Genomic DNA, 288,358 nt, shown 5'->3' on the forward strand with positions numbered 1-288,358 from the left:
CTGACCTGCGAGGGGTGTGCACAGCACGCGTCGCAGGATGGCCAGTGGGGGCGGGCGAGGCGGCGGCACGATGCTGCTCAAGAGCGTGTCGCTGTTTCTGGCGCGCGGGCGCCGGGCGTCGCAGTCGGCGGCGGCGGCGGCGTCGGCCGCGGCGGCGGCGGCGGGGCTGTCGGGTGGGGGCGGCGCCGCGGCAGGGGGAGGGGCGGCCCGTGGGGGCGGCAAGCGGCGGCGCAAGGGCGGCGCGAGGCAGTCGCGGCCGGCAGCCCCAGCCGCGGGCCGCAGGGCCGCCATGGGGGACGACGCCGCCGCCGCCGCCGCCTCCTCGGCCAAGGGCGCGCATCTGCTCGTCGAACACCTGCGCCGCCGCACGCACTTCTCCAGGTGCGTGCTAGCCCTTCCTCTGCTTACCACCATTTCTACTGCTTTTTGCACACTCATTACTGAAGCGCTGTGTCGAAATACAGCAAACACTTCGTTACATAGTTATAAGCAATTTAGTTGGTAGTTAGCTACATGTTCCATTGATCGTTTTAACGTACAGTACGAGCGAGATCCCTCGCCTTTTCGTTATGCTGATCCGTACAGCTTTAAAGCCTGTTACACAGCCTAACAGGCAAGGCGATCAAGTGCTACCAACGTACTATGCACAGGCGTGAAATTGAAAAATTATCCGAAATTTGTCAGACTGTTTTCAATCATGTGTAAGACTATATTAATGCTGATTAGTGTGTTAACCACAACACCTTAATACAGGGTGTTACAAAAAGGTACGGCCAAACTTTCAGGAAACATTCCTCACACACAAATAAAGAAAAGATGTTATGTGGACATGTGTCCGGAAACGCTTAATTTCCATGTTAGAGCTCATTTTAGTTTCGTCAGTATGTACTGTACTTCCTCGATTCACCGCCAGTTGGCCCAATTGAAGGAAGGTAATGTTGACTTTGGTGCTTGCGTTGACATGCGACTCATTGGGCAGGCATTGTTGGTGATGTCTTGATTGGGCCCGATGTTCTTCCACCTACGCTCAGTGGAGCACGTTATCATGATTTCATACGGGATACTCTACCTGTGCTGCTAGAACATGTGCCTTTACAAGTACGACACAACATGTGGTTCATACACGATGGAGCTCCTGCACATTTCAGTCGAAGTGTTCGTACGCTTCTCAACAACAGATTCGGTGACCGATGGATTGGTAGAGGCGGACCAATTCCATGGCCTCCACGCTCTCCTGACCTGAACCCTCTTGACTTTCATTTTTGGGGGCATTTGAAAGCTCTTGTGTACGCAACCCCGGTACCAAATGTAGAGACTCTTCGTGCTCGTATTGTGGACGGCTGTGATACAATACGCCATTCTCCAGGGCTGCATCAGCGCATCAGGGATTCCATGCGACGGAGGGTGGATGCATGTATCCTCGCTAACGGAGGACATTTTGAACATTTCCTGTAACAAAGTGTTTGAAGTCACGCTGGTACGTTCTGTTGCTGTGTGTTTCCATTCCATGATTAATGTGATTTGAAGTGAAGTAATAAAATGAGCTCTAACATGGAAAGTAAGCGTTTCCGGACACATGCCCACATAACATATTTTCTTTCTTTGCGTGTGAGGAATGTTTCCTGAAAGTTTGGCCGTACCTTTTTGTAACACACTGTATAAGATATAAATGAAAGGAGAAACGCTAATTAGTATGAACTGTACTAATAAATATGAATTTCAGCTTATCGAGATAACATAACTGTTTTAGTAAGACAAAGTACCCCAGATCGTTACGAATTAGCAAAATATTATGCGCATGCGGCCGCGACATGATCTGTGTCAACGTTCATACCAGTCATACTGGATTACCGTTGCTGACCTGCCATGAAAGTGTGTAAATTTAGCAATGCGTGAAGATTCATAACGAAATTCAGTTAAAAATCATTCAGTGCCACACTTAAGTCAGTTCAATTATTGACATAAGCGGAAAAAGTTACAAATGTTTCATATCGACATCCACAAGGCGCCGGTACAGAATAAAGGTAGCAATAAAACGTATTGTTGGCGCGAGAATTTCTTAAAATTCCTTCACTGATAGTCTGTCAGCCTCCATCGAGATTAGAACCGAAAACAAACCAGACCTCCTTTGCAGTAGCAAACACCTTTCACTACGCTAGCAGACAACCCAGGCAAACAGCCCTCTATTATTATCCCAGACATGAATAAGCCGGCAATTTCGCAATGAAAATGGCAAAATGATCTGCAGTTTCTGTTGCATAGAGCTTTCTGGGCTCAAAAACATGAATTGTCTACCTTTATGTCACCGCTTATGCGACAATCATTCGGGATGTTTATCGAAATAACAAAAAACTGTTATTAGCGAGTAAATTTAGTAGGATTATTCTACACCCCCCCCCCCCCCCCCCCTCCCGAGGAAATAAACGGCGACGTAGCTGCCAAACGTATTCTACAGTGTTTCGAATTCTTTACATCCAAGTCATAGTCACAGATATGTGAATACAACACATTGGCTTATACTTGAGGTATTTTGTTTCCCACAAAGTGGTGGTAGACGATGCTGTGGCGTCTTGGAAGAACGAGTTTCTCCAGTGCTAACTATCTCAGCACGGCCGGCCGGAGTGGCCGTGCGATTCTAGGCGCTACAGTCTGGAGCCGAGCGACCGCTACGGTCGCAGGTTCGAATCCTGCCTCGGGCATGAAAGTGTGTGATGTCCTTAGGTTAGTTAGGTTTAATTAGTTCTAAGTTCTAGGCGACTGATGACCTCAGAAGTTAAGTCGCATAGTGCTCAGAGCCATTTATCTCAGCACATCAGCTGAGCGAACTTGCATAGTATGTTGGTAGCACTTCGTCGCCTTGCCTGTTATGCTGTGTATCAGACTTTAAAGCTGTGCGGATCAGCATAACGAAAAGGCGAGGGGTCTCACTCGTTTTGTCCACGACTGTAACTTTTATTGAAACGATGTGGAATGAATCAGTTTACAGGACATATGTACGCTGAGGTGAAAAAAATCATTGGATTGGACCTTCTTTTTCATGGCGGAGTTCGGCAGCTTGAGGTGACGTGGACTCAACTAGTCGTAGGAAGTCACCTGCCGAAATATTGAGCCATGCTGCCTAAATAGCCGTCCGTAATTGCGAAATCCCGATGTTATTCAATCTCTATATTGAGCAAGCAGTGAAGGAAACAAAAGAAAAATTCGGAGTAGGTATTAAAATCCATGGAGAGGTAATAAAAACTTTGAGGTTCGCCGATGACATTGTAATTCTGTCAGAGACAGCAAAGGACTTGGAAGAGCAGTTGAACGGAATGGATAGTGTCTTGAAAGGAGGGTATAAGATGAACATCAACAAAAGCAAAATAAGGATAATGGAATGTAGTCGAATTAAATCGGGTGATGCTGAGAGAATTAGATTAGGAAATGAGACACTTAAAGTAGTAAAGGAGTTTTGCTATTTGGGGAGCAAAATAACTGATGATGGTCGAAGTAAAGAGGATATAAAATGTAGACTGGCAATGGCAAGGAAAGCATTTCTGAAGAAGAGAAATTTGTTAAAATCGAGTATAGATTTAAGTGTCAGGAAGTCGTTTCTGAAAGTATTTGTATGGAGTGTAGCCATGTATGGAAGTGAAACATGGACGATAAATAGTTTGGACAAGAAGAGAATAGAAGCTTCCGAAATGTGATGCTACAGAAGAATGCTAAAGATTAGATGTGTAGATCACATAACTAATGAGGAAGTATTGAATAGGAGTGGGGAGAAGAGAAGTTTGTGGCAAAACTTGACCAGAAGAAGGGATCGGTTGGTAGGACATGTTCTGAGGCATCAAGGGATCACCAATTTAGTATTGGAGGGCAGCGTGGAGGGTAAAAATCGTAGAGGGAGACCAAGAGATGAATACACTAAGCAGATTCAGAAGGATATAGGTTGCAGTAGGTACTGGGAGATGAAGAAGCTTGCACAGGATAGAGTAGCATGGAGAGCTGCATCAAACCAGTCTCAGGACTGAAGACCACAACAACAACAACAGTTGCGAAAGGTTGTTGGTGAAGGATTTTGTGCACGAACTGTCCTCTCGATTGTGTCCCACAAAGGTTCCAAGGGATTCATTTGGGTGGTCAAATCACTCGCTCCAATTGTCCAGAATAATCTTCAAACCAGTCGCAAACAATTGTGCCACTGTGACATGGCGCATTGTCATCCACAAAAATTCCATCGTTGTTTGGGGAAGTGAAGCCAATCAACGGCTGCAGATTGTGTCCACGTAGCCGAACATAACCATTTCCACTCGGTGATCGATTGAGTTGGACCAGAGGACCCAGTACATTCCATGTAAAAACAGCCCACAACATTACGGAGCTACTACCAGCTTGCACAGTACATTGTTGAAAACCTGCGTACATGGATGCGTGGGTATCCGCCACGCTCGAACCCAATCATCAGCTCTTACCGTCCGAATTCGGGACTCACCTGACCAGGCCACGGTTTTCCAGTCATGTAGAAGGGGCGATGTCATGCTTCCAGAATGAGATTTTCACTCTGCACAGGAGTGTGCGCTGATATATTTAAACTGACTGGCAGACTGAAACTGTATGCCGGACCGAGACTCGAACTCGGGACCTTTTCCTTTCGCAGGCAATTAGTAGAGCGCTTGCCCTCGAAACGCAAAGGTCCCGAGTTCGAGTCTCGGTCCGCTACACAGTTTTAATCTGCCAGGAAGTTTGATGTCATGCGGTTGGCAAAAGCACTCGCGTCGGCCGCCTGTTGCTAAAGCCCATTATCGCCGAATTTCGCTACACTGTCCTGACGAATACGTTCGTGGTATGTCCCACATAGATTTCTGCGGTTATTTCAAACTGCGTTGTTTGTCTGTTAGCACTGACAACTCTACGCAAACGCCGCTGCTCTCCGTCGTTGCACTTGGTGAGAGGTAGTGCCTCATGTTTGATATTCTCGGCACACTCTTGACACTGTGGATCTCGGAATGTTGAATTCCCTGACGATTTCCGAATTGGAATGTACCATGTGTCTAGCTCCAACAACCATTCCGCGTTCAAAGTCTGTTCATTCCCGTCGTGAGTGCATAATCATGTCGGAAACCTTTTCACATGAACACAAATGACACTCCGACTTTGCACTGCCCTTTCATATCTTGTCTACGCGACACTACCGCTGTCTGTAAATGTGCATATCGCTATCCCATGACTTTGTCGCCTTAATGTACATGATTTGTGATCGCCGGTCTTTGTGACCGAGCGGTTCTAGGCGCTTCAGCCTGGAACCGCGCTGCTGCTACGGTCACAGGTTCGAATCGTGCCTCGGGCATGGACGTGTGTGATGTCCTATGTAAGTAGGCTGTTTAGGTTTTCTTATTGGTAACGCCACGTAGCGCTCTGTATGAAAATCACTGGCTGTGCTGTGTGCAGTCTGTGGCTAGTTTGCATTGTTGTCTGCCATTGTAGTGTTGGGCAGCGGCAGCTGGATGTGAACAGCGCGTAGCGTTGCGCAGCAGTGGTGGATGTGGGGAGAGAGATGGCGGAGTTTTGAAATTTGTTATACTGGATATTATGAATTGCTATATATATTATGACTACTAAGGTAAATACATTGTTTGTTCTCTATTAAAATCTTTCATTTGCTAACTATCCCTATCAGTAGTCAGTGCCTTCTGTAGTTTGAATCTTTTATTTAGCTGGCAGTAGTGGCGCTCGCTGCATTGCAGTAGTTCGAGTAACGAAGATTTTTGGTGAGGTAAGTGATTTGTGAAAGGTACAGGTTAATGTTAGTCAGGGCCATTCCTTTGTAGGGATTTCTGAAAGTCAGATTGCGTTGCGCTAAAAATATTGTGTGTCAGTTTAAGCACAGTCTTGTATAAATTTTTCTAAGGGGACGTTTCAAGGTTCAAGTAGCTCTAAGTCCATGGGACTGATGAACTCATATGTTAAGTCCCATAGTGCTTAGAGCCATTTGAACCATTTTTTCTGAGGTCAATGGTTCCTTGGCGTTGTAAAACATTGAAACTTCTAGGTCAATGCAATTAAAAGACACGACCGTTTATATTACATATTTTGATAGTAGCATACTTTCTCATCAAAACGTGTGGGGTACTTCCAGTTAGACTAGAATCATGAAATTTGGCAAAAAGGAAGGTTGCACAACATAACCGAAGGAAGAAATCTGAAAACTGTAAAATTGTAATCAGATCACAAGAACAAATTTTTTGCAGCTTGTTACCAGACTGTCTGTGAGTCTGTCCGCCCGTCTGTTAAGCCCCATTTTGTGAGGAACAGGCAGACGTATCAATCTGAAATTTATGGCTCATACTAAGATTTATGGGCCCTTGGCGGTGTAATACATGTAAGCTTCTAGGTCAATGCAACCAAAAGATAAGTTTTTCGGTCACAAATTTTGACACTCGCAAACTCACTCATCAACAACTTTACGGTATTTTCCGTTCGCCTAGAATTATGAAATTTGACAAGAAGGGAGGTTTCACAATACAACTACAGGGAAAAAATTCGAAAAATGTAAATTTGTAACTATGTCACACGAATTTTTTTTGTCTTTTATTGTCAGACTGTCCGTCCGTCCGTCTATTAGGCCCATTTTGTCAAGAACAGGTAGACGTATCAAGCTGAAATTTATGGCACGTGCTAAGACCTACAGGCCCTTGGCCGTGTAGTAATTAGCTTCAACTCAATGCAATCAAAAGATAAGGCCATTTAGGTCACATATATTGATACTCGCAAATTTACTAATCAAAACCTATAGGGTACTTCCCGTTGACCTAGAATTATGAAATTTCATCGTATAAGTAAAGGAAAAAATCGGGAAGTTGTTAATTTGTAATTACGTCACAAAAATAGTTCTCTTGTTATTTATTGTCTCATGACAAACTTTAAATTAAAAAGACCAGTAGGCCTGCATTCAGGCTGATTAGATCACAATGGTAAAAGTCAAACAGCAGGCAGGGAATGACTGTATTGCCCACACGACACGTTTTGGAATTTATCCATCAGATATCCAGGAGCGATTGCTGCTCGTAGATACGGAGTTTCAAGTTGTACGTGAAACAGAACTAGTCTGCGAATGTTCGTTTCACGACTTGAAGCGCCGTATCTACGTGCAGCAATCGCTCCCGGATATCTGGCGATGGATAAATTCCGAAACGCGTCATGCGAGCAATAGTGTCGTTCTTTGCCTGGTGTTTGACTTTTAGCATCGCGACTCACTCAGCCTGAATGGAGAGCTACTGATTATTGTAATACTGGTTCCCTGCCTCCTGCATAACTGTATGTAACATTTATATTAATGAAATTAAAATCCCCCTCTCTCTCTCTGTGACCAATATCTTGCCAGTAAGAACGTCGATAACAGACAAAATTGGTCGAAACTGTAGAGTCCCCGAGTGGTTGAGCTGTATATATACGAGTAATTAGTCCGTACCGAACCCGCAGTGAACGATTTCTACTCCCAACTGGACAATTTTTTCTTTTCATTTGAGTGGCTACCAGTTTTTAAATATAAAATCGTCAATGAAATAGAAAGAGTTGACCAGGAGGAATGATTTTAAGTTAGACTTAAAACTTGCTTTGCTACCTGTAAGACTTTTATGGTATTTGGTAAATGATCAGACATTTCTGTTACTGCATATTGAACTCCTTTTTGAGCCACTGACAGATTCAGTAGTGGGTAAAAAAGGTCATTTTTCTCTCTAGTGTTGTAGGTATGGACATCACTGATCATCTCCAACTGTGATGAATTATTTATGACGATTTTCATTAGCGAATATATGTATTATGACTGCGCTATTGAAATGCCCAGTTATTTGAAGAGGTACCTACGAGTCCATGACATCCGTGGCTGAACACCACTTATTATATTTACTGCTCGCTTTTGTGCAAGCAATGAATTTAAGAGTAAAATGTTTAGTACCTGCATATACGTACATGCTCCGTAAGCTACGATACGTTGCACGGCACAGGATACCTTGAACTACTGCTGATTATTCGTTTCCTTGTTCTAGTCGCAGGTGGAATTCTGATTTCTCTTGTCTTGTCTTCGCGATCCTTACGCAAGATACATGTTGTTGACAGTAGAATCGCTTGCAGTCAGTCACATATGCTGGCTTTCTAAACTTTCTCAGTAGAGTTTCGCGAAAACAATATCTTATATCCAGGAATTCCAACTTGAATTCACACAGAATTCCTTAACAGACGAGTGTTGATCGAGCCTAGCGGTAACAGATCTAGCAGCACGTCTCTGAATTGCTTCGTTGCCTTCTATAATATGCCTTGATGGGAAATCCAGACACTCGAACAGCATTCAGATATGGGTCGCAAAAGATGAGCTACATTTTCATGGAATTCTCCGAACTTACAGAAGTCGATCTTATGTGGTTGTCCCATTTCATATCGCTAGTTGACCGACGTGACTGTGTGAAGCAGCACGCCACTAATACTGTGTTAGAACACCACAGGATTGTTTCTCCTACTCATCTGTATTAATTTATATTCTCTCGCGTTTTGAGCAAGTTACCATTCATCACACCAAATAGAGATTCTCTCTGAGTCATTCTGTATCCTCAAGAGCCACTTAAACACGTCACTACTCCGTACACTACAACATCACCAGCTAACAGTCACACATTGCTGATCATACTAATTAATGTATGACAGTGTATGCACTGCATAACGTCGTTTTGTGGTAGACTTCCTCCTGAACTTTTGCTTCTTGTCAGAATCCGTCCCTCAATCGTCACTAGTCTCCAATTCACTGTTTACAGTCTTGACGTTCTCCTGCGTCTAGTAAGTCGACGAAGTATTTTGGACTTTTTTTAAACTTTATGTGTGGTAAGAACCTTATCAACCTCACGCGTGGTCCACGAGCCTCTTCCTCTTCCTTCTGTCGAGTGTATTAGTTGTCCATTCGGAGTTCTTCATCCAAGCTTTGCCGTACTGGATACTATCTCCCCACCTAATACTGAGTCCTCCTCTTTACTCGTTCCAACTATTACTCTACAGAACTTTGTTTTGAGTAGTTTATTTTCTGACATTCTTGCTATGTTTTGGTGTTTGTAAAGTACAGCTTCTTCTGTTGTCCATTTTTTTGTATCCGCTATAGTATGTTATGTTCATCGATTGTATGTTCAAAAATTTTCCTTAATATTTTCCTTTCTAATATCCACAGGTTCTCTTCATCCATCTTTTTATACGCTAATGATTCCTGTTTGTACAATATTACTCGTAAGATAGTAGACTGGCGTAGACGAATGTTGAAGTTAGTGCTAAGTCATCTTTTTCTAAAGTTACTGATAAAACTGAACGTGTTCCGTTTTCCTGATGTGGCCAGGTAGTGACATGCCACCTGTAATGATCTTCATGGTAGTAACCGATGGATAACTTGCTGCAAAAATTCAAAAGCATAAGCTCCGATGATGATGGCATATCTCTGTGGAAACTGGTCATCAAATAAAATGTTTTTTTAGCTATCTTGGCTTGTGAAGTTTTCTTTAGTTACTGGATGTGTTCTGTTAACTGCTACTAGACGGGCATCTGTTTCTACATCTGTTATGTTGGCTTAACTAAGAAGACTCCGTAAGTAGTGTAGCCCGTAGGTCGTATATACAGGGTGACTCAGCTGCCCCTACCTTTGGGTTTTATGCAACCCGTGACACCTTCAAAAAACTCACATGACATTTCCATATTCTCTCTCTCGCTACATACAAACTGTTCGTCCTACAGACAAAAATGAATAGGACTTATTTGTTGGAAATTTAATGCAGCTACATTTTTTACAGGGGCACTTTTTCGTTGAAGGTCACAGTTTCTTTATTCAAGAAAAACGCATTTGAAGGTAACTTTTGTACGTTTTTCTTGACTAATTTGAACACTATGACCCCCAGTAACATATCCCAGTAAAAATTTTAACTACTTCAATTTCCTACAAAAAGATTCTGCTCATTTTTTCTCTACGACTAGTAGTTTGCCTGTAGCGAGTAAGAGAATATGAAAATAGTGTGTGTGGTATTTGAAGGCGTTATGGGCTGCATAAAACCAATAGGTAGGGGCAACTAAATAACCTTCTGTAGATTTCTTTATTTATTTGTCCTAATGATTTTGATTACATTTGGTTAGATTATACATGCTGTCAAAGTTGAAAGTAAGAAGATCATGACCTGCGAAAAATTAACAGCTACAAAAATATTCACTTCACTCACAAAATACTGTATTTAACCATACAACTCGCTGAAGCCGAAACGAATGCATGAAAATCGAATGAATTTACCTAACGTCGTTATCAAGTGTCTTCACGTGTATGAGATCTGACAGACAAAGTTTGGGTGCTGAGTACAACACAACTCAACATTCAATGGATTTCACATACAAAAGGATAATTTTTTTTGTAATAATAGACAGGAGAACAAGAAAGCGCTGCTACTTTCAAGTTTACAGGATTCTGTCATGTTACATGCATCATGACGTAGACTAAATCTCTGTCCACTAGGAACACATGTTTACCCATCGTCAGCAGGAACGCAACTCCTCTACCGAAGTCTGCCTTTCTCCCTTATTCAAAATGGAGACCCGACTTTGTGAGGGCGGAAAGTGGCGGCGCTCGCAATTCTGGCCAATGAGGCCGCGCAAAATTGCCGAGTGAACTACATGCAGTTCTCGCAAACAGCCTGAATGCAGTAGGATGGCTCGTGATTCGCCAAGAATCCTGCATCATCAAATATGCAAGAGAGGCAAGGTTTCAAACGTTGGTACTGCTACTTGGGAGAATAAGTAAAGGGGCTTCTTTTACCCTATACAAGGCATTCAAACGAAACAGTCATGCTTTAAAACGAAACATTCTAGACAGGAAATGGGCTCCATAAGAGATACTTTACAGAGCTGGTAGTTTTTAAAAAAATACCTTGCTCCCCTACTCTTTCAAGTATCAGTGTGTCTTTGGGTTTAGAAAATTAAGGAACAACAGGACGTGACATTGCCGTTTCAAAAATGATAAAGATACCATTGCAAGGTAAAATATTATAAAAATATGAATGAAGTACAAAAAAGGCACGTCTTCCAACGTAGTCATGTGAAGTCAGATGAACCTTTTCTGAGGCCCTTTTATATACGGTGTCTACTTCTTGTAGTCTTCAATCTGCAAGCACATATGTGTTGTGCACCTAGGAATATTCCATTGTTTGTGTAGGTTCTAATGGTTCTTCTTGTACATTATAGTATGAAAAGGCTACTACTGACGATAGACAAAACAGTTAAATTTTTATGCTGTAATTAAGCGAAGCGCAATTTTTAAGCTACCTAAGAAAAGGAACGAGTACCACAAGGTGACTGTATACTATGTACTCATATTTTCTATACAGAATAAAAAAACTGAAAGCTCCAAAGAAATTTCAAGCTTTGATGTTTGATTTGGGAGAGGGGATGAAATAGCGAGGATGGGAAACGAAGTTGGCCGTGCCCTTTCAAAGGAACCATGCCGGCATTTACATGAAGTGATTTAGGGAAATCAAGCAAAACCTAAATCAGGATGGTCGGACGCGGATTTGAACCATCGCACTCCCGAATACGAGTCCCGTGTGATAACCACTGCGCCACATCGCTCGGTATTTCAACCTTCTTCCTCTGCCAGACAATGAAATTAGACCCGATATTTACAAATCCTACCAATTATAATCCACACCACCTACTCTATCTCATTAGGGCTCCCAGTTTTCCCCTTCCGTGCCCGTATTTCCCTACTCCTTTTCTCCTTCTCTCATCTTCTCTCACGGCCCTGTTTATATTCATACTATAGCCCTATCCACACCCAAAATTACACCTACCTCCGTGTCTTCGCAATATCAGCTCCTTCTCCATCGAAACTACCCACCTAACCTCTATACTTATACCCACACCTTCCACCCAACTAAAAAACCTTTTCCACCTCCAAAAACAGACATTTTTCGCAGTGCAGGTCTTTCAACTGTAAGTAGAAGTACAGCGCTTCTTGTTTAAGACCACGATTTTCACATGTTTTTAATATATTCTCACTGTTTTATATTACTTTTTTCCCGTATATACATTCCAAAAATCGAAGATAATGTTGTTTTATATACAAAACTTCTTCAAATTCGTGCTTGACAAATTTTAAATCCATTTGTAAAAATTCCACCTTGTTTTTTGTATGCATAAACTGAAGATCACCTTGACTCCCCAGCTGACAAAAAGATAGATAAAGTGAAGATGGGGTACCATAAACAGACCAACTGTACGAAAAGAATTTAGGAAAGTAATTATTAATGAATACGTCGTGAAAATTGACAGTTTTTGCGAGGCCGGAACTTGAAGCTGGTTATCGTCATGTATGTTTCCATTTACGATTTCCGAACAACCAGAGGTTCCCACACGGCATATGTGAGAATATTGCAACTGATGGGACGTATTTGATTAAGGACTGTGGTTTACCGTGCCACATGGGACCTGTATGAGTTGAATTACATTTCACTTAAATGAATGGAAATCTGATTTCGAGCCCCAGTCAGGCATAAATTTTCAGGCTTTCATTACACAACACTTTAATTGATTTCATCTGAATGGATCATTTCAGTGCATTTCATTCAATTCCTGACTGATAATAAATGTTACCCATTGTTTATATTTGTTTTAAAATGGAAAGAGAAAGGAAAGCATAAAACAGAAGGCGTTTATAGAACAATGTACACGTTAAAATATGTTATCATGTCGTGTGTCAATGACGTGAATCATTAATATAGGTTCGCCCGAATGAGGACCCAAGTCGCACCGCAATTACGATGTCGCACTACTACAGCTAACTGTCCTGTGTTCTGTAGTGCGTTAAACAAACGCTACGTCAGTGTCAAGGGTCCTATATAGATGGCGACATCCTGAAAGCAACGTTTGTTTCGCGGAAAAACATTGATGAATTCCAGCAGCTCATTTGTGTTGTATAATGACAGACGGATGATGTCGCAGCTCATCGTGTGTGAATGCACGAGAGACGTCGTTTGTATCAAGAACTGTCCTTCAGCAAGAAAGAATAGGCAAAGGCAGAGTAAGAACTTCTCTTCGTCATTTTGGAAAGAGGCTTGAAAACAATTTTTTTGTTATTCTTTCAGATGTAGAAAGAAAGACGTTTACATTGTGTAAGCCGTTCAGACAGAAGATCGTTAAGCACCAAATGACAACTTATCTCGTCATTTTCCCAAAAAAGAATGCGACTGAACTTGGTCCTCACATTTCTCTCATCGTAATATTTGTAATGTTTTTGGTTTTCTAATAAAAAAAAGCTTTTCAGAAGGATGTAGTTTTCAGGAAATTACGAATGCTTCGACTCGTTCCATAGTTCACCAGTCCTATGAAGCGTGCCTTCAGATTTCAGAAGAATTATTTGTCATGCTAGTAATCTTGTAAGAAAGTCAGATGTGCTGCCTCCATCGATCTTGAGTGAATGTCGTATGAACTAAGTTAAGAATATGTTCTGGCGAGTTATGAGACATCGTCTCCATACGTAGCAGAGAGCGACTGCTGCGGAACATCCCGTTTGATAGCAGTGAAATGTAGGAACCTATACCAGGGGCATACCAGTTTTAAAATCATACGCTGAATGTAGCTAGGATTACTGTCCTGGCAATGTATCACATCGCTTCTTGTGGAAAGCCTTGTGACATGTGAGGGCATTGCGCCATTTCGTTTCCTTTTGATTTCATATTCGGATTACTTTTAGACTTTTGTAAGATATTTGCAAAAAGCGGAGGCAATTTTTGAGGTGTCTACAACATTGTAGACCACGACCGAGAAGTTTATCGGCCATTTCTAGTTACACACTATGCCACTGACGCAGTGAGATCTAATGCGATGCTACAGTCGTCATCATTACATCATCAATGACCATATGACATACACAGCCGGATAAGGGTGTCTCATGGACGTCTCCAAGCGTTACGATCTTCAGATTTCACATTGCATTTCGTATGTAGTCTCTCGTTGTTCCTGTCTTTTACTTCTTTGGAACCTTCACAAAACTTCCTTGGTCCATCTATCATCCATTCGACTGCATTTAATTCAATTCCTTTTACCAACTGGTATCCTTTAATTCTCATTACAATCATTAATTTTTCGTCTTTAACTGGAGCGTGTTGCTTAACTTATTTTCTTATTTTGCTGTCTGTCCTAGTCATTCCCAAAATGCTCATCTCAATTGCTCGCTTTGCAATGCAAGTGCTTGCCTCGCCGCGATAAGTCAAAACTAACTTTCCCTCTTTAGCTACATCGGAAGCTCCGTTTTTAGAATACGATTCAGTTTACCACAAGTACAGAGCACCGTTTTTATTTTCTGTTTCTTTACCATTCAATCGAGTTGTTGTCTTCAGTTGCCGTAAACGTAAAAAGTCTACATCTACATCTACATGGATACTCTGCAAATCACATTTAAGTGCCTGGCAGAGAGTTCATCGACCCACCTTCACAATTCTCTATTATTCCAATCTCGTATAGCGCGCGGAAAGAATGAACACCTATATCTTTCCGTACGAGCTCTGATTTCCCTTAATTTATCTTGGTGATCGTTCCTCCCTCTGTAAGTCGGTGTCAACAAAATATTTTCGCATTCGGAGGAGAAAGATGGTGATTGGAATTTCGTGAGAAAATTCCGTCGCAAGGAAAAACGCCTTTCTTTTAATGATGTCCATCCCAAATCCTGTATCATTTCTGTGACACTCTCTCCCATATTTTACGATAATACAAAACGTGCTATCCTTCTTTGAAGTTTTTCTACCTACTCCGTCAGTCCTATCTGGTAAGGATCCCACACCGCGCAGCAACATTCTAAAAGAGGACGGACAAGCGTAGTGTACGCAGTCTCCCTAGTAGATCTGTTACATTTTCTAAGTGTCTTGCCAATAAAACGCAGTCTTTGGTTAGCCTTCCCCACAACATTTTCTATGTGTTCCTTCCAATTTAAGTTGTTCGTGATTGTGATACCTATGTATTTAGTTGAGTTTACTGCTTTTAGATTAGACTGAATTATCGTGTAATCGAAGTTTAACGAATTCCTTTTAGCACTCATGTGAATGACCTCACAGTTTTCGTTATTTAGGGTCAACTGCTAATTTTCGCACCATTCAGATATCTTTTCTAAATCGTTTTGCAATTTGTTTTGATCTTCTGATGACTTTATTAGTCGATAAACGACAGAGTAACTGCAAACAACCGAAGACGGCTGCTCAGATAGTCTCCAGAATCGTTTATATACACTCCTGGAAATGGAAAAAAGAACACATTGACACCGGTGTGTCAGACCCACCATACTTGCTCCGGACACTGCGAGAGGGCTGTACAAGCAATGATCACACGCACGGCACAGCGGACACACCAGGAACCGCGGTGTTGGCCGTCGAATGGCGCTAGCTGCGCAGCATTTGTGCACCGCCGCCGTCAGTGTCAGCCAGTTTGCCGTGGCATACGGAGCTCCATCGCAGTCTTTAACACTGGTAGCATGCCGCGACAGCGTGGACGTGAACCGTATGTGCAGTTGACGGACTTTGAGCGAGGGCGTATAGTGGGCATGCGGGAGGCCGGGTGGACGTACCGCCGAATTGCTCAACACGTGGGGCGTGAGGTCTCCACAGTACATCGATGTTGTCGCCAGTGGTCGGCGGAAGGTGCACGTGCCCGTCGACCTGGGACCGGACCGCAGCGACGCACGGATGCACGCCAAGACCGTAGGATCCTACGCAGTGCCGTAGGGGACCGCACCGCCACTTCCCAGCAAATTAGGGACACTGTTGCTCCTGGGGTATCGGCGAGGACCATTCGCAACCGTCTCCATGAAGCTGGGCTACGGTCCCGCACACCGTTAGGCCGTCTTCCGCTCACGCCCCAACATCGTGCAGCCCGCCTCCAGTGGTGTCGCGACAGGCGTGAATGGAGGGACGAATGGAGACGTGTCGTCTTCAGCGATGAGAGTCGCTTCTGCCTTGGTGCCAATGATGGTCGTATGCGTGTTTGGCGCCGTGCAGGTGAGCGCCACAATCAGGACTGCATACGACCGAGGCACACAGGGCCAACACCCGGCATCATGGTGTGGGGAGCGATCTCCTACACTGGCCGTACACCACTGGTGATCGTCGAGGGGACACTGAATAGTGCACGGTACATCCAAACCGTCATCGAACCCATCGTTCTACCATTCCTAGACCGGCAAGGGAACTTGCTGTTCCAACAGGACAATGCACGTCCGCATGTATCCCGTGCCACCAAACGTGCTCTAGAAGGTGTAAGTCAACTACCCTGGCCAGCAAGATCTCCGGATCTGTCCCCCATTGAGCATGTTTGGGACTGGATGAAGCGTCGTCTCACGCGGTCTGCACGTCCAGCACGAACGCTGGTCCAACTGAGGCGCCAGGTGGAAATGGCATGGCAAGCCGTTCCACAGGACTACATCCAGCATCTCTACGATCGTCTCCATGGGAGAATAGCAGCCTGCATTGCTGCGAAAGGTGGTTATACACTGTACTAGTGCCGACATTGTGCATGCTCTGTTGCCTGTGTCTATGTGCCTGTGGTTCTGTCAGTGTGATCATGCGATGTATCTGACCCCAGGAATGTGTCAATAAAGTTTCCCCTTCCTGGGACAATGAATTCACGGTGTTCTTATTTCAATTTCCAGGAGTGTAGATAAGGAACAGCAAAGGGCCTATAACACTACCTTGGGGAACGCCAGAAATCATTTCTGGTTTACCCGATGACTTTCCGTCAATTACTACGAACTGTGAAATCACAGATCCAGTCACATATCTGAGACGATATTCCATAAGCACGCAATTTCACTGCGAGCCGCTTGTGTGGTACAGAGTTAAAAGCCTTCCGGAAGTCCAGAAATCCGGAATCAATCTGAAATCCCTTGTCAATAGCACTCAGCACTTCATGTGAATAAAGGGCTAGTTGTGTTTCACAGGACCATGCTGTCCAAACCCATGTTGACTGTGTGACTCAATAAATTCTACGACTTCCTCGTTGATATGTGCTGTTTTATTATGCAGTAAAAATAAAAGTAAAGTCCTATGGCGTTGCAGACTGAGAGCCCCCGAAGGTCACGTTCAGTTGGCCTTCGCGCACAGTGGCACCTTTTCTTGGCGAAGTGTGAGAGCTATGTCCTTTAAGTGTATTCGATAAGTGTAGACTGTGATGGGCTTATGTAGCGTGGAGACATGTTGGAGGATAATGAGAGGAAAGAGTGAAACCTGGTGCCTGCACAGAGCCTACTTTTCTCGAAAAGCACCAAGGAGGCCGCCGAACGTAGCGTCCCCACCCGACGGACAGATCCCTTCTCAGTACCATCACCTGCCCTCACTTCGTGAGACACTGCGGTGAGGTTAATAATTCAATTCAAGACATTGCAGAGAAGTATGGTGATTAGGAACTTTACGCCACCACCCGTCAACAACACGTTGGCTGCTCAGGCAGTTTCCAAACCAAGTACTGGCCACGACCGACGGTGCTTAACTTTGTTGATCTGACGAGAAACCGTGCGTTCAAAGAGGCAAGGCCGTTGGCACTCTTTTGGAGTACATAATTTTACTAGGGGACCTTCTGGGAGGTGCATCGAGTTATGAGCTCCCACTTCGCCTGCTTATGTGTGGGTAGGCACCTATCACACCCTAAAATTGTGGGTGCCAATGTGGTCACGTTTTTGAAATATTGCCTGTTAAAGTTTGGGTAGCTCTTTATATACAGAAAAGTTTCACTGTTGCGGAAAGTGAGCGAGTAGCCGAGTGGCCCCCGAGCAAATGCAACGAACGAAAATGAACAAAAATGAGATAAAAAAAGTGGCAAGCGAGCGAGACTCCCGTCCAGGGGACCATAGGTCGAGACCCGTCAATGCTACTTTTGTTTTCGCGACGCTAGATCCATCGCAAAAAGAAGCATTCCATAACGCCAATGCAGTGGCGTTTCCTGCGGACTTGAGAAAATACAGATGCGATTGCGACGAAGATGAATGTGCATTCGTACAATGTTCGTGGTGTCGAAAGTACAAATGTTTTGATTTTTTTTGTAACAAGTATCATCCGTCGGAATGTATTCGTCAAAATATAGAAAATATCGATTAACTTTCCATTAAATGAAACATTTTTAATCCCTCATTCGCTGGTTTTTTTAATATGCCCTACCTCAACGGAACAAAACTAAAAATACAACGAAAACAAATTGAACAATAATAAAATATTTCAAAAAATTACATTACGGTTAATTTCCCGTTAAAATAAAAAAAACGCAAAAGATTGAAACAAAATGTGAAATTCAATTTGTAATTTTGATTTATAGAGGCTTATGATTCTCTTTAATCAATTCCTTGCGGAATGTTCATGATTAAATATAAATTCAAACAGGCATTTTAAAAAAAAAGGGGAACAATGGAAGCATAGAAGGGTCTCGAACCAGGGTCGCCTGGTCGGGAGTCTCGCTCGCTTTCCACTTTTTTTTTAAAAATCTCATTTTTGTTCGTTTTCGTTCGTTGTATCTGCTCGGGGGCCACTCGGCTACGCGCTCACTTGCCACAATAGCGAAAATTTTCTGTATATAAACAGGCAAACTTTCAAAAACGTGACCGCAATGGGACCTACAATTTTAGGGTGTGATAGGTGCCTACCCACACTATAAGCAGGCGAAGTGGGAGCTCATAACTCGATGCACCTCCCAGAAGGTCCCCTCGTTAGACCTATTCATATCTTTTAGACCTATTGACAAACTTAATTAAGTTCGTTTATTAGTAGTTGAAGTTTATCTACACTAGAGGCAAAAAGCCAAGCGACGGTGATTCACAACTGTTCCATCAATCCTTATTCCTTTGTTTCTCAGTTCCGGGCATGCAAACTTCCTCTAAGACTGCTGAAATTGTCTTCGTTCATCTCCTTCAATACTGAATTTCTTGTCACTCCCATTGAAGCCTCGTAGAAGCTACAGCATTCGTATACATCTTTGAATTTAACGTACTAACATCACTGTCTTCTTTCTCAAAATCTCAAGAGCTATTATGGAAACTGAGGCAAAAATCTTTATCAAAATATGTGGTTTTAAACGTTATTGGGTACCGGTACTGCGTCATTCTTGTATAATCATCTTATCCCATGTTTGGAGACAGTTTCTGGGCTAAGGCCCCATTAAGAATGCCGGAACGTCGTAGCAGAAGATTCGACAAGAATCTTTTAACTTTTAACGTCATTGACTAACGCTGCAAAGGGCTTATATCTACAAGAACCGTCAGCATCTATTTCTCACAGACAAAGTGCTAATACAAAACTATTCATTCGTCACATAATTTCATTAATGATTTGCTAAAGGTGCGTTGCGCTGTGTGCACTTCTAAAGCCAGTTTGTACTTTGTTGGATTAAAATAGGACATATTTTCTTTGGGGAGGATGATGATATTAGTGAATGTCATGTACGTTACTGTGAGGGGTGTAACAGGCCTATCGGCAACTGTATGTTGTTTTTCTCCCTTCTTGTTTCAGGGAATTGTCTTCTTTCACAGACGTTCTGATTCTATGACATTAGGTTGTCTGTAGCATTAACCATTTTTTCAATGAAACTCAATCATCCCCAGAGACTCCTCCATTTTTTATATCTTGAGTGGCTTTACGCACCTCGTTTGGCATTACTTCCAAAATGTCATCATTTTCATTATCAAGGAACTACGTTTGTCTTATATCTAACGAACCATACCAGCGTTAATGAAGTCTTGGAACGCTTGGACGATTTTTCCTTCAATGTTATTGTACTGCCGGCCGTTGAGATTGTGAAAAGTGTACTCACCATAAACTTCTGTGTTGTTTTCTTCACACACCTGTTGTTTTACATTTGTTTCTTTTACTATATTTTATTAGATGTTCTCGCAGTCTCTCCAATATATGTCCGATTGTTTAACTCAGCATATTCTACAATATTCCTATTATCGCTTGCTTGAAGTCACCTTATCTGTAATAGTTGCCTCGTTCCATTTGAGATTCTCTCTCCTCGTACTTATTCGCAAACGCAATACTCATTGCGAGGGTCGGACTTCAATAGTGGCAACTATTTGGTACCAAATTTCACAAAATAGATACATGTTTCCAAGTTTTCCTGTACTTCAGAGTAGTCATCACCATAGTGTATAATCTGTTGCCAGCTATGTGAAAGTTGCAGGATACCCTTAGCAGCGCCAGTTATGTTGATCGTTCGAGTGAACCATGCGGTTGCCCGATGAATCTCTGCAACAGTTCTGAAGCGAATGCCGTGAAGTGCTTCCTTCTATTTAGGGATCAAGTTGAGGTTACAAGGGCTTATGTCCGGGGAGTATGATGGATGGTGCAGCACTTCCCAGCCCTATAGATCGAACAAATAAGCCCAACTTGCACCATATACGCCCGAACATTGTCCTGCAAAATGATAGACAGGCCCTGAAGAAAACGTCGCCGCTTCTTTCTCAAAGCTGTCAATTTTTTGAACACAGCCTGCGACCAGCTTAGAAAAAGAAGCGGCGACACTTTCTGCAGGATCCGTTCATCATTTTCAAGGACAATGCTCGGGTGCATATGGCGCAAGTTGTGATTCATGTTTGCCGGCCGGAGTGGCCGAGCGGTTCTAGGCACTACAGTCTGGAGCCGCGTGACCGCTACGGTCGCAGGTTCGAATCCTGCCTCGGGCATGGATGTGTGTGATGTCTTTAGGTTGGTTAGGTTTAAGTAGTTCTAAGTTCTAGGGGACTGATGACCTCAGAAGTTAAGTGCCATAGTGCTCAGAGCCATTTGAACAATTTTTTTGTGATTCATGTTTAGTCGACTGATGGGCCTGGGCAGTGCTGTACCACCCACGATACTCCCTGGACTTAAGTCCTTGTGAATTCAATGTAATTCCTAAATTGAAGCAAGCATGTCGTGGCATTCGTTTCAGAACTGCTACAGGGATGCTTCGGACAACAGACTGATCCACTCGATCTATCAACACAACCGACTCAGCTAAGGGTATTTTGCGACTTCCACATCGCTGGTAGCGGGCTATACGCAATGAAGGTGACTACTCTTAAGGACAATAAAACTTTTAAACTGTCGTGCCGTGTGTTTATACAGCGCGGTCGCCGCACGTAAGGCGCGGCCACCGTCTTCTCGAGCACTGTGAGCCAACGCTCCCGTGGCAGTAGCTCGTCGTACTTCAAAGTGCTCACAGTGGGGGCGCCACAAAAGATGCAGCAGGCATATGGCTGGAGTCGACGGAGCCAATCAGAATGCAGCTCCACGTGGTTAAGTCGCGTCGTCGCGGCCCGAAAGGGGAGTGGTCTGGTGGGCCTCCTGGAGGACGGCGCAGGTCTCCTCTCAGTCGAGACGCTGTTGCTGTGAAAGTGTTCACGGGAGGTGAACTTTGGCTACGGACATGGACACGAGTGATTACGCTATGTTTCACCTTGTTTCCGGAATAAATCTTCTAAGTTGTATTTAATTCCGACTTTCCATTTGGTAGTTTGTAGCCGGGACACAACATAAACATTTGTCTATTTTGTATAAGTTTTAAATAAATAGTTGTCACTATTACATTTCCAACCCGCGTAGGTAGGAAATAAATACTATACATATGAAACGTCCCCTTAGAAAAATTATGAATTACTGTGCTGGTAAACTTCTACGTAATTTGATTTACAAACAGCTGAGCAAAACTCAACGTACTCAAACAGTTTTCTCTTTACTTATTCTGATCATCACTAAACTGAGACACAATATTTTTAGCGCAAAGCAGTCTGACTTTCAATAATCCCTACAAAAGAATGACCCTGACTAACAATAACCTATACCTTTCATGAATCACTTACCTCACAAAAATCTTCGTTACTCAAACTACTGCAATAGAGCGAGCGCCAATACTGCCAGCTAAATAAAACATTCTAACTACTCCGGGTTCCCGGGTTCGATTCCCGGCGGGGTCAGGGATTTTCTCTGCCTCGTGATGACTGGGTGCTGTGTGATGTCCTTAGGTTAGTTAGGTTTAAGTAGTTCTAAGTTCTAGGGGACTGATGACCGTAGATGTTAAGTCCCATAGTGCTCAGAGCCATTTGAACCATTCTAACTACTGAAGGCACTAACTACTGATAGGCATAGTTAGCAAATGAAAGATTTTGATAGAGAACAAACAATGTATTTACCTTAATAGTGTTCAAAAGTCATAATATATGTATTAGTTCATGACATCCAGTCTTACAAATTTCCTCTCTCTGACGGATACACATCCAGATCGTTCGCACATAATAACCTCTCAAAATTCTGGTATCTCTCTCTCTCCACATCCACCACTGCTGGCGGCTCTCCTCCAACTGCGCAAAGCTACGCGCTGTTCACATCCAACTGCCCAACACTACAATAGCGAATATTCTAACAATGCCAACAAGCCACAGACTTCACAAAGCACAGCCAGTAATTTTCATAGAGAGCTACGTGGCGTTACCAACATAAAATCCTAAACAGCCTACTTACAATACTTATTATTGAAAAGCAAAGCTCGTAAGTTGCGACCGAGTGAATTTCCAAGGAAGCATCGAACCTGTGCGATTTTCAAACAGCTATGTGAGTTCTGAATTTCTTGGCATATCGAAAAAGCAAGCCGGACCGCAGCTCCAAGACGGAATCTTGTATTTCGTGGGCAGTACACTTATCGACTGCATACCTGTGCGGATCAACACTGCTAGAAGACCAGATATTGTGGGGAACTGGCTTAGTCACAAACTAAAGGACTGTTTACAGAATGATTCATTTACTCTGTAGCTGAGTTATCTGTCTTTTGAAACTTCTTGGCAGATTCAAACTTTATAGCAGACCGGGACGCGAATGCATGACTTTGTCTCCACGGGGAGTGATCTTACGAACTAGGCAATCTAATTGCGACTCACAAACTTCCTTCAAGAATTATTTGTGCCAGTGCCTCTGCCTTACCTTTTAGATTCACTCTGGAAAGAATCCCTTGAGCCGTGGCTAAGCTATTTTTCTGAAGTATCCATTCTTCCAGCAGCACTAGTCCAGAACGTGGCCCAGTCGGTAAGATTACTGTCTACGAAAGGCAAGAATTTAGGTTCGAGTCAATCTGCCACAAAGATTCAAAATAGCGCGCATTTCGATGAATATTGAAAATGACAGTATGGTCATACAGATATCTAAGCGTGTGCTAGAAGAATTTAAAGCAAGAACAAAAGAAGAAGTTTCTGAAATTGGGTTCCAGCAGAAGTATGAAACTGTGATGCTGTATCGCTGGATAAGTGTGATACTTTCCATTCTAAATTTAACGTTATTTTATTTTTATATTACATCTCAGTTTTGCCATCTCATCATTGTTTTACTATACGATGAGTGGGAGAATAACGTCCGTGATTTGTCTACGAACCGTGGAAAATTACTTGTGCCAGTTTTCGTTTGTAAGTGTTTCAGTGCCGTGGATCGAAAACAAATTATTCGTGTTTCTAGTCGAGCTTACAACATCTCCCTCACGTCGGCCGGTGTCGTTAATGCGGGACACAATTTCATTAATGGTGTTGGACACCATCCAGTCTCGGCAGCTAGAGTACAAGGTAAACCATGAAATGGTGCAGCACTGTGCTGTTGTAAAAAATAAATATAACTAATGTTTTTGATAACTCCTTTGTTTTGTGGAGTTGTTTGTTTACTAGGTATTTTCACACTCGGCTCGTAAGCGTAAGGAAAGATGGTGATGAAACTATCAAAGAAGGAAATGAAAGATGGCGAGGTCACTACAGGACACATCTTATCAGGAGGGACCAAGCGAGGAGGTGAAGGGGTAAGACACTGCACGGCGGTTCAAATCCCCGACAGGTCAGCCAGATTTAATTTTCTCGTCATTTCCCTAAATCGCTGAAGATGAATCCTGGGAAGTTCCCCTGAAAGCCACAACCGATTACTTTCCGAGCTCGTGTTCAATCTCTCTTTACCTTGTCGTCGACCAAACTTAAATCCTAATCTTGCTTCCTTTCAATAAGGACGGAGATAACAGTAGACTGTGTCCTTTTTATTAGGCATTCGCCTAAATCGACAAAGTGAACGCTTAGAAAACCCTACTGTGAGTGGTCGAACGGGGGTTTAACAGAAGTACGCCTCGTGGCACACATTTCACTGTGACTCGCAGGCGGCAGCTTTTTTACGCTGGAACTAGTGCGGGGTCAAGGCTGAGGTCGCTTCCCCCGAGGCTGATTTGCCGTTCCGCATTCGTTGCTTGCGAGGGACAGGTGCTCCTGACCCCTCGTGGTCCTGGGCATATAAATCAACAGAGAGATCGATTGTGGGGGCGGCGGCGGCGGCGACGGCAACCGTAAATACCAAACATGCGTCATGCGGCGCCGTGCCGGGCCGCTGATTCAGCCCCGTTGAATACCACTTGTCGCCGCCCGCGGTAAGCGCCCCCTGTTCCAGACAAGAAGCAAACGCCGGAAAGAGCATGCGGTGACGCGTTTATTGAAAATAGCGACATCTTGGCTAATGATGTGGCTACTTTTTCCCGATTAAGTTACGCCTGCGAAAATGTTACTCTGTCTACGTGTGACATTTTGCACAAGTAGATCCATACACGAACACAGAACCCTCTGAATAGGTCATTGCCCAGAGCAGTGAAATCGTTCAAAGACTCTTTCTAAAACCTTATATCACACACTCACAGACTTTGTCCCAACGAGCTGTCAGTCTCACATCAGTTTTCAGCAAAATCCTTGAAAGCATCATTAACCAACGAACCCTTAGTACCTTGCAACACATGCCCAACACCCAATGCAACTTTTTCCAAACTATTTAATCGACGACCAACTTCTTTATCTTACACGCCGAATCTCCCATCAAATGAAAGTCCCCCTTATTTATTTCCGTTGATATCCAATAAGTCTTTGATCGTGAATGAGATTCTGATCTTCTATTTAAGCTGTAGACCCATGCACTCTCAATTAACTACGTCCGCCTTATAGTATCTTATTTTCACCACTGTTTTACACCCATGTTCATAAATTAAGGATAATTGCAGAATGTGGTGCCACACAACGTGGCACTACACAAAACTGGCGCTAATAGCATAGGCACATAGGGAACACATACGACACAGATCTGTACGTCCACGGTATTGGTGATAAGTTGAGAAAACGGTCCCGAAACACATGTGCTCCAAAACGGCACTGTTTCCTGCGCAGGTACTCCGACATCAATATGGGATATGATCACCACGCACACGTACACAGGCCGCACAACGGGTTGGCATACTCTGGATCAGATGGTCGAGCAGCTGCTGGAGTATAGCCTCTTGCACCAGTGCCTGTCGGAGCTTCTGAAGTGTCGTAGGGGTTTGAAGACGTGCAGCGATACGTCGACCGAGATCATCCCAGACGTGTTCGATGGGGTCTAGGTCCGAAGAACAGGCAGACCACTCCATTCGGCTGATTTCTCCTGTTTCAAGGTACTCCTCCACGATGGCAGCTCGGTGGGGCCGTGCGTTATCACCCATCAGGAGGAAGGTGGGACCCACTGCACCCCTGAAAAGGCGGACATACTGGTGCAAAATGACGTCCCGATACACCTGACATGTTACGGTTCCTCTGTCAAAGACATGCAGGGGTGTACGTGCACCAATCATAACCCAACCCCAGACCAAACAATGACCTCCATAAAGGTCCCTTTCAAGGACATTAAGGGGTTGGTTACTGGTTTCTGGTTCACGCCAGATGAAAACCCGGTGAAAATCACTGTTAAGACTATACCTGGACTCGTCCGTGAACATAACCTGGGACCACTGTTCCAATGACCATGTACTGTGTTCTTGACACCAGGCTTTACGGGCTCTCATGTGACCAGGGGTCAGTGGAATGCACCTTGCAGGTCTCTGGGCGAATAAACCATGTCTGTTCAGTCGTCTGTAGTCTGTGTGTCTGGAGACAACTCTTCTAGTGGCTGCAGTAAGGTCCCGTGCAAGGCTACCTGCAGTACTCCGTGGTCGTCTGCGGGCACTGATGGTAAGATATCGGTCTTATTGTGGTGTTGTACATTGTGGACGTCCTGTACTGTAGCGCCTCGATTCGTTTCCTGTCTGCTGGAATCGTTGCCATAATCCTGAGATCACACTTTGTGGCACACGGAGGGCCCGTGCTACGACCTGCTGTGTTTGACCAGCCTCCAGTCGCCCTAGTATTCTACCCAATATGTATTCTTTGAGCCATTTTCAACATACAGTAACCATTAGCACGTCTGTAAACGTTTGCACACCTACTCGCTGCACCGTACTCTGACATGCACCTACACACCTCTGTGTATGTGGACTGCTGCCAGCGCCACCGTGCGACGACCGCCGGTCAAATGTACCGTATGGTCATACCCCGAGGTGATTTAAACCCGCAAACCGCCCACCAGAGCGTTGTTTCACCATGAATCAGCATTATGCTTAATTTATGAGTGTACAGACGTTACAAATAACGACGCCTGTCCCTACATGTTTCACCGCACTGCAGATGTGCCTCAAGGCTCTGTCCTGTCGCCATTTCTTTGTACCCCATGCACCGCTGACACACGCGTATCACCATCTTCCACCTTCGTCCTCAACATGCTTACCTAACTACTCACCACACCATCCCACTCTCCCATGCCTCCCTACAATGCACTTGAATCTCCTTGTAGTGTCGTATAATACAGAGAAATTTCAAGTAAATCCAAAGTAAGGCCAAGCGACCATTTTTGTCATATCACTCGCCATTTCATCATCCAGATTTCCATCTATCCATCGACAACCACTCGATTCTCCTAAATGACACAGTACAGTTTTTTGGACAAACCCTCGACAGACAACTAACATCAACTCTTACCACCGAATACAAGCTCAAAATTGGCTAAAACTACTAACAGGGAGCACCTGGGATCTACATCCTTCTACCATTATCCTCACCTGTAAATGCCTGATTCGCCCCATCCTAGCATATGTCAGTACTGCCTGGATTCCTGCCTCATCTAAATTTTACAAACCGCTTAAAATTCTGTAAAGACATGCACCCCTTCTCGCCTTCTGCATCCGCCTATCTTTTCCAACTCGTATTCTACAACAATTCATCGACTTCCGGCACCAACTTCTCTTCTTGGAGCACCTTCAAAGCCAATACATTAACCAAAATACCCAGTCCAGGCACGCAATATCCTAATCATTAATCACCAATCCAGGTACCCTCCTGTACCCTTCTTCCACATATCACCCTGCATGTACCTTAATGCCCTTATCTATCCGTTCCCTCCGGAAGTTCAAATAACTCCCACTACCCAACGATGAAGTCTTCCCCGAGATATTGTATAGCCTTCCTTCCAGCTGTAGTTACAACGTTCTACCTCACACCGTCCTTCCGCTTTTCTTCCTCCCCTTCAATGAATTTTAGTCGCTACCTGGGGTTCCGTAAGGCCCCACAGTCATGCTCATCATTCCACCCGCATCACGAGCATATCCATTTCTATGCACCACCAGCGTCACCCTTATACCATAGCATTATTATGACTGTTACCAGTAATTATATTTTAACTGGAATAAACTATCATCTAAAATGTTTTAAGAATCGTAAAATTGACCTCAAATGTGTATTAAAATTTTGTGGAACATTTACCAATTGTGGTCATACTGCGGAAGCGCTTTACAGTGGCCTAAATGTCGAAATTCCAATCGTGTGGCGAATAATGAAACATTACGGTCAACGGCCGGAAAGATAACTTCATTAAAAAAACTACGACCTTCCGCGGGTGCCTGACAATTCCAGAAGTATAAACTGAGAGCAGAGTCAACACTCAGTACAGTTGGCTCTGAGCACTATGAGACTTAACTTCTGAGGTCATCAGTCGCCTAGAACTTAGAACTAATTAAACCTAACTAACCTAAGGACGTCACACACACCCATGCCCGAGGCAGGATGCGAACCTGCGACCGTAGCGGTCGCTCGGCTCCAGACTGCAGCGCCTAGAACCGCACGGCCACTCCGGCCGGCCACAGTACAGCAAATACGATATTTTTCTAAGCGACTGACTGCTGGAACACCAGTCTTAACAGGTATCCAACACTTACTGGAAGTCGCAAGCGGGCCAGTACGCCGCAAATGACACACCAGAATCAGGGAGCCCCAAAAATAGCGTTATATCAAGAGAACTGTTCAAGCAAGATAACCACATTGTGAACGAACAGTAAGTCGCAGACGGTGTAGCAACTTAATAAATTACGTGGGAGGACAGTAACAAATAGCCACGGAGAATTAGTTCGCGTGATCTTACTAGTGGTACGTTCATCTTCTTTGTTTCCTCGTTTTGACGTCACATGAAACGGTAACCTCAGTGAGAGCAATACACAGCTAGCGGGTAAGTGGATCCTCTCCTAAGAAGAACCACAGGCAAGAACAATAACGTGTCCGACGTACAAGGAACAGATCAAGGTTTCGCCACAGTTTCTGCGTTTACCCAGAATACGACATAATTCAACGATCATCTTTCAAGCAGTGTGCAATGTTACCCGACTAGCTACTTACCAATTTTGTGCTTTTCGTGATGCACGTCATTCAAACAGTTTTGGGTAGTTCATATTTAAATGAGACAGTTCTGTTCAGATGGCAGGTTCTGCAGCAACTGCTCTCACGCTACGGCATTAGCAGCCGCGTTTGGACTGCATTATGAATAAATTCTGGTCGCTTCAGACGTGTTTATATAGCGTGAAATGAGTGGTAATTTTCTGGTTTTAGTAGTCAATGCTCGCTGACTGCGCCAGAAACACGAATAGATTCCGCGTTGCCGCATTCAGCGACAAAGAAGACAAGTATGCTTTCGGAGTCTCTGAGAGTACGGAACTTTTCATTTGTGCCCATAACTGAATTTATTAAGAGGAACATCCTACCCGAAAAACATTCTACTATTCCCATAAAGTTTGAACTTCGGGAATTACAGGTGGTTATCAATAGTTTCGGACATCTTGTTGAATACTAACTAGGATATTTTAAGATTCAATTACAAATCTACGGCATCTAACTGTAATAAATTTGAGAAACCAAAATAACTAACCGCCAGAACTCCACAAACAAGTAAGATGATGAGATTGAAAAAAAAACTAACTTTTCTTAAAATAGATCTCGTTAAGCGTGAGCCCGCATCTCGTGGTCGTGCGGTAGCGTTCTCGCTTCCCACACTCGGGTTCCCGGGTTCGATTCCCGGCGGGGTCAGGGATTTTCTCTGCCTCGTGATGGCTGGGTGTTGTGTGCTGTCCTTAGGTTAGTTAGGTTTAAGAAGTTCTAAGTTCTAGGGGACTGATGACCATAGATGTTAAGTCCCATAGTGCTCAGAGCCATTTGAACCATTTTTTGTTAAGCGTGAAACATGTAATGTGATTCTTCGGTTTCTCCCAGCGTATTTGTTGATCGAACAGACCACTGGTGTCCTGCCGGTTTGTATGTCCAACGGGCCCGGTAGACACTGTCAATCGGTGGTACTACCTGGACTGTTCGATCCTGAATCATTTAATTCATTAGTAACCGAAAATTATATTGACAAATGGGAAAATTGTGTGATCTTCTTTGAGGATATACGCATTTTCCATCAGTAAAAAGCCTTACTTCTTTGCTGTCAAAGTGAAAGACAATTTCTGATACGCATCGAACATTCAAAGTCAGTAATCCACGTACTCTAATTAAAGGTGTAATTGAAGTTAGTGAGCCGGCCGGAGTGGCCGAACGGTTCTAGGCGCATCAGTCTGGAACCGCGTGACAGCTACGGTCGCAGGTTCGAATCCTGCCTCGGGAATGGATGTGTGTGATGTCCTTAGGTTAGTTAGGTTTAAGTAGTTCTAAGTTCTAGGGGAATAATGACCTCAAAATTTAAGTCCCATAGTGCTCAGAGCCATTTGAGCCATTTTGAAGTTAGTGAACTTTCGTTGCTTCTGTGAATCGTGCTGTCCAGATGGCTTAGTATTTATTTATTACATTATTGGCTGAAAATCCTCGCATTGCCCTTGTATTCATTTTTCCAGTTTTCCTTTGGAAACGAAAACAAAAAATGGACTGTTTTTGTAGTGTAGTACAAAAAAAAAATAATTTCCATGTAGTTGTGAAAACACCTTTGAAAGTATGAGAAAATCGTGCAAAGAAATATGGATAAGGTACAAATGAATAAGTACATCTGGTTCACGTGTCTACAATGCGATTTTGTACACGTGTCTGTGACAACGTCTCTTCATTGCTCTATAGACGGATATTGTTCTCTCTTATAGCTGTCTGCGCATCGCAGTTGAAAATTGGCAAAAGCGCCGTCAAGTGGCAGATAGTTCCGTAAGTTGACGTGACTGTAGGAGTGTCTCACTAATAAGCAATAAATGTATTAAATATTATTTAAATCGAAGGAGGAGAGGGAAACAGGAAAGGATAGGAACTAATGATCAGCTGCATCGGGACTTTCTACGGAATTAGGGGTGATGAGTGAAAAGCTCGGACCCGGATCTCCTGCTTAGTAGGCAGTTACGTTAACCACTTCGCTACCCGGCACAGTATTTATCGCAAAAGCACGGCGTATCTCGGCACGCTCCCCGGCCGACCTATATTCTCACTTAGCCCCACCTATCCGCAGACCCCCTCAATGTCCTCCATGCTCGCTAATTCTAGATTCCTGCTGGAGGTCGAATGTAAATGTGCATCCGCACTGTAGGTTGTGCATTTATTGCGCATTGAGGTGAAACAATAATGCACTGAAGCACCAAAGAAACTGGTATAGGCATGAGCCTTCAAATACAAAGATATGTAAACAGGCAGAATACGGCGCTGCGGTCGGCAACGCCTATATAAGACAAGTGTCTGGCGCAGTTTTACCTTCTCCAATACGCCGATGACACCGCCTTCCTTGCCCTCGCCCCCACCCTGCAGCGCTCCCAGCACCTTACCTTCTCCAATCCCATCTTGAACGGTTCACCACTTGGTGTAACCAGTGGCTGCTCAAGGTCAATCCTTCCAAGACCCAGGCGATCATTGTAGGCAAAACCACCATTTTTTCCATCTCCTCGATTTCTATCTTACCATCTACGGCCGTCCTATCAACCTCACCCCAACCCTCAAGTACCTTGGCGTCACCCTCGACCGACGCCTCTCCTGGACACCCCCCCCCCCCCAATCTCCCGACGATCCAAGCCAAGGCACTCTCCCGACTCTGCCTCCTCAAGCTCCTTTCTGGCCGCACATGGGGTGTGGACCCCGTGACCATCCTCCATACCTATAAATCCCTCATCCACCCTATCCTCTGATATGCCCATCCCACCTGGATCTCTGCCCCTCCTACCTTCTACAAATCCCTTCAAATCCTGGAACGCCATGCACTCCGCCTTGCCTATCGCATCCTCCTCCCCTCCCCCACGAGGAACCTGTATGGCTTAATTCCGTTCCCGCACCTCCTTCCTTCCCTCGAACGGTTATGGATCCTTTACACCTCCCGCAAACTTTATCCCCCTCTCCCGCTTGTCTCTCCCATCCTTTCCCACCCCCGCCTGCTGCCGCACCTGTACTCCCACATCCCAATCGCTCTCCATCTCTCCACACTCCATGCCCTCGCCCAAGGTGGCTTCCGTCAACTCCCACTCCCTGATGATGCCCTCATCCCTCCATCTAGCCCTTCTACCAACTTTGATCCTCCCCTTCCTCCCCCTGTGTTTTTCCCCTGGGGCACTCCCCCCCTCTCTCCCTCCTCTCTTCCTCCCTCCCTCCCCCCCGGGCTTCCACTACCCCCCGTTCCTACTCCCCTCCCCCTCCCTTCTCCTCTGCCTCTGGCATCAACACCCTCCCCTCTCCTTCTTACCTGCACCTCTTCCCTTTGGCAGGTCCCCATCTTTGTGCGTGAATAGTGCATCTTCATGCGCCGGAGATCGTCGCCAGTGCTTGTGTATGTCTTCACGTCAGTGCTTTAGTGTCTCTCCGTTTGTGCTCCTTCGTTCACGTGTGTACTTTCTGTCTCCTCCGTTTGTGTACAGTGATGAACGTTTTTTATTCGGACAGTGCCCCTGTGAACGGCTTCGTGTGTTTTTATATGTTTGTCTACCGTTTTTATCCACTATGTTTGTTTTGTTTTCTGTCTCTCTTTATACTGTCTGTGTTATCTGTGGCCGAAGAGCGGCGTAGATAGGCCGCTGCCGGCCTACCTTTATTGTAAAGGTGTCGAAATCGCAATAAAGGAAAAAAAATGGCGCAGTTGTCAGATAGGTTACTGCTGCTACAATGGCAGTCGAGACCATGCCACGTCGTATTACAGCACTTCTGCATGCTCACAGGGGCCCTACGCGATATTAGGCAGGTGTACCAGTTTCTTTGGCTTTTCAATGTATGAATGCGTCGTGTCTGTTTTTTATGGACATGTTCGAAAGAACAGACACCGCGCTTTTGTATAAATGTATTGAAACCTCATGCATGATGCGGCATTTTTTCGCGCATCTCAGTGTTTGTGGCGTCATATCTCTTGAACTAAGTGTCGTACAACGATATATTTCTATAGATACATTGAGCTGCATATGTGGGCATTGTCTGCGAAATATGTTGCGATCAGAGTTAGAAACAAATAAGCAGTTAATTTAAACGTCATCCATGATGCGGCAGATTTTCTGTCTCAATGTTTATGACGTCATATCTCTTGAAGTACCTTGTGTAGTACCATAATGTAATTTTGTAGACGGATTTAGCGGCATATGTGGATAGTGCCTGCGAAATTTATTGCGAATAGAGTTACGTCATGCATGATGCGGAAGTTTTTCAAGCATATCATTGTTTATGACGTAAGATCTCTTAAACTGTGATAGGTAGATCGTTCTTACCCCGACAGCGATTGCTGCCTGACAGTAAGAGTAGGTGTACCAAGTTTGGTTGAAATCGGTCTGGTGGTTTAGCTGGAGATATGGAAGACACACACACACTCACACACACACACACACACACACACACACACACATGTACATACATACACACATTTCTATGAGTGTGTTGATTTCGGGACGTGTTTCAGCTACTACCATCACCAAAAACTACAACGCGAATGTTTACAGTTCACCAGTTGCAATGAACCGTCTGCCGAAGTGTAGTGTGTAGCGCTCTATACAACCACACTTTTTTCTCGAGTTTATCTCGTCGTAAGGAATCCTCTGTTTTCGGGATTTTGGCATTTTTTAAACTTTGTGGCCGGATGCGCTTCTAGTCTCTATAGTCAACAGTTATCTAAGGCGGAAAAGTCGTGTGACCCATCTCTCTGAAAATTATGCAAACTTTGTTCTGTTTGTTATGGTATTTGAAGTGTTTGTGCATCGTATTATTCTGAGGCTGAGATAGGGGACCAGCCCAGCATTTGCTCAGAGGAGCGTGTAAAACCACCTAAAAACCTCATGGAGGCTGGCCCGAGCACGAGATCAACGGTCGTTAATCGGCCGCGCTTTTTCGATGCTGGTTCTGTTCATCTCCGTGTTTCAAAATCCATCACACTCGTCGCTAAACTATACCAGCGAATCGTCTAGTATTATTGAAAACACTTGATTTCCTTTTTAACAAAATAAACTTGTCAGTTAGCTAAAGAAAGCAGAAAATTGAATTATCGACCACTGCGTGATGGATATAACATGTGGAAATATTTCACAATAGGCAGTTCTTGTTTCTTCTTAAGTACAGACGTACGGCTTAATAATGATTTTCTGTGATTTAAACGGGAATATTTAATATTTCAAACCCGTCTCTGTGGTCTCCAATGGCAGGCCGCCGGTGACAGCATTTCCCATAGAAATTCACTGGCTCAAGTGGAGTGAAGAAATACGACTGCGATCGTCGAAAATATTTTTTTGTAAGATAAATTGCACCTGTAGACCAGTTCTGAAAACGAGGTATTCTCGGCGAGGTGTCTGGTTTCACTGCCGAAAGACTTTTTTATGTTGGGGGCTGGAAAGAGAAGCTGGCAAAAGAATGGTTTGGAAAGACGATTCTGGTGGAATACTCAAAGAAACCTGTATCGAGAAAATGTTTCTGATGGAACTTTTTGCAATCGTTAGGCTATGAGCTGCAGAGCCGATGTGTTTCTGCTGTCTGTGTTCACTTTGTCAAAAGCTAGTGAGAGATAGGATCAAAAGAGTATGTTGAGAGACATATTTTAATCGGTCGTGACAAAAAAGTTTCACTGTACCTTCTTATGGATGAAGAAAGGGAATATGAAGCATTGTTAAAGTTTAAAGTTGTTTAACCTTCAAGGAAATTACTTAGGATGAGTTCAGAGGGGTGTAATCAGTAACATTTTTTGCAGTTGGAGCTGGGGGTGGGGTAGATTTGTGAGGTCAAAGTGAAGTTCACAGCTGTCGGAAATGATCTATTAAAGAACTCGTCAGATGATTATTGATACAACAGAAGTATTCCGTAAGTCTAAATTTTGTTGAAATCAGTTACGGTAGTAGAGATTCATCAGCTTAATCCATTTTGTGTTCATTTTTTATATGAGACAGGTAAAATCTAATTCGGGGGAATAGAGCTACGATTTTCTGTCAATTATAGTGATATCAGAGCCACATTTTGTCAAGAAGATAACTGCTAACCCTAATCACAGTAATGGCTTAGTTTCTGGAATTGGGGGTAAGCTGCCACACGTGGGTTGACGCTCTATTGTATTCTCAAGCTCAATTGCTTCGATGGAAGTCGTTTTTAATACAAAAGCCGATAAAAATTTCTTGTATTAATTTTCTTCATTTTTTGTTCAAGCTTTTTTGCCGGAGCAGTCTCATTCAACACCGCCAATCATGTGCGGCTAGCTGATGGAACACAGAGCAATTTTGTAACGTAACATCTCACAGTGTTAGTAATATACAGTACAGCAGTACCAATTTTGTCAATTCCCAAAACATAATTACATCGTGACTATTAAAATGCATCACTCATGTAATCTCTTATTCCACGGTAAAAACAGATGAAAGCAGTGAAGAATCTAACATCTTAAAATATAAAGAGAAGTTAATTAAATGAAAGAAAATCAATAGAAGCAGCTTTTTGTAAACACATACGAATCGAAAATGGCTATCACATACATCAGAGCTACGCACCACTCAAGTTACAACGTTTTTCAACTATAAAAATTTTGTATTTGTGGGGATCCAAGCCTACAGATGCATAATAAACATCGCATTACAGCCTATTACAGACCATGTTTGCGATTATTTCTCAACTACGTTGCTTCATTACGTTGTAGTGGTCAGGTGCATCTCAAATAAGACGAGAGTATTAAAATGACACCCTGCGATAGACTTCATTCTCATTAGTGCTCTGAGATGGAATGTTGAAGCATTGCCTTTTGGATTTAGTTTTATTTTTACTGTTCAACTTCCTTCTTCAACTGAGGAGCTTGCATGTAAACCTTTTTACAGCTAGTGGCCACGTTGCTCAGAAAAAATGCATACTGCTCACTACGGCTTCTATGCAACGCCATGTTGAAGTATCGCAGACGTCTCAGAAGTGTGTTTTCGGTATAGTTATGCTGATTTGGTCTCTGATGGCTTCATTAGCAAAGTTTCGTAAACTTGATACTTCCAACTCGAAATCTAATATTTTATCAACTGATAATATTCCGACATTTCTGACAGAGGGCTATGGACCTCTCACACCTCATTCTGATTCTCAAGATAAGCCTCACCACTTTGCTAAAACCTCGAAAACCTCAGCGGGTTATATAAAGCGTCAGCCCTCATACACTGGCAATTTTCTAAACGCAGCGTTTAAACACGCGCACACTTGATGTTTTGTGTAATGAAGGCTTATTTTATTAGGTTTCTCGGCGTCGTTGCACCTCATAAAGTCAGTGTCACGTGGTGAGCGCTTAGCAGGGGCGACAGCCACGAGGCTACCGTTGGCGCGTCATTGGCCGGTCGGTTGCCTGGCAACGCGAAGCACAACTCAGCGCGCCTTTCGATTAGCTGCCGGCCGCGCGCCGAGTGACGCCTTAGCTGGCCGATATAGAACGGGCGGACCTTTCCACATGATATAAGTGTGACAGACCTCTCAAAATGACCTTAACGTCCTCGCCTTGTTTCCACAGATAAATCTTTAAATTTGGGTCTATGTGGTTCGGAAAACTGAGATGTCACATCTACAACGTTTTCATTTTTGGGAAGCTATTTCTGCTTCCGTAGAACAGAACAAGGTTGAAAGGTATTACAGCGTCGTAGCAGTGTGCGTCCGTAGATTTCACCGCACCACATCAAAGTCTGAAACTGAGGTCACATTGAGGCATGGGTAACTTATTTCTGATGAGTAAACTGTTCATACTGATTTTGATGGCGATTTTTGTGGAAACTGTAGGGTGACATATTTAATAGTATAAAACAGTAAATATGTAACTTCCGGAAGAGTCTGCGGAAAAATGTAACAAAATGCAAAATGATGCTTTGTTTGTGGGGAAAATAAAAATACATTCCAAGGCAACAAATGCTTTTAAAGAGTCTTGCCTGTGTTGAGTTGATAGGGGTGGAACTTTTCTTTTTGAGACAGATAAAGTGCCTAAGAGGTAAAATCGAGCTGTCTGTTCTCCTTCGTCTGTTAGCGCCGTTTCGATTCTGAAAATAGCAATTGAGCTCACGAGTCCATTATAATAGATCTGTACTGTCTTAGGCACCAATGGCGCAATGAGGGAGAAATAAGTGCCATAGTAGCTCATTAGTTATGAGGTAACGTTGAATAAAATATTCTCGGGTTTCCAACCGCCTCAATTGCTTAAAACTACACGAGCTTTCGGCCAATCACTCCTTGGCCATTGTCAAGTGGTATGACTGCCAGTGGGCTCTTGGTCCGCCATTATATACGCTAGCTGCCGGCTGTGACGTCACTGGTGCCCGTGAGATTGCCATATATGGGCATGTTTTGAGTCGGCGTTCGATGTGCCCCTTCAAAAGTGTGATCGCTGGATCCCACGCAGCGCTGAGCTGCAAGCCACCGTCTCTATTCAGGGTGTTTGCGGTAATTTTTATTTCAGTAACTTCCTTTATTAAACTGTCCCAGAAGCCGTTAGTGCGAGCCACGACAGAGGTATCCTCAAATTTTAGGTGGTGACCGTTTTCTAACGCATGCTCAGCTAACGCAGATTTCTCTGGATAGCGTAGGCGATAATACCTCTCATTTTCTTTCCTGCGTTGTTCCACAGTGCGCACTGTTTGTCCGATGTACTTCTGGCCACACTCACAAGGTATTTCGTAGACTCCAGGTGTTCTGAGACCTACTGCGTCTTTAACTGGTCTCAGTATGAAACGTCCCCTTAGAACAATTTTACATGTGAAACGTCCACTTAGAACAATTATACAAGCCTGTGCTTAACCTGACACACAATATTATTTAGCGCAACGCAATCTGACTTTCAATAACCCCTACAAAACAATGGCCCTGACTAACTTTAACCTATACCTTTTACAAATCACTTACCTCACAAAAATCTTCGCTACTCAAGCTACTGCAAAACAGCGAGCGCCACTACTGCCAGCTAAATAAAAGATTCAAACCACTGAAGGTACTAACTACTGATAGGGATAGTTAGCAAATGAAAGATATTAATAGAGAACAAACAATGTATTTACCTTAATATTCATAATTGACATTCAGTCTTACAGATTATCAAAACTCCGCCATCTCTCTCCCCACGTCCACCACTGCTGGCGGCTCACCTCCAACTGCCCACCGCTATCTGCTGTTCACATCCAGCTATAGCAGTTCATGACAACAATGGCAGACAGACAACAATGCAAACTAGCCACATACTGCACACAGCACAGCCAGTGATTTTCATACAGAGTGCTATGTAAAAAACATAAACAGCAAACTTACATAAAGAAAACATAAACAGCCTACTTACATAGCCCCCATGCTCCCCACAAAAAATTTTACAAATGTTTTTGGCCAGTGGCCAATAATGATTTGATAAAATTTTTCATAATTACACTAACAAAGATATCCAATGCACACACTTATTGATACAATGTTGGTCAACAGCTAAAATTTTCTCACAGTCCATAAAGACAGTCCTGATCATTCATCATAATAGTAATTACAGTTTTTTTCACAAAGTCTCATTAGTAAAAGAAATTGCACACAGAAGTAGTGGATTTCCATGCAGTCTTGAAGAAGTAGTGTTGTCCTTCCAACAGAAAGACAGTGCTGACTCTTGACATGCTGACAGGTAATGCGCCACAATGGAGCAAACCCACAGCAGAGTCAGTCGAAGTTGATGAAGATTGGTAGGTAGGTCATCACAGAGCAGACCCACTGCAGTCCTGGTAGAGAGTATTGGTGGGCCACCAGAGGTGCAGACCCACTGTAGTCCTTGTAGAAATTGTGATACTGGTGAGTCAGCAAAGGTGTAGACCCACTGTAGTCCTTGTAGAAATTGTGGTACTGGTGAGTCAGCAAAGGTGTAGACCCACTGTAGTCCTGGTAGAGATGGCCAGCAGCCATCTGCTGCGACTGTGCAGGTGCACAATTACCATCGAAGAGTCTTGCAGAGAAGATAGCAAGTCCATAAACCACCACTTGTTCACTCACAAAGTTTTTGGAATTGTCCTTAGAACCAGCAATGCTGTTATCCAGTCCCTTGCTGAATTATTAACACACGTGCAAACACTATCAGTCCCTATTTCTCACATATTGTCCATATACTATGACCAACAGAAATGTGTGCAGTGAAATGAATGCTTTCAAGTTACTTAATTTGATTAACTGGCGTCAATTACAATTATATAACATAAGAATACAATTACAAAGATACAAAATACAACATTAAAGACATAACAATACAGATAATATTTGTAGTAATAGGGGCTTTACAAAAGAATAGAAATAAACATATACATCAGTGTTACAGGAATGATGACATGAGTACAAAAATAAAAGATCAGAATCACTTTTGAAACGTCAACTTCACACATGAGCATTAAAACAGAATAAATAATGTCTAAACATCTTTACAAGGTAAATAACAGAGTATTAGAAAAGTTCTACAACATAACTGTCATCAGCTAAACACATAAAGACAGAAAAAAAACACAAATACACAAGGGTACACAAACACATAGTGGGATAACACCAAAAGGAAAGGACAACACACAATTACATATTTGGAAAAGGCAGCAAAGAGGAAAGGACAGGGTTTGGTTTACTGCAGTATTTTGCTTGGAGATCTCCCTTCATTCCATAGATCGTTCGTCTTATTTCAACCTTTGCTTCCACCAAAAAAATCCTATCCAAGCATGCTTTCTGTATTTATGTGTTCACATATTTCTTACCTCATTATTTATTTCCAAGATAATCCTACCTATACCTCCTTCCTGTATTCTATTCATATTTCTTTCAAAATAATTATTTCTGATTGTACAATACTCATTGGGGCCCAAACCTTTCTTCGCAATGCATTCTTTACCTATTCTCCATAGTCAGTTTCTTATATAGTCTACCCCCTCTTAAGCTAACTTAAATCTACTGAGCTCAGATATATATACCAAGGGACGAGGCAATGCAGCAAAAAAAAATAATTAACACAAACATCAATGACAAAATATAGAAATGGCAAAGCAAGCAGCATAAATTAGCAAAGCAAGTGCAATATTACAACTAATATAAGGCAATGCAGGAAACAAGAAAAACTAGCTTAGAAGAGTAACACAAAGTCAAATTCAGTAACACTATGCCTGACAAACAGCAGCAACTTATACCTAAACATGACATAGCTCAAGCAGAAAAAATATTACAGGAAACAACAATGCAGACAAGGGAAATGCATATTCACATCTTAATGTCTATGTAATTAAAGTGGTGCACCATAACAACTGATTGTAAAAAAATATTACCATGTACCTGAAAAGAAAATTAAGTGTTACTGTTACTAGTTACTTCTTATTGTTCTTTCCTTTCCAAGTGCTCCTTTTTTTAAAGAATGTGGATTACAAAATTATCATTTAATAGATCTGTTGACAGAAAGTGTTCACATTAGCAAATGCATCTCATTTTATAAAAGCAATGCTGCAACACAGCTGGAAACCAGATATCAAATGAAATAAGCAATTACACAAACCAAAGCATAAAAATATCATTCAGTAGTCATGTGACATTTCATTTCATAAGTTAATGGCTCTCAACTCTCGTAGAAAGACACTTGTCATAATCAGGTGTGCAGATGTAAAAATATTTCTTGTCATTTTGTTAGGCATTTCAGTAAATATCATAAATTTTTAAGTAACGAGGGTGTCGCATTAGCGATGAAAGGCACATCCTAATGGCTTATTCTCCAGGTGTTTGACACAGCTGTGTGCCCACAACGCATTACAAAAATCATATGTTTTCAAGTAACGAGCGTGTCGCATTAGCGATGCCCTCTACAAAGGAATGTCATTAACAGGCGTCTAGGCCTCTCTTTGTCCTTCTCTTCCACCTGTGCGTCTGGCACACCCTAATGGCTTTCTTTTCTACCTGAGCGTCTGAAAAGGCTTGTTCTCCAGGTGTCTGACACACCTGGGTGCCCCCGTCGCATTATGTGCAGGTGGTCACTTAACTTTCTTACGGAAATATTTACGACAGTAGTTTCCGCTACAGTGACAGTCTCATATAAAAATATTTCACAGGTCAAGAATTTTATTGACATAAACATACCACAACAGCATAATACACATCGTCGTCGTAAAAATAACATCATAACACCTCAGTCAAATGTCAAAAACGTCGTAGCTTCCTCCAATGATTTCAAAACCTAAAGAAAATTCTCTGCTCATTTCAGTAGTGTCATCTACCTCAAACGTACTTTAAAAATTATGATCTCATACCAAAATACATCATTCAAAGCTTTCATAGTATCACAATGGTACCAAAAAATATGAACAGTTCACACAGTACAGACAAAATACAATTTCGTAAGTGTGAAGTTACCCAACTGTGCAATTGCGTAAACATCTGTCACTGACGTAGTAAAAAAGATTTGTCTCTCTCAGTTAAATGATCAGATAGCTGTGTAATTTATGTGTTAGAGAAATATGGTACCGATGTGTAAAGTTGTATAAGCAAATACCATATTAGCTAGGGCTCCTTGTGCTTGCCAAACACATGATACACAAAGTAGGCGTGTACCCCCCTGAGGATTATTGTAATTATACCCTCAGGTGTTACAGATTTCAGCAATGGAATGAAATGTATTGCGAAAAACTTTCTTTGTAATTCAAAAATCTTTAAAAATAAATGTTTTAAGTACAAAATTAATCACTCAAATACGTGTCCTGTAGCGCTAAATGTGCGTCTTGCTGTAAGATAATCTCTGGGAAGTGTCGTAGTTATTGTCCTCCGAAAGCTAAGTTCTGCAGAAGTCAATGTACTTACCTCATGATAAACAAAGTGAAATGCTTTGCGTATAGATAACTTAGTTATTACGCTTATTGCCGCGATGAAGGAATTATTGTGCTGTAAAGTATTGTTGTGCTACGGAAAAGGCTGTCTCATTGTAGCTATACCACAAAAGTTACTACTAAAACATGTCTCACTTTATAGAAGAATTCAGAAAAAACTGTGCAGATATAAAACAGATACACCGCAAAAGCAACATTGTAAATTGTCACGCATTAGCAGCGTCGTGATAAAATCGTGTAGCTGTCACATAAACTAACCACTGTGTCATCTGGCATTTCACAGAAAGCACCTCAAATCCAGAATCCACTCGTAAGCAAACCAAAATGTTGCATGAAAATTTCATTAGCAGTGCTGGTATATGTTCTAAGTATGTAAGCCGTATATTCGTTATGTAATCGTGCAACTAACAAGGAAGAATGTATAAATAACAACACTGTGTCGTCTGTTCGCAATAACAATGCATTCGCAATTACTTGTCTAAGTTACCTATGTTCTTGACTGGATGGTTAGTTAACTTTAAAAACATAGTTGCATGTTAACAGTTTCTCAGTGGGACAAATTGTACAAGTAGCGTGAAGTGACAATTGCAAAGACTAAGTTAAAAAGCAGATTATCTGTCAATAAATGGTTTTACATGAGAAATGTGGTGTAAACCTTTACTCTTCCTAGTTCGCAGAGTTTCAACTTCAACGCAATTATCATGTGGTATACGTCGGATTCTGTAAGGTCCATTGTAAACTAGAAAGAATTTGTGACTCAAGTGTTTCTTCTTATGTGACAATGAATGAGCTTTAATGAGAACTTTCTGACCAATATATAATTTCTTTGCATTTGCTTTACCGTGTAGTTTTCTCCTTTTGTCTGCTGCAGATTTTATATTTTTTAGAGCCAAATCAATTATGTCTTTGTGTCGAAGTTTACGTGTATTCGGGAAAGGTACAAGCTCTCTGATTCTGTTCGGAGGTTCTTCATTCTTCAGTACAAGAGTAGGTGGTAAAGCAGTGGAATCATGAGGCATTTCATTCAGCACATTTTGAAATAAGTGTAAATATCTGTCCCAATGCTGATGCTTTCTGTGACAATAAAGTCTGCAAAGCTTATTGATTTCTTTCATAATCCGTTCAGACGGGTTACAGTGTGGTGAATACAATGAAATAAAAACAGGTTTGATTCTATGATTCCGAAGCAAGCGTGACCAAACAGCAGATCTGAATTGCGGTCCGTTATCTGAAATGACTTTACTAACGTGTCCAACGTCACGTAAGAAATTTTTAACAAAGGCGTTGGATACAGACCGTCCAGTGGCTTTACGTAACGGAGTGAAAGAAACAAATTTTGAAGTAAGTTCAACAGCGACTAGAACGTACGCAAATCCATTAGATGTTCTGACAAGTGGTCCCAAGAGATCAACAGCAGCAAATTCTTTTAATTTAGAAGGAATAATAGGAAATAACGGAGCACGATGTGAGATAGTAGATGGTTTCGCCTTTTGACAAAGTTTACAAATAGACAAGACTCTTCGAATTCGCTTTTCCATATTGTTAAAATAACAAGTCGTTCGAAGAATATGATAACATTTTCGTGGACCAAAATGTGCGTAGCTGAAATGAATGTACCAAATGAGCTTATTAACAAAATCGTCTGGAATGCAAAGTACCCATAGCTTGTCATCAACAGTGCAGCGTTTGAAGAGTATGTTGTTTCTAACCAGGTAATAATGCCGAATCTGAGTGTGTCTTTTCATGCCATTTACTTTTGATATCTTTCCAAATCGGATCTTTATCTTGTTCACGAGCAATGTCCTTTAAAGATGTGGTGATGAAGTTTTCAAAGGCGACTTTCTGAATGTAAAGAATACTGAAATTTTTCTCGAGGTTGCCTTCTGTGTTACTTTTCTCAAGCCCACCCGGTGCGCGTGACAGCGCGTCCGCAACAATGTTCTCCTTGCCGGGAACGTAGACTATTGTGAAGCGGAATTCTTGCAGAAACAATGCCCAACGTTTTAACCTATCATGATTTAATTTTGAAGACATAAGAAACTGTAATGCACGGTGATCACTGTATACTTTTACGTGCTTACCAGAAAGAAAGAAACGGAATTTGTTAAATGCCCAAACGATAGCTAAAGCTTCTAATTCAGTAACGGAATAATTTTTTTCAGATTTTGTTAGCACTCGGCTAGCAAAAGCAATGGTTTTCTGAACAGTAATGTCATCTTCTATGGCTTCTTGAAATAAATGGGCACCAAGACCAACTTTGGAAGAATCAGTGCTAAGGCAGAAATCTTGTGACAGATCTGGATGAGCTAGTATTGGCGCGTGAAGTAACGCTTCTTTCAAAGAATTGAATTCCAACTGTGCTTGTTCGTCCCAGTTCCAAATAGTATTTTTTCCAGTGAGAGAACAAAGTTTAGGTGTAACTAGAATTTGCATATTCAGAAAACGACGGTAAAAATTTACGAGACGTAGAAAACTGCGGACTTGTTTTTTTGTGGATGGAACTGGAATGGCTCTAATTGCTTCTAACTTTTCAGGATCCGGCTGAATGCCTTCAGAAGAAATAATATGTCCCAAAAACTTCACCTTTGACCTACCGAATTCAGACTTTTCCAAGTTAACTGTAATTCCAGATTCTGCAAAAATACGTAACAAACTGTTGAGGATGCGGTTATGTTGTTCCCATGAAGCTTCTGCTATTAGAATATCGTCCACATATAAAGTGATGTGACGTTTTAAGAACTCAGGTAATATGGAATTTAACCCACGAATGAATGCTGCTGAAGAAATGTTCAAACCAAAAGGAAGTTTCCGAAACTGATAACAAACGCCGAAACAAAGGAAAGCTGTGTATTTTCTGCATTCTGGATGAAGTTCGATCTGATAAAAGCTGGATCTGAGATCAATGGAAGACAACACTTTTACACCATTAAAATTTTGAAGAAGTTCTTCCATCGTCTGCGGCCTGTCTGTTTCAGGAATGATGATAGTATTGATTTGTCTCGAATCTAAAACAAGCCTGATCGATCCATTCTTCTTCTCAACAACATGTAATGGGTTGTTGTATGAGCTTACTGCAGGCTCAATAATGCCCTCGACAAGCATAGATTGTATTTCTGTTCTAACACGGTCCCTATAATGCGCCGGAATTACGTATGGTCTAACACAAAATTTAGTATGCTCACGAACACGAAATTGGTATTGAAACCCCTTGATTGTTCCTGTTTTGTGAGTAAAAACTGTGGAATGTGCTTGTAAAATCTCAAAAAGGTCCTGCCTATCAGTGTCATTACAATTCTCAATTGTCTGAATTTTATTCTGAATTAACTCATTAATTTCAAATATGCCGTCGATGTCAACCCTGTCAGTACTTGCAGAGTGATTGTTGGTGTCTACTTCCGTAGAAAATTCCGAACTGTTGTCTAACAGAACGTAAAGCCGATTAATTTCCTCATCATGGTTTGAGAGCCAGTCTTCAAATTTCAAAGCTATTGACTTACCTTCTTTCTCTAAACTTATTTCAGCATCGTGAAAGCTTAAGATTGCTTTATATTCATTCAAAAAGTCTACTCCCAGTATAATTTCCGTCGACAATAATGGAACAATAAGGAAGTTCATAGAGAAGCTGTGGCTTTGACAAAAGAATTCTAAATTGGTTTGTTGGCGTACATCTACACTTTTTCCAAAGATTGCACCTTGTAATTTAATCTTACGTAACGGAAGTGTGGGGCAATCGTTCGCTTTGTTGCATTTGCTAAAAGCTGTTTCGCTAATTACTGAAATGGGACTGCCAGAGTCAAGTACTGCCGTAAATTTTACGTCATTTACAGTAATGTGAATCACAGGATATGCAATGTTGTTACGTGTTACGTCGTGTTCCTGGAGTAAGATGTCCCTAATGTCTTCCATTTTTACGTAATTACTAGCTACGGCAGCTGCGTCATCAGTTTCATAAGTACGTCTTGTGGCTGCCAGCGGTGTGAGTCATCGCCTATTGTCTCTTTGTTGGCGCGCGTCGTTATTGGGATTAGGAGGCCTAACTTCCACAAATTCGCCTTGCCCAGAGGGCCCAGCTCTGTTTAAAACTCGCCAGTTCTGATGCAGTTCAGGTCTGTCGTTACGATCATATCGCCTGTCGTCATGTCGGTAGTTTACATAGTTTCTTTCTTGTCTGTTACGTGGTGGAGAATTTCTGCCTGAGTCGTAACTGCGTGCTGGACCGTTGCGTCTGAAGTTATTCTGTCTCCCTTGATAATAATTGTTTTGGTTTCCATATTGTCTGTTTCTCTGATTGTCTCTGTGATAGTCATTACCGCGGAAAGGTGATCTTTCCCTGTAACTATTACTCTGCCAGTGGTTATCATATGGGTGGTGTCTGTTTTGGTCACGACTTACGTTATAAGAATAGCCTTGTCGTGTATTATTTCTGTCATCGCGGAATTGTGACAGATGTGACCTGTAACTGTTGTACTCCTGTTTTCGCGTTCCGCGATTGTCAGTGTCAATTTCCAGTTCTTGTAACAGTCCCTGAAAAGCTTCAATGTCGTCTTTGCAACGTCCTGCTAAAATAATATGCCGTAAGTGTTCAGGTAATTTGATTAAGCAAATGCGGATGAGTTCTGAGGGGCTGTATGGGTTTGACAGGTACTGATTCTTGTGCAACATGTCTTCAAAATATTTCACAAGACTGGAAAATTCAGATTGTTCGAAACGTTTCATCATTATGATGTTATGTTTTACGCGGTCTTGTGTGGCTTGAGACCTATATGCTGAGAGGAAGGCATGGTAAAATTCTCCTTCACTGTGGCAATCGTGAATGACCGATCGCATTCTTACAGCTGGTTCATTCTCCAAGTAGCCACACATAAATTCTAATCTGTGCTCCAATGACCAGTTGGGAGGGAAACAATGAGAGAATTGATGGAGCCATGCTTGTGGATGAATGTCGTTGCCAGAATTCTTAAATGTTTTGAATTTACGTGTAGTAATGAACAGCTTATAGTCAAAATCATCGTGTCGGCGAGTAGCATGTCGGTCATTGCTACATCGTGTCGGCGGTTCCATCTCAAAATTCGGTGTACCTTGCCAATTTCTTTCATAATTACCGAAATGCCCTGTGTTATTATTTTGTGGCTGTTCCGTATTTCTATGTCCCTCTTCCCTTATTGGGGCGCGATTGTCCTCTGAAATACGTAATTCTTGTATTACCTGTGTCAGCTGATCTTGTACTTCCCGCATTTCTCTTTTGTATTGCGTATTAATTTGATTCTGATTTTGTTTGAATTTTCTTATTTGTTCATACTCTTCTGTGTCAGTGAAGGCTACGGGTCTTGTGTCATTCAGATCATCATCTACCTTTGTAGATAAATTAGTGACCTGATCCGAAAGTTCGGCTACTTTCTCTGATAATGAACTAATTTCCTCCATGTGTCTTTCTACTGTGTCCTTTAAGTTTTCCTGAGTTTTTGCAAGTTGCGTTACCGAATCGGTAGATGCAACTGAGTCAATTTTAGCCCACAAGGTCTCATGATTTTCATGAACAATGGTTTGCAGCTCTTTTATGGCTGCTTCGTGATTCTGTAATGCATTTTCATGCAGCGAAAAAATAGGTTGGAAATGCTCACAAATTTGTGTTTTTACGTCATTACAGACTTTTTGACATTTCGATTCGATTTTATGTAACTCAGTAGTTAAATCTTCACGTGTTTGTTCAAGCGTTTGTTCCAATGAGTCTAACTTTTGAAGCTTTTGCTGTGTTTGTCTCTGATTTTGTTCCACTGTGTCTAACTTTTGCAGATTTTGTCCCATTGTATCTAACTGTTGCTGTGTTTGTTTCTGATTTTGTTCCATTTTTTGCATTAATTGCAATAATAATGTATTAGTGTCTGGAATCTGTTTCTCTATGCTCTTTGGCAGTGCGTTTTCACCGGCAGCATTCACATTTTGACAAGCAGAAAATGTGTCTTGACTCATTTGAGAAACCGGTGAGGACGCAAAACCTGAATCTACAGTATTTGCAAAATTGTGTCCTATCATTTCGGATTCCTGAGGCGAGCTGTTGCCGACCGATCGATCGATAATGCTTCCCTGTTCACTACCTGTTTGATTGTCTACGCCATTGTTTGACGCCCGCTCCATTTCCCTATGCACAGTTACCAAATTACTACTTTGAACATTAGTTAACTCATTACACAGTGGCGCTAACACATTGCTTTCGTCTTCACTGTCGTTTCTTAGTTTACTTTGGAGCCGAGTGTTACGTTTTTCACACGCCATCATTGAGACAATATTTCACACGATAACACACAAAAACACAATTTGAAGAGCAAAAATAAGAGAACACATTAACATAGCACTGAAAATAATATCTAGTTAATTGCAGCAGCGAAATACTTGGCGCAACGCTACATGCATGCCACAACTGTTTTACTGTACAACAATGAAAGACTGCAACTACAAAGGAGATTCTCTCTACAATTACGCACTAGCAATAAACAAAAGCTACACTAAATACACAAACTACAAGAAAAAATCAGAAGATTCCAGTGAGGTATCCTAGGCTAAGGGTCGACATATGAAACGTCCCCTTAGAGCTATTTATACATATGAAACGTCCCCTTAGAACAATTGTACAAGCCTGTGCTTAACCTGACACACAATATTATTTAGCGCAACGCAATCTGACTTTCAATAACCCCTACAAAACAATGGCCCTGACTAACTTTAACCTATACCTTTTACAAATCACTTACCTCACAAAAATCTTCGCTACTCAAGCTACTGCAAAACAGCGAGCGCCACTACTGCCAGCTAAATAAAAGATTCAAACCACTGAAGGTACTAACTACTGATAGGGATAGTTAGCAAATGAAAGATATTAATAGAGAACAAACAATGTATTTACCTTAATATTCATAATTGACATTCAGTCTTACAGATTATCAAAACTCCGCCATCTCTCTCCCCACGTCCACCACTGCTGGCGGCTCACCTCCAACTGCCCACCGCTATCTGCTGTTCACATCCAGCTATAGCAGTTCATGACAACAATGGCAGACAGACAACAATGCAAACTAGCCACATACTGCACACAGCACAGCCAGTGATTTTCATACAGAGTGCTATGTAAAAAACATAAACAGCAAACTTACATAAAGAAAACATAAACAGCCTACTTACAAGTAACTTACGGATTTTCGTTGGAGGCCTGAAGATTGATTTGATCTTGTGTCTTTTCAACAGGCGGTTTATCTTGCCCGACACAGAGCCACAGAATGGCAGCAAAGCAAGTCTCTTTTCCTGCTCTTCGTTGGTGGTCTTATTCTGATGTTTCCCAGAAATCACATCTTCCACTTGATGGGCGCTGTAGCCGTTATTCCTGAAACCCTTGCGTTGGTGGCTCAGTTCAGGGGGCAGGTTATCGTCGTCTGATATTACTCTTGCACGATGCAACAATGTTTGTAATACTGTGCGCTTCTGTGCTGGATGATGGTGGCTGGTGGCGTGCAGGTACAGGCCTGTGTGGGTGGGTTTTCTGTAGACGCTGTGGGCAAGGCACCCATTTCGTTTACGGTGTACAAGGACGTCGAGGAAGTGCAATGCATTATCTTTTTCCACCTCCATGGTGAACTGGATATTACTGTTGATGCCATTGAGGTGTTCCAAAACCTCGTCTAGTTTCTCGCGTCCGTGTGGCCAAATGACGAACGTGTCGTCAACGTATCGAAAGAGGCACTTCGGCTTCAATGGAGCAGTAATGGCAATATACTCAAAATTCTTCATGAAAAGGTTTGCAACAGCTGGAGCCAACGTGCTACCCATTGCTACGTCCTCTGTCTGATCGTAATACTGGCCGTTGTACACGAAATAGGAGGACGTAAGAGTGTGCCTAAATAGCTCGACCACGTCACTTACAAAATACTGGGAAATTAGGTCCAAAGCGCCTTTGATAGGCACATTCGTAAACAGCGCCACTACATCAAAACCGACTATAATATCATCCTCGCTAAGGCGTCGATTCTGCTAATACTGAGCCATTGAAGCCGAAGTGTTTCTTTCGATACGTTGACGACACGTTCGTCATTTGGCCACACGGACGCGAGAAACTAGACGAGGTTTTGGAACACCTCAATGGCATCAACAGTAATAACCAGTTCACCATGGAGGTGGAAAAAGATAATGCATTGCACTTCCTCGACGTCCTTGTACACCGTAAACGAAATGGGTGCCTTGCCCACAGCGTCTACAGAGAACCCACCCACACAGGCCTGTACCTGCACGCCACCAGCCACCATCATCCAGCACAGAAGCGCACAGTATTACAAACATTGTTGCATCGTGCAAGAGTAATATCAGACGACGATAACCTGCCCCCTGAACTGAGCCACCAACGCAAGGTTTTCAGGAATAACGGCTACAGCGCCCATAGAGTGAAAGAAGTGATTTCTGGGAAACATCAGAATAAGACCACCAACGAAGAGCAGGAAGAGAAACTTGCTTTGCTGCCATTCTGTGGCTCTGTGTCGGGCAAGATAAACCGCCTGTTGAAAAGACACAAGATCAAATCAATCTTCAGGCCTCCAACGAAAATCCGTAAGTTACTGAGACCAGTTAAAGACGCAGTAGGTCTCAGAACACCTGGAGTCTACGAAATACCTTGTGAGTGTGGCCAGAAGTACATCGGACAAACAGTGCGCACTGTTGAACAACGCAGGAAAGAAGACGAGAGGTATTATCGCCTAAGCTATCCAGAGAAATCTGCGTTAGCTGAGCATGCGTTAGAAAACGGTCACCACATAAGACTGATGATATCTCGGTCGTGGCTTGCACTAACAGCTTTTGGGACAGTTTAATAAAGGAAGCTATTGAAAAAAAGTTACCACAAACAGCCTGAATAGAGACGGTGGCTTGCAGCTCAGCGCTGCGTGGGATCCAGCGATCGCGTGGTTGAAGAGGGCACATCGAACGCCGACTCAAAACATGCCCATATATGGCAATGTCACGGGCACCAGTGACGTCACAGCCGGCAGCTAGCGTATATAATGGCGGACCAAGAGCCCACTGGCAGTCATACCACTTGATAATGGCCAAGGAGTGATTCGCCGAAAGCTCTTGTAGTTTTAAGCAATTGACGCGGTTGGAAACCCGAGAACATTTTATTCAATGTTATCGCCGCGAGACTCTACATTCATACATGCGGTAACGTGTTCGCACTGTAAAGTGAAATATGCGTTAGGTCTTTGTTTCAGTCTCACTGAAGACGAACTTTTTACCTCTTCTGTGACAGAACTACATGCAACCAGATCGAAAAACAATAAAAAACACTTAAGAAATCTTCTCCATCATAAATCCTCATGCTATTGACAGTATCGCATAACATAAGGTTGAAAAACTTATGTAGGGCACACATGATAATACGTATTTCTCGTTTTTTACTGGAATAAACTTTAGTTTTTTAAGAATACAGATGCGTGGCACAATAATTTGTTCATTGGAATTCTTTAGGGTACTTCAACAGCCACGTTTCCATGCTAGTTGTGTACGACACAGGACAGGAAGTAGACACAAAGCATTTCAAGGTTCAAAAAAATTTAATTTGTGACGATTTAGGCAGGCATGTGTTGCAGATACGTTATCGTTTATTAAAGCAGACTTTCGTGTAAGTTGACGACGCTGAGTTGTCATTCATTTGTGTTAGTGCAGAGTATGTTTTCATAGCGTTTCTTCATTAGATTATTGAGCACAAAAGTAATAATAAGATAAAAATTAATAATAAATAATATGTTCTGTCACATTTTAAATAATGTGTGATAACGCTCAGAAAATTTACGGATTCTTTGCTTCTAGAAACGTACTGTTTTGGAGTTAATAATGTCGTCAAGTCCAGTAAGCTTGTTCATAGCTTCCTTTGTGAAATCAGCTGATTGCAGATGAGCGTTATTGTGCAGTAGCAATACTAGCTTGTTGGCCGTTTTCGTTACACTGTGACGTGAAGACATTTCAGTTATTGGCAATTGCGATAGACATACCCCTGGGTAGCAGTTCGTACTATACAACACGCTACCCGTGCCACTTGATGCTGTTATGAAGTTAGAATGAAGGCATTATAACCGGTCAACAGTAACAACATTACATATGATCCTCCGTGAGCGCACAGAGGCCATTCTATCACAAATAAGCCCTCTGAATTTTGTTGCTTTCAACTAGAGTAAGCACTAATCCTGCATCCGACTTATGAATCTTTCCCACTGAAAGATAATGTCGAACGTAGGTTAAATGGTAGCAATTCATATCATTTGTCAACTGATGGGACTTTCTGAATGTTGAAAATGATTCATATCAGATAGATCCTTCTTGAGTCGAGAAAAACATTTTCTAACGTGATTTCTTCGACAGCGCTAGCACTACACACGGCACAAATATTTCGAGCGGTATCCGCTGCCTTCACCCGTATTAAACGCAAAGCGTGGATCTTCTTCCACTTCAGGCGCTATTTTGTAAAGCTGAAACAACGTTTGTAAGGTCAAGTATGCAAAATTCAATACCTAACTGCAAGGCAAATGCTAGAACTTCAAGTAAAAAATGACATTTGATAAATACACTCATAGTAACACACTAAACACCAATGTTTCAGCTTATATACCAACCAAATTTTGTTTTAGGTACATTGTAGCGGTGGTGGTAGTTTATACACGTCAGTATTCTTCATGCCGTATGCTACACGAGCAAAGACTGCACCGCTGTATTACTGTACGTTGTTCACTCGATTTATCGAAATTATTCCATGTGGAAAATCAAACTACGATAGTAAAAGATTTTATGGTTGCCAGTGTGAGAACAGAAACGTGCTTAAGGCCGCTGGCCGGTGGCCAGTAGCCGCTGCTTGGCGAGGAAACTTTCGAGCATAAACTGTCCCGATCCTGAAGCAGTTGCTAACTGTTTCGCAGGAATGTTTTCGAAAGGTATCACTGCTACTGGTGGGTTACATATTGAAAGAAAAAATGTTTGAGATTCTATCAAAGATACACAGGAGCGCCAAAGAACCTGATATAGGCATACGTATTCAAATACGGAGATGTGTTAACAGACAGAATACGGGGCTGCAGTCGGCAACGCCTATATAAGACACCAATTGGCCGGCGCAGTTATTGATCGGTTACTGCTGCTACAATGGCAGGTTATTAAGACTTAAGTGAGTTTGAACGTGGTGTTACAATTGGTGCACGAGCGATGGGACACAGCAGATCAAATGGCTCTGAGCACTATGGGACTAAACAGCTGAGCTCATCAGTTCCCTAGACTTAGAACTAACATAAGGACATCACATACATCCATGCCCGAGGCAGTATTCGAACCTGCGACCGTAACAGCAGCGCCGTTCCGGACTGAAGCGCCTAGAACCGATCGGTCACAGCGGCCGGCAGGGACACAGCAACTCTGAGGTATCGATGAAGTGGGGATTTTCCCGTACGACCATTTCACGAGTGTACCATGAATATCAGGAATCCGGTAAAACATCAATCTCCGACATCGCTGCGGCCGGAAGAAAAAAAAAAAACCGCATGAGCAGACCAACGACGACTGAAGAGAATCGTTCAACGTGACAGAAGTGCAACCCTTCCGCAAATTGCTGCAGATTTCAATGCTGGGCCATCAACAAGTGTCAGCGTGCGAACCATTCAACGGAGCGTCATCGATAGTGGCTTTCGGAGCCGCAGGCCCATTCGTGTACCCTTGATGACTGCACGACACATAACTTTACGCCCCGTCTGGGCCCGTCAACACCGACATTGGACTGTTGGTGAATGGAAACATGTTGCCCGGTCGGACGAGTGTCCTTTCACATTGTATCGAGCGGACGGACGTGTACGCATATGGAGTCAACCTCATGAATTCATGGACCCTGCCTGTCAGCAGGGTACCGTTGAAGTTGGTGAAGGCTCTGTAATGGTGTGGGGCGTGTGCAGTTAGAGTGATATGGGGCTCCTGGCACGTCTGTATAAGACTCTGATGGGTGTCGCGTATGTAAGCATCCTGTCTGATCACCTGCATCCATTCATGTCCATTGTGCATTCGAACGGACTTGGGCAATTCCAGCAGGACAATGCGACACCCCACACGCCCAGAATTGCCACAGAGTGCCTCGAGAAACACTATTCTGAGATTAAACACTTCCGCTGGCCACCAAACTCCCCAGACATGAACGTTATTGAGGATATCTGGGATGCTTTGCAACGTGCTGTTCAGGAGAGTTCCCCCACCTGGCCGTTCTCTTACGGATTTATGGATAGCGCTGCAGGATTCATGGTGTCAATTCCCTCCAGCACTACTTCAGGCGTTACTAGAGTCCACGCCAGGTCGTGCTGCTGTACTTCTGCGTGCTCGCAGGGGCCCTACACGATATTAGGCAGGTGTACCAGTTTCTTTGGCCCTTCAGTGTAGTTTTAGCAAACAAACGAAATGTAGATACAACTTTACAAGGGCTCAAGTAGAAGACAGTGTATCACACGCTGCAGTGCTGCCAGATCGTTCAGACAGTGAGACTTAAAGCTGTGAGGGGCGGTCAGTTTTATTGGCGGCTAAGGTATTTGTGATAGACAGATTTTGTGTCAAAGGCAGTACAGTGTCAACAACATTGTGGATGTGCTTTAATCCTCTCTCATTGCCTTGAGAACTACTGTCTCTCTTTCAAGTCCCGTGATTCATATATACAGTATAGTTTCTATATACAGGGTGTCCCAGGAGGAACGGTCAATATTAGGAATAGGACAGGAACGATCATTCGAGCAAAAATCTTCAATATGTGCCCTATTCAGAATGGTTTCCGAGACGGAACACATTTGACGTACATTTTTATTTATTTTCTGTGCTGTTTAGTACATTGTCAGGTGTACACATGTGCACATGTACAACATTTAGTAAACATTATAACATGCGTTTTACAAAGTATCAATTGAAAAGAACCCATTTTTAATATACACTGGACTCGCACTCGGGAGTACGACGGTTCAATCCCGCGTCCGGCCATCCTGATTTAGGTTTTCCGTGATTTCCCTAAATCGCTCCAGGAAAATGCCGGGATGGTTCCTCTGAAAGGGCACGGCTGAATTCCTTCCCCGTCCTTCCCTGATCCGACGACACCGACGACCACGCAGATTATCACGCACTTCGTATTAGAACTGTTGTACAGTTTGCAATAAATGATTGAGTATCCCATCGTCAACTTTAGTGCATTTGTGCACTCTTTGGAGAACATGTTGTGTTGCTTGTCTGAACGTCTCTGCGCGTTCCAAAATGGAGGGCAGTAGCGACCACGATGCGACCAAGCAGTTCATCTCGCATATTCACATTTCGTTTGTACACTTCATACTTCATCGAACCTCACAAACAAAAATCTGATGCCTAAGGTCTGGCGATATGGATGATGAGCTGTTAATTGTACTGCCATTAGAAATGCAGTGATTAGGGTAAGTGTACTTGAGATGTTCCCTCACATGTCTGCTAAAATGTGGAGAGGCTACATCATGCCGGAAATACATCGCAGTCTGCGTGGCCAAAGGAACGTCATCAGGGTGTCCAACAAACGAATTAAAAATAAAAAGAACCCGCAAGTAGTTCTGTCCCGCCACTCGCTCTTCTAAAATGACTGGAATTTTCAACATGTAAATGTACCTTATGTGTTGTATCTCGGAAACCATTCGGAATGGGGCATGTGTCCATGTAAGTTTTTTGCTTCAGAAGAGTTTTCTACCATCTGGTGAGCAAGATATATAAGACAGGCGAAATATCCTCAGACTTCAAGAACAATATAATAATTCCAATCCCAAAGAAATCAGGTGTTGAAAGATGTGAAAATACCCTAACTAACAGTTCAATAAGTCACGGGTGCAAAATACTAACACGAAATCTTTACAGACGAATGGAAAAACTGGTAGAAGCCGACCTCGGGGAAGATCAGTTTGGATTCTCTAGAAATGTTGCAACACGTGAGGCAATACTGACCCTACGACTTATCTTAGATGATAAATTAAGGAAAGGCAAACCTACGTTTCTAGCATTTGTAGACTTAGAAAAAGCTTTTGACAATGTTGACTGGAATACTCGCTTTCAAATTCTGAAGGTGACAGGGGTCAAATACAGGGAGCGATAGGCTATTAACATTTTGTACAGAAACCAGATGGCAGTTAAAAGAGTCGAGAGGCATGAAAGGGAAGCAGTGGTTGGGAAGGGAGTGAGACAGGGTTGTAGCCTATCCCCGATATTATTCAATCTGTGTACTGAGCAAGCAGTAAAGGAAACAAAATAAAAATTCGGAGTAGGAATTAAAATCCACGGAGAAGAAATAAAAACTCTGAGGTACGCCGATGACATTGTAATTCTGTCAGAGACAGCACAGGACCTGGAAGAGCAGGAATGAACACTGTCTTGAAAGAAGGATATAAGATGAACATCAACAAAAGCAAAACGAAGAAAATGGAATGTAGTCGAATTAAGTCGGGTGATGTTGAGGGGATTAGATTAGGAAATGAGACACTCAAAGTAGTAGATGAACTTTGATATTTGGGGAGTAAAATAACTGATGATGGTTGAAGTAGGGAGTATATAAAATGCAGACTGGCAAGGAAATCATTTCTGAAGAAGAGAAATTTTTTAACATCGAGTATAGATTTAAACGTCAGGAAGTCGTTTCTGAAAGTATTGGTGTGGAGTGGAGACATATATCGAAGTGAAACATGGACGATAATTATTTTAGACAAGAAGAGAATAGAAGCTTTCGGAATGTGGTGCTACAGAAGAATGCTGAAGATTAGATGGGTAGATTACATAACTAATGAGGAGATACTGAATAGAACTGGGGATAAGAGAAGTTTGTGGCACATCTTGACTAGAAGAAGGAATCGGTTGGTAGGACATGTTCTGAGGCTTCAAGGGATCATAAATTTAGTATTGGAGGTCAGCGTGGAGGGTGAATACACTAAGCAGATTCAGAAGGGTGTAGGTTGCAGTAGATACTGTAGATACACTACTGGCCATTAAAATTACTACACCACGAAGATGACGTGCTACAGACGCGAAATTTAACCGACAGGAAGACGATGCTCTGATATGCAAATGATTAGCTTTTCAGAGCATTCACACAAGGTTGGCGCCAGTGGCGACACCTACAACGTGCTGACATGAGGAAAGTTTTCAACCGATTTCTCATACACAAGCAGCAGTTGTCCCGCGTTTTCTGGTGAGACGTTGTTGTGATGCCTCGTGTAAGGAGGATAAATGCGTACCATCACGTTTCCGACTTTGATAAAGGTCGGGTTGTAGCCTATCGCGTTTGCGTTGGTCGAGATCCAATGACTGTTACCAGAATATGGAATCGTTGGGTTCAGAAGGGTAATACGGAACGCCGTGTTGGATCCAAATGACTGTTAGCAGAATATGGAATCGGTGGGTTCAGGAGGGTAATACGGAAAGCCGTGCTGGATCCCAACGGCCTCGTATCACTAGCAGTCGAGATGACAGGCATCTTATCCACATGGCTGTAACGGATCGTGCAGCCACGTTTCGATCCCTGAGTCAACAGATGTGGACGTTTGAAAGACAACAACCATCTGCACGAACAGTTCGACGACGTTTGCAGCAGCATGGACTATCAGCTCGGAGACCATGGCTGCGGTTGCCCTTGACGCTGCATCACAGACAGGAGCGCCTGCGATGGTGTACCCAACGACGAACCTGGGTGCACGAATGGCAAAACGTCATTTTTTCGGATGAATCCAGGTTCTGTTTACAGCATCACGATGGTAGCATCCGTGTTTGGCGAAATCTTGGTGAACGCACATTGGAAGCGTGTATTCGTCATCGCCATATTGGCGTATCACCCGGCGTGATGGTATGGGGTGCCACTGGTTACACGTCTCGGTAACCTCTTGTTCGCAATGACGGCACTTTGAACAGTGGACGTTACATTTCAGATGTGTTACGACCCGTGGCTCTACCCTTCAGTCGATCCCTGCGAAACCCTACATTTCAGCAGGATAATGCACGACCGCATGCTGCAGGCCTTGTACAGGCCTTTCTGGATACAGAAAATGTTCGACTGCTGCCCTGGCCAGCACATTCTTCAGATCTCTCACCAATTGAAAACGTCTGGTCAATGATGGCCGAGCAACTGGCTCGTCACAATACGCCAGTCACTACTCTTGATGAACTGTGGTATTGTGTTGAAGCTGCATGGACAGCTGTACATGCCATCCAAGCTCTGTTTGACTCAAGGCCGAGGCGTATCAAGGCCGTTATTACGACCAGAGGTAGTTGTTCTGGGTACTGATTTCTCAGGATCTATACACCCAAATTGCGTGAAAATATAATCACTTGTCAGTTCTAGTATAACATATTTGTCCAATGAATACCCGTTTATCATCTGCATTTCTTCTTGGTGTAGCAATTTTAATATCCAGTAGTGTATATTATAACGGTTACAGCTGTTGATTTATGAAACTAGGTTTATTTTAATGGAGCTACTGTATATACATTTTTCTTTAACAATGAAATGAGCCTTCCAAGAGAACTCCAGCGATCTGAAGAGTGTGAAAGTAGATCAATAGTTAACAAGATAACAGCGCCGGAAACTATTGCCCCTTTAAGGGGGGCTCCGGAACGCCCTATACTTGCAATGTTAAAATAACGCTTATAAATTACATCTTTCCTCACAAAGTATTTGAGGTAGGAAGTTGAACTTTTTACAGATTATTTATTGGAATATGGGCTACAACTTAACACAGGATTTTTACAAAATTTTAGTTCAGTTATTAAAGATGATTTTTTTTCAATTGTAATGAAAATTCACAACTTTTTTTGCAATTTTTTATTTATATATTCAAAAATATACAGTTTTTTGGAAAAAGGCTGTGTTAAATTATGCAGAAGGTACTGTGTAACATTTACTGAAAGTTTGAAACAAATATGTTTGGAAGATCCTTAGAAAACATGTAATTAGTATGAGAAAATAAAAGTTTTGGGAATCGAGCGACAAAGATTGGATTAACTTTTTAGTGCATTCCAGGTCCATAGGATGGATTATCTTCATCCTTTGCAAACTCCTCCTCCAGCTTCCTCTTGTTCCTCCTCCTGTTTACTCTTGCCTGTATTTCTAGACTCTTTACAGCCCTGTCTGCAGCCCGAAGGCGTTCCTTGTCTAAAGCAAGCATCGCTCGTACCATGTTAGAACCTATCTTCATTCCCATATTTCTAAATACCTTGCACCTTACAATGTTGCCATCATTGAAAGTCGCAACAGCAACATTACTTTTACTCATTATTATACTTCAACAAAACAGAGACTCAAGAAACAGAATTAATTACGAATATTTTCGAGATAACGACAGAGTAAATAAACATGAAACAATCGACAATCACACCAGCGATATATATTGAACCATCACAGGTTAGCCACAACACATACTTTATCTCACATCACTAAAATGTACCTGATGAACACGGACGTTAATAATAACACCATTTGACAGCAGTTTAACAGCGCCACAGTGGGTCACGCCCATGTAGAACACATTTCAAAAAAAATTTAAAAATAGTTGTAGTCTTCGGAATTGAATAAATTATATATCTATTAAAAGGAAATAGTCTGCAGACTCAGAAAACGCAAAAAATTAAAAATTGAACTTTTCATGATTTTGAGCCTTTCCGGAGCCCCTTAAGAAGTAGAGGTCGCACAAACTTCTTTCCGATTGTAAATTCGTATTATTTTCTGTACGTGTTGTAATTCATTTTCAGGCCTAGTTTCAATGAGAAACTGATTGGTGTGTGTTATGTGTGTTGTGTGTGCGGCAGGCAGGAGATCGAGGCGCTGTGCAGGGTGTACCGCAGCCTGGTGGCCAGCACGAGTGCTGCGGGTGGCTCCCCCGCCGCCGCGCAGGCGTCGGCCGTCGCGGTCGCAGCGCCGCCCCTCGCCGGCGTCGCCGCTGTCGAGGTGTGTCCCGCTGCCGCTCTCTGCCGACACGCCCGCTCTCCGCTCTACAGTATCAGTGTAGCACGGGACTCCAACCTACCTGCCTCTTTACATTACTTTCTGGAGGAATTACTATTCGATAAACTTTCTGAATTGTTTGGGGAAATACGTCAACCAGCCATTTTGATATAATTTCGTTTGTGCCAATTCGCGTTTCGATCTTGCACCCAACTTCAGTTGACGTAATACATATTCTATATGAAGACGCTATCTATTCCTTCGGACATGTCCGAAAGAACAGGTACCATCAGTGACCATGCAGCTCTCTTAGAATGAAATGATAATTAAATCAAGACCCTAAGCTGTCGAAAGGCGTTCATATTCATCGACGGGGACAGCTGAACATTTGTGCGCCAACCGGCACTCGCACTCCTGCTTACATGGCAGACGCTCTATCCATCTGAGCCACCGAGGGCACTGAAGATAATGCGACTGCGGCGATTTATCCCTTGCACGCTCCCCGTGGGACCCACATTCCCAACTGAATGTCCATACACTACATTCGTATTGCCCGTGCCCATTACACTCATTACACGCGGCAGACAAGCTTACCGAGTCCCGCAAGAGTTCGGGCACTGCGTGTGCATCCAGCACATAAGAAGAATGTCAATGGCCGGTTAGCCCTAACTACATGAAGACGGTATCTGTTCTTTCGGACATGTGTCTGGCTAACCGGCCATTGACCTTATTCGGTGCCGATGCACACGCATTACCCGAACTCTTGCGGGACTCGGTAAGTTTGTCTGCTGCGAGTAATGGGCAAGGGCACTACGAATTTAGTGTGTGGACAAAAGTAGGGAATGTGGGTCTCGCGGGGAGCGTGCACGGGATAAATTCCTGCAGTCGCACTATCCTCTGTGCCCTCGGTGGCTTAGATGGCTAGAGCGTTTGCCATGTAAGCAGGAGATCCCAGTTTCGAGTCCCGGTCGGGCCACACACTTTCAACTGTCCCTGTTGATGTATATCAACGCCTGTCGTCAGCTTAGGGTCTCGAGTTAATTATCATTTAATACATATTCAATCTTCAGTTGTACACAGTTAAAACATCGACAGCAATTTGAATGCCGCAGCTAGCCTGTGTAAATTTTCAATTTTGTTTTTGGTTATTGTGCCTCGCGAGTTGTATATTTACGGTGTATTACTGTTTACGTGTACTTATTTTCTACTCTGCTTGTCGCTGTTCCAATTTTCCTTTTTATACTCGTAGCACAAACACTTTGGACAGAGTCTGCAGCTGTTATAAATATTTTAAATGGTTTTGTGATGCCTTCAACTGAAATTTTCTTTATTTGATGTACGATTGTACAATTTCGGCCTTAGACAATATTCAGACATCTAAAAGGGCAGCATTCGAAGCGGCACTAGTGTGCGTTAGCGACCTTTTTTTTTTAATCTGATTTTGTTAGTTGTATTTTTTCGGAACGTACGTCTCATGATACTCGTTCAGATCATCGTTGATCCATTCACTCAGTTTTTTCTATTACAGGATGCCGCTGACCCTCTGACCGAACACACTGAGCTACCTTGACTTCGGTTACGGAGGCAGGTAGCGTTATAAATTGGATGCATTAATATTACTTATGAACTGAACGTCAAACCAATCATATCCCAACATATACTAGGAGGATTATAACTTACTTTATGGAAGATTCGTTAGTGGTATATTATAACATGTACGTCTTTGCTACTATGACTGCACATACTTGTTATCTTCGTAAGATAAATTAAAAGGAGTTTTACGTTGTTTTAGGAATACGTTGCGTTTGAGCTGTCGTTGCAAAGTTCTTATGTATAAGTTCGATGTTTATAACGTATGTACACAGGAAAGATTATAATTGTTTTACAAAAAATCGTTAATTAAGCTATACAGGTTTAGGGTTTGTTCTCAAGTATAATTAATTATCGTTCATCATTTATGTAAATATGACTGCATACATATCGAATAAAATAAGTTTAAAATATTTGTTCCATTACTGTGGGAGCACGTTAATTTTGAACAGTTGTTACAAGGATCTCATATATAAAGTCGATCACATTAATCTAATGAAACAATAATTAACAATATGAAAACTGAATAAATTCTTTTATCATCTAATTTATGGTTGTGTGATGTTTCACATTATCGTCATATTTATTGACAAGTATAGCGATAACTATGCGTTCTTTGGTTCTATAATGCTTTCCTGTACTTGTGGTAAAATGTTGTCGGTAGCTTATGTAACATTTGTAATAATTTATTAATGTCACAGAAAAATTGAGTCGGATGTGTGATGGACGATACGGGAATTTACATCCATCTAAAAGAGCAATCTGACAGAATTTTAAATGAGCAAGGACACCTGAAAAACGGAAAATTCGTAGACAGCTTTTTACCAGTTGTACGACGAAGTATTATAGAACCATAAGACTCATCGTTGTACTTATTAATAATATGAAGGTAATGTGAAACACCCTGCAGTCACAAAGCAGGCTATGAAACGCTTTACTCGATTTTCATGTTCTTAATTATTGTTCCATTTGACTACTGCGATCGACTTTATATGTAGGATCCTTGTAACAGCTATTCAAAAGTAATGTCTCCCACAATAATGGAACAAATACTTCCAACTTATTTGATGGGAAATACATGCAGTCCTATTTACACCAGTTGTGAAAAGTAATCAAATATACTTAACGATGGAGATATGTGTAACTTAATCAACGAATTTCTTTAAAATAATTATAATCGTCCTCGCGTTCGAACGGCCTAATATATAAGAGCTTTTCAACAACAGCTCAGAAGTAAAGTATTCGTAAAATAATGAAATACTATTTCTAATTTGGTTTATGGTGGTTACGCATATATGCAGGCATCGGAGCAAAGACGTACGTGGTGCAATATTTCATTAACGAATCTTCTGTAAAGTAAATTATGATCCTCCTAGTACATCTTTAGATATGACTTGTTCTTACGTTAAATTCATAACTAATACTAATGCATCCAATGTATGAAGCTGCTGTTTTAAATACTTGAAAATGGCGTTAGTTCGAAATTGTACAACCGTACGTCAAATAAACAAAATATCAGCTAAAGGCATCACAAAATCATTTAAAAACTTTTTAACTTCTGTTTTGTGCAAAAACAGCGAGTATCTGCCATGTTTCCCACATACATTTTTGTTTGTTTCGGAAAATTACATCTATGGTCAAAATTTCATTTACAGGTTCTGAAAGTAGTATTTCTAGTTTAAGCTTCTGTATGACTAAAACACTGAAATTACTTAGCGTGAAGTTGCTGAGTACTATTACGGTTAAAGTGCAGTAGTAATTGGTGAAATGAACTTTTTTATTTTTACAAAAGTAATAAATAAAAAATAATAAACACTTAGCTTCCCCTCAGCTACGTATTATACAGGGTGAATAAAAATTCACACACTTTAATATTTCATTGCGGTTCCTCGGATACTAAAAGTGCAAAATATCTTTAACAAAATTTTGTCCCATGCACATTTTCAGTAGAACAGGGGCGACAAAGAACGGAAATTTGGCAACAGTGGTTGGCTGGTTGATTTTGGGAGAGGGGACCAAACATCGATTTGCCTGAACCGATTTAGGGAAATCACGGAAAACCTAAATCAGGATGGCCGGACGCGGATTTGAACCGTCGTCCTCGCGAATGCGAGTCCAGTTTGATAACCACTACGCCACCGGACGTTACGACAATTATCTTGAAACACTTTCGTGGCTTTGCTGCACAGTTACTACAGTGGGTAGAGTTTCGCATTAGAATACTCTAATCAGAGAGTTCGATTCCGGTCTAGGTATACTGTTTTATTTTATAGCTTGTGGCTGCATGGTATAGAAATGAATGTACAATCGTTTTTATTAGTCAACATTTAAAGGCATACTTTACCGTTAATGATTAACGTTGTTCTTCCCTTCATGCCTTATAGTCCATAAACAGCATTTTCCTCAGCTTCCCTCAAAGAAAGAAAGAAAAGGCAACTTCATCCCTCACCTTCTTCGTCTATCCCTGCTTCTTTTACTTTAGGTAGTTCCCCTGCAACCAAGCAAATCATGTAGCCACATCTAACTTTAGTGCTTCACACTACTTCGTCAACTACATTCTAATCCAGTTTCCGGTATACCCCTTGCCGTTGCTGCAATCAATTAGTACCACTTGCTAAACTTACCACTTACGTGTCCTTCATATTTTTCTATGACATTACGTCACCGGTAGATATATCAACCCGCTTCAAAGGTAAATACCAAACTCTGTTGCGTTACCGTTCTCCGCTGATGAATGTGGATGAACAGATAGCTTTTGTGACCGCGAATGAAACAGTGCTGCTGGGATTTTAGAGAAGCGTGATGTAGTGATTCGTTAAATGTATGGAGATGCAGTGAGATCAAATTGAGTGTCTGCTCTGAGAACTGTATATTTTTCATGACAGACATACTGTCACTGACAGTGTATTCAAAATATTACAACCGGCCACCCTTACTGAATATAGTATGTACCACCAACATCTCTACGTTGATAAGTTTTGTAGTTATTTATGTTCTATGACAGTTAATTTATTTTTACGAGAGTATTACTCTTCGGAATGTTTGTCGTCTCTGACCAATAACTGTTGTGGTCAACGTTATAAAACATTAATTGTGGGATGCTATCGTTTAGGAAACAGTGCACGCTACACCATTACTGAGAGATCAAAATTAGAAAATTTAAAAAGTCATAACTTGACCTACTATCGAACTGTCTAACTAAATTGTTTCTAATACATAAGTTCAGTCATTGCAGCAGTTAGGCAGCACAGCTATGTAGTATTGATACAAGATATCTGTCGTACACTTTATCACAGTGCTGCCAAATTGCCTTTCTATGACTTACATCGTCTGCCTGAAATATGCACGGCTCGAAATTTTGGTACAGACGTTATTGCACTTTTAGTGTGTAAAGAATCACGCTGTGGGGTCCGAATGCGCGAATTTCTTCTTACCCACTATAATTTCAGTCAGCTATGGACTACATTATTTCAATGTTTCTTTTTTTTTTCACTGAGAGTTGGCCTAACCAAGAATTTGGTGAGCTTCCATCCTTTTTTTTTCTTCATAGGGAATACCAAAGCAATGAATTTATTGAAGGAAGGCGGCGTTTTCCAGTTTTTCTGTAGTAATTTTATTAATTCACAAGTAGTTCCAGCCTTCTAAGATATTTTCCAATGATTGTGTGGTTCTGTATAAAACAGAATATTTTACACTACCTCCACGAATAGAAATGCAATGATGTGAATGCAAACTTTTTTCAAATGCGTTCACGCGCGGTAGAAACTTATGAAACTTATGCCTTTGGTATCGAAGTGACAGCGTCTACAAATGTTTTCGTGTTGGTTCACAAACGCTGTTTTGGTTTAACAGCTTGACGGTGTGACATTACAAAGGTATTATATATTGATCAAAGAGTAAAACTAAGCATGGGATGGATGGAATAATAATTTCAAATATTGTGACTGTGTATTTACTTGAATATCTGAAGAAAGTTAAAAAATAGTAACAAACTAATTATTGTGGAAAATAAAATAATATAAAAGATAAAAATAACTATTAAATATATGATGAGGTAAGATTAATTATAAATTTCTTTTTATCATATAGATGATTTATGATTTGTCGTTAGCAGAACATGACTGAAGTTATCCAAAACTTTTTTGTTCTGAAGATTTGTTTGCTCATTAAGAATTGTATTTGGTTGACTTTTTAAATTACTGAAAATTTCTTCTAGGATATTAATTTGTGTCGCTTTCTTGGCATAATTCCAAATGCGTGTTGGATAGGAGATGCAGCGCTAAGGCACTTGTTTTGTTATTGCTAGGTCTTTTTGTGCTCTTTAAAAAATATCTGAAAGTTTCCACCAGTTTTCCCAGTGCATACTTCGCCAAAATTGTCACATCCAATTTTGTATACCCTTGATGTATTAAACGGGTCTGTTGCACTGGTGGTGTATCTTACGATATTACTAATATTATTTTCAGTGCGTAACCAAATTTTGATATTTATATTTTAGAAGTTTTGGCTTTTTTATCAGAAATTTTTCCATAATAAGGCAGAACTACAAATTTAGTTCCCCGTTTGGTTTTCTCTCTTTCTTGAGAAATTTCGTTTGTGTCTGATTTTTTCTTGACTTCAGTTTTTTCCTATACATTTCTTTAATGACACGTAGTTTGAAACTACTTGTTTCGGCTTCTTTTCTAGTATTTCTAACTCTTTGTTCATTTCATCTTCAGCAAATTGAAAGTTCATTAATGTCCATATCAATGAGTGAAAACATGCCTCGTTTTGGTTTCTGGATGACATGATCCATTATTGATTATTGTGTCTGTAGTGTTTGGTACACGGAATTTTCTTTCTTTACTGTGGTATCTAAGAAGTTAATGCAGTTATTTGTTTTAATTTCAGAGGTACATTTGATTTTATCATACATATTATTAAGTAGCCGGCCGAAGTGGCCGAGCGGTTAAAGGCGCTACAGTCTGGAACCGCACGACCGCTACGGTCGCAGGTTCGAATCCTGCCTCGGGCATGGATGTGTGTGATGTCCTTAGGTTAGTTAGGTTTAAGTAGTTCTAAGTTCTAGGGGATGACCTCAGCAGTGAAGACCCATAGTTCTCAGAGCCATTTGAACCATATTATTAAGTTGTGAATGCAAGTTGGTAATGGCTTCTTCTGAACCATTTAAGAGAGTTAAAGTGTTATCAATGTAATTTTTGTAATAAACATCTTTGTCTGTTCTCTATTTAATATGATTAAAAATGTTACTTCGATATGATTAATAAATAGTTGGACAAGGTTCCTGCATACCATTACCCATCATTAAACCATCTTCTTGAAAGCAAAAATAGTTATATGAAAGAGCGAGTTGTGACAGCTGAATGAACTTTCTGCTGATGGTAAAACAAAGATAATCTACACAATAAAATGTAATTTACAATTAGTCTTACTCACCATACATTTTAATATTTATTTTTAGCTTATCTTTTCTTTTATTTTCCACATTATATTATTTCTTACTGTATACTCTTAATGTTCTTTGACTGGGCCTACATATACCTCAGAATCTGCCTTTATTTGGTTTGTAGTTGATCTGCCAGTCCTTTGTTGCTTATTTTGAAGCAATCTGCTGCACACAGAGATTCTGGTCGAATGACTATACAGTAGCATTTCAGTACGGCATTGACGGACACTTATCGTTTGTTATAAACATCTTTGGTTAGGTGATACACCATTTCTAACTTATTGATCCGTGACATACACACTCCTTTGTCACAGATGTTGGGCTCTGTCTACTCCCCTACGTATTCAAACTTTCTGTCTGCTTTACTTTTCCCTGGTTCAGCATAATTCGCCGATCACATCCATGTAACCTTGATTGATCTGTTTAGCAGCTGTAAAGAGAATTCGAAAAAAAGTAAGATCATTGGTAAAAGCAACACAGACAACTCTGAAGTACTTGTTCTTACAGCATAATGTGGCTTTATTATCAACAAATGTTCTGCTCAGTTGCTTGTTCCGCTTGTGAATAACTTTCTCTGGAACGCAAATCATGAGCAGAAGTGAGATAACCTCTCCTTCTCTCACCCACATCCTAACGTCAAAGCTGTCCGAAAATATCTCCTGTAAGTTACGCTTTGGAGGTTGTGTTCAACAGTGTCTACGGAACATTTTATTTATTTATGTTAAGGACAAATGAAAAATAAACTTAGTGGAACTATGTTCCCACATAAAACAAATTTTATTCAGAAGTTTCGCTTATTAAATGCTGTATATTATGATAATTATAGCCGGCCGCGGTGGTCTCGCGGTTCTAGGCGCGCAGTCCGGAACCGCGCGACTGCTACGGTCGCAGGTTCGAATCCTGCCTCGGGCATGGATGTGTGTGATGTCCTTAGGTTAGTTAGGTTTAAGTAGTTCTAAGTCCTAGGGGACTGATGACCACAGCTGTTAAGTCCCATAGTGCTCAGAGCCATTTGAACCATTTTTTATGATAATTATAGCGGGACGTAAATATGGATGCACTGACTTGGACAACAATTTCTGTATCTTGTGTAGTCTCTTCTAACTACAGTGTAGGCCTATGACGGAGTATAAAGACGGTTATTGAAGTGCTGTCGCAAAGCGTCAAGAAATGTTGGAAATGAGGTATGGAGCACGTGGCGCACACGATAAGCAGCCCTAGTGATCTTGCTCGTCAGGCTAGCTTATAAACATCGTGGGAGAGGCAGGTAGATAATGCGAGAAATGTATGTATGGGCATTGTTTTATGGAACGTCCTTTAGGTTGCAGGGGTGGCAACAGAAAAAGGGAGAATAATTTCCTGTGTGCATCAAACAATATTTTGTATTCGTTCATCCAGCAGCAGACGTGTGCTCTCATTTTAGACTATGGCTCCGAACACCATGACGTCTCAGTGAGCCCATAATTCCATTACCTGATTCGCTAGTGCCGTGACAAAACCTTCTCTCATCAGTAAACATAGCTTTGTGCCACTTATCTCCCTAGTTGCTTTTTTCGCCATACGATTGTTGTCGGACTGCTCGGTAACGAGTGAGAGCATGCCTGGGGAGCGACATCGCTCAGCTCCATGCAACAATGGTCCTGATTTTCTGCTGCGATTGCTGCTCGTCTGATGCGGAAGGTCAGGCGAGTTTAAGCATTGGTTATGCATTGGACTCCTGTTGGGGAGAGCTCTGGTTCAAACTCCTTACGGCCATATAGATTTATTTTTTCCTAACATCCCTTAATTCCTAAAGGTAAATGTCGGGGTTTTTCCTTTCGAAAGGAAACGATCGATTTCCCTACCTGTCCAATCCGAACTTCTTTCCAGCCTCTAATAACACCAATGTGGACGTGTAACGTAATCTTCTTTTTGTTCGAGACAAAAACTGAGCCTTGTGCAAGTGCGCAATGCGACATTGTTGGAATTTAGACAGTTTTGCGAAAAATACACGTCGTCGTCGCCCTGGCCTGTCTACAGTGTTTAGTGACGCAGTTCGAGTCTCGAAAAAACACACTACTCTTTCAACATGTCATTTTCGGCTGTGGTGGAGCCATTGTTTCGTTTACACTACGTTGTTCCATCTCTGTACCGCCCACTACTGAATTCCCAAGCAAGTGTTACGTTCTGCGTCTTTTCCATAGAGGTGTTATTTTTTCTTTTAATAAATGTATTTCGCTTCCTTAGCACATTCATATGTTCATTTGGAGCTCCGTTTTTCTCTTTCGTTCGCAGCATTTATAGCAAAATAAGAAAACCGGAAAGATTAAACATTTTTCACTATTGCTGACATATTCGTGACGAGAGATTCCGCAGCATTGTTAAGATTTAAAATTTATTCTTTATTTCATCGTCTCCGTTGCACTTTTATTTTTATCATCAATAGTATATTTGATCTCTTCCGGATCTATGTAGCTGTGTAAGCAACGCGTCTTGTCTGTACGGAAATACACAGCAGAATACAATATTCGCATTAGATAGATCCGAAAATGATCACATATTGATCCAAACTAGTCATCACCAAAACAACTGTGCAACTGCAACTGTGAGACTAAGGAAAGATATGAAACATTTTTACTCTTGCTAAAGTAGTAGTTAACCATTATCTTTAAGGGAAGGAGACTGTAATTAAAAAATCTGACGTTCACCTCCTGCTGTTTGTGTGGGAAGTATTACAGTCTGTTCGTTCTTCTTGCACATGGCACTGTGTGGTATTCTTACAGTGACGCCGACTGACTGTATAACTAACAAGTCTCGCTGCTGTGTCAGTGTTTGATGATGTCTGTAAAGTTGATGACATATCCAGGTGCCGGCCGGGGTGACCAAGCGGTTCTAGGCGCTACAGTGTGGAACCGCGCGACCGCAACGGTCGCAGGTTCGAATCCTGCCTCGGAATGGATGTGTGTGATGTCCTTAGGTTAGTTAGGTTTAAGTAGTTCTAAGTTCTAGGGGACTGATGACCTCAGAAGTTAAGTCCCATAGTGCTCAGTGCCATTTGAACATATCCAGGTCGAAAGCTGTAAACATGTGGTGATAATAAACTTAGTTTACAACGTTCTATGACTATCGATAAGAAACTCAACACTTTTGAGATTATTTAATGCAATAATACGAGATAATTTGCTCTATATTTTTGGGATTCCTTCTGGGAAAAATTGTGAATGCGGCAGATTACGTTAGAAGGTAGATCTTTTTACTTCTTCGGTTAATACTGAAACACCGTAACTGTACAATTTTTACATCCTCTGTCTCATACGTTAAGGTAAAGAGATTTGATAGCGGCACTCAGTGGTTGTCAAGAAACTACTGACTATTTGAAACTTACCTAGGAGAACTCGCTTTTCTACTAGGGGCATCCTCTGCTTAAGTTACTAGCAAATAAAAGATGCTACTCATCGCGTAACTCACCTTTTTTCATAAATTCCTACGTTACTCACCTGCATGTGATTGTATTGAGAAGGATCAGAATACATCGTTCATTTCAATTCTCATCCATAACTCTACAACAATTGTAAGGCGTCAGGCAAATCCAACACCTTCCATGAAACCCTGACGTGATAGCAAATCCGGCAGTATGTCACATAGCTCCGAATAAATCCTGACATTAAATTAACCAAAGTAATACGATCAATGAGTGATCAAATGGAATAATACGATCAACGAGTGATCAAATGGAATACCACAGACTAACACAAGAACGCCTAAATGCATGTCATACCTTCCCACCGTGAAACAGACGCAGTTCCGAGGGAAGAAACGAGAAGCTGAGAGCAGAGTCGTGTAGGCTAGGAGGCTTTACAATAAGGGACGGACACCCACTTCGCCAGCCGACCGCCAGGACCACCCCCCAGGCCATGTTAATAGATAGAGCCCTCCAGAAGAGCAGTATAGATCTTACGATAACACTAAAAGGACCACACCAGCTGAAGGTTTTAGCGTGAGACTATACGCGTCTCTGTTTTGTTGCAAACGTTAAAAACATTTCCCCACCATGAAAAGTATAACGTTTCTCATTGGATAGACAGAATTTTTGTAGGCGGAGCTTAAGGTTAACATTGAGACCCTGATTGGTCAGTTGAAAACACAGCCAGATACCTTTTTTTTAAACCAACTTCGGTAAATTGTAGTAAGGAGAAGTTAGGAGGGAGTTGCTTCCGAGACGGCAAGGTGCGTGGAGCTGCGCCGCCCGCTGCCCCCTGACGCTGCCTAAACACCGACAAGGTAATGAACGAACGCGATGCCGCCGTAAGGCTTCACTCAGAACTGCAGAAGTCTCATCTGTTACATCCCCTTTTTACGTAATACTAGGGTCAATCGTCAATTAAACTTCGTGGTATTCACATTTGCTACAAGAAGTTAAAATCTGAAACGTGATGATTTTCCTGGTATATAATTATTGAGAAGCCGCATCAGCCACTTTAATTTACGACAAGTTAAATAAATAATTAAAGATAATTGAGGGTCACTGTAGACCATTTTAATAGTTTTCTCTTTTATGAAACTTAACTTAAATCTAGATTATAGATGTGATATGGCATAGGTCATCCTTCGATCCATTGTAGAACCTGGAAACCCATTCAGGGAATATTCGTTCACATTTTTGTTGAACGCAGTTGGTTTTTATCAACCTGTATTAAAATATTTCCTTTTATCAATAGTGCAATTTATAAACAATGTTTTGTGAGTAGAAGAAAATTTCCAGTGGTAAACTCAACTGCTTTTTCGACGTTATTTTACCAGCTAACTAAAATAGAAAAGCCTTGAACCCCTTCCACTAAATTTAGTTAGTATTAAGATTCTTTTACAGGGAGTGCAGTGGAGCTGACTCTGAAATCATTAAATATTTGATTATATCATCGCTAGTCTCACAGAACTCTTCTGAACTCTACATGTTATGTGTGGTCTGGCGTCTCCTTACCAGCAACAGGTCCCAGGTTCAAACTAGTCAATTCCCTAAAAAACACGCTCAGAGCGTCGTTGCGCGAAAGTACTAGGGAGACACCGCGCAGAATGTTAGACAATTCCGTACTTGTTTTTTTGAATTTTTTCATGGTTCGAATTTAACTGTTAAATTAGGCATTAATAATTTAATGGGAAGAGAACGATCTCTGATACCGACTAAGCATTAAAAGTATTCAGAATGTGTTGTGAGCACAACAGATAATGTTTCGCCTACTAACACAGTTCAACAAATCTATAGCTGAAAGACTATCGTGGCGTTCTGTTTATAATTTTTCAGACGCTCTTTTTCGAAACTGACTATGGTTTCATGCGGAACGTTAGTTTGCCCCGTTTCTGAGAAACATTTAGCGCATGGTTGTGTCTTCACGTATACTCTATGTTCTTTGACTGCCTTTCTTTCGCTTATAGTTGATCTGACAGTATTTTATTGCTTACTTTGAATGACTATACAGCAGTATTTCAGTATGGCATTGGCGGACATTCGCCGTTTGTTACAAACATCTTTTGTTAGGTGATACGTGATTTCTAACTTGGAGATGCGTGACTTAAAGACTCCTTTGTCACAGATGGGAAGTTATCAGCATGCTGAGATACCTGAGATACTTACTGACAGTTCGGAAAGTCCTTTTTTTGCCTTTCTAAAATCACGCAAGAGCACGACTGAGCTGAATCCTTCCATTAAATAGCTGCCGGATGCCTTGTCTTCCCTTATCACAAATGAACTAATGTCAAACATTTATACTGTTCGGGCAGTGCAGAAAGACTGACTCTCATGATGCGTTTCACAGTTGAAGACCACGTATCTCTGGGATCCGTAACCACTGTAAGTATAATGAAGAAAGACGCCGTCTGGGTTGCATTATACTTTCTTGTTCGGATAACTGATTTCGACGCGTAATATAGGTCACCTTCAGACCCATATATACAGGGTGTTACAAAAAGGTACGGCCAAACTTTCAGGAAACATTCCTTACACACAAATAAAGAAATGATGTTACGTGGACATGTGTCAGGAAACACTTACTTTCCATGTTAGAGCTCATTTTATTACTTCTCTTCAAATCACATTAATCGTGGAATGGAAACACACAGCAACAGAACGTACCAGCGTGACTTCAAACACTTTGTTACAGGAAATGTTCAAAATGTCCTCCATTAGCGAGGATACATACATCTACCCTCCGTCGCATGGAATCCCTAATGCGCTGATGCAGCCCTGGAGAATGGCGTATTGTATGACGGCCGTCCACAATACGAGCACGAAGAGTCTCTGCATTTGGTACCGGGGTTGCGTACACAAGAGCTTTCAAATGCCCCCATAAATGAAAGTCAAGAGGGTTGAGGTCAGGAGAGCGTGGAGGCCATGGAATTGGTCCGCCTCTACCAATCCATCGGTCACCGAATCTGTTGTTGAGAAGCGTACGAACACTTCGACTGAAATGTGCAGGAGCTCCATCGTGCATGAACCACATGTTGTGTCGTACTTGTAAAGGCACATGTTCCACCAGCACAGGTAGAGTATCCCGTATGAAATCATGGCGGTGAATCGAGTAAGTACAGTACATACTGACGAAACTAAAATGAGCTCTAACATGGAAATTAAGCGTTTCCGGACACATGTCCACATAACATCTTTTCTTTATTTGTGTGTGAGGCATGTTTCCTGAAAGTTTGGCCGTACCTTTTTGTAACACCCTGTATGTTACTGATAAGTGCAACTTGTCAACAGGGCGAAGACGCAGAGAATTTAATTATCTTGAAGAAAAACATAGCAAGTGACCGGAGGGTGTGTTTCTTCACTAGCGTGGTACGTTTTTTGGCTACGAGTAGTTGTCAGTTATCTGGTGAAAGAGAAATCGATAGAGAGACTGACGCGCCGTTGCAGGGACTGGACCGCGTGGTGTTCCGCGAGCTGCTGCACAACACGTTCGACCTGGTGACGGAGGAGGTGCTGATGGACCGCGTCTTCTGCGCCTTCGACCGCTGCAACGACGGCGTGGTGCGGCTCGAGGAGTGGGTGCAGGGGCTGTCCGTCTTCCTGCGGGGCACGCGCGAGCAGCGGACCGCCTTCTGCTTCCTCGTCTACGACCTCAACAGCGACGGCTACATCACGCGCGACGAGATGTTCCACCTGCTCAGGTCAGTCAATAACAGTGCAGGAGAGGCTTACCACTGACTTAAGCAACGTAATAGTCGGAGGTGGTCCCTTCATGTCATCCCCAGAATCATGTGAGCAGACCAGCTCGACGTAACAATTTCAACGACATACACTACAGGCCATTAAAATTGCTACACCAAAAAGAAATGCAGATGATAAACGGGTATTCATTGGACAAATATATTATACTAGAACTGAAATGTGATTACATTTTCACGCAATTTGGGTACAGAGATCCTGAGAAATCGGTACCCAGAACAACCACCTCTGGCCGTAATTACGGCCTTGATACGCCTGGGCATTGAGTCAAACAGTGCTTGGATGGCGCGTGTACAGGTACAGCTGCCCATGCAGCGTCAACACGATACCACAGTTCAGCTAGAGTAGTGACTGGCGTATTATGACGAGCCAGTAGCTCGGCCACCACTGACTAGACGTTTTCAATTGGTGAGAGATCTGGAGAATGTGCTGGCCAGGGCAGCAGTCGAACATTTCCTGTATCCAGAAAGGCCCATACAGGACCTGCAACATGCGGTCGTGCATTATCCTGCTGAAATGTAGGGTTTCGCAGGGATCGAATGAAGGGTAGAGCCACGGGTCGTAACACATCTGAAATGTAACGTCCACTGTTCAAAGAGCCTGTAACCTCCCCATCACTTACCGACCTTAATGACAGTGAAAAATTAAACCGCGTGTACCTAATGGAAATTTGGGAAAAGCAGTCGTCACCGATGTTAATCTGTCGGTTAAGAGGGAGGAAAGGGTTACATCTAAATGAAAGGAAAAATGCAAATGAAACTGGTGGAAATTAATTTTGAGAAAAGGGTAAAATTAATAAAGAAAGAAAATGTGCGGTCGTTATGTTAACAATTAACTAGCGGTAATTAGATATTTGAGATTTGGGGGAAATTACGGTCGCCAGTTCTATGGACAATTACTATAGTAACTGAAAAAGAAAGGTTATTACACATATAATTTGCACTAGAAGCGTGGCAACTGAAGGTTGACACGTGTAGTGTGAAAACTGAAAGTTTGTCAGAGGTAATAAATTTCGCTACACTTTGACTTAATTTAGCAAAAGAGTTAATAAAACCGGAAAATTGAAAGTTAATTTAGTGACTGAAATTAATAGTGAGCTTTGTTTCTGAAGCACATCGAAATTCAGTAAAATACTGTTAGTCTTGGGCTACCTCAACAATCATTTCAAAAGCTACTTGAATCTACGCAATTTAGAAATAAGAGATTTAACTTTGAACTTGAATTAAATGATTCTGAACAATTGACAATAGTAATATTTAGTACGTACCAAGCTGAGCTGCAGTCACAGGTAAGCTAAAATATGGTAACAAAACTCACACTATTAATTTGTGCTTGTGTAATCTAAATATTGTAGCCAGCTATGAATACTTTAACTGAACTTTGAAATTAACCAAGTCAAATGGAATGATATTACTTTAATGCTGGCGTTTGAATTTCAACGACACTCAGGTTCATTTCGGAAAAGGAAGGGACCCTGCTTGGTAATGCAATTGGGACAATGAGCAACAAAGGTTCATGCTAAGTAGCTGTAATTTTGTGATGCAACAATTTCAAAAGCTGAGGTCTGCCGTACAGTTCTAAAACTTTACGTGCTTCCACTCTTCCTTGTTGGTTGATTGAAGGTTTGAAATCGTCGATCGAGGAGGTGGCGACAGTTACTCATTGTCGGCCGTCGCTGTAGCAGAAACTGGATGTTGGCGCGCCTTCTTCTCGACACGGTCACCAGGCGAAACGGGCTCTTGATGTGCGCCAGCTAATGCTTCCTGTCCGCGACACCGTGTCAGAAACTATCATAGCAAGTCGAGCGCAATTACATGCTGCCAAACCCCGAAAGCGCGGCAACTCGCGGGAGTGTCACACAGCCCACCTGCTCCACCGCCCTACTCCAGCCAGACTCTCCTCTGCCCGCGCTCCACGCGGCAGAGTTAACACTACCAGAGATCCTAAACACTCTGGTTCTCCACACGACCTATCGATGTATTCGTTCGATACCGTAGTTTTCCCTAGGCAAGACCCAGCGTAAAAATACAAATAATATTTACAAAACAACCAATTATACATCGACATAAATGCATAAATATACACTCCTGGAAATGGAAAAAAGAACACATTGACACCGGTGTGTCAGACCCACCATACTTGCTCCGGACACTGCGAGAGGGCTGTACAAGCAATGATCACACGCACGGCACAGCGGACACACCAGCAACCGCGGTGTTGGCCGTCGAATGGCGCTAGCTGCGCAGCATTTGTGCACCGCCGCCGTCAGTGTCAGCCAGTTTGCCGTGGCATACGGAGCTCCATCGCAGTCTTTAACACTGGTAGCATGCCGCGACAGCGTGGACGTGAACCGTATGTGCAGTTGACGGACTTTGAGCGAGGGCGTATAGTGGGCATGCGGGAGGCCGGGTGGACGTACCGCCGAATTGCTCAACACGTGGGGCGTGAGGTCTCCACAGAACATCGATGTTGTCGCCAGTGGTCGGCGGAAGGTGCACGTGCCCGTCGACCTGGAACCGGACCGCAGCGACGCACGGATGCGCGCCAAGACCGTAGGATCCTACGCCACTTCCCAGCAAATTAGGGACACTGTTGCTCCTGGGGTATCGGCGAGGACCATTCGCAACCGTCTCCATGAAGCTGGGCTACGGTCCGGCACACCGTTAGGCCGTCTTCCGCTCACGCCCCAACATCGTGCAGCCCGCCTCCAGTGGTGTCGCGACAGGCGTGAATGGAGGGACGAATGGAGACGTGTCGTCTTCAGCGATGAGAGTCGCTTCTGCCTTGGTGCCAATGATGGTCGTATGCGTGTTTGGCGACGTGCAGGTGAGCGCCACAATCAGGACTGCATACGACCGAGGCACACAGGGCCAACACCCGGCATCATGGTGTGGGGAGCGATCTCCTACACTGGCCGTACACCACTGGTGATCGTCGAGGGGACACTGAATAGTGCACGGTACATCCAAACCGTCATCGAACCCATCGTTCTACCATTCCTAGACCGGCAAGGGAACTTGCTGTTCCAACAGGACAATGCACGTCCGCATGTATCCCGTGCCACCCAACGTGCTCTAGAAGGTGTAAGTCAACTACCCTGGCCAGCAAGATCTCCGGATCTGTCCCCCATTGAGCATGTTTGGGACTGGATGAAGCGTCGTCTCACGCGGCCTGCACGTCCAGCACGAACGCTGGTCCAACTGAGGCGCCAGGTGGAAATGGCATGGCAAGCCGTTCCACAGGACTACATCCAGCATCTCTACGATCGTCTCCATGGGAGAATAGCAGCCTGCATTGCTGCGAAAGGTGGATATACACTGTACTAGTGCCGACATTGTGCATGCTCTGTTGCCTGTGTCTATGTGCCTGTGGTTCTGTCAGTGTGATCATGTGATGTATCTGACCCCAGGAATGTGTCAATAAAGTTTCCCCTTCCTGGGACAATGAATTCACGGTGTTCTTATTTCAGTTTCCAGGAGTGTATATATACAAATAGTAAAACAATTACAATATATAAAGACACATAAATGTCATATCTTGAGGTAACAAGACAAGGAAAAAAAATTATAGTTCAATAGATGGAAATAGGAGGAGATGCATTTCCGGCGTTACAAGCCGTCAATGGGAACAAGAGGTTACCGAGACGTGTAACCAATGACTCCCCATACCATCAAGCCGGGTGATACGCCAGTATGGCGATAACGAATACACGCTTCCAATGTGCATTCACCGCGATGTCGCCAATCACGGATGCGACCATCATGATGCTCGATTCATCCGAGAAAATGACGTTTTGCCATTCGTGCACCCAGGTTCGTCGTTGAGTACACCATCGCAGGCGCTCCTGTCTCTGATGCAGCGTCAAGGGTAACGGCAACCATGGTCTCCGAGCTGATAGTCCATGCTGCTCTGCAAACGTCGTCGAACCAAAGAACAGCCACAGCTAAACCAAGAACAGGCAGCCCTTATGTACCGAAGGATATGGACCTTCGAACATTGCAACGATCAGGCAGGTTCTCATAAGCCACACATTTCTCTGTAAGCGACGCATGAGTGGTGTATTGAGCCACTACAGAGTGGCGTGCGGCTGAACGAGTTATCTGGGGAGATTAATCGCGCTATACCCTGTGGCATACCGATGGAAGGGTTTGAGTTTGGCGAATGCTACGAAATTTTTACCTACCAACTGTGAAGTACGGATGAGCTGTTGTTACGGTACGGGACTGTTTTTCATGGTGAGGATGTGGTCCCATTATTGCACTTAAGAAAACACGTAATGTGGAAGCGCATGAATGCAAAACACGTAATGTGGAAGCGCATGAATGCATTTCACAGCATTCTGTACTGCATACAGTAGAGAAACAGTTCGGAGACGATGACTCTATTAACCTGACAGTAACGGCCGTCATAAAGCAGCATCCGCGAGGCAATGGTTTGTGTAGAATAACATTCCTGAAATGCACCTGCGTGCTCAGAGTAGCAGCGTGAAAGCAATGGAACGCCTTTGGGACGTGTTAGAACGTCGATTTTGCTCCTGACCCAAGTGTCCACTATCGCTTCCTTCTCTGGTTTTGGCTGGTGAGGAAGAAGGGGCTGCCATTCCTCCACAAACATTCAGACTTTCATTGAACGTGTCCTCAGTAGAGATGAAGCCGTCATAAAGACGAAGAGTGGACACACATCCCATATTAATATCCGCTAGTAAGTGTCCAGATACTTTTGATCAGATAATCTATCAGCACATTTTCCAAAAGATGAGTGCTTCTCGTTATTGCGTTCCCTGGAAAATAATATTGCCTGTCATTTCTGGTTAAACTCTTGTTTGCTGGCCACTGTGGCGCAGAGGTTCTAGGCGCTTCAGTCCGGAACCACGCTGCTGCTACAGTCGCAGATTCGAATCCTGCCTTGGGCATGGATGTGTGTGGTGCCCTTAGGTTAGTTAGGTTTAATTAGTTCTGAGTCTAGGGGACTGATGACCTCAGATGTTAAGTCCCATAGTGCTTAGTGCCATTTGAACTATTTGAAACTCTTGATTCACTACTTTTTGGAGTGACTTGCAGTAGAAGATCAATGTGTCTTTCTAAGTTTTCTGTATATGTGTGTGTGTGTGCTCGAATGTATAGTTCCATTTAATTACAACGCATCCTTTACTCACGGCTAGGCGCTGACTTCAGTCACGGTTCTGGTAGGCCTATTACAACTATATTCTCACTGCTAAAGATACCAGTAAATTCGTATCATTCGTTTCTCTCTAGTAAATACTTTTTCTTGTTATGCTGAATAACGGTGCCAGAAAGGAGAAAGGAAAGTCCCTGCCATCAAAGTTACTGGTCAAAAAGGCAAGTAGGCAAAGAAGACCGAATTTCTACTCTGATTTTGGCAAGTTCGGTAACGTAGTTTTCTGCTCCCTAAGGGGCTGACTGTGATGCGCCACCAAACCATCGCGATGCTTAATTTCGGTGACCGCCCTCGAACTCTGCCATCAGGGTGGCTGATATCGGTGTTTGTTTCCATATACCCATCACAACTCCCGATGGAATCAGAAAACTATTACCTCCATGTCGTTGTTCCTGGACCACGCTAAATGTGTTTTCTAACAAGACACTGAAAAGACTAACCTTATTGTACCGTACAGTCAAATTCGCAACACTAAGTAAATTTCGAACATAAATATCAACCTTTAGAACATATAGATTCACATTTACCTCGTAAATGAAATGTAGAATGAGTCGGTTCTTAATTGCAAAAACAGGAACAGCTGATATTTGTTGATTACGGCGCCATCTGCCATGAATGAGAAGCTATGGTTTGAGGAAACCGTACGTAATTTTCAGTGCAGAATCTGAATCCATACCGATTACAGAAATGGATGTATGTTTGCATCTACATCTACGTGATTTTCTGATATTCACAATAAAGTGCCTGGCAGAGGGTTCAATGAACCACCTTCAAACTGTCTCTCTACCGTTCCACTCTCCAACGGCGCGCGGGAAAAACGAGCACTTAAATTTTTCTGTGTTAGCCCTGATTTCTCTTGTTTTATGTGATGATCATTTCTCCCTATGTAGGTGGGTACCAACTGAGTGTTTTCTCAATCAGAGGATAAAACTGGTGATTGAAATTTCTTGAGAAGATCCCTTCGCAACAAAAAACGCCTTTGTTTTAATGATTGCCACTCCAATTCACGTATCATGTCAGTGATACTATCTCCCCTATTTCGCGATAATACAAAATAAGCCGCCCACCTTTGAACTTTTTCAGTATCATCCGTCAGTCCCACCTGAGACGGATCCCACACCGCACAGCAATACTCCAGAATAGGGCGGACAAGCGTGGTGTAAGCAGTCTGTTTAGTAGACCTGTTGCACCTTCTAAGTGTTCTGCCAATGAATCGCAGTCTTTGGTTGGCTCTACCCACGACATTATCAATGTGATCGTTCCAATTTAGGGTATTTGTAATTGTAATACCTAAGTACTGAATTTACAACCTTCAGATTTGTGTGACTTATCGCGTAATCGAAATTTAGCGGATTTCTTTTAGTACTCATGTGAATAACTTCACGCGTTTCTTTCTTCAGGGTCAATTTCCTACTTTCGCACCATACAGATATCTTGTCTAAATCATTTTGCAATTAGTTTTGGTCATCTGATGTCTTTACAAGGCGGTAAATTATAGCATCATGTACGTATGTATGTTCTACATCGTCTCCAAAGCAACTGGACCTATTTCAAACATACTTGTACATATATTCCTTACTGTCATAAAAAAAATCGGTGTGGAGGTAAGAACCGTCTATCTACCATAGTTCAGGAGACATGATGTCAAACAATTAGATGCGTGGCAAGTGCCGAATCAGGCATGACGTTTAAATCACTTCTGTGTTAGTAACTCGTATGTAAATTGAAGGTGGAGAGGGAGAAAGGAAACGAAAGGGAAGGAATTACCGATTTCAGCTGCATTGGGACTTTATGCGGCATGAGCGGCGACGAGTGAAAAAGTGTGCGGGATCGACATTCGAACCCGGAATCCCCTGGTTACTAGACAGTTGCGTTAATCGCTGCGCCACCCGGACACAGTGTTTTCACAACTGCTCGGGCTATCTCTGCATGCCTCCTGGCCAACCCACACTCCCACCTAGCGTCACCTATCCGCAGTCTCCATCCATGTCGTCCCTGCTCGCTGCTTTGAGATTCCAACAAGAGGTCGAACGTAATTGGCGTATTCACACTGCAGGTGGTAGATCAATTGCCCATCGAGGCGAATCAGTCATATGAACGCTTGATGTCTGTTCTTTCTGACTAGCCCGACATAAATGTATTATTGTACGGCACGTAGTTCAAGAGATTGTTGTTGTTGTTGTGGTATTCAGTCCCGAGACTGGTTTGATGCAGCTCTCCAGGCTACTCTATACTGTGCAAGCTTCTTCATCTCCCAGTACCTACTGCAACTTACATCCTTCAGAATCTGCTTAGTGTATTCATCTCTTGGTCTCCCTCTACGATTTTTACCCTCCACGCTGCCCTCCAATACTAAATTGGTGATCCCTGGATGCCTCAGAACATGTCCTACCAACCGATCCCTTCTTATAGTCAAGTTCTGTCACAAATTTCTCTTCTCGCCAATTCTATTCAGTACCTTGTCATTAGTTATATGATCTACCCATCTAATCTTCAGCATTCTTCTGTAGCACCACATTTCGAAACCTTATATTCTCTTCTTGTCCAAACTATTTCTCGTCATGATTCACTTCCAGACATGGCTGTACTCCTTACAAATACTTTCAGAAACGACTTCCTTACTCTGAAATCGATACTCGATGTTAACAAATTTCTCTTCTTCAGAAACGCTTTCCTTGCCATTGTCAGTCTACATTTTATACCCTCTCTACTTCGACCATCATTATTTTGCTCCCCAAATAGCAAAACTCCTTTACTACTTTAAGTGTCTCATTTCCTTATCTAATTCCCTCAGCATCACCCGACTTCATTCGACTGCATTCCATTATCTTCGTTTTGCTTTTGTTGATGTTCATCTTATATCCTTCTTTCAAGACACTGTCCATTCCGTTCAACTGTTCTTCGAAATCCTTTGCTGTCTCTGACAGAATTACAATGTCATCGCCAAACCTCAAAGTTATTACTTCTTCTCCATGGATTTCAATACCTACTCCGCATTTTTCTTTTGTTTCTTTTACTGCTTGCTCAATATACAGATTGAATAACATCGGGTAGATACTACAACCCTGTCTCACTCCCTTCCCAACCACTGCTTCCCTTTCATGTCCCTCGACTCTTATAACTGCCATCTGGTTTCTGTACAATCACTTAATCTTTGTCATAACTTTTTATAAAAGATCAATCTTCTGTTGATACATTAATCACCCGTCAATAATTGACTACAATAATGAAAGGGCCGCCCTTTCATTAAATTATTTCAGCACTGAAATTCATTTAGACTCTGATAAAGGTGATAAACTCTGATGCAGGCTAACAACAACCACCACTGTCAAAGGGCAAACTCAAATTAGCAGATGCATGGCCCACGTGGACAAGTGGAAGACTTACTAATGAAACTGATTGCTCTCAGGGCGTAAACTCATAATCGTCTGTAGCCTTTTAGATCATACCGCAAGACCAGTGTAGATTCGCAAGCTTCCAGTCAAGGTGTTCATGCAGTAACACTTTTCATTTCCACCAGAGTATATATAGTTTTTGATGGTCTTCACTACCTTGCTCACGTTCTGAATTATCATCTCTGCCAAGCAGATTTTTTATGTTTACGTTACGAACTGTACTAACGGGACATGAGCAAACTTCTGTAATCGGCATACGGTGATGTATCTTTAGCGGGCAGACGATATGTTGACACGCGACGCGCGCCTAAGACAGGGTTCTGCGCGACGCGGCGGCGGCAGGCAGCGAAGCAGTGCAGCGATGGCGCCTGGCGATAGGGCGGCGACGGCGACGGCCTGGCAGAGCAGAGCCCTCTATCTCCGCAAAGTAGTGGGCGGGCCAGCGGATGCGACTCGGGCGGGCCGACGCTCCGCTCCTCCGTGCGCCCAATTGCTTCCCGGCGTCGGAATTTATGGACGGCAGTAAGGCCGAATGAACTCTCCACGCGGAACCTCAGCGGAATGGGTTTCTCAAAAGCGAACTTCCTACAGCCCTGCCCTACCAATGCTTACGTGCGCGTGCAGAAAGTTGTCGGCAAGAGCAGCTAGTTCTCATATACGATGATAGCTCTCGCATCTAAGGAAGAGAAGGGATGTTAAAGCAGGCAGCGTTAACATGGGAAAGAGGAAATTTCTCAGCCTGTCACGAAGACAACGTCGATATCAATGAAAGTATGATTATTTATGTTGATAGGTGTAGCGCAATTTCGTAAGGCAAGCGTCAGCTTGTGTGCTGGGGAACTTAAAGCGAAGGTATAGGATATGTGAAAAAGAGAGCAGAAGGAAAAAGAGCCGCTCGGAAATTACTAATGCGGTGGGTAGAAGGTAGGAGGGTATTGTAGCAGGATAGTCTTCTGCGAGACGTTGCTGCGCGTCTGAAATTACTTCACACGCAACAAGAAAGACTGTGCAGATTGTTTTAACTTGAGACAACTAAATATCTCGATAACGACGCATCCTACGAAAAAAAAGTTCTGAGTGAAAAGTTTATATTAGCAAAGGAGATATCACTCTGTGCCATAACTGGCCACCTGCTAACCACCCTTCCTGCATGGGCGGAGTAAATTCTGTGGTTTCAAAAGCGAATCCTCCATTTTTATTGCATAGAAGCTGACAAACACGGCACTGCCCGGGTATTCATTTTGCCGATTGTCTACTAGAAACGAAAAAAAAAACTGTGTTTGTATTGTAGTATCAAAAAATTCATATTCATCTATTCGTGAAAACACGTTTGAAATTATGAAACAATCGTACAAAGAAATACGCATAATGTACATATCTATAAGTACAGTATCCCTGACAGTCTGTACGCTGGGCGCAGCTGCTACGCATATCTGCAACGTGATTTAAGATTTTGTAGCGACTCTACGGCAACGCCTCTTCATAGCTCTACAAACGACTCTTGTTTTCGCACACAGCCGTTTGCGCTTCGCAGTTGAAAGCTATCAAAAGCGCTGCCAGGGATTTCCTTAAGCTGACTCGACCGTAGGAGTGTCCTTGTAGTGAAGAAAAAAATATTAAAACTTCATGCACGAAGCGGCAATTTTTCACGCATCTCGGTGTTTATGGCGTCATATCTCAAACTACGTGCCGTACAATGATTCATTTGTGTCGGACATGAATTTTTCAGACAACTCGGTGTTTACGAGTAGAATTAAGTAGGTAAAAAGACGAGGGCTAGTAGAAATCCTTGGGTAACAGAAGAAATATTGAATTTAATTGATGAAAGGAGAAAATATAAAAAATCAGTAAATGAAGCAGGAAAAAAAGGAATACAAACGTCTCAAAAATGAGATCGACAGGAAGTGCAAAATGGCTATGCAGGGATGGCTAGAGGACAAATGTAAGGATGTAGAGGCATATACCACTAGGGGTAAGATAGATACTGCCTACAGGAAAATTAAAGAGACCTTTGGAGAAAAGACAACCTCTTGTATGAATACAAAGACCTCAGATGAAAACCCAGTTCTAAGCAAAGAAGGGAAAACAGACAGGTGGAAGGAGTATATAGAGGGTCTATACAAGGGTGATGTACTTGAGGACAATATTATGGAAATGAAAGAGGATGTAGATGAAGATGAAATGGGAGATATGATACTGCGTGAAGAGTTTGACAGAGCACTGAAAGACCTAAGTCGAAACAAGGCCCCGGGAGTAGACAACATTCCATTAGAACTACTGATAGCCTTGGGAGAGCCAGCCCTGACAAAACTCTACGATCTGGTGAGCAAGATGTATGAGACAAGCGAAATACCCTCAGACTTCAAGTGTTGTTGTTGTTGTGGTCTTCAGTCCTGAGACTGGTTTGATGCAGCTCTCCATGCTTCTCTATCCTGTGCAAGCTTCTTCATCTCCCAGTACCTACTGCAACTTACACCCTTCAGAATCGGCTTAGTGTATTCATCTCTTGGTCTCCCCCTACGATTTTTACCCTCCACGCTGCCCTCCAATACTAAATTTGTGATCCCTTGATGCCTCAGAACATGTCCTACCAACCGATCCCTTCTTCTGGTCAAGTTGTGCCACAAACTTCTCTTCTCCCCAATCCTATTCAATACTTCCTCATTAGATATGTGATCTACCCATCTAATCTTCAGCATTCTTCTGTAGCACCACATTTCAAAAGCTTCTATTCTCTTCTTGTCCAAACTATTTACCGTCCATGTTTCACTTCCATACGTGGCTACACTCCATACAAATACTTTCAGAAACGACTTCCTGACACTTAAATCTATACTCGATGTTAACAAATTTCTCTTCTTCAGAAACGCTTTCCTTGCCATTGCCAGTCTACATTTTATATCCTCTCTACTTCGACCATCATCAGTTATTTTGCTCCCCAAATAGCAAAACTCCTTTACTACTTTAAGTGTCTCATTTCCTAATCTAATACCCTCAACATTACCCGACTTAGTTCGACTACATTCCATTATCCTCGTTTTGCTTTTGTTGATGTTCATCTTATATCCTCCCTTCAAGACACTATCCATTCCGTTCAACTGCTCTTCCAAGTCCTTTGCTGTCTCTGACAGACTTCAAGTAGAATATAATAATTCTAATCCCAAAGAGAGCAGGTGTTGATAGATGTGAAAATTATCGAACTAGCAGTTTAATAAGTCACGGCTGCAAAATACTAACGCGAATTCTTTACAGACGAATGGGGAAACTGGTAGAAGCCGACCTCGGGGAAGATCAGTTTGGATTCCGTAAAAATACTGGAACACGTGAGGCAATACTGACCCTACGACTTATCTTAGAAGATAGATTAAGGAAAGGAAAACCTACTTACGTTTGGTATAAAAGGGCATATGTTTGTGGAACCTCTTCTCCTGACGGCGGCACAGTGGTTTGCGCGCTACTATGGTTCAAATGGCTCTGAGCACCATGGGACTTAACATCTATGGTCATCAGTCCCCTAGAACATAGAACTACTTAAACCTAACTAACCTAAGGACATCATACAACACCCAGTCATCACGAGGCAGAGAAAATCCCTGACCCCGCCGGGAATCGAACCCGGGAATCCGGGCGCGGGAAGCGAGAACGCTACCGCACGACCACGAGCTGCGGACTGCGCGCTACTGTCTTGATACTTTTTGATCACGTCTCCTACGTGTTAAGTGGTTGAATTTCTCTTAGAAGTTTCTTTCAAACGCCACAGAGAAGAGTCTATTGTTTCTTTATTAAAAAAAGTCGGTTTCGTAAGAACGTTCGACAGTCAGTACGTCGGTTGGTGTTCTGCTACGCAGTTCCTTCAATCGTAAAGCTTTTTGTTGTGTGGTTCTAATAATTCAACACATTTATCATGAGAACATCAATAGATTCTACCCCTATAATCAATAATTTTATGCCTCCATTTTAATATTTCATGTATAGGATTTTATGTGAGTTTTTCATTATTTAGCATGTTTGCACAAAAGGCAGACAGTTATTTCTATCGTCAGTGTAGGGAATCTGCGGGCCATGTATCATGTGTTTCGGAGAGCTTCATTATGTATGCATTGTTGTCTTTGCAACATATTCATATTTCCGTAGTTCGCCAATTCATAACTGAGAGGCTGGAATAAATTTCTAGATTAGAGATAAAAATAAAAAATCGTGGCGCTTTAGAGGTACCCGAAAGACTCAGTAGAATGCAGCACTTGTCAGAAAAGTTGGTAGCTTCGTGAAGAATCTGCATCTACCGGCACTGGCATTCAAAAACTGTTTACCTTCCAGTTATGAGCAAAGCATTGGTATGACGCGAATTCGCGACACTCGCCATTACGGGGTTAAAATGATTGTATTTTTCTTTCTTGTTATTTCATCTCCCTCGCCCCACATGGGCGGGGAGTTATCTGTCAACGATTGCAGTTCACCGCAGTTCAGGCAAAAATTTAAAGCATAGTAAAAAATTGTAATGGCGTTATAAAACTGAATGTTTCCAAAAAATAAAATACAGGTGGACAGCTGTCCTAAGACGATTTGTTGTCTGATTAAGATATATAAACAGATGAATGAAAGAGTGCCAGGGGTAGAGGTATCAAGGAATTTTTAGCGTTTTGCGTTGTGCATAGGAATGGGTTTTTGTTGGTAGATGTTTGATGGAAGGATTTGGGAGAGTGAAGAATGATGCAGTTCCGAACCAAGCCTCAAGACGTCTGTGGAGGGGAGGGGCGATGAAGGGAGCCCTGACAAGGGGGGAAGGGATAGAATGTTCTAGATCTAGTAAGACGGGTATATTTTAGGGCGGATTTCACGGTCGGGTAAGGGGAAGCGATTAAAGTATCTTTGGGAGAGGGTATAGAGAGAGAGAGAGAGGTGTAGGGTTGGAGGAATGTGGTGGTACAAGTGCGGCAGAGTGCCAGGATAAGAGAGCAGAAGGATCGTTAGCGCCGAGTTTGTGGGTAACGAATGATATTCGGAGGTGTTCAAGATGGAAGAGTAGGGTGGGGAATTTTGTAAGTAGGTAGAGGATGCGGCAAGGGGAGGGTAAGCGGATCCGAAAGGCGACGCGGATTGCGTGGCGCTCTAAGATCTGTAGGGCGTGATAGAAAGAGGGAGAAGCGGAAATCCATGCGACATTGGCGTAGCAGAACATGGGTTGTGTAAGGGATTTGTAGGTGTGCAGTAGTCCGAAGTATTTTAGTCTGTTAGTTAATTGGATAGGATGGTCGTAGATGGTAGGGTAAAAGCTGTGGGGGCGGAAGTCTCGGGTGGTACGTCCTATAATTGTTTCTTGGTATTTGGTAGTGTTGATTTTGAGGAACCGTTGTTTGTTCCAGGAGGTAAACTGATTGAGAGGGATTTCTGTAGGGTAGGGTAGAGGATTGTGAATAGTTTTATAGCGCTAGATGGCTCTCTCCGTTCGGTAGTGATAATTAACTTTGAGAAATCCGCTTCAGTTGTACTGACATTCATTTACACCAAGACCAATTTCGTGATTTTAAAATACTATCTTCTGTTGTATGAAATTATAGTATTTGGTAATACATATCAAACATGTTATGTTTTAGCAGCGTGTTATGTATGACCAAATAATAGAATTTCATGCGCCTGAAGATGGGATTTTAAACTCTCGAAAGCAGTCGAGGTTAGTACAACTGAACGGACTCTCTCTAAATTAATTATCACGTCTCACAGTTGAGGATGCCATAAATTCCAAATCTTATGCCATCTGGTAGTGTTACGTCTTGATAAAGGTAACAGATATGTCATTGAGCATTAAAATTGCAAAACCGTGAAGGCGGTGTTCAATAAACGTCAGACCGGCGTAACATGTACTACATGCTTCGGTATGCAAATTTTTGCATCTCAACGCAACCGCACAAGTTAGGTAGGTATAAATAATGACAACTAAGTTTTGCATGCAAGGGCAGATTACACAACCTGTTTGTCACAGAGAAATCGCATTTGAATGTTATTTCTTTATGAGGCGATTGTGTAAAGAAGGGAAACGTCTACCAGCATATTTCAGAATTCGACATCGGCAGTATCGTGGCTTATTGAGACTATGCTTTATCATTCCATTATATTGTTATCAAACCTCTTCTTCCAGAAATTAAAACTCTCCAGAGAAAAAATTAAAATACTTTTTCGAAGCTCTTCTTGCAGAAAAAACAAAGTTCTCCGTCGTTAAATTAAGATTCTTCTTCGTTGTAAAATTTTGAACTACCCTTCAGAAGGAAAACCTCCTTTAGATAAAAAAACTAATCTCTCTCTCTTTAAAAAAATTGTCGAAGAAACTTATGTCTTTCCCAGAGAAAATCAAACTACATGAAATGTAATCGTAGTAGCGAATATGGGCAAGCATCAGCTGTATAATGAAATGACGACAATGAAAGTTTTTGCCGGACCGGAACTCGAAGCTGGATCTCCCATTAATCGTCAGCGGTCGCCGTACCATTTGGCTACCCGAGCACCACTCACTTCCAGACCCAAGCTTGCATACGTCGTCAACCACGTATCTACAACCTGTACTCGTACATCCTTCATGTTTATTCCCGTACAGGGGAGACATTTTGAAAGTCGAGTGCCTGGTGTCAGCGGATAAACAAGATATTGCAGTGCCTGCTTTATTCCGATTTACGATGCCAATGCCGAAGGAATATTGCACTGTAAATCGGTATAACACAGGCACTGCAATATTGTAAAAATCAAACTATTCTTTGGGAAAAAAGAAGTGTATCGAGTGTTATACACCTAATGCGTGCCGGGTTATAAGTGCGAGTTCTTTTATTTTTCGTCCAATTCCACCACAAACGAATAAACGATGCCAGGATGCTGTGAACCCAATTGTTCAAACATCGGAGTGTCAGAGCTTTATTTTAAAACAATTTTTTCTTTGATGCTGATTGTATCTGTGACGAGTTTATACAATTTGATTCGCACAAATGTGGCGAGCAGTAACTTTTGGATGCTCCGGCAAGCTTGCTCTCAATTTTTATTCGGGTATTTCATATTCCGAGTATGTACCGGTGTGCCATTTTGACTACACAGTAGGTCACTTTCAGAGCTTCTCCCCCGAGTAATTTTCCACGTAATATCCACGTAAGTAACCGAAACCCACAACGATATCCATTACGTCTACTAGGGGGCCGGAGGTCTTCGTTTTCACATGCCATCTGCCCGATTCGTTCAAATGGCTCTAAGCACTATGCGACTTAACATCTGAGGTCATCAGTCCCCTAGACTTAGAACTACTTAAACCTAACTAACCTAAGGATATCACACAGATCCATTCCCGAGGCAGGATTCGAACCTGCAACCGTAGAAGCAGCGCGGTTCCAGCCTGAAAGGCCTAGAACCGCTCGGCCACAGCGGCTGGATCCCGGTTTGTAATAGGATGCGTAATTTTGTGTTTTAACTTGGTTACAGATCTTTAATTGTACATTAAATTGTCATTCTTGCTCTGTTGTGCTTTTTATGTCACTGTTTCACTGGAAGTTGGTTGCATTGTGGTTGTCATCTTGGATTTTTCTTTTACTTCAAGTACGTCTGTCTGTGTGCCACATTTCTCATATTGTTATATAATGTTGTTTGCAACTTCGTTCTTTAGTTATTATTGTACTTACCGTATAGTGCATGGTGTTTGCCTTTTTATGTCTTGTCTTTCACGTTAAGAGCATATGCTCGTTTGTGACAACATTGTTGTACAGTGCTGTTTGTAGCTCTGCTCCAGTGTCACTGTTATCACTACCGCTGGTGTTTGTCCAGTTGCGCTTTTATTTTACTTCAAGAGTAATTTCTATACCAACTTCATAATTTTGTTCTGTTCTGCTTTTTTGCAATTTTGTTTCTTTGGCACTTTATAACCGTCGTCGGATGCATGGTCCCTATAACCCAAAATAAAGAAAAAAATACCAAGATAAACTAAACTCGGTTTGAACAGGTCTCGGAAGACCCTAACGGTACTGACCGACCGCCGTGTCATACGCAGCCTTCAGGCATCACTAGATGCTGATATGGAGGGGCCTGTAATCAGCACACCGCTCTCCCGGCCGTTGTCTGTTTTCGTGACCGGAGCCGCTACTTCTCAGTCAAGTAGGTTCTCAATCGGACTCCAAGGGCTGAGTGCACCCCGCTTGCCAACAGCGCTCGGCAGACCGGACGGGCACCCATCCAAGTGCTAGCCAAGACCGACAGCGCTTAACTTCGGTGATCTGACGGAAAACCGTCTTACCACTGCGGTAAGACCATTAGCTTCAATAATGAATGGCTGGGACTAAAAGCTGTCAAACGATTTTATTTCTACATCTCAATGCTCTGAGAAATACTAAAACAATTCACAGCACATAGCATACCATCTTTTAGTTCTTATCCCTGTCTTATTGACAGCACTTTGGATGCTACAGCTGGCCTGTGAAAATGATCAGTTTTGTTTAGCTACTATACTTTGTGAGTTTTATGTTTAAGATATATTCCTGGTTGAATGTACTTACTTTCTGCTCTGTTTGTTGTTGTTCCGATTTTCACCTTTATAGTCGTGGCACAAACACTTTTCAGATCGTGTTTTGCACAAAAACAGCCATATTTCCGACTAAAATCTTTGTTTACATCGAAGTATTATTTCTATGGTCAAAGTTATATTTTGCTTACAAAATCTGAAAGTACTGTTTCCAGTATAAGCACAGTCTAACTCGTCAAGTCATGACACTCTTGCTCATTTTTGTTATTCACTGTGATGGCAGCTTTCCAAGCGACATAAAAGCTACATTTCTGCATCCGGTATCGGATGAGTGCGAGTAGCATCGTGTATATTGATTAGTAATAAAGTTTTTACAATAGGGAGCGTATGTAGTGCCACAAAAATCGGCAGTAAGTAAGAAGTTACACCACATTTGTCTGTTTTTAGTTTCCTATTGACCACGGGAGATATAAAACGTTACATCACAGGACAGTTGTTTGCGATTTTCTTGTAACCTATAGATATTTACAGAAGATTCCTATTTTCTTTTAAGGTAAAAAAAAAGACTAATAAGAGTAGAGTACCTGACCTTTTGCAGAAATACGTTGTTTGTTTTCTCAACAAGGCGAAGTTTTTGTCATTACATTTCCAGTCAAACGAGTGAATGTGCAACTTGTATGGAATGCAATAACTCCTTTACTTAACGAACCAAATAATCCACCACAACTGTACTGAGGTGAAATCACACAGGCATGATAATAAATCGACAAAAGCAATAAAACTGTTTCACAACACAGAAGAAACCAATTCCACAACTGTTACTGCATCTGAGCCACAAACGGCAACAATCTTCAACACATTCGCTTTTGAAGTAAAAGTAATTACATTTATACAAATATTCGTGCATTAGAAAGTCAACTGAAGTGTAGGAATGTTCGAATCATTAGACTGAAGATAAAATTATTACGTGGCAAGGAATGTGCCAACCATAATAAGCTTCTCATGCATGAAATCTGTGACTATATTCATGATCTCAACGGAGTAAGCTGCAACTACATAGGGATTCGAAAGTATTTCTTCATGAATAAGATGTAGCTTATGTCACTGAATCAGTGAGATTCGGCTGTTTTTACATTTTTTTACGATCATACACGTCTCTTGATAGACGTAAAGATATGATAACTATTTCATTAATTACGTGAAAAATAATGAAACAAACATTAACCTTAAGGATGGCTTTCTCGCCGCTTAGGGGCGCTAATGTCGTTCCAGTCGTCAGACGGCAACAATTTCCACAGCAGTGAGTGTCGTGATTGTATATGTCAGACTGTGATATAAGCTTCTCTATGACTAAAAACCGCAAATTGGTTAGCATGAATGTCCTGAGTGCTGGTTTGCGATAGTCGCTTGTTAATTAAACTATGTTGGATATTATAAAATAATATAGTACATTTTGTATAAAAGAACTAACATGCTAAGCAATTTTAGTTTTTAGCCGTGCAGAAAGTTAAACTGTAAATAGTACTTTCTGAACCTGTATGCAAAATACAAGTTTGACCATAGTTATAGGTTCGAATCCTGCCTCGGGCATGGATGTATGTGATATTCTTAGGTTAATTAGGTTTAAGTAGTTCTAAGTTCTAGGGGACTGATGACCTAAGATGTAAAGTCCTATAGTGCTCAGAGCCATTTGAACCATAGTTATAGTATTCTGACACAAACAATTATGTCAGTCGGAAACATGGCTTACACCTCGCTGTTTTTTGTGCAAAACACAAAAGGCACGTGTATAAGAGTGAAAATCGGAACAACAACAAACAGAGTAGAAAGTAAATACGTCTAACCAGTAATATAAAGCAAATAAACTCGCGAAGTATAGTCGGTAGAGAAAAATTGTTAATTTGCAGAGGCCAGCTGCAGCATCCAAATTGCTGTTGATGGTTTAACGATGCGTAAGTCTAGATTGAGTGTGTATTACGCCAATACAAATATGTGAAACATACATAAAAAAGTGGCCATTTCTTAAAATAGTATAAACCATGCCCAAGGAGGTCAACAACCAATAAAATGAATAAATCAAATGTCGCACTATTTTCGGAGGGCATCTTGAAGATATTCCCATTACATATTTGCCATGTCGCCGTTGTTACAGTAGCTTTCAGTGAAGTTTTTGGTGGAAGATTAATAGCAACTGTAAGTTGCAGTTTAGACAACGCGTTTAAGTAATAACAGATTGAGCCATCTGATTCTTGGCCAGGGCTCTTGTTCTGTTCTCTCTGAGCCCCACCACGAAAAACACCATCCGCGGAGGCGGGTTCGGTGTGAGAAAAAAGATGCGGAAGGAAATCGGCCGTGTTCTTTTCAGAGGCACTTGCCTCAGGTGGTTTGGGACTTAAAGCTGTACAGCGGGTTGAGGATATGAACCCCCGCTCCTTTCGTACGCGAGTCCACTGCGCTCCCCCCCCCCCCCCCCCCCCAGCCCCTCCTGGTGTCAGCTTTGTGAGAGCGTCAGGCGGTCAGTGCGAGTTCGCTTTTGTCGCGTTGTGGCTGGGGGCGGCGTGGGCGGGCAGGCAGCCGAGGGCCACTCGACGGCGTCAGTTTGTCGGAGCCGCAGTCGATAGCCGCGCGACCACTGGACAGGTATTTATGTGGGAGCGGCCACTCCTCACGACACGTCCCAGCGCGGCAGGAGGGCGCCTGCAACCTGCTGGCGGCTGCTCCCTCCATATAGCAGAGCGTCAAGTCCGGGACCCGTACGAGCTGGCTGTTAAACTGCAAAACCGTGAAGGCAGCATGCAGCATATGGTATGTTGTGTCTAGACAAGACAGCCTAGACACAATGAGAGGAAGCCGAAAGGCACGCGCTTAAACTCACGCAGGCTGGCGTGAGGTCTGAAACAGGATACGTAATGAATGCTATAAAGAAAAGTACGTAGCTTCTGGAATACTTAACTTTAATCCACATTTGTAGAACATCGCTCTTGATTATACATTAATAGAACCTCAATATCAATTGAATACGGCGCCTTGCTAGGTCGTAGCAAAAGTAGCTGAAGGCTATGCTATCGTCTCGGCAAAGGAGAGCGTAGTTGTCAGTGAACCGTTCCTTGCAAAGTCGGCTGTACAACTGGGGCGAGTGCTAGGACGTGTCTCTAGACCTGCCATGTGGAGGCGCTCGGTCTGCAATCCTGACAGTGGCGACACGCGGGTCCATCGTATACTAGCGGACCGCGGCCGATTTAAAAGCTACCACCTAGCAAGTGTGGTGTCTGGCTGTGACACCACATGGTAAACTGGCATCATGTGTGCTCATGCCGGTAAAAGGCCCAAGCAAAACAAGTAGCCGCTTGGGGCACCGAGCTGAGAGGAGTACTAAAGGCAGCTGGAGTGTAAATTTTGTACAGAATACAGGGTGTATCAAAATTAGCAGCGAAAAGAGATACGGATGAAAGTAGACGACAACAGAAGCGAAAACGTTCCACGCTACATTGGTCCGCAAATGAGCCGTTTGTGAGATAAACGCAAATGTGTGGTCAAGTCGCACCACTGACTTCAGTACGAAGAATTGCGCTGGTCAAGTCGCACCACTGACTTCACTATGAAGAATTGCGCTAGTTAATATAAATATATTTGAAACATAAACTACTGGATTAAATCACCATGTAATCGGGCTCGTCTTTCACCTAAAGAAGTAGTTTCCTTTTTAGCACCCATTCGTTCTGTTGCAAGTTCCCCACAAAGCTCATTATATTACAAAAAGAAATTCTAGTGTCATTTTTCACATTAGTTTGGTAAGCTTATGAATCCTCCTCACTTTACCTATATCTGCAGTTGGTGGTGGAAGGAGATCTTCACAGCTCAATTTCATAAAAAAGCACCTAAGGGCCACACGTTCTCCAGAACGGTAATGTGACAGTCCAGCATGATTTTTCTGTATTTCTGTCCCACTTCTCCGATGGAAAGCGAAATAATTTGTACATATTGGAATTAAAAAATTCCACTATTACAGTACAAAATAACAGAAATTCTGTATTTCTATTCTGTCCACTCACTTTAGCGGCTAGCACATTTTTATTAAATGTAGAACAATACTAAAAGCTTTTAAAATGCGAATTGTTTCCTTCTTTAATATTCAGCACTGGAATAAGATTTACAAATTTATTTCTGTGCCGGCCGGTGTAGCCGAGCGGTTCTAAGCGCGTCAGTCTGGAACGGCGAGACCGCTACAGTCGCAGTTTCGAATCCTGTTTGGGCATGGATGTGTGTGATGTCCTTAGGTTAGTTAGGTTTAAGTACTTCTAAGTTCTAGGGGACTGATGACCTCAGATGTTAAGTCCCATAGTGCTCAGAACCATTTGAACCATGTTTTTATTTTTGTTACAAAGGAATATCAATGTAGGCACTCACGTTCAGAGAAACAGAACGCCGTGAATGACTAGAGATAGGATGTTCATATTCACAGGAGATGTACAGTCATGCTCAAAAGTATCCGAAAGACCTGAACTGCATTTCGCCTGATTCGCATGCAACCCGCATAACGCAGCTGTCTAGCAGGTCCTCTGATCACTCCTTGGTACAGTCGTTTGACTATTGAAAATGGTTCTAACAAGTCATCACTAGAAAACACTGCTCTGTATCGCAGTAACTCAAGATGTAAAGTAATACCACGATACTACAAATATCAGGGAACCCCTTATCACTGATAAGACTGTCCTTAAGGCTTGAAAGCTCACATTTATTACAATAAATGACATACCTGAAATGTTACCACTCTCATTATTACGTCAGATAGGTAATGCACGTAGTACTTTTGTCGTATTCATGATTTCCTCTTCAAAGTAACATACCGTGCTTATTATGTAACTCACAATGACATTAAAAATTTTAAGTTATTCACTAGCAGCTAGTTGAGAATATGTATGAACTTCAAATGACACGACGAACCGTCTCGTTCTGCATATGGATTCAAACCCAGGTCATGCAAACTAAGCAAATATTTCGTGACGGACGGAAGCTAACAGTCATTCCTGATTAGGCATACAGAGAGTGATATACCTCGATTTTAGGCAGTAACAGTTAGCAATATCAGCTTTAAATTACATAACGCAAACATTTTTAACGGACGCGATTTCCTACCCAGCTTCTACTGTCCCTGTTAGCGAACTACGAGAGATGTTAAATATTGCTTCTTCACAAGTAACTTACTTGAAATGCCGTGAGGTAAAGCTTTGTGTTGGATAGGGATTCGAACCCAGAACCTAATCGGAATGATATCGAATCACAATCGACTGTGACATATCGGATTTTCTCGGCAGTAGCTAGATGTTCTAACTGAAATGACGAGACGAAACATTAAGTTTTTCCTTCCCAGGACTCCAACCCGGCACCTATCGCTGTTATATTCTAGAGAAAAAGAACGTTAAATATGGGTTTGTTGCACCAGCAGTGACATGTGAACATGTTTGAACTAAAAATAATATGACAGAGAGTTCAGTGCTGACTGGGAATCGAACCCCACACATATCGTTGATGACTACACACAAAGAGACGTCAGCTGCCGAATTTTTCTCCACCAGTAGCTCGGAATAACATCTTGAACTTACAGTGATCTCGGAAATAGTTCTGTGTCTCACTGCGAGACAAAACCGTCAGATATCGTTAGTGTTGACAACGATTGAAAATACATTAAAAATCGAAATTATTATCCACCAGCAGATAGGTGTTGTCACGCTAGAGCTTTATAATGCATAATGAAATCTTTAGTGCCGGGCCAGGATTCGAACCCATTCGCGCGCAATATGTGGAGATGTTGAGGAATCTGCAGTTTTGAACAGACAACAAATTGTAGCTGAGCTCTATTGTCACGAAGGGATCAAATTCCGCGTTAAGGGCGGTCGAGTTGCATTCCCAGTTCAGAACCAATTTTATCGACATACAGAAGCTCAGATAAAAGATGGAATAAGTGTCCTGTGACCCTACATAGCGTTTGTTTCGTCACTAGAAATAAATAACGAGTATAAGAAATGTTACTGGTGATAGAGTTTCTACATGTCGTCACTCCAGACTTTATTGTGGTTAAACCTAACGTCTACTTGGTAGAGAAGGAATACCATTTTTAATGCGAATTTCAGACTACAATGCCACTACATCTTCATCACTTGGTGTAGCCAGAAGAGAATGGAATCTGTCTCTCCCTATCAAACATCATTGACGGAAGTTGGAATCGAACCCAGACCATAGGTATACGAATCTATCATCAGTCCAACAGACCTCCAAATCCTATTCTCTATGGCTCATTTTTCTATTGTAGAGTCGTTGCGCCACACTGGATGAGAATTCTGACACGCAGGCTCCCTGTAGTAATTTGCAGCATGTTCAGTAAATACATTTACTTGGTTGACCGAATCACCATGAACTAGCTGCCTCAGCTACCCAGTGCATACATTATTTTGTAATCAACGAAATAAAATCACATAACTGCCACCTACACAAATCTGCCAACAGCGTAGGATGCAGAAATTTAAACAGGAAGTGTTCCTTTCCACTTGAGCTACTCTATTGCGCTATCTGTTTGTTGAAAACGTCGTGCAGTGCAAAAGAAAAGCTGTAACTGTTTGTCTCTCAGACATGCATTATCTCACAGCACTGTGAAATGCAGAAGTTCTGGAAGAGTTGTTACTGAGTTCTGGAGCTGTTGTAGCTATGTGTCAGTTAGTAGCGTAATAGTAAGTGCTCTGCACCCTAGATAAGATGTCGTGATTTCGACTACATTCGATGCTACATTTTTTAAAATGTAATTCTGCTGTCTGCTGAAGTTATAAATCTAATGGAAATTTGAACATAATTCCCTTCACGTCTAACCCAAAATAGTCGCATGTGGAAAAAGGGCTAACTTCTGCGACATTGTGTTCTTTTCAGATTTAATACACAGCCGGGCAGCAGATGCATCTCGAAACTTTTGTATTATGTATGGGGAGAGCGCATAGTGCCAGAATACGCCAGAAAAGTATTTTCTACACTAGCTGTCGTGTGGTAGTGGCATTTTATTCTTCTTCAAACCTTGTTTGACAGCTTTAACTCAGAACAAATTTTCTACATGCAAGCAGTCAATAAAATGCATGTGCATTGTCAGACTGTTATAGATAACATCAGAGAATTCGCATATATCGTTGATGATTAATTTCTCACTCGTGTTTACTGTTGTTTTAACAACACTAAAGGAAACCTTGCGAAAATTGTGCACTGTATTATAAGAAATGAAATAAAACTACCCGTGATAACCTTGTGGCGAAAGTCTGTTTTAATAAAACTGAGTATCTGTATACAAGCGTGCTCCTATCGACACGAATTAGTAAAATACTACTCACTTAGATTTTGATTGGGTCTGTGTTTAACTGGTATGGTGTGTCATACACAAGAGGTATACAAATGTGGCATTTCATAAATAAAGTTATGTATTCCTAGAAACCCAAAATTTGCTTGTCAGCAGCGGGAAGAGGCGTTACCTGTTGCGCAGCATTGTAAGTTTTTCACCATTGCACTATGAGCCGAAAGTATTTTCTTGCGATTTCCTTATCGTTGTTTGATCTGACTGCTTGTAGCTCTTTCACAGAAGGGATAAAAATGTTACACTCAGTGAGACTGGAACTGCTAACCATTACAGACGCTTTTTCACAGGTCACCACATTACCAGAGAGCTGGCGAAGATATATGTGCCTCAGCTTCCTCTTACGAGACCAATAGTGGCTAGAACCCGTAAACCGCTATTTAAAGGCCGAGATTAGTTGCGATTTCCACGTGCATCGACTTTCCTGGGCTGAAAACCGTAAATTTACCATCTTTTGTTACACCTCAAGCGATAATAACTCAGATTATTCAATGGAAATCACAGGTAAAATCAAGTGAACTTTGAAGCTTATTTCCTTGCACACCAGGAAGTAACTCGTCGATACAGAGTTGCCAAACATACCTTGCCTTGTTGCCAAATCTCAGTTACAGTACCAGCAGGAAGAAGACGAACCGATGTGATCCTACAGCGGGCTCGGGCTGGGAAGGGACCATAGCTGGTGTCTCCAAGTCACGGCTGCTACGGCCTGGAATACGTAATGCGTCTAATTCGCATTTCGTAGCTAGGTTTAGAGACTAGAGCGTAGTTACTAATAATACTCAGAACGTTTTCGTGCCTCGCCGATAGTCGAGCACAACAAACAAATAAAAATAAAAAAAGAATATGTGTGTGTGCGTGTGTGTGTGACAGAGAGAGAGATAAAAATCAAAAAGAATGAGAGAGTGAGAGAGTAAAAAATTGTTGTAAAGAAATTGAATCATGGTATGTAAAGAAATCTTTCACTAAGATGACACGTTCCACATCATTACGAAATGTCGCATTTGTGATCTATGGAACAAGAATTAATCTAATGTATTGTAATCTAACCTAATCATATCATATTGATGACTAGTCATGAAGAGTCATTAATTACCGAAACTTTTGCCAATACCAGTAACCAAATGTAAACTTGAAAATAAAAGACGACAATTTTTGTAATAAGCTGGGGCTCCTATCAAGACCCTTTCGTCCCTGTTAACTAACCACGAAAGATGTCTGATATACCTCCATTCTGAAGTAACAAAGTGTGAATGCATTTAAAGATGAAGTGTATGATGTGAAGTTCTGTGACGGAGATACGAACCCAACACGTAATGGGATTGTTAACTAAGTAAAATCAAATGTTACATATTGGTTTTTCTTACCATCTGCTAGGTGTTTGAATCTAAAATAAGGATACAAACTTTTGTGCCTAAGCGACAATCGAACTGCACACCTACCGCGCATCTACGAATATAGCTTAAGTATCAGTTGCTTACTCATCAACAGTAAGATGTGTGCGTGTTTGACCAGAAATAACGACACCTATTGCGATTGTTTGTAACACATGAACTAACATTAAAAATGCACGTTAAATTTCACTAGCAGGCCGGTGTGCATCTGATAGGGCTTGAAATGGAATTATGAATATTTTTGAACTGGATCAGGATTCGGACCCACATACGTATCTTTGGAGGAGACTTAGAGAAGATTGCAGTCTTGGGAAAAGGAACGAAATGATTGAACGATACTGTTCCGAGAGATTCAGATCCTTGGAAGAGGAGATACGAATTCGAATCACAGTCCAGCAAACAATTTTTTCAATGTCTCTAGTTCAATCAAGTACAATTAAAATAAGAGCCCTGTTCCTTTCAATGGCTATCTGTTCATCAAATAAAATAAAATTTTGTAATGTAAGTAATTTTACTGCCGATTGTATTTCTGTTTACCATGACTTCCGCTATGTCATTTCCCAACGTAAACCGGCTCTGCCCAGTTGGTAATGAAGGAACGTGATGTTTAATGCGCATTCTGGATTATAACGTCTTTCTCTTGAGGTTACCAGACGTAAAGTAAATCTGTTTGTGCCTCTTAAGAGTAAATGCCTGAACCCACGCATCGCATCTGTGATAGTTCGTTCCACCATACCATCGTGGCTACATTTCCCAGCCCCAGGAGTGTGATATGCTTAGCTTACAAAATTAGTCACGGTGGAAAAAATGCGAGTCTATTTAATGGTTAAGTAGAAGCAAGCTTCTGACGTGGGGATTATGCTATTCTCATGTCAGCAGGATGTAAAGAATCTTCTAGGCATCATAGGCTCGATGTGAAGCCATTTTGAAATTTTCACAAATTCAGCAAATTTCTTAGTTCGAGAAAATCCACTGTTAAGTGTGAAGTTACTGGATAATTCAATTATTACCGTTATTATTACTATAATTTTCTTCATACCGCTGCTGGAACACATGTGCTTGAAGATCCATTAATGCCTTTTGGTCGTTATAGAAGCAGTTTCCCAAGATCAAGTTCTTTCCCTGTCCACGGAATCCTTTTCATCTTAATATCAAACATCAGCAATTACTCGTAGATTACATTAAAACTAAAGTAATTGATGAAAACGTTACTTGATAACAAAAACGCGCTGCCTTTCTTCATTTACTTGTGCCTAGAAATGGCTATCGAGTACTGCCAAACCAAAAGGCAAGAGATCTTTCTGCCTTCCGATATACGTCGCTGTCAGTTCTTCCATATAATTTGGTCGACATGGTCTGTTTCAAGTTGTGTATGACAGACAATGTTTTAGAAAATCGATTGTTTTCCTTTGCAATAAACAGAATGATCTTAATTCTAAGCTATTCACGTACAAAATTTTCGCAATATTAGTTCAAATTTAAAATTCGCTTCTATAGCGTAGGAAAGTATTTCACAGTTGCAAAACTCACATCGGACTCTTTGACCTTACATTTAGTCGCTGGCCATAAATTCTAGCTCAGAGTGACACCAGTTTAAGTAACCTATTGTAGCGAAGACTGTTTACCAGTGCTCTTTCTCACCGGAAAATACGAAATTCAGTGATTTGGCTCCATAAGTACTCTGTAACAGTAATTTCTGTGTGTATGTAATGCATACGGATTGTAGAATTTAGTGGTGCTCTCTCTTCCACTTCTCTATACAATATGCCTGACCTAAACTGGCCCTTTATCATTACAGGCCCTGGGCAGTGCAACATCATACTGACAACAGTAATGTGCTTATACTAACAACCAGACAGTTCGTTTTACCTGATTCTGTAATCATTTAAACAACATGACCATCCAGCGGGAGACATTTCGCCCCCCTTTTCCTTCTGTGAAATTTGTGAGTAAGTTTTTTGCCTTCCAACCATGAAATGCGGCAGAGTACGGCGGGTAAACGATTCACAAACCATGAATTAGTGCCGTTAAGACGATTTCTTTAAACATTGTCGTAGCTGAAGGAATTTAGTTTCTTCCTAAATCGTCTTAAGCAGCAACGTTCACAGATATTTCAAACAGGAAACAGCTCATTGTCCAGGTACGAAGGTTGTGAAACAAACTTCCCACAGTTTGTGTCAGGTTGATCTTTTCGTCTGATAGCGCTGCGTAAGTATTTTGTCTAAGAGGTATCACAAGTAGTGCTCCTGTAGCTGTGGGAATCGTTGGCTGAAAACGAGTTTAACACCAATGGGTACAGCAATGTTAAATATTCAAAATGATTATCAACCTAAGTCTGAGTTCATCCACAAACTGAGGCGTATTTATAATATTGAACCTAGACTGTGTATCCTTGTCTTTCTTGAGTGGGCATTCGAAGGCATTTACACACCCGTATACAACACTATGAATACTTAGAACGCTATAGTTAACGTTGCTCTCACACACTACTTTTGTTTTTTTTTTAGTTCTTCTGGGTCTTCAGCGTGCAATATGTGTTATAGATACAGTCTTAGACCAAAAAATTAACAGCTGAGTCATTCACGTAAGGTGGACAATACAGTAGTGCTCCTCTCAGAATCCTATGTCCGGCAATATGCTCGATCTGACAACATTGTAGACTGCGGTACTTCCCAGAGGAAGTCTTGACTGCAGTCTTAGTACATTACTCTTGACTACGACCGTAGTCTTTAGGTAAAACGCGAGATTAGCTAGTATGGGGTCGGGCAACCGAAAGCACACGTCGACAAAATTTTTATAGCCCCTTTCCTCTCAGTGCTGAAGCTATCAATGTAATTCAAGCGAATCTACAATATATTTCGCTTTCTGTCACACAGATTATAACGGTTTGGTTCAACAATGTTTTAGCGAGAGACTTCTTGGCAGACCATCTGCCTCTGAACACCACTTGCGTCTGAGTTCTCTGGGACCCGTTTTCTGCCTACCAGCGGGGGCTGAGGCACTGCACTGTCTCGCCTTCTGCCGACAATGTCTGCTCCACTCCAAACTTTCGACCATGTAAAATGCTTTAATGTTGTTGAGTGATGACCCATAAAATCTGCCTATGATTTGTGTTTCACACCTGATAGCAATGGAGGCAAAAAATCGTTTTAATTTGATGATTATTTTCTTACTCTAGAATGCAACGATCAATGTGGCACAGAATTAATTTCATTGTTTCTGATCCAGTGCGCTATAATTAAAGCGTCACAGGAGATTCTTCAAATAATTTATTTTTGTCATGGATTCATGTGTGTTAGTCAAGGCACAGAGATTAAATGCAATGTAATGTGTTTCGTTTCTTTCTTTGATTCCCTATGGTAAACGGATGCGAAAGATTGTGTCAATACCTTTCAGAACCTGCTCTATAGCTACTCAGGCAAACTGCTTGTTTTGAGGTCCATACATTAATTAATGGAGAAGTGAACACTGTTCACAAGTGATATTTAAAATATTCAATTGGATTTAAGGCGACAAAATTGCCCATATTTGAAGCAACCCAGAGAAAAAGTAAGTTACTAGAGCTGCTGTTAGCAAATGTCTGCAGAGAGTTCTTAATTGCTACTGTGGAAATTTAGCATAGAAGCCCTATAGTAATCAAGAGGTTCATTTCCTTCATACTTATCACCCTGGCACGTGAGTCTTAAGTGAAGAACAATATTGAAATTCGTATCGTTGATGGTCGATTCGAATTTCTTCAGAGACACTGGTACTGTGAAGCAGCTTGGCAGTCAGAAAGTTGAGATCTATGACCACTAACACAACTTACTGAGTCGAGCTACCAAGAGGATTTGATGTGTAAAGGTTTTCTTCAGATTTCGTTTCTGATTTTTTTTCTGGAAATTCGCAGCACCATAAAATATATCACAAAAAAAAGCTCGCACACGCTGGCCCCTACTACAGTCCGAACTGACGACTGATTGAGCCGCTGTGACACGAGACACGGGCGGTACCACCGGGCAACGGACACACTGCTGGCTGCACGCCACTCTCATCATGGTATTGGGCGCTCAGCCTCATAACGAATCGTGAAAGATAATAAAAGTTGTCACTTACGAGAAGAATAGCATTTCTTTAGCCAAAAAATTGAATTTTCTATCTCAGTGTCTTAGTTTACATGAGGATTATATAGCATGAGGCATTCAAATGGAAAAGGAATATCAAGTGAATTTAGCGAGTCAGTTCAGTACCATACGCGGAAGTGATTGCACTGTCACAGTGTTGCGTAATGTTTGTGACTATGTTGCCAATTCTCAGCTGTGTGAGGAACAGCTCTGTAGCGGTATGTGAGGAGAATCCCGTGCTCGTGTCATAGGAGGATATGGAGAGGAGGCGCGGGGTTTGGTTAATATGCAGCGTTGTGTCAAACATTCAGGTATATAATCTTCCATCATGATTACAGTTTCCTACAAAATATATATGAATAAAACACTTACCTTGTTACTTTGTGACACGCACACATCTTACTGTTGGTGAGTAAGCAACTGATACTTAAGCTATATTCGTAGATGCACGGTAGGTGTGCAGTTCGATTGTCGCTTAGGCACAAAAGTTTGTATCCTTATTTTAGATTCAAACACCTAGCAGGTGGTAAGAAAAACCAATACGTAACATTTGATTTTACTTAGTTAACAATCCCATTACGTGTTGGGTTCGTATCTCCGTCACAGAACTTCACATCATACACTTCATCTTTAAATGCATTCACACTTTGTTACTTCAGAATGGAGGTATATCAGACATCTTTCGTGGTTAGTTAACAGGGACGAAAGGGTCTTGATAGGAGCCCCAGCTTATTACAAAAATTGTCGTCTTTTATTTTCAAGTTTACATTTGGTTACTGGTATTGGCAAAAGTTTCGGTAATTAATGACTCTTCATGACTAGTCATCAATATGATATGATTAGGTTAGATTACAATACATTAGATTAATTCTTGCTCCATAGATCACAAATGCGACATTTCGTAATGATGTGGAACGTGTCATCTTAGTGAAAGATTTCTTTACATACCATGATTCAATTTCTTTACAACAATTTTTTACTCTCTCACTCTCTCATTCTTTTTGATTTTTATCTCTCTCTCTGTCACACACACACGCACACACACATATTCTTTTTTTATTTTTATTTGTTTGTTGTGCTCGACTATCGGCGAGGCACGAAAACGTTCTGAGTATTATTAGTAACTACGCTCTAGTCTCTAAACCTAGCTACGAAATGCGAATTAGACGCATTACGTATTCCAGGCCGTAGCAGCCGTGACTTGGAGACACCAGCTATGGTCCCTTCCCAGCCCGAGCCCGCTGTAGGATCACATCGGTTCGTCTTCTTCCTGCTGGTACTGTAACTGAGATTTGGCAACAAGGCAAGGTATGTTTGGCAACTCTGTATCGACGAGTTACTTCCTGGTGTGCAAGGAAATAAGCTTCAAAGTTCACTTGATTTTACCTGTGATTTCCATTGAATAATCTGAGTTATTATCGCTTGAGGTGTAACAAAAGATGGTAAATTTACGGTTTTCAGCCCAGGAAAGTAGTTGCACGTGGAAATCGCAACTAATCTCGGCCTTTAAATAGCGGTTTACGGGTTCTAGCCACTATTGGTCTCGTAAGAGGAAGCTGAGGCACATATATCTTCGCCAGCTCTCTGGTAATATGGTGACCTGTGAAAAAGCGTCTGTAATGGTTAGCAGTTCCAGTCTCACTGAGTGTAACATTTTTATCCCTTCTGTGAAAGAGCTACAAGCAGTCAGATCAAACAACGATAAGGAAATCGCAAGAAAATACTTTCGGCTCATAGTGCAATGGTGAAAAACTTACAATGCTGCGCAACAGGTAACGCCTCTTTCCACTGCTGACAAGCAAATTTTGGGTTTCTAGGAATACATAACTTTATTTATGAAATGCTACATTTGTATACCTCTTGTGCATGACACAGCATACCAGTTAAACACAGACCCAATCAAAATCTAAGTGAGTAGTATTTTACTAATTCGTGTCGATGGAGGCACGCTTGTATACAGATACTCACTTTTATTAAAACAGACATTCTCCGCAAGGTTATCACGGGTAGTTTTATTTCATTTCTTATAATACAGTGCACAATTTTCGCAAGGTTTCCTTTAGTGTTGTTAAAACAACAGTAAACACGAGTGAGAAATTAATCATCAACGTTATATGCGAATTCTCTGATGTTATCTGTAACAGTCTGACAATGCACATGCATTTTATTGACTGCATGCAAGTAGAAAACTTGTTCTGAGTTAAAGCTGTCAAACAAGGTTTGAAGAAGAATAAAATGCCACTACCACACGACAGCTAATGTAGAAAATACTTTTCTGGCGTATTATGGCACTATGCGCTCTCCCCATACATAATACAAAAGTTTCGACATGCATCTGCTGCCCGGCTGTGTATTAAATCTGAAAAGAACACAATGTCGCAGAAGTTAGCCCTTTTTCCACATGCGACTATTTTGGGTTAGACGTGAAGGGAATTATGTTCAAATTTCCATTAGATTTATAACTTCAGCAGACAGCAGAATTACATTTTAAAAAATGTAGCATCGAATGTAGTCGAAATCACGACATCTTATCTAGGGTGCAGAGCACTTACTATTACGCTACTAACTGACACATAGCTACAACAGCTCCAGAACTCAGTACAACTCTTCCAGAACTACTGCATTTCACAGTGCTGTGAGATAATGCATATGGCCGGGTCTAGACTTCTGAGAGACAAACAGTTACAGCTTTTCTTTTGCACTGCACGACGTTTTCAACAAACAGATAGCGCAATAGAGTAGCTCAAGTGGGAAGGAACACTTCCTGTTTAAATTTCTGCATCGTACACTGTTGACAGGTCTGTGTAGGTTGCAGTTATGTGATTTTATTTCGGTGATTAGGAAATAATGTATGCACTGGGTAGCTGAGGCAGCTAGTTCATGGTGATTCGGTCAACCAAGTAAATGTATTTACTGAACATGCTGCAAATTTCTACAGGGAGCCTGTTTGTCAGAATTCTCATCCAGTGTGGCGCAACGGAGCTACGATAGAAAAATGAGCCATAGAGAATAGGATTTGGAGGTCTGTTGGACTGATGATAGGTTCATATACCTATGGTCTGGGTTCGATTCCAACTTCCGTCAATGATTTTTGATAGGGAGAGACAGATTCCATTCTCTTCTGGCTACACCAAGTGAAGAAGATGTAGTGGCATTGTGGTGTGAAATTCGTATTAAAAATGGTATTCCTTCTCTACCAAGTAGACGTTAGGTTTAACCACAATAAAGTCTGGAGTGACGACATGTAGAAACTCTATCACCAGTAACATTTCTTATACTCGTTATTTATTTCTAGTGACGAAACAAACGCTATGTAGGGTCACAGGACACTTATTCCATCTTTTATCTGAGCTTCTGTATGTCGATAAAATTGGTTCTGAACTGGGAATGCAACTCGACCGCCCTTAACGCGGAATTTGATCCCTTCGTGACAATAGAGCTCAGCTACAATTTGTTGTCTGTTCAAAACTGCAGATTCCTCAACATCTCCACATATTGCGCGCGAATGGGTTCGAATCCTGGCCCGGCACTAAAGATTTCATTATGCATTATAAAGCTCTAGCGTGACAACACCTATCTGCAGGTGGACAATAATTTCGATTTTTAATGCATTTTCAATCGTTGTCAACACTAACGATATCTGACGGTTTTGTCTCGCAGTGAGACACAGAACTATTTCCGAGATCACTGTAAGTTCAAGATGTTATTCCGAGCTACTGGTGGAGAAAAATTCGGCAGCTGACGTCTCTTTGTGTGTAGTCATCAACGATATGTGTGGGGTTCGATTCCCAGTCAGCACTGAACTCTCTGTCATATTATTTTTAGTTCAAACATGTTCACATGTCACTGCTGGTGCAACAAACCCATATTTAACGTTCTTTTTCTCTAGAATATAACAGCGATAGGTGCCGGGTTGGAGTCCTGGGAAGGAAAAACTTAATGTTTCGTCTCGTCATTTCAGTTAGAACATCTAGCTACTGCCGAGAAAATCCGATATGTCACAGTTGATTGTGCTTCGATATCATTCCGATTAGGTTCTGGGTTCGAATCCCTGTCCAACACAAAGCTTTACCTCACGGCATTTCAAGTAAGTTGCTTTTGAAGAAGCAATATTTAACATCTCTCGTAGTTCGCTAACAGGGACAGTAGAAGCTGGGTAGGAAATCGCGTCCGTTAAAAATGTTTGCGTTATGTAATTTAAAGCTGATATTGCTAACTGTTACTGCCTAAAATCGAGGTATATCACTCTCTGTATGCCTAATCAGGAATGACTGTTAGCTTCCGTCCGTCACGAAATACTTGCTTAGTTTGCATGACCTGGGTTTGAATCCATATGCAGAACGAGACGGTTCGTCGTGTCATTTGAAGTTCATACATATCTCAACTAGCAGCTAGTGAATAACCTAAAATTTTTAATGTCATTGTGAGTTACATAATAAGCACGGTATGTTACTTTGAAGAGGAAATCATGAATACGACAAAAGTACTACGTGCATTACCTATGTTACGTAATAATGAGAGTGGTAACATTTCAGGTATGTCATTTATTGTAATAAATGTGAGCTTTCAAGCCTTAAGGACAGTCTTATCTGTGATAAGGGGTTCCCTGATATTTGTAGTATCGTGGTATTACTTTACATCTTGAGTTACTGCGAAACAGAGCAGTGTTTTTAGTGGTGACTTGTTAGAACCATTTTCAATAGTCAAACGACTGTACGAAGGAGTGATCAGAGGACCTGCTAGAGAGCTACGTTATGCGGGTTGCATGCGAATCAGGCGAAATGCAATTCAGGTCGTTCGGATACTTTTGAGCACAACTGTACATTAGTATGTTCTGCAGAAATTATTAGCACATGAACCATGTCGGCCATCGAGTTCAAGGTCAACACTGATACCGTGGCGCAGCTCCCACTGCCGGTAAAATGTGCCTGCGGGTCTCGTTGTCTCTGTAAACTTAAAGTAAATGATCAGTGTGACTCTAGCAGATGTGCAGGATGCCTCTCAGTCGTATTCGCGGACTGTACCATCAAATCATTCAGTTTGAAATAGGGCGCATTATTGGCATGAGAGAATATGATGCATCCATCCGATTAATGGTTCAAATGTTCTAAGCACTATGGGACTTAACATCTGAGGTCATCAGTCCCCTAGACTTAGAACTACTTAACACTATCTAACCTAAGGACATCAGACACATCCATGCCCGAGGCAAGATTCGAACCTGCGACCATAGCAGCGGCGCAGTTCCGGACTGAAGCGCCTAGGACCGCTCGGGCACAGCGGCCGGCATTCGGGTAATTGCTGTTCGTGTAGGACGGATGATTTCGGTAGTGCCATGGGTGTGTGCAGCATGGTTCTCGGAAGGCCCTAGAACGACGAGATGGGTGAGGTCGGACCACCCAGCCCACCCTCTGAGAAGATCCACACCTCATCGGAATGGTACTGCAGGATAGATATTCGTCCTCCTTTGCTCTGGCGCTGCAGCTGAAAAGCGTAACACATCGTACACTATCAGGGGTATCTGTCGACGTTTTTGCGGCTTGAGTTATGTGCATGTCGTCCACATCTCCGCCTGCCTCTGACGAATGTGCAGAAACTTGCTACACGGCAATGGTGTATGGAACAACGCCACTACGGACAGGAATGGCATCAGCTAGAGTTTTCGGACGAATCCAAATTCCATTTGTTTGAAAATGATGGCCGCGGGGAGTGGCTTCACAGTGATTGTATTTGCGCAAGACATACAGAGACAACACAATGCCTTATCGCGTGTCTGCTATTGGGTACAACCACAAAGCACAGCTGGTGCGTGTCCGGGGCACTGTCACCAGTGTGACCAATACGAATGACATCCTGTGAGCCGTAGCCATAATCTTTCTGCGTGACACCCCGGACGCCGTTTTCAAGCAAGACAATGGTCGACCACATGTTGCTGCACGAACACGTGCCATCTTGGTTCACGGGATGTCAGCCTTTTGCCCTGGACCGCCAAGTCACCCGACTTGTCATCAGTCGAAATTTAAGTGATAGGATGATATGACGCGTGCAATGCTGTGATCCATTGCCAATAACCACAGATGAACTTTGGAACCAGGTGATGGATGGCTCTGTCACAGGACGCCATTCGTGCCTTATACGCATCGATGCCATCACACATGGAATAAGTTATCAGGCCCCATGGCGGACCTAGTGGTTGGTTCAAATCTCACTGAGCACTATGGGACTTAACATCTGAGGTCATCAGTCCGCTAGAACTTAGAACTACTTAAACCTAACTAACCTAAGGACTTCACACACATCCATGTCCGAGGCAGAATTCGAACCTGCGACCGTAGCGGTCGCGCGGTTGCAGACTGAAGCGCCTAGAACCGTTCGGTCACAGGGGCGGCGCGGATATTTTGTCTATTAGGCAACAGCACACATGCTGAACCGAGGTGACTGAAATGCTAATCGTTTCAGCTGAGCATACTTGATGTCATGGTGTAGGGAGCCATAGGGTATGATTTCAGGCCACGGCTGGTAGTGTTGAGGGAACTCTGATGGTGGAGGAGCATGTCAAGGACATCCTGAGTCCTCATGTGTTATTTGTCGTGCGACAGTATGGTGGTGCAATTTTTCAATAGGATAATGCTCGTCCACATACGGCACATTTCTCTGTCTTCTGTCTGCTGACCAGTAAGATCCCCAGATACGTAAGCAATAGAAATTGTGTGGGACGAGCTCGGACGTCAGCTACGTCCCAGTGCCAATACACCAGATATTTATAACCGGCTACAACAATTGCAGGCCAGTATGCCCCAGGGGAGGATACAACGACTTTGTGACATCCTCCTTCTCAACCGAATCAGTGCATGCCCGCAGACCAGAGGGTGTGCAACGGTATACTGATAAGTGGGTTCATACTATCAACTTCTTTGTAGTTTTACTCGATTTTGTAATCACTGATATAATATCACACACCTTCACAAAACTTGAAGTTTCATTTCCTTGACTTTCCTCTCCTGAGTGTTTCACTTTGTTTGTCAATCGGTGTACATGATTGGATATGAAAATGATTAGCACTGAAAATGGAACCACACAAAGTAGATAGGAGTTACACCACTTACAATCTGTATAGAAGAAAAGATTCCGCAATGTGTTTTTCATTCATAATTTGTATTTGAATGTTGTTTGTTTGCAATAAGATCGTTTTATGTTTCGTATAAGAAAGATGAATGTTTACCAGTACGTGTCGGACTTCGACAGTGGCAGGATCGTGGTCTGTCGCAACTGCGTTATATCTTTCTGCGATATTGCTGTTCCCACTGGTAGGGTCACCACGGCTGCCATGGCAGTAAGGAATTGAAGGGTTCAGGAGGATCGCTATTCAGTATCTGAAAGAGTCACGCGACTAGCGCATGAAAGGAGACAAAAAATGGTTCAAATGGCTCTGAACACTATGGGACTTAACATGTATGGTCATCAGTCCCCTAGAACTTAGAACTACTTAAACCTAACTAACCTAAGGACATCACACAACACCCAGTCATCATGAGGCAGAGAAAATACCTGACCCCGCCGGGAATCGAACCCGGGAACCCGGGCGTGGGAAGCGAGAACGCTACCGCACGACCACGAGCTGCGGACTAAGGAGACTTATTGTTTGCTCGACCATGCATGTTTGTACAGCTTCATCACGTACATTGCGTCGGGTAAAGGGCTTGTTTGTAGGGAGATAGGTATCCACAAGGACATTGCGCCGATGTCTGGAGAACTACGGACTGTCAGCATGGCGACAGTTATAGCAGCTTCCCTTGATGGTGCATCAGGGAGAGACGTGCGTCGAGAGAGTGCGCTCACCGCCAGCACTGGAGACAGGAGTTGCATCACGTGGTCCCGGTTCTGCGTACACCACTGCGATTGATGTAGCCATATAGAGAGTCTCCGAAGAGAATGAATGCTGCCAGATTGCATATGCCATCGCGTAAGGCGGCTGGGTCACTGCAGACGCAGCACTAACTCAGTTGGACAAGGTCGAGGAAGAACTCCAGCCACAAATAAACTCTTTCAAATATTAGGACGGCAGAAGGCGGTCCTCTGACTAATTTTAAGGTGTCTTCTACTCTCTGTGTTCTACAGACGAGAAACGCGAACTCCAGGCAACAAGGACGGAGTTCAGATTACGTCTCAACGGAAGTATAGGCAGGGGAAGTGCTCTCAATTACTGAATGCTGCGTACTCAACGACGACTTCCAACCCGGAGGTGAAGTCCAGAATCGTATAGGTCCGCAACATAAACTCTCCTGAGAGCAAGGATAGCAAATCCGTCTGTATCAACAAATCTGATATCGAGCGACCGTCACACACGGACGCCCACAACGGAAGACCTCGTCTCTCCTGTGCTGGCTTCCCAGCAAGGCTTGGCTCCCCACCATCGTAATTCCGAAAACTAATCAAATTCCCGAAACCACGGAATATTCCCCCTCTCTACAGATACTTCCGAACGCTGACCACCCATATTTTAGTCTTCTGTCGTCCAGTGCGAGTAAAAACCTGTAATCGTACAATGGTACGCTCCTGAGTAAAAATCCTTGGAAATGACACAGCCTGCGTGGTTTCAGAGGTGCCGCTTCTTCGTTCCTCTCACCTGCGTTCAAGATTTTCAGCGTTCGGAAGTATTATCCGGTGATCCTTCCGGCCTCTACTACAATAGCAGCCAGCTGTCACACTATTGTGCACCAGAGCTCAGGCGCCACGATGTTCGTCAAGCTACTTCCTGTGTCTAAGCAGGACCAACACCTATGCGGGCCTTCCACCCAGAGCTTGAGTTCTGCCTACCATTTCATCTCCACTGGCGTTCCAACCTCTACTAGTATAGCCAATCATTCATTACGCCGTTTTTATAGTAAAGACACTCCGTCACCTTTCATGCAATAAGCGTTAATGTAGATCACGGCAAAGTATGTGGATGAGTTATTAAGGTGCGAAATTATAGCCACCTTACACAGAGAGCGACTGGCCTATTTCAAATTTAGGGAAGTTACATGAAATCCTGAACCAGCATAGTCAGGCAGAGAAATGAAATTTCTTTCTCCTGGATACGAGTCCAGTGTTTCAGCCACATTCAAAGAGTAAATTCATTCTTGTTTTCTCCTATGGTCCGGTTCGTCACGAAACGTAAGCTGAGAATTGGTTGTGAGTATTTTTGCATTTCCCATATCGAACCTTACTTTACTTTTTCATTCAGTATTCTTATATACACTTCCCAGTCACCTGTCAAAAGCCTGAATAAATGCGGGTAGCTACAAGACGTGCAGGATAACAGTCAGTGAGGTTCTGGAAGGTATAATCACGGGTATGGAGCCATGACGACTCCAGTGCCGTGACCAGCCGCGGTAGGTTTCTTCGTTGAGGATCAGTGGTGCGAATATCCCGACCGAGGCGATCTCGACTGGGTATATAGACGGGGAGTTTTGTAGCCAGGAGCTACTGTTAACTCATCCTGGTACCCTCCGAACCACGCACGTACACTGCTAGCTGTGTGACACATTGCATTGTCCTGCTGGTAGATGCCACCGTGTAGGGTGAAGGGGCGGGGGAGAGGTTGGGGGAGGGTGGGAACTACGCTTAGCGGTAGACATCCAGGGGAATGCCCTCCGACCTGTACCCTTCTGAAGATTGTTGCACAGTGTTTGCTTTCAGACGTTTCAGGCAGTAACGCCAACGGCCATCTGTCCGATGGAAAATGAAACGTGATTCATCGTAAAAGGCTACCTCAGTGGGAGTCCCAGTTGCGGTATTAGCGGTCAAATTCCGGTTTTAGTAGCTGATGAACAGCAGCCAGCATGGGTGCATGAACCAAGCGCATGCTGCGGTGGTCAATACGTAGCAAAGTTCGCCGAACAGTCGTTAACAGCTCGTTGGTTCATCTGGGCAGTACATTGCTCAACAGTTGCACGTCTATTAGCCGCCGTTCACCTGTGTAATTTATGGCCCGTGATGCACCACAGTTACCTCGGCACCGTTTTGAATAGCGCCATTTCGCCATGCAAGGTATACTCTAACCAGGCGGCACGCCAACAGTTACAAACTTACCCATTTCGGGAATGCTTTCAACCTAGGCCCAAAAGCCAATGATGGTACCCTTTTCGACATCAGATAGGTCACCCTGTATCCGCATTACGACAACGTCTGCACTGTTTTCCGCTTCGCCCGGACACGCTTTATGTATACCTTCCACTGCCAGTGCTGCCACTGTCACCTGTGAGTGGTTTTTGCACGTTGACGTCGATCATAGGAATGTTCACATTAATGTGACTGGACTGTGTATTATTCTAATGAACGATTAAGAATCATGAGATAGAGTCGGCTAAGTTATAAATTCAAGAATAGTACACTCTCACGGATGTCAGTACTTTGTTGTAAGAAATCTATTTGGACATCCAGAAATTTTGATTACAACAAATAACGCTGTCCCATGATACTGTCTGTGGTCGAATTTGGCGTTTTTCATTCGGCAGGCTGCTTATATTTTTCAGAATGTAGTCTCACTGGTATCGAAGTAACTCTACCTGAAATACATAATTCACAGATTATGTAATCTTCCGCCTGAATGCCGCGCAGGGCAGGCCATATATCCTGTAGATTTTTGATGACTAGTACTTCTCATTTAGTACATACGATTTTTTTGTGGTAGCAGCCTGACAGCTTTGAAACAATTTTTATGGACTTAACAGACAACTTTAAAACGTTCCTCGTGTACCACAGCTAGATTTTTATTTGCGTTTTTGTTGAACCAAGCGTGGAACGTTCGATTACCGAACGCGTCATTTTCAAGGGCAATTGGAACTTTCACCTGAAATGCAAATCAGGTTCCACTGCAGGTTTCCAGTGTGCCAACTACAGACGGCAAGATTACAGCCGAAAAAACAGGTGGAAATTTTTTCCGGTGAGCGCAGTAATAACGTAGAAATATCGTATATGCATCATCAAGATAATTATTTCGTTCGGCATTCTCATCAGCGTGTAATTTAAAATTCTACAATGAAAATTCACCTAACTATAAAACAATTTCAGGAATTTTATTATTATGGTATCTTTTAGTTAGTTTGTGACAAGAAATATTATATTAATAGTATCGCTAGTTTGATCTAAATCGAATGTCATTCCTAACAACACTCTTCGGTGTAGAGAGAAATTTCGTACTAAAACGTCTTGTTCCCGCATTCGACAGCCTCCTGCGGTAGCATGATAAAGCGAGATATATATTCTTTGACGATCCATCTTATGTTGCATGTACTACTGGGACAAGCAGGATGTTTGTGCCCCTACCAATAAATTCACATGGTTACATCCTTTTAATGCAACAGTGAGTGTGGAAATCTCAACAGTTGTCTAGGGATGCATACATTACTTTTAAAAGGCTGTTTGTAACGAGAAACCGCTAGACAGCAAGATACGCTGCAGAATCAAATCGAGAGTAAGCGGAGTTTGCAGACAGCATATCTTTTTCATTTAATGTACATACATTTATTTGGCTTCTTGCAGGCACACTTTTGAACCTTCACTGTGTAACACCTTCTGCTAATAGGGTAATTGCATATTTATACATGCAGTATTGTGTTTTGTACACTCACGACACTTAACCTACATTACCTTGAGAGCTGATGTTCCGTCTGCCTTTACGTTGAAAGCATTCAGAGCTAAATACAATTTAACTCGAACTAGTCACTGAAAATCGTATTGACCATTCTTTACACGGCTGCAAACTACCTGCCAAGAGATTTTACGTAGGACCTGAAGTGAACGCGGCATGACCGGACAAAGCACTGTCAACCGTTTGGCGAGCCTGTTGAGGTCCCTACTGGTCTGACCGATGCTCTGTCAGCGCACTGTTGTGGTCAGTCGCAAAGTGAAGACGCCCCGCTCCTTGGTTAATCTCTTACTAGCACTACTCCCGACTTTCGATTACGACAGCAGAATCTACCCACATCTTCGCTGCTACCTGCAAATGTCCCCTCTTTGTAATAAATACGCCATTAGCAGGTATCATGTATTTTTTTTTTTTCAACCAGTGGTCACGACCTGTTCATCCAAATTTTTTCTAGAGTGTTTTCTTCTCTACCCTTTAAGCGGAATGCTCTTAAAATTTGATACTAAGTTTTCATACTTTCATCATAGCACCACAACGGCCATATTAAAGATATGCAATATCGGCATGTCGCTTGTTTGATTATAGCTTTGTAAGAGGTCTCCAACCGTTGCTGCCTTTCTTTATTAAAATAGCCACCTGCCTCACAGCTTCCTGTCCCGATCATGACTTCAGCCATCAGCTTCCTATTTACTTTCAGAGGCAATTACCATTGCCCATAGCTCTTGCACTGTCATTAAGATCAAGCACCGGTAAAAACCAGGGAGCGAAAGACTATTTGCAATTCGTAAAGATATCAGACGACAGTTAAAGGAATCGAGAGGCATGAAAGGGAAGACTCGGTTGAGAGGGGAGTGAGACACAGTTGTAGTTTATTCCTGATGTTATTGAATCTGTGCACTGAGCAGTCAAAGAAAAATTTGGAATAGGCATGAGAAGGAGAAGAAATAAAAACTTTGAGCTTTGTAGATGACATTGTAATTTTGTCAGAGACAGCAAAGGACATGGAATAGAAGCTGAACGGAATGGACAGTGTCTTGGAAGGAGGATATAACATGAACACCAACAAAAGCAAAACAAGGATAATTGGATGTAGTCGAATTAAAATCGGGGATTGCTGAAGGAATTAGATTAGGAAACGAGACACAAAGTAGTAGATGAGTTTTGCTATTTGGGCAGCAAAATAACTAGCGATGACCGAAGTAAAGAGGAAATAAAACATAGACTGGCAATGGCCTGAAAAGCATTTCTGAAGAAGAGAAATTTGTTAACATCGAATATACCCTGATAGCCAAAGAAACTGGAACACCTGCCTACTATAGTGCAGGGCCCCCGCGGGCACGTAGAAGTTCCGCAACACAACGTGGCATGGACTCGACTAATGTCTGAAGTAGTGCTGGAGGGAATACACACCGTGAATCCTGCAAGGCTGTCAATAAATCCCTAAGGGCACGATGAGTTGGAGATCTCTTCTAAACAGCACGTTGAAAGCCATCCCAGATATGCTCAATAATTTTCATTTCTGGGGAGTTTGGTGGACATCGGAAGTGTTTCATCTCAGCAAACTGTTCCTGAAGCCACTGTAGCAATTCTGGACGTGTGGGGCGTCGCATTGTCTTGCTGGAATTGCTCAAGTCCTTCGGAAAGCACAATGGACATGAACGGATGCAGGTGATCAGACAGGATGCTTACCTACGTGTCACCTGTCAGGGTCGTATCTTGAGGTATCAGGGGTCGTATATCACTTCAGGTGGACGCCCTACACCATTACAGAGCCTCCACCAGCTTGATTAATCCCCTGCTGGTATGCAGGGTCACGGATTTATGAGGTTGTCTCCAAACCCGGACACATTCATCCTCTCGATACAATTTGAAATGAGATGAGTCCGACCAGACAACATACTTCCAGTTATCAACAGACCAATGATCGTGTTGACGGGTCCAGGCGAGGCAAAATGGCTCTGAGCACTATGGGACTTAATAGCTATGGTCATCAGTCCCCTAGAACTTAGAACTACTTAAACCTAACTAACCTAAGGACATCACACACATCCATGCCCGAGGCAGGATTCGAACCTGCGACCGTAGCAGTCGCGCGGTTCTGGGCTGCGCGCCTAGAACCGCGAGACCACCGCGGCCGGCCCAGGCGAGGCGTAAAGCTTTGTGTCGTGCAGTCATCAAGGGTACATGAGTGGGTCTTCGGCTCCGAAAGCCCATATCGCTGATGTTTCGTTGAATGCTTCGCACGCTGACACTTGTTGATGGCATAGCACTGAAATCTGCAGCAATTTGAGAAAGGTTTGCAGTTCTGTCACGTTGAACGATCTCTTCAGTCGAAGTTGGTCCCGTTCTTACAGGATTTTTTTTCCATCCACAGTGATGTCGGAGAATTCATGTGTTACCGGATTCCTGATATTCACGGTACACTCGTGGAATGGTCATACGGGCAAATCCTCACTTAATCGTTACCCCGGAGATGGTGTGTCCCCTCGCTCGGCCGGCCGCAGTGGTCTAGCGGTTCTAGGCGCTCAGTCCGGAACCGCGGGACCGCTACGGTCGCAGGTTCGAATCCTGCCTCGGGCATGGATGTGTGCGATGTCCTTAGGTTAGTTAGGTTTAAGTAGTTCTAAGTTCTAGGGGACTGATGACCACAGATGTTAAGTCCCACAGTGCTCAGAGCCATTTCAACCCCTCTCTCGTGCGCCGACTATAACACCACGTTCAAACTCACTTACATCTTGATAACCTGCCATTGTAGCAGCAGTAACCGATCTAACAACGGCGCCAGACACTTGTTGCCTTGTATGGGCGTTGCTGACCGCAGCTCCGTATTCTGCCTGTTTACATAACTCTCTATTTGAATGCGCATACCTGTACCAGTTTCTTTGGCGTTTCGGTGTAGATTTAAGAGTCAGGAAGTCTTTTCTGAAAGTATTTGTATGGGGGTGCAGCCAAGTTTGAAAATGGGACATGGACGATAAACAGCTTAGAGAAGAAGAGAATAGAAGCTTTTGAAATGTGGTGCCATAGAAAAAGGCTGAAGATCAGATAGGTAAATCACATAGCTAATGAGGAACTAATGAACGAAATTGGGGATGAAAAGAAATCCGTGGCATAAACTGACTAGGAGAAGGCATCGGTTGATAGGACACTTTCTGAGACATAAATGGATCACCAGTTTAGTACTGGAGGGAAGTGTGGTGGATAAAAATCGTAGAGAAAGACCAACAGGTGAATAAAGTAAGCAGATTCATAAGGATATAGGTTTGTAGTAGCCATTCAACAATAAAGAGGCTTTTACAGGTTAGAGGAGGATAGAGAGCTGCATCAAACCAGTCTTTGGACGTAAGACCAACAACAACAACAGCATCAGCAACAAAAGGTTCAAGTAACCAATAGAAAAAGAGCAGTTGGCAAGATGCAGGATTCACATGGAAGAGTTGTAAACTGAGACAAGTAAACGTACACCGCCGGACTGTTGGTCTTTGTGATTCGGAGGCTGACTATACCTATGGGAAAACGGTTGTAGACTTATGCATGGTGGCCCAAAAAGTAACCGCCGCTGTTCGTATTCGGTGCTATTAAAATCTCTGCGCTCCAAAGAAAGCAGTCGGCAGACCAAAGTGGCACTACTTTTTATGGCCAATGTAACTATGTTTGCAACAATTGGTGAAGTGCACCCCTGCAACGTTAAGTTGCCAGACACTGGCGTGTTGTAACGGCCGACCTCATTTTACAAGCGTATACCAGCGTGTCAGGGCATTCGGGTTCATACAAACACTAGGTTTTAACGGAAGGTTCCAATTTGGCAACAGTTAGTAGTTTTTAAATACAACTACGTATCAACTCACAATCATAAGAGAAAATATCTCTGTACCTATGTATCATTGTCCGCTTCCGTAGGAGTGTGGTCAGTACAGATGACTGTCATGTGAAGGATAGTGGTTAATCTACATCTACATCTACATCTACACAGTTACTCTGCGATTCACACTTAAGTGCCTGGCAGAGGGTTCATCGAACCATTTCCATGCTACTTCTCTACCATTCCACTCTCTAATGGCGCGTGGGAAAAAGGAACACCTAAATCTTTCCGTTCGAGCTCTGATTTCTCTTATTTATTATGATGATCATTTCTCCCTACATAGGTGGGTGTCAACAAAATATTTTCGCATTCGGAAGAGAAAGTTGGTGATTGAAATTTCGTAAATAGATCTCGCCGCAAAGAAAACCGCGTATTGCCAGTATTGCCAGGGATTTTTCCATGGTGTGAGGACTGAACAGGGGCCCACGCAACCTAGTGGTGCCCACTGAGCAGCTACTTGTCTGATAAGTAGCGGCTCCAAGGTCAGCAAAGCCGTGTTGCACAGAGAACTTGGCAGTATGAGGCCAGTCAGTGTGACGTTCCACCCCCTCTGGCACAGATTCGGTTGGGAAGGGTGTAGTAAAGCCGTTGTACCCTCTTCTGAGTAGAGTTGTCCCAAAATTGTTGTGATATTCATATCCCAGATACTGGCACTAGGACGGAGTTGACGTCCCACACATGATCTATCTGGAGTCCGCCCCCGGTAGCTGAGTGGTCATCGCTACAGAATGTCAATCCTAAGGGGCTGGGTTCGATTCCAGGCTGGTTCGGAGTATTTCTCCACTCAGGGACTGGATGTTGTGTTGTCGTAATCATCATCATTTCGTCCCCATCGACGCGCATGTCACCGAAGTGGCGTCAAATCGAAAGACTTGCACCCGGCGAACGGTCTACCCGACGGGAGGCCCTAGTCACACGACATTTGCATTTACAACTATATGGGATAGAGCTGTGGATATTGCTGGCTACGGGAGTATCACAACTTCACTTAGGCAGTTCATAGCGGCAGGGGCCGTGTGTGGACGAACATTTTCTTGTTGATAAATGGCAGCGCAATACTATAGTAATTCATGAGGACGCAGAACGTTCATGACGTACCGCTGTGCCGCCAGAATTCCTTCAAACACTACCAGCCTTAACCTGAAGTCATACCCAACGGCTTTCCACACCATGACTCGAGGAGTACTACCGCTGTGACCGCTACGGTCGCAGGTTCGAATCCTGCCTCGGGCATGGATGTGTGTGGTGTCCTTAGGTTAATTAGGTTTAAGTAATTCTAAGTTCTAGGGGACTGATGACCACAGATGTTAAGTCCCACAGTGCTCAGAGCCATTTTTGAACTATCGCTGTGCATCTCCGAAACATTTGAAGAATGGCATCTTCCTGCAAGTCGCCGTCGTACTCACTGACGGTTGCTAGCCAAGTCATCAGCAGCACATGCTTACCAGTTACGTGACAACTCCGAACACAGCCATTAATGCTGTGGCGTTAACGGCAGTCTACGCGTGAGACGGAAACTTCCTAGTCTGGCTGCTCTACTCTCCGACCAATGGAGCGGGATAGCGCAGAATACTGCAGGAAGTGTATTGCCTATTCCCTCAAGGCAGGCTCGGATGTGATGGAGTGCGAGGTGCTGGTCCACACTGTTGCCATCCTCCATTGCGGTGGTCAGTCGTGATCAACAGCAACCTCGACGACGAACACGTTTGCCCTTACGTTCTCCTGCAGCCCCGCATCAAGTCACAGTCACGTCCGAATGCTTCCCAAATTTGCATATTGCACGATCTGATCAGCCGGCCAAATGGAGATCCACATTCAGGCTCCTTTCCCATTCTGTCGGGCGTGATAATGCTTTCTCACACAAGTAGGCGGAATCTGTGTGTCGTTTCCATTGATAACCCAATATCTGACGCAGTTCAAGCCCCATAGATACTGTATGAGGTCTGGTAGCAACAATAAAAACGAAAAACGCTAATGCACTCTAGTGGCCATTGGACCTGTGAGATAATGCAGATCTAATCATTTACATGCCTGCCGATGGTGTGTATGCGCATGAAGTTACAATGAAATCCGGCCACGTCTTGTATGTGCCTCACTTTTCTTTTCAGTTGTTGTATGTATCATCTCTCGGCCGCTCCCGCGTTGCACATAAAACTGAAATATAAATTGGTACTTTTATTAATTTTACTTATTAATTACCAAATCCTACGAATTAGAGCTTAGTGTTTTTTATTCCTTAAATTAAAAAATCACGAAGTTTTACAGTAATCACTTGAGAATGTGATGTAAAATTCTAGGCGTGCGCCGCTACAATTAGACCATGGATAGCTAACCTTTTTTGCCCACCACCCACTTTCGTTTCTCCATTATTAGTAAAATTCTCCATGCGTCCACAAGTAACACAGTAATGGTGATTTATAAAATAGGGTCGTAACTTTATATTATGAAATTAATGAAGCAGACTTGCTGCAGGTTAAGGGAGGACGTTCATGAAACTGACCGAAAATATCAATTTTCAGGTTATTTTTTATTTATTGTGGAACTCGTGGACAATAAGTTCTCAAAGTTTCAATAATGAACTCATTTATTAAGTGCCTGAAAAATAATTAAATCTGTGGCGTGACCTTCCTGTCACGCTCACTTTTTGAAGCAACACTTCAATCTCTACAGACTCAGAGGTATAGCAACTCCTACAGCCCCAGGAGAGGCTTCCAGATTGTATAGGTTGCTGGCGGATCCTGAACTTACGAAAACGTGCGTTCGTGGGGAAACCCTGAATTCAAATGACTCTCTAAATTCACTCATATGGAAACGATGCTCTAAACTACATTTTCATCTGCTACAGTTGTCAGAATTGCAACTTATGATACAGTCCTCGTATTTAATGATGGAAAGATAGGGAGAATAAGGATGTTAGAGAGAATGGACACTAAGATAGAAAATTTCACTCAAGACATCTTGCAGCTGCAAAGTCAGTTGAAGACCTGGTAAAAGAAAGAAGGTAGAAAACGAGAAACCAGAAGAGGAGCCTTGTGTGGAAAGAGGACCCTGAGTACAAATCTGGGGAATTCTGAAGAGATGACATAAGAAAAAACATCAGGTTCAACTTTAATTTGCAATTCTTGAAAATGAAAATTTTTAAAAATTATGTACCTTTTTCTCAGTATCTATGAAGGCCAAAATTATGAAATTTTGTACACTTATATGTATAAACTCACTAAATGTTGTCTCAAGAGAAAATTTTATAAATTCTGAGTCTAAGCTGAGATAGGGGCCAAGAGCTTGGAATTCTGGATTAATTTTATATTTACGGAATTACAGTTAACAAAATTATTGAAATTCTTCTATTGGATGTATTTAAAAACTCTCATGAGAGAAGCTTACTATAAGCAAAGAGATTAAACAGTGAAAATTTTATAGAATTCTCTTGAATAGTTTCTGACCAAAAATTACCTATAATATTTCTTGAAAATAATGTTTTTTTAATTCAATAAAAATGTTAGATACATGTAATCCAAAGATCGTAACAGTAAATGTGTTAACTTCATGTAAAGTATAGTACAGAATTTCATTGGGTATCTTCAGAATTGTGGAGATGATGCATCTATTAAATAGTGTGTGTTTTTCACGAACGTACCTCCTCAAAGCGTACAATAATAAATACTTATCAAATACTTTATGTCAAAATTTTATGGAAAGTTAATATACACTACTGGCCATTATAATTGTTACACCACGAAGATGACGTGCTACAGACGTGGCGACACCAACAACGTGCTGACACGAGGAAAATTTCCAACCGATTTCTCATACACAAACAGCTGTTGACCGGCGTTTTCTGGTGAAACGTTGTTGTGATGCCTCGTGTAAGGCGGAGAAATGCGTACCATCACGTTTCCGACTGTGATAAAGGTCGGATTGAAGACTATCGCGATTGCGATTTATCGTATCGTGACATTGCTGCTCGCGTTGGTCGAGATCCAATGACTGTTAGCAGAATATGGAATCGGCGGGTTCAGGAGGGTAATCCGGAACGCCGTGCTGGATCGCAACGGCCTCGTATCACTAGCAGTCGAGATGACAGGCATCTTATCCGCATGGCTGTAACGGATCGTGCAGCCACGTCTCGATCCCTGAGTCAACACACGGGGACGTTTGCAAGACAACAAGCATCTGCACGAACAGTTCGACGACGTTTGCAGCAGCATGGACTATCAGCTCGGAGACCATGGCTGCGGTTACCCTTGACGCTGCATCAAAGACAGGAGCGCCTGCGATGGTGTTCTCAAAGCCGAACCTGGGTGCACGAATGGCAAAACGTCATTTTTTCAGGTGAATCCAGGTTCTGTTTACAGCATCATTACGGTCGCATCCGTGTTTGGCGACATCGCGGTGAACGCACATTGGAAGCGTGTATTCGTCATCGCCATACTGGCGTATCACCCGGCTTGATGGTATGGGGCGCCATTGGTTACACGTCTCGGTCACCTCTTGTTCGCATTGACGGCACATTGAACAGCGGACGTTACATTTCAGATGTGTTACGACCCGTGGCTCTACCCTTCATTCGATCCCTGTGAAACCCTACATTTCAGCTCGATAATGCACGACCGCATGTTGCAGGTCCTGTACGCGCCTTTCTGGATACAGAAAATGTTCGACTGCTGCTCTGGCCAGCACATTCTCCAGATCTCTCACCAACTGAAAACTTCTGGTCAATGGTGGCCGAGCAACTGGCTCGTTACAATACGCCAGTCACTACTCTGGATGAACTGTGGTATCGTGTTGAAGCTGCATGGGCAGGTGTACCTGTACACGCCATCCAAGCTCTGTTTGACTCAATACCCAGGCGTATCAAGGCCGTTATTTCGGCCAGAGCTGGTTGTTCTGAGTACTGATTTCCCTGGATCTATGCACCCAATTTGCGTGAAAATGTAAACTCATGTCAGTTCTAGTATAATATATTTGTCCAATGAATACCCGTTTATCATCTGAATTTGTTCTTGGTTTGGCAATTTTAATGGCCAGTAGTGTAAATATCTTTAATCTCTAACTGCCTACCTCTCACCATGAGAGCTGGAGCGTTCACTATTGGGCGGCAATAACCAGATTGACTACCACTGAACTAGATATGTGTGTGTGGGCGCAGGAACTGCCTGGTGAAGCACCCGAACGACGAAGATCCGGACGAGGGCGTGAAGGACCTGGTGGAGCTGGCGCTGCGCAAGCTGGACGCGGACCGCGACGGCAAGGTGTCCTTCCAGGACTTCCAGAAGGCGGTCCAGGCGGAGCCGCTGCTGCTGGAGGCATTCGGCCAGTGTCTGCCAGCCGAGAGCGCCTGCCACACCTTCCTGGCCACCCTACGGGAGCCCCAGCCCTGACTCGGAGTACCAGTCCCGAGTGGCAGACCATCAAGTTACACACTTCAATGGGTCCCAGTCACCCTCCCATTCTGCAAATGTACATATTTAATATCACACATTCTAAATTAATACAAGTAATGTTTTTATACTGTTACTAGTGTGCTCATCTATTCTTATCTTCATCTCGAATCACTGAAGCCCATTTCGAAAGCATGAATTCTGGACAGGTTTTTATGTACTTTTCTTTGACTTATCGAATGTCTGAGCACGTAACATCTAGAAAGGACAATGTCACTACCTACTAATAGTAACATAAGTATTATCCTCATGAGCAGCTGAAGGTCCTCAGAAACGATAAATTTAGAGACTGTGAGAGCATTCGATCTACAAGGAAACATACAAAAAGTTACTGTACGTGGAATATATTTAAACAACGGGAACGGCTATACTGCACTATGTAGTGGAGACCTCAATTACATAGTGTCAAAAACAAGGGTGTTGGGGGGGGTTGGAGGGGGAAGGTCAAGTGGCAGTAAAGCACATACCAGTCTCGAGTCTCGCTTTTGCAACTAATTTCATGTCGCGTTCTTCAGCTTCTCTTGGCACTGATGACGAGACATTAATATCGGTCACAAGGCGACATGTCTGTGTCTGTTTCTGCAGTCGACGATGTTATCGTCAGGTGATAGTGCTCTCACCTTTATGTGGATTGGCAACACTGTCCATTACCGAGCTACAACGCCTGGCAGAAAAAGGGCTCTAGCAGTATGCTTTAATTGATTGTTGTCTAGTATCTGCTGTTTTTAGGACATTGCACGAAGTATACAGGGTGTCGCAGAAATGTTCGACAGATTTTGAGGGATTGTGGAGGGTGCCCTGACTAAAAATTGAACAAGGGAGCCCGTGTCTGGAAACGTCAACCAACGACGCTACACAGCATCGACGTTATAGGAGCCGGCGCCTGCTGACTAGGCTACCCTTTTGGCAGCAAACTTTAGGATGCTGACGGACCGTAGGCTAAACGTCTTGGAATGTTGTTTGTTATTCAGTAGCCGGCCCCTGGTGGCCGAGCGGTTCTAGGCGCTTCAGTCTGGAACTGCGCGACCGCTACGGTCGCAGGTTCGAATCCTGCCTCGGGCATGGATGTGTGTGATGTCCTTAGGTTAGTTAGATTTAAGTAGTTCTAAGTTCTAGGGGACTGATGACCTGAGATGTTAAGTCCCATAGTGCTCAGAGCCATTTTGTTATTCAGTGATCACGACCGATTGCCACGATCGCCAATGGAAAAGAAGGAGTTGGCTGCTGCATAGAAAGGCCATGTCTCATATGAGTGCGATGTTCTGTTGCCTCGATGGACGACGGTTTCGGACACGGGTTCCCATCCGCAGTTTATTTTCCTCCTGGTACCCTCTAAAATCTACAGTGTTTTTCGGCATAGAGGCAAAAAAAAATAAACTGCAGATGGAAACTCGTGTCTAAAACAAAGACAACAGAGCATCGCATTCATAGGAAGGAGACAGCGCCTGTAAATGCAGCATCTCCCCAACTGAAGATAGGGGCAATCAGTGGCGATCACAGAATAACAAAAAACATTGCGAGACGTTCCGCCAACGGTCCGTCAGCGTACAAAGTCACATTTTTCCGGACATTGGTTCCTATCTTCCATTTGTTCTTCAAAACACCCTCTGGAGACATTTGAAGTTTGTCGTAACGTTTCTGGCACATCCTGCACATTCTCAGATTATCGTTACATTTGTCTGATGCTTCAGGCTGATTTAACATTAGCGAGAAATTGTTTCCAATAGTTACTGAACGTTTTATATTCAGAAGCTGTGCTAGTTAGTGCAATGTATCAAGTTTAGGCTTAATAGAAAAGTACTGTTGTGAAACTCAATTTTTCTTATACTACCATAGTTATTACAAGGTAGCCAAAATGAAACTGATCCACAAAGTCTGTAAGTATGACTAGAACAGATAACCGGCATTATACTTTTGTTACACTTATGTGCATAAAATATAGTTCAAGCGGAGGACAGTAAAGTGTTACAAAATGGCAATGTCTATTATCTGTGCAAGTAATAACTTTAAACATCTCCTGAACCAGCTTCTTTTGACTGCCCTGTATATTTCCATTCTTTATTTCGCAGTCCCGGTTAGAACATTAATTCATCTCACTTTTTAACAATGCTTTACTTCTTTCCGCCGTTCTATCTTACTGAAGATGTGTCGCTATTTCCTGTCTGAGCAACGAGCAACAAATTCTCCGGTTATGCTAGAACGCAATTCTCTATCTCTTCGCCACAGGATTCAGCTTTACGTGATTGGCTTTCATTGCATTGTGTAATTACAGACTTCTCGCTAGCGGAAGCTTTTACGGTGGCAGTCGACTGAGGTACAGTCGAGTCCTGGTAGCGGAAAGCCTATTTTTGGCCAGCAAGGGCAGAAAGATGTTGACGCAATTTTTTCATAGCCAAATTTTGTACCATTGCCCAGTACTAAATTCCAAAACTGTGTGCAGTGCCTCGTGGAATGTGACATTGTTCACCGAGTGATCAGACGTCTGGATGGGGACGCTAAGCTCTGTGTCCCTCTTGGTGCTATTCGAGCGAAGTAGGCTTCATTCTTGCATAGCGTTTCACCCTCTCCCTTCTCTTGTGTAATCGTAAAAATCACAGAGATGGCACATGCGCTCACTGCAGTTCCATACACTAAGCGTTCATATGGAATACACAACACTCACGCTTCGACAACGACATGCGTCAAATTGTGCGAATGAAGGGAGCTATCCCTATGCAGGCAGCTGAACGAATTTGGGATGTCCCAGCCGTCAATATTCCACATACTTTTTGTCGGATTACCTTTATTCGGATGTTTTTGGAGTTGAGCAAAGACTCACCGACATTCCTACTATCTTATGTAGAATTAGAATAATTTGAGTAGTAATCGTAGCTTTCTTTCTTTCTGTTTTACGCAGCGCTCTTTACTAATATAAAAATAAGCGGTTTGAGAAAATAGCTTACCTTTTTTACTTATTTATAAAATTATGACCCATCTCTGTCTTTTTTTGACGGAGTACCATGCTCATATACAGTCAGTACAGTTTCTTTGCAAAACCTTAATAATCTTTACACAAATTTTAGTCTCACAGTCAGAAGGATATGTAAATGACTCATTACTTTTATTGGAAGTGCTAACGTCTCATCATTTCACAGTAGAACTTATAATGTTTTTCTGTCTTGAGTCGTAAGCTAAAATAAACTGTGCACCAACATCATCTGATTCAATAAACTGTGGTCCCATACTTTGTCTAATTACAATGGAAAATAATTTTGATTTCGCATTATCGAAACTCCATTATGAAATAATCATTGATTATTGCATACGATTTATCTGTAAGTTGGTAACCGAACGCACTATTCAAAGAGTAAATATAAAACCCATGAAGCTCATGCTGCATGCTACATTTCAGATGGACTGCCACTAAAATGGTCTCTCCTGGCGCTCTTTCTCAATGCTTATACACATCGTCATCAGCAGCTGATATGGGCAATGTGTTGTACGTATTTCAGAATACAGGAAAGTGAAACAGCTTAGAAAAAAGTACATATGACAAATGGTACTTTGCTTCGTACAGATGTAAACAGCATCTTATTTTTTGAGATTTTGCTTAAGTCTAAAGGGTTTTAACTCAAAGCCAATGTTTATTGAATCACTCTGTACGGTCCACGGACGACAAATTACAAAGCCTTGTAAATAGCCTAAAAGATCATTAAATGTCAGTCATCGTCTCCTTCTGTATACACAGTGATCTTGCTGAATGTATGTAGCGATTATTCATAACCACGATACAAACAGAATATAGTGTCTGTTGAGTACTTTTTACCAAACTGCATTGGAACCCTTATCTATTTCAACTGTTCTATGATTAATATTTTTGTATTTGTAACAATACACACAGATACAAAGGGTGTCACCATAACATATAATCAAATGTAGTTATGTTGAGAAAGTGTGCCCTAGCCTCCTGCAAATATGCTTTGTAAATAGCGGATGGTTTGTTTTAATATCCAATCGTATAGCAAACATACAATGAACTTCGTGTTACTTGTAAGAGTTGTACAATGATCTTCAGAATACAGATTAACTGCATAGAGATTACATAAAACTTCAAATGTATATCTAGCTATATGTCTTGTTAAATAAACGTGCAGTATTTAGAGGAAAATATGTAGATATTTGCCAGTATAACAGCAATAACTAGTATAGCACATATAGATACATACTGGTGCACTGCAATAAAGTATGCAATAGGAAAATGTATTTTTGTTACATGTAGTACGAAGTATATATACATCACAGAAGTAGTCAGGCACAGCCTGGAGCCAAATGATCACTTACGTAGGATTAGAAACACGGTTTCCCTTTGTCATGTGTTCTATGTAGTTTTACAGGTGGGACAGAACGCGATAAATCATCAGAGCTAGGTTCAAATGTTCCATGTGAGCTACATGAATCAGAAAAACCACTATATTACTTACACATATGTTTCACTCATGAGTCATTTTCGTAGATTCTAATCTGTAAGTTCCTGAATGTGTTAATGATATTTAATAAATCATCAAATAAGGGCAAAGGGAAGCTGTACATTGTAGATTTAGATGTAGGAAAAGCACCATTTATTTTGCTCACTTTTTCTGAATAGTACAAAACGATTCCGCCCACAGAGTGCAGTGATCTGTACAAGCTGTGTTATCTGATTCCGTCCATGAATTGTACATAGAAATAAGAGTATTTAATAGAGTATATAAATAACTACTTTTAAGAGATGTATTTTTTAGTATGTATATTTGCTCAAACTAGTTATATACTTTATATGGTGAGAGCAAACGTTACTAATGTCTTATTCTGCAGATATTAAAATAATTTTACAGCTTCTTTATAACAATGGCGCCGATATAGATTTGCATCACTTGGAAATTTATACAGAGCACAAACAATAATAACTAATTTTTGTGCCTTACTTAACGTAGCTGTAGCTTTCAGCCTGTGTGACTATGCATCCACACGATGCAAGGCTAGAGTTGTATTGTATGACTTAATTGAATATAGGCATGGTCTTTTGTATATACTGTTTATTTGTATATATGTAGAACTTGGGTCCTTGATAATATTTTCTGTTGTGTGTGTGTGTAAATATCATAATTAGCACCATTATCTTCTATTTTTCTGTAAATAAAGTGTTTTTAGCTCACAATGACTGTATTAGTGAATTCTGAACAGGCCTCTTGACATCAAAAGTCACAGTAATCTCACTATCCGTATCATTGTCACGAGTTGTTCCATTCCACATTTGCACTTCGATGACGAATAAAGGAAGGCAATATGACAGCAGAGCAATTGGAGCAGCGGTGGGAATACCCTCAGAAAGGGCATCTCTTATCAAGAGTACTGTGTGTGCCTTCATACTGGCAAATGCGAGAGGCTCATTCACTATGATTTAAGGAAGAGGAAGTCTGGATAAGCTATACCATGTTGAATCCGACTCCTTTCCATCGACTCGAGGTGTTATACGTGCTATGGCGGTGTTACAATGTATCGTAATGGTAAGTGCCCTATGAACAATACACAGTCAATTATCATCTCAGTTTTCAATGCGGCACATTATTTTTTTCAATGATGGATGACTTGGCGGAAATCTTGGTAGGCTTTCAAAGCTAGTATTTGCTTCCTTCGTGACTTTTGGTTTTTGGAACTTAGGCCGTGGACCAAGGATTATTTATGTGGGTAATATGTCGTCTCATAATAGTGGAGACAAGTGACCAGAAACACTTAGACACCAGTTTGAAACTGCTCTTTGATTCTTTATAGTTTGTGACGATGTCGACAGCATTGTGGCACGAAACTTTAAACTGCTATCTGAGCCTTTATAACTTTTGATTGTGTCTCCAGCCTTAGGAGATGAAACGTCATGGACAGAAATAAACAAGAAAGCTATTCGCAGTTGCGAATAAGTATCACTTTAGGCTGTTTCTTAGATTGACGACAGCGAAAATTTTTGCCAGACGGGGACTCGAACCTGGATTTCCCGCATTACGCGAACGGTCACCTTAACCGCTTGGGATATCCGTGCACGAATTACGGTCACCCCCAAAATTCATGCATATATGTCTGAAGAAACACTGCATCGCACTTCATAATAACACTGGCGCTCCTATTTCGCCCGGAAATAAGCCTTGGACCACGGCCTAAGGATCATAAAACAAAATTCAGGAGAATACATGTAATTTTTTTTTGTTTTTTGTTGAGTCACTAATATTCTAACTGATATGATGTGGATCGCCACAAATTCCTCTCCTGTGATAACCTTTTCACCCCACAGTAGCAACTGCTACCTACATCCTCAATTATTTGCTGGATGCATTCAAATCTCTGGGTCACATTTCAGTGGTGTCGGTGGAGTCTATCAGCAGGACGGGTTTCACTAGACATGGCCTGCACCTCAACAGGTATGGGAAGGGGAGGTTGGCAAAGCTTATAGGTGACAGCATAGGTGGGGGTGGTGGGATCACTCATGGGAAAATTCCTGTACTAGTGGGTGTTAGAGCTGCACCTTTTTTAGATTGAAGTCAGCTGATAGGTATTCCTGCTTAAGGGAAGTCTCTAACGAACCACTTTCGATAAAGCTTAGGTATCCCAGTAATGAGAGAATTAGTATATTTCATCAAAATATACAAGGTATTAGAGATAAAGTTAGTGAAGTGCTTATAGATGTTGACTCTGTAATTATTGGTATATCTGAACACTTCTTAAATAAGGAGATAACTCAGAGGCTTCTTTTACCTGGATACAGGTTGGCTGGCAGCTTTTCTAGGAGCTCTTAGCGGTGTGGGGGAGTAGTCATGCATGTGAAAAACGGCATCCCATTTGAGTCAATTGATGTTTCAAAGTACTGCAATGTAAAAGGTGTTTGAATGTTGTGCAGGTGTGGCTGAATTTAGTAGAGCTGAACTTCTATCTGTTGTTATTTATAGATCCCCAGACTCCGATTTCACATCATTTTTGCCAAAGCTAGAGGAGGTTCTTGGTTCACTTTATAGGAAATACAAAAAGTTAGTTATATGTGGTGACTTCAATATTAATTGTATAAGTGACTGTGCAAGGAAAAGGATGCTGGTTGACCTCCTTAATTCATATAATCTTATGCAAACCGTATTCTTTCCAACAAGAGTGCAAGGGAATAGTAGAACAACCACAGACAACATTTTTTTCATTCCTCATTACTAGAAGGGCATTATGTTAGCAAAAAGGTGAATGGCCTTTCATATCATGATGCACAAATTGTAACTCTAAAAGATTTTTATGCTGCAACACATGTTAAATATAGTTATCAGCTTTTAAGGAAAGCTGGTCCAGTTGCTGTAGAGACCTTTGTAAACCTTATCAAGGAACAAGAGTGGCAAGATGTTTATAGTGCTGATACAGTAGACGATAAATATAATGCTATTCTCAAGACTTTTCTGTTGCTCTTTGAAAGTTGCTTTCCGGTAGAACGTTCAAAACAGGGTACTAGCACAAACAGGCAGCCTGGTTGGCTGACTAGAGGGATAGGAATATCCTGTAGAACAAAGTAGAAATTATATCAAAACGTTAGAAACAGTCAAAATCTAAATGCAGGAGCCCATTACAAACAGTATTGTAAGCTGCTTAAAAAAGTTGTTAGGAAGGCAAAAAGTATGTGGTATGCAGATAGAATAGCTAAGTCTCAGGATAAAATTAAAACGATATGGTCAGTCGTAAAGGAAGTGGCTGGTCTGCAGAGACAGGTCGAGGATATAGAATCAGTGCGTAGTGGGAATGTCCGTGTTACTGAGAAGTCGCATATATTTACAGTATTTAATAATCACTTTCTGAATATAGCAGGTGAACTAAATAGAAACCTAGTCCCAACAGGGAATCATATAGCGCTCTTAAAAAAAGGTGTTCCGAGACTGTTACCTTAAATGCTCCTCCTTGATACTGACAAGAGGTAGATTGACTCAATAATTAAATCACTAAAGACCAAGAAATCTCATGGATATGACGGGGTATCTAGCAAAATACTGAAGTATTGTTCTATGTATGTTAGCCCAATACTTAGCCATATCTGTAACTTTTCCTTTAGGAGTGGTCGGTTTCCTGACCGATTAAAGTACTCTGTAGTGAAGCCACTTTATAAAATGGGAGACAAGGATAATGTTGACAATTTTAGACCTATTTTTATGCCATCGGTGTTTGCTAAAGTTATTGAGTAGGTTGTATATAAAGGTTACTAGAGCATTTAAATTAACATAATTTGCTGTCAAATGTACAGTTTGGTTTTAGAAATGGTTTAACAACTGAGGTTTTGGACGGATTAAATAAAAGGTTGCGAACGCTAGGTGTTTTCTTTGATTTAACAAAGGCTGTTACTGTGTTGACCACAAAATATTACTGCAGAAGTTGGACGATTATGGAGTAAGGGGAGTAGCTTACAATTGGTTCACCTCTCACTTTAAGAACAGAAAGCAGAAGGTAATTCTCCGCAATATTGAGAGTGGTAGTGATGTTCAGTCCCAATAGGGCACTGTTAAGTGGGGCGTTCCCCAAGGGTCGGTGCTCGGGCCACTGCTGTTTCTTATTTATATGAATGATATGCCTTCTAGTATTACAGGTGATTCAAAAATATTTTTGTTTGCTGATGACACCAGCATGGTAGTGAAGGATCTTGTGTGTAATATTGAAACAGTATCAAATAATGTAATTCATGAAATAAGTTCGTGGCTTGAGGAAAATAATTTGATGCTAAATCACAGTAAGACTCAGTTTCTACAGTTTCTAACTCACAATTCAACAAGAACCGATATTTTGATCACACAGATGGGCATATTATAAGCGAGACGGAACAGTTCAAGTTCCTAGGCGTTCGGATGGATAGTAAGCTGTTGTGGAAAGCCCATGTTCAGGATCTTGTTCAGAAACGAAATGCTGCTTTATTTACCATTAGAATAGTATCTGAAATAAGTGACAGTTCAACACGAAAAGTAGTCTACTTCGCATATTTTCATACGCTTATGCCGTATGGTATTATTTTTTGGGTAATTCTTCTGATTAAAAAAGGATATTTTTGGCTCAAAAACGGGCTGTTCGAGCTATATGCGGTGTAAGTTCGAGAATCTCTTGTCGACCCCTATTCAATAGTCTGGGAATTCTGACATTGCCCTCACAGTATATATTTTCTTTAATGTCGTTTCTTGTTAGCAATATTAGCTTATTCCCAAGAGTTAGCAGATTTCACTCAGTTAATACTAGGCAGCATTCAAATCTGCATGTGGAATGCACTTCCCTGACTCTTGTGCAGAAAGGAGTGCAGTATTCTGCTGCATCCATTTTCAATAAGCTACCACAACAACTCAAAAATCTTAGCAGTAGCCCAAACACTTTTAAGTCTAAACTGAAGAGTTTCCTCATGGCTCACTCCTCCCATTCTGTCGAGGAGCTCCTGGAAGAGCTGAAAAATTAAGCAAATTCCAGTGTTACAGTGTTCATTTTCTTTATTTAAACTTACTACTTGTCGCCTGAATATGTTTCTTATATTTCATTTTATCTGTTTCTACCATCGTGTTATAATTTGATGTATTGACTCGTTCCATGATCATGGAGACTTCCCCTTAATTTGGTCCCACGGAACAATAAATAAATAAATAAATAAATAAAAATACTCTACCGTTCTTACCCTTTACAGCTCCCTCCAATACCATGAAAATTATTCCCTTATTTCTTAACAGTTATCCTAAAATCCTCTCCCCCCTTCTTTTCACTGTTTTCCATATATTCATTTCAAAAACGAGTCTAAGCACTATGGGACTTAACATCTGAGGGTCATCAGTCCCCTAGACTTAGAACTACTTGAACCTAACTAACCTAAGGACGTCACACACATCCATGCCCGAGGCAGGATTCGAACCTGCGACCGTAGTAGCAGCGCGGCTCCGGACTGAAGGGCCTAGAACCGCTCGGCCACAGCGGCCGGCTATATTCATTTCCTCTCAAATTCTTCGGAGAACCTCCTCATTCCTTACCTTCTGAGTCCACCTAATTTTCAGCATTCGTCTTTTAATACCACATCTCAAATGCTGCGATTCTCTTCTTTTCCGTTTTTCGAACAGTCCCCATTTCACTACTTCACTATTTTGTGCACCAATTGTACTTACCTAGAAATGTATTCTTCAAATTATGGCCTATGTTGATACTAGTAGACTTCTCCTGGCCACATGCAGTATGGTAAAATTGATACACCACAGGAGCAGCATGTGTGACTGTGTCCTGGGTGGAGAGAGATGGGGCGTTGCTGTGGAGCAAAAACACTCTCTTGGGCATTTTCCCCTGACTCTTCGACTTCACTGCCTCCCGTATACTCATAATGAGATCTCGATAGTGTGCACTTTCGATGGTTTGCTCCTGACCAGCATAATGTGTTAACACCGCACAATAACAGTCCTAAACAGAAAAGCTTAGCGTCACTCGGTCCGACGCCGATTTGGACTTCACCTTTTCCCGGTGATGGTGAATCGACATGTTCCCACTGCGAGTTTTTTTCCCTTGTCTCGGGGCTATAACGGCGCATATAGCACTCTTACATGGTAATTAGGTGATTAAAGAAGTCATCTGGATTGGCCAGAGACAGTTGGAATGATTCCCGATAAACCGGACGGGGTGGCCGAGCGGTTCTAGGCGCTTCAGTCTGGAACCGCGCGACCGCAACTGTCGCAGGTTCGAATCCTGCCTCGGGATTGTGTGTGTGTGATGTTTTTACGTTAGTTAGGTAAAGTTCTGAGTTCTTGGGGACTGATGACCTCAGATGTCAAGTCCCATAGTGCTCACAGCCATTTGAACCATTTGATTCCCGATACTTCACCGGGAGATGGTCTGCCATTTAGTTCTTCGTCATTCACACTTGTTCGACCACAGTTTGGACCACGTCGAAAGCGTCTGCGCCACCCAGCCTCTATGCCTTATTATGGAACATTGTTGCCGTACTCTGCATTTTTGTCACAGCGTTGTTCATCTTCAAAATTCATCCTTCACCCGTACAAGTTACACTGTTACTGTCAGTCTGCAGGGAAGAGATTGATGTTGGAGTCAATAAATTAATTAATGCTGTAAAATCTATTAAAATCTGTTCCGCTCCCATTCTGAAGAACTACGTGCTAGTTAGTATCATTAGAAGCCAGATAGTTTGTCGACGAAAGAAAGCTATAAAATATACTATGTCCTGGCATCCTTTTGTCCAGACTACTTGGCGTAGTTAACTGGAAGTTTCTCCCCGTGCAGCTTAATTCTGAAATATATTTACTGAAGTTTGTGCTGGTGTCCAGTATCTACTTCAAAAGCAAAAGCTTGAAACTTAAACGGAAAACCGTATTCTTCAAATTACCTATCTACTTAAGTTCACCATAAGTGTAATTACCATTGCCCTTAGTTGCGAAAACACACATTTTTATCGTGCCCTTTTTCCCTTGTTTGGGACCTCTATCACCTCTTTCCTCTAACAATGTACGTAAGAGCCCTCTTTCTCATTTTAATTGTACTGTAGCTTTTCAGTAATCTTGCTGATAGGATTTTACTATTTATAAGAGAGGAATTACATTGAGTTTAATTCCATTTATACACGATTTCAAATCAATGTAAAACATTTAACTTTCAGTTACTTCTCCTCAGCTTAGGAATAGTATGCGTACTGCCTTCAGTAAATGCGAGACTGAAAGCAAACCTGCAACAACGAAAAAAAAAAAATGTTTATACGACGAATCCTGTTTCTCTCAGCTTACCGCTATAAATACCCCGCAACAATGCAAATGACAATTGTATTTTATTCTATACTTTTAATTTCACCAGAATGAGTTGCCTGCTGTTCGTGAGGGTACGTCTGTTACTAACCGAGTGTATTACTACATTTTTATCATGCCGGTGGAGTCCAGTGCCCGATTTTTTGTTCTGACTCAGGAGTTCAAACAAGACTTCATAGAAAATGGTGGAACTGTTGTGCAATGTACCGTTTGCGATTCAGGAATTTTATTAGATGAAAAACACTAATGGGTTCCCATCAAACAACATGTTTCCAACTCTAAACAGCAAAAGAAAAAGATTCTCCAAACAAATCACGGAAACCTCTATTAAGAAATGCATTTGAACGGTGTTCTATAAAAAGCCAATACTTGAAGGAAAATTGAATAGTGATTTGTGCGCAGTTCTTACACAAGCAGGATTTCCCCTCAATAACATGAACTCTCCATCCCTAAAGGGATTTCTTCAAAAATACTCAAAGATATCAATACTCGACGAGAGTACTTAAAAAAACCACACGAAGTCTGTTCATCAGGAAACCCATACACAGAATCAAGGTGAATGTGTCTGCGATATGGGAATCATTCTGGATGAAACCATAGACTATGAAACGATATGTTTTGAACATTTTAGTTTTGCTCTTAGCAGGGAAGAAAGTTAAGCCCATGTCGTTAAAAATGTTTGAGTTGCAGAAAGCCAATGCCAGTGCAGCAGTGCGATAAATCCTGCACTCCTGTCAAAAACTGTGGTCGAGTGGTATCGAGTTCAAGAGTTGTTCCAGTGGTTACGGACCACATGCTTTTTTACATGGTTTCAGCTGTTAACCAATTGCCGGCCAGGGTGGCCGAGCGGTTCTAGACGCTACAGTCTGGAACCGCGCGACCGCTACGGTCGCAGGTTCGAATTCTGCCTCGGGCATGGATGCGTGTGTCGTCCTTAGGTTAGTTAGGTTTAAGTAGTTCTAAGTTCTAGGGGACTGATGAACTCAGAAGTTAAGTCCCATAGTGCTCAGAGCGATTTTGTTAACCAATTGAAGCATTGTTTCCCAAGCTAGGGAAACAATGCTTCGGACATACTTGGGCCACAAGGTTTGTGAATCCACAAGGAATGAATACGACATCGCAAATCATTTCAGCTCTTCCCAGAAGAAGATTCTACAGAAAGCTGTGAGTCCTGTTGTTGCCTCCAGGAAAATAACTATCCTGCCCCTTCCAAATTTTCTGGTCATCGATCGCTAATACTGAGTATATTATTATGTTGTGTGAGGATTTTTACAAGATTAAAAGAGTTTGTGCTTTCTTTGTATCCAGCTGAGGCATGTGCAATTTCCAAGGCACAACAATTTGTGCTACAGGAGAAAATAAGTACTGTAGTGGGTGGAGACGCAAAATCTAGTGGAATGAGGTAAAAGGCACCGTATTAAGACTCGTCCGACCTTTTCAAGTGATTTATTGTTTCTAATTACAGTGCCCTCATTCCTCTTGGTCTGCGTCACAGGGCCCCGCAATGCTGAGGAAGCACCCCAGTGGCCTGTGCAATGCAATGCTGTGTTGAGCTGGCCTTGGTCAGCTGCAGAGTTCCGATGGTGTCAGGCTGCAGTGGCTTCCAACTCAGCTGTCCCCCTCCTCGTTGCCTCCGCGTCGCTCCAAAACAGCCGCCGAGCGGCCCACTGACAACTGCTAGATGGTCCGAACCATGTTCCCATGCCGGCGCGGCTTAGGAAGTGGCGACAACAAATGCCCATGATCCGGTGTACGAATCTGCGGCCGTAGCCTCGGGATGCCTCCGGTGTGTGTTGGAAGCTACGACGACTGCCCACAGTAGTGAGCCATGGAGTGGCCCACCACTGGATGGCTGGCTACGGACCCCGCGTCGGCCTCGGGGGGTCGAACCAACAACCCGCCATGGACTGGAACGCTGGCGCCCCATATGCTGCTGTGTGTAGCCGGTTGTGTGACATGCCCCACCGTTCAGGAGAGCTGCCACACTTGAATCAATCTCGTTAGAAAATGGCACCTATTTAAACTCGGCTGTGTGCTTCTGTTTTGCTAATGCGCCGCTTCGCGTCACGTACGCATAAGGCATAGGTTGGTCAGTGACCCCATTCTGCCTGTGACTTGCGCCATGAAAATTGCTGTGTGTGCCCTCTCTGGCAGTTCTACGCCCCTGTGGCCTCTATTTGCCTTCGCAACTGCTAGTATGCGTAAGTCACTGCAATCCTGCCCGCACCTGACTAATTTGTGCTCAGAATATCGCACAAAACTAACTTTCCCTATCCTAAACGGTTGTGCCGCTACAGTACTTTGAAGACAGACAGAAAACAATCGCATCGGCCAGGAGGAGTTGTGTGACACAAACAAATTTCGGTGGGCATGCTTCTACGTATGAAATCTGTTCACATTGTGCACCAGTCGCATAAGTACACTGTACATGACTGATGGCAGCGGTAGACACGAGAATGTATGGCCGCAAGAAGAACGGTCTCCGGACTGCTAAGTGGTGTTAACGAGAGGGAGGACCTATGTAGGCGGCCTATGGCTATGGCGCATGGGACCGCATCTGCAATAGCAATTTGAGCGGCAGTTGGCACCACAGTGACGCAACGTACTGTTACAAATCGGTTACTTCAAGGACAGCTCCGAGTCAGCCGGCCTGTAGCGTGCAATTCACTGATCCCAAACCACCACCATCCGCGACTTCAGTGGCGTCAAACGAGAGCTCATTGGAAGGCAGGATGGAGGTCTGTTGTGTTTTCTGATGAAAGCTGATTCTGCCTCGGTGCCAGTGATGGCCGTGTGTTTGTTAGAAGGGGGCCAATTGAGGACCTGCAGCCAACCTGTCTACGTGTTAGACGCACTGGACCTACACCTGGAGCTATGGTCTGGGATGCGATTTCGTATGACAGCAGGAGCACTCTCCTGGTTATGCCACACACCCTGACTGCTAAACTGTTTGTCAGTCTGGCGACTCGACTTGTGCTGCCTTTCATGAAGAGCATTCCAGCGGATGATTTCCAACAGGATAACGCTCACCCACACACTACCATTGTAGCCCAACATTCTCTACAGTGTGTCAACATGTTGCCTTGGCCTGCTCGATCAACAAATCTGTCTCTAATCGAGCACATATGAGACGTGATCGGACGACAACTCCAGCGTCATCCTCAACCAGCGTGAACCGTCCCTGTATTGACGAATCAAGTGCAACAGGCATGGAACTCCATCCCACAAACTGACATCCCGCACCTGCACGACACAATGCTTACACGTTTGCATGCTTGCATTCAGCATTCTGGTGAATACTCCGGTTATTAATGTACCAGCATTTCACATCTGCAGAAGGTTATCTCGCGCGTCTTGCAGCGGCAATCTCTTAGATATGTTACCCAGCCAAATGCATTCCCGGTATTTCAATACTCTACATTAATTATTTTTTGATGTTGCGATGTTTTTTTTTCCGTCAGTGTATTTCGTGTCTATAGTGACAATATCTGACTGCATCTGTGAAATGATTAGAAAAACAAGTCTTGCTAAGGAAAAATAACGGATATTTTTACTTCCATGATGGAGCAGTTAGATGTATTTGCCGAAGACAAACTTTAGTCTTCAGAAGAATCCAGAATTGAGAAATTTTGGCATTTTGTCATTCGGGGTGATACGAAATTTCCCCCACTGATTCCTGTGGAGGTTGAAAGAAATTATAGCGTCTGTAAAGGAATTCAGTCTTCTAACAGAAACGGACGTACTTTGATAACTGTAGAGAATCTTAATGTCCTGCTGACAGTAGCTTCATGTTTTTTCCTTTTCCTCATGACTCATGATTTGATGCACTTGCTTGTAAACCCATAAACTAGAATAGGAGAAAGAGAATTTGTTGAATTAGTTGAGAAAATCAACACTTTTGTGTCCCTCTTTTCCCGCTTTTTAGCATCTTGCCTTTCTTTTTTCATCTGAAATTTGCAGCAAAAATACTAAGCCTGATCATTACATAGCGCATTCCGTTGCAATCGCGCGCCCAGACGATAAAGCGAATATGAAAGGTTCAAGAGCATCCTTCGTCTCGCATTAACTGCTTGAGAGAGAAAGGAGATTTTGGCAAATGATAACATTTAAAGAAGAGAGAATTTTGCCATATGGTTAACATACGAATCTTCGTTCTCTACCGCGATGTACACGTAACTACATATTTTGTAAAAGGAATAATGCAAATTAAAATGTCATCGGCAGTGAGTTGAATGTTTGTAAACTATGCTGTATATTGACGAAAGAAGCAAATTTAAGATGGCAACAAGAGAAGTATGGGGTTTATTCAAAACTCGTCATTGATAACGTTTTTTTCAAGAAAAGTAAAAGAAGTAAGAAACCTGGGAAAATAAATTCTCACTTCTATTGTTATTTCGGTGGAATCCTATAGCTTAGCTCATTTTTAATACCGAATGGATCTCAATATTCTGAGAAAGTTGAAAATAATGCAGAGCGCATAGCGTGCCAACCATTAGTTCCTGTCGTCATTCAGAGTGATTACGTTAACAATCTTATCTCAGTTTTCTTTTGATATGATAAAGATATAACATGTTTTCATCTTGACGGGCCGTTGGAAGCGGCTGATGAAATTAATCAGTCGTATTTTCAACATTAGAACTATGCTCCTTTTTGGAATCAGAGTAGTAGTTCTCGTTTACATAACACAACAATTTCTTAGACATAAGGCTGTAATCGCTAACGGTTTGCAAAATTCTGTCAATTACCTTTCAAGGTGAAAACAGATAATCAGTATCGCTCACGAATGAAAAGATATTTGTGATGGAAAATTACAGTCCTTCGCTCTGTATAGGGACAAGAACTAAAAGATGGTACAGTGTGTGCTGTGAATTTTTTTCATATTCTCGAATATTGAGACATATAAATAAGGTCATTTGACGACTTTTAGTCCAAGCCATTCATTACTTAAAAATATACTGGGGAATAGAATTCCGCAGAAATTACAACAGAAGTAGCGATTTATCTTTCCCAGTCTTCTTACCCATGTTTTTCTTCAGCGATGTGTCATCAGTGATGAGATCTGCGTAACACCTACACTTCTCTTGATGCCATCTTAAAATTTGCTTCTTCCGCAAAAACATAGCAGTGTTTACAAAGATTCATCTCACTAATATTCTAATGTAGTTGAAATTGTGGTGTATTCCTGAACAGTGTATTATTAAGCTACAGTTGAGGGCAACGTAGGTGAATAGTTTATGAAGAAGCCCACGCTCAGTATAAAAATAAAAGCATAATTTCTTCACTTTTGTTATGGCAAAAGTCACAGCAATTCTCGTTTCACCAGCCTGCCGACAACACTTAAAATTACATTTATCAATTGAAAAAAATATGTTATTACTTGTGTACTGCGGTGGATAAGGAAGTTTCCATACTAACCATGTGGCAAAATATGGCTGTGTCAAACTGTTTCTGAGAGATGAGGGATGTTACGAGCATTTCATACTGGCCTTGTCATTTCAACGCGAGAGCCGCGTAAATTAGATATGTATCATTCCACAGCAGAATTTATCTAGTTATCATGCGCTATATAATTACCATACGCTAGCTGCGGTTAGGCACACAGCCGGACGATTTGCATATGGGTAGGCGGAAGTAGTTTATTACGAGTTCTGTTAAGTCAAAGTGATAACAGCAATGTCATTACGAGCGGAGTGGCTAAGAAAAACAGACGAGATGTAATACCTCTCGTTTATTGCGAAATGTTCTCCATGTTATTTTCCTTATGTTACAATTACACGCCGGCGTGCATTTACTCAAAGTTCCCCTTAAGGTAAACCATTCGGCAACAATTTAACTTTTTGTACCAGAACAGCTATTGGAAATGACTACCACCAGCCTCGAAGCTCGAAGAAAGTTGGAGTAAGAGAGACTGTCGCACATTTTCATGCGTTTCTAGTTCATTCATCATCTGGATTTATAAATCTAATTACACATACGTGACTCCTATGGAAATTCAATTTTTTTTCTTTTTCAAAGAATAATTGAGACCCTCCAAGATGCTACTGCAGGCGGGTGTTAAATGACTGTGCGCAACGGAAAATAATAAACGCTAAAATGAAGATTTGGCCCTGTCTGACGAAGCAGATCTTAGGATTTCTTAATGCTCTTTAACATATAAATTCCAACCTAAACAGAGATGAATAATTAAGCGAAATAATTATATTAAATAATAAACTTTTTGCTGCTTATACATGTATTGTATATTAAAAACAATCTTTATTACAAACGTTTATATTTCCTAACTAAAATTACTGATTCATTGAACAACTCTGCCCTTTTATTACGAGTGCGCGATCTAATATAAATAACGCGAAATGACTGACACCATCTGTGTACCAAAAACAAGAAGACACTAATTTTAAAGATGATCTACAATGGAGTGCAACGTCAGTGGAAATAAATCCTACGTGATCACAGCTGTTCAGCCTTATAGCCCCTAATAAGCCAAAGCAATTAGCAATATCACCGTATGTACTGCGTCTGGTGCGTCGGAGTGATGGTTCTCGTCCACGTCTGCGACGATGGGAGATCTCCAGCCACAAAATAAACTCTTTCAAAGAGTAGGACGGCTGATGGCGGTCCTCTGACCACTATACTCTAATAATGTCTTCTCCTCTCTGTGTTCTACAGACGAGGAACGGGAACTCTCAGCCGCAAGGACGGAGTTCAGATAACGTCTCAACGTAAGTATAGGCAGAAGAAGTGCTCTCAATCACTGAACGCTGCATACTAAACGACGACTTCTAGCCTGGAGACGAAGTCCAGTATCGTATAAGTTCACAACAGTACATTGCCTAGCCATTCTAACCATAAAATCTCCTGAGAGCAAAGACAGTAAGTCCAGCCGTACCAACAACAAGCCGAAACTGAGCGACTGTCAAACACGGAAGCTCAAAACGGGATACCTCGTCTCTCCAGTGCTGGCTTCCTAGCAAGGCTTGGATCCCCACCCACGTAATTCCTAAAACGAATCATATTCCTGAAACCATGGAATATTCTCCCTCTCTACAGATTCTTCCAAACGCCGACCAACCATATTTTAGTCTTTTCTCGTCCAGTGCGGAAAGTTTGCGAGGAAAACCCTATACTCGTAAAATGGTATGCTTGTGAGTGAAAATGCTTGGACATAACCCAGCTTGCGTGGTTTCTGAGGTGCCGCTTCTTCGTTCCTCTCACCTGCGTCCAAGATTTTCAGCGTTCCGAAGTATAATTTCTCTGGTTCGGCTACAACACCAGCCGGTCACGACTCTATTGTGCTCCAGCGCTTAGGTGCTACGACGTCTGTCTTGCTATTTCCTGTGTTTAAGCAGGACCAACACACCTGTGTGGGCCTTCCACCCAGGGCTTCAGTTCCGCCAGCCATTTCATTTCCATTGGCGTTCCAAATCTACTAGTAAAGGCAATCATTCATTACGCCGTTTTTATAATAAAGAAACTCCGTCACCTATCACGCAATAAGCGTTAACAATTATTTACAAGGTGTATGTGACAATGTCAAGCTCCTTTACATATTCATAAATACGATGTACAACCTATCACATGGTACGTAGTTGTATTTGTAGATCACTGCAAAGTATGTGGATGAGTGCTTGTAAGGTGCGAAATTATAGCCACCTTACAACCCTATAGGTTGTTTTTGTTGTTGTGGTCTTCAGTCCTGAGAGTGGTTTGATGCAACTCTCCATGCTACACTATCCTGTGCAAGCTTCATCTCCCAGTACTTATTGCAACCTATATCCTTCTGAATCTGCTTAATGTATTCATCTCTTGGTCTTCCTCTACGATTTCTACCCTCCACGCTGCCCTCCAATGCTAAATTTGTGATCCCTTGATGCCTCAGATCATGTCCTACCAACCGGTTACTTCTTCTTGTCAAGTTGCGCCACAAATTCCTCTTCTCCCCAATTCTATTCAGTACCTCCTGATTAGTTATGTGATCTACCCATCTAATCTTCAGCATTCTTCTGTAGCACCACATTCCGGAAGCTTCTATTCGTTTCTTGTCCAAACTATTTATCGTCCACGTTTCACTTCCATACATGGCTACACTCCATACAAATACTTTCAGAAACGACTTCCTGACATTTAAATAAATACTCGATGTTAACAAATTTTTTCTTCCTCAGAAACGCTTTCCTTGCCATTGCCAGTCTACATTTTATATCCTCTCTACTTCGACCATCATCAGTTATTTTGCTCCCCAAATAGCAAAACTCCTTTACTACTTTAAGTGTCTCATTTCCTAATCTAATTCCCTCAGCATCACCCGACTTAATTCGACTACACTCCATTATCCTCGTTTTGCTTTTGTTGATGTTCATCTTATATCCTCCTTTCAAGACACTGTCCATTCCGTTCAACTGCTCTTCCATGTCCTTTGCTGTCTCTGACAGAATTACAATGCTATCGGCGAACCTCAAAGTTTTTATTTCTTCTCAATGGATTTTAATACCTACTCCGAATTTTTCTTTTGTTTCCTTTACTGCTTGCTCAATATACAGATTGAATAACATTGGGGAGAGGCTACAACCCTGTCTCACTCCCTTCCCAACAACTGCTTCCTTTTCATGCCCCTCGACACTTATAACTGCCAATTGGTTTCTGTACAAATTGTAAATAGCCTTTCGCTCCCTGTGTTTTACCCCAGCTTTCTCTAAGTCTACAAATGCTAGAATGATAAGTCGTAAGGTCAGTATTGCCTCACGTGTTCCAATATTTCTACGGAATCCAAACCGATCTTCCCTGAGGTCGGCATCTACCAGATTTTGCATTCGTCTGTAAAGAATTCGTGGTAGTATTTTGCAGCTGTGACTTATTAAACTGATAGTTCGGTAATTTTCACAACTGTCAACCCCTGCTTTCTTTTGGATTGGAATTATTATATTCTTCTTTAAGTCTGTGGGTATTTCGCCTGTCCCATACATCTTGCTCACCAGATGGTAGAGTTTTGTCAGGACTGGCTCTCCCAAGGTCATCAGTAGTTCTAATGGATGTTGTCTACTCCCGGGACCTTGTTTCGATTCAGGTCTTTCAGTGCTCTGTCAAATTCTCTTCACGCAGTATCGTATCTCCCATTTCATCTACATCTACATTCTCTTCCATTTCCATAATATTTCCCTCAAGTACATCGCCCTTGTATAGACCCTCTATATACTCCTTCCACCTTTCTGCTTTCCCGTCTTTGCTTAGAACTGGGTTTTCATCTGAGCTCTTGATATTCATGCAAGTGGTTCTCTTTTCTCCAAAGGTCTCTTTATTTTCCTGTAGGCAGTATCTATCTTACCCCTAGTGAGATAAGCCTCTACATCCTTACATTTGTCCGCTAGCCATCCCTGCTTGGCCATTTTGCACTTCCTGTTGATCTCATTTTTGAGACGTTTGTATTCCCTTTTGCCTCTTTCATTTACTGCATTTTTTATTTTCTCCTTTCATCAATTAAATTCAATATTTCTTCTGTTACCCAAGGATTTCTACTAGCCCTCGTCCTTTTACCTACTTGATCCTCTGCTACCTTCACTACTTCATCCCTTAGAGCTACCCATTCTTCTTCTACTGTATTTCTTTCCCCCATTCCTGTCAATTGTTCCCTTATGCTCTCCCTGAAACTCTGTACAACCTCTGGGTTAGTCAGTTTATCCAGGTCCCATCTCTTTAATTCCCACCTTTCTGCAGTTTCTTCAGTTTTAATCTACAGTTCATAACCAATAGATTGTGGCCACAGTCCACATCTGCCCCTGGAAATGTCTTACAATTTAAAACCTGGTTCCTAATCTCTGTCTTACCATTAAATAATCTATCTGATACCTTCTAGTATCTCAAGGATTCTTCCATGTATACAACCTTCTTTTCTGATCCTTGAACCAAGTGTTAGCTATGATTAAGTTATGGTCTGTGCAAAATTCTACCAGGCGGCTTCCTCTTTCATTTCTTACCCCCAATCCATATTCACCTAATATGTTTTCTTCTCTCCCTTTTCCTACTCTCGAATTCCAGTCACCCATCATAACTATCAAATTTTCGTCTCCCTTCACTACCTGAATAATTTCTTTTATTTCATCATACATTTCATCAATTTCTTCATCATCTGGAGAGCTAGTTGGCATATAAAGTTGTACTACTGTAGCAGGCGTGGGCTTCGTGTCTATCTTGGCCACAATAATGCGTTCAATATCCTGTTTCTAGTAGCTTATCCGCACTCCTATTTTTTTGTTCATTATCAAACCTACTCCAGCATACGCCTATTTGATTTTGTATTTATAATCCTGTATTCAGCTGACCAAATGTCTTGTTCCTCCTGCCACCGAACTTCACTAATTCCCACTATATCTAAGTTTAACCTATCCATTTCCCTTTTTAAATTTTCTAACCTACTTGCCCGATTAAGGGATCTGACATTCCACCCTCCGATCCATAGAACGCCAGTTTTCTTTCTCCTGATAACGACGTCCTGTTGAGTAGTCCCCGCCCGGAGATCCGAATGGAGGACTGGTTTCGGAATTACAGCTCATTCTATAATTCCCGGCTTATGGTGCTCCCTTCGTGTTGTTTTGGTGCTGACAGGGTTCGCAAGTGCGACATTCAATTCTACGGTGACTTTTACAACAGTCCTCCCTTTACTTCTCGTCAAAATCCTCTTTCTGTCACGATCACTCAACACTCTCCTTTGTCCGCCGTGTTGTGGCTTCAGGGGTGATGTTTTTCCTCTTTCCCTGTATGCGTTATAAATCTTCGAGACGGTGCCTCTTGAAACACGAATCACTTCGGCTACCTTGATTATGGAAGCAATCTTGTTGTTGTAGTGGTCTTTAGTCTAGAGACTGGTTTGATGCAGCTCTCCGTGCTACTCTATCCTGTGCAAGCTTCTTCATCTCCCAGTACTTACTGCAACCTACATCCTTCTGAATCTGTTTAGTGTATTCACCTCTTCGCCAGCTTCTGCGATTTTTACCCTCCACGCTGCCCTCAAATACTACATTGGTGAGCCCTTGATGCCTCAGAATATGCCCTATCACCCGATCCCTTCTTCTAGTCATGTTGTGCCACAAATTTCTCTTCTCTTCAATTCTATTCAGTACCTCCTCATTAGTTATGTGATCTACCCATCTAATCTTCAGCATTCTTCTGTAGCACCACATTTCGAAAGCTTCTATTCTCTTCTTGCCCAAACTATTTATCGTCCACGTTTCACTTCCATACATGGCTACACTCCCTACAAATACTTTCAGAAACGACTTCCTGACACTTAAATCTATACTCGATGTTAACAAATTTCTCTTCTTCAGAAACGCTTTCTTTGCCATTGCCAGTCTACATTTTAAATCCTCTCTACTTCGACCATCATCAGTTATTTTGCTCCCCAAATAGCAAAACTCCTTTACTACTTTAAGTGTCTCATTTCCTAATCTAATTCCCTCAGCATCACCCGACTTAATTCGACTACATTCCATTATCCTTGTTTTGCTTTTGTCGATGTTCATCTTATGTCTTCCTTTCAGGACACTGTCCATTCCGTTCAGCTGCTCTTGCAGGTCCTTTGCTGTCTCTGACAGAATTACAATGTCATCGGCGACCCTCCAAGTTTTTATTTCTTCTCCATGGATTTTAATACCTACTCCGAATTTTTCTTTTGTTTCCTTTACTGCTTGCTCAATATACAGACTGAATAACATCGGTGATAGGCTACAACCCTGTCTCACTCCATTCCCTACCACTGCTTCCATTTCATGCCCCTCGACTCTTATAATTGCCATCTGGTTTCTGTACAAATTGTCAACAGCCTTTCGCTCCCTGTATTTTACCCCTGCCACCTTCATAATTTGAAAGAGAGTATTCCAGTCAACATTGTCAAAAGCTTTCTCTAAGTCTACAAATTCTAGAAACGTAGGTTTGCCTTTCCTTAATCTAATTTCTAAGATAAGTCATAGGGTCAGTATTGCCTTACGTGTTCCAACATTTCTACGATATCCAAATTGGTCCTCCCCGATGTCGGCTTCTACCAGTTTTTCCATTCGTCTGTAAAGAATTCGTATTAGTATTTTGCAGCCGTGGCTTATTAAACTGATAGTTCGGTAATTTTCACATCTGTAAACATGTGCTTTCTTTGGGACTGGAATTATTATATTCTTCTGGAAGTATGAGGGTATTTCGCCTGTCTCATACATTTTGCTCACTAGATGGTAGAGTTTTTTTAGACCTGGCTCTCCTAAGGCTATCAGTAAGTTCTAATGGAATGTTGTCTACATATGGCAGCATATGTCCGCCAAAAATTTTCCCAAGTTCAACTTAGAAGCCGATCCTGTAATGTTCAGTCCTTTGCAAGAAATTTTAATAATTCGCATTGTCTTGATTAACTCGTTGCGTCAGTAATAACAGGCAAGTCGTTTCTTATGTTCTGTATTTTGTTCCTGATAACCGCATCTGAGAGAATGTTTCACACCAACAACAGATTAAATGCACACAACAACGAAAGTTTTGCATCATCCGGATAGTTGTGCTATTGTGATGGTTCTTGTGTTAGCCGACTACAATATTATTGTGTAATAAAGTAGAACACTTATAGCCGTCCTTATGATGTTATTTATTATATGGCTACCACTTCCGGTACTTCAGTACAGTCATCTACGAACTGGTTTTCGCAGACTACCTGCAAAAAGGTGGGAATTTAGGGAGATGGGACCTGGATAAACTGAAAGAACCAGAGGTTGTACAGAGTTTCAGGGAGAGCATAAGGGAAGAATTGTCACAAATGGGGGAAAGAAATTCAGTAGAAGACGAATGGGTAGCTTTGAGGGATGAAGTAGTGAAGGCAGCAGAGGATCAAGTAGGTAAAAGGACGAGGGCTAGTAGAAATCCTTGGGTAACAGAAGAAATATTGAATTTAATTAATGAAAGGAGAAAATATAAAAATGCAGTAAATGAAGCAGGCAAAAAGGAATACAAACGTCTCAAAAATGAGATCGACAGAAAGTGCAAAATGGCTAAGCAGGGATGGCTAGAGGACAAATGTAAGGATGTAGAGGCTTATCTCACTAGGGGTAAGATAGATACTGCCTACAGGAAAATAAAGAGACCTTTGGAGATAAGAGAACCACTTGTATGAACATCAAGAGCTCAGATGGAAACCCAGTTCTAAGCAAAGACGGGAAAGCAGAAAGGTGGAAGGAGTATATAGAGGGTCTATACAAGGGCGATGTACTTGAGGACAATATTATGAAAATGGAAGAGGATGTAGATGAAGATGAAATGGGAGATACGATACTGCGTGAAGAGTTTGACAGAGCACTGAAAGACATGAGTCGAAACAAGGCCCCCGGAGTAGACAACATTCCATTGGAACTACTGACGGCCTTGGGAGAGCCAGTCCTGACAAAACTCTACCATCTGGTGAGCAAGATGCATGAAACAGGCGAAATACCCTCAGATTTCAAGAAGAATATAATAATTCCAATCCCAAAGAAAGCAGGTGTTGACAGATGTGAAAATTACCGAACAATCAGTTTAATAAGCCACAGCTGCAAACTACTAACACGAATTCTTCACAGACGAATGGAAACACTAGTAGAAGCCGACCTCGGGGAAGATCAGTTTGGATTCCGTAGAAATACTGGAACACGTGCGGCAATACTGACCTTACGACTTATCTTAGAAGAAATATTAAGGAAAGGCAAACCTACGTTTCTAGCATTTGTAGACTTAGAGAAAGCTTCTGACAATGTTGACTGGAATACTCTCTTTCAAATTCTAAAGGTGGCAGGGGTAAAATACAGGGAGCGAAAGGCTATTTACAATTTGTACAGAAACCAGATGGGAGTTATAAGAGTCGAGGGACATGAAAGGGAAGCAGTGGTTGGGAAGGGAGTGAGACGGGGTTGTAGCCTCTCCCCGATGTTATTCAATCTGTATATTGAGCAAGCAGTAAAGGAAACAAAAGAAAAATTCGGAGTAGGTATTAAAATCCATGGAGAAGAAATAAAAACTTTGAGGTTCGCCGATGACATTGTAATTCTGTCAGAGACAGCAAAGGACTTGGAAGAGCTGTTGAACGGAATGGATGGTGTCTTGAAGGGACGATATAAGATGAACATCAACAAAAGCAAAACGAGGATAATGGAATGTAGTCGAATTAAGTCGGGTGATGTTGAGGGTATTAGATTAGGAAATGAGACACTTAAAGTAGTAAAGGAGTTTTGCTGTTTGGGGAGCAAAATAACTGATGATGGTCGAAGTAGAGAGGATTTAAAATGTAGACTGGCAATGGCAAAGAAAGCGTTTCTGAAGAAGAGAAATTTGTTAACATCGAGTATAGATTTAAGTGTCAGGAACTCATTTCTGAAAGTATTTGTATGGAGTGTAGCCATGTATGGAAGTGAAACATGGACGGTAAATAGTTTGGACAAGAAGAGAATAGAAGCTTTCGAAATGTGGTGCTACAGAAGAATGCTGAAGATTAGATGAGTCGACCACATAACTAATGAGGAAGTATTGAATAGGATTGGGGAGAAGAGAAGTTTGTGGCACAACTTGACCAGAAGAAGGGATCGGTTGGTAGGACATGTTCTGAGGCATCAAGAGATCACGAATTTAGTATTGGAGGGCAGCGTGGAGGGTAAAAATCGTAGGGGGAGACCAAGAGATGAATACACTAAGCAGATTCAGAAGGATGTAGGTTGCAGTAAGTACTGGGAGATGAAGAAGCTTGCACAGGAAAGAGTAGCATGGAGAGCGCTTCAAACCAGTCTCAGGACTGAAGACCACAACAACAACAACAACCTGTAACAACGATGTTGTGTCTCCAACCATCAACCACGAACTCAGTTATCTGGATATTCTTCATGCTGCCAGCACTTTTTCATAGTATAAAGCGAATATACTCACTTTTCTCAGTGAATGTCACTGATTTATTTGGCTCCTTTTCACTATCGGAACGTTCTGTCAGGATGGATTTGTTATTTTTACATTTTTTAAAGCTAAATCCCATCTCCTCCCAAATTTTCTGAACCGTTTCCCTTCCCCCCTGAAAATTTATCTCCGTTTTTTAAAATATAGTTTGCTTTCTCAACGATGGAATTTTCTTCTTTTGCTCATAATGCTCAAAACGTTTCTTCGAAAAAGTGCCTTATCGGAATGATCCAGGGAAACTACTTTTCTAGAACAACTTTGTTTTCCCGGCCATTTACATTCTTCCTCAGTTTCTTTAACTATCTTAAAGTCTTTCAAGATGCATCTTACTGATTTCTGTCTTCCCTACCGTTTTTCAACCGCAAAATTTTTTCTGTAGAGGTATCATTACCTCATTCTGCTTTTTGTTCTTCCTGAAAAAGTTGTACAAGAAACTTCCCGACAGATGAGACCTGTGTGGCAGACCGAGACTCGAACTCAGGACCTTTGCCTTTCGCGGGCAAGTGCTTTACCGACTGAGATAACCAGGCACGACTTATGAATCGTCCCAAACACATAGTTACTGTGAACGCTAACTACGGGTAGAACGTCGCTCTGGAATTGATTGCAACATTTCAGCTGAAAGTGAAGCACCAGAAGTGACGCGATAGAGGTGACTGTGGAATGGCAGAGTGAACATCCTCCATGCCACGAAGGACAATCTCGACCAATGACCTCGGTCCGCATCATCGCGTTTGAAAATAATGGTCCCTGTGCTTAATTAATGCTATCCCTGAAATAATAAAACTTCTTACCTTTATCTGAGCATTGGTGACGCTCTTCGCACGGCTCTCTGTTAATACTTTACATTGTATAGCTAGCATCTAGCTATTGTGCAAGGCCGCTGCTTAGCATACATTTTAATTAAACCGAATACGACTGAGACAATAAGTTCTTGAGCAAAATAGTTAATCAAAAACGCCGTGGATCTGGGAACTGGTATTGACTTGTGGTAAGTAACAATGTGGCACTAACTTTAAAACCTGTGTTTTGCCTCTTTGAAAATTAATAATGTTCACAATTAACACACAATAAACTGATTATACACTAACAATTAGCATTACAAAATCATTGGATGTGAGTGCTATACATTGTCTCAATCATCACTTATGAATACGCGCATTGCATTGGTTACAAAGCAATTTTTTTACCTTAATTATTTCCAGTGTGGTATCTTGCAAATAAAAAATCATTACTGCCCATAGCGAGTAAGCATATATCCAGTACACATCAGATACAACACGTCTTTACATTTGAGAATCCTTCATACATCTCTCTATCTAAAGTTACTCAAACACGTTACCCATAACACGTTGAACCAGCGATCGCTTTTGAGCAGCGACGCTACTTCACAATCGATACCACATTTGACCATCCCTTGCTCAATATAAAATTTTCTTGCAAAATATTACCCTGTGTATATACTTTTCATTCTGCTAATGGCAGTCAACGTGTTTCGAAACAACTCGATAATATCGAACGGCTCCTACACTGTGTCCCACATGTGCAACAAGTTGGTGATGGAGCGATGTTCTGGGGCGGCGCTACATGTCACCGTACACCTTTCTTGGTTTTTGAGGGAAATCTCACCGCCCTACGGTACAGGGACGAGATTCGACAACCAACAGTCGGACTGTATAGCCAACATTTCGGTGGCAGTTTGTAGCTTTCATACATATGATTTTTGAGATGAAACTAGGAATAACCTGTACTGCCATTCTTAATACTTGTATATGGCTGTATTGCAATGCTGAACAATGATAGAGTTACGGAAGCGCTATCTGATAAAATGAGTCGCCCAAACTTAAGCTGTATAACTGCAGATTTAATTAACTTTGCCGAAGTGATTAGGAAACGTAACTGTACAATAAGTAAGCAGTTCTGTGAAATTCTATTGTGCGGTAAAATGAAGTGCTGCAATGCGTTACGTCACAATACACGACTCTCAATTCAACACACAACGTTAACAGAATAAAAATGCTACTTGAAACTGCTAATTAAATTTTGAAAGAATAAATCATCAAAAAGTTTATATAAAAATTCGCTGTGAATTTTCGTACTCAGAAGTAATTAACAAATTTCTGAACACTGAATAATACACACACGAATGTAACACTGGATTGTGAGAATAACTGTCTGACGAGGATTGTAATACTAACTGAACCGTAATTATAATGAACCTGTTAATAGTTGCTAAAAGTACTGCTTAATATTGAATCATCTCACTGTATCCTGATTGTAATGTAACTGGTCGTAAGAATTTTTTATGGCTTACCTGTGGCATCGGAAACTTGGTTCTGCTCGAAGTGATGAACATAAAAAACGTAGCCAAATAAAAGAAAAACATTGCGTAATTGCAATGCAAGAACGTAAAACAATTCTAAGGAGATCAAGTCTTAGTTTTACCTACTGTGTCCTGCAGAGTGGAATACGGCGACACACACAACTAAAATGTATGAAATTCTTTCGTGAAAATACATTAGTAGAATCTGAGCTTGATAAATATTCAAATGAAAAACCTGTACTGCAAAAACTGGAACTCATTGTCTGATTATTACAATCATCTTTACAAAATATATGCTTTATAACAAATTTTACTCTGCTACGTTATTAATTTCTGAAAATGGCAAAGAAATGGTATAATCTATAACCTGTTAGTGCAGGACATCTGAGATGAATACTTTACTTACTCACGTCTGAGCAATAAAACTAATTAACCCAAACTAATAAAGAGAAATTCCACTAAAAACTTCCTTTATTGAAACACATCATAACTACATGCTCAGTGACATAGACAGTCAAAGATCACAGTGCTTGTACTCAGAATCTCTGTGGCGTAGCGTATCGACTATCGAAAACCTCTGTCTGAAAAATATCCAGTTGCTCACTTCTTCCACCAGGCCAGTACTGCAGTTTATCCATTTTAGTGGTGGCAACTGCATATAGTTAACCTTGTGAGTATGCATTTCTCTTAGAATAGATGTGCGTATGTTTTGGTAGTGATAGTAATCTGCTTGGCATGTCCACTAAGCTAACATGAAATATAATAGACATGTCGAATGTGACACATCGAATGATAACAGAGCTTACATCACTTTTCTTGAATTTCAAAAATTAAGTTAGAAACCTTACAAAAACCTTACATCCCCTCCCCTTTGCTGATTAGAGTTTGTCAGGATGCCATTTTCAAATAGCAAGAAATGGGCAACAAATTTTATACGAAAAAATAAAATGCACGAAAATTCCCACTTACCTAAGAATGCGAACATTGAAGTGTCAGTGCTCGGCAAAATGAACATCAATATTCAGCTTGACAGCGTTTTCAGAGAGTCTATGAGAAAATATAACGACCAAGTGGGTAGGACTTCTCTCCGGGTTAGCAGACTGCCTAAATTTTTGCGGGGCGTTTGAGTTGGCTTTACATGGTCACGATGAATGGGAAGATTCGTAAAACCGTAGAATGTTTCGTGGGCTTGTAAATTTAGTAAGTGCTATTGATGGCTCAATGAAGGAACACTTAGAAACTGCAACTGTGTTTAAAGGTGCTTTAAAAACAGTTCAGAATGAAGTCCTGGATTGTATGCTAAGTTTATGGAGAGAAATAAAAAAAATGGCTCTGAGCACTATGGGACTTAACATCTATGGTCATCAGTCCCCTAGAACTTAGAACTACTCAAACCTAACTAACCTAAGGACAGCACACAACACCCAGCCATCGCGAGGCAGAGAAAATCCCTGACCCCGCCGGGAATCGAACCCGGGAACCCGGGCGTGGGAAGCGAGAACGCTACCGCACGACCACGAGATGCGGGCAGGAGAGAAATAAAAACGCAGTAAGCTTGAAGTCCACGGTATTTGTTTGCAGAGAAATAATAAAACAAGAAGCATTAAGAGCGCGTTATTTCTGTAAAGGCGGACGAAACAACAGATGTGGCTCTCATGCAACAATTGGTAATTGTGTGTAGTTACGAATTTTGTTCTCCGTTGAAGAGCGATTTTGGGGCTTCTATTCCTGAAGCACAGGATGCTGAGACGTTATTTAGGGTGTCAAATTCTGTATTAGGATGCAGAGAAGGAGAAAACGATCACACAGTGCTATGACGGTGCTGCTGTTATGAGCGGAGGCATTAAAGGTGTTCAGGCAAGGACTGGGCAGGTATATCCTACGGATTTTTATATCCACTGCTATGTTCATCAGTTTAATCTAGTCCTGCGAAAAGAGGCAAACTAATGTGCTAGAACACTTTTTTTATAGGCTGTCTGGCTTTCACAGAGGAAAAGTGTGCTAGAGACAGTTGTGCAAACTAGCCTACCACGAATAGAATCTACAAGGTGGGTGTGTAGCATTCGGACAGTCAACACATTGAAAGGGAACGAGGAAAGTACAGGTATGATCGAGTGTTTATAGGACATTACCCTCTCTGAACGTGCATATGACAAAACCAGACGTGAAAGTTACGGCCTCCTTTCGAATTTAAAGGACCCTTTCTATTTTAGGCTACGATTTTTTCACAGCATCATGCCACATGCAAACTTACTCTTCGGGAAACAACAATAGAATCTTGAAGCAACAACTGCTAGGCCATATTTATTGAAGATTGAAGGTATAGTTAGAGAAACAAGAACTACTGACATTGAACAAATTTCGTCATCCTATGAAGAAGAAATTCAGAAGGAAAAAACAGAAAACATAGTAGCAGATGCGAAGGAAGTTTTTGACGCCATAATAAGTCATATGAATTAAAGTTTTTGATTCACGAATCAACTCCTGTCTTCAAAATTATTAGATGTGAGATCATTTTCTCTATTTTCGACAAATTTTCCTGAGAGAAAACTTGACGTTGCTGTTGAAACTTACCTATGGTTATTGATGGCACAGCTGAGAATACAGTAGAGAAAACTTCCAATGAACAGGTGGCGCTGTTGCAATGTTGCATATTCTACTACACAACAACATGAATCTAGACACATTACCACAGTTAAGTGAACTAATGAGAATAATTATAACAACTTCTCTAGCAATAGTTGAACATGAAGATTATTTCTCAACAATTATAAGGATGAAAACCTTTCTTCGAAACACATTGACAGAGAATAGGCTTTCGGCATTGGTGCGATGGAGACATTTGTGCAACTGAAGAACAGACGCATAGCTTTTCTATATAAATGGATAGTGTCAGTAACGACGCAATATAGCTTTCCCCATTTAACGTGTGTTTACAGTGCAGTGTAACGTATATTAATATTAACTTTTGTGTGGACTCTATGGATGAACAGGACATTTAATAAGCACAAATTACGCTGTTTTCCATCTTCAGAAAATGAGGCTTGGTGAGTGTCTCTGACGAAACGGAGAGCAGCGAAAGCTTTTACATTATTTCACTCTTGCTCTAAACCGCACTTAATTATGCCAGAACAACAAAACTGTCTTTTGTCAGACAAGTTATGCATATGATCATTAATATTAATACTTTTGTTGTTATTATTGGCAATGGCTGCAGTTGTATAAATTTGTTCGTAACCATAACTGTTATACAGCAGATGGTATTTCACACTTTCAAGTTTATCTGAATCTAAAGATTTGTGAAAGCCCAAAATGTGTACCCGTGAGCCGTCACTGTTCGTAAGGGGGACCGTTCAAGCAATATTTTGTGTCACGATTTATGGATGGGCTGTTTAATTTTATTATTTCGTGTTTTTCATTGGCTTCCAAACCGCAAACGATCCGACATACGAATTACACTTATCAGCGGCGTCACACCCGCACATCACAAAACTACGTGACCGCGCTGATTAAGGGTGCAGAAATTCCTCCCCCCTATATTCCTCGTTCACATTTCCTCTCTCGTTGAAATAGATTCTGGCTGGAACAGCTGGAGACAACGGTCATGTGTGTGTGTGTGTGTGTGTGTGTGTGTGTGTGTGTGTGTGTGTGTGTGTGTGTATGTGTGTGTGTGTCTTGTGTGTATGTTTGTGTGAATGTGTGTGTGTGCTTTGCTTTCTTTCTGAAAAAGACTACGACCAAAAACTTACGTGAACAGGTGTTTCGTCATGCCTGCCGTTGTTCAACCTGTGAGTAGCAATCTGTCCCGTTCACAGTATAGTTATTCCCTGATGATGTTTGCTGTTAATAATTCACTGCACCTCAACAGGAACAATGATGTACATAGTACCAACATCCCTAAAAAGAATGACATCCATTACGCCACATTAAGGATAGCTGTAGCACAAACATGAGTTCACAATGTTGCAACCAAAAGTTTTGATCACTTACCCGTTGATATAGACTGTCTGACAGACAGCAATGTAAAATTTGTAACCAAACTTAAAACGTTTCTCTTTATCAACTCTTTCAGAATAAAAACCGTCTTGGTCGCGAAATTATTTCATGTCAATGACGCATTTCACTCTTTCAGGGCGTCATCAGATTGTGTAAAAGTAGCTGGATATGAAGCCAGTCCGTCTTATAGCCATATAAAATGGAAAATGGACGTAACATTAACTGGCCAACTCCTCCAACTCTAGAGAAGACTATCTTCTTATTGTATCGTGTAAATAGTGATTGGTAGGAGTTACTGTCTGCCTTTAATTAAAAAACAAAAAAAACTAATAAATGATCAGCAAGGAGGACAATTTACAAAAAATATTGATGTTAATATAAAATGACTTGTTCCACATCATTGTAATTTATCGTTCAAATTATACATGGAACATGGATTAACTAACTATTGGTATATCACAAAGCGTGGTATAGACTTATGATATATATTTTGAAAACCTCAAAATGAAATTCAAAAGTAAAATAAAGCAGGTGATCAAATTAGATGTACATTCCAATAGTGATATGTTTGATTATTCCTTAAAAAGCTGACAGAGTTACTGGCAAGAAAGATTCCGGGAAAGGAAGCAAAGGTGCCATTACTAAAAAAATGGCTTACATACGTGTTAAAGAAATTACCTGTTTTACGGAGTCTAAGCGTTTGAGACCATTCCGTTAATCATATTTATAGTATTGTACAATGCTGGAACATGTTTAAAAAGATATATGGTTGTTTTACCCTCTAAATTGCTTTTATTGGCCTCATAAAACGAGAACTCTATTCCACATGCAGGTATACCTCTATGCAGTTCTGTTTCTTTGATATTTCAATAATCGTTCACATTGTTGACATGCACAAGATACGGTATCATACCTTGCATTTTCTTCATGGAACACGTTTATGCGCTATCGAGGAACACGTTTGTAGGTTTTTTTTGCAAACATGAACGTTAAAAATGTTGCGCATATGAGTTGAAAGTTAAAAATGTAACGAACAAGAAGCATTACAGGTACCAGTAAGAAAATAATCATTGGTTTCGGAATTCCTGCTTCATTAGCTATCGATACAAGTACGGTAAAAGCTGAATAGTTACGTAAGTATGCTGTTCACATCACTTCCTTCTCTTTTTGGTTATTCGGAATATATAAACAAAAGACAAGCTACATTAACGAGGCCAAATGAGTGGTATTACTAGAGCAAATACGCATTAACGAACAGAGAAATTTCGAAATTGCCTTCCTGTGTTATTCACGTAAGTACTGTAATTTTTAGTATTTAAAACAAGTGTTGCGTGCACACGACAGAAATAATGAACAAGAAGCAATCGTAAACAGTGATCTGCTAATGTCTTGGGCTATTTAAAATGACAGCAGGCCCCGCCCATTTTGACTTGAAAACAACGTAGAGCTTAGGTCTATAGCGTCATCTCCCTTCTGGTCTTCCGGTGCAGATTACGTCAGAGGACCTGCAAACACCTACATCAAGATCCGGTCGTCGCACCCACGTTCCAGCCCGCTGTTTGGAATAAAGCTCCTCTTCCACTATATGGGTAGTTGTAGAGACATCGTGTCGCGCTTGCCGGATTCCTGTGTTTACATATACCGCACTGTCAAACATTTCGCGCCAGGCACCAAATCGCTGTGTTTTATGTATATATGTGTTTTGGCTTTGTTATTCTTTGATTATCCTTTTTATATTTTGTACCTTCCGTACACGAAATTACACTGCTGCAAAAAATCGCAACACCAAGAAGGAGTTGTGCGACATAAACCAAAGTTGAAAAAATGATGACTAACTGACAACCTCAGCTGCCGACAGGTGTTGTTGATATACCTCGATGTGGAGAGCTGAAAATGTGTGCCCCAACCGGGACTCGAACCCGGGATCTCCTGCTTACATGGCAGACGCTCTATCCATCTTTTTCTATATTCCACAAAAACAGTAACAAAAGTGGCTACAATGAAATGACATAAATAAGGTGACAGATAATTGCAGTCATAAATCACAGCATTCAAAAAATTAGTCTTTAGCAGTAGCACAATTTAGCACCTTCACTGTCACCTTCAACTGGTGGCAGATCAGCATGCACATTTTCTTCTTCTGCAGCCGGTTCCTCATCACCATTTCCCAGACCCAAATTAATCATTCAGTAAATCCTTGATGTGTGTTCCTTCCAGGCTAAATTACATGGACAGAAGAGAAGTCCCGAACAGCGACATCGCAAAATATTTCACTGCCTTGTTGTTTTTGTCAGTTCCAGCCTTCTGAACACGTCCATAGGGAGTTCAAGATCTTCCTTTATATCAGACACCAGATGTTTCTCGCCATATTCTTGTATCTGCTGTACTATTGATTTATTTTTCATGTGTGACTTGCAGGTGAGGTTAGGGGCGGGAACGTGACCCAACCCATTCCCTCTCTACTAGGAATCCATTTCCTAACCTATACCCATTCGGTTGAAGACAATTCGGAGCATGTTACCATATTTCTTATTGTGATTCTGATATTTAAGTATTTTCTCGAATTTATTTTCCATATACATCTTGTATTCAATATGTTCATCGCTCCCAATATTGTTAAAAACATAACATGCCTGAGGGTAGTAACTTTCCTCTGGTCTGAAGAAAATCTTAGTCGCTACATTGTTTGCTGAAGTTCTTGTTATTTGAGCAATTTTCTCCCTGGTCCACCTCCAGTTGATAATCCGATTTCCACAAGTGTAACGATGAGGCACACTATCAACGAGGTTGCATTTGCTGCAGAGGTTTGTGTCACATAAACCGATGGCAAAGAGACGCTCATTAGTGCTGATGATGTTATTGACTACCTTGTACCACGCTGTTCTCACGTCAGACGAAAGAACATCACTACTGATGTTTTTCCAGACCACATTCCATACTATTCCAGCATATTTAGTTTCTATGTTATTTTTCCTTTCATGTTTCTGTCTTTCAGCTAAAATCGCCTTTGCTGTAACGTTTTTGGAGTTTAAAAGCTTTTTGCTGAGATAACTTAGTTCAAGATAATTCTCCCTAATGTGTTTCAGCTTGAAACTTATTTTTTGCATATTTATCGGCGGCTCTACACTTTCTGGCCTGACAATATCGTATAGTTTTGCTGTAATGCACCCTGGATCATTACACATTATGCTCCATGTTCGTTTGACATACAATGCCATCGCTTTAGACTTGATGTCGGTTAGACCCATTCCTCCATTGCTTGGATCCAAAACTGCTGTCTTCACCGGCACTCGAAACAATTCCCCTTTCCACAAGAACTTTGCTAAGGTGGACACCACCATTGATGGAATAGGGAGAACCTGTGCTATGTAGTAGGCCTTGGATAAAATATGCGTGTTGATAAACAGTATTCTCTGGAACTGGTCTATGCTACGTTGACAGTTTTCAATCAAAGCTCCCTTGATTTTTCTTGCCACCTCCCGCCAATTTATTGCTATCATTTTTAAAAGGGACGTTGTCAATGCCATTCCAAGAGCTTTGTGTTCATTAACATGGTTCGCCCACTCAATGCGCAAGTTAGCAAGCCGCTTTATATTTAGAAATTTACTTTTATTTTCATTTACCCTCGCACCTGATGCGGAACAGTATTTTGCAAGTATCATCTCTAATTGTGTTACATCTGTTTGGTCTCTGATGATTACGCCTACATCGTCCGCGTAAGCATCTACCACGGTCTTTGTTCCTTGAATGGTAATGCCTGTCAGCCTGTGTTGTAGCTGTCTCAAGAAAGGTCCCAGCAATATAACGAACAGGAGCATGGATAAGGGGCTTCCTTGGGTAACATCCCTTTTTATTTCAATTTTTTTGTCAGTTGACAGTTAACGGAGATTTGTGCAGTAACATCCATTGTCATGTTCTTGATGATATCGATGGTTTTTGGCAAGAAGTCCATTCATCACATTGTCTCTATCAGGTATTTGTGATTAATTTGATCAAATGTCTTATGGAAGTCTATGAAAAGTAGTCCACATTTTATGTTACTTGCCTGCGCTAGCGCAATGACATCGCGATACAAAGCCGCAGCTTGTAAAATCGTCCTTCTAAAAGCACAAGTCTGCTGTTGGCCTATGATGTCAGCAGTGCCTGGTGTAAAGCGCTTGTTAATTACTCGAGCTATAATTTTATAATCTGAATTCAAAAGCGAGATCGGCCGTAGGTTGTTTATTTTTTTGCAGCCTCTGTTCTTCGGGATCAACACGATTTTGCATTGTTTGAACTCTGCAGGCACTGGCTTTCCTTGTAAGACTTCATTGACAATTTCGGTGAACTTTTCTCCTATTAGGGTCCAAAATCGTTTATAGAATTCAATGGGCAGTCCGTCAGGTCCTGGAGATTTTCTAGCAGGGGAGCTGCACACGATTTCTAATACATCTTCCTTGGTGATGTCCGAAGAAATGTTCTCATCATCATCTCGCGATATTCGTGGAAGATATTTACCAAAGAGCTCATCGTATTCTTCTTCGTTTGTTTCCCCTGACGCATACATACGTTCATAGTACGCTGAGATCTCTTTAATTATTTCCTTCTGGGTGGTGATTATGGTACCATCATCTATTTGAAGTTCATCCATGAAACTTCTTCTTCTATTCTTGGCGTGTCTGACAAGGTGGTACAATGCAGCAGTCTCATCTTCAGTGACTGACTTTGCTTTGGATTTTATTTTAAGACGCTCCAGTTCCTTACGTTTTAGACTTATTAACTTCGCTTTTATTTTCTTGATGTCTTTTAATCTTGTAGGAATTGCATCTGTCTGATCGTAGAGGTCCCTGAGCACGCTGTAGTAGAATTCTACGGTCTGTTTCCTTTCTCTGCCCATATCTATACTAAAAGATATTAAAACTTTCCTTAGCTTCGGTTTCGCTCGTTGGGTCCACCATTCTATCACTCCTGGAAAGTTGTTCAGTGAACGGAGACACATTTCCCAAGCTCTGGTTAGGGCATCTTCTAAGTCTTCTTCTGATAATAAGGATATATTTAGATTCCACTGACTTCTTACTCTTCGGGTAGGTTGTGGTGCTAAATTTACGCAGGTCAATAACGCACTGTGATCGGAAAAACTAACGGGAACAGTTTCTGTTTTCAGTACTTTATCTGCTAAATTTTCCGATACGCAAATTCTGTCAATTCTACTGCAGGAATTCGCAACAATATGAGTGAAGTTCACCATTGTTGGGTATTTTATTTCCCACGCATCTTTTAATTTTAAATCAACAACAAGACATCTCAAGTCAGTTGAGTAATTGAAGTTGGGGATTTGATCCTTTCGACTCAATACACAATTAAAATCTCCCCCTATTATAAGTTGGAGGGGGTTTTTCCTCAGTAAATAAATTACGCTTTCATTAAAGAATGTGGCTCTTGCAGCTCTATTACTGCTGCCAGAAGGAGCATATAAATTGACTATAGTAACTCCTGCTACATTTATTCCAATACCTCGCCCCGATTCTGATTTATCAACGTCATGTACGGGGATGCCTTCTCTAACTAAAATGGCCGTGCCAACATTCGTTTCAGTGGAAATATTGTAAAAATCTACGTAATTGGAAAAATTTAATTGTGGGAATACCACTTCCTGTAGGAGAGCAATATCCGTCGCTGACTCATACAGAAACTGTTTCAGAGCAGCTATTTTAACATCCGACTGTATCCTATTCATGTTTAACGTGGTAATCGTATATGACTGTAACATAGGGGAGTGACCTTTTTCCCGCTAGTCTATCATTTCATGCCACTCCATGCCGGATACTTCCTGAGAATCTGACTGGACACCACCGTCACGGTTTGCATTTGAACCTTTCTTTTTACTTTTCTTGCGGTTTGCATTGACACTGGCCTTCACCGAATGTCTGCTCCGCCCACCCCCTGAGTAGTTTTCCACCGAGGGCGGTGTCGGTGAATCTGAGGAGCAGTCGTGTGCGATCATCTCGTCTGTCAAAGGCGGCGCAGAAGCAGTTTGCAAACATTCTTCCAGTGCCCCATCACTTCTATGATCACTTTCGTTTACTGTTTGTGTGTTATTGCTGTAAAACTCCGCTTCTTCGTCTTGGGATTTGGGCTGTGACGTCGCCTGTTGTTGATAATCACCCACTAACTCGTCACGTTTGCTTTCAGTTGCATCCGCGAGTGAATCTGTCTGCATTGATTGACGTACGGGTACTGCAGCGCGGGGTTGTGGCGTCACCAAGAGCAGCGCATTGCCATCTACTGGCGCGTCCAGCGCTACAGAATGGGACTGTGATTTCACTTCGATCTGTTCGGGTGATGGTGGCGTATTCGATTTGTCTACTGATGTACTTGACTCAGAGTTCGAATCTATGCTGACAATATTGTCTGAAACAGTTTCCAGTACTGTTTTCTGAAAGTCACCTACAGCTTTCAGCGACGGGTTGATATCTTCTTCATCTGTGCTACTGTCGTCACAACTTCGACGTCTCTTGTTAGTGGCTGTACTACTTTTTCCAGCCGCATTGTCTACAGTGTCTTTCCTGAGTAAAGGTGGAAATGCTTCAAGAGTATTTTGTGGCCTGTCGTCTACATTCCCCGTAATGCTGGAAACTTCACCACCCGTCATCTGATTTTCAGTCACAAGATCAGCCAGTGTTAGCCTGACCCTCCGAGGACACAGATGAATAGCGCGACTGCAGGGACTTATCCCTTGCACGCTTCCCGTGAGACTCACATTCCCAAGTTACTGTCTTCGTATACAAAATTGAAAAACTTGTTTCTACATCTGAAAGATGAAGTCTATTCATATTGCGCGACTGTCGTATAAGAAAGGTGCAAGTAGTACCACTATGAGGTTGCAAATCAGGTTTGCTTTAAATACACGCTGTGATGGTGAAACCTTCCCGTCTCCTCTATATCTCTTTTGTTACACAACCTTCCTTTCTACAATAACCTATGAAACCTTCCCTTAGGATTTCTATCTCTTGTCAAAAAATAACAAATGAAATCTTCCCTTTGAAATTAATTCTCTTTCTCAATCTTCGCATACAAATTTAATTGATGCTTATTAAAAGTGATTTTCTGATTATTTCGACGAAACAGAATGTGTCGTCGTCGTGGCCCTCAGTCGTTACCTGCAATAACCCAAAAGTGTTCCTCACCTTTTTTTACTCTTACTGGATCGCCATCTGACTGCTACATCGAACTGCGACATGAATATACTTACACTGTTTTACTATACTCTATTAGCTGCTGGTGGGCTGTCATAATAAGTGGCTGTATTTATTACCCAAGCTGACGTTATTCTTTAATAGCAAAGCTGACGTTATTCTTTAATTAATTTGACTGAATTTACGTAATTCATAGATAAACTTTTTCTTGACAACAATAAAATTTTGCAAAATTTTACGTTGGTGGTTTTTGGGATGGATTATAATCAGTAATGCAATATTGCTGGCAAAAATTAATTATGTTCTGAATGAAATGATTTTACAAACGTTCAAATGGGACTTACTTTTTACAATAACCTTACAACCACCATTGCGCAAACATACCTTCCGTAGTCTCGATTTTCTCAAAAAAATAATTCAATAATATTAGTTCCTCTTATGATAATAGTTAGCTGATAACAATAATAATGGCGTGTGACGAGGGCCTCCCGTCGGGTAGACCGCCCGTCTGGTGCAAGTCTCCCGATTTGACGCCACTTCGGCGACTTGCGCGTCGATGGGGATGAAATGATGATGATTAGGACAACACAACACCCAGTCCCTGAGCGGAGAAAATCTCCGACCCAGCCGGGAATCGAACCCGGGCCCTTAGGATTGACAGTCTGTCGCGCTGACCACTTTTTTTTATCTCATTTTGCCCTATATTGGTCGATGAATTTGTTCGTGGCGGACGTCCGATGACAGCCGTTCAGGTTCTTTGTTGATCTGTTCACTCAGTTTTTTATTACAGAGGGTAGCTAGCCCTCTGACCGAACACGCTTTTTTATTTTATTTTTTTTTACTCATTTTGTTCGATATAGTTCGTTGCGTTTGGTCGGGGCGGACGTCACAAGACATCTGTTCAAATTGATCGTTGGTTCCCTGACTCAGTTTTTCTATTACAGAGAGCACGCAGCCCTCTGACCGAACACGCTCAACTTCCGTGCCGGCATTTTTAAAATGTTTGGAAGCAAGGGGACGCGAACCTGCTGCCTTACTCTTCATACCTCCAGGTTTCTTTTTTTTTTTTAATTTTTTTACTGTCATTTTGTTCGCTTTTGTTCGTTGCATCAGCTCGGGGTGGACGTCGTACGACATCCGTCTAAGTTTGTTGTTGATCGATTAGCTCAGTTTTTTTATTACAGAGGGCTGCTAACCCTCTGACCGAACATGCTGAGCTACCGTGCCGGCTGACCACTCAGCTACCGGGGGCGGACATGCTTAGCTGATGTCTCGGTACATCCGTTTATAATCTCTTGTAAATCATAGCTGGTGGCTGGCAGGCACACCGCTCCTCTCAACCTCTCGCTTCAGACCTGCTATCGACTCGCTTCACATCTCGCTTACTACTGACTTCCTACGAACGCTAAAGTGCGGTCTCTCCCGCCAACAATGCTTCCTGGTGCAGACAATTCCTGCTGCCATTACAAAATGTGTCAATCCGCGGTCTTTCCCGCTCTTTTCTTAAAATGTATCCATATGCGGTCTCTGCCGCCATTTTTAAAATTATATCAATGTGCGATCTCTCCTGCCAACAATACTTTGGTACAGACATTCTCTACTACCACAATTATTTCCAGCATGACAAATATTAATTATTCCAACTTAATCCTGTTAATAAAATGTAAACACCTTTCATAAATTGTGGTTTGACAATAGATAATAGAAATATACACGTCTTACAATGATAGTAAGCGTTAGCTACCTTTCAGATTGGACGTGGTGAGTTGATGTCAGTCAAGCAAGCTTTGCTATGGTCAATCATTATTTCTTCACAGCAACAAAATATCCAAAATTTTTTGTTATTAGGATAGTGAAAGATTAAGAATGGTTTCAGAAAACTGTATATAGAAACTGTGCTCCAACAACTTGGACTCTATGCACACCACTGCACGTATTGACTAAAGAGTAGTGAACCCTAGGGGGATTCTTCTTTTTTTCTTTTTTTGATAAACTTTCGAAACACTATAACATTCCAACGATCAGGAAACGCTTGTGCAATTGAAATTGTCATTCTTCAGTGTTCTCGTGTGTGCCTGCGAGAGAAAATGTATTCCAATGAATGTCCACCTAAGTGCTGTAGGTTCTGTTTCTATTTACAACATTTTCTTTCGATTTCTGTCAGCTGATCAAATACCCTTATTTCCTTTTAGTATCTGGTATTGGTTAACTTTCAACTAACCAGCCGCAAATTATTTCAAAATTTTGCGTTTTCCTGCGTCCAAGAAGTGAACTGGTAAAGCGTTGTCTGAATGCTTATCTGTACTAGTCGACAAATTTGTGTTTCCCATTATGTTCGACATAGTTCTCAGAAAATGATCATTTTCTGTGTCTGACTGTAATTTCAATGCTTCGTTTTGTTCGCAAATCTTAACGTCTGGTTGCAAGTTCTGTTAATTTACTTGAATGACAACGGAAACGTGATACTGCTCAAGATGATGAACATAAAATATGCAGTGCAGCAGCAAGCAGCTAAATAAATGAAAAGCCTTGTGCAAGTGCAATACAAGGACGTAGATTTATTCTAAGAAGATCATGTCTCAGTTTAAGAAACTATTTCCGCAGAGTGCTATATGGCGACACACACAATCAAAATATATGAAATTCTTTTGTGAGGATACAGTGCTGGAATTTAAACATGATATATAAATAAATGAAAATATTTCTTTGAAAACTTATACTCCAAAAACTAAAACTCAATGTCTATTACAATCATACTTACAAAATTTATCCTTCATAATAATTTTACTTGTCAGGTAATTAATTTCTGAAAATGATAAATAAATGGTAAAACCTATAGCCTCTGAGCCCAAGCCATGTGAAATGAATATTTTACTTACTCGTGTATGAACAATAAAAGTGGCTAACCCAAACCAGTAAAGAAAAATCGCACTGAAAGCTTTCTATTTTCAAACACATCATAAATGCAAGCTCAGTAGAATAGGCCTCACTACTGACAGCCAAAGATCACAGTGCATGTACTCAGAACTCCTGTGGCGTAACATACCGACTATCGAAAATCTGTGTTTGAAAAATATCATGTATACTTATGTGAAAGAAGAGAAATCGAATGAAGATACTCAGATAACTTTTCTTCAGTACCAAAAATAAGACAGAAATCTTACAAATTTTATCTCAGTCGATGGTAAGTCGCCTGTTGATCGCGCTGTTCTAATGAACATGTTCCTTCAACGTGCTGTTATCGGCAGATTGGAATGTCCTGCCTGTTACCCGGGACATGAACCCATACTAAATGTGTGAAATCGATTGAAAAGAGCTCTATTTGGACTACAACAACGATAAATAACTCTGTGGTAGTTATGCAGAACCGTTCTTGAAGAGTGGGACAATTTGGGTGAGGGTTTGTTGGCTTGATGATATGAACGGTGGTATGCCACGACGAATTCAAGCCTACATCCGAGTAAGGGAACGTTTCACAAGGTACTGATGTTACTCAGGGCTGCTGTGAAAAATCCCCAATGAAAAACAGACGTTTTTGCCCTTACAAAAAACTTTTTTTATGAACCTGGATACATTAAGAATTAAAATAATCACATACCCTTATTTGAATATCGTTGGACGATATAGTAATAATCATCCCTGATGTAGAGAAACAACTGAAAGATTTGAAAGTAAGTAAGTCACCAGATCCGGTTGGAGTTTCAAAATGGTTCAAATGGCTCTGAGCACTATGGGACTTAACTTCTGAGGTCATCAGTCCCCTAGAACTTAGAACTACTTAAACCTAACTAACCTAAGGACATCACACACATCCATGCCCGAGGCAGGATTCGAACCTGCGACCGTAGCGGTCGCGCGGTTCCGGACTGTAGCGCCTACAACCGCATGGCCACTCCGGCCGGCAAAGAGTTTCAGTTCTGTTTTACGAAAAGTACTCTATGGCATTAGCCCCTTACCTAGCTTGCGTTTATCGCGAATCTCTCGCCCAGATCAAAGTTCCAAGCGACTGGAAAAAAGCGCAGTTGACTCCTGTATACAAGAAGGGTAAAGGAAAGGGCCCCCAAAGTTACAAACCAACATCTCTAACTTCGGTATGCTGTACAATCCTTGAACATATTCTCAGTTCGAATACAATAAATTTTCTTGACACCAAGAAGCTTAAGCCCACGACCCGACACGGTTTTAGAAAGCTTCGCTTGTACGAAACTCAGTTTGTCCTTTTCTCGCATGATGTGGTTCAAATGGCTCTGAGTACTATGGGACTTAACTGCTGAGGTCATCAGTCCCCTAAAACGTAGAACTACTTAAACCTAACTAACCTAAGGACGTCACACACATCCATGCCCGAGGCAGGATTCAAACCTGCGAACGTTGCGGTCGCGCGGTTCCAGACTGTAGCAGCTAGAAGCGCTCGGCCACCTCGGCCGGCTTCACATGATGTGCTGCGAACTCTGGATGAAGGGCAAATGGCAGATTCCATATTTCTAGATTTCCGGAAAGTATTTGACATGGTGCTCCATTGCAGGCATTTAACGAAGGGACGAGCATATCGAACAGGTTCACAGATTTGTGAGTGGTTTGAAGACTTCTTATGCTATAGAACCCAGTATGTTGTACTCGACGGCGAGTGTTCATCAGAGACAAGGGTCAGGAGTGCCCCGGGGATGTGTAATTGGAGCGCTGTTGTTCTCTGTATAGATAAGTGATTTGGCGGACAAGGTGCGCAGAAATGTGCGGTTGTTTGCTGATTATGCTATAGTGTATGGTAATCTGTCCAAGTTGAGTGGCTGTACGAGGATACAAGACGACTTGGACACAACTTCTAGTTGATGTGATGAATGGTAACTAGCTCTAAAAGTAGGAAAATGTAAGTTAATGCGGATGAGTAGGAAAAACAAACCCGTATTGTTCGGCCATTAGTGTCCTGCTTGAAAGAGTAACGTCGTTTAAATACCTGCGCTTAACGTAGCAAAGCGATATGAATTGGAACGTGCATGACAGGGCTGTGATAGGGAAGACGGATGTTAGAGTTCGGTTTGTTGGTAGAATTTTAAGAAAGTCTGGTTCATCTATAAAGGAGACTGCATATAAGACACTGGTGCGATCTATTCTTGACTGCTGCTCAAGTGTTTGGGATCCGTACCAGTTCAGGTTAAAGAAAGACATCGAAGTAATTGAGGAGGGGCTGCTAGATTTGTTACCGTTAGTTTCGATGAACACGTAAGTGTTACGTAGATGCTTCGGGAAATCAAATGGGAATTTCTTCAGAGAAGTGACGTTCTTTTCGAGGAACACTATTGAGAAAATTTAGAGAAATGTCATTTGTAGCTGAGTGCAGAACGATTCTACTGCCACCAACATACATTGACCAAGAAGATAAGATACGAGCGACTAGGGCTCACATGGAGGCATATACACTCCTGGAAATTGAAATAAGAACACTGTGAATTCATTGTCCCAGGAAGGGGAAACTTTATTGACACATTCCTGGGGTCAGATACATCACATGATCACACTGACAGAACCACAGGCACATAGACACAGGCAACAGAGCATGCACAATGTCGGTACTAGTACAGTGTATATCCACCTTTCGCAGCAATGCAGGCTGCTATTCTCCCATGGAGACGATCGTAGTCCTGGATGTAGTCCTGTGGAACGGCTTGCCATGCCATTTCCACCTGGCGCCTCAGTTGGACCAGCGTTCGTGCTGGACGTGCAGACCGCGTGAGACGACGCTTCATCCAGTCCCAAACATGCTCAATGGGGGACAGATCCAGAGATCTTGCTGGCCAGGGTAGTTGACTTACACCTTCTAGAGCACGTTGGGTGGCACGGGATACATGCGGACGTGCATTGTCCTGTTGGAACAGCAAGTTCCCTTGCCGCTCTAGGAATGGTAGAACGATGGGTTCGATGACGGTTTGGATGTACCGTACAGTATTCAGTGTCCCCTCGACGATCACCAGTGGTGTACGGCCAGTGTAGGAGAACGCTCCCCACACCATGATGCCGGGTGTTGGCCCTGTGTGCCCCGGTCGTATGCAGTCCTGATTGTGGCGCTCACCTGCACGGCGCCAAACACGCATACGACCATCATTGGCACCAAGGCAGAAGCGACTCTCATCGCTGAAGACGACACGTCTCCATTCGTCCCTCCATTCACGCCTGTCGCGACACCACTGGAGGCGGGCTGCACGATGTTGGGGCGTGAGCGGAAGACGGCCTATCGGTGTGCGGGACCGTAGCCCAGCTTCATGGAGACGGTTGCGAATGGTCCTCGCCGATACCCCAGGAGCAACAGTGTCCCTAATTTGCTGGGAAGTGGTGGTGCGGTCCCCTACGGCACTGCGTAGGATCCTACGGTCTTGGCGTGCATCCGTGCGTCGCTGCGGTCCGGTCCCATGTCGACGGGCACGTGCACCTTCCGCCGACCACTGGCGACAACATCGGTGTACTGTGGAGACCTCACGCCCCACGTGTTGAGCAATTCGGCGGTACGTCCACCCGGCCTCCCGCATGCCCACTATACACCCTCGCTCAAAGTCCGTCAACTGCACATACGGTTCACGTCCACGCTGTCGCGGCATGCTACCAGTGTTAAAGACTGCGATGGAGCTCCGTATGCCACGGCAAACTGGCTGACACTGACGGCGGCGGTGCACAAATGCTGCGCAGCTAGCGCCATTCGACGGCCAACACCGCGATTTCTGGTGTGTCTGCTGTGCCGTGCGTGTGATCATTGCTTGTACAGCCCTCTCGCAGTGTCCGGAGCAAGTATGGTGGGTCTGACACACCGGTGTCAATGTGTTTTTTTTTTCCATTTCCAGGAGTGTAGATAGTCGTTTTTCCGTAGCCCTATTTGCGAGTGGAAAAGGAAAGGAAATGACTAGTAGTGGTAGAGAGCACCCTCCGCCAAGCGCCACACGGTGATTTGCGGAGTATCTGTGTAGATGTAGATTGAATATAGGTACCGCACAAGAAATTTTACCTTTCTGTGCCAAGAATTTCGAAATAAAGAGCAATGCAAAACTTTTGTTGATGTGTGTATTATCCTGTCTTCATAGAACAGTGGTGCTGTAGAGGTACTAATCAGTAGACGCCATACATGCATATACTGCTCAACAAAATTTCTACAGGTTGATTGAGGCCTGTTCGGACAGGTAAATAACGTGAACTAGTCCAAATAGCCGACCCTCCGTATAGAGAGAAGTGGAACCGGATAATGTTCGCTCGTTCCACGATCTTATTCGTTCTCAGAAACAGATCCTGGAGAAGCGTCGTGGCTGGATGAAGTGAATTGTGATTGTGGACAGGCATTTCTTGGGCGTGTGTGATATGAAGACCAAAATTACGTCTAATGCACTGTTTAACCATATACCGACTGATTTGCGTATCACCTTTAAATTTTTATGTTTTCAACTGCGCCCATGAGACACTGCCCATACGTTTGGCTCACAGGATGCTAATCAGGATTTAGAAGGTGCTGTTTCACCTCACATCCCCGGCCTGATTTCGATGACGACAAATTCGCACGCCTCCACCTTTTGAACCAGCAGTGTCCGTACCGAATATCACAGCTGGAGAGCAATCGTTATCGGTCTCCTCTACCAAGGCAGGAATTTAGAGAACAACAGACAGTTGTACCCCAATTATATATTTTGCAGTCCTTTACGGAAGTTCATCCTCACATTCAAGGCTGAGAATCTGAAAGCAGTACGGCAAATCCTACTCGCCCGTGTTGTACCTTGTGAATTTTCTCACCGAGCGACCTAGAATACTGTATTTGTCGAATGACTTGTTTCCTCACAGTGCTGTTCTACAAGAGCTTCGAGTGGTGAGTTGCTGTAATGCTGCAGGTGAATCACGTGGTGTAATAGGAGGATAAATCCTTCAGAAATACTGCTCTTCTACAACACTTGAATAACCAGTTTTCGTGATGAAAAGGGTAATCTCTACAATATCCAGCAAGAAATTCAAGTTTCTTAACAACCACTGAATGCGGAACTACGGGGCGGTTTAATTACTTGTTAGAAATTTGAAATGAATGATTATGTTCCTCAGTCAGACAGAGATGTGGCCGTCTCGTTATCTGAACATGAGAGAAGCCAGATAGTAAGAAAAAAAATCCAATGAAAAAACAAAGATGCAACCTTTTCTGATAACCTTTTAACAGACAGTCACTCATATGATGTATAATCTGGAGTTTTACATTCTGTTAAGAACAACAGAAAGACGACCCTACTAGAAATAGTGCAAATAAACAAACGTATTTCACAGAATGCGAGCTTAGCATTAAATGACGAAAATGCAGTTTCCTTTTTCCCCCTCCGTTACATAAAAGTTTTTGTTGCAAATACTAGATCGAAATTGTAAATTCAACTTTAGTTTTGTTAAAATACAGGGTGTTTCAGATTGAATATATGGGTTTTAAGGCTTTGTAGCATTTATTACGTTGACCTTACAATTATAAATGATACATCAAATGAAAGAGCAACTCAAACAGTTTTGATTGTACTTTGATTTTATCCATACTGGTTGTTTGTATACTGGATGTTTGTATACCTGTAAGCAAGGGGAACGACTGGAACGACCAAGAGTGACGTGTAGCATCAAACAAATCAGTTCGGATGGCTGGTCGTGGCGCTTCCAGTGATATCTCCGTGAGACCTTTCGGGAGACGCTTACAACTACGTCCTTATCGTGTGCAGTTGTTACAAGCTGTAAAAAGCCTACAGCGTACGCTTTATGTGTCAACTTTGCAAACAAAGCGTTGCTGCAAGACGATGAAGATATTCTGGATCGTGTCGTCTTCGATGACGACTTGACATTCCACCTAAGTGGAAAAGTGAACATACGTAATGTGCGCATCTGGGGGTCAACAAATCCCCACGAGATGGTACAGTTGGAAAGAGATTACTCTAAGCTGAATATTTCTGTGCCGTATCCCGGCGGAAAATCTATGAGGCTTTCTTTTTCGGTGAAGCAGCTCTAACTGGTGTTTCTTATCTTGATGCGCTAGAATTATGACTCCTTTCCTCAACTGGCAGAAGCTGAAACAAAGAACTTTGTTTGGCAGCAAGATGGTGCGCTTCCTCACTGTCGTAACTCAGTGCGCGATTGATTAAACGACGTTGTACCTTACCGCTGGATTGGCCGCAAGGGGCCCAATGACAGAGCTTGTTTAGCTTGACTTCCACGTTCACACACGAGCTGACTTCACGTGACTTTTACATTTGGGGATTCATAAAGGATTTTGTGTATGTGTCTCCGTTACCAGCTGAGCCACCCGGCTTTAGAAACAGCGTCCTTGCAACAACTATACCGGACCCACTGATCAAGGTTTGGGAAGAATTCCCATACCGACTCGATGTCAGATGAATGGTGGTCTCATTGAACACTTGTAAGAAAAACTGTTTCAGCTGCTCTTTGATTTGATGTATTATTTATAACTGTAAGTTGAATGCAATAAGTGCTACAAAGCCTTAGAACGTCCTGTATTTTCGTGTCACAAACAAAAAGTAATACTTTCCTATGTAAACAGTCTATATGTCTTCATTATTGAATTTTCTGTAGTTTCTCTGTAGATGCTATCCATGTGAGTCGTCACCTGACGATGCCTTAAGAAAGCGAAATCCGGTTCATGACCATATAGCCGGCCGTGGTGGCCGTGCGGTTCTAGGCGCTCAGTCCGGAACCGCGTGACTGCTGCGGTCGCAGGTTCGAATCCTGCCTCGGGCATGGCTGTGTGTGATGTCCTTAGGTTAGTTAGGTTTAAGTAGTTCTAAGTTCTAGGGGACTGATGACACAGATGTTAAGTCCCATAGTGCTCAGAGCCATTTGAACCAGTTTGAACCATATAAATATAATTTTGAATCTTCTAGGCGAATGAAATCGGCGTAGCGGATCGGTACTCGACCTTGGACCATTGTGTTTAATGGGCAACTGCTCTACCAGCTGAGCTATCCACGCACGACTCACGTCCCGTCCTTACAGTTTCACTCTCCCTGACTCCTACCTTTCGAATTTAAATTAAGTTCTTCTGCATGCCTTGCGGGACTAGTACTTCTGGAAGGAAGGAGAACACTGGCCCACGAAACGCAAAAGTCCCAAATTCGAGTCCCAGTTCGGCACGCAGTTTTAATCTGCGAGGAAGTTACAAATCAGCAGATAGTCCGTTGCATAGTAAAAACTCATTCTAAACTATCATTTTTCAGAACATTAGAAAGTGTTTCCCATTTAACATTAAATTACTCTTATTAAGATATTCTTACCTTGTTACTGCCAGTTTTCAAAAATTTGTATCAACCGTAATTCGCCCATCATTAGTTATTTAACTGCCAAAATAAGAAATACTCATCTACTACTTATGGCATTGATTTCCTAATTTAATGCCCTCAGCATCGCACGATTTACTTTACTAGATTCCATTAACCTTGTTTTATTACTGTTGGTGTTAATTTTATAATATTTTCTCAAGCCACTATCTATTTCGTTCACTTGCTCTTCCAAGTCCTTTTGCTGTTTCTGACAGACTTATTGTGTCTTCGCAAACCCCTAAGTTTTATTTCTTCTCCTTGGATTTTAATTTATTCTCAAAATCTCTCCTTTATTTTCTTTACTGCTTCCTCAATGTACGGAGTGAATAACATCTGGGATAGGCCCTTTCATTCGACTCTTATAATTGCAGTGTGGTTTCTGTACTGGCTGTATGTAACATTTCAGTCCCTGTATTTTGTCCCACTTACTTCGAATTTCAAAGGGTGTTCCCCAGTCTACAAAAGGAGCGGCGGGGAAAAAAATGGATAATGAATTTTTTGAAGTGACATCCATCTCTCAGCTTGAGAACACCGGAGTCAGTGTCGCTAGCTAGAGCGAAAGGCCTTTCCAGGAAAGGGTGACTTTATTTTTCCACATACTAAAGCTGGAGAAAGCAAATTTCAGTCCAGCAAAAGTTTTTAATATGAACGAAACTGGAATAACTGTTGTTGTTCAGAGTTGACGTCCGAAAATAATGTCAAATGGATGAAACAGTTTAGAAGTCTGTCTTTTAAAGAACGAAGCGATCTTATGACAGTGGTTTCCTGCATGAGTGCGGCTGGTAGTTCCGTTCACCTTTAAAAATCTTCCCCTGAAATAACACGAAGGCTGAGTTGCTGGATGGTTATTCTCCAGGAAATATAGCTAACTGTCACTATACTGGATGGATTCAGGTCTATATCTTCACGGAGTTGATCCTCCACCTCTTTGGAGTATACAAACCCAACTCCAAGAAATCCAGTTGTTCTCACCTTGTATGGGCATTTCTCCCACACAAGGAACATAGATGTCACCCACCTAGCACGACAACATGAGTTATTCTTGTGTGTCTCCCTCTGCATACGAACCACAAATTGCACCCTTTGGACGTGTCCTTTAGAAGTTCGATTAAGACTTACTACAACCCAGCTGTAGAGGTCTGGATGCCCGAACATCCATTCAGAGCCTTAACTTCCTATCAGGTTCGTGAATTGATTGGAAAGGCTTATTCTAAATCTGCGACTCTTGATGTTGCTATGAAAGGGTTTCAGTCATGTGGCGGAATTCCCTTCAAGGCATATCTTTGCTGATCATGAATTCATATAGCTAGAAAAAGACAATGACGTTGCTGAAGATGCTGGTGCACTAGAAGGAACTGCTAGCAAGGTATTCTCACCATTCCGAATTCTTCCACCTCCAACAGTAGGCCAATTTAACATGCCTAACACAGTAGGACGACTTTCCGCAACAGCAGCTACCTTAACAACCTCCCGCTTCAAAAGGGCCTTTGAAGAAAAATTGCAAAGAAATAGCGAGCAAAGAAGACCTAGGAAATCGAGCAGAGCACTGGTAGCCCTAGGTCTATCGTAGGAATCGTTATCCAAGGCTGTTGCAACTTCTGTCCCTAAACCATGCGTATCAACCAACCAAAAGAACAGACGAAAACAACATAAAAGAAGCCGTAGTTCGTCTTCTCCTTCAATTGAGGACGACTGTGTTCCCCTGGTCTCAACTGACGACGAGGACAGTGCAGATGAAGAACCTATTAACTGCAGTCATCTCTATCGCTTCGACGAAAGTGGGGAACAGTGGATAGGTTGTACCACATGCCTTAGATGGACGAATAAACTCTGTTACAGTTCGAAAGAAAAGGGATGAAAGTGGTCTGTTTGTGATGAGTGTCAATAATTTGCATTTTGTAACTTGACCAAATTATTTTCATTCAGTGAAAAAAGAGTCAAAGCTCAGCTTCCAAACATATACATTTTTGGCTACATAAAGCGCATTGTGCTGTATACTTCTAACTTTTAAATTAATGAATTTCATTCAATATTAAATATCCAAAAAATTTCAGATATATACACACGTCTCAGTGCATCTGACATTTTTAAAAAGAAGTATTTCAAATTAATAAATGTTTTGTCTGCATTCCACTTCTATAACGTCTCGTATGCGTATTAATAGGGTTTTTTGACATATACTAATAGACTAAAATATTATTTAAAGTCGATTTACAAATAGCATAGAATATTCTGGATCTCTCGCCTAGTAACAAGTAGATCCTTTTTGCATGCTATCACATTACAGATGCGGACAAGGTAGGACGATGAATGCTCATTCGATAGTCTTTGCTTTGTAAATGTGCTGCGAGGTGATATCACGTACAACTATATTATTCGGTAGTAATGTAGTAATGATATCTGTTAATTGTTTGTCGGTTCTGATGTTTTACTTATGCCTTTGCACATATTAGCCAATGATTATAGAACTGAGGAAGCATTCTCGTTAGCGCGACCGGGCGCTGTAAGCAGAAAGCTGTAACTTGTTCAGTTCTTAATTACTTTTTGGATGAAGCATTACGCTCTGCGTATTATTCAAAAGATAGCTATGCAAGCCCATTTTTCAGTTGCGTTGTATTATGAAAGTTTGTGAGCATGTGTTCATTTCTCCCGCTTCATTTGCTGCATTTTATATTCTCTCCTTTCGTCAATTAAATTAATTATATCACATATTATCCAAGAATTTTTACTAGTCCTTGTCTTTTTATCTACTTTATCCTCTGCTGCCGTCAGTATTCGATCTCTCATAGCTACCCATTCGTCTTCCACTTAATCCCTACAGCCCGTTTCATTCATGCGTTGCCTAATGGCTCAAATGGCTCTGAGCACTATGGGACTTAACTTCTGAGGTCATCAGTCCCCTAGAACTTAGAACCACTTAAACCTAACCAACCCAAGGACATCACACACATCCACGCCCGAGGCAGGATTCGAACCTGCGACCGTAGCGGCCGCGCGGTTACAGACTGTAGCTCCTAGAACCGCTAGGCCACAACGGCCGGCCGTTGCCTAATGCCCCCTCTCAATAATCACAGATCCCTTCAACTTATCCAGGTCCCAGCTCCTTGATTTCCTAACTTTTTTGTTATTTCTTAGGTTTAAAACTGCAGTTCACAATCAGTAAATTATGGTCAAAGTTTATATCTTTCCTAGCAAATGTTTCGTAGTTTAAAATCTGGTTCCGATGATAAATAATCAAAGTCAAACCTTTCGGTGTCTCCAGGTCTCTTCCACGTACACACTCTCCTTTCATAATTCTTAAATCAAGCATTAGCGATGATTAAATTATGCTCCGTGCAAACTTCTGTCAGTCGGCTTTCTCATTCATTTCTTTCCACCCATCCACATTCCTTTACTACTTTTTCTTCACTCCTTTTTCTTACAATCGAATTCCAGACTCTATCACAAGTACATTTTCCTCTCCCTTACCTATAGGAATAATTTCTCCTATGTCATCGTACTTTCTTTCAATCTGTTCCTATCCAGAACTAGTTGGCATATAAATTTGAGCTACTGTGATCGGTGATGATTTCGTGTCTGTCTGGAGTATGATAAAGCGTTGACTATGCTGTTTACAGTATGCTACCTGCATTCCTAGTTTTTGTTCATTGTTTGATTTATTCCTTTATACCCCGACCTGATTTTGTGTCTATAGCCCTGTACTGATCTGGCCAGAAGACCTGTTCTTTATGTCATCACACTTCACTAATTCCAACTGTATATAACCTCAGCCTCTCCATTTTCATTTCTAAATTCTCTAACCACCCTACGCGATTAAAGGATGCAAAATTCCCTGTTCCATTTCGTAGAATGCCAGTTTTGGTTTTCCTGACGATGATATCCTCCCAAGTAGTCGCCGCCCAGAGATACAAATGGGGGACTATTAAACCCAAGAGAACGCCATCATAATTTAACCACACAGATGAGCTGCATGCTTTATGGAATAAAAAGAAGAAGGCTACAGTTTCCCATTGCATTCAGACGTTCGCAGCACCAGCACAGCAAGCCCATGTTGGCTAACCGTACAATGCCAGAACAATAAATCATCCAGTCTATTGCCCTAGCAACTACTGAAGGGGCTCCTGCCCCTCTTCAGTAGCCACATGTTGCTCTGGCCTCTCAACAGATGCCCCTCTGTTGTAGTTTCATTTACGGTATGGTTATATGTATCGTTGAGGTACTGAAGTCACCCCACTTCGGCACGTTCCGTGATTTATTGCGGGGGATCAGATCACATATCCTGTAAATTGAATCGTTTCACTATCATTCAGACAAAAAAGACCATTCAAATGATCTATGGAACATGTAACTGACTAAGCTGTAAAACAACCTGGGCCACATTTAGAGCGACTATTTAGAAAGTATGATTGTGGAAAATGATTTGCGATGTGCTGTAGAAGAAAGAGCCTTTGGATTCCTAAAGCTATCAAAGAAGCGTAACAAAAATTAAAACACGTAGCTATCCAGAAACTTAGTTAAAAGATTCCTTGGAACAAGATACTCATAACAATACGGTGTAAGACCTGGTCTTTTCATTTCCAGAATAATCGTAGGCCTTCTGGTATCTCGTGACTTATTACTAGGCCAGTCAGTGTTACATTAAGAATTGCATTCCGAGCACGACATGACGGAGCCCCGTTCATTTACTGTGTGTGAAATCTTGTCATTGCGTTTGTTTTCAAATTATGTTGCTTAGATATTGCCAGTACAAGCAGTTTTGCTCTGCAATCAACTTCGGATCCAAACTAGTAATGAAAATAATAAATACATTGAGTGATTCGGGTAACATTTCATTCGTTAAATTAACAAGAGTTACGGTTTTCCTGAGATGTCATTTCTTCAAATGTAAAATTAAATTCTATTACATGCCATTATTGCAAAGGAAGAACAAGGAGATCAGGGATTGTCGCTAGATGTACGGGAGGCGATCAGTAAGTAATGCAATACACTTTTTTCTGAAATCAGGTCAGTTTTATTCAGGATTCTTTCTTATTCCTCATTTTTTTGCCTACAAAACCCTATTTATTAACACAATATCAGTTCAATGCCATAGCTTACGCTATCTTACAGGGACGGCGTGTATGCCGACATGGTACCACTCTACTGGTCAAATTCGGAGCCAGCGTCTTGCTGCATCAGTAACCTCATGCCATAGCTTACGCTATCTTACTGGGACGGCGTGTATGCCGACATGGTACCACTCTACTGGTCAAATTCGGAGCCAGCGTCTTGCTGCATCAGTAACCTCATCATCCACGTTCATCCTCCATTGGGTCAAACAGATGGAAGTCGGATAGTGCGAGATCCGGACTGTAGGGTGGATGAGGAAGAACAGTCGAATGAAGTTTTGTGAACCCCTCTAGAGTCTGCAGACTTGTGTGAGGTCTTGTGTTGTAATGGAGCTGGAGAAGTTCGTTTTCATTTTTGTGGAGACGAACACTCTGAAGTAGTTTCTTCAGTTTCTGGTGGTAGGACAGTAAACTTGAGAGTTGATCATTGCACTGTGAGGGAGGACATAAAGTGGAATAATGCCTTCAGAATCCCAGAGCACCATCGCTGTGTCTTTACCGGCTCAGGGTGCGGCTTTGAACTTTTTCTCCGGAGGAGAGATGATGTGGCGCCACTCCATGGATTGCCGCTTTGTTTCCGTTTCGAAGTGATGAACCCATGTTTCATCGACTATGATGATACTCGACAAAAAATTCTCAGGATCAGCTTCGTCATGAGCAAGCAATTCCGCACAGATGGTTCTTCGTCGCTCTTTATAGTCTTCTGTTAGGCAACGAGGAACCCAGAGATCACACTTGTTTGAGTACCCCAACTGGTGCACGAATGAGTCAGCAATATCAGCGGAGACGTTCAGTTGTGCTTGATCGTGATCTGTAGATCACCTCGAATGAGAGTGTCTGCACGTTCCAACATTGCAGGAGTTCCAGCTGCATGCGGCCGGCTGGATGTGGGAGACTGCACAGGTTTGCGCGACCCTGTAGCGATGATGACAGACTCCTCGCCCAAATCACCACTGCCAGTCTCTGTAGACATTCTGCAGATGCCCATGAATAGCTGCGATGCTCTGGTTTTTTCGCTAAAAGAGACTCAATGATAGCTCTCTGCTCGGAACGCACCTCCGTTATAGGCGCCATTTTGAAGGCCACGTATAGCGCCGCCACCTATCGGAACTTCACGTCACTGTAGGGATTGAAGTGGGAATATTTCACAGCATACCATAACAAATTTCGCATTTTTTCAACCCAAATAGGCAGAGAAAGAATGTATTGCAGCCTCGCGGGATTAGCCGAGCGGCCTAAGGCGCTGCAGTCATGGACTGTGCGGCTGGCCTCGGCGGAGGTTCGAGTCCTCCCTCGGGCATGGGTGTGTGTGTTTGTCCCTGGGATAATTTAGATTAAGTAGTGTGTAAGCTTAGGGACTGATGACCTTAGCAGTTAAGTCCCATAAGATTTCACACACATCTGAACATCATCTGAATAATTGCATTTTTTATTGACAGCACCTAGTAGACAACTCGATGATGTTCGTTTCGTTACAGGAATAGATACGTATTTTTATCATGACCGAACTGGTCCTTATCCTTGGAAACATGTGAAGAAATCGTTTACTTACTGAACTTCAGACCTGCCTGTCCTCACCCTCAAGTACCTTGGTATCACCCTTGACCATTGCCTTTCTGGAACCCCCATCTCCGGATGATCCAAGCCGAGGTACATTCCCAACTCCGCCTCCTCAAACTCCTTTCTGGCCACACATGGGGTCTGGACCCCTCCACCATCCTCCACACTCATAAATCCCTCATCTGCCCCATCCTCTGCTATGCCCATATTGCCTGGATCTCCACCCCTCCAAATCCTTGAACGCCACATGCTCCGCCTCGCCTATCACATCTATCTCCCATCCCCCACGTGGATCCTATGCTACTTGATTCCCTTCCCGCACCTTCTCCTTTTCCTCGAATGGATACAGATCCTTTACACCTCCGCAAGCTTGATTCCCCACACCTGCTTGTCTCTCCCATCCTCACCCATCCCAGCCCACTGCTGCGCCTGTATCCTTGCATCCCACCTGATCTCCATCTTCACACCCTCCATACCCTTTCTCAAGGTGGCTTCTGCCAACTCCCCCTCCCTGATGATGTCCTTGTCCCATCCATCTACCCCTCCTACTAGCTCTGACTCTCCCCTCCCATTCCCCCCTTTTCCACCAGGGCTCTCTCTCTCCCTCCTCACCTTCCTTTCTCCCCCCCACCTGTCTCCCACGTCTGACGCTTCCACCCCTCTCCCTGGGCTTCCAATCCCTCTCCTCTCTCCTCCCCCTGCCACTCTCCCTTCTTTATTCCCCTGGCTTCACCCCCTCCTTTCCGCCCTCCTACCTCTCCCTTTGACCTGGAGGCAGCCTGCCCTTCATCAGTGTGAGTGCTTTGCCAATGTTCGTTGCCAGTGTTTCCATGTGTCAGTATCTCTCCATTTGTGTACAGTGTCTTCATCAGTGTTTTCTACTACATTCGCGTCTCGAGCTGGATGTCTTCCTCTGTTTCAACTGGTGCCACCCTTCATGTACACTGCCTTCTGTCGAACGATTTCTGATTTCTTGTGCAGTGTTCATCATGTGTTTACCATATTTTTTTATGTTTTCTATGTCTTCTGTGTGTATATGTTGTGTCTTTTGGCTAAGAGCGGTGTATATAGGCCGCTGCCGGCCCGCCTCAGCTGAGGCATGAAAAAACAATAAAGGAATAAAGACCTGCCTGTTATACAGGGAACTGTTATACAAATCCAAATATGTTTCAGCACTTTCGTGCTATCGTCAGTAGACATGGCACAGTGTTTCCCGTACGTAAGAACACATAGTGTTTCCTGGTTGGTATTTAAATCCAGTGCAGATTTTAGAATCATGTGAAGGAACGTGCACTAGAAACCACCATAAGCACTTTCCGGCATAATTTACGTGTTTCGTTGTTGTGAGACATGAGGCTGTGTTTTGTACAGCGTTTGTAACTGTTATGAGTTTTACATATTTAGGTGCTGTATAATATATTAAAGCTATTTTGAGGATATTGTTAATTATTCAATCACAGAATTTTAAGGGAGTAAAATTCTGTATTTTTCAAAGTAGTTACATAACGCTATGCAGTTGAGTTGTACTTCTCCAGTCGTGCACCATCTTGTATCATGAAACAGAAGAAGGTCTCTTTACCACGGAACACGTGATACATGCAAATGAACTGACTTTTATTTAATGTCTTAGCAAGTTTTCCTGGAAACGGAAATTTGTGTTAGTTTCCATTATCTTCTATTTTAAAACGTTTTCAACTTGTAACTGGTTTTTGATAATACTTCTTCTTAATTTGACTTCACTTACCGATTACTGAGGCGTAGTAGAGTAATAGTGTAAAACGGAGGCTATGAAATGCGATATTAATAAGAATTTCTCGATTGCCACGCGCTTAAATGTGAATGTTGCCTTCTACATGACGCTGTTGTACCTTGGAACAGTTTTTCACATTTGGAAAAACCTTACTTTTCCGGAGCAATTTCATGAAAAGACTGCAGCACAAACGAAGCGAATGCTATTATTTCAAAATGGAGTAAGAAAATGTATTAAACTTCTATTGCAGGGCTCGTTAGAGACGCAAGTGTGAAAAGTATTACAAGGTAAAACGCTATCCCCTGCACTTTATACTGTTCTGTAAAATGTACACATGTTTTAAGTAATACGCATTCTTACGAAGTTAGGCGTAAAAACAGTTTTTGTCTGTTGTTGTTATTATATGAATTTTTTCTGTATTGTTACGTTATAAAGGACCCTTTTTGCATTACTGTATCTTGATAGATTGCCGTCTGCAATTAAATTAGTGATGTTATTGTGAGTGAGGTTGGCGAGTTGACAAATTACTTTATCTATAATCGCAATTTTGTTGTGTGAAAATATTTCGCGGCTATATTTTGTGATAACTTACAGTTAGTTTTGAAATAAGCGTTTTCATCTATTGATGAAACGCGTATACAAACACATGTTTTTGCAGAACTTCGTTCGTAGTTACAGTTTTTCATTTTACAAAATACAGCTTTTCCATTGGATCTGTGTGTCCAGTCCCTGGTGATGTTTATCTGCTCTCATGTCAGTATTGCGCCAGATTTGAGCACTGTGTGTGTGTGTGTGTGTGTGTGAGTGTATGTGTGATTCAGTGTGTGTGTTTTTTAAATAGCATGCCATTGGCTAGGGTGGTGTAGTCCTTTAGAATATGTTTTCCTTCTACTAATGCTATCTGAATGTGGAAGTTTTATTCCGTTTTTAGTATGTATTATTTTTGTATTTTTAAATCTGTTCTTTTTTAGTTAAGTGATGGTTGTGGGCTATTAAATAGTCGGCAAATGTCTATGGGAGCTGCTACTTGTCAGAGCTCTGAGATGTTCTGAACAATTCGTTCTATATTGCTTCATTTTTTCCGTATAAACACTGACTGACAGTAGTTACGTGTAAGTCCGTATATGCATGATCTGTTGAGTTTATGTGTGGGTTTATTCTGTGTTTTGAATTTTCTCTGTGCTGCAATGTTTATTCTATATTCTATTCGGTGTCCCTGTTTCTTTAAAATATTATCTGTTCTGCGAACAACGAGGGGCACTAAATAAATAATGCAACTCTTTTTTTTCTCGGCCAATTTCGGTTGAAAAAATGCGGAATTTGTTGTGGGACACCGGGGAAATATTCCTACTTCAGCCTTCAAAATGGCATCTGTAATGAAGGTGCAATCCAAGCAGAGAGCTGTGATTGAATTTCTTTTGGCAGAAAACCAGAGCACTGCAAATATTCACAGTCGCTTGCAGAATTTCGACGGAGACCTGGAATTGAATAGAAGGCCTGTGACTTGTTTGCGAGGCGTCTGTCATACTCACAACAAGGTCGCACAAACTTGTCCTGTCTCCCGTGTGGCGGCCGGGCCCACTCAGCTGTGACTCCTGAAATTTTGGAACGTGCGGAGGTGATAGACGTATCACAATCAAACATCTCGCTGCTCAGTTGGGCTTCTGTCTTGGTAGTACCCACACACCCTTCCACCAGTTTGGACCTAACGGAAGAGTATAAAGAACAACGAAGAACCATCTGTGCGGAATTGCTTGCTCGTTACGAGGTTGATCCTGACAATATTTTGCCGAACATCGTCAGACGCGATGAAACATAGGTTTATTACTTTGAACTAAGACGACGGCGATCCATAAAGTGGCACCACACACCCCTATTCCGAAGAAAAAATCGTACGCTCAGCCAGTAAAGTCATGACAGCAGTCTTCTGGGGCCCTGAAGGGTTATTCTGTTTGATGTCCTCACTCGTGGTGCAACGATCAACTCTGGAGTCTATTGTACTTCCCTCAGGAAACTGAAGGAACGACTTCATATGATCATCGCCGCAAAAATTCAAACGAACGTCTCGCACTCCATGAAAATGCAAGGCTTCACGCAAGTCTGCGCACCTTAGAGGAGCTCACAAAACCTCATTGGGCTGTTGTTCCTCATCCATTCTACAACCCGAATCTCGCACCTTCTGATATCCAACTGGATGGCTCAAAGAAGGATGCACTCTGCAGGAAGCAGTTTGCTTGGGACGTTATTGGTGCAGCAACACGTTGGCTCCGATGTTGACCAGTAGATTGGTACCATATGGGCATATACGCTCTCCCAGTAAGTTGGCGTAAAGCAGTTGCGTTTTACGCAGATTATGCTGAAAAACAGGGTTTTGTCCTCAAAAGAGTGGGGCATAATATGGTATATTGGTGTCCTGAATAAAACCAAACTCCCTTTCAGAAATAAATGTGTTGGAATACTTATTGAACGCTCCTTTTTATTATTGTAGGTGATTGGTGATTATGTGCCATTTTGTTTTGTGTGTGGGTTTTTGCTTAGCTCCGTTTTGGGTGTGTTTACTGTCTGTGTACTGGGTTGTTCTTTGTTACTGCGCAATGTCTTCCATGTATGTGGCCTGTTCATTCCCTGTCAATGTACAGTTGTGTTTTTAGTGTGTCTGTCATATAGGTACCCTAAACATTATTCGCTGCTGTTTCTCTTGTTTTTAGCTCCTGTGTATAGTTCTGTTTGTTTATGGGCGTTCTGATTAATCTGTGGAGCTTGAATTGGAAGTTTACTTGTTTCTGTGTCAATAGGCCGCTTAATGGACTGTGAATGGTGGTGCTTATGGTTTCGGGTTTCCTGCATACTGTGAAATCATATCTGTTGTTTATTATTTGTGTAGTGAGGTGCAGAAAAAGTAGTTTGTTGTCTGTTCCTGTTTTTATGTGAAGTGAAATTTTGAGTGCAAATTGTTTATATGATTGTGTAGCTGTTTTATGTGTGTTTGAGGTTTGTCAGTCAGGCATATTATGTCATCGACAAAATGGTAATTGTATATAACAGTATTTTTTTGTATGTTTTATTATGTGTCTCAAGATCTTGCTCTCTAGGCTGTACATGAATACGTTGGCTAAGAGGCCACTGATCGGCGATACCATGGACAGCCCTTCGTGTTGGGAATAAATTTCTTTGTTGCACACTAAGTAATTTTGTGCTGTTGTAGTGCTGACAATAGTTGCAACTTTATCAGTGTGTGTAGTTCGTTTCCTTGTTTTACTCCTTGTGTGACGATGGTGATTGTTTCGTCTATTGGAATGAAATACAGTATAAGACAAAAAGAAAAAAAAAAACAAAAACAAAGACGCACCGATAGGACGGAAATCAGTAGTTATGGTGTACATGTACAGATAAACAAATCATCACAGTTTTAGAAAAACTGGATGATTTATTCAGGTGAAAGAGCTTCACAAATTAAGCAAGTGAATAACGCGTTAGTCCACCTCTGGCTCTTGTACAAGCAGTTATTCGGCTTGGCGTTTATTCATGGAGCTGTTAGATGTCCTCCTGTTGTATATTGTGTCAAATTCTGTCCAAAGGGCGCGTTAGATCGCCAAAATGCCGAGCTGGCTGGATGGTCCTGCCCATAATGCACCAAACGTTCTCAATTGGAGCAAGATCTGGCTACGTTGCTGCTTAAGACATGGTTTGGCAAGCATGAGGACAAGCAGTAGAAACCCTTGGCGTGTGCGGGCGATCATTATCTTGCTGAAATGTAAGCCCCACGATAGCTTGCCATGAAAGGAATCGAAATGAGGCGTAGAATATCGTCGAAGTATCCCTGCGCTGTAATGATGCCACGATGACAACCAAATGCGCCATACTATGAAAAGAAATGGGAACGCAGACCATCGTTACCGGTTGTCGTGGTGTATGGCGGGTGATACACTATACGTTTTTCATATTAGATGTATTGTGCTGCCACCTACTGCCAGGCACTCCATATCAGCGACCTCAGTAGTCATTAGACATAGTGAGAGAACAGAATGGGGCGCTCCGCGGATCTCATGGACTTTGAACGTGCTCAGGTGATTGGGTGTCACTTGCGTCATTCGTCTGTAAGCGAGATTTCCACACTCCTATGTATACATAGATCCACTGTTTCCGATGTGATAGTGAAGTGGAAACGTGAAGGAACACGTACAGCACAAAATGGCTGGCTCAAATGGCTCTGAGCACTATGGGACTCAACTGCTGTGGTCATAAGTCCCCTAGAACTTAGAACTACTTAAACCTAACTAACCTAAGGACAGCACACAACACCCAGCCATCACGAGGCAGAGAAAATCCCTGACCCCGCCGGGAATCGAACCCGGGAACCCGGGCGTGGGAAGCGAGAACGCCACCGCACGACCACGAGATGCGGGCACAGCACAAAAGCGTACAGACCGACCTCGTCTGTTGATTGACACAGACCGCAGACATATAACCATACCATTACACAGGAATTCCAGACAGTATCGTGATCCACTGCAAGGACTATGACAGTTAGGCGGGAGGTGAGAAAACGTAGATTTCATGGTCGAGCTGCTGCTCATAAGCCACACAACACGCCGGTAAACGCCAATAGACCCCTCGCTTGGTGTAAGGAGCGTAAACATTGGACGATTGATCAGTGGGAAAACGTTGTGTGGAGTGACGAATCACGGTACACAATGTAGCGACCCCATGACCGGGTGTGGGTATTGCGAATGACTGGTGAACATCATCTGCCAGTGTGTGTAGTGCCAGCAGTAAAATTCTGAGACGGTGGTGTTATGATGTGGTCGTGTTTTTCATCGAGGGGGCTAACACCCCTTGTTGTTTTGCATGGCTGTATCACAGCACAGGCCTACATTGATGTTTTAAGCACCTTCATGCTTTCCACTGCTGAAGAGCAATTCGGGGATGGCGATTGCATCTTTCAATACTATCGAGCACCGGTTCATAATGCACGGCCTGTGGCGGAGTGGTTACACGACAATAACAATCCTGTAATGGACTGGCCTGCACAGGGTCCTGACCTGAATCCTACAGAACGCCTTTGGGATGTTTTGGAACGCCGGCTTCGTGCCAGGCCTTACCGACCGACATCGATACCTTTCCTGAGTGCACCACTCCGTGAGGAATAATGGGCTGCTATTTCCCAAGAAACCTTCCAGCACCTGATTGAACGTATGCCTGCGAGAGTGGAAGCTGTGATCAAGGCTAAGTGTGGACCAACACCATATTGAATTCCAGCATTACCGTTGGAGGGCGCTACGAACTTGTAATTCATTTTCAGCTAGGTGTCCGGACACTATTGATCACATAGTGTAGGTTGGTATCCCACCCTTGTCCAGGGCCTCTTCAGACACCTCTCCACTCGTCATAGGGGCTCACTTGGGAGCGGGAATCATCACGGAAGACAATTTTACCCCAGACAATGAGATTCCATGCCAAAGCTATGTCTGGAGACGGTCCGTGATGTGGTGGGACACCAACGTGATTGTCCCCCGCCATACTGCCCGACGGCCGTAAGTGATAATCTGGGGTACAATTACTTTCCATACCAGGGCCCATTTGGCTGTCATCACGGCATCCTTAGAGCTCAGCGGTACGTCAACGATATAGATGACCATCAACTGTTTATTTTTATCTTAAGTACTGCCGGTTCTGATCTGTGGACCATAATCAAGTCGAAACAAAGCGTAACCAGTTTGTCACTACAACGTTTGAAGCGAAGCACTTCAATGTAGGTGGATAAACATAACTTCTGTTCGATGTAAGTAGAAAAACATAGCTTCCGTTACAATTTACTGTTGGCGAAACTACGTTTTCCCCCTATATCGAAGTTGTTCACTTCAAATGCTGCAATGACAAGCTGGTTACGCTTTGCTTCGGCTTGATGATGATCTACAGATCGAAACCGGTAGCACTGATCTTAAAAATAAACAGCTGATGGTAATCTACAATGAAGTTTCACAATTACGCTTTTTTCTGAAAATATTTACGGCAGCTGCTGTTGCCTGGACCGTGGAACTGGATGTGTGGAAAGCAGGCCGGACTTGGTACAGCGGCCGCTGCGACCTCGGGCACACCTCAGCCTTGAAATGAGGTGTAATTTTCATACCGGAGTCCCCCAGACACGCAGCTCAAGGCAAAGGCTCAAGGGAAATCGATACGACCGTCTGCTGACCGTTTTTTGACGTAGCAATGTACCTCTGACTACAATGAGGTGGTTCTTGGTGGACAGAGAAGCCTCAGCGAAGCACTTTTTTATTTATTTATTTGTTTATTGTTCCGTGGGACCAAATTAAGGAGAAGTCTCCATGGTCATGGAACGAGTCAATACATGAAATTATTACACGATAGTAGAAACAGATAAAATGAAATATAAGAAACATATTCAGGCGACAATTCGTAAGTTTAAATAAAGAAAATCAACAATATAACACTGGAATTTGCTTAATTTTTCAGCTCTTCCAGGAGCTCCTCGACAGAATAGAAGGAGTGAGCCATGAGGAAACTCTTCATTTTAGACTTAAAAGTGTTTGGGCTACTGCTAAGATTTTTTAGTTCTTGTGGTAGCTTATTGAAAATGGATGCAGCAGAATACTGCACTCCTTTCTGCACAAGAGTCAAGGAAGTGCATTCCACATGCGGATTTGATTTCTGCCTAGTATTAACTGAGTGAAAGCTGCTAACTCTTGGGAATAAGCCAATATTGCTAACAACAAACGACATTAAAGAAAATATATACTGTGAGGGCAATGTCAGAATTCCCAGACTATTGAATAGGGGTCGACAAGAGGTTCTCGAACTTACACCACATATAGCTCTAACAGCCCGTTTTTGAGCCAAAAATACCCTTTTTGAATCAGAACAATTACCCCAAAAAATAATACCATATGACATAAGCGTATGAAAATATGCGAAGTAGACTACTTTCCGTGTTGAACTGCCACTTATTTCAGATACTGTTCTAATGGTAAATAAAGCAGCATTTCGTTTCTGAACAAGATCCTGAACATGGGCTTTCCACAGCAGCTTACTATCTATCCGAACGCCTAGGAACTTGAACTGTTCCGTCTCGCTTATAATATGCCCATTCTGTCTGATCAAAATATCGGTTCTTGTTGAATTGTGAGTTAGAAACTGTAAAAACTGAGTCTTACTGTGATTTAGCATCAAATTATTTTCCACAAGCCACGAACTTATTTCATGAACTACATTATTTGATACTGTTTCAATATTACACACAAGATCCTTCACTACCAAGCTGGCGTCATCAGCAAACAGAAATATTTTTGAATCACCTGTAATACTAGAAGGCATATCATTCATATAAATAAGAAACAGCAGTGGCCCCAGCACCGACCCTTGGGGAATGCCCCACTTAACAGTGCCCATTGGGACTGAACATCACTACCACTGTAGAAATGTTAATTAGGCGACATATATTTGCTCGCGTAACGCATCTTTGTGTACACTGAGATGACAGAAGTCATGCTATAGCGATATTCGCGTATAAAAATGGCGGTAGCATCACGTACACAAGGTACAAAATGGCAGTGCTGTCATTGTGCTCAAGTGATTTATGTGAAAATGTTTCCGGAATGGTTATCATCGCACGAGGATGGGCGAGCTGGGAGGAGGGGGGGGGGGGGGAGTTTGAATATGGAATGGTAGTTGGAGCTAGACGCATGGAACATTCCATTTCGGAAATCGTCTGGAAATTTAATATTCCGAGATCCACAGTGTCAAGAGTGTGCCGAGAATACCACATTGCAGGTATTACCTCTCACCACGGAGAACATAATGCTCGATGACATTCACTTCAGGACAGTGGCGTTTGCTTAGAGTTGTAAGTGATAATAGTAGCCGGCCGGAGTGGCCGAGCGGTTCTAGGCGCTATAGTCTGCAATAAAGAATGGGTACACTGGGATTGTAATCTGCAGACTGGGAAATGCAATGTACGTCATCCTGACTGTAGATGAGGATACTCATTGTAAAGACGTGGACCAGATCCGGTAATGAAACGATGCCCTTCTTCATTACGGAAGTTACAACAATTATGTTTGAGCTGAAGGGGAAAAGGGAGTTCTGGATACATGGTTTTCTACAGAATCGCTGAAGAAGGGAACATATCGAAAACACTGACAAGAAGAAAGGACAGAATGATAGGATATCCGTTGAGGCATCAGGGAATAACTTTCATGGTACTAGAGGGAGCTGTAGAGGATAAAACTGCAAAGGAAGATGGAGACTGAAATACATCCGACAAATAATTGTGGAAGTAGGTTGCGGTAGGTGATGCGGAATATCAAGCGGTTCTAGGCGCTAAAGTCTGGAACCGCGCGACCGCTACGGTCGCAGGTTCGAATCCTGCCTCGGGCATGGGTGTGTGTGATGTTCTTAGGTTAGTTAGGTTTAAGTAGTTCTAAGTCTAGGGGACTGATGACCTCAGAAGTTAAGTCCCATAGTGCTCAGAGCCATTTGAACAATTTTTTTTTTTTTTTTTTTGCTAATAGTAAGCAGCACTGAGTGAAATAACTGCAGAAATCAATGTGGGGCTTAAACGAACGTATTTGTTAGGACGGTGCGGCGAAATTTGACGTTAATTGACTACAGCAGCAGACGATCTACACGAATGCCTATGGTAATAGTACAACAACGCCAGCTGCACCTCTCCTGGGCTCGTGACCTTATCAGCTAGATCCTAGACGACGGGAAACTGCGGCCTGGTCAGATGAGTCCCGATTTCAGCTGGTAAGCGGTGATGGTAAGGTTCGAGTACGGCGCAGACCCAACGAAGCCATAGACCCAAGTTGTCAACAAGGCACTGTGCAAGCTGCCGGTGGTTCCATAATGGTGTGGGCTGTATTGACATGGAATGGACTGGGTCCTCCGGTCCATCTGAAGAGGTCATTGACTGGAAATGGTTACGTTCGGCTATTTGGAGACCATCTGCAGCCATTCATGGACTTGACGCTCCCAAACTACAATGGATATTTACGGATAACTATGTACCATGTCACCAGGCACAGTTGTTCGCGACTGGTCTGAAGAACATTCTGTATAATTCCAACGAATCATTTGGTCATCTAGATCGCCCGAAATGAACCCATCGAACATTTATGGGACGTAATGGAGAGGTCAGTTCGTGAACAAAATCCTACATTGGTGACAATTTCGATTATGGGGGTTATGGAGGCAGCATGGCTCAATATTTCTGCAGGGGACTTCCATTGACCTTTTGATTCTACAACACGTTGAGTTGCTGCACTACGCCGGGAAAAAGAGCTACGACAGGATATTAGGAGGTATCCCATGACTTTTGTCACCTCAGTGTACCTTCAACTTATACAGAAAACTGCCAGCCACTACTTTCGAAACTCATCCACATTCTTACAAGTCTTACGCAATGACTATTTTCCGTGAGTGACGGAACTGCTCTTCTTTTCTTTTCTTTGCTTCAGGTAAGTTCTTGGAACGTTTTACAACTGGTTTAATTACTCTGAGACATAAGAAAAAAGTAGGATTACACCGTTTTCTCAAGACTCACAAGTGTATGAAGGTCTTGTTTATCTGTCTAGACAATGCGAGCACTGTAATCAATCTGCTGTGTCACTTACCGGAATTGTATTTATTCCCCACAAACGAAATTACACATTTCACTCATATGTGTGTAAAGGTACTCTTGGCAGTTGCCTTTATCACATCCAATGGTTGAATCACTATTAATTTCCGACTTAAAGCTATCTTCATATCTTCATATAGAAGGAAATCTTTTTAAAGTACGGAAAATAACAATGTGGCCTGCCTGTCTTAAGTTTCATACTACACAAGTTTCTTCGTACATTTCCCTCGACTGGGATATGACAGCAAAATTTTTATTTGTCATCAGTCTTGTGATTGGTCTGATGCGGTCCGCCGAGAATTCCTCTCCTGTGCCAATCTTTTCATCTCAGAGCAACTGTTGCAACTTACTTCTACAATTATTTGTCGGTTGTATTTCAGTTTCCATCTTCCTTTGCAGTTTATATCCTCTACAGCTCCCTCTAGTACCATGAAAGTTATTCCCTGATGCCTCAACAGATATCCTATCATCCTGTCCTTCCTTCTTGTCAGTGTTTTCGATATGTTCCTTTCTTCGCCGGTTCTGTCGAAAACCATCTCGTTCCGTGACTTACCAAGCAACCTAATTTTAAACATTTTTGTGTAGCACCACATCTTAAACACTTCGATTCTCTTCGGATTCGCATTTCTCACATCCCATGATTCGCTACCATACAATGCTCTGCTCCAAAAGTACATATTTTAGAAATTTATTCATCAGCTTAAGGCCTAGGTTTAAATATGGACAGAGTTGTTTTGTCCAGGAACGCTCTCTTTGACTGCGTTAGTCTGCTTTTTATGTCACCCTTGTTTCGTCCATCAACAGCTATTTGCTTTCAAGGTAGTAGAATTCCGTGATCATCAATTCTTGCTCTTTTCATTTCTGCTACTTCTCATTACTTTCGTCTTTCTCCGGTTTACTCACAATCCATATTACGTACTCATTAGACTAATCACTTTATTCAACGGATTCTGTAATTCTCTTTCAGGTTCGCTAAGGATAACAACGTCATCAGCGGATCTTTTCACTGATATTTTTTCACCCCGAATTTTTAATCCCACTCTTGAACATTTCTTTCATTTCCGTCATTGCTTCTGCGCTTAGATTGAAGAGTAGGGACGAAAGACTGCATCTCTGTCTTATACTCTTTTTACTCCGAGCACTTTGTTCTTTGTCTTCCAATCTTATTGTTCCCTCCTACTCGTTATACATATTGTATATTACCCGTCGTTTCCTGTAGCTTACACCTATTTTTCTCGGACTTGCCAACAACTTGCACCATTTTGTATCATCGAATGCTTTTTCCATGTCGACGAATCATATGAACGTGTCTTATTTTTCTTCAGACTTTTTTTATCAAGCACAGCGTCAGCACTGACAGTCTGGTGCGTGCCTTATCTTTCCTAAAACCAAACTAATCGTCATCTCACAGATCCTCAATTTTAATTTTCCATTCTTCTGTATATTATTCCCATCAGCAGCTTCAGTGCATGAGCCGTTAAGCTGATTGTGTGATATCTCTTTTGCTATCTTCAGAATTGTGTCAATGATATTTCCCAGTAAATCTGATGTCATGTCGCCTATCTCATAGAGTCTCAAGAATAACGTGAATATTCGGTTAGCTGCCACTTCCCCCAGCGATTTTAGATATTTCGAAGGAATGTTATTTATCATTTCTGCCTTTTTTGATCTCACGTCTTCCAGCGCTCTTTAAATTCTGACTATAATACTAGATCCTTGGGTAACAGAAGAAATATTGAATTTAATTGATGAAAGGAGAAAATGTAGAAATGCAGTAAATGAAGCAGGCAAAAAGGAATGGAAACGTCTCAAAAAATCACATAACTAATGAAGAGGTATTGAATAGAATTGGGGAGAAGAGGAGCTTGTGGCACAACTTGACTAGAAGAAGGGATCGGTTGGTAGGACATGTTCTGAGACATCGAGGGATCACCAATTTAGTATTGGAGGACAGCGTGGAGGGTAAAAATCGTAGAGGGAGACCAAGAGATGAATACACTAAGGAGATTCAGAAGGATGTAGGCTGCAGTAGGTACTGGGAGATGAAGAAGCTTGTACAGGATAGAGTAGCATGGAGAGCTGCATCTCAGGACTGAAGACCACAACAACAACAATACTAGATCCCTATCTCTTCCGTATCAACTACAATTTTTTCTTCTGTCACTTCATCATAGGCTTTCAATGCAATCTTACCACCCACCCGCTCTCTTCTCTCTCTTTAAGAGCAGAATTCCCATTGCACTCCTAATGTTTCCACCCTTGCTTTTCATTTCACCAAAGGTTGTTTTGATTTTTCTGTATGCCGAATCAGTTCACCCGAATATCGTTTCTTTTCCTATTACTTCACACATTTCCTGCAGCCATTTCGCCTTTGGTTCCCTGCACTTCCTATTTATTTCACTTCTGAGTGATTTATATTTATGTATTCCTGTGTTCCCCTGAACATTTACGTACCTCCTTCTTTCGTCGATCAGCTCTCCTGTTACCCGAGGTTTCTTCGCAGTTACCTTCCTTGTGCCTATATCTGCGCAAGTTCTGTAACTGCTCTTTTTAGGGATGTCCACTACTGTGCAACTGAACGACCTACTCCGGTATTCCTTATCGCAGTACCCACATCTTTAGTGAACTTCAAACACGTATCATTATTCCTCAGTACTTCATTATCCCGCTTCCCTCCACACTGGTTCATCCAGACGTTTCTGCTCCTGAGTATACCTTAAAATCCAAGACCTGAGACCGGAATTCCCGTCTGATCATGATGCAATCTAGCGGGAATATTTTTAGTATCTCCTGGCCTTTTGCAAGTGTACCTCCTCACCTTGTTGTTCTGGAGCGGAGTATCCGCTGTTACTAGCTGAAATTTATTACAGAACTAATTTAGTCTTCTTCCTCTGTCATTCATGCTACTAATCCCACATTCCCCCGATATTATTTCTTCTCCTTTTTCTCCTACAACCGAATTCGAGTTCCCCATAATTATTAGAGTATCATCCTCATTCACACACTGAATTACCCGTTCAGTATCCTTGTATACTATCTCTGTCCCTTCATCTTATGCTTGCGAAGTCGGCATGTATACTTGAACGATTTTTACCGCCATTAATTTGATGTCGACAAATGTTGATGGTGTTAGGACAGCAACCAGCCACAAATTAACTTTCAGTTCCTTTATTCAAAGGAAACCGTTACCGGTTTCGAATCGTTGTGATTCATCCTCAGACGGTTTACACGCTTTGTTTATGACATGTGGTGTTTTTACAGATTAATTGTCGTGAAACGTCGGTTTCGGGTGTTTGTTTTCATAAAATTAGTCCAACAGATGTAAATGCATTCCCACTGCATCCTCGTTGTTGCACACGTAAATAGCTCTCACTGTACACTTCAGATTTGCCGCTGAGACCATTTCAGCCACGCACCAAATGTTTTGATACATACAAAGAGCTTGGTAAGCTCTTTGTATGTATCAAAACATGTCGCTGAGATCATTTCAACCACGCACCACGCGTGGTGCGTGGTTGAAATGATCTCAGCGACAAATCTAAAGTGTACAGTGAGAACTATTTACGTGTGCAACAACGAGGATGCAGTGAGAATGCATTTACATCTGTTGGACGAATGTTATGAAAACAAACACTCGAAACCGACGTTTCACGACAATTAATCTGTAAAAACACCACATGTCATAAACAAAGCGTGTAAGCCGTCTGAAGATGAATCACAACGATTCGAAACCGGTAACGGTTTCCTTTTGAATAAAGGAACTGAAAGTTAATTTGTGGCTGGTTGCTGTCCTAACAGCATCAACATTTGACTTCAAACAGCCACGGTCTCCATGATGTCATCATATGACAAAATTGCAATTTGATGTCGAATCTGATGAGAACAATCCTATCGCTGAACTGCTCACAATAATTTGCTCTCTTCCCTGCCTTTCCATTCATAATGAATCCTGCTCCGCTTATACATTCTAAGAAAAAAAATAACGGACCACGAAAGAATTATAAGAATGGGAGGGAAACAGGTAAATGTAATGTACATGTACAGTTAAAGAAATGATTTAAAGTTGATTTTCTGTATTCCAACGCTGTCTGGGGCGTCTGCAGACACGTCTTCGCCCTAGAATCTCATTGACTGGAGTAGAATTCTCTTCAGTGGTGAGTCCCGCTTCGAACCCAACCTCGATGACCAGCGAAGACAAATCTGGAGATGCCCCGGACAGCGTGGAATACCAACTTGACTGTCGCTCGCCATACGGGCCGACAACGAGGAATGATGATCTGTGGTGCCATTTCTTTTCATACCATAATCCCGTTGGTTGTTATCCTTGGCACCCTTACTGCATAGCTGTATATCTACGATACTCCACGCCCCGATGTGTTGCCCTTCATGGCAAATCATCCTGAGGTTACATTTCAGCAAGATAACGGCCGCCTGCACACGGCCAGAGTTTCCACTTGCTTAGCCCTACCTTGGCGAGAAAGATCGCCGGATCTCTCCCCCACTGAGAATGTCTGGCGCATTGGACGCTTCAAGGAGCTCGGGATTTTGACGTTCTAAAGCTCCAGTAGGACAGAATTTGGCACCATATCCCTCAGAGGACATCTAGCAAATCTGTCAGTCAGTTCCAAGCAGAATAACTGCTAGCATAAGGACCAGAGGTGGACCAACGTGTTATTGACTTGTTCAATGTGTAGTGAGTTAACAGAAAATTCTCCGATCAAACATTGTAGGATATTCGTTTCGTGAGCAGGCTGGCATGAGTTTTGTGTATGGTCGCGTGAATGGTAATAGACACGAGGCAGCACAGCGGTAGCAGACGGTGTTTCCAGGCGGAAGACAGCTGAGTCATAGATCCTTTGGTGCTGTGTATCGTCGCATTGCCGTGACAGGATGCACAGCACCACAGACTATAGACAGAGGAAGACCTTGCGCTGCTCGTATGCCTGACCAGAAAGAGCACGTTCTACGGGCTGTAGAAGGAGAGACGTGTGGCCCTCCAAGTTTAGCGTGGAGGACACTTAATGTGCAACTCATTTATCCGTTTCATCTTCAATGTGTGCAGAGACTTATGCCTGCCGATCAACTACCACTACAGAACTTTCCCGATGGTTTGTTGTACAAATTGCCAATCTGTTGTTTATCGGCCGGTCGGGGTGGCCGAGCGGTGCTAGGCGCTACAGTCTGGAACCGCGCGACCGCTACGGTCGCAGGTTCGAATCCTGCCTCGGGCTTGGATGTTTGTGATGTCGTTAGGTTAGTTAGGTTTAAGTAGTTCTAAGTTCTAGGGGACTGATGACCTCAGAAGTTAGGTCCCATAGTGCTCAGAGCCATTTGAAACATTTTTTGTTGTTTATCTCTTTTTGTTTACAGACGAGGCAAACTTCGGAATTGATGGCGTAGCAAATTTCCACAGCCAAATGTGCGGACCGATCGCTATCCTCATGCTACAGTACAGGTTAGACATCAGCATCAGTTTACGAATGTATAGGCAGGAATTGTAGGTGACTGTATGGTAGCGCTATGCGTTCTGTCAGCATGCCTTACAGGTGACGTCTACAAGGACTTTATTTAGAATCCCATCCAAGACCTACTGGAAGATGTGTCCCTACAAATACGAAGCATGTGCTTTATGCATGATGGAGCTCCAGTACATTTCAGTCTCAGTGTTCAAGATGCACTGGCTAGTGTGTACTGTGAAAGATAGGTAGGTGGGAGCACCAGTTTCATGGCGTACACGTTCCCCTGACATCAGTCCCATGGATTATTGTTTCTTGGGCACCTTAAACAATTGGTTCATGTCGCAGACCCCCATATGCAGAAACTCTTCATCGATGTATTGTAGAAGCCGTTGAAACCATTCGAATCCGTCAAGGAGTATTAGAAAGGGTCCAACAGTTCATGATTCGAAGAGTGCATGCGTGTTTAGAAACAATGGGAGGAAGTTTCGAGCATTTATTACGAGTCTGTTTTGATGAGCTCCAATCACCTAAATTGTAAACATTCATTAACAATTTGCAAACAAGAATTTTACCACATACATCGATAAGAATCGTTTCTCTTGTTTTAGTGTAAGGAAGCTGTTCACAAAATTTGTGAAAGTATTTTTGAAACATCCTGTATACGAGTTATTGCGTAAAATGCTATTATGGCTCCGTGCTATTGGCTACTGGTGCAGAGAGAGATACACGTCTCTTCAGTACTGGCTACTAGTATGGAGGGATACCACATCTCCGCACTGTTGGATGCTTTAATGAGAAAGAAAAAATTTATTATGTTAAAAATGAATGGATGAAAATGGGGAAGACATGGCTTTAAATATTTTTGTTATTTACTCTTTCATTACGAACTTTGTTGTAGAACCCATTTTTCTACGTGTGGTAATAAAAATTCATTTACACAGAATTAAGCACATTTAAAATTACGTGAACTTTAGCAACCCTCTCATGCTGATAAATTCAAACTAACTGATTAATAACATTTATGACTTTGAAAATTATTTTAATTAAATTTTTTACGTATTTCGGCCTTGGCATGCATTTTCTAGATGCAGTGGGTTTTTAAATACACTCCTGGAAATGGAAAAAAGAACACATTGACACCGGTGTGTCAGACCCACCATACTTGCTTCGGACACTGCGAGAGGGCTGTACAAGCAATGATCACACGCACGGCACAGCGGACACACCAGGAACCGCGGTGTTGGCCGTCGAATGGCGCTAGATGCGCAGCATTTGTGCACCGCCGCCGTCAGTGTCAGCCAGTTTGCCGTGGCATACGGAGCTCCAACGCAGTCTTTAACACTGGTAGCATGCCGCGACAGCGTGGACGTGAACCGTATGTGCAGTTGACGGACTTTGAGCGAGGGCGTATAGTGGGCATGCGGGAGGCCGGGTGGACGTACCGCCGAATTGCTCAACACGTGGGGCGTGAGGTCTCCACAGTACATCGATGTTGTCGCCAGTGGTCGGCGGAAGGTGCACGTGCCCGTCGACCTGGGACCGGACCGCAGCGACGCACGGATGCACGCTAAGACCGTAGGATCCTACGCAGTGCCGTAGGGGACCGCACCGCCACTTCCCAGCAAATTAGGGACACTGTTGCTCCTGGGGTATCGGCGAGGACCATTCGCAACCGTCTCCATGAAGCTGGGCTACGGTCCCGCACACCGTTAGGCCGTCTTCCGCTCACGCCCCAACATCGTGCAGCCCGCCTCCAGTGGTGTCGCGACAGGCGTGAATGGAGGGACGAATGGAGACGTGTCGTCTTCAGCGATGAGAGTCGCTTCTGCCTTGGTGCCAATGATGGTCGTATGCGTGTTTGGCGCCGTGCAGGTGAGCGCCACAATCAGGACTGCATACGACCGAGGCACACAGGGCCAACACCCGGCATCATGGTGTGGGGAGCGATCTCCTACACTGGCCGTACACCACTGGTGATCGTCGAGGGGACACTGAATAGTGCACGGTACATCCAAACCGTCATCGAACCCATCGTTCTACCATTCCTAGACCGGCAAGGGAACTTGCTGTTCCAACAGGACAATGCACGTCCGCATGTATCCCGTGCCACCCAACGTGCTCTAGAAGGTGTAAGTCAACTACCCTGGCCAGCAAGATCTCCGGATCTGTCCCCCATTGAGCATGTTTGGGACTGGATGAAGCGTCGTCTCACGCGGTCTGCACGTCCAGCACGAACGCTGGTCCAACTGAGGCGCCAGGTGGAAATGGCATGGCAAGCCGTTCCACAGGACTACATCCAGCATCTCTACGATCGTCTCCATGGGAGAATAGCAGCCTGCATTGCTGCGAAAGGTGGATATACACTGTACTAGTGCCGACATTGTGCAAGCTCTGTTGCCTGTGTCTATGTGCCTGTGGTTCTGTCAGTGTGATCATGTGATGTATCTGACCCCAGGAATGTGTCAATAAAGTTTCCCCTTCCTGGGACAATGAATTCACGGTGTTCTTATTTCTATTTCCAGGAATGTATTTACTGAATTCTTTCCCGGCGTTAGCTATGGAACACAAGACTGTCTCTGTTAGCATATAATGGTTGAATATTGCCAAGCCGACCTGAACGTTTAATCATCATTGACAAAACACACTTCACTATACGTTTAAGTTATTTGCTTTAGAAATTGAAAGAACCAACAGATTAACAACTTCAACGTTAATTATCCGCCTATGAATGCACAAATGTAAAACCAGTAACAAATTCAATCAGCCTCAGGATCGCTGTAAAAGAAAAATATTTCCTAATTCACTGCTAATATTACCTGCTCCCGATTTGCGGGTTTGGTTAATTTTATAGCGGAACAATTTTTTAAAATGTGCCGCCGCTGCAAATCGTTCGGTCGCGGCACAGCCCAGTAACACCAACGATAATCGCTAAAAATGCTGAAAATTCTTTAAAGAAATATTATAGATGACATGGGCAAGCTGATTTACATTAGTAATACACAATTTTGATATATTATAATGTATTTAGAACATAACAATAATTAAAATTACACACCTTTATAATTTCTCCTCTAATGGCGACTGAAGATAGATACAGACAAAAGAAGTCTACTCATTCATATAATGCTACGTCACAGGTTCCTCTCTCTCTCAGCTCTCGAGGAAGACGACAAAGAATGCACATTATGAAGTGCTTTTTATAGTATTGCTGATAATGAATATCTCTTTGTAATCTTACAACATTATTTTCCTCTGTGGCTATATTTTACATTTTTTCATCGCAGATATTAACATATTTCGTAATTACATTATGAGTATAGAAATATTAGAATCGTAAATACATCGAGAATATTATTACAGAAAATATTACAATAATAACCAACGTACTTTACACAAAATTAAATAATATTTTTTGTTAAACAATTACAGTACATACGAATTGCTTTTTGTTGGTATAAACTGTACGTAGTGTTCTCATTACCGTACACGTTCCTAACAGGCGTGCCACAGTTGTTGTTAAGCATTTGCAAATGTGCACGCACGAGTTCAGCAATTCTGTGTGTCATTTCATTTTATTAATAGTGTGTGTGCTGCCAGGGTACGTTACAATGCACATGACTAGTGACGTGCAATTTAGTGCCTCGCCGTTGGCGATCACTGTGGAGGGCCGCCGAAATTCTGTCGTACTAGCTTCGCTTGGTGTATCTGCAGTCCTTGTTACCACTTGTTGCAGCATGGTAGACCATGCAACAGTGATTATGACGCAGGTCACAGCACCCCTACCCTCGAAGAGACAGAGGTGAAGAAGCATCTTCTTTTTCTTCTGCAGCTGCTTTAAATGGGCAGATGGGATCTGTAGTGGACTGACGAGACAGCCAGTCCACAGTGACGGGTAACCGAAAGGCACGCGTTTAATTCACGCAGGCTTGCTTAGGTCTGAAACAGGATACGTAATGAATGCTATAAAGAAAAGTACGTAGCTGCTGGAATACTTAACTTTAATCCATCATTTGTATACAGCATTCTTGATGATACAAGTGAGACTCTCTCTAGAAATGGTTAATGGCGCCTTGCTAGGTCGTAGCCATGGACTTAGCTGAAGGCTATTCTAACTATCTCTCGGCAAATGAGAGAAAGGCTTCGTCAGTGTAGTCGCTAGCAAAGTCGTCCGTACAACTGGGCGAGTGCTAGTACGTCTCTCTGGACCTGCCGTGTGGTGGCGCTCGGTCTGCAATTACTGACAGTGGCGACACGCGGGTCCGACATGTACTAATGGACCGCGGCCGATTTAAAGCTACCACCTAGCAAGTGTGGTGTCTGGCGGCGACACCACAGGATCTACTTCCATGCTTACTTCCCTGCTGTCCCTGAGGGGCTCCAGCTGCATGGTTTCTGATTGTGGCGGGGCATCAGCACTGGGAGATGGCTGCGGTTCTGGGACTCCCTATTCCCTTTCAGCTCAAACTGAGATTGGTTGTAACTTCTGTAATGAAGAAGGTCACCATTTCGTTATCGGATCTGGTCCACGTGCTTACAATGAGTATCCCCATCTACAGTCAGGATGACATACATTGCATTTCCCAGTCTGCAGATTACAATCCCAGTGTACCCATTCTCTCTCGCCGGAACCTACCTTTGAAAAGGATATTTTCGCATCAGTGTCATTCGTTTCCTAGGATCATACGTGACTGAGCGGTTTGAGTCCGTTAAGGCCCTTTTCAGTTTTTCGAACGCACATTGACACTCCATCATCCAGTTCTGGAGCAATTTGTGAAATAGTTCGGCTGCCGTGGCAGCTTCCAGAATTAATTTCTGATAGAGTCAGTTTGGTCCAAGACTGACTACAACTGCTTGACATTGGTGGGTACTGGGAGTCTGGCAATGGCTTTCAGAAGTTTGCAATGGAACGGATTCCCTCTTTTAAAGAAGATGTTTCTTAATGAAAAAGGAAAACTTATTCTGCTTAACACAGAGTAATGCATAGAGTAATGTTTGAAACAACTTGTCCCAGTTGTGAGTTTACGCGTCGTCCCTGGAGTCTGATAAGTCGTCAAGATAGTTTGTGGTTCCCAGAACATTGCTAGATAGTTGTTCCAGGTAATTTTGAAACAACGCTGGGGCCGATTCGACGGCGAAAGTTATCCTTTTATATCTACAGAGACAAGAAAGTGTATCTACCACCGTCACCTGCTGATTTTCCTCGTCGAGAAGCAGTTGCATGTAAGCGTCAGTCAAGTCACTGCGGGGGTAATACAGTCTTCGATCTAATATCCTCATCATCTGTTCCGACCTAGGAACTGAATAGCTATCGCCAATGGACTATGCATTTACCTTGAATCTAAAGTCCTCACAGAGCCATTCCACTTAGCTTTTCCACGACGACCAAGGTCGTGGCCCAGAGACTCTTTGAAAGAGGTTCACTGATGCCATCTGATGGTAGCCTACCCAGTTCCTGCTTGGCTTTGCCATGCAATGAATAAGACACGGGACGGATATTACGAAACTTTGTAATCGTATTAAGGTTCAAGGTGATATGTACTTCGTAACGCTTGACGCTGCCGTTTGTGTCACAAAACGTTATTTGTACTGTGCACAAAGTTGTGTTTATTCCACTTTCTCGCTATTTACGTGGACATAATTGATAGTCTTGGACCGAGAAGTCTTGTTGATGAAAAAGAATAAGTCCCATCATGTTGGCAGTCGGGGGAGGCTGCGTCACCAGCAGCGTTACTTGCACTTATTTGCGCGTATACTGAGCAGTTAATGTACAGCGGCCTTTGACATCTAGTGGTTGATCATTATAGCTTGTCAAAGTACCCTATGATGAGCCAGTAAAATCATGAACATCTCTGCCGGCCGCGGTGGTCTAGCGGTTCTGGCGCTGCAGTCCGGAACCGCGGGACTGCTACGGTCGCAGGTTCGAATCCTGCCTGGGGCATGGGTGTGTGTGCTGTCCTTAGGTTAGTTAGGTAGTTCTAAGTTCTAGGGACTTATGACCTAAGATGTTGAGTCCCATAGTGCTCAGAGCCATTTGAACCATGAACATCTCTATTAATAATAATTTTAGAGGAACGTGTATCACTTGGAACTGCACGTTCCTTCCATTAAGTCCGACTTTAGTACCACTTCATACGAATTTGTAAATAGTGTTTTCGAAGTCATTCTCAGCATTTTCAGTGTCGTCTGTGCATAAAGTGTAGATGGTTGTCCGATTTTGTTTTTGCAGACCGACTTCCACTTTGTGCCTCTTTTCCCGACAACGTAAACATTTCACGGTATTGTAACAACAAGGTTGTCTTTAGACGGTAATACGAGTAAAACACTGAGCACAAGATTTCTCCGTAGTCTGCCGATGAAGAGTTACCATCAGGGCGAATTTTGACTTTTTTTACGTGGTTTCGCTGTTCTGTCTATAAAAGTTCCTCGAGATTTTCAGGGGGTTTGAAATTCGGTTTTGAAAACATCATCTCCTTCGTAACTGACAGATTATGAAGCAAACGCATCATCTATTGAAAAGCCCGAATGGCGCATTAACATTGTTTTAGTATGGCTTTGTTTAATCAAATGAGGTATTTCCCTAAACTGGCGTCGGGAGTTTGGGCTATGAGCAAGTCGTTGACTGCCGTATCTGCACAAGAAACGTCAAATTACTGATTTTCACCTGTAAATTTAGAGTCCCTAAAGTACGGCGACCTATTTCTTGGAAATCTTTCCGGTGTTCTTGATAGCTCTGTACAACCTACAACGTGCTGTCGCTATGAGAATTTTCCTTTCAAAATATTCAGACAGTTTGTCCTTTACCTCTATAAGACCGATGTTCAATAATTCCTGATATCGTGGTGTCCAAAAACATTCAGTCCACACTGTTGTATCTGCACAGAGGCACAAGACTGTAGGATATTGCACTCATCCGTGTATCGGAAATGCCAAAGTACGAGGGTAATCCGAAAAGTAAGGTCTCCTAGTTTTTTCTAAGTACAGAACTCTGTTTGTGTGGCAATTGGTCACAATGTTATGAAGACTGCTTCTCGCGCTTTGTGTAAACATGCGCACGCCGCTCTGAGGCGCTCAGTCTTTTCTTGGCAGCCGTTGAGAATGGAGCTCCCGTTCGATGTTACGACCAAGTGCGAATTGCTCGCAGTTATTCGGTTTTTGAACGCAAATGGCACTGCGCCGATTGAAATCCATCGGCAATTGACGGAAGGGTATGGTGATTCGTGCATGGATGTCAAAAATGTTCGTGAGTGGTGTAGACAGTTTGCAGCTGGTCGGACCGAAATTCGCGACGAACAAAGGAGCGGGAAACCATCAATTTCTGAGGAGACAGTGTTGAAGGTTGAGCAAAGCATATGTGGAGATCGGCGGATCACCCTGGACGATCTCTGCACGTTGGTTCCTGAGGTTTCCCGAAGCATCGCTCACGGAATTGAACAACTGGAAGGTGTGCGCAAGATGGGTGCCACGCATGCTGACTGAGGACCACATGAGACAGCGAGTTGATGCTTCTCGCGCATTTCTTCACCGCCTTGCAGCCGAACACGACAACTTTCTGGACTCAATTGTCACGGGTGACGAAACTTGGGCATACCACTTTACACCTGAGCCCAAGCAACAATCACACCAGTGGCGGCATCCTTCTTCGCAGCATGGCGGCGAGATGGTATGACATGGGCATACAAAAACTGCCACAGCGTCTACAAAAATGCATCGACAGAAATGGTGATTCTGTCGAAAAATAGCTAAATGTTCAAGCTGTAAACTGATGTAAACCACTGTCGAAATAAATAGGAGACCTTACTTTTGGGATTACCTTCGTACAAGGGGCAATCGAAACGTTTCCCTTTTAGGGCGGTACTACAGCGTATATGCAATGTAGCACAACTACGACGCAGGTATATAAGCACCAACATGTAGGCAAGGGATTAGTGTGGCATTCATTTCTTTCCTACGTGCGTGCGGTAAATGCACAAACGTGAACTATGGCGACGTTATTACCAAGTCCTTCCAAACAGGGCCAACGTGCTGTTATTCTTTTCTTGACTGTTCAAGAACAAACGCCGGTAGACATCCATCGGAGAACGAAGAATATTTATGAGGTAGTGTGTCTGTCGAGAACCACAGATGTGGAATGGTGCGCCGAGGGGTGCTGCTGCTTCATGATAACGTACGTCTCCGTATCACAAATGTCGTAACGCAGAAGATGTGTCACCTCAAGCGGGAGACACTCGAGCAACCGCCCCGTAGTCATGATCTCTACCCATACGATTATAACGCCTTCGGTCCATTAAAAAGGCCTTGAGGTTCGACGTTTCCTGTGGGACGGGGATGTGCAGCAGGATACGGTGTTTTATTAAACGGCTGTTTTCAACCTGGTGCTTCGGTGGGACGATTGCCTTAATGCTCATGGCGATTTTACCTGATTGGCATACAGTTTCTTGATTGTACGACCTTCGAACTTATACTATTATGCAAGTCTGTACGACGTCGTCGGTCCGAAATCCCTTGTCGCCACTCTGACGTATTTGCTTCTCTGAAAGAGGCTGCTGATGTAAGTGTATCACTGCTGGGGCGCTACCCCCAATCTCACATCAGGCATGCCTTCTAAAAAAGGCAAGAAAAAAACTACCGAAATGATTAAAGGGTGTGTTCCAAAGACATACTTGAGCCATGCACGGCTCGCGTATATCCCACTTATTGTTTGTAATCTTCTATTACGCCAACGGCCTTGCCGCAGTGGTAACACCGGTTCCCGTCAGATCACCGAAGTTAAGCGCTGTCGGGATGGGCTAGCACTTGGATGGGTGGCCATCCGGTCTGCCGAGCGTTGTTGGCAACCGGGGTGCACTCAGCCCTTGTGCGGCAAACTGAGGAGCTACTTGATTGAGAAGTAGCGGCTCCTGTCTCTGAAACTGACATAGGGCCGGGAGAGCGGTGCGCTGACCACGTACCCCTCCATATCCACATACAGTGACGCTTGTGGGCTGAGGATGACACGGCAGCCATTCGGTATCCTTGGGCCTACATGGTCTGTTCGGGAGGAGTAAAGTTAAAATAAAAATCTTCTGTTACTGTACTGCCGCCTCGTTTTCTTATTCCAATTACTGTCACTAACTTCCTGCCTTACTTGCCCGTGAGCAGCAGCAGCGGTGCATATCGATAAGTGCACTGTCGTACCGTCTCTGGAGCGACCGATAGTATTTCCGGGTCGTGGTGTGTCTGGCAGTCAGTTGGAGACGGACCAGCAGTGCAGTCGGGACGCAGCAGCAGTGAAGTCGGCGGACGGAGCGTTGGTGAGGCGCCGACAGCCAGTGCTCGCCGACCGCTGCCGACACACATGAACTATCCGCGGAGGGAGATTGGAGCGGGACGACCGTTGGTTGGTCGTTCGGTTTTTCGTCTCATGGGCCGACGTATACTCGGTCCTTTCACCGTTTCCGGGCCTGGGCAGTTGGTCGGTTGGCGTGGAGCAGCGAGGAAATCCCCGCAACGCGTGGTTCGGCCGGGCCCGCTGGCGGCCTCTATGCCGTGTCGAAGTGTGTGGTGATGTTCGCATTGCTACAAGGTTCGTGACTCAACGATCCTGGACAGGAAAGTCGAATTTTGACTTAATCTACCAGCAAGTCACGACTGTTCACGTTGTGTCGTTTGGAGTTCGTTGTCGGCTGTTGGGATATTCCCACGAGCAACAAAGTGTGTTGACAAGTTGGCAAATTTTAGCCACCCTCCGGTGGAGTTTAACTGTACTTGGTTATTTGAATTGAAGTGCACCAGCGGAATCTTCTGCCTTGTGGCCATTACCGTCCCGGTTACCTGCCCTGGCCATTGACGTAAATTCAGGCAGTGTTTCTTTCCTTATCGTGTTGTCGCTGTCCAGTACGGTGAGTAATTTGACAGCTCAATGTATAATTGGTTGTGGGCGCCAATACCTTCTATGTTGTTCCAATGAGCTCCCTGTTGAGTGCTGGTTGGGTGAAGCGGAGGTTATCTTGTCTGTGGGCCCGTTAACTGTCTGTTGGTTGGGTTGTCGTCAGATCAACAATGGTTGGGGCCGACTGCCTGTCTCACCTAAGCGACCCTCGGAACTTCTGAGCGCCCTTAGGTGTACTGCCCTTTCTTGTTTGTTCTTGTTGTTTATACTTGTATGGCTTCTAGCCGATTTTTAGATTAAGGTTCCTTTGCCCTTACGGCGTCAGATGGTTTGTGCCTCAGTCTAATTTAAGAACTGTTCTATGTAAAGCCTTTGGCATTTTTTTAAATTAATGTTATTGAGTCTTAAGTGTTGGGCCTTCAACCGATTTTGAATTTAAGTTATTTGCTCTTAAAAGCGTCAGATTCTTTGGGCCTTCAGCCTAATTAAGGAACTGCTTTAAGATAATGCTTTGCCTTTAAATTTCTGATTTTGGTTGTCCTTTAATTTATTGGCTTTCAGCTGTTTCTAAATTAAAGTGGTCTTGCCCTTAAGGCATAAGATTGTACGGCGCACTGAGCCACTAATTAAATTCAAAAACTAAAGCTGTGTTTTTTTTTTAATTTCTTGGCTCTTGTAGTGTTTGATCAAATAAAAGGTACTATGACCGAGCGAGGTGGCGCAGTGGTTAGCACACTGGACTCGCATTCGGGAGGACGACGGTTCAATCCCGTCTCCGGCCATCCTGATTTAGGTTTTCCGTGATTTACCTAAATCGCTTCAGGCAAATGCCGGGATGTTTCCTTTGAAAGGGCACGGCCGATTTCCTTCCCCTTCCTTCCCTCACCCGAGCTTGCGCTCCGTCTCTCATGACCTCGTTGTCGACGGGACGTTAAACACAAATCTCCTCCTCTCCTCCAAAAGGTACTATGTTCGAGTGTAACTGACAGCCACTTATTGGGGCCCCTTTCCACAACTTAAACTACCTGTCCTGTTCTCCCGGTTTAGCAGGGCATGTCAATATTTTATTTCGAGAACACAAATACTAAACTTCGAGTCCAGTGTATAATGCAAGTACATAACAGTACTGTCACAGACTATGTCCAGTTTCACAATGTAGTCTCTATCTTGGTGTAAAAACTGTCGAAGAGTGTCATTTGTACTTCGTTTCGATGGATGATGGGGCCGCAGCTGTAGTAGTTACGGCTGCGGATTCGCTCGAAGACTCGCACTGAAATACACACTGGGTGAAGTCTGGTCTAACACTTGAATTCCAGAATTACACTGCTAGCTAGCTCGAGGGGCGCAGTATATGTAATAGCATTGAATGATATTATGACTCCGTGCTATTGGCTGCTGGCGCGGAGTGATACGATTCCTCCGCACTACTGACTGCTGGAATGGAGAGATACGTCTCCGCACCTTTGGCTGCATGTGGCAAGTGACGTGCAACATAATCCCCTCGCCATTGGCACCCCTGTGGAGAGTTACAAGAATATCGTCGTACTAGCATCGCCTGGTGTTTATGCAGACCCGGTTACCACACGTGACTTAAGAGTGGACTCTACAGCAGGGGTTGCGTCGTAGGTCCCAACACGAACAATCGTCGTCACCGAAATGTTCCTGTACTGTACGCAGTACAAAATGCTATAAAGTGTGTTCATATTCTTATGCATTTAGTGTATTATTAAAATCAATAAGGGAATCACTGCCTGACGGCAAGCAACACCACCCACATACCGTAACACCACTTCCTCTGTACTTCACTGTTGACGCTACACATGATGGCAGGTAACATTCTCCAGGAATTCACCAAACCCAAATCGTTTTATCGGATTGCCACAGCGTATAGCGTGGTTAATCACTCCAAATAACTTGTTTCCAGGCATCCACTGTCCAGTAGCATCGCTCATTACAGCGTGATGTAGGTTTAACTACATCAATGTGTGGCTTACAAGGAGCTGCTCAACCACTGTACCATATTCCTTTTAACTTCATACACTCATTCATCGTGCTAGCTGAACTGCTGGTAGCACTTTGTGACTGACGAGTGATTACTTCCGCTGATTTCGTGCTATTTTTACGACGATACACCGCGATGTTGCAGTGCAGTGTGGTCTAAACGGGTCTGTTACTAGGTGACATGCAATGATTATACTACGTTCGAAGTAACTGATATCGCCCTACAAAACCATTCTTCTGTTTCTGCTTCCTACTCACAACACAACACTGCCTGCCTCCTTGTATACGGGCGGGTCCGCCTCTCGTGACGTGTAGTGATCACCTCCGCATTGTATAGAGGGATTCAGACACTTTTGATCAGATGGTATGTACTGGAGGAGTTATTAACAATTTACTTTGATTTTATGGATCTATGGAACTTAAACAGTATGATTGTAGTGCATCCAGTTGCATTTAACAAAAGCTGATTTCTAACTGTTATCATATGAAAGTCACCATATTCGGTACGAATGATCTGGTATGCAGTACTACATGTGAGCCTATGTAGTGGTGTTCTGCTAGAATTGCTGATAGCCTTGGGAGAGCCAGCCACGACGAAACTATTCTATCTATGAGACAGGTCAAATATCCTCAGACTTCAAGAAAAAAAGTAATAATTCCAATTCCATAGAAAGCAAATGCTGGCAGGTGTGAATATTACCGAACTACCAGTTTAATAAGTCATGGTTCCAAAATACTAACTGGAATTGTTTACGTAAGAATGGAAAAACTGGTAGAAGGTGACCTTGAGGAAGATCAGTTTGAATTTCGGAGAAATAGAGGAACACGTGAGGCAGTACTGACCCTACGATGTCTCTTAGAAGAACGGTTAAGGAACCTATATTTATAGCATTTGTAGATTTAGAGAAAGCTTTTGACGATGCCGACAGGAATATTCTCTTTGAAGTTCTGAAGGGAGCAAGGGTAAAATACAGGGAGCGAAGGGCTAATTACAGCTTGTACAGAAACCAGACCGCAGTTATAACAGTCGGTGGGCATGAAAAGGAAGCTGTAGTTGAGATGGGAGTGATACAGGTTTTTCGCCTTTCCTCGATGTTATTAAAAAAAATTGTTCAAATGGCTCTGAGCACTATGGGACTTAACAGCTGTGGTCATCAGTCCCCTAGAACTTAGAACTGCTTAAACCTAACTAACCTAAGGACATCACACACATCCATGCCCGAGGCAGGGTTCGAACCTGCGACCGTAGCAGTCGCACGGTTCCGGACTGCGCGCCTAGAACCGCGAGACCACCACGGCCGGCCGATGTTATTCAACCTGTACGTTAAGCAAGCGGTAAAGAAAAACCAAAGAAAAATTTGGAGTAGTAATTAAAGTTCAGGGCGAAAAAATAAGAACTTTGAGCTATGCCGATGATATTGTAACCCTATCGGAAATAGCGAAGGACTTGGAAAAGCAGTTGAACGAAATGGACGGCGTCATTACAGGAGGACATAAGATGAACATAAAAAAAGTCAAAAACAAAACAAGGATAATGGAATGCAGTTCGGTTAAATAAGGTGATGCTGGGGAAATCTGATTAGGAAACAAGACGCTAAAAGTGGATCAGTTTTAGTTTTTGGGCAGAAAAATAACTGATGTTGGCCGAAGCAGAGCGGATATAAAGTATAGACCGGCACTGGCAAGAACAGCGTTTCTGAAGAAGAGAAATTTCTTTACATCGAATATAGATTTAAGTGTTAGGAAGTCTTTTCCGAAGGTATTTGTCTGGATTGTAGCCATGTATGGAAGTGAGACATGTACGATAAACAGGTTAGATCACAAGAAAATAGATGATTTTGAAACGTGGAGCTACAGAAGAATGCTGAAGATTAGAGGGGTAAATCGTGTAAGGAGCTGGGATGGCAACAAATTTATGGCACAACTTGAGTAAAAGAAGGGATCGGCTGATAGTACACTTTCTGAGGCATCAAGGCATCACATATTTAGTATTGGAGGGAAGTATGGGTGGTAAAAATAGTAGAAGGAGCCGAAGAGGTGAACGCAGAAAGCAGATTACAGATTCAGAAAGATGCAGGTTGCAGTAGTTAATCGGAGATTGAAGGGGTTTTCATAAGACAGAGTAACATGAAGAGGGAGAGCTGTATTAAACCAGTCTTCGGACTGAAGACCACAACAACAGCAGCAGCGGCAGCAGCTAACAACAACTACACATCAAAGTGTGCCTTTACTGTACGTTTTAAATTGTTCAAGATTTTTCTGCTCGCCTCTCAAACAATTCATCTTTAACCACATCACACAGGAAGAAGTTCGTAACATTTCAACACTGCAGTGACAAATCGCTGTGCAATTGAAAAGAAGCATTGAAAAATAACCAGGAGCTCCATGGTGATATAAATGGATTGGTCAAAGTCGTCAGTATGTAACACGAGCACAAGTAAAACATTGTGACGTTACTGGTTTTAAAATGTTTGATTTAAAATGATCTCTGACCATAAAATGCAATGAAATCTTTAAGGGGAGGTTTACTATTTTTTGGTTCAAAAAATCGATTATTTTAAATTGCATTTTTGGATCCATAAAGGTGTTTAGAATCCACCCCTGAAACGGGTTTTCCGAATACGGAACGGAAAAACCGCGAGGTTGAACAAAAAAATCCACCTGCCTGAAATCGGCCTTTTTCACGCACCAAGTTTTTCTTTCGGAGAATGAGTTATTGTACCGGTGTTTGGGAGGATACACACAAAATTCAAATGAAAGTTTGAACGCATGTGTTTGGAAGTTAGCCCCCAAGCATTTGCATTCTGGTGCGAAGACTGTGGAGATTGTGACTTTCCTGGCAGGGAGCAGCTTTAACGAAGGGTATTCAGCAATTCTGAAGACCGTGACAACGATGGACGTCACCCTGGGACTCTATTCGACGCATTTCGCGAAGCATTCGGACGACCACCGGATTCAAGCGGCCGAAAACCGCTTGTCACTGGCCGTACGAGCGGCTCTGGAGAAGCGCAGGATGGCCCATATCGAGCAGTACGCCCTCTATGAGGAAGAGAAAGGACTAGTTTATGAATCCGGAATAGCAGACTGAACTACGTTGCATAATATTGCATTTATATGTAGTCAAATCTTCAAATACGTTTTTCTGGAAATGACGTTTTTTTTATCGCGCGGTATGGTAACTTGAAATCCACTGAACCGATTGGCATGATTATTTGTTTCCGACGAAGCTAACTAAATTGTCTAGGAGTTTTACAACTTTTATTCTGATTCATCGACTATAAATATTTTTACTTGGCCGCCGAAGTCGAAAAATCGATGAAAAAACCCTATTTTTGCAAATGGGTGCCATTTTGTTTCCAATGGTTCAAATAACTTAAGCGAGGCACAACTCCTAAAGAATTTTATATACTTCGCTAACGTCAACTCAATTTGGATTTCAGACGAGCCGGCTCACCTGAGACATACCGCGCGTGGAGGTCTACATCGAAATTTTGTTTCGCTCCGACGGCACTTCCGCCGCTGCTCTTCGACATTTCCGATCAAAAATATTCCAGTTCTCAGAGGAAATATCAATAAACATTTTGACCAAATTTGACATTGATATCTATAACACATCCCGAGAAAAAAAATTCTCAAAAAACATGCTTTTTTCGGGCCAAAGACAGTAAACCTCCCCTTAACTCAAGAAGAAGTACCTCTCAACCTTGTAGTCTGCTGCCTAGATCACTGTCCAACAATGCACGCAACAAACACTAGAGGTGTATTTGTAAATGCATGTGAACTGACCGTTTTGAGGTTTCGCAGTATTCTGCATATAATCGTCTCTGTGGTTTTGGTGGACTGTGTGTGACAGGGAGAAAAGTTTTGTCGGCGTTGTCCTTGGCCACTCACTGACCAGTGCGTCGATAATGCTACCATTTAATCCAATTTCTTCATTTTTGAATTAAACCACAAAGAGCGACGTCACAATGAAGAGAACATGAACTGTCTTCCCCGTTCACGATGACCAGCTCCCACAGCCCTCAAATAAATACAATAGTTCTAAAGACAAATATTTTCTCTTCTGTGGTCAACAAGGTGAAAATAAACTGACTGCAGCTCATACTGCAATCAAATTCATCTACACGTATAGCCACTTGTTGATCATTGTGAATGGCATTGACAATTTTGTAGTCAAAATGGTTCAAATGGCTCTGAGTACTATGGGACTCAATATCTGAGGTCATCAGTCCCCTATACTTAGAACTACTTAAACCTAACTAACCTAAGGACATCACACACATCCATGCCCGAGGCAGGATTCGAACCTGCGACCATAGCAGCAGCGCGGTTCCAGACTGAAGCGCCTAGAACCGCTCGTCCACAACGGCCGGCACAATTTTGTAGTCAATCACATTAACATATACAACTAATTCAACTACTGTTATGGAAACACACGTGATTTTCTGATACTATAAGTGTGAATTGACTTTCGCTGTATGCTGTACTTTCATTGCTTTCATTGTCGTACACATCCTACTGTATTCTACACAAAGTTTAACATTTTATCAACTCTTGAATATGCAGCAGGCGCGTTTTCTTTATTTCACGTTTCTTTCGTGGGTACGATAACTTTATTCCGAATGAAGCATGGAAAGTACTGAAAATTTAATACTTTCAGGAAAAAAGCTGATATTTCGTCATCGCAGTGTTGCAGATAACCTTCTCGGAGGTCCAAAGTCTCTGTATCTCTGCGAATCTGTAAATGCGCTATGGAAATTACCGTGATCGTGACATCGCGTGCTACTGGCGAGGCCTTCAGCACGACTTTGTGTTATTAGAGGCCGACGGCTGTGGGAAGGGCGAACTGTTGCGTGCAGTATCCGCCGGCGCTCTGCTGCTATTACCCTCACTTCCACACCGTCTGCTACAGCACGGCATCTAGGTCGCTCACTGTGTCCACCGTCGTCATAACGTTAGTTTATTACTCACACGAGTATGAGTTCTGCTGTAACAGACGAGAAGACTCCAGTAGGGAAGAGTTATGAATGGGACATATTCTTCGGATCATCTGGGTGTCAACTCATAGAGATTAGCCGAAGAGAGGTGCAGGTCGGTAGCAAGAGCATCCTGAATGAGTGCGACAGAAGTTGTGCCAAGCATCTGTGAGGTAATAAAGGGAATGTAGAAGATCCCAAGGTCATGGAGAAAGTACTGGGAACAATACCGCATTACTTTACCGGGTAATTTCCTATTGAAGGTGGATTATCGTGTCATTTCACTGATTTATTATGGAAGTATCATTAAACACATTTTTACATTGTGCCTGAAAACTATCCGACGCACACTAACGGACATGGATGGACATAAGGCATAGGATCTGCGTACTTCTGTTCCACTATGGAAACAAGCGCTCTGTACAAGCTTTCCCTGAAACGAGCTCTGTACAAGCTTTCCCTGAAACGAGCAGCCTGTCTCTCAGTGTACTGTACAATGCAAAGATTCTGGGACACCTCACGAATAAAATGAAATGATCGTATGGCATTACTGGCTAAGAGTCCCTCGTAAGTGGTTGTCAGGCCGCCTGATGAAAGAGTTTCCATTTGACCTCATTTCAGAGTCTTGTGCGTCTTTGTGATGAAGATAAGATGAAATGATTAAGATAACACAGTGCCCAGACGAAGAGAAGGTCCGACCAGGGTGGGAATCAAACCCGATACCCCGTGATCTAGAGGCAGCGACGTTAACCATTAGATCACAAGCTAAGGAATACTGTTCATATGACGATAGGATAGAACTTTCCAAGAATTCAATTATTTATTAACAAAAGATCTCAGAATTTAGAATTATAACTTTCATTAAGTCATACGACGTCTGTACCTGTACTAATAGTAAAATTTTAAAACCGACGTGTCTGCACCCTGAAAATATTGGCCGAAAACTGATTTCTGGGATATAAGGTTTTCTTTTTCCTTTATTGTTATTTCATCCCCCTCGACCCATTTGATCCAAAGTGGTTCAAATGGCTCTGAGCACTATGTGACTTAACATCTGAGGTCATCAGTCCCCTAGACTTAGAACTACTTAAACCTAACTAACCTAAGGACATCCCGAGGTAGGATTAGAACCTGCGACCGCAGTAGCAGCGCGGTTGTGCACTGAAGCGCCTAGAATCGCTAGGCCACAGCGGCCGGCTGACCCATTTGGAAGGCGGGTGGGCTGTCAGTGGTAAAGTTCTCCGCTGTTCACCCAACAGCATCTGAATGATAAAACGAAGACGAGAGAATAAAGAATATGAGGACTATTTTCGTTTTAAATTAAGAGGATTAATGTTGTTGTTGTTGTTGTTGGGGTCTTCAGTCCTGAGACTAGTTTGATGCAGCTCTCCATGCTACTCTATCCTGTGCAAGCTGCTTCATCTCCCAGTACCTACTGCGACCTACATTCTTCTGAATCTAGTGTATTCATCTCTTGGTCTCCCTCTACGATTTTTACCCTCCACGCTGCCCTCCAATACTAAATTGTTGATCCCTTGATGTCTCAGGACATGTCCTACCAACCGGTCCCGTCTTCTAGTCAAGATATGCCACAAATTTCTCTTCTCCCCAATTCTATTCAATACCTCCTCATTAGCTATGTGATCTACCCATCTAATCTTCAGCATTCTTCTGTAGCACCACATTTCGAAAGCTTCTATTCTCTCCTTGTACAAACTATTTATCGTCCATGTTTCACTTCCATACATGGCTACACTCCATACAAATACTTTCAGAAACGACTTACTGACACTTAAATCTATACTCGATGTTAACAAATTTCTTTTCTTCAGAACCGCTTTCCTTGCCATTGCCAGTCTACATTTTATATCCTCTCTACTTCGACCATCATCAGTTATTTTGCTCCCCAAATAGCAAAACTCCTTTACTACTTTAAGTGTCTCATTTCCTAATCTAATTCCCTCAGCATCACCCGACTTAACTCGACTACATTCCATTATCCTTGTTTTGCTTTTGTTGATGTTCATCTTATACCCTCCTTTCAAGACACTGTCCATTCCGTTCAACTGCTCTTCCAAGTCCTTTACTGTCTCTGACAGAATTACAATGTCATCGGCAAACCTTAAAGTTTTTAATTCTTCTCCATGGATTTTAATACCTATTCCGAATTTTTCTGTTGTTTCCTTTACTGCTTGCTCAATACACAGATTGAATAACATCGGGGATAGGCTACATCCCTGTCTCACTCCCTTCCCAACCACTGCTTCCCTTTCATGTCCCTCGACACTTATAACTGCCATCTGGTTTCTGTACAAATTGTAAATAGCCTTTCGCTCCATGTATTTTACCCCTACCACCTTCAGAATTTGAAATAGGATTAATAACGGACAGCTAAAAGAACGAAAAATCTATGCAATGTACAAAACACAAATAGAATCTGGTGATTTTCTTTTACTAAAAACCACTGGAGCACTACACTTTCACCTAACAACTGAAACACCTGCATTGTGTTCTGGATGAGACGAGAGAATATGTTCCATGGAGGTTGAGAGGTGCGGGTAAAGAGATAGGGATCTGTTAAGCGGGGAAAACAATGGAGACGACAGGTATGAGCCGAAGCGGAATGTGGGGATATAGATGATGGGAAAAGGAGAGGGTGAGGAGGGGTATGATGTGTGGGGAAAGTAATGGTATAAGAGGAAAGGGATAGGTGTGGATGGAGAGGAAAAAGGAAAGAAGAGTCGGGATGTGAAGCGATGTAGGTGGGGACGGATTAAAGTTGGTAGGAGGGATAAGTATCGGGGCAGATCTCACTGTCTGAGAGTTGACTAAAATTGCGTTGAGATAGGATATTGAGTGTGTGTGTAGGTGTAGGGATGAAGGGAGGTGTTTGTGGAGAGGCAGCAGCATACCAGGATTGGTGTGAAGTAAGGAGTATAACAGAATGCAATAACAGTATTTTTAAAAACTTTGTGTTTCTTTGTCTGTCAGTCTGTCTGTTTGAACATTCCAAACTTCAAACCAACTAGACTATTTATTTTAGTTGGGGGGGGGGGGGGGGTTACCTGAGCGTAGCTTGAACCAGAATATGGGCTTCACTTCACGAAAATCTAATAATGGAAAAAAATATATCTTGAAGTTCTAGTAATCTACCTAGCTCAGTAGTTAGGGTATTAACCCCAGTAACATGATCGTCATGGTGTAGACCAAAGAACCGATAGATGGCACTGTCGATTTCGTGGCACGCCAAAGAACCAGTAAACGGCGCTGTTATTTATTTAGTTTAGAAGTATTTTGGAAAGTTTACGTCAGTGACAGAATTAAGCAATCATATCTGTACTAATAAAAGCTAACATTGAATTTACTTGGCTGGGATACACGGATTTACTAATTTCGGTTTGTCTGCAGCTCGTGGTCGTGCGGTAGCGTTCTCGCTTCCCGCGCCCGTGTTCCCGGGTTCGATTCCCAGCGGGGTCAGGGATTTTCTCTGCCTCGTGATGACTGGGTGTTGTGTGATGTCCTTAGGTTAGTTAGGTTTAAGTAGTCCTAAGTTCTAGGGAACTGATGACCCTAGATGTTAAGTCCCATAGTGCTCAGAGCCATTTGAACCATCTGAACTAATTTCGGTTTGTGCATTACAAACTTAACGAAATTGCTTTGCTTCTTCCGATAGAGTTTGTTTATACACTGGCCAATAATACTAAAGTGTCCAACTGTCAAAAGCGTGAATAATCAGCTTCTACAGCGCGGACCACTGCGAGACATCCAGGAAGAGGTGTGAAATTTTACTAAGGCCTAAAAGATTATTCTTTTAAATATAACTTTGAAGGTTATTCAGTGAGGTTCTGGAAGGCAAGGACAGGTATGTGGAGCCGTGCCGACTTCAGTGTCGTGGCCAGCTGCGCTCGCTTTCTCGGTTGAGGATCTGCGGTGCGAACAGCCCGATCCAGCTGGTCCGAAAGATCCTCGAATGCGTTTAAATCAGGGGAGTTCGGCGGCCAGGGGAGTACTGTAACCTCGTCGTGGTGCTCTTCGAGCACCACACGTTGGATTGTCCTGCTGGTAATGTCATCGTCCTGAGGAAAAATAAACTGCATGCAGAGATGGACGTGGTCCCGGAGGATAGAAGTATACTTATTTTTATCCATTGTGGCTTCCAGAATGACGAGATCTCCGAGGGAATCTACATCTACATCTACATACATACTCCGCAATACCATACGGTGCGTGGCGGAGGGTACCTCGTACCACAACTAGCATCTTCTCTCCTTGTTTCACTCGCAAACAGAACGAGGGAAAAATGACTTCCTATATGCGTCTGTACGAGCCCTAATCTCTCTTATCTTATCTCTGTGGTCTTTCCGCGAAATGTAAGTTGGCGGCAGTAATATTGTACTGCAGTCAGCCTCAAATGCTGGTTCTCTAAATTTACTCAGTAGCTATTCACGAAAAGAACGCCTCCTTTCCTCTAGACACTCCCACCCGAGTTCCTGAAACGTTTCCGTAACACTCGCGTGATGATCAAACCTACCAGTAACAAATCTAGCAGCCCGCCTCTGAATTGCTTCTATGTCCTCCCTCAATCCGACCTGATAGGGATCCCAAACGCTCGAGCAGTACTCAAGAATAGGTCGTATTAGTGTTTTATAAGCGATCTCCTTTACAGATGAACCACATCTTCCCAAAATTCTACCAATGAGCCGAAGACGACTATCCGCCTTCCCCGCAACTGCCATTACATGCTTGTCCCGCTTCATATCGCTCTGCAATGTTACGCCCAAATATTTAATCGACGTGACTGTGTCAAGCGCTACACTACTAATGGAGTATTCAAACATTAGAGGATTCTTTTTCCTATTCATCTGCATTAATTTACGTTTATCTATATTTAGAGTTAGCTGCCATTCTTGACACCAATCACAAATCCTGTCCAAGTCATCTTGTATCCTCCTACAGTCACTCAACGACACCTTCCGGTACACCACAGCATCATCAGCAAACAGCCGCACATTGCTATCCACCCTATCCAAAAGATCATTTATGTAGATATAAAACAACAGAGGACCCACTACACTTCCCTGGGGCACTCCAGATGATACCCTCACCTCCGATGAACACTCACCATCGAGGACAACATACTGGGTTCTATGCCACAAAAACATTCCTCATACGAGATGCTCTCTCCTCCAGCCTGGACCCTTCCATCGAAAGAACGGTCCTCTGTCTGATGCAGCATAACACGTGATTAATCTGAAAGGCCAATTGTCGCCAATCAGTGGATGTCCAGTTGCGGTATTGGCGTGCAAATTCCAGCAATCGTCGCCGACGAACAGAAGTCAGAATGGGTACAAGAACCAGGCACCTGCCGTGGAGGCCCATGAGCACCATCGTCCACTGAAGAGTTGTTGAGGAGATGCCATTGGTAGCCCTAAGTTCATTTGGGCTGTTAGTTGCTCAACAGTTGCACGTCAATTCTCCTGTACACATCTCCACAACTATCGTTGGCCCCTTCATCTATGGCACGTGGTGCACCACAGTTGCCTTGGCGTTGGTTTTGTATAGCGCCATTTTGCCATGCATCACATACTTTCACCACGGTGGCACACGATAAGTCTACAAACTTAGCTGTTACGTAACGCTTCCACCCTTGACCTGAAAGCCAATAGTAATGCCCTTTTTGACTTAAATAGCTCCATTTCCTCATTGCGGCGACGATTGTACTGTTTCCCGCATCATCCTGACATACTTTATATAGCATCCATTGCTAGTGCTACCACCTGCCGTCTGTGAGTGGTTTTGCACGTTGACGTCGATCATAGGCAGCAGTTGCAATAATATGACTGGACCGTGTGTTTAACTTCTTGGCTAGAAAAACGAATTTAATAAGTCTGATTTTGATTTGGATTAGTTTTGATTAAAACTAAAAATGCCTGGGTAAAATATTCCACTGTTTCTCAATACACTAGAACGGCTAAATGTCTACGGACTATGCAGTCTCAAGAATCCAATGAAAACCCTTTGGAAACTCCCTCCAAAAGTGAGGCACGACATAACTCTGATCGAGAACATCACGTATTATCTCGCTCCTCATTACGTATTATATATAACCTGGGGTGGGTCACTAGTCAATAATACGAATGCGTAATGGACATGTCCATGAAATCAAAGTTTTTACCCCTCCATGTTACGAAGGTCATCATTCCAAACAAGCACCTACAGCTCGGTTTACCGTGGTACTCCAATCAGCAGGTCAGTCATTATAAGGTAATCGTCAAATGGGGAATTCCACTACCTACATGCACCACGAACCTTGTCTGACAACCGAAAACCTTTGTCCACACGGCAAGAAATTTTCAAGAGACACTAATTCATCTCTAAATTCCAAGATATGAAAACGCAAAACCACAGGAACCACGTTACTTGATTGACTCCAGAGATGCACATCAGCAACTGGTGCCACAAGAAGAAATTGTCTGCACTCATTTTTTATAATTGGTTATGTGTCAGCCCCTGGTAGCTGAGTGGTCAGCGCGACGGAATGTCATACCTAAAGGACCGGGTTGGATTCCCGGCTTGGTCGAAGATTTTCTCCGCTCGGGGACTGGGTGTTGTGTTGTACTTATCGTCATTTCATACCCATCGACAAGCAAGTCGCCGAAGTGCCGTCAACTCAAAAGACTTGCACCAGGCGAACGGTCTACCCGATGGGAGGCCCTAGCCACACGGCATTTCCATATTGCTTATTTATGCACAGTGTTAATCTATAGCCTTACAAGACATTTAGTCCGAATGATAATCTCCATAAAACTTAGGAAGACTTATATCTCTTAATGAAGGAAAAATAATAACAAGAATAAAGAATAAAATGGTCCGTTATCTGAAGAGATAATGTGTAACGTAATCAAGAAAGAGTGAATTATATCGAAAGATCACTGTAAACATAAAAAATGAATATGTAATTTGTATACATGTTGAATAAAAATGTAGTTGGCTAAATAGATGGGCAACTAGAGGCCAAATAAATAGAATTAAACTGACGATAAAATTTGAGAAGTGTCAAATGTATGTGAGACCTGAGTTTCTCCCAGCGTATAGAATGTTCATATGACTTCTGGGGATGCAGACAGGCGACATCGACTACCTCCGATATTTCAACAGGAGAAACTGTGACATTTATATCTGTATCATGTGGACTACTGTCACAGATGTCTGTGCATTATTAATAATGAGTATGAAATAACAATAAGGAGGTAGTGGAAGACGGTCTGATATTTCAACAGGAGAAACTGTGTGACATTTATATCTGTATCATGTGGACTACTGCCACAGATGTCTGTGCATTGTTAATAATGAGTATGAAATAACAAAAAGGAGGTAGTGAAAGACGGTCTTAACCATAGCTTACTCGTCTTGAATAGCGCCTTATGATTTACTAGGCTTAATGTCCTTATCTGATGGTAGCTCACCCCCATCACTGTTGTACGTTATCAGTTCAAGAGACTCTGCAGAGAGGTGTCAAATTTAATCCATGAAGTTGGCACGAAGTGTGGTGATCAAAAACCTTACACACTCAAGTCTAATCTCTTTACTGACGAGGTAACACTGTTAAAAATTTCTTTCCAAACAGGATTACATAATGGTTTTTTTGGAAACTTTATAGATGATTTTACATTACAGTGGAGGCAATGGCCTTGCCGCAGTGGATACACCGGTTCCCGTCAGATCACCGAAGTTAAGCGCTGTCCGGCGTGGCCGACACTCGGATGGGTGACTAACCGGGCCACCATGCGCTGTTGCCATTTTTCGGGGTGTCCTCAGCCTCGTGATGCCAACTGAGGGGCTACTCGACCGAATAGTAGCGGCTCCGGTCAAAGAAAACCATCATAACGACCGGGAGAGCGGCGTGCTGACCATACACCCCTCCTATCCGCATCCTCATCTGAGGATGACATGGCGGTCGGATGGTCCCGTAGGCCACTTGTGGCCTGAAGACGGAGTGCTTTATTATTATTACATTACAGTGAAAATATAATCACTGAACCACTGATGACAATGTGAACGATGCTATGGTGTAGTGGTGATGCTCGAAAATGATCATGGTCATGACGGAGGTGACATGATGAGTATGATTATGGTGCCTTGTGGAACCGCATATAGCGAATAAGGTTCAGCAAGGTGGAGGTAGTGGGAGGGAGAAAGATGGAAGTGAGGTGTGAAATGCAGCGTTGTCACTATTACTGGAAACAGTGTAACATATCTTGGGACGGATTTCATCATTTGGAAGGGAGAGTTGGTTTAAATTCCGGCGAGAAAGGGTGGATAAGGCACGAAGGTGTATGGAAAGTGAAATATATAGTAGATGTAGTGGCACAGCGTAGAAAACTTCCCCGTCCGTAATTTATCAGCGTGCGGTGTGCACTCTGCACCTGTGTTGGTCAGTTTATCGCACTATCTGAACATATGTACCGAATACAGACAACGCGCTAATAAACTGCAGGACAGGGAAAACTCTTCTTCAGTCTTCAGTGGCTCATCTTATGACAGCCTCCCAGTCGAATTATTACAACAGTGCTTAATGACGATCGGCAACAAACCGCAAGCTTCTCTGAAGTATGCCAAAACAAGTACCTAATAAAATATAATTCATATATACATACATTATACATGTATTAAGCACAAACTATCACATAGTTATATGTAAATATATTTATTAAATCTATTCAGCTGTGTATACCACAGTTGCGAGGGTTACTCATTCTGATGTGTTCTACTACTGTACATCTTGGTGATGAGTATGACACGTTTTGTATTCCACAACTGTAATAGTTACTCGTTCTGACATATTCGAATACAGCACAACGTGACATGTTGGGTATCACACATGTTCTGCTCTAGTTGAACATTTCAGAATGGGTAAAAGCATTGGTGTTGTGAAGTACAGAGAGGAATATATTTTGTAAGTATACTTTCATATAACTATGCAATCCTCAGGACGTATTTATGAATAATCTTTTCTAAGGCACTAGCTGTTATCCTAACACACACTTCATATATGGTTTGTTCTCTTTCGATACAGATGACCCATGGACGATTTGAAATTGACTGATATGTATACGCAAAAGTAAAAGAACTTATACAGCTGGGAGCATTGCATAATATATTTCTTTATGTTCTCCTTGTTAATGGCGTCAACGGAACACGTTGAATGGGTAAATCATTTCACAATGAAGTCATTATGTGAAGTTAGATAGCTACGAATTGATTTGTGACACATGTAGGTCATGATTTTATACTTTGTGCGTTGAACTGTAGCATTCATACACTCGTCTTAGAGAGAGAAGACGTTTGGGTTGGTAGGCCGAAGAATATGCCAGCCACCTTGCTCATGGAGAATTGGTATAACAACAGAGCTGCTAGTGGCGTAGCATTTTAACATCGTCTTTTCTTCAGCAGTTGTTTATTCGGTTAACAATAACAGTATATCCGCCATTGCTAATCAAATAACCGACAGTGATTCCCGCAATCCACTCTTTGTTGACTACCACGGATGACTCGGCTGGCCTAAGGTGTGCCCTTACTGAAGTAACAACGGTGACGCTGTGGCACTTAAGAAAAGAAGTGCACCGGTGTAGGATGCTTCAATAGTTTGGATCTAGTCAAAGCACAGTGATCTCGTGTCACTCCTGAGCATGCTAAAACAAAATGTCACACTCAGCTATTCCACCGGATACACCTACAAGACAGTTTTCAACCAGCGTGATAGATATACCTAATTACCGTTTTAATTTTTCTTTCTTCACTATTCTTTGACACGTGCATAATCGTGTAGTTCCTATCTGCTGAGCAGCCGGTGTGGCCGTGCGGTTCTAGGCGCTTCAGTCTGGAACCGCGTGACCGCTACGGTCGCAGGTTCGAATCCTGCCTGCTGGATATTGCACACAACATTTCTATTTTGATTTCTTCAAGAAACAAAAATCCAAAACTTCCTTCTAAAGTTAATTTATATTTTATTGTTCTCAATTCTATGATTTCATCTGAAATTTGGTTGGTTCAAATGGCTTTGAGTACCATGGGACTTAACATCGGAGGTCATCAGTCCCCTAGAACTTAGAACTACTTAAACCTAACTAACCTAAGGACATCACACACATCCATGCCCGAGGCAGGATTCGAACCTGCGACCGTAGCGGTCGTGCAGTTCCAGACTGAAGTGCCTAGAACCGCTCGGCCACCCCGGCCGGCATCTGAAATTTCTTGGGTGGTATGATGCTACAGTGACCGTTTTTACGCCTGTGTTACACCTGACTGTTTTATGAGCGCCGTAAATCTGAAAGTATACCAAACCAGCAGTATAATGCTGTTTCCCATCGGTATACTAATTTTTTTCATTTCGTATTATTGATTGTGTTTTGAGGTTTAAAAGTATTCATAAGGTTCTCTCTTTTTCATGTTTTCATTTAATCCTTTTTATTTAGGTGCAATATTCCACTGTTTACATCATATTATTAACAAGTATTTGCATTTCGGATGGTGTCTCTCACCTCTAACACAAAAAAGTGACAAGTGATTGACGTCGTCAAACTTAAAACATTTGCGATGGAAAACGATACACTGCAGATATTGTTAGGGCGTGGCTTGGTCTCCAAAGGGAAGAAGCCAAGCCGAATCATAGAAGTAATCGTTGGGGTTGACTTAACATGCCAACTACTTGCAACAGTACGTCCGTGCCGCAAACAACTGATAAAACAATGCTATAATTTTACATTACAAGTATCTTAGCATAAATTGTGAGCACAATACATGGTATCTAAATTTGTTCTCCGCAGCAGCTGATAAAACAATGGTATGATTTTACATTAAAATCTCCTAGCATCTCTTGTAAGCACAGTATATCTAAACCTGGTCTCCGCAAGTCACGTTATGTTGTGTGGCAGAAGGTATCTTGAGTACCACTGTCCCTTCCAAATTTTCCTGTTCATGTCACGCTTGGTGACAGGCTGATTGTTGGTAAGACTACGAGTCAGCTTCAAAAGATATACACACATGGAAGCAATATATTGGCTGACTCTTTCATGAGCTTACGCCCCCGAAATTCTAACAAAAAAAAAAAATAAATCACAGTGATGCGTAACACCTCTCTTGTAGAGTCTGCTATCGCATGTAGATAATCATATTCGTAATGGTTTAGTGCCTACTGAACGAACCTACAACGGACAACGCTCCTCTTCATCGGATCGTCTCAATTTAACCTACCAATCCTATCTGTTAAAGGTCTCAAACTGAGAAGTAGTACTGTATCACGTGGGCGCTGGTATCTACTGCCTTCCGAGTATTGTAAACGAATAGGGTGAGTTCGATTTTACAAGATCTACGTTTGCAGAATCCATGCTGATCCCTGCTGAAGAATCTATCGGTCTGTAGAAAGATAAGAATACGCAAGCATATGCGTATTCCAAAAATGTGTATCTCACCAACAAAGCTATTAATTCACATCCATCAAAAATGTACTGTGCTATATGATATTTGTTAAACAAATTGGGAATTCATAATCAGAAAATGGTTCTAAATAATCTGGAAAATAGGCTTAATTATTACGAATGAGAATGCTTTCACAGTTGTTAATTAACCTGGATAAACTGAAAGAACCAGAGATTGTACAGACTTTCAGCGAGAGCATGAGGGAACAATTGACAGGAATGAGGGATAGAAATACAGTAGAAGAAGAATGGGTAACTTTGAGGGATGAAATAGTGAAGGCAGCAGAGGATCAAGTAGGTAAAAAGACGAGGGCTAGCAGAAATCCTTGGGTAACAGAAGAGATATTGAATTTAATTGATGAAAGGAGAAAATATAAAAATGCAGTAAATGAAGCAGGCAAAAAGGAATACAAACGTCTCAAAAAATGAGATCGACAGGAAGTGCAAAATGGCTAAGCAGTGATGGTTAGTATAGAAATGTAAGGATGTAGAGGCTTATCTCACTAGGGGTAAGATACATACTGCCTACAGGAAAATTAAAGAGACCTTTGGAGAAAAGAGAACAACTTGGATGAATATCAAGAGCTCAGATGGAAACCCAGTTTTAAGCAAAGAAGGGAAAGCAGAAAGGTGGAAGGAGAATATAGAGGGTCTATATAGGGGCGATGTTCTTGAGGACAATATTATGGAAATGGAAGAGGAGGTAGATGAAGATGAAATGGGAGATATGATACTGCGTGAAGAATTTGACAGAACACTGAAAGACATGAGTCGAAACAAGGCCCCGGGAGTAGACAACATTCCATTAGAACTACTGACAGCCTTGGGAGAGCCAGTCCTGACAAAACTCTACCATCTGGCGAGCAAGATGTATGAGACAGGCGAAATTCAAAATGGTTCAAACGGCTCTGAGCACTATGGGACTTAACATCTATGGTCATCAGTCCCCTAGAACTTAGAACTACTTAAACCTAACTAACCTAAGGACAGCACACAACACCCAGTCATCACGTGGCAGAGAAAATCCCTGACCCCGCCGGGAATCGAACCCGGGAACCCGGGCGTGAGGAGCGAGAACGCTACCGCACGATCACGAGCTGCGGACAGGCGAAATTCCTTCAGACTTCAAGAAGAATATAATAATTCTAATCCCAAAGAAAGCAGGTGATGGCGGATGTGAAAATTACCGAACTATTAGTTTAATAAGTCACAGCTGCAAAATACTAACGCGAATTCTTTACAGACGAATGGAAAAACTGGTAGAAGCCGACCTCGGGGAAGATCAGCTTGGATTCCGTAGAAATGTTGGAACACGTGAGGCAATACTGAGCTTACGACTTATCATATAAGAAAGATTAAGGAAAGACAAACCTACGTTTCTAGCATTTGTAGACTTAGAGAAAGCTTTTGACAATGTTGATTGGAATACTCTCTTTCAAATTCTAAAGGTGGCAGGGGTAGAATACAGGGAGCGAAAGGCTATTTACAATTTGTACAGAAACCAGATGGCAGTTATAAGAGTCGAGGGACATGAAAGGGAAGCAGTGGTTGGGAAGGGAGTGTGACAGGGTTGTAGCGTCTCCCTGATGCTATTCAGTCTGTATATTGAGCAAGCAGTAAAGGAACAAAAGAAAAGTTCGGAGTAGGTATTAAAATCCATGGAGAAGAAATAAAAACTTTGAGGTTCGCCGATGACATTGTAATTCTGTCAGAGACAGCAAAGGACTTGGAAGAGCAGTTGAACGGAATGGACAGTGTCTTGAAAGGAGGGTATAAGATGAACATCAACAAAAGCAAAACAAAGATAATGGAATGTAGTCGAATTAAGTCGGGTGATGCTGAGGGAATTAGATTAGGAAATGAGACACTTAAAGTAGTAAAGGAGTTTTTCTGTTTTGGGAGCAAAGTAACTGATGATAGTCAAGGTAGAGAGGATATAAAATGTAGACTGGCAATGGCAAGGAAAGCGTTTCTGAAGAAGAGAAATTTGGTAACATCGAGTATAGATTTAAGTGTCAGGAAGTCGTTTCTGAAAGTATTTGTATGGATTGTAGCCATGTATGGAAGTGAAACATGGACGATAAATAGTTTGTACAAGGAGAGAATAGAAGCTTTCGAAATGTGGTGCTACAGAAGAATGCTGAAGATTAGATGGGTAGATCACAAAACTGATGAGGAGATATTGAATAGAATTGGGGAGAAGAGGAGTTCGTGGCACAACTTGACCAGAAGAAGGGATCGGTTGGTAGGACATGTTCTGAGGCATCAAGGGATCACCAATTTAGTACTGGAGGGTAGCGTGGAGGGTAAAAATCGTAGAGGGAGACCAAGAGATGAATACACTAAGCAGATTCAGAAGGATGTAGGCTGCAGTAGGTACTGGGAGATGAAGAAGCTTGCACAGGATAGAGTAGCATGGACAACTGTATCAAATCAATGTCAGGACTGAAGACCACAACAACAACAACAACAACAACCATTACTTTTAACTCCACCAGACGTTTACTTTTTTTATCATTTTTCTGTAGACATAACGCACATATGTAGGCTTCGTTTTTCATCTCCTATGATGAAATGAAATTCTATGCCCATAATATTACCCATTTACAATGGCATTTTCAGGCCCGCTTGATAACGACCCGGATGTGAAACACGAATCCAGTTGTGAGCCCAAACAAAGTATCTAACAACTACTGGAGCGAGCTTTCGTCAGGAGGATGGTTCTTGGTGTGAACGATTACCCAGTTTCGTTCTTCGCCAAGACTACACGACCTGATGAAAATAATCCAGGCACTGTTAGTGGACATTAATATATGTTATGTCTATCGTTTGTCTTCATGACGGCTTGAAATATGCTGAGGACACTTTCAATGAGGTATCTGAATGTCCACGGAAGAAGGTCGAAACCAGAGAAGGTAGTGATGTCGGACGCTGCTGTCTGGAGCGAATTCGACATTCAGCTCATCCGAAACATGTCCCATTGCGTTCGGGTCGGGACTGTGGGCAGGCCAGCCCGTTTTACCAATGGTGCTGTGCACAAACCATTGCCTCACAGATGCTGCTTCATGGCAGGGTTGATTGTCATGCTGGTACAAACACTCACAGACTTCGAACTGTTCCTCTACTGTAGGCTGTGCGCAGCGCCGAAAAATGTGTTCTTATCATTCCACATTTGGCGTTTTCTTAAGCTCAGTAATGTGGCCCTAACCAAGAAAAACAGCCCCATACCGCGACATCAGCTGTCTCATACTTCACTCTTGGCATACACTTGATGGCAGGTTTCTCCAGGTATTCGCCAAACCGAAATCCTTCCATTGGACTGCCCCATGGTATATAACGTGATTCATCACTCCAAATCATTCGTTTCCATTCATCCACCGGCCATTGTCATCGCTCTTTACAACACCTGAAGCATCGCTTAGCACTGAATACAGAAGTATATGGCTTCTTAGGAGCTTCTCAATCATTTTACTCCATTCTACTTAACTCCGTGCCCACAGTCATCGTATAAGCTGGACTGCTGGTGGCACTTTGGAACTCACGAATCATTCCTACCGCTGTTTTCAGGCGGTTTTTGTACAACAACCCTCCGTAGTGGTCGACGGTTTCTGTCGGTCAGTGTATGAATTCTGGCTGGTCTAAAGCACGTACAATAGACTTGGGCATCTTAGAACCAATGACCTTGCCTCGCTGAATACACAGGCACTCGTCCGATCAACGAAGTTAAGCAAGTGGGGTGTGACCATTACTGGGATGGGTAACGATCTGGGTACGCCACGTCCTGTTGGTTGCTTTCCCTTTGTATCGTTATAGATCCCACTGATGGGGCCTTAGAACAGGGGAAGGTGAAACGCGTATGGGATGAATAAAGTAACTAGCCGCAGGAAAAGGCAGTTTTATTTACAAAACAAACAAATATGTACTATGTTATGGACATTTAAAACGTGAAAACACACACCTTAAAAAATGGTCTCCTAGAAAGAAGACACAGAACAAACTGTTGATAATTGGCCACATTAGTGAATTAAACGTTATAAAAAAAGGAATCTGAGTAAAAGAAAATGAACATAGTACTTTTAAACTTACAAAATAAACATATATAAATATTTGGAAAGCTATATAAAACTCAAGTCTTATCACTTGTGATGAATTGTGCTCAAAAGTTCGTCATAGAATTGCATACGCTCACTTGGAATGTACTGCTGCATAGTTTCTAAGTTTTGAATTTCTTGCACTTTAATTGACACTCGTATACTGGGTAGGCGGAGTTTGTTAGTGGAGGAATGTGTGACTCACTAGCCCGTTGATACAAGTCCAGCATTTTATGAACCCAATGCTGGCACTCAGATACACAAAGTGAAAGAAAATGCTGATTGCAAAGTTATATCGATAACATTTTGGCTTGTTCCTTGTTTCTTCACAAACTGTCATTTTTTTACAATATTTTGTCCACCAGCCATCAGTTAAGAATATCAGATGTGTCAGCTTTTACACTGAAGAGTTAAAGAAACTGGTACATCTATCTAATATCGTGTAGGGCCTCAGCGAGGACGCAGAAGTGCTGCAACACGACGTGGCATGGACTCGACTAATGACTGAAGTAGTGCTGGAGGAATGTACACGTAAATCCATTATAGTACGAGGTGGTGGGGATCTTTTATGAACAGCACCTTGCAAGGCATTCCAGATATATTCAATAATGTTATGTCTGGGGAGTTCGGTGGTCAGCGGAAGTGTTTAAACTCAGAAGAGTATTCCTGGAGTCACGCTGTAGCAATTCTGGACGTGTGGCGAGTCACATTATCCTGCTGGAATTGCCCAAATCCGTCGCAATGCACAATGGACATGAATGGGTGCAGCTGATCAGACAGGATGCTTACGTACGTGTCACCCGTCACAGTCGTATCTAGACATATAAGAGGTCCCATGTCACTCCAACTGCACACGACCCACACCATTACAGAGCCTTCACCACATTGAACAGTCCTCTGCTGACGTGCAGTGTCCATGGATTCATGAGATTGTCTCTATATCCGCACACGTCCATCCACTCGATTCAATTTGAAACGAGGCTCTTCCGACCAGGCAACATGTTCCGATCATCAACAGTCAAATGTCGGTGTTGACGGGCCCAGGCGAGGCGTAAAGCTCTGTGTCGTGCAGTCACCAAGCCTTCGGATTCGAAAGCCCATATCGATGATGTTTCGTTGAATGGTTCGCACGCTGACACTTATTGACGGCCCAGCACTGAAATCCGCAGCAGTTTGCGGAAGGGTTGCACTTCCGTCACGTTGAACGACTCTCTTCAGTCATCGTTGGTTCCGTTCTTGCAGAATCTTTTTCCAACCGCTGCGATGTCGGGATTTGGTGTTTTACCGGATTCATGATATTCGCGGTACACTTGCGAAATGGTCGTACGGGAAAATCCCCACTTCATCGCTAACTCAGAGACGCTGCGTCCCATCGTTCGTGCTCCGACTATAACACCACGTTCAAACTCAGTTAAATCTTGATAACCTGTCATTGTAGCAGCAGTAACCGATCTAACAACTGCGCCAGACACTTTTTGTCTTACATAGGCGTTGCCGACCGCAGCGCCGTATTCTGCCCGTTTACATGTCTCTGTATTTTGATACAAATGCTTATACCAGTGTCTTTCGCGCTTCAGTGTGTAACTACTCTATAATTTTCCAGGTTTTGAACTACTTTGTAGACTGTGCGGTGTTATTTGATGGACAGTGTATATCCTGTCATTCTATCGAAGCTTCTTTGAAATGATACCGAAGTCTTTATCGCACAGTAAAAAGCTGTGTCTTCGCAATGGGAAATACTGTTGAATAAGTTTGAAACTTCCATAATCTGTCAGTGAAAATAGGAATTTATTTATTTCTTTATTTGCGTAGAGTCAACAAAGATGATGACGTTTGGAAACATTATGTTGTTTTACATCGTTTTGAGAATTTCTTTTAAAATACAAACAAAACAAATAGTTCACATAAACTAACAAAACTGCAATACAAGCACACAAAAGAGAATGTAAAGCCGCAAAAGTGGATACGTGATTAAGATATGTCCAATTTCTAATGTAAACTGTACGATCATATGTTTTCAATTGAAAATTGAGAAAGTGAATATAAAATTTCTTGACAGCAATAACTTCAGTTGCTTTTCTAAAATAGTTCCATCATGAGCATTTAAGGCTTTTGGCAATTTCTTACACCAGATTTGATCACTGGTGCGTGGGCTGTGGTCCGTTATTTTTAGATTAGTTATTTGCCTGAACTAGTTGTTTTTATTTTTAGCATTGTGGTCATATACGTCATTGAATTTTCTAGAATCTTTTTGATGATGTACAAAAAATAAAATTTCCTTATATAAATACAAGGAATATTTATGTTACACAATAACCTCTGTACAAGGAACATTATGACGTGAGCTGTGCAAACATTAATCTATTGAGGTGTGTATCGGCAGCACAGCTCCATAATTCAATACCATAATTTAGTAAAGGATATTTTGTTCTATACCAAACAGTTTTGATAGTAGGGTTTGTAACTATTCTTACTAAGTGAGTCAGTAAATATAATCAACTACTAATCTTCCCATATACAAAGTTAATATAATCTGACCATTGCAAGTTTTCATCTAAGTACAGTCCTTAGAATTTGCAGCTATTACTATCCATTACTTCAATTCCACAAATATTATTTATAAAGGTATGATTAAAATTATCAGTCTTAAATGATAATAATTTGTTAACATTTACATATAGATCTTGTTAATGAAAATACTTAATTTTATTCATTAGGGTCCTACAGAGGCCGTAATGCAAGAAGAAGAAGAAAATTACTCCATCTGTTGTAAAAGATGTAAGTTCACAGGCTGGGTGACATCATTCACACAGGCTAAGAAGAGAAAGGGACCAAGAATTGGTCCTTGGGGGACTCCTTGTTTCACTATTACACTAGAAGCCAGGGAGATTACAATTCAGTCATTAATTTGATAGGTTAGATTTTTGCACTGATTCCAGTTTGACAAGTAGTTAGTTAATGGCAGTATTGCTAAATATTTTAAGCTGTATGCCTGAAGTTCCTTTATTAATAGATAATGTTAAGCTGAATCAGATGCTTTAGTAAGGCCGAGAAATATGCCTGTTGCCAAATTAGCTTCATCTGGTACACTATATAAGATGTGTAAAAATTAAGGGATTGCTGTGGTAGTGCTGTGGTTTTTCTTGAAACCATGTTGTGCTTCAGCGAGTAGATTATCTTTTGTGAAATAGTCACTGAGTTGTGGAAGCAAAATATATTCAAAGAGTTTGCTACATATGGGGCTAAATGAAATCGGCCTACATTTTTCAACCTGTTTTTTGGATCCTTTCTTATTTTCTATTTTTAATAAGTATGGTAAGGTGTCTTCTCTAATACAGTAGATAATGAGATAGGTAAAAAGTTTTAACTAATTGTCTGTGATGCTTTTTAACTAGGGCACTAGATATCTCATCCCAGCCAGATGGGTGCTTGGCCTTTAATGTGTGAATTATTCGATCTTAATTCATGTTCACTTACAGTTCTGAACTCAAAGATTATACCTTAAGGGTGAACTAATGTTTATTTGGTTGTTTTGGTCAACACTTGATCTGGAATGCCACATGGAGTGATGAAATATTTATTTAAAATGTCAGATTTTTCTTGCATCTTCTATTAATTTCCACTCATGCAATATGCTCAATTTTCTGTATTCACATTTGATGGTGGTTTCTAGTCTTCATTAATGAGCTTCCAAGTGGCTTTATGTACATTGTCAGATTTAATGAGTGAATCACCAGGAACCTTTTTCCTTAAATTCGAAAGCTCTGTCTTAAACATTTTCGGGGCTTTGCAATACTTTTCTTTGGGAATGATAACCTCTTGAGATTTATAAAGTAAGAAGAGGTCATGAACATTCTGCTTTAGTTTTATCGAACTATTGCGTAGTTTCAGCTTTGGATCTTTTCTTTGTGTTAGAGTCCGTTCAACATCTTTAACTGGGTTACAATGCATATAATGTCTCAAAACGTTTTCGTAGAATTCATCCCATTTATTGTTTCAACCTTTTACCTTATAAACACTGTTCCATTTCTTCTGGGTTAGTTATTTCTGAGGCAGCTTGTATTATGATCATTCAGAATTCGTTTCTGTTCAGCAACATTTGTTGCTCCTGCTGTGTTTATACCCAAGTACTCAACGGACTGACAATAGTGGTCCGAGTAGTAAAATTCTTTATTACTGTGCTTAACGCCATTTGTAACACGTTTACTAATTATGACATAAAAAACTCTTCTACTGGAGGTGCAGTCTGTCATTCTTGTTTACAATGTTGTATGAATTCAATATATCTGTCAGCCTAAAGTCACTCATGTTGTTGAAGTTTGCATTAGTATTCAGGCGCCCAAGCATAGTAACGTTACTGGAGTCACTTAGACTAACTACTGAGCTGACTACTAAAAAAATGTGGTAATCTGCATTTCGTGGGTGATACGTACCTATTACTTTGTGCTTTGTGTAATTACTACCCTCTCCCTTTTGTTCAAGCTTTCTAGATTTCTTTCACTGCTGTGTTTTACCAGGAATGACATTTTCGCAGTAATTGGTGTCTCATGACCAAAAATCGGCGCCCCATCGCCTTTATGTTGATGCCTGCAATAGCTGTTAGCTACAATATAACCCCTCTAATTTACAAAATTTTAATTCCTCAGCTTTAAGGCCATGTTCAGTAAGCACAATGACATGGGGGCGTGTTCAGTCACAAAAAGTTCTATCACGTCTAATATATTTCTGAGGCACTGATATTTATGCGCATCAGTTTCAGGGCTTGTTTCCTATCTGATACATTACTGAATTGTTGAGACCAACTTGCAAAGAGTGTTTGGTTTTCGTTCTGTCCCACGCAAATATCATAGAACAGTCGAGGCTTTGTGATACTTTCGGAGATAGACTTCTGACAGTCAACTAAAAAGGAACAGATTTCATTGTCACCCTTTCCTCGGATTACTTTTTCATAAACAAAAAACGTGTTTGAACGCTTTTTACGTCCTGGATGTTTGCACTCACCCGACCATTGGCAACTGTTTAGTTTCAAAAGAGCGTGTGTCAGTGACTTACGCCCATTTAAAACAAAATATGCGGATTGTCCTGGCGGAGGTTCGAGTGCTCCCTCGGGCATGGGTGTGTGTGTTTGTCCTTAGGATACATTAGGTTACGTAGTGTGTAAGCTTAGGGACTGATGACCTTAGCAGTTAAGTCCCATAAGATTTCACACACAAAATATGATTTTCAGTTCCATGTTACAAGGCAACCGAACCTGGACAACCAAACGTGTTAAAGATGATGTTTTAAACACAAATGACAGATCTATCCTCATAATGTATCAACCACTACAAAACTCGGCATAGCCAAAGTAGTGACTTACGCCCTTTTAAAGAACACCGATTTATATTCAGGGTGATTTTTTTCCGCCTTGTACAAACTCTAGGGATTGATCTATGGGAGGATGCTGAAGAAAAACGGTCTAATGAACTTACGTCCGGAAATGCATGGTTTCCCTACTAGAGGCTATTTATTCTGTCATAACTTTGTTGTAGAAACTACGGTCTACATACGCGCTGTACCATGCAGCCACAGACACAGTATGCGCGGTTTCTTCCTAAAAGATGGTACTGTTCCTCTTACGTCATGCACTAGCGCCCTCTCTTGCTATAATAATTGGTAATGTTGTATCCGGTTCACTTCTCTTACTGACACACCTTGTAATGGATGTGATACAGCGTTGCATACAACGGCTCCGTATTCGAATCGAGAGCTTGCCGATGTGATATTTACTTACGGAAAGGCAAATGGTAACGGGCGGCGGGCAGCAAGATTGTATCAGGAGAACTACCCCCGCCGACAACAACCACAGCATTCAATGTTTGCATCAGTGTTTCGCCCTTTGTCTGAGACAGGGTCGTTTCAGGAAGCAGGAAATCACGAGGGACGTACCCGGAATGCTCGGACACTAGACTTAGGGGGAAATGTGTTTAACACTGTGGAAGGCGACCGCCCTGTCAAAAACAGACAAATGGCCTGCCAGTGCAAGATCATCCAGATGACCGTGTGGAACTCTCTCCATGACAATTGTTACTACCATTTTCACTTACAGCGTGTGCAGGGCTTACTAGCGACAAACTTTCCACGTCGGGAGCGGTTTTGTCACTATTTCTTCATCAGTCAATCACGCTTCCGCGATTTTTGTCATCCATCCTATTCACAGATGAGACCATCTTTACGTGGAATGGTATCTTCAGCTATGATGACAGTCACCTGTGGGATAGTATGTAGAACCCTCATGGTATGATGACAGCGAATCATCAGCACCGTTGTATGGCTCTGAGCACTATGGGACTTAACATCTGAGGTAATCAGTCCCCTAGAACTTAGAACTACTTAAACCTAACTAACCTAAGGACATCACACACATCCATGCCCGAGGCAGGATTCGAACCTGCGACCGTAGCGGTCGCGCGGTTCCAGACGTAAGCGCCTAGAACCGCTCGGCTGCTCCGGCCGTCCAGCATCGTTGTAGCCGGAATGTGTGGGCAGGAATAATTGACGACAGTCTTTCTTCCACGTCATCTTACAGGCCGGAATTATCGGCGTTTCTTGAGGGTGACTTTGCCTCCGCTGCTGGAAAAAGTGCCATTGATGATTCGATGGGTTATGTGGCTGCTACATGATGGTGCTTCAGCTCACTTCGCCTTAACGTCCGGACGCATCTCAGTTGTGTCTTCCATTGGCGAGGCTAACACGTTCACCGGATCTCAACCCGTGCGATTTCTGGTTATGGGGTGATCTCAAAAGTATCGTGTGTGATGGGCCCATTCCAGATGTGGTGACAATGCAGCAGCGTATTCATGCTGTCTTTGACACTGTTTAGACGCAGCCTGGCCAATGTGAAGGTGGGAGAGAGAATATGCTACGGCATGCACACGCATGCATTGAGGCACATGGAAATCAGTTTCAGCACATACTGTAACTGTGGCTGCATGTTACAGCGCGTGTTACACCACAGTCTCTGCAACAATGTTTGATTGAATAAATGGCCTCTAGCATGGAAAACAAGCATTTCCAGACGTAAGTTCATTTGACCTTCCTTGTTCCGTATCCTCTCATCGATCAATCCCTAGAGTCTGTGAGTTGTGGCGCTTTATACCGCTCCTGTCTGGAGCCTGTGTATCGGGAGAATGACTCATGCGTGCACTGTGACATATAGACTGAATCGGGTTCAGTCGAGTACGTAGTTCTAATTTTCAACCGCTAGAAGGCAGTAGCGCACAGGACTAAACAGAAAGAACTATAATTTATTTAAGAACTCTGACCACCAGAGTCCAGTAGGCACAGAGACATTCAAGAAACAGGCCAAGAGAATGTTTTTGTGAATTGTTCTGTTTATTTCTTGAAGGCTTTTTTGTTTATTTATGTTTCTACAGTTTCGTATATGCTTTTAATAGTATGAATAATGCGTTAATGTGGTCTAAAATAACTATGTAGACCATTGTGCTACTGATGAACGCAGTACGAACTAGTGTGAGAAAGTTTTAACACAGTGTGAATACAGACGACGGGGAATTTTGTATCATAGTATGTTAAGTAAGTTTATGGTAAAAGGAAAGCTAATTCGAGTTCAAACGAAAATAGTTAATAGCTTAAAGTATAAACAGAAGATTAGAATGTTAAATATTTATTCGGGAAAAAGTACAGTTCAAAAGTGTGTTATTTGTTGATTGGTTAGTCATGAAAAGCGCGGACTAACGCGAGAAAACAATGTTTTTGTATTGGCCTTAAAGAAAACTGACCAATCAGAATGGAGTATTCTTCGCGCGTCTTTTCTCTTTGAGATATAGAAGTGAAGGCATATTTCTTCCGGTGTGTTTTTCAGGAAATACGGATTTTTTAAGTAATCTTGTGTTTGAGAAAAGACAGTAATTCTGCGTGGCATATTAAGCAGATGTGTGACTAAAAACTTGAGTGCATCAGACACCGATAAACTTAATAGCATCGCGTGCATTTTCATTTAAGAACAGCCCCGTGCTTAGCAGCTGTTCAGATTTCGGGAAATATGTTACCATAAACTCGCTAACGTGAATGAAAGGGTTTGTGCATGACTGTGTTAAGATTAGCAAGGGCTTGACAGTGAATATGTAAATCACAAGGTTCAGAATATCCCGAAGTTTTACCAGTATTCCCACCTTTCATTCAAAATTAAGACATTTTCCCGATTCTTAGAATAGTTACATTGTATGCAGTCTGGTGCGAGTTGCAGTACGGTATGTTTCTGTTCGGCTTTGCTACAGGCGATTTGCTGCAACGAGTTCACAGATAGGTGCAAGTAATGGACGAACGTAACCGCGCCGCTGCATCTATACACGGTGGACAAATCACTCTGTATAATGATCTCTGTTATGGACTGATGTAAATGCTGATTGTGACAGAAAAAAATTGTAACAGTATAATAATTTTGTTTCGCGACCATCGTTCACTTACACTGGCCACGAATGATGAAAAACTGTTTTTAATTATCTCATGTATGGATGTTGTCATTTCAAGAAAGATTTTAATGATGTGTGAAGCCATAATGCCACCAATGCTAATCAAGGGAGTTTTATGATCTGAAGATGGCTAGATTGTCGGCCGTAACTAGTAATCAATCAAAATAAAGAAAATTTTCATGTGCGAACTTCACTTCAAGTTTTTCAATCCCTAACATTAAAAAAATACAACAGATCGCCTATCTCCTGGTTGACAATGTCAACAAACTTGAGGTAAGTTAGTTTGAGGTAACGGATTTATCAGTGAGTAATACCGATACAGTATATTATGATCTCAAATAATATTTCATGTATGAGAAAATAGTGTTTGCTTGAAAAACTTATTTCGACTGTGTGTCCTAGTCGTCCCATCGTTGTCAACGTTCAACATAATTTTGTTACTACGACTGGAGCGTGGCATTAAATATGAGTGCGAGACATTCCAGTTCACCTTGGATAGCTCTCCCAGAGTCCTTCGACCCACACGACTGTTCTTTTTTTTCAGGTGCATGACAGTTAGCATTTAACAGGTAACAGGTGGTGCAACCTCTAGTTATGCAAGTTGACTGAGAAGGATGAAATATACAAGTTAATGCCAGCCTTGGAAGGAAGTAGCTTAAAAAAAAACACTGAAATTCAAGAGCGAGTCCACTGTGGCGTAGTTTTTGTGCCAATATTTCGACGCACATTTTTCTAAATCGTTTCTCAAAGAGCGAAAATAAAATAAGTAATTTCTTCTTCGAACAGAATGTGGATGTTAAAATTATCCAAAAAGAGAGGTTAAGGAGCTAAGTAATAAACTTGCGTGTTCTTTTTCTACGACAGTTCGGCAAAACAAGCACAAGTGTAATTAACGGAGGAAGGGAAGATTAGAGCTTAACGTGCCGTCGACGTCGAGGTAACTAAAAATGGAGCACAGACTCATGCTTTGGAGAGATGAGGAAGAAAATCACGTGCCTCTACAGACGGAAGTATTTTGAAGAACTACATAACTGATGAGCACAGTGGATGAGCTTATTACTAGAGAAACTTCTCTTTTCAGTTTGTTGATCGCGGCTCATTTTTTAAGTAATCGTAATTCAGGTACTCTTGCCTATCTTGATATCATGTTCCTCGTTACGCAATAACCCGCCGTACAGTAACACTATCCGTTTCACAGTTGTATGTACTTCTAATTGACAAGTATATAGAGGTTTGAAGCAATTGAGCTGAAACGCCCGCAAGCAGCGAATCTTTTTCAGTTAATCAAGTTTTATTCGGCGATACTAAGGAAGAAACGTGAGTGGCATAGCCTTAAGCTGCGATATTAATATTCCGCAACGATGTTTAAGAATTTCTCCCTCTGCTTGTGCCTGGAAAAAACGAAGTGGCTAACGGACTTAAAACGTCTCTCTCTGACATTCTGATGTTGTAGTAGACGGACACATCTGCATGTTCTACTGCGCTGCGACATACTAATATTGTGGAAAAGCAGTAACCATCCTTCAAATAAACAAGGTGTTTGTATTGTAATGTTGATGCATTAAGTTGTTCTGAAAGCGGTGCTGATATTCAAGACAATAAAAGCGGGTTAAAAGCCGTGAGCTATCTGGGGAAGTTAACCTTGCATTACTGAGCAACTGTTTTACCAGGTATCCAGTCCAGCTTACCAAATTGCCAACCAGACTAACATTAATTATAATCTTTTAATAGTCATCTTACGACAACCGGTGATATATATATATATATATATATATATATATATATATATATATATAATTTAAATAAAAAGAAATAAATCAGTTTATATTTGGACACTTTATCTTAACATTTATCATTGTTCCGTTAAAATTTCAGCATATTAAACTTGATTCATAACTAAACTGGTGCCTTATTTAGGATTTGAGTTTGTAATCTTTTGGAACATATCAAATACGGAGCCAAGATTGGGAGGCTGCATACAACACTGCATTCCTAAAATAACACACGAAGAACGTTGAAACATATGCAAGAGGAAATTAACCACAACCAACCGATTCAATTTTCACCCAAAGAAGTTATGTTCGTAGCGCAATCCTGTCCGTCATGAAATTACCACACACTGGTATACTAAATTCATACTAACTCTCTGTGAAATCTTCCCAAAAAGAATAGCTGAGGGCTACTTTGATGATTACACCACATGCTTCACGTGGTCAACTTGGTTTACACAAAGAGTGTAACTCCACAATAAGTTTGATAATTAAAATAAATTACATCGAAACGCAATTTACAAAAGAAAAAACCTCGAACTGGTTACTATCATCTTACTATTAACCTGATGGGTCAAACAATTGTATAAGCATGTGGTACTGGTCTCACAAAGTACACCCGACGTGGGTTGAACATAAAGGAAAGTTGCTATATTGAAAAATATTGTCAAGACGAAACGTTATAATCTCAGGCACATTCGCATTTAAGACTCATGATTTTAGTTAGAGTTACGGATCCTCAACACGTGGTTCCACTTTGCTCACAAAGTAATGACTAAGCAACAACTGGAAGATATTCTGAACTTCACACTCGAATTACACTGCGTTGCAATTTAAGATAACATAAGATATTTTAGATCTAAACCTGCAATAAAGGTGATTAAATTTTCAGTTAGGCTAAACTTAAGAAATCCATTGTCCTATGGACTTAGCAGAGTCGTGCTTAGCCGGAGATCTTACAACTTCAGACGCTCACAGACTGCCATGGGCCCCTACCGAGGGTGCTTAACAGATACAAACGGAATTGACCAGAGAGGCAGATTCCTATACCAACATGACAAGTGACGGACAGGACCATACTAGGAATAGAAACCTCTTTGCTTTTAGAAAGCATAGCTACCTGTTCCGACGTTGGTCCTACTGTTCTCTAGCAGACAGGCTTGTACCTTTCAGTATAAAAGTTTTTATTAATTAGTGAGAAATACGAGGAATTACGACCGGAATTGATTTTTTTTCAGCTGCAGCAGAGAGCAGGGCCTGAGCGAATGTTTCCTACCAAGGAGAAAGCGACGATGAAACGAGGCAAATGTTAATAAATTTCCGCCGAATTCAGACGAGGATGTTGAGAGAACTCCTTCATCTTCCCACATACCCTGCAAGCCACGGTATGGTGCGTGGGGGAGGGTATCCTGCATCACTGCTCCTCATTTCCTTTCCTGTTCCACTCGCAGGGCGAGGGAGAAACGACAGTCTATATGCCTCCGTAGGTGCCCTAATTTCTCGTATGTTATCTTCGTGGTCCTTAAGCGAAATATATGCCGGCGGCAGTAGAATCATTCTGCAGTCAGCTACAAATGCCGATTCTCTAAAGTTTCTCAATAGTGTTCCTCGAAAGGAACGTTGCTTCCCTCCAGGTATTCCCATTTGAGTTCCTGAAGCACCTCCATAGCACTTGCGTGATGTTCGAACCTACCGGTAACAAGTCTAGCAGCCCGCCTCTGAAATGCTTCTATGTCTTCCTTTAATCCGACCTGTTGCAGATCAAACAATCGATTAGTACCCAAGAATAGACCGCACTAGCTTGATATATGCGGTCTCCTTTACAGATGAACCACGTTTTCATGAAATTCTTCCAATAAACCGAAGCAGACTATTCGCTTACCCTATCACAATCCTCCCATGCTCATTCCCTTTGGTACAGCTTCATAACGTTACGCACAGATATTTCAACGCCATTACTGTGTCACGCAGGGCACTACTGATGCTGTGTCCGAACATTACGGCTTTGTTTCTCCTACTCATCCGCAGTAACTTATACTGTATTTTTCCACAGTTATAGTTAGCTGCCATTCATGACACAAACTAGAAATTTTATCTAATGGATCGTATCCTCCTACATTCACTCAACTTCGACACTACATCAGCAAACAAACGGAGACTGCTGTCCACTATAGTCGCCAGGTCATTTATGTATATGGCAAATAGCACCGGTCCTATCACACTTCCCCGGGGCACTCCTGACGACATCCTTGTTTTTGATGAATACTCACTGTCGAGGACTACATGAAGGATTCTGTTACTTAAGTAGTCTTCGAGCCACTCACATATCTGAGAACCTGTTCCATACGCTCATACCATTGTTAATAGTCTGCAGTGGACCACTATGTCAAACGCTTTTCGAAAATCTAGAAATATGAAATCTTCCTGCTGCCTTTCATCCATAGTTCGCAATACACACTGAGGTAACAAAAGTCATGGGATACTTCCTAATATCGTGTCGGACACCATTTTGCCCTCCGTAGTGTAGCAACTAGACATGGCAAAGACTCAATTGCCGGTGAGGACTTTGTACACGAAATTACCTCTCGAATATAAGCCATAAATGTGCGATGGGATTAACGTCGGGCGATCCGGGTGGCTAAAGTTTTCGCTCGAGCTCTTCGGAACGTTCTTCAAACTAATAGTAAACAGTCGTGGCCTGTTGAAAATTCCATCACTGTCTGGCAACATGAAGTTGATGTATGGCTGCAACGGTCTCCAACCATTTACACTCAATGATTTGTTCAGTTGGACCAGAGGGCCGGGTCCATTCCATGTAAACACAGCCCACACCATTATGAAGCCACTATCAGCTTGCACAGTGCCTTGCAGACAACTTGGACCCATGGTTTTGTGGAGTCTGCTCCACAGTCAAACCCTACCATCTTACCACCTGAAATCGGTACCCATCTAACCAGGTCACGGTTTTCCAGTAGTCTAGGATCCAACCAATACGGTCCCGAGCCCAGGACAGGTGCTGCAGGCGATGTCGTGCTGTTAGCAAGGGCACTCACGTCGAACGTCTGCAGCCATAGCCGATTAACACCAAATTTCGCCTCACTGTCCTAAAGGACACGTTCGTGGAACATCCCACATTGATTTTTGCAGTTATTTCACGTACTGTTACTTGTCTCTTGCTCTGACAACTCTACACAAACTCTGCTTTTCTCGGTCGTTAAGTGAAGGCCGTCGACCTCTGCGTTGTCCGTGGTGAGAAATAATGCCACAAATGTGGTAATCTACGCACTCTTGACGCTGTGGATCTCGCAGTATTGAATTCCCGAACGATTTCCGAAATGGAATGCCCCATGCGTCTAGTTCCAACTACCATTCCTGGTTCAAAACCTGTTAATTTTCATCGTGAGGCCATAACCACGTGAGAAACATTTCCACATTAATCACCTGAGTACGAATAACAACTCGACCCATGCTATGCTCTTTTATACCTCGTGTGCGCGATACTTTCGCCATCTGTGTGTATGCGTATTGCTATCCCATGACTTTTGCCACCTCACTGTTGTTGTTGTGGTGTTCAGTCCAGAGACTGGTTTGATGCAGCTCTCCATACTACTCTATCCTGTGCAAGCTTATTCATCTCCCAGTACCTACTACAACCTACATCCTTCTGAATCGGTTTAGTGTATTCATCTCTTGGTCTCCCTCTACGATTTTTACCCTCCACGCTGCCCTCCAATACTAAATTGCCTCAGAACATGCCATAACTACAGATCCCTTCTTCTAGTGAAGTTATACCATAAATTTCTCTTCTTCCCAATTCTATTCAGTACCTCCTCATTAATTACGTGATCTACTCATCTAATCTTCAGCATTCTTCTGTAGCTCTCGCGGTTCTAGGCGCTCAGTCCGGAGCCGCGCGACTGCTACGGTCACAGGTTCGAATCCTGCCTCGGGCATGGATGTGTGTGATGTCCTTAGGTTAGTTAGGTTTAAGTAGTTCTAAGTTCTAGGGGACTGATAACCACAGATGTTAAGCCCCATAGTACTCAGAGCCATTTGAACCATTTTTTTCTTCTGTAGCTCCACACTTCGAAAGCTTCAATTTTCTTCTTGTCTAAACTATTTATTGTCCACGTTTCACATCCATACATTGTAAGTAGGCTGTTTAGGTTTTTATGTTGGTAACGCCACGTAGCGCTCTATATGAAAACCACTGACTGTGCTGTGTGAAGGCTGTGGTTGGTTTGCATTGTTGGAGTATATGCTATTGCAGTGTTGAGCAGTTGGCTGTTAACAGCGCGTAGCGTTGCGCAGTTGGAGGTGAGCCGCCAGAAGTGGTGGATGTGGGCAGAGAAATGGCGGAGTTTTGATAGCGGATGATCTGGCCGTGTGTCCATCAGAGACAGTAAATTTGTAAGACTTGATGTCATGAACTGCTATATATATTATGACTTTTGAACACTATTAAGGTAAATACATTGTTTGTTCTCTATCAAAACTCCGCCTCTATCAAAATCTTTCATTTCTCTCCCCACATCCACCACTGCTGGCGGCTCACCTCCAACTGCGCAACGCTACGCGCTGTTGACAGCCAACTGCCCAACACTACAATAGCATATACTCCAACAATGCAAACCAACCACAGCCTTCACACAGCACAGCCAGTGGTTTTAATATAGAGCGCTACGTGCCGTTACCAACATAAAAACCTAAACAGCCTACTTACAACATGGCTACACTCCGGACAAATACATATAGAAAAGACTTCCTGACACTTAAATCTATACTCGATGATAACAAATTTCTCTTCTTCAGAAACGCTTTTCTTGCAATTGCCAGTCTACATTTTATGTCCTCTCTACTTCGACCATCATCAGTTATTTTGCTCCCCAAATTGCAAACCTCGCTTACTACTTTAAGTGTCTCATTTCCTAATCTAATTCCCTCAGCATCACCTGATTTAATTCGACTACATTCCTTTATCCTCGTTTTGCTTTTGTTGATGTTCATGTTATATCCTCCTTTCAAGACACTGTCTACTCCGTTAAACTGCTCTTCCAGGTCCTTTGCTGACTCTGACAGAATTACAATGTCATCAGAAAACCTCAAATTTTTATTTCTTCTCCGTGGATTTTAATTCCTACTCGAAATTTTTATTTTGTTTTCTTTACTGCTTGCTCAATATACATATTGAATAACATCGGGGATAGGCTACAACTCTGTCTCACTCCCTTTCCAACCACTGCTTCCCTTTCATTCCCCTCGACTCTTATAACTGCCAACCGGTTTCTGTACAAATTGAAAATATCCTTTCGCTCCCTACACGCAACAAGCGGCTACACGGGTAGCAGGGGTTGTGTGGCGTGGGCTGGGCGGTTTTTTAGGTTAGATGGCCTTGGGCAAGTACAGAAAGGGCAACAGCCTCAACGGGTGCGGGGCAAAGTCAGGACATGCGGGGACCAAGCAGCAATCGGTATTGTAATTGTAAACTGTCGAAGCTGCGTTAGTAAAGTACCGGAACTTCAAGCGCTGATAGAAAGCACCGAAGCTGAAATCGTTATAGGTACAGAAAGCTGGCTGAAGCCAGAGATAAATTCTACCGAAATTTTTACAAAGGTACAGACGGTGTTTAGAAAGGATAGATTGCATGCAACCGGTGGTGGAGTGTTCGTCGCTGTTAGTAGTAGTTTATCCTGTAGTGAAGTAGAAGTGGATAGTTCCTGCGAATTATTATGGGTGGAGGTTACACTCAACAACCGAGCTAGGTTAATAATCGGCTCGTTTTACCGACCTCCCGACTCAGCAGCATTAGTGGCAGAACAACTGAGAGAAAATTTGGAATACATTTCACATAAATTTTCTCAGCATGTTATAGTCTTAGGTGGAGATTTCAATTTACCAGATATAGACTGGGACACTCAGATGTTTAGGACGGGTGGTAGGGACAGAGCATCGAGTGACATTATACTGAGTGCAATATCCGAAAATTACCTCGAGCAATTAAACAGAGAACCGACTCGTGGAGATAACATCTTGGACATACTGATAACAAACAGACCCGAACTTTTCGACTCTGTAAGCGCAGAACAGGGAATCAGTGATCATAAGGCCATTGCAGCATCCCTGAATATGGAAGTAAATAGGAATATAAAAAAAGGGAGGAAGGTTTATCTGTTTAGCAAGAGTAATAGAAGGCAGATTTCAGGCTACCTAACAGATCAAAACGAAAATTTCTGTTCCGACACTGACAATGTTGAGTGTTTATGGAAAAAGTTCAGGGCAATCGTAAAATGCGTTTTAGACAGGTACGTGCCGAGTAAAACTGTGAGGGACGTGAAAAACCCACCGTGGTGCAACAACAAAGTTAGCAAACTACTGCGAAAGCAAACAGAGCTTCACTCAAAGTTTAAACGCAGCCAAAACCTCTCAGACAAACAGAAGCTAAACGATGCCAAAGTTAGCGTAAGGAGGGCTATGCGTGAAGCGTTCAGTGAATTCGAAAGTAAAATTCTATGTACCGACTTGACAGAAAATCCTAGGAAGTTCTGGTCTTACGTTAAATCAGTAAGTGGATCGAAACAGCATATCCAGACACTCCGGGATGATGAAGGCATTGAAACAGAGGATGACACGCGTAAAGCTGAAATACTAAACACCTTTTTCCAAAGCTGTTTCACAGAGGAAGACCGCACTGCAGTTCCTTCTCTAAATCCTCGCACAAACGAAAAAATGGCTGACATCGAAATAAGTGTCCAAGGAATAGAAAAGCAACTGGAATCACTCAACAGAGGAAAGTCCACTGGACCTGACGGGATACCAATTCGATTCTACACAGAGTACGCGAAAGAACTTGCCCCCCTTCTAACAGCCGTGTACCGCAAGTCTCTAGAGGAACGGAAGGTTCCAAATGATTGGAAAAGAGCACAGGTAGTCCCACTCTTCAAGAAGGGCCGTCGAGCAGATGCGCAAAACTATAGACCTATATCTCTGACGTCGATCTGTTGTAGAATTTTAGAACATGTTTTTTGCTCGAGTATCATGTCGTTTTTGGAAACCCAGAATCTACTATGTAGGAATCAACATGGATTCCGGAAACAGCGATCGTGTGAGACCCAACTCGCTTTATTTGTTCATGAGACCCAGAAAATATTAGATACAGGCTCCCAGGTAGATGCTGTTTTCCTTGACTTCCGGAAGGCGTTCGATACAGTTCCGCACTGTCGCCTGATAAACAAAGTAAGAGCCTACGGAATATCAGACCAGCTGTGTGGCTGGATTGAAGAGTTTTTAGCAAACAGAACACAGCATGTTGTTATCAATGGAGAGACGTCTACAGACGTTAAAGTAACCTCTGGCGTGCCACAGGGGAGTGTTATGGGACCATTGATTTTCACAATATATATAAATGACCTAGTAGATAATGTCGGAAGTTCCATGCGGCTTTTCGCGGATGATGCTGTAATATACAGAGAAGTTGCAGCATTAGAAAATTGCAGCGAAATGCAGGAAGATCTGCAGCGGATAGGCACTTGGTGCAGGGAGTGGCAACTGACCCTTAACATAGACAAATGTAATGTATTGCGAATACATAGAAAGAAGGATCCTTTATTGTACGATTATATGATAGCAGAACAAACACTGGTAGCAGTTACTTCTGTAAAATATCTGGGAGTATGCGTGCGGAACGATTTGAAGTGGAATGATCATATAAAATTAATTGTTGGTAAGGCGGGTACCAGGTTGAGATTCATTGGGAGAGTCCTTAGAAAATGTAGTCCATCAACAAAGGAGGTGGCTTACAAAACACTCGTTCGACCTATACTTGAGTATTGCGCATCAGTGTGGGATCCGTACCAGATCGGGTTGACGGAGGAGATAGATAAGATCCAAATAAGAGCGGCGCGTTTCGTCACAGGGTTATTTGGTAACCGTGATAGCGTTACGGAGATGTTTAACAAACTCAAGTGGCAGACTGCAAGAGAGGCGCTCTGCTTCGCGGTGTAGCTTGCTCGCCAGGTTTCGAGAGGGTGCGTTTCTGGATGAGGTATCGAATATATCGCTGCCCCCTACTTATACCTCCCGAGGAGATCACAAATGTAAAATTTGAGAGATTAGAGCGCGCACGGAGGCTTTCAGATTGTCGTTCTTCCCGCGAACCATACGCGACTGGAACAGGAAAGGGAGGTAATGACAGTGGCACGTAGAGTGCCCTCCGCCACACACCGTTGGGTGGCTTGCGGAGTATAAATGTAAATGAAAATGTATTTGAGCCCTGCCACCTTCAGAATTTGAAAGAGAGTATTCCAGTCAACATTGTCAAAACCTTTCTCTAAGTCCACAAATGCTAGAAATTTAGGTTTGCTTTTCGTTAATCTGTCTTCTAAGATAAGTCGTAGGGTCAGTATTGCCTCACTTGTTCCAACATTTCTGCGGATTCCAAACTGATCTTCCCCAAGGTCAGTTTCTACCAGTTTTTCCATTCGTCTGTAAAGAATTCGTGTCAGTATTTTGCAGCCATTACTTATTAAGCTAATAGTTAGGTAATTTTGACACCTGTCAACACCTGCTTTCTTTGGGATTGGAACTACTATATTCTTCTTGAAGTCTGAGGGTATTTCGCCTGTTTCATAAATCTTGCTCACAAGATGGTATAGTTTTGTCAGGGCTGGCTCTCCCAAGGCTAGCATTAGTTCTAATGGAATGTTGTCTGCTCCCAGGGTCTTGTTTCGAGCTAGGTCTTTCAGTGATCTGTCAAAGTATTCACGCAGTATCATATCTCCCATTTCATCTTCATTTACGTCCTCTTCCAGGTCCATAATATTGCTGTCAAGTACAGCGTCCTCGTGTAGACTCTCTATATACTCCTTCCACCTTTCTGCTTTCACTTCTTTGCCTAGAATTGGGTTTGCATCTGAGCTCTTGATATTCAAACAAGTGGTTCTCTTTCCTCTAAAGGTTTCTTTAATTTTCCTGTAGGCAGTATCTCTTACCGCTAGTGATATATGCGTCTACATCCTTACATTTGTCCTCTAGCCATCCCTGCTTAGCCATTTTGCACTTCCTGTCGATCTCATTTTTGAGACGTTTGTATTCCCTTTTGCCTGCTTCATTTACATTTTCTCCTTTCATCAATTAAGTTCAATATCTCTTCTGTTACCTAAGGATTTCTACCAGCCCTCATCTTTTTACCTACTTGATCCTCTGCTGCCTTTACTATTTCATCTCTCAAAACTACCCATTCGTCTTCTACTGTATTTCTTTGCCCCATTCTTGTCAATCTTTCCCTAATTCTCTCTCTGAAACTCTCTACAACCTCTAGTTCTTTCATTTTATCCAGATCCCATCTCCATAAATTCCCACCTTACTGTATGATGTAAGAAAAGAGCAAGCTGTCCTTCGCACTAGTGATGCTTTCTAAATCCGTGCAGATTCGTGGACACAAGGATTTCTGTCTCAAGGAAATTTATTGCATTCTAACTAAGAGTATGTTCAAGAATTCTGCAGCAAACCAATGTTAGGTCGGGTCTCTTATCCTTCTTTCTAGTTTTTACGCACGAACCTGTGTTCGTCGCTGTCTACTAGACCTCATGTGATACACGTGGGTGAAGCATCTAGATGAATTTCATGAAATTTTGAATTTTCTGGAATTTTCCTATTCTCTGTACCAATGTGCGGTCTCATAAGATGGCAGATCTTGGCTGTGTATGTTTTACGTTATGTCTGACTATGTGTTCAGCTTTCCGTTCTACTACGATTGCTGTTTCACTTCTATAAGGTCCTTATACATTTCGTTGACTTTCAGAATACGTTTTCCAGTTATTCTCAGATGGATGTAACTATGCTCTGATGGAAGCATTTCAAATGATGCAATTCTTGTGAAATACGTCCCAGATGTATCTGTGGCATTATTTTCGTAGAAGCGATTACTTTCACTGTGATAAGTAAGGTTGTTTGGAGCTGATCTTCACTGTTTGTACATGGAACGAACGTAAAGAGCATATGTATTACTGGAAACATCTGTTAAATTCAATCTGCCTATTGGCGATGGAAGTATGAGAGTATCATATCTTACTCCGAAAATGTGATCACGACTGGCGAAATGACCAAGTGCCGGTACAATAGTTTTTGCTATGTTGCGAGGTATAGGTAGAATTAGAGCAACGTAGTTCACCTTCGATAGCATGTAAAAATTTTCCAGCAGAACTACTTTCATTTCATCTAATTGTCGTATATTATACGACTGAACGCAGCCTCTTATCTGGCGCAGGACGCATTTTGTAATTGGAAGCTATGGTGTGCTGTAATTTGGTTTTGAACTGTATTTCTAGTCTCTACTTATTTTATAATTCTTGAAGTTGATCGTGGTGGTGTCAGTCTGTACTATATCCAATCTTCATAAGCCCAGACTTCTTACATATCGGCTCAGCTTCGTATTGTTGCACTCGTATTATCCGCATTGTGGTCTCATCTTCACTGGCACTCTTTCCTAAGGAACCCACATCATCAGCACTCGCTCGATATGCAGTTCTTTGTCCGTTTATTTGCAAACCTTTCAGCTGATTCATTAACGTGCCGAGGAACGGCTCTATTGCGTATAGTATCTTACCTTGCAAACTGCGGCTACGGCCAAGACATCTCTATAGTCTGCTCATGTCTGAAAAATAGATCTGCCTTAACCAACACTAGTATGATGAAGTTCTATGACGACATTCATCATTTTTTTCATTCTTCGTGTTTGGATGCGAGGTAAGCGTTATAGATACTGTTAAGGAAGGTGACTCGTCGCTAAATTTCAACTGAGATGGTGTCTGGGCTTTTCGGAATAAACACGATTACCTTTCTCTGAATCCTCCGGGAATTGTTACACTCTGACTCATTAATTCGCTCAAAGTCGTTATTAGTTTGTTCATCATTTGATGTCAGAATTTTGGTATGCCTATACTTTTATAGGAAGTCCGTCAAATCTGGGAGATTTCTTTTTCAGCCTATCGAAGACGATAGTTTTCAGTTAATTTTCATCGATGTCTTCTGCGAGGTGTTTCGCATCCTCCGGAGTCTTTTTCTCAGATTGATGTCATTTCATCCAATTCATTCTCTTCAGTTCCTTCTTTATTCATCAATTAAGGGTAGTGTTCGTGATTTGCGTTTCTGATATCTTTTTGATCCTTTAGTACCGTTCAGTCAAGTTATTTTACGCCATTCAATATTTTTCTAGTTGTCCTTTACGTGAAAAAGACAGTTCTTCATCATGTAATGCCTTCATAGTGTTCTGAAACCTTCTAGTTGTTTCTCTCTTAAGAGTCGAATTTTGGCTTAGATTTTTTTTTAAATTTTAGTGTAACTGTCTATAACAATAACTTTATGAAGTTGTCTGGGACATTTGGAATAAAACCCCTTTGTTCGCTTGTACCACCAGTTTTTATCGCGGGCGTAGTTCATCAAGTACCTCCGGATTTTTTATTTTATTTTTCACATTTCAGTCACCAGGTTAACACTGAGTCATGAGAGTTACATGTAGGTTTGCAGTCCTCCCATATCTTAATAAAAATTTCTCGACACTCTGGAGCCTGTGAATGCGTAACGTTTTAGTTCCATAAACCTACGACAGCCAGATTTCGATTGTAAAACGTGTTGTTTAAGATTATTGGACACACAGATTCTATACAGCCTATTTGCCGAAAGGTTGTGACATGGGTGAAACCGGGCAGTGCGTCATTCTTGTGCTCCCAAAGATCTATTAAAAGTAATACTTTAATGATCTGTTCAAGTTTTATGGAATTTTTGGAATTTGTGGTCGATCTCTGGAGTTAATTACACAATTAAAATCTCCAGGCAGGATTATATCGTGGCACCAGTTTCTAAAAAGAGGAAAAAACTCGTGTCTAAAAATTTCGGCCCGACGGCGCCAGTTTGTTTTATACGATGGCGTGTGTAGTTTGATCAACCTTCTGAACCTTCTGTTGTTGAAGGTAATGAATGAACGTTTCTCTGTTATTTTCAAGTATTTCTACAGCTTTCACAATAATTTTGTGCCATTATCTGTGTTTCCAATAAAGTTATATCCGAGTAATCCTTCTAGATTTATGTTAGTGACCTCTTGAAGCAGCGTTATGTCAATGTCCGCGGCGTATAAAAAATCTGGATATTTTTTTTAAATTTTAATGCACTGTTGAGCATATTTGTGGTTCACGTGGCGACTTTGTATGTTTCTAAGGGATTCAACTATTAACAGAATTCATCATCTGGGAAGCAGCATCTTTGTCTGTATTCTGTACATCCACTGTCATATCTTCAGATTCAACGACATTGTTTTTTGGAAGTAGTCCTGAGCTTTTGTGGTGTGTTGTGGTTTCTGTCACTCTTGCATCGGAATTTTCTTCTTCCGCTGCTGCCCACTCGGTTGTATGTGGGCTCTCATTTAAGTCCTTAGAATCTTTTGCCAGTTTCGGTTCTTTCCTTTCGTCTTTATTATCTTCCTTTGATACATCATCGGGTGCTTATGTGGCGGTCTCTCTCGAATTTGTGTTTTGTCTGATTGCACCGTGTTTAATTTTTTAGTGATGAGCTTAGACTTCTCTCCCGGTGCCTGTGCTGCCGTCTCGGCTTATTCCTGTGCAAGTCTTCGTTTCTTGTTTTCCTTTGCGGTGTTAAAATTGGGAAGCTTCCTTCATTGTCTGCACCTACATGGTTGGGTGGTTTGGAATTTTGTTCCTCATCCATAGTCCTTGTTTGTTGTTAATTATGTCCACCTGATCAGTTGATGGAGGGAAGAAATTATTCTGTTTCTTCGGGAACTTAGATATGTTCTGCCGGTTCCTCAGTGAATCCCATAGGAGTCTCTATTTCATTCTGACTGATGATTTGATTGTTCAACACTGTTCATTCCTGAAGCCAAGCTGGGGCCAGTGTGACCATGGGCCACCACTGCATATGAACTGAACAACGTTTTCAGCTCGGGCGCTTGTCTTACGCACCTCTGAATGAATCCTGCACGGACGTCACCAGTAGAACTACAGTTGTTTTAGTCTGGCCGTCATACTACCGTGCGATATCCACATACATTAATATATAATGGCATACGCTTGTGAAAGTCGAGTTTTATTTACCTAATTCAGTTGAATATGGGATACTTCCGAGAACTTGACGAATTTTCCGTACAGCGATACAGCTGCATTTTTTCGATCTATGGGGTCTTCAAATGGCATTTCGAAAATCCGAATAATTCGGTCCCCAAGACCAGTGTTCACCAATGTTATCATCACTGTGGTTGAACTTAAATGAACCTCAAAAAGATTCGAAAATTTTCTCCAATAGACAAGGAGCTTTAAGTATAAGGAAACACCACTGTGTTGACAACCGAAAAGTAAATTTCTATAACATGATCCATTGGAACTTTCTCAGATCCTTCAAATTCAGATTATTTCGGTTTTGCAAATCATATATCGAAGGTAAACCTCAGTGTGTCTAAAGAACACAGAAAGTCACAAACACAACCAAATGACGCTGCAGGCTCATCACTCATTGTGAAGATTTCCCATACTCCTACATCTATCTATGTAATATTACCCGTAAGTATCATCTTTGATAAGCAAGTTTCGGTAATCTGACGCTTGGTCTAATAACAGTGAATTCTCTGGGGGAAGGCGGGATAAGGCATCTTCCACCACAGTACTTGCCCCACTAACATGGATTATTACAAAGTCACACTCCTGGTAAACTAGAGGCCAGCACAGTAGGTGGTCATCTAAGAGTTTGCAGCTTAAAAGGAAACTCGAAGGCTGATGATCACAAAATCTTTTGACATAATTGCATTTAACATAGTAACAGGCAATACCAATATGAGACTCTCAGATCAATGCATCTTATGAATTTTACCTGATGAAACTTTTGTATGCATTCATTAAGGTTTTCAGGCTTAGTAGCATAGACAGAACAATAATTTCAGTAATAGCTCAAACATCAAATACAACGCAAACATTACCACCAGGTTTAACTATGTATAATAATGAACTACAGAAAATGGCCCAGAGATCACCAGTGTGTGTGTGTGTGTGTGTGTGTGTGTGTGTGTGTGTGTGTGTGTAGTGAGTGAAATGTTATGAAACAATGTGCGTATACTGTATGCAGTGACCGATAGTGAGATATGAGTAAACAGTGTGGCATTACATAGTTTAATAAGTTATTTGTAAAAAAAGTATTGCATACCAGGAGTAAATCTAATGATTGTCTCTAACTAGAAGCCTGTAAATATATGTGTACATGAATTAGCTTATTTTAAATTGATCTAAACTAGTAAATACTTTGATATGTCCTATATCCTCGTAGAAAGAGATCTGCAGATGAATAAAGCTACTACTACTACTACAATACAGTGATAGTGATGGCATAATAATCTTCCAAGGTAGCATTTTACGTATTTATTGGGTGACTGTCTCTTGCCTGAACCATCGGTTGGGGTAAGACATACAACAATAGGTTTTGTGAGGAATGACCTCCACATGGTACTCAAAGCCTCGAATGATGCCTAGTTTTTCTGAAAATACATCTATATATTTTGATAAAGAACTAACGACTTCGATCTATTGCTGAGAATTCAGATACTAGGATTCCGGTACTTTGGGTTCATGTCCTGCTTATTTGTAGTACTTTTGTTTAAAAAAATTTGACCTTTACACTTTGACAAGTGAAATGGTTCCCGAGATATAAATTGGTAAGATTTTATGATGGTGTGTATCACAGAGTCTTAAAGAAAGGGAAGCCACTTCAAAGGTTGTAAAAAATGGAAAAGAACAATTGTTGCCATTTACAGTTAAAGTTACTCGAAATGCTGAAAATATCAATTCTGAATAAAATAAGACTGCCTGAAAAGTGAAAATTACAACAGATGCACTTACAGCTGTGTCGTGCCACTACCATATGGGTAGAGGGAAACAAACAAACGTTGCTTTTTACTTTTAAAAAAATTATAACTTCATAGAACAGAGACTAGTATAAGAATATTAGTAAGTACTGGAGCCAGGCAGTTTCAGGGACGGTGTCACGCAATTTGCCTACCTCAGGGGCAAGATGGCGGCCACAAATATGGCAATGTCGCACTGGTATCATGACAGGAAATTCAAATTTTGGCAGCAAGGTAGGACAATTGTGTTACCTCCACTAACGTAACTCCCCCATCCCTCCTCCATCTCCTATGACATCACCAACCCCACCACCAAATGGTAGGAAACTTCCAGTCTCTGTCCAGCTGCTGGAGAGGAAGGTTAGATTAGTGTAATTTATTTATTATTATTATCTCCGGAATTTCTTTGTTGTTCCAAGGGCTGAAAATACAGTCAAGAACAAAGCATTCTATCGGACACTAGTGGAACATTTTGTGTCCCACCGACAACAGATCCTGGAACAGATAAGAAAAACCGCTTCTACCTCTGCGAGGGCTAGAGTCTAGAAGGGATGGAGGAGAGGGGTTAGGAGGAGGGAGGTTGGGTTGGTTCTGGCGTTCTTGGTCTGCTAACACACACTGAGGAGGACATGTAGTTATGGCGGCGAGGGGACTTTTATTTATAGTTGTGTGATATTATTACATTGCTTTTTTGTTAATTTCTGATATATGTTGATTTCTGTACGGTTGGTTGTTATGAGTGGGTGGTGATATTTCATGTTAATTCCGATGCTTTTTTGTCCAGGAGCAGTGAAGCATTTACCATGATCTGCTTGTCTGTGACAGTGTGTGTGTATTTGAAGAATCAAGGCTGTTTGGTTTCGAGTGGTGTTTAGTTGTTGGATTACATGACTTTTTCCCGAGAACAGTGAAGTATTTACCACTCCATGATCTGTGTGAGAGCTTTTGTGTGTGTGTGTTTGTGTGTGTGTGTGTTTGTAGCGTCAAGGCTGTTTAGTTTCAAGTGGTTTTACTGGATTATATGATTTTTTTTTAAACTGATGATTTATTCAGTTACTGTTCTTCTGGTTGGTCTTTTAGGGTTTCTTTTCTCAGAGGCAAGCAGACAACTCAGGGCAAATCTCTAGCGCGTCTGGTGCTGCAACTGTGGCTGCTTACTTTTATGTGTATTATTGTAATAGATCTGTTAGGGTTTCTTTTCTCAGCGGCACTTAGAAAAGCCAAGGAAAATCTCTGGTGCTTCTGTCGCAGAAACTATGACTGCTAACTTTTAGCCGGCCGTTGTGGCCGAGCGGTTCTAGGCCCTTCAGTCCGGAACCGCGCTGCTGCTACGGTCGCAGGTTCGAATCCTGCCTCAGGCATGGATGTGTGTGATGTCCTTAGGTTAGTTAGGTTTAAGTAGTTCTAAGTTCTAGGGGACTGATGACCTCAGATGTTAAGTCCCATAGTGCTCAGAGCCATTTGAACCATTTTGCTAACTTTTATCTGGCTGAGCTTTCTTACAAATGAGGGTGGAAGAAGGATCGTTTCCAGTCAATTGTAATCCCTTCATTTCACGCCAAGTGCTCTGAACGATATTACAGTATGTTGATATGTGTGAAATTATGAATATATTCCAACCCCAGCAGATATTCACATATAGATTGGCAGGAAGAAACTCTTCCTGTACTTCCGTGATTGTTTGCTGCTCCATCGTTTCGTACTAAGTGCCTTGAACGATGTATGAGTGCAAGGTATGTGATGGAGTACTGCAAATGAATGAATTGAGTGCAAAAATTTTGGAGGTTAATCTGAGGCGAGCACACACTGAGCATTTCCAACCAATCTATAGCACCGGAATTATGTAATTAGGACAAGTAGAAACCCTTGCAGCAACAGGTGAGTTTTCTTGCTCAGTTGGGTGTCTGCAGAAGAGTTTCGAAAGGTATTTCTGACTAAGTGACACATGCGATTGGCAAAATATGAGGTTGGCGGTAGTAGAAAATGGGGTGGGGGTGGTAGTGTGTGGGGTGGTTGTGAGAACAGTTTGAACTCACTCTGGTGGCTGTATTTTGAAGTAAGTCAGTCAGTTTTCGAACTTCAAATGAACACATATACTCAAAATCGAAAAAAAGTGGCGGCAGGATCTTGCAGGTGGGGGCTGAGGGGTGGCGGAGTGTGCTATGATTTAGAGCACCCTCTGTTGTGCGGACTAGAGCAGTTAGCCTTCAAACTTCAAGGTGAGCACATGCACACATGTGACAGGAACAAGTGGGGGGTGGGGGCTTGCAGAAAGTGGAGGTGGAGAGTGGTGGAAAGAGGGGATGGAGAGCAGTGGAGTATGAAGGACAGTCCAGCAGTCAGTTTCCCAACAAAAATAAGAATAAATAAAGTATACTAATCTAATCTTCCTCTCTGGCAACTGGACAGTGACTAACAATTTCCTGTCAATTCTGGGGGAGGGGTGGTGGTGGGGTAGGTGACATCTTAGGAGTGGGGGGAGGGGTGGGGGCAGTTATGTTAGTTGACATAGCCCAATTGCACTACTTTCCCGCCAAATATGAATTTTCTGCTATGATGTTAGTGCAACGTTGCCACATCTATGGCCACCATCTTGCCTCCGAGATAGGCAAACTGCACGACACTGTCACAGAAATCGCCTAGTCCCACTACTTTAGTATTATATAAGAGATATACAGACATGAATCTCTTTAAAGTCTTTATCCTTTTATAAGTATAGTTATTTACTGTCCGTAAGAGATTTACAGAGATTAGTTTTTATGAAGTCTTTGTCCTTTCGTAAGTATAGTTTTTTTGCTGTCCATTTAACGTAATTGTCACAAGTCCACAAACATCTTAATTGGAGTGATATCAGGAGCTATCACACAGAAGTCGATAAGCAGAAATATTACATTGCAGTTTCATGAAAAGGTGCGTTAAAATCGCACCAATGTAAACAATGCCGGCCGCAACGAGCTGCAAACAACAGGTCCGCTGGCACACCGTCACTGCCGCAGACAGACCAACGTTCGGCGACGGAGATCGCCTTCCAGATATACTAAAACAGTAGTCACAGCTGAGTGGAAGAGCCGCACTACGAGAATAGTCTTTGTTCTCGTACAAAGATCTATTTGCTTGGTTCCATTAGGAAAAGGTCAGTACTGGCAGTACATGTTTCTGCTCAATGTTATTCTGTAATCGTTCTTGTCCTGTGCTTGTCTAACCATGAAATAAAGAGTGTATTGCCAGTGATACAAAACTGGAGGTAAAAGTCCCAACTCCACACTCACCAAAGACTTACATAACTATATAACAGGCTACATGAACAAATAATACACTGTCAGTCACCCACGTTTTTACGAACCACTTTCTAGATTTACGAATCTAACCTAAAAGTCTGGCGCGCGTAGGCCAGTGGCGGTTCTGTAAAAAGGATTTAGACATTTGGCAAAATCATTATGCTAGAAAGGGGAGAGTTAGCCGTGGGTGTTGGTAAGACAACTAGCGAAACGAGTCAAAATTTTAATTGCTATACACGTGGTAAAAACCACCAACAATACTGTGAGAACTCCTCCAGAGACAGTTAAATGACAGTCTCCAAGTAAATTACTAATGTCATTAATCTTACACCAGTACAAATTACGTAAGTACATTGCATCATCTAACGAAGTAGAGGGAGAATCTTGTTACTCCACAACTCTGCAGAATGAATGACTAATATTTACTTAAGAACTAGTCAATTCTCCGTAGCACCATGGCTCTGACGGAACTGCAGTAGCCGGCCGTTTAAACAGGGCCAGCGTAATGTATACAGCAGCCGGTCTGCCGCAGACACATTTTCGCGGAACGAGAAACCGCGCGGATCGAAGCGTAAAACCGCAGAAAGTGAGTAACATGAGGCCAGCTAGGCGCGTGCGCTTTCTCTCGACTGTAGGCGTCCTTCCACCAGACGTCAACCGACCTGCCCCCGCTAACGGCAGGCCTCTCTTCGCAGGCATCACTTCATCACCATTTTCTCAGTTTCTGGAATAAAAATCTCTCGGTGTACATGCCGCGTCAATTCAGCATAAAACTCCAAGCTTTCGACCACTACCTCCATGGTCGTCGTCAGGGCTAAAACTGACTGTCGTGAACTATTTTTTTTTCTTTATTATGAGTTTAAAACCCGTAGAACAGGTAGGCTGGCAGCAGCACAATACGCCGCTCTTCAGCCAAAGATAGTACAATGATAAAAACAGAGAAGATACATGACTTGGAACAAAACGGCGGGAAAAAACAGTAGACACATGAACATAAAAAAACATGAAGCCGTTCACACTCGATGACAATCCACACTACAAACTGTTGACACGAAGCACAAACACTGAAGATGACGATGGCACTGGTGAACGATGGAGTGTGACGGTGAACACTGAACACTAAACACGACGGCACACACGAGACACTGATGGCGATGTTCTCCGGCGCGCGAATGTCCATTTAGCGTGTGTGAGTCCGGGGACCTGCCAAGAGGGGAATAAGGGTGAGGTGGGGGAGAGGGGAGAACAAGGATGCCAATGGCTGAGGAGATGGGGGGAGAAGGAGAGGGACAGGGGAGGGGAAGTCTGGGGGAGAAGTGGAGAGAAATGGAGGAGGGAGGGAAGAGGGATAGAAGGGAGGGAGGTTGCCCAGAGCAGCAAACACAGGAGGAGGGTGGGAGGATCAAAGTTGGTAGGAGGGGTAGATGGAGGGGAGGAGGGCATCATCAGGGAGAGGGAGCTGGCGGAAGCCACCTTGGGAGAGGGTAAGGAGGGTGGAGAGATGGAGACTGGGTGGGACGTGGGAATACAGGCGCGGCAGCGGGCGGGGGTGGGAGAGGATGGGGGAGACTAGCGGGTGAGGAGGATCGAGTTTGCGGGAGGTGTACAGGATCCGTATCCTTTCAAGGAAAAGGAGGAGGTGGGGGAAGGGGATGAGATCGTACAGGATCCACGTGGGGGAGGGGAGACGGATGCGATAGGCGAGGCGGAGAGCATGGCGTTCAAGGATTTGGAGGAATTTATAAAAGGTAGGGGAGGCGGAGATCCAAGCCGGATGGGTGTAACAAAGGATAGGGCGGATGAGGGATTTATAGGTGTGGAGGATGGTGGAGGGGTCCAGACCCCACGTACAGCCGGAAAGGAGCTTGAGGAGACGGAGTCGGGAGCGTGCCTTGGCTTTGATTGTCCGGAGATGGGGAGTCCAGGAGAGGCGACGGTCGAGGGTGACGCCAAGGTACTTAAGGGTGGGAGTGAGGGCGATAGGACGGCCATAGATGGTGAGATAGAAATCAAGGAGGCGGAAGGAAGGTGTGGTTTTGCCTACAATGATCGCCTGGGTTTTGGAGGGATTGACCTTGAGCAACCACTGGTTGCACCAAGCGGTGAACTGGTCAAGATGGGATTGGAGAAGGTGTTGGGAGCGTCGTCAGGGCTAAAACTGACTGTCGTGAACTAGCGAGGTTCCCACTTTTTGAAGTTGTTCCGGCATACCTTGATGACCACTTGCTTTTTATACAGTGGAAATTATTATGAAATGACGGATCAGATGGAACAGCGATAGGTTCGCCACTGTCACCAGCAATAGCGAATTTTTTCATGGAGGACTTTGAAGAACGAGCGTTGAGCAGTGCTCACCTCCGCCCATCATGCTTCTACAGATACGTCGACGATACTTTTTTAATCTGGCCACACGGCAGCGACACGCTGCAGCAGTTTGTCGAACATTTAAATGGTGTACATCCAAACATAAAATTTACATTGGAGGTAGAGAAGGAAGGGAAGTTATCTTTTTTAGATGTGTTGGTGGAGCGAAAGCCGGATGGACGACTGGGCCATTCTGTGTACAGGAAGCCAACCCATACAGACTTATATCTGCGTAGCCATAGCTTCCATCATCCGTCTCAGAAGAGAGCTATGCTGAATACTTTAGTATACAGAGCCAGGACTATTTCCGACAGGGACCACCTCTGTTCCGAGATTAACCATTTGACGACTGTTTTCAAGAGGAATGGTTATTCTGATGGTGAAATTAAATCAGTATTGTCCAAGAAAGTAAGACACGATGCCGGCCATATGCAAGAAGAGGACCAACACATAGCGAGGCTTCCTTTTTGCGGTGCTACAACGAGCAAGATAGCCAGAGTCCTGAAGAGACAAGGAATAAAACCAGTTTTTCGACCACCTAGGAAAATTAAGGAAATGTTGAGATCAGTCAAAGATAGTCTCGGCTTAATAGTGCCGGGAATTTATACTATTCCTTGCGAATGCGGCAGGAATTACGTGGGCCAGTCTGTAAGAACCATTGCCGATCGCTGCATCGAGCACCAGCGCCGCCTGAAATACAGGTATTTGGAAAAATAAGAGGTGGCTGAACATAGCCTGCTTAACAAGCATAAGATTTTATTTGAAGAAACCGGAGTAATAGCCCAAGCATCGAATTACTGGGACTCTGTGATCCGGGAAGCAGTCGAAATTAGACTTAGCGATAATAATTTTAACAGAGACAACGGCTATGCACTTAGCAACACTTGGAAGAGTGCACTGGATAAAGAAAAATCGCAGAGAAAAACTTCCCGCACTTTACCTCCTGATTCAAGGGATGGCGCTGCAAGCAACGCGGGATAGAAACTACATCTATGGAAGTAGAGGGCACCACTTCACTACGCGCCATATCGCTGTTGCTATGACGTATTCCAGCCAATCAGAAGCCGTCCTTTGCATATAAAAGTGGGAACCTCGCTAGTTCACGACAGTCAGTTTTAGCCCTGACGACGACCATGGAGGTAGTGGTCGAAAGCTTGGAGTTTTATCCTGAATTGACGCGACATGTACACCGAGAGATTTTTATTCAAGAAATACGTCGCGAAAGACTTCGTAGCCACTTCTCAGTTTCTGGACAATGTGTGTCAGTCTTCTGACGAGTGTGCATGTAACCCTTCACATGACACCTGACAAAAAAAGGTCTACGTCTAGATGGTCCAATCAAATTAATGCAGACTCATGTACTGACGGACGAGGAACGTCGACCATTGTCGAGGGTGGATGTGAAAAACAACATTAATTCAGCGGAAGGAATCAACCGTGAGTTCTTAAGTGTTGAAAGTTGGACGTCTATGATTTTGCTGTGTACATACACAAACTCTGAGATATTATCATCGCGGGTGGTAGCGAGCGAGCAGTTGTCGAGGGGAATCGGAAGCGGTCGGATGCAGGGTGCTGTGTAGAGACCCCTCCCGACATGGAAGGCCGCAGCCTGCCGTGATCGTGGTAGCAGCGCCGGAGGAGACTTTGGTATTAACTGAGGATACAAGTAATTTGCGTTTTCGCTGCACGACGTCATTGGCTGCTTGCGCACTGGAGGGATTTTGTCAGATTTATATATATACATATACTCAGGGTGATGTTTATACCTTTGTTGTGGCCTGAAACGTGTTTATTGAGTATAGACGTTGTGGAAAAATTAAAAGTCTGTGTAAAGTTTGTCAGCATTTAAATCATCCATTTTCTGAATGAAGTAAATTTCAAAAAAATATTATTAATTTTCTGATTTCTTTACAAATTTTCTGTACATAGTAAATTTAAAAAAATTAACTTTTAATTTGCATATTCAGAAAATTGATGATTTAAATGTTGACAAGCTTTACACAGACCTCCTATTTTTAAAATATGCGCACCGAGTGATGATTAGGCCTGACCAATTCAGTCGGTTTGTATGGGCCATACGGTACAATCCTAAACAGGAGGTTTCACGATGAAGATCTGAGCTGTGTACCGTATAAAACATCATGTTGTGAAGTGGCAGATCTGCGAACAGTGCAGAGAATAGCAAAGTACAGAATGCATAATTTGATTTGTACTGCAGGTTCTTTAGTGTATATAATGTATCATAATTATGTTTGTATTACGTTATGTGTGACTTTGTAGGTGTACGTTTGTTACATTTCTTGTTAGCAGTTTACGCGTTTCGCTTCTGCATGTTATACTACATTATGTGATAAAAAGTATCCGGACACCCCCCAAAACATACGTTTTTCATATTAGGTGCATTGTGCAGCCATCTACTGCCAGGTACTCCATATCAGCGATATAACTAGTCATTAGACATCGTGAGAGAGAGGAATGGGGCGCTCCACGGGACTCACGGAATTCGAACGCGATCAGGTGATTGGGTGTCACTTGTGTCATACGTCTGTACACGAGATTTCCACACTCCTAAACATCCCTTGGTCCACTTTTTCAGATGTGATAGTGAAGTGGAAACGTGAAGGGACACGTGCAGCACAAAAGCGTACAGACCGACCTCGTCTGTTGACTGACAGAGGCCGGCCCCTGTGGCCGAGCGGTTCTAGGCGGTGCAGGCCGGAACCGCGCTGCTGCTACGGTCGAAGGTTCGAATCCTGCATCGGGCATGGATATGTGTGATGTCCTTAGGTTAGTTAGGTTTAAGTAGTTTCAACTCTAGGGGAATGATGACCTCAGATGGTAAATCCCATAGTGCTTAGAGCCATTTGAACCATTTTTTGACTGACAGAGACCGCCGAAGTTGAAGAGGGTCGTAATGTATAATAGGCAGACATCTATCCACACCATCATACAGGAATTCCAAACTGCATCAGGATCCGCTGCAAGTACTATGGCAGTTAGGCGGGAGGTGAGAAAACTTTGATTTCATGGCCGAGCGGCTGCTCATAAGCCTCATATCACGCCGGTAAATGCCAAACGACTTCTCGCTCGGTGTAAGGAGCGTAAACATTGGACGATTGAACGGTGGAAAAACGTTGTATGGAGTGACGAACGACGGTACACAATCTGGCGATCCGATAGCAGGTTGTGGGCGTAGCGAACTCCCAGTAAACATCTGCCAGCGTGTGTAATGCAAACAGTAAAATTCAGAGGTTATGGTGTTATGGTGTGGTCTGTTTTCCATGGAGGGAGCTTGCACCCTTGTTTTGCGTGGCACTATCACAGCACAGGCCTAAAATAATGTTTTAGGCACCTTCTTGCTTCCCACTGTTAAAGAGCAATTCCGGAATGGCGATTGCATCTTTCAACACGATCGAGCACCTGTTCATAATGCACGGCCTGTGGCGGAGTGGTTACATGACAATAACATACCTGTAGTGGACTGGCCTGCACAGAGCCCTGACCTAAATCCTATAGAATACCTATGGGATGTTTTGGAACGCCGGCTTCGTGCCAGGCCTCACCGACCGACATCGATACCTCTCGTCAGTGCAGCACTCCGTGAGGAATGGGCTGCCGTTCCTCAGGAAATCTTCCAGCACATGATTGAATGTGTGCCTGGGAGAGTGGAAGCTGTCATCAAGGCTAAGGGTGGGCCAACGCCATACTGAATTCCAGCATTGCCGATGGAGGGCGCGACGAACTTCGTCATTTTCAGCCAGATGTCCGGATACTTTTGATCACATACTGTACCTTTCAAAGTAGCGTTACTGACAGTAATAGAAATAAGTATCATACACTTTAGCGAATCATCGCGTTCTTGCAAAATAAAAATAGTTCGTTCAGTTGGAGTTATGTCAAACGTCGGTCTCTGCTTACCTTTTTGATGGCGCAGGGGCTAAAATTCATTCACGTGAACTTTGCAGTAAAGAAGTCTGCAATCTGCTTTGTAAATGACTGAATACTAATTGTTTGCTGTTCCTGATTTATTTTGACATTTTCTTGAATGCAGACATATTCCTTGTCACACTTTTCATCCCACTGTCATTCTTTCATTTACATAGCTCTTCAAATAAGATTCGTATCTTTAACACTCACAACAGACAATGTACCTACGCCATAAATTCACAGAACAGATACAGGTACGTAACATGACTTAACCGAGTGGAGCCATAACCACAAAAACCACTTATCACAAACTGACTCAAATTGCAAAAAACCATAACACACAAAATACAGTTCTCAAAGAAGTTACGTTGACCTATACTGAGGCATTAATATTGTCGATTAGAAAAGTAGGGATTCATGAATTACCGTAAAACATAATTTGTATTAATATTAATGTAAAAATATCTGGATGACTAGTGTTTTGGAGTGCACATATTACTTAATAAAAAGTATACTGAATATTTTCATAACTACCCAATAGAATAAAGAAACAGAAATAATGGATAAATACAATGTAAAAAGCAGCTGGACAGCAAAAGCCGAGAATTACGGAAATATCGACCAAAGGTGGTATCGGATGATTCATTAAAAATGAGACAAGGATCAATTTGGAAAAGAGAAAATCAGCCTTATGTTGTTACAGTGTCTCATTTATATATATATATAAATCCATTGGCATCCCAGTTGACTTTGAATTTACTTTCAGTAGCTCTGTAAGCCTTAGCCAGCTCTCTAGAGACTTTCTACAGCCTCGCGTGATGGAGAATGGATCTGTGACCTCAGTGCTACTTCTGGGACGAGAAAATCATAAGAAAACACCAGGTGGTCAGGCGGTTTCAGCAATTTGTGGCAGTTACATGCAATCACTGATAACACCAAGGAGGGAAAACGACCCCGAAAACACTTTTCGCACTGGACACTGATTTTGCATTCAGCTGCAAGTTTCTATGCTTTCAGTCTATTAATCGCCATATGGTCATAAAAGCTGAAGTCAGATTTTCTCTTTTAATATTTTTTTTTCTCCATGCCCTCTCCTGATGAATTATCGCTCACTGTACATCCGCCCATTTTTCTGTAGAGACATGCGTTGAAGCCATCTTGACGTCATGGGAGGAGTGCTACGTATGCCATCTGTCAGCGAATTGTGTAAACCAGTCGTGTTCAACCTGCGGATCACGGGTCGCATGCGGCCCAGGAACTGACCATCTATCACACGATCGGTTAAAAAAAAATCTGTTCATGTAAAGCTATGATAAACTGAATACTCTCAATTTTAAACTCCTGCTACATGATGCTATTCTCTCGTTGATCCCACTTGTTTTTAACATTGTCGCCTGCGCCATACTTTAACCCTCGGAGTTTCGTTGGTATACCCGGCCGATCCGTCAGACCAGCTGGTCTGTTATCTTACGGCTACTGCAGTTGCAGCTACGAAACTAGAAATTTAGAGAAACATAATGAAATTTATTTATGGAAATACAAGGAAATTCTGCGTTATTCTACATCTACATCCATACTCCGCAAGCCACCTGACGGCGTGTGGTGGAGGGTACCTTGAGTAGCTCTATCGGTTCTCCCTTCTATTTCAGTCTCGGATTGTTCGTGGAAGGAAAAATTGTCGGTATGCCTCTGTGTGGGCTCTAATCTCTCTGATTTTATCCTCATGCTCTCTTCGCGAAATATACGTAGGAGGGAGCAATATACTGCTTGACTCCTCGGTGAAGGTATGTTCTCGAAACTTCAACAAAAGCCCGTACCGAGCTACTGAGCGTCTCTCCTGCAGAGTCTTCCACTGGAGTTTATCTACAATCTCCATAACGCTTGCGCGATTACTAAATGATCCTGTAACGAAGCGCGCTGCTCTCCGTTGGATCTTCTCTATCTCTTCTATCAACCCTATCTGGTACGGATCCCACACTGCTATCAGTACTCAAGCAGTGGGCGAACGAGCATACTGTAACCTGCTTCCTTTGTTTTCGGATTGCATTTCCTTAGGATTCTTCCAATGAATCTCAGTCTGGCATCTGCTTTACCGACGATCAACTTTATATGATCATTCCATTTTAAATCACTCCTGCCTACTCCCAGATAATTTATGGAATTAATTGCTACAAGTTGCTGACCTGCTATACTGAAGCTAAATGATTAGGGATCTTTCTTTCTGCGTATCCGCACCGCATTACACTTGTCTACATTGAGATTCAATTGCCATTCCCTGCGCCATGCGTCAATTCGCTGCTGATCCTCCTGCATTTCAGTACAATTTTCCTTTGTTACAACCTCTCGATATACAACAGCATCATCCGCAAAAAACCTCAGTGAACTTCCGATGTTATCCACAAGGTCATTTATGTATATTGTGAATAGCAATGGTCCTACGACACTCCCCTGAAGCACACCTGAAATCACTCTTACTTCGGAAGACTTCTCTCCATTGCGAATGACATGCTGCGTTCTTTTATCTAGGAACTCTTCAATCCAACCACACAATTGGTCTGATAGTCCATATGATCTTACTTTGTTCATTAAACGACTATGGGGAACTGTATCGAACGCCTTGCGAAAGTCAAGAAACACGGCATCTACCTGGGAACCCGTGTCTATGGCCCTCTGAGTCTCGTGGACGAATAGCGAAAGCTGGGTTTCACACGATCGTCTTTTTTGAAACCCATGCTGATTCCTACAGAGTAGATTTCTAATCTGCAGGAAAGTCATTATACACGAACGTAATACGTGTTCCAAAATTCTACAACTGATCGACGTTAGAGATATAGGTCTATAGTTCTGCACATCTGTTCGACGTCCCTTCTTGAAAACGGGGATGACCTGTGCCCTTTTCCAATCCTTTGGAACCCTACGCTCTTCTAGAGACCTACGGTACACTGCTGCAAGAAGGGGGGCAAGTTCCTTCACGTACTCTGTGTAAAATCGAACTGGTATCCCATCAGGTCCAGCGGCCTTTCCTCTTTTGAGCGATCTTAATTGTTTCTCTATCCCTCTGTCGTCTATTTCTATATCTACGATTTTGTCATCTGTGCGACAATCTAGAGAAGGAACTACAGTGCAGTCTTCCTTTGTGAGAATGAATCATCGTCAAAGCCAGGAATTCCTCAAAGTTTGGATTCTGAGTAAGGTCATATTGTGTACTTCACAGAATTAAAATGGCTCAGTCAAGAACACATGTTAAAAAGATTTTATAGCGTGATTAATGAGATAAAATCATTCATGACATCAAAAGGAAAATCTTTGTCCGAACTTACCGATCCCAACTGGGTGGCAGATTTAGTATTTTTGGTAGATTTAACTACTCGTTTCGGTGACTTAAACTGGCACCTTCAAGGCAGGGACCTACGTATCAGTAGTTCTACAGACGGGATGAAATACAGAGTCGTACTTTTTGATTTGATACAAGAATCTGAAAATCGATTTCAGGCTTTTTGAAAAATAATCAGATTTTTTGTATTATGCGACACCTTAATTGCAGACAGTATGGATATGTTGTCAGATGATTTGAAGATGGACTGTATGGAGTTGCCGTCTGCCTGCCGACTAAAAGACAAATTTGAGCATGTACCTTTGTTGGACTTTAACAAAACACACCTGCCCAAAGACAAATATCGCTTCCTGCACAGTCATGCGTTATGTACGTCATCTTTGTTTCGAAGCACGTACGTTTGTGGACGTAGCAAAGCACAGAAAGTGTAAGAATAGAACCACCTGGAGAACACCCTGAGAATTGCAACTACTTCGATCGAACCTCATATTGTTACATTAGTTTTCCAAAATCAAGTGTCACATTAACTTTATGATTTGTAATTACTTACATACCAAATTATGAACGAAATCTCATGTATAAATTGTCAAATTCATTCCATTTTGATTTTTAAGAATAAAGAAAGATAGATTAATAAATTCCAAATTACTTATATATGTTAACTGTACACCTCCGGCAGTCTTTTTTTTTCAGAGCGATTACTGGTAAGCTAAAAGACTAAATTTCTCTAATGTAGACTCTGGACTGTTATCTGGGTATGGCCTTTCCAAGGTGGAAATAGGTAAGCTACGAGAAATTCGACTAACTAAACGGAAATAAGAAACCTCTTCAGCACCATTCACATTGGCATGTGCGACAGTATAAACAGATACCTAGATTCGATTCCAATCTGCCCACGTCTCTCTCAAAATAGCGGTCTTCTCATTTCGCTGGACGAGATGATTAACTGTTTCAAAATAAAGAAGGAAGTGCAGATATTTTGAAAATGTTGGCAATTTTCCGTTTCACCCTGAAAGAAGCTGGCAAGTTGGAGATTTTTTTAAAAATGTATATTATCGTAAGTCATAAATTACGTTAGGTGAACGGCAAAGCTTTGAAATAGAAAATAATGCATTTCAAATACGAAGTTCTTGAAGTCCTCAAATGAGGACAGTTGGAATATCTCATTCAAAAATAAAGCGACGTAGAGCCGGTCCACTATCGATATGAAAAGATATTGAGATCGCGTCTCTAGGCAACACTTTCGTCGGCGTTTCGCTAGGCGGGAGCGTCGTCGAGCTCTGAGGCCACAAAGCACCGTCCGGCGACGTCTCCTCCAACGAATTTAAGTGTTTCTGCGTCTTGTGGGACAGCGGGGGAGCTGTTCGCATGTGGTGTTGATTCCGGCTGGTCGGCTCATTGTCTCCTAGGACTGAAACTCGGTGGCATCATTTATCGTGTAAGTTCGAAGTGTCACATGAAACTAAAGTGCAGTTTGAAGTTACGTCTTGAGTCTAAACCGGCATTGGTGTGAAAGTGCTACGCTTGGTGTGCCAGCTAGTTCTCCGTCGAGATTCCGAGTTGTTTGTGAACCGCTGAATGTGCTGTCTGGAATGTCTAACCGCCAACAGGCGCAACAACTGAAGCATGTACCATTTGCTTGTTTGTCTGAATTTCCGCCGTACTGCTTGTGGTTTTCCGTTGTATGAAGAGAAGGTAGAATACAGACCAGTAAACGGCGACATTTGCAATTTAGTACTAAAAAACTTGTCAGCTTCTGCTGTTAATCTACGCCCCTGATTAACTTTGTCTTACACTTCGATGGTTTATGAGACTTTTTGTGTTCAGGCTGTGTACTGCGAGTGGTACACGATGTTGTCAAAAAAAAAAAAAAAGGCTCTGAGCACTACGGGACTTAACCTCTGAGGTCATCAGTCCCCTAGAACTTAGAACTACTTAAACCTAACTAACCTAAGGACATCACACACATCCATGCCCGATGCAGGATTCGAACCTGCGACCGTAGCAGTCGCGCGGTTCCAGACTGTAGTGCCTAGAACCGCTCGGCCACTTCGGCCGGCACGCGGTGTTGTCAGCCTGATCACCAATCTTTTAAGTATTTAATTATGGCTGCGTACCGTTAAGCATTTTGATTAGCCATTTTGGTGGTTGTTGGCGTAGCGTTTTTAAAATTACTTATGATCGGCTACCTTTATTCTTCCTGAATGCTTTCAAACGTTTTAAATTATTTAAAAAAGGAAATATACTTTTGTAGCTTTGCTCCTGGTTAAGATTAGTAATCTGCATTTTTTTAAAAAAATCATAGATGAAACTTTTTTTATTTTCTTATCTCTAGGTTTTTGGTCAGATATTGGTAAAACCTGGTTTATTTAAGTCTTAATCAAGGGTTAAATTTTTTCTTAATGAAGGCCCCCTGATTTAACATCTGTTCCAATAACTTTACTTGGTCTTCAAACTTGTACATTACCCAATATGTTTCACTGTCTTTTACCGTGAGCTTTTGTGTAGTGATCCTTTATTTATGAGAGTAAAAGGTTTTAATTGCTCATTCTGTTTTAACACATGTATTACAATTGTGTTTTATGTGTGTTATAGATCACTGAAGAGTGTGGTCTTCCTTGTGTAATAAATGATATCTGTTTAACAAAGGTGTAACACAATTACCGATATTGCCTATAGTGGTCTTATCTTAATTATTTTTCTGTTTTTACTTAATGTGACTTCTATATAAGCATCCTCTTTGATGTAACATCGATGTAAATGAATAATTCTTTATTTATGATAATTTATGTAATTGTAACCAATATAGTTTCAAAAGTAATGTGCTGTAAAAGAATATAACATCTAAAATTTTAATTGTAATCTTGGTTGATGCGTAGGGAAAGTAGGTTTGTAATCATGTAAAACTTGTAGGAAGTCCCTGCGCAATGGCCGGCCGGAGTGGCCGAGCGGTTCTAGGCGCTACAGTCTGGGACCCCGCGACCGCTACGGCCGCAGGTTCGAATCCTGCCTCGGGCATGGATGTGTGTGATGTCCTTAGGTTAGTTAGGTTTAAGTAGTTCTAAATTCTAGGGGACTGATGACCACAGTAGTTAAGTCCCATAGTGCTCAGAGCCATTTGAACCATTTAGTTCTAAGTTCTAGGGAACTGATGACCTCAGATGTTAAGTCCCATAGTGCTCAGAGCCATTTTGAACCCTCCGCAATGGAAATGGTTAGGCGGCAGTAGAAAAGCTGTATCTGGAGATGGGACTGCAAGGCTCCCGTGTGGCATGAGCTAGTCGTTGGCTAACAGGCAATGCGTACGCATCTTGATAACTGAAAGAGGCGAGAAGAACTGCAGGGTACATAATATAGCCTCGGATGTAGAAGTGATGCGGATTATTATTGATGGTGTACTTTGGTTAGTTCTGTACTATGAAAATCCGACGCTAAGGAGAGAATTTTCAGAGCTTGTCAAAAATGTTCACATGTGTGTGAAATCTTATGGGACTTAACTGCTAAGGTCATCAGTCCCTAAGCTTACACACTACTTAACCTAAATTATCCTAAGGACAAACACACACACACATGCCCGACGGAGGACTCGAATTCCGCCGGGACCAGCGACACAGTCCGTGACTGCAGCGCCAGGACCGCTCGGCTAATCCCGCGTCCTCTGTTAGTAATCATTTACCTATAATTATCCTCGTCTTCCTAGTGTAATGTATAGATAGTATGTATTGTTGAGAGCCAGTTGTTGCCTGAACACATTAATACTTCGCCACACTGGAACATTACTTGCTAAATTGTGCTACTGTCCTGTATCTTATCAGCAAAACAGAAGTTTAGTATCAAGTAAAGTCAACCCATAAAGCTACCATTCTATATGGATCATACTAATACTGAGTACAACTTTGCCTAATTGGGCTGGTTGGGCTGGAAACCGTTTCTTTTTAAGGAATTACAGTTTGCTTGATTACTAATAGGACCTTGGTTCGATTCTCACTTGTTTTGCTGTTGTTTCTTCTCAATAACAGTCTTTCTTGATGCAATAATTTACCAACAGCCGTATGTATTGTAGGAGTTTATTTTATAAACATCTTATGTGCTACCAGTTTCGGCATTACATTGATGGCATCTTCAGGCCCCACACGTCATAGTCGTAAAATCACTATACACGGAAGGAGCCATATAACTGGATCCGTGAATCAAATCGTTATGCAACAGCTCTTGGTGGCCAGGCGACACAGACTGAGAAGGTTGCAAACATCGATGTGTGGTCACGGATCTGGCCGAGCGGTTCAGGCGCTACAGTCTGGAGCCGCGCGACCGCTACGGTCGCAGGTTCGAATCCTGCCTCGGGCATGGATGTGTGTGATGTCCTTAGGTTAGTTCGGTTTAAGTAGTTCCAAGTTCTATGGGACTGATGACCACAGCCGTTAAGTCCCATAGTGCTCAGAGTCATTTGAACCATTTTTTTAATTCACGGATCCAGTTATATGGCTCCTTCCGTGTATATCGATTTTACGACTATGATGTGTGGGGCCTGAAGATGGCATCAATGTAGTGCCGAAACTGGTAGCACATAAGAAGTTCATAAAATAAACTTCTACAATACATACGGCTGTTGGTAAATTATTGCATCAAGAAATACATGCCAGCCGTTGTCCCACGGTCAATAATGGATCAACGAAGATCAATAACAGTCTTTCTAGACTCCGATACATTTCCATTACACACAGTCACGGTTACAAAAATCCTTTCACAGGTGTAACATTGTTGGCATAGTACTAACATAATAGCAGCCGGTAGTGTTATAACGGAACATGTTTGAAATGCCGGACGAGGCGGTTACTCCGTAAATGCTGTTGGAAAATGATGTACTCACAAAGAAATTATTACCTGATTTAATATTTAAATTGTTCATGTTCTAAAGAAGTACTGTTGTTAATTTTTGGTGGTCTTCATTGTTACATTTCTATGCTGGCCATTTTCCGTGGAGTTATTTGATAACATCAAATTATGAAAAATTATACACGTTTGTTTCTGAGTATGTGCCCTTGGTACCTTCTACTACCGAAATGAACATACTGTATTGAGCTATGTTAAGACAGCTCAGATATTTTAATTTCTTAAAAAAGTATTCGGAACATTGAGAAATGGTGTTTTGGACAATGAACTGGAAGCAAGAGCTTACGCCCTAGTTGATAGTACTACTTCACCGAAAAATTCGCTCCTGAAAGCTTGTTTGAGCGCTTACCAACAACTGACCGTTGCTACTGAAACAGTGAACGTAGTGGCACGGCTGCATTTGGGTCTCACATAAAGGTGCTAGTCGTTCCCTCAGAGACCGCAGCTGGCGGACAAACTGGCTCTGCTTTCCTCCATCCGCTTCTCTCTCTGTCTTCCTCCGATACCCTCCCCGTCCGTAGTTTTCTCGTCCAGTCTAGGTCACTATGCCAATGTTACCCACAACATGAACGTCAACGCTGGTGAGTATTCCTCCTCCAGCCTGGCAACAATTCTGCGCTGCCGCCAGTTTGGTAATGGAAGGCGTAGGATTTGCTCTGAAAATGTCAGATTGAACAAGACCCGGTTATTCTCTGTAGACAATAGAGTCTATCACAAAAAATATTAAAAATATTCCTTACTATCAGACATAAATACTTATCTTCAGGTGTGCAATTCGATAGTAGGCTACGACGACATTCGTCTCCACATTGGTGAAGGCGACGTGCGTACATTTCGTGCCAAGGGGCCGGCCGGGGTAGCCGAGCGGTTCTAGGCGCTACAGTCTGGAACCACGTGACCGCTACGCTCGCAGTTTCGAATCCTGCCTCGGGCATGGATGTGTGTGATGTCCTTAGGTTAGTTAGGTTTAAGTAGGTCTAAGTTCTAGGGGACTGATGACCTCAGAAGTTAAGTCCCATAGTGGTCAGCGCCATTTGAACCATTTTGAACCGTGCCAAGGGAGTATACACTGACAAGCCAAAACATTATGACTACCTGTTTAATAGCTTGTTTGTCTATCTTTCGAACGAGTACACCACTGAGTCTACGTATCAGGGATCCGACAGTTTGTTGGTAGATTTCTCGAGGTACGTGGCATTACGCGTGTATGCACAGGTCATGTAATTCGCGTAAATAAAAGGCCTCTGATTTGCATACGCGATGATGGCGCCCGATAGCGACCAGGATGGATTCCATAGGATTTACGTCCGGCGAATTTGGTCGCCGAGACAACAATGTGAGTCCACTACACGCTCCTCAAACCAATGTAGCACAGTTTTGGCTCCAAGACACGGGCATTGTACTGCTAATAGATGACATCGCCGTGGGGGAAGACATCAAGCATGAAGGGATGCAGGCGGTTCGCAGTTGACAGCATGTCTTGGGTTGCTATCACAGGTCCCTTGCAAGCGCAAGGGAATATCTCCCATAGCATAATAATGCTTCCGCCAGCCTGCGTTTGTGGTGCGCTGCACATTTCGAACAGCCGTTCATCTCGATGGCGGCGTTGTTTGTGGAGACGACCATCGATCTAGTGTAGCCAAAATATGATTCATCCGAAGAGCCGATGTTTCCATTGATCAACTGTCGAATCCCGATGGTCTCATGCCCACTGCAATAGTTACTGATCTCGTTGAATCAACACGTGAACACTTAGGGGTAGTCGCTGCGGAGCTCCATGTTCAACAATGTGCGATCGGTTTACTCCAAAACACTTGTGCGTCCACCAGTATTGTGTTCTCTCGGCAGAGATGCCACAGATAACCATCTATCCTACTCTAAAGAGCAGACTAGCCTCCGAACCCCACTTTCTGTGAAGAGCCGTGGACGTCCAACCGTTTAGCGCCTAGAGGTAGCCCCACTGTCCTTCTTCCTCTTTCCGTAGAAGCTCATGACAGTATCAGGTGACATTAGACCCATTTCGCCGTTTTCGAGATACTCGTTCACAGGCTCCGCGTAATAATAATCTGCCCTTTGTCAAGGTCGTTTATCTCAATGGATTTCCCCATTTGCAACCCATATTTTCTCTAGGATGATCCCCCATCCGTATCTGTTCGGTTTACATACTTTTGTTACCGCGTCACGTGCCCGTAACCGGGCGACATCCAAATCGCGGTGGGCAGTGGTGATAATATATTGGATTATCAGTGTACGTGTACAGTGCGTCCATATAAGAAGACCTTCACGCAGTGGGCGTCGGAGGCGCACGGTAGCCAGCCTCGCCTTGCAGACTACCGACGCGATGTGAAGAGCGATGGGACGGAAGTAGAACCAACTCCAGCTCGCAGTGTTTTGTACAATGGAAACAAAAGTTACAGAAGCTTAGTGTAGTCTCAGTTGTTAAACTCATTAAGATCTGGCAGAATTGGACAATATCTCGAATAACGAAGATGAGCATGGTGTTCTTTAAGGCTGCTATACCTGTAACCCCCCCATGAACCATGGACCTTGCCGTTGGTGGGGAGGCTTGCGTGCCTCAGCGATACAGATGGCCGTACCGTAGGTGCAACCACAACGGAGGGGTATCTGTTGAGAGGCCAGACAAACATGTGGTTCCTGAAGAGGGGCAGCAGCCTTTTCAGTAGTTGCAGGGGCAACAGTCTGGATGATTGACTGATCTGGCCTTGTAACATTAACCAAAACGGCCTTGCTGTGCTGGTACTGCGAACGGCTGAAAGCAAGGGGCAACTACAGCCGTAATTTTTCCCGAGGACATGCTGCTCTACTGTATGATTAAATGATGATGGCGTCCTCTTGGGTAAAATATTCCGGAGGTAAAATAGTCCCCCATTCGGATCTCCGGGCGGGGACTACTCAGGTGGACGTCATTATCAGGAGAAAGAAAACTGGCGTTCTACGGATCGGAGCGTGGAATGTCAGATCCCTTAATCGGGCAGGTAGGTTAGAAAATTTAAAAAGGGAAATGGATAGGTTAAAGTTAGATATAGTGGGAATTAGTGAAGTTCGGTGGCAGGAGGAACAAGACTTTTGGTCAGGTGATTACAGGGTTATAAATACAAAATCAAATAGGGGTAATGCAGGAGTAGGTTTAATAATGAATAAAAAAATAGGAGTGCGGGTTAGCTACTACAAACAGCATAGCGAACGCATTATTGTGGCCAAGATAGACACAAAGCCCATGCCTACTACAGTAGTACAAGTTTATATGCCAACTACCTCTGCAGATGACGAAGAAATAGATGAAATGTATGACGAAATAAAAGAAATTATTCAGGTAGTGAAGGGAGACGAAAATTTAATAGTCATGGGTGATGGTAGGAAAAGGGAGAGAAGGAAACATAGTAGGTGAATATGGATTGGGGGGAAGGAATGAAAGAGGAAGCCGCCTTGTAGAATTTTGCGCAGAGCATAACTTAATCATAGCCAACACTTGGTTCAAGAATCATAAAAGAAGGTTGTATACCTGGAAGAATCCTGGAGATACTAAAAGGTATCAGATAGATTATATAATGGTAAGACAGAGATTTAGGAACCAGGTTTTAAATTGTAAGACATTTCCTGGGGCAGATGTGGATTCTGACCACAATCTATTGGTTATGAACTGCAGATTGAAACTGAAGAAACTGCAAAAAGGTGGGAATTTAAGGAGATGGGACCTGGATAAACTGAAAGAACCAGAGGTTCTACAGAGTTTCAGGGAGAGCATAAGGGAACAATTGACAGGAATGGGGGAAAGAAATACAGTAGAAGAAGAATGGGTAGCTCTGAGGGATGAAGTAGTGACGGCAGCAGAGGATCAAGTAGGTAAAAAGACGAGGGCTAATAGAAATCCTTGGGTAACAGAAGAAATATTGAATTTAATTGATGAAAGGAGAAAATATAAAAATGCAGTAAATGAAGCAGGCAAAAAGGAATACAAACGTCTCAAAAATGATATCGACAGGAAGTGCAAAATGGCTAAGCAGGGATGGCTAGAGGACAAATGTAAGGATGTAGAGGCTTGTCTCACTAGGGGTAAGATAGATACTGCCTACAGGAAAATTAAAGAGACCTTTGGAGAGAAGAGAACCACATGTATGAATATCAAGAGCTCAGATGGCAACCCAGTTCTAAGCAAAGAAGGAAAGGCAGAAAGGTGGAAGGAGTATATAGAGGGTTTATACAAGGGCGATGTACTTGAGGACAATATTATGGAAATGGAAGAGGATGTAGATGAAGACGAAATGGGAGATAAGATACTGCGTGAAGAGTTTGACAGAGCACTGAAAGACCTGAGTCGAAACAAGGCCCCGGGAGTAGACAACATTCCATTTGAACTACTGATGGCCTCGGGAGAGCCAGTCATGACAAAACTCTACCATCTGGTGAGCACGATGTATGAGACAGGCGAAATACCCTCAGACTTCAAGAAGAATATAATAATTCCAATCCCAAAGAAAGCAGGTGTTGACAGATGTGAAAATTACCGAACTATCAGTTTAATAAGTCACAGCTGCAAAATACTAACGCGAATTCTTTACAGACGAATGGAAAAACTGGTAGAAGCCGACCTCGGGGAAGATCAGTTTGGATTCCGTAGAAATGTTGGAACACGTGAGGCAATACTGACCTTACGACTTATCTTAGAAGAAAGATTAAGAAAAGGCAAACCTACATTTCTAGCATTTGTAGACTTAGAGAAAGGTTTTGACAATGTTAACTGGAATACTCTCTTTCAAATTCTGAAGGTGGCAGGGGTAAAATACAGGGAGCGAAAGGCTATTTACAGTTTGTACAGAAACCAGATGGCAGTTATAAGAGTCGAGGGGCATGAAAGGGAAGCAGTGGTTGGGAAAGGAGTAAGACAGGGTTGTAGCCTCTCCCCGATGTTATTCAATCTGTATATTGAGCAAGCAGTAAAGGAAACAAAAGAAAAATTCGGAATAGGTATTAAAATTTATGGAGAAGAAGTAAAAACTTTGAGGTTCGCCGATGACATTGTAATTCTGTCAGAGACAGCAAAGGATTTGGAAGAGCAGTTGAACGGAATGGACAGTGTCTTGAAAGGAGGATATAAGATGAACATCAACAAAAGCAAAACGAGGATAATGGAATGTAGTCAAATTAAGTCGGGTGATGCTGAGGGAATTAGATTAGGAAATGAGACACTTAAAGTAGTAAAGGAGTTTTGCTATTTAGGGAGTAAAATAACCGATGATGGTCGAAGTAGAGAGGATATAAAATGTAGACTGGCAATGGCAAGGAAAGCGTTTCTCAAGAAGAGGACTTTGTTAACATCGAGTATAGATTTAAGTGTCAGGAAGTCGTTTCTGAAAGTATTTGTATGGAGTGTAGCCATGTATGGAAGTGAAACATGGACGATAACTAGTTTGGACAAGAAGAGAGTAGAAGCTTTCGAAATGTGGTGCTACAGAAGAATGCTGAAGATAAGGTGGGTATATCACGTAACTAATGAGGAGGTACTGAATAGGATTGGGGAGAAGAGAAGTTTGTGGCACAACTTGACTAGAAGAAGGTATCGGTTGGTAGGACATGTTTTGAGGCATCAAGGGATCACAAATTTAGCTTTGGAGGGCAGTGTGGAGGGTAAAAATCGTAGAGGGAGACCAAGAGATCAATACACTAAGCAGATTCAGAAGGATGTAGGTTGCAGTAGATACTGGGAGATGAAGAAGCTTGCACAGGATAGAGTAGCATGGAGAGCTGCATCAAACCAGTCTCAGGACTGAAGACCACAACAACAACATACCTGTATCTTGAAAGCTAGTGAAAATAGCTTAACTGATGCTTTGTGTTGGCGAAACGTATTATAGGTACCATGGACATAAAGAACAAATGCTTCCATTATAAAAGAACTAGCATCATAAGAAGTTTGTCTTCACCTGTAAACTAAATATACTTCTTCTAGTTATTTGGGCACATTTTGAGAAGAGAAAGGAACAAGGCAGATAACACCATCTTCCAAAGAAATATCGAAGGCAGAAGACCACAAGGAAGAGAAGCAAGTAGATCGTTGCATCCAATAAAGATGATTACGGGATTGTCTCTTCACATTATACACTGTTAATGTGACTAGCTGTCTAAAGCGCGAATATCCACCCTTTGCATTGCAGACCACTGCGAGAGTGAATGAGGTTCTGGAAGATACTGACAGTGATGTGGGGCCACGCCGACGCCAGTACGGTAGCTAGCTGCGCTAGATTTCTCGTTAGGCCATGCATGGCGCAAACAGCCCGATCGAGGTGGTCCCACAGATTCTCGACTGTTTAAACCCGGTTCGTTTGGTGGCCAGAGGAGAACGGTAAACTCACTCTGGTGCCCTTCACAACCCACGTACTCTGCGAGCTGTTTGACATTTTGCAATTCCCTGCTGGTAGATGCCATCATGACAAGGATAAACAGACTGCATTTAGGGGTGAACATGGTCCCCAAGGATAGAGCAATACAGTGTGCCTTCGAGAATGACGGAACGACCCAGGGAACCCCACTAAACATTCACCAGACCATATCGCTCCTTCCCCTGGCCTGGAACCTTCCGACGATTGTTGTAGGGTGTCCAGACCTTCGATGGAACATCAAACATAATTCTGGCCACCTGTCGCCACTCGGTGAACGTCCAATTGCGATACTGACGTGCAAATTCCAGCTTTCGTCGCCGATGAACAGCCCTGAACATGGATGCATCAACCAGGCGCCTGCTGTGGAGGCCCATACACAGCAACATTCAAAAAAATGGTTCAAATGGCTCTGAGCACTATGGGACTTAACATCTGTGGTTATCAGTCCCCTAGAACTTAGAACTACTTAAACCTAACTAACCTAAGGACGTCACACACATCCATGCCCGAGGCAGGATTCGAACCTGCGACCGTAGCAGTCCCGCGGTTCCGGACTGAGCGCCTAGAACCGCTAGACCACCGCGGCCGGCACAGCAACATTCACTGAATGGTCTTTGAGAAGACACTGTTGGTAGCCCCTTGGTTCATCTTGGCGCTTAGTTGATCAACAGATGAACGTCTATTCGCCTGTACACATCTTCACCGCCATCATTCACCATGGTGGTTAAGGTATACTGTGCATAACAATCTATGGCCCATGATGCATCACAGTTGTCTTGGCGCCAGTTTTGAATAGCGCCATTTCGCCATGCTCGGTATACTTCAACCACCATGGCAAATGAACTGTTTACAAACTGTTTCCGAATTGCTTCCACCCTTGTCGTTATTGCAAGTTGACACCAAACCTAGGTGGTAGTAGTGGGGAAACAAGGACGTCACCCCACATTCCACTGTTGCCAGATGTATCCAAGATGGCGGTGATGACGTCATACAATATGGCGGCGTGTAGTTTTGGCAACAGCACACGACATCATCCAAGATGGTGGCTGTGACGTCATTCAAGATGGCGGATTTTGGCGGGAAGTTTGAATTTTGATGGTAAGAATGTCAATTGGGCTACCTCCACTAACCTAACACCCTCCCCCCAAAAATGTTAGGAAGATCACATTCCAACAGGATAATGCATCACACCACAATTATCTACACTAACCTAAGAAAATCGCAGGAAGATAGCTCACTTGGGCTACCTCCACTAGCCTGAATCATTCGACCGCCACTTCTTCCTATGAACAGGCACCAAGTTTGAAGTTTGGTGGTAAACAAAGGTCAATTCGCATATTTCATTGTGAGAAATATATTTCATGCGCATGAAATACATCCTTCTTCCCGGTTTCTCTACGATAAACTATGTTATCCAACCGTAAAACGAAAAAAAGCTACTTCCGTAAAACACTTGCTCTGCGTGATACGAACACAAATAGCTTTCCGGAGACGTATAGTGCCCACTGTTCACATCCGATCACAGTTCAGAAATTATAAGATGCCTGCATGATCGATAGTATCAGGGGATACCTGCTACAAGGAAACAGATAAACGCATAGCAGCAGCGTCAGATACGTGAAAATTACAAGTCATTCCGTCACTAACTCTGTAAAAAGCAATCTGTCGGGCAAATGTGTACACATGGATTAGAGCACCTCACAAGCACCTATAGCTAACTTAGTTATGACGCTGAAGTCTCGATTTTACACCAGAGATGTGACAGGGGGATAGAGTACATCGCATAAATCAAAGTTCGTTTAGAGGAATGTGTCAAGTTTCATCACACATGAGATGGAAGTCCTCTGATGACCGACAGGTTTACCGTTAACGATCGCAAAGCTACTGATGCATCTGGACAGAACACTGGAAAAATGGACCTGTAGCAACTTCTCCTTCTGTAGAATGCATGAGTCAACCATTAAATCGTACCTCACTACAGCTCCATCTCAATCGATCACCCTGTCCACTCTTTGTTATCCTTTAACGCAGATGCAACTAAGTTTAGAGGTGAATGGTTCTTTGTCCTCCTGAAAAGCATCAAATACAGTAGTTAACTCGCGTGTATAACTGGCACCTTTGTAGACATACAGTATAAAACAAAATTGACTGCCTACCTGATACCCTTTCAATGTAGACGTTTTCTCGGATTCCTCCCGTTGCCTCATACTTGTTCCCATGTACAAATTGTTCAGTGCGAATAGCTGTAAAAGAGTACTTCCCGGGAAGTTGAGATATAATTGTTACATCCCACTTCTGACACCAATTTAAAAGAGTACGTGGTTTGGGGATGAGGAGAGAAACTTCTGACACCAATGTTAATGTATAAAATGGCACGGAAGGGGGAAGAAGGTTGTTAAATATGCCTTGTGGTGGCAGTGTGCGGGAGGTTGAGTGGTCATAAAGGCAAACGGTTGGCACACTCCATATTGATGTTCACTAATAATGGCTCTGTCCAAATAGTGTAGATTCTACCATTCCCACAAATCTTTTGCAGCTGACTACCATAAATAAATGGATTATGTAGGCAATAGCATTCACAGAGTTTCACGGAAAAATAGGAGTACTGCCAAGGTGGGGCGGCCACAGTACTAAAGCCGGTGTAAAAGACGGCATTGTCTGCTTCCAACAAATGCAACCACTACAGCAAGTGCCAAAGGTCGGCGGAAGCGCTTTGTGTCTGTCGAACAAAGGCAGGCGGGAGGACGAACAAAATACCAGTGGCCTGCAAATTAGGCCTCTGGCCTCTGGCCGTAGAAAAGAATCCCGTGTTGCAACATCATCTGACGCCATAGTCTCCTGTGCTGATCCCCTTATCGATGCGAAAGTTAGACCCTAAGACCGAAGACCTTTTTCAACGGTTCTATATGTTAATAATTTAAAATGTTCATTCTGTTAGTTATTGCAAAAACTGCCGGTTTATATTCTTCCTTGGAAACGTAAACGTGATCAACATATTCTACGCAGTTAGCTTCCATGCGTCAGTTAACGGCGCTTTACGATATCGTTGAAGGTATGTACGTTCCGTTCTGATTACATGCCTGTCGCTGCGTAACTTGTCAGGTGCTCATTACGTTGATTTTTATCGCCGTTCTCAGGGATCTGTTACGCAGTCCTTATTTTCCTTTTTTACCAACAACGTGCATTATCTTCCTTCTCATGTTAAGCAACACTTTCTCCCTTCTTCTTCTTGTTTTCCCTGGTGTTTGGCACGTATCTTCACGGGCTCGGCGTGTCAGTTATTGGATTTGGCAATGATAGTGATAAAGTGTGACAGAATACTCTTACTGCCGCCATCTCTTTTTCTAGTGACTATCTGTCGTAATATTCTCTTTCACGGGGCTATATTTATTCGCATTTTATATGAAAAAGAAGGCAATTGCTTCATAGTTTCGTAGTATTACACACAACTGCATCCAACAGACCCAGGCTTTCACAGTAACGATTATGTAGGATAATGTTGCTCATACATTAGCCATTCGGAGTAGGTATTGGAATACATGGAGAAGAAATAAAAACTTTAAGGTTCGCCGATGACATTGTAATTCTGTCAGAGACAGCAAAGGACTTGGAAGAGCAGTTGAACGGAATGGACAGTGTCTTGAAAGGAGGATATAAGATGAACACCAACAAAAGCAAAACGAGGATAATGGAATGTAGTCGAATTAAGTCGGGTGATGTTGAGGGTATTAGATTAGGAAATGAGACACTTAAAGAAGTAAAGGAGATTTGCTATTTGGGGAGCAAAATAACTGATGATGGTCGAAGTAGAGAGGATATAAAATGTAGAATGGCAATGGCAAGGAAAGCGTTTCTGAAGAAGAGAAATTTGTTAACATCGAGTATAGATTTGAGTGTCAGGAAGCCGTTTCTGAAAGTATTTGTAGGGAGTGTAGCCATGGATGGAAGTGAAACATTGACGATAAGTAGTTTGGACAAGAAGAGAATAGAAGCTTTCGAAATGTAGTGCTACAGAAGAATGCTGAAGATTAGATGGGTAGATCACATAACTAATGAGGAAGTATTGAATAGAATTAGGGAGAAGAGGAGTTTGTGGCACAACTTGACTAGAAGAAGGGATCGGTTGGTAGGACATGTTCTGAGGCATCAAGGGATCACCAATTTAGTATTGGAGGGCAGCGTGGAGGGACAAAATAGTAGAGGGAGAGCAAGAGATGAATACACTAAGCAGATTCAGAAGGATGAAGGCTGCAGTACGTACTGGGAGATGCAGCAGCTTGCACAGGATACGGTAGCATGGAGAGCTCATCAAACCAGTCTCAGGACTGAAGACCACAACAACAACAACAACATTAGCCAGTGACATATAACATTTATATAAGAGGAGAAAAATTACGCCGATGTTCTGGAGATAATCATCTGTCCTAAGTCTGTCTTTATTTAATGCCGCTGTAGCTACGCGCATCCCTAACGCCAGTTTGCAATCTTCCTTCTCTAACGTAAGACTACCGTCGTCATACGCCTTCCAGGGTAACTGTCACGTGACATGGTACGCTACACACTATGGAATAAATTTTTATGGGCCGGTTCTTCTCCGTGTTGATTTGACTGGCTTCTTTCCCAAAACCAATTAGGAAGATTATACAATTGCTTACTGCCTTTACGAGCTACTTCACATCAATATGACAGAATTTCCGAACCATTCGCTTACTGAGTGAGGGAAGAAGTACAGCCTCCACAAACTCCCTAATCTCTTTTATTCTCATGATCCCAATGCGAGATATGCACCGTCTGATGAGGAGTATCCGAACACCCTCACGTAACGCAGAATTGACAACTGTAAGTCACGAGGGAAGGACCCGCCAGTGGGAAAGAAGGCTGGGAGTGCTGCGTTGTCAGTAGAGAAGTAATAAAGCAGAATGAATCGGTCTCAGTGACTTCCACCTTGGAGTATTGGTTGAATGACAACAGAGTAAGACATGCATCAGGGATATACGAGGCGTGTTTTTTAAGTAAGTACCATTTTGAAATTAAAAAAAGATGTGTTAAGATATCTCAATAATTTTATTTTTACATAAAAGCCTGTACCTTAATCTACTTTTCTACATAGTTTCCGTCAATATTGAGCCACTTGTCATAATGTTGTACCAGTTTTTGAATACACTCGTCATAGAAGTCTGCCACTTGACTTGTTAATCACTGCATCACCACTGTTTTGACTTTGTCATCGTCTTGAAGACGCTGACCGCCCAGGTGTTTCTTCAAGTACAGGAACAGATGGTAGTCACTGGGCGCAAGGTCGGGGCTGTATGGAGGATGATCTAAAGTTTCCCATGGAAAAGATGTGATGAGATCTTTGGTCTGATTCACCATATGCGGACGGACATGGTCTTGCAGCAAAACGATGCCTTCGCTCAACTTCCGTGGGCTGTTGCTTCGATTCTAGTGAGACGTAGGCCACCCATGTTTCATCGCCCGTAACACCTTGGCTTAAGAAATCGTCACAGTCGTTGTGGTACCGCTCAAGGGAAGTCAATGCACTGTCTAAACGTTTGGTTTTGTGCACATCCGTCAACATTTTCGGTACCCAACGCGCGCACAATTTTCGGTAATTCAAGTGCTCGGTCACAATGCCATACAAAACACTACGAGAAACATTAGAAAAGTCATCCCGCAAGGAGGAAAACGTAAAGCGTCTGTTTCATCTTGTTGTCCATTTCCTGTACCAAACTTTCATTAACGACCGAAGGACGCCCACTCCGTTGTTGATCATGCACATTTGTGCGGCCATCTTTAAATGCTGTGACCCACTTTCTTACCATTCCATCACTCATTATGTTTTTTCGGTAAACTGCACAGATCTCACGATGAATATCGATCGCTTTTAGGCCTTTAGCACTAAGAAATCTTATAACAGCCCGTACTTCACTGTCGGCGGGACTCACGATTATCAGAGGCATCTTAAACACTCAGTACACAAAATAAACAAGGAAGAATCAGACTGTAATGGCGTCAGTGCGTAGATTAAGGTACAGGCTTTCATGCAGAAATAAAATTATTGAGATATCTTAGCACGTCCATAACGCTGACGTTTCGCAGTAGCATTTTTGGAACATGTACTGATTTACCTTAAAGATAACGGTCTATTTTACAGCTACATCTACATACGTACTCCTCAAGCCACCACACGGTACGGAGCGGAGGGTTTCCTGGAGCAATACTTGTCATTTCTTTTCCTGTTCTACGAGAAAATAGAGAGAGGGAAAAACGACTCTGTATATGCCTCCGTATGAGCCCTAGTTTCTCGTATCTTATCTTCGTGGTCCGAATGAATACTGCATGATGGAGGCAGTAGAAACGTTCTGCAGTCAACTACAAATGCCAATTCTCTAAATTTTCTCGGTAGTCTTCCTCGAAACGAACGTCGCCTTCCCTCTAGAGATTTGCATTTGAGTTCCCGAAGCATCTCCGTAACATGTGCGTATTGTTCGAAGCTTCCAGTAACAAATCTAGCATCCCACCTCTGAATTGTTTCGATGTATTCCTTCAATCCAACGTGATGCGGATCCCAACCACTCTCGACCAGTACTAGAGAATAGGCCGCACCAACGTCCTGAATGCGGTCTCCTTTTACAGATCAACCACACTTTTCCAAAATACTCCCAATAAACCGAACTAGATCGTTCGCCTGTCCAACTACAATTCTCCTAAGCTCGTTCCATTTCATATCGCTTTGCAACGTTACGCCCAAAACGTACTGACTGTGTCAAGCAGGACACACTAATAATAATGTATCAGAACATTGCAGGTTTGTTTTTCCTACTCACCCGCGTTAACTTATACTTTTCTACATTTAGCGCAAGCTGCCACTCTTCACACCAAGTAGAAATTTTGTCTAAAGCTTATTGTATCCTCAAACAGTCACTCAACTTTGACATTTTCCCGTAGACCACAGTATCATTCACATATAACCGCAGTTTGCTGACGATCTCGTCCGCCAGATGATGTAAGTGTGTAGAAAATAATAGCGGTCCTACCACACTCCCTTGGGACATTCCTGATGACACCCTTGTCTCTTACGAACACTCGTCGTCGAGGTCAACATACTGGGTCAGCACGTATTCAGGAAATGTTGTCCTTGTGAAACACAACTAACTCTTTATTCGCACGAAGTGATGAGTGCTATCGACGGGGGATCTCAAATTGATACCGTATTTCTAGATTTCGGGAAGGCTTTTGAAAACCGGTCCGAACAAGCGACTTCTAACCAGATTGAGTGCCTTCATGATTTAGTCTCAGCAAGATCAGAATTACTGGTGACGCACGGAAAATCATCGAGTAAATCGGAAGTGATATCTGGCATTCCCGACAAGTGTTATAGGCATCTGCTATTGCTAAGCTATATAAACGACTTACAAGACACTCTATACAGCACTTAAGATTGTTTGCAGATTATGCTGTCATTCACCGTCTAGTAAAGTTATCAGAAGATCAAAATCAATTCCAAATTGACTTGGATACTGTATCTGTATGGTACGAGAACTGGAAATTGCCTCTGAATACAAAAAAATGTGAGGTCATCCACTTGAGTACGAAAAGAAAGCCGTTAAATTTCAGTTACAAGGTAAATCACACAAATTTCGTCTGTCAGTTCAACTAAATACGTAGGAATTACAATTAAGAATAACTTAAAATGGAACGAATACATTGATAATGTTCTGAGAACGCAAACCAGAAACTACGCTTTTGTTGACAGAACACTTAAAATATACAACAGCTATACTGAAGACAATGCTTACATTACGCTTGTCCGTCCTGTACTAGAGTACTGCTGTACGGCATGGGATCCTTACCAGATAGGAGTGACGAAGGAGATACAAAAAGCCCAAATAGGGGCAGTTAATTTTTAATATCCCGCAATAGGGGAGAGAGGGTAACAAATATGATAAGCGAGGTGGGAAGGATGTCGTTAAAACAAAGGCAATCTTCGTTACCGCAAGATATTTTCACGAAATTTCAGTCACCAACTTTCTCCTTTGAATGC

At 42.4% G+C, this 288,358-nt stretch overlaps 1 protein-coding gene and 1 pseudogene across 1 annotated transcript; both read left to right on the forward strand.

Moving 5' to 3' along the window:
- The first annotated feature begins 268 nt into the window (after window positions 1–268).
- LOC126091586 (calaxin-like) lies at window positions 269–129,679 on the forward strand. The gene is made up of 4 exons (XM_049907074.1): window positions 269–381; window positions 59,272–59,410; window positions 73,330–73,583; window positions 124,224–129,679. The coding sequence occupies exons 1-4, from the start codon at window positions 290–292 to the stop codon at window positions 124,453–124,455; spliced, it is 717 nt and encodes a 238-aa protein (XP_049763031.1). The 5' UTR covers window positions 269–289; the 3' UTR covers window positions 124,456–129,679.
- Window positions 129,680–207,283: 77,604 nt separating this feature from the next.
- On the forward strand, window positions 207,284–207,401 carry LOC126098874 (5S ribosomal RNA; annotated as a pseudogene).
- The last annotated feature ends 80,957 nt before the right edge of the window (window positions 207,402–288,358 follow it).

The sequence above is a fragment of the Schistocerca cancellata genome, chromosome 1 (assembly GCF_023864275.1).
Source record: "Schistocerca cancellata isolate TAMUIC-IGC-003103 chromosome 1, iqSchCanc2.1, whole genome shotgun sequence".
NCBI classification, from domain to species: Eukaryota; Metazoa; Arthropoda; class Insecta; order Orthoptera; family Acrididae; genus Schistocerca; species Schistocerca cancellata.

Excerpts from the sequence above, each read along its gene's own strand:
- LOC126091586 (XM_049907074.1), top strand. The coding sequence starts at position 290 with ATGGGGGACGACGCCGCCGCCGCCGCCGCCTCCTCGGCCAAGGGCGCG. Across the intron at positions 382-59,271 it reads CGCCGCACGCACTTCTCCAG|GCAGGAGATCGAGGCGCTGT; the intron begins GTGCGTGCTAGC and ends TGTGTGCGGCAG. Across the intron at positions 73,584-124,223 it reads GAGATGTTCCACCTGCTCAG|GAACTGCCTGGTGAAGCACC; the intron begins GTCAGTCAATAA and ends GTGTGGGCGCAG.